The 257224-nt window shown below is 45.4% G+C and overlaps 10 protein-coding genes across 30 annotated transcripts in view; 6 read left to right on the top strand and 4 right to left on the bottom strand.

Annotated features, from left to right (window-relative positions):
* Positions 1-15388, bottom strand: part of Ap1g1 (adaptor related protein complex 1 subunit gamma 1) — a 96309-nt gene extending 80921 nt beyond the window's left edge. For 2 of the 3 annotated variants that reach the window (XM_028891094.2, XM_028891095.2), the window contains exon 1: positions 15093-15388. The gene's annotated coding sequence lies outside the window, so the exon portion shown is untranslated. The remainder of the gene's footprint in view (positions 1-15092) is intronic. The other variant, XM_037206272.1, reaches the window with a different exon arrangement.
* LOC114708089 (dynein light chain 1, cytoplasmic-like) lies at positions 569-934 on the top strand. The gene has a single exon (XM_028891096.2). It carries the CDS (start codon positions 646-648, stop codon positions 913-915), a length of 270 nt encoding a protein of 89 aa, XP_028746929.1. The 5' UTR covers positions 569-645; the 3' UTR covers positions 916-934.
* A 28745-nt stretch (positions 15389-44133) lies between the features above and the next one.
* Positions 44134-55547, top strand: Atxn1l (ataxin 1 like). Its single transcript, XM_028891058.2, is given in 4 exon segments — positions 44134-44242; positions 46685-46746; positions 48189-49683; positions 49686-55547. Coding segments are annotated over 2 exon segments (2064 nt in total). The 5' UTR covers positions 44134-44242; positions 46685-46746; positions 48189-48305; the 3' UTR covers positions 50372-55547.
* Positions 55548-56988: 1441 nt separating this feature from the next.
* On the bottom strand, positions 56989-76846 carry Znf821 (zinc finger protein 821). 15 transcript variants are annotated; one of them, XM_037206259.1, is made up of 9 exons: positions 76624-76642; positions 75802-75864; positions 74049-74136; positions 72684-72800; positions 63961-64086; positions 60406-60554; positions 59875-59979; positions 58666-58832; positions 56989-57957 (listed from the first exon to the last, which is right to left on the bottom strand). In XM_037206259.1, exons 4-9 carry the CDS (start codon positions 72721-72723, stop codon positions 57303-57305), a joined length of 1242 nt encoding a protein of 413 aa, XP_037062154.1. In that variant the 5' UTR covers positions 72724-72800; positions 74049-74136; positions 75802-75864; positions 76624-76642; the 3' UTR covers positions 56989-57302. The 15 variants fall into 15 exon arrangements, with proteins under 15 accessions (XP_037062154.1, XP_037062161.1, XP_037062152.1 ...); XM_037206266.1 differs by having other exon boundaries at positions 63942-64086; positions 74049-74165; positions 76331-76640; XM_037206257.1 differs by having other exon boundaries at positions 74049-74165; positions 76331-76640.
* A 9305-nt stretch (positions 76847-86151) lies between these two features.
* Ist1 (IST1 factor associated with ESCRT-III) lies at positions 86152-106814 on the top strand. Of its 4 annotated transcripts, none has more exons than XM_028891039.2 (10): positions 86152-86258; positions 94526-94628; positions 95760-95940; positions 96332-96419; positions 98897-98980; positions 99478-99588; positions 101124-101336; positions 102004-102096; positions 103552-103600; positions 105531-106814. In XM_028891039.2, the coding sequence occupies exons 2-10, from the start codon at positions 94541-94543 to the stop codon at positions 105722-105724; spliced, it is 1101 nt and encodes a 366-aa protein (XP_028746872.1). In that variant the 5' UTR covers positions 86152-86258; positions 94526-94540; the 3' UTR covers positions 105725-106814. The 4 variants fall into 4 exon arrangements, with proteins under 4 accessions (XP_028746872.1, XP_028746873.1, XP_037062150.1 ...); XM_028891040.2 differs by having other exon boundaries at positions 103594-103600; positions 105531-106813; XM_037206255.1 differs by lacking the exon at positions 99478-99588 and having other exon boundaries at positions 105531-106812.
* On the bottom strand, positions 106138-178106 carry Pkd1l3 (polycystin 1 like 3, transient receptor potential channel interacting). The gene is given in 34 exon segments (XM_037206253.1): positions 106138-107407; positions 107965-108096; positions 110474-110575; positions 111160-111370; positions 113103-113263; positions 114065-114186; positions 115789-115922; positions 117321-117630; positions 123723-123908; positions 124845-124982; positions 127382-127481; positions 129041-129275; positions 129361-129553; positions 130131-130311; positions 130962-131161; positions 131448-131635; positions 135923-136069; positions 139492-139670; positions 139908-140009; positions 141960-142190; positions 144609-144707; positions 144709-144803; positions 147495-147726; positions 148392-148520; positions 149593-149719; positions 149809-149936; positions 152327-152509; positions 156690-156818; positions 159634-160596; positions 160936-161031; positions 163100-163149; positions 166480-166581; positions 170822-170935; positions 177854-178106. Coding segments are annotated over 32 exon segments (5604 nt in total). The 5' UTR covers positions 166490-166581; positions 170822-170935; positions 177854-178106; the 3' UTR covers positions 106138-107296.
* A 133-nt stretch (positions 178107-178239) lies between these two features.
* Dhodh (dihydroorotate dehydrogenase (quinone)) lies at positions 178240-194431 on the top strand. Of its 2 annotated transcripts, XM_028891038.2 has the most exons (9): positions 178240-178321; positions 180305-180517; positions 182304-182503; positions 184288-184370; positions 191747-191934; positions 192377-192490; positions 193133-193286; positions 193442-193601; positions 194078-194431. In XM_028891038.2, exons 1-9 carry the CDS (start codon positions 178301-178303, stop codon positions 194130-194132), a joined length of 1188 nt encoding a protein of 395 aa, XP_028746871.1. In that variant the 5' UTR covers positions 178240-178300; the 3' UTR covers positions 194133-194431. The 2 variants fall into 2 exon arrangements, with proteins under 2 accessions (XP_028746871.1, XP_037062149.1); XM_037206254.1 differs by lacking the exon at positions 194078-194431 and having other exon boundaries at positions 193446-193569.
* Positions 194432-220378: 25947 nt separating this feature from the next.
* Positions 220379-225312, top strand: LOC114708077 (haptoglobin). Its single transcript, XM_028891075.2, has 5 exons — positions 220379-220487; positions 222477-222559; positions 222803-222904; positions 223529-223603; positions 224384-225312. Exons 1-5 carry the CDS (start codon positions 220483-220485, stop codon positions 225160-225162), a joined length of 1044 nt encoding a protein of 347 aa, XP_028746908.1. The 5' UTR covers positions 220379-220482; the 3' UTR covers positions 225163-225312.
* A 1366-nt stretch (positions 225313-226678) lies between these two features.
* Txnl4b (thioredoxin like 4B) lies at positions 226679-235345 on the bottom strand. Its single transcript, XM_028891077.2, has 4 exons — positions 235260-235345; positions 231788-231995; positions 229481-229632; positions 226679-228135 (listed from the first exon to the last, which is right to left on the bottom strand). Exons 2-4 carry the CDS (start codon positions 231917-231919, stop codon positions 227970-227972), a joined length of 450 nt encoding a protein of 149 aa, XP_028746910.1. The 5' UTR covers positions 231920-231995; positions 235260-235345; the 3' UTR covers positions 226679-227969.
* A 131-nt stretch (positions 235346-235476) lies between these two features.
* Positions 235477-253531, top strand: Dhx38 (DEAH-box helicase 38). Its single transcript, XM_028891068.2, has 27 exons — positions 235477-235803; positions 238588-238927; positions 239252-239439; positions 239979-240083; positions 240809-240956; positions 241071-241189; positions 241365-241441; positions 241827-241982; positions 242414-242575; positions 242769-242876; positions 243201-243313; positions 244732-244869; positions 245171-245357; positions 245512-245697; positions 245958-246098; positions 246453-246563; positions 246657-246773; positions 246903-247010; positions 247400-247512; positions 248116-248324; positions 248420-248574; positions 248925-249080; positions 249173-249307; positions 249435-249560; positions 250019-250114; positions 251761-251882; positions 253058-253531. The coding sequence occupies exons 2-27, from the start codon at positions 238605-238607 to the stop codon at positions 253140-253142; spliced, it is 3684 nt and encodes a 1227-aa protein (XP_028746901.1). The 5' UTR covers positions 235477-235803; positions 238588-238604; the 3' UTR covers positions 253143-253531.
* The last annotated feature ends 3693 nt before the right edge of the window (positions 253532-257224 follow it).

Genomic DNA, 257224 nt, shown 5'->3' with positions numbered 1-257224 from the left:
CACCATACAAACCAGGCACAGGGCACAAGCAGGTCCCAAATTTTTAGGTTGTGGACACAGGAGAACCAGAAGCTCAGAAATTCAAAGTCAGGTGCTGGAGACATGGCTCAGTGGACAAGAGCATGGAATGTCTTTGCAAAGGACCCAGGTTCAAGTCATATCATCAACATGGCAGCTCACTCCTGTCACTCCAATCTGTCCAGTAGCCCTCTTTTGGCCTCCTCAGGCACCAGGCACACACATGGTACACAAACATACATACATGCAGGCAAAAATACTCTTACACATAGAATAAAATTAAAAGAAAATGCAAAGCAAGCCTGGGCTACATGAACCACTGGTTTAAAAAAAATCAGAATTTTATTTTCTAGTATTGTTCAGTGTCTTAGTGCTTTTCTTAGGCATAGGAAGTGAGGTAAGAACATGTAAAGAATGCATAATTTTCTCAATATGAAGATATGTGATGTGTTTACAAAAGTAAGATCTACAGAGTTAAGGAAGGTTAGTATTAGAACATTACTGGGTCAGCAAGATGGTTCAGCAAATAAAAGGTGCTTACTGGCGGCTCTCGTCAGCTGCCTGAGCGGCGCCAGTACCTTCCCTAGGAGCTCGCAGCAGCCGGCTGGCCCCTGCTTCACGGCCACCATGTGCGACCGGAAGGCGGTGATCAAAAATGCAGACATGTCGGAAGAGATGCAACAGGACTCGGTAGAGTGCTTGACCCAGGCGTTGGAGAAGTACAACATAGAGAAGGATATTGCGGCCCATATCAAGAAGGAGTTTGACAAGAAGTACAACCCCACCTGGCACTGCATTGTGGGGCGGAACTTCGGTAGTTATGTGACACATGAAACCAAACACTTCATCTACTTCTACCTGGGTCAGGTGGCCATTCTTCTGTTCAAATCTGGTTAAAAGCATGGACTGTGCCAAACACCCAGTGATCCATCCAAAAACAAGGACTGCATCCTAAATTCCAAATACCAGAGACTGACTCTTCAGCCTTGCTAAGGGAACACCTCGTTTGAATCTGTTGTGTTGTGTACAGGGCATCATCCTCTGTATGAATTTGTGGTTATAAAATAATTAGTAAAACAGCTTACATTTGTATTTATTTTCTAGTCCATACTTCTGTACCCCATTTTTTTTTCCTCCCTTAGGCCATTCCTTTAAAAATAAATCTGTTGGAGATGTGTTAAAAAAAAAAAAAAAAAAAAGGTGCTTACTGACAAGCCTAAAACCTGAGTTTGACTCCTGGAACCCAAAATGTAGACGGAAATCAACTCCCCAAAGTTAGTTGTCCTCTGACCTCCAATGTGCACCATGGCAGGCATGCACCACCTCCCCAACACACACACACACACACACACACACACACACAGAATAAATAAATAATAAATAAGTAAGTAAATAAATAAATAAATTAGATGTGATAATGAGAGGACATGGGCTAGAGAATCGCTCAGTGAGCACTTGCTGCTATTCTAGTTCAGTTCCCAGCACTCCCATTAGGTGGCTCACAACTGTCTTAACTTGCTCAAAAGGATCTGATTCCAAACTCCTCAGAAATCTGTACCCACAAGGGATGCATTCACACAGACACACACTCATTCACATAAAAAGAAATAAAAATTAAATATTTAAAAAAGAAAAAAAAATTCAGGCCTGAAGACCCAGGTAAGATTCCCAGCGCTCACATATCAGTTCACAACCATCAGTAACTCCAGTTCCAAGGAATCTGGTTCCCTCTTCTTGCAGGCATACAAATGGCACACATACATACAGGCATGCAAAACATCTAAACACATAAAAATAAATAAACAGAAGGTTATTGTTTTGCTAAGATCTTAAATATCTTTGAGGCACGGGGTTAGTTATTTTATCAGGTTTCACGCAATTTCAATGCAACAACACTAAATTTTATATGCTGTAGTTTCCAGTTCAAAATACAACTTCCTAATACAACTGTCTCAGGTTCTTCAGAAAAACAGATATGAGAAGTTCAAATGAAGAACACAGTACCCTGTGAATTACAGTATACTATAATTCTAACTCTCAACTTGGTCGGTTTGGCCTGAATCATCCCTAAGTAAAATACTAAAATGGAGTTTCTGTCTCTTCAAAGCAAAGGAGTATGTGCTAAAATGAGATACCACCACACCCTGTGCAGGGCAGCCAGCTGGCATCCCTCTAAGAGGTCTTAAGTTCAATTCTCCCTTAACTGCCACAGCAATCCTTTTTTATGTTTAACTATTCATACCAAACTTCAACAAAGTTGAAAATTTAAAAAGCAGACATATAAATGCAAGCATACTACCACACAACTGAACAGCTTAAGATGCATGAATAGCAACAAAGGTCAAGTAAACAGCAGTAAGTAAATCGGTTAAATATCAAATTTTACACTAAATACTACGAACCTAAGAAGCAATTTTTACCTTTCCCACCCTAATGTTATTAACAAAATCAACAAGAAGTGTCATCAAATTATCTAAGCAAAACTTTAACTGTGCCTAGTATGAATATAAGTGCCTTTTTCCTTTTTTCTTTTTTTGTTTTTTAAGACAAAGTCTCACTACGTAAACTCACAGATATCTGTCTGCCTCTACCTCGAGAGTGCTGGGATTAAAGACATGAGACACCTCTCCACGCCTAGAATTTGCTTTTTAATTGAAACAAGTAAAGGGAACCATGAGAAAAGCAAAATCATAAACTTTAAACCTTAGTAAGATGTCATTCATACCATAAGACTCACAGAAGGGTATTTTCCTATAGGATGAAAGCAGAAATATTAAAGTTATTTAATAATAAGTTTTCAACCCAGGCATGGTCACACACACCTTTAATCCCAGCACTCAGGAGGTAGAGGCAGGCAAACTTCTGAGTTCAAGGCCAGCCTAGTCTACAGAGTGAGCTTTAGGAAAGCCAGAGCTACACAAGAAACCTTGTCTCAAAAACCAAAATAAATAAATAATGTAATTTTTCCCTAGCATACTCTTCATGAATCCAAACTCTGTTACATCTGGATACTCAAGAAACAGAAAGTTGGACTCTGAAAAATACAGCATAATACTCATTTTAACCCATTTCTGATTACTGACTTATTAGAAATGGACAAAAAAGAGTGACAACAGTGTCAAAATAGCCGGGCAGTGGTGGCGCACGCGTTTAATCCCAGCACTCAGGAGGCAGAGGAAGAGGGAGGAGGGTCCTCTGTGAGTTCGAGGATAGCCATGGCTACACAGAGAAACCCTGTTGTAGAATATTATTTTAAGGTGTGCTACTTTTTGCACAATTATGCTGCATTTGTTTAACTCTGTGAAGGTGTGTTACTGTGCCTGTCTAACACACCTGATGGTCTAATAAAGAACTGAACAGCCAATAGTGAGGCAGGAGAAAGGATAGGCGGGGCTGGCCAATATACTCTCCCTAGAGTATATAGAAGTATATAGAAGGAGAAATCTTGGAGGAGGAGGAGGAGGAGGAGCCAAATAAGGAAGAAGACATTAGGGGCCAGCCACTCAGCTACACAGCCAGCCACAGAGTAAGAGTGAAAGTAAGATAACAGAAGTAAGAAAAGGTAAAAGCCCAGAGACAAAAGGAAGACGGGATAACTTAAAGTTAGTTAAAGCTGGCAAGAAACAAGCCAAGATAAGGCCAGGCATTTATACGTAAGAATTCATCTTTGTATGTATCTATTTGGGATCTGGGTGGACCACCCACCAAAAGAGCAAAAACAATCAACAACACCCTGTCTCAAAAAAACTGGCAAAATAAACACCTAGAATAAATTCAGTAAGAAAAGCAAAGGAACTATATGAAGAAAATTATGAAATTTTTATTTAAATTAGGAAATATTTATTTAAACAGAAAAAACAAAACTGTCACCCTGAATAAATGTCAAGCCTCCAAAATTAATGTATGAATATAATGCAATTCCAAGCAGTGTAACATTTTTTGTTTTCCAAATTCCAAATTACTTTTAATCCACAGACAATAAAAATGAATGTTTAAGAATAGCCAAAGATGGGCTGGAGAGATGGCTCAGAGGTTAAGAGCACTGCTTGCTCTTCCAAAGGTCCTGAGTTCAATTCCCAGCAACCACATGGTGGCTCACAACCATCTGTAATGAGATCTGGTGCCCTCTTCTGGCCTTCAGGGATATGTACAGATAGAACACTGTATACATAATAAATAAATCTTTAAAAAAGAATAGCCAAAGATGCTGGATGGTTTGCACATACCTTTAATCCCAACACTCAAAATGTAGCCAGGGCTACACAGAGAAACCCTGCCTCAAAAAAACACACACAAAAAAAGAGTAGCCAAAGATAAAAAAGCACAGTCATAGCTTTTCTTAACAAAGATAATTTTCTATATAAAGCTATTACGTCTTTTAAATTTCAGGACAGCAAAATAGGATCAGCAAGATGGCTCAGGTAGGGGCACTTGCTGCCCAGTATGATGACCTGAGTTCAATCCCTGGGATCTATGTGGTAAAAAGAGAGAACTGACTCTTGCAAATTGTCCTCCGATCTACAACACACACATACACATACATACACACACACACACACACACACACACACACACACACACACACACATGTGTGCGCGCACAAAAAAATTAATTAGAAATCAGGGAGCAGCCGGGCAGTAGTGGCGCATGCCTTTAATCCCAGCACTCGGGAGGCAGAGCCAGGTGGATCTCTGTGAGTTCGAGGCCACCCTGGGCTACCAAGTGAGTTCCAGGAAAGGCGCAAAGCTACACAGAGAAACCCTGTCTCCAAAAACAAAAACAAAAAAAAACAAAAAAAAAGAAATCGGGGAGCAAAGCAAAGATACTAAGGGAAGAAACAAAAAACATAATGGAAACATAAACCATAACAAGTGACATAAATTAATTGAGGAAAGAATGATTCCTTTAGTTCTGTCATAGCTAACTCTCTACATGTCACATAAGAACCTATACTGACACACTGTGGCTCACACTTTGTATTCTGACACACTGTGGCTCACACTTTGTATTCCCAACACACTGGAGGCTGAAGAAGTAGGAAGCCAGCAGAATTACATACTGGGTTTCAGGCTAACCTAGACTACAGAGTGAGACCTTCTCTCAGACAAAAGCAAACCCCCCATCTCACACTATATGTTAACTCCATGTTATTTCTAGAACTAAATAAACCATTCTTTTCTCAATTACTTTAATGTCAACTTGTCATGTTTTACATAGCTACTGTGTTTAGAAACATGTATGACGATATAGAAAGCTCATTGCTAACACAAGCTTGTACAGCAAGAACCTTTCCCCAGTGAGCTACCTCACCAGGTGCAAATTATGGCAACCTATTTATAAGAATCTGAATAGAAATATATATGTAAACATATATGTGTGTGTGTATGTGTGTATGTATGTATGTATTTTTTTTTTTAAATCACTTTGGAGGGCTGAAGAGATGGCTCAGCACTTAAAAATCACTTGCTGCTCTTCTAGGGGACCCAAGTTCAGTTCCTAGCACCTAGGTTCAGCAATTGTAACATCTATCCACCTAAAATTCCAACTCCAGGGGATCCAACACTCTTAAGGCCTCTATGGGCACATGTATAATACTACACACTGATACATAATAAAAAAAATTTAAGTATACTTCTGTTAAACTTAATATCCCATGTTAGAGATTCTATTCATAGAATCAGCAAATATGGTCACATCTACAAGTATATTTATTGTAGTCTGTAGTGACAAAAATATGGAAATGAGAGCTAGAGATGGTCCAATGGCTAGGGCACTTGCTGCTCTTGCAGAGGATCTGTTTTGTTTCCAGCACATGATGACAACTTACTAACTGTCCACTAACTCCAGTTCAGGGAATCCAATGCCCTCTCTGGCCTCCCAGGCACCAGGCATGTAGCTGGTACACATATATGCATACAGGCAAAACATAAACACAAAAAATAGATAAATAAATCTTTCCTGCTTTTTTGTTTGTTGGTTTCTCTGCATAACAGTCCTGGCTGTCCTAGAACTTGCTTTGTAGACCAGGCTGGCCTCAAACTCACAGAGATCTGCCTGCCTCTGCCTCCCAAGTGCTGGGATTAAAGGCATGCACCACCACAACCTGGCAAATAAACTTTTTTTTGAAATGACCTAAATGCCCATAGGAAAATAGTCAAATAAACTAGGGTTTATCTGTGCTATAAGTCATAATGGAACTGTTTAAAAGATCATGATGGAAATATATCTACATTTATGAGAGGCTTTTTTATTGAGGAATATAGTTCAATCTTTTTTTAGTAAAAACAATTCCAACATATGCACATTTATGTCAGCATAGTATCTAAGAACCCAGAAACACTGACGGATGCCCATCATCTATGCTAAACAGCTGGAGAGTAACTGTGGAAGATCTGAAGGAAATTAATAGCTTTCTTAAGAGCCTTTCAATTTTATTCACTTATTACAATAGATTGTATTCTTTTATATATTAAAAATTTAAAAACAAAACTGGGCTTAGTAGACACACCTTTAATGTCAGAACCTTTTGAGTTTGAGCCCAGCAGAATCTACATACTGAGTCCCAGGCCAACCAGGGTTACAGTGAGATCCTGTCTCAAAAAGAAATGAAAAGTGAGCCGGGCGGTGGTAGTGCATGCCTCTAATCCCAGCACTGGGGAGGCAGAGCTAGGTCAATTTCTGTGAGGCCAACCTGGTCTACAAAGTGAGTTTCAGGACAGCCAGGGCTGTTACACAGAGAAACCCTGTCTCTAAACACAAAAACAAGCAAACAACAAAAAAATACCCAAACATTTCAAAGAAACACAGATAAAGATTACCTGCTTTCCGTTTTGTTGCTAGTGTTTACACATTAGAAATAATTTATAGGGGAATGGAGAAATAGCTCAGTGATTAAGAGCACTGGCTTCTCTTCCAGGGCACCCAGGTTTAATTCCCAGCACCCACATAGCAGCTCACAACTGTGTATGTTGAGCGTGAAGGACGCACATGTAGAGGAGATCAGAGGACTATCTGCTCTCTTCCACCTTTACTTGGGTGCTAGGGATCATATCAAACTTAAGTTACCAGGCTTGTACAGCAAGCACCTTTCCCCACTGAGTAACCTCACCAGTCTTGAGGAATAATTTTATAAGGGTTCAAACAAATACAGGACACTTTTTGGATTAGTAAAATATTCAACAAACTATATCAATGTGTACTGAGCTAAAAACAAACAAATACTTTTACTGTCAATTTCAATGTAATTTTTTATGTGCATTTTCTAGGGCAGTGTTTTGATTTTTTTTTTTCCCATCTTTCCTGGAACTCACTCTGTAGCCCAGGCTGACCTTGAACTCACGGAGATCCGCCTGCCTCTGCCTCCCAAGTGCTGGGATTAAAGGTGTGCACCACCACTGCCCAACTGTGTTTTTGATTTTGATGTTTGTAAATGTCCTATTCTCTCAATGTGTTACAGCTGATAAAAACTGTTTTGGGGCCGGGCGGTGGTGGCACACGCCTTTAATCCCAGCACTTGGGAGGCAGAGCCAGGCGGATCTCTGTGAGTTCGAGGTCAGCCTGGTCTACAGAGCAAGATCCAGGAAAGCTACACAGAGAAACCCTGTCTCGAAAAACCAAAAGAGTTGTTTTGTGTATCTGAAAACAAACTTTTGCTGACATCAACTCTTCCTGTCACAAGTAAAGGAACTGCAACAAGGTCCCATAACTAAGTCAAGACCTGGCTGCTCTGGACTGGATTAATTACTGTATGTCAGAGTACCTTAATAATTCTGTATTATTTTCACTCATGACATCCATTCTGCCGAGTAACCACTAAGTGCCAGGCATTGCACTGTGTGTGCCACAAATTTGAATTTTGGTTTTTTTAGAAGCTCAAAAAAAAAAAATCATAATAATAATCTAGCACATACTAAAAAAAAAAGCTGTCTCGTTCCCATTTCTACAGGGGAAGGGAGGGGAACGGAGGAATGGATTTTCCAGGTGGAAGAAAAGCATTACAGATGCATTGGAATATCAAACACTAAAAATGAACATGAAGTCCCGGCCTGGCATAGTGTTGAATGAACACCTTTAATCCCAGCACCTGGGAGACAGAGGCAGGTAGAACCTCTGAGTTCAAGGCCAACCTAATCTAACATAGTCAGTTCCAGGACAGCCAGAACTACATAGTGAGACCCCTGTCTTGAGGGGGGAAAAAATGTAAGAAATAATCAGGGAACAGCAAAAGTTCAGAGTTGGGGGTGGGGTAGAGGGGAGGACAGTACAATCAAGCAGCAAAATAAAAAATAAAATAAAGCTACTTCCTCATTCTACTGTCTAAATGCCTCCATTTTTTAAGCAAAATACAGAACCTATGTTCCCACTACAGGAGAAAATACCCCATTTTAAAATCATCAAATACACAGGTCTAGCACAACAGCTCAGCAGGTTAAGGTGTTTGCCACTTAGCCTGACAACCTGAGTTTGATCTCCAGGACCCACATGGTAGGAGAACTGACTTCCTCAAATGGTCTTCTGAGCACACCACATGAGCTCTGCTTAGCCCACACTCACACACACGTGCATGTGCACACAAATAAATCAACATAATTTTAAAAATGTATTTGTTATACTGCCAGGAAAGGTTCTTTCTTCTTGAAACTAAGCTTTGCCCTTCAATCATCATATCAAAACCTAATATTTACAGAGTCAATTAACTCTATACAGTGTACTTGATTATTCTCATTTTCCCTAATCATCTCAAACGAGTATAGTTTTAAACATCATATTTTCAAATACTTCAAAATATTGTAAGAGAAGCCTTTAATAAGACCTTTTTAAAAAGGAATTTAAATATTAACTCATCTATTTCTTTAGCTTGAAACTGAAATTTATTTTATTTTTATTTTTGGCTTTTCAAGACAGCGTTTTTCTCTGTGTAGCCCTGGCTCTCCTGGAACTCTTTCTGTAGACCAGCCTTGCCTGGAACTCAAGAGATACGCCACCATGACAGGCTCAAAACTGAAATTTCTTTCTTTCTTTCTTTCTTTTTTTTTTTGGGGGGGGGGGGTCTCTGTGTAGCTTTGCGCCTTTCCTGGAACTCACTTGGTAGCCCAGGCTGGCCTCAAAATCACAGAGATCTGCCTGCCTCTGCCTCCCAAGTGCTGGGATTAAAGGCATGGGCCACCACCGCCCAGCAAAACTGAAATTTCTTAATAGTGGAAATTAAAAATTACTTTCCCTAACTTAAGCTGTAAAAGCACACCTGGGACTCTTCTTACAAGCAAATAATACAAAACATCTCTCTTTTTTTGTTCTTTTTTCTTTTTCTTTTTCTTTTCTTATCTTTTTTTTTTTTAAGAACTGCTCTTAAGAACTCACTATTTAGACCAGGCTGGCCTCAAATTCATAGAGGTCTCCCTGCCTCTCCAAGTACTAGTTTAAAGGCCTGTGCCAGCATGCCCAGCCTACTTTATGATAATTTTTTAAAGATTTTTTTGTTTTTAATTATGTGTATGGATATGTACATCTGTGTGGGAATATGTACAAAGAAGTGCTGTTGCCCATAAAGGCCAGAAGAGTGTCCAAATCCCTGGCTCTGGAATTACAGATGGTTGTGAGCCACCTGAGGTGGGTGCTGAGAACCAAACCAGGGTCAGCATCTGCTGTACTGTGCCCTCTTAACTGCTGAACTATCTAACCAAGCTCTCTGTGGCTTGTAAAGAAAAGAAAACCAAGTTATTTCACAGTTACAAAGATCCTATGCTCCCCATATCTGTTACTACCAGGAGTTGGAACTGGAGCCTCAAAGTGGGACAGGCTGCAAAGTTTGGGATGCTCAATGAAGCAGGACCACACGGGAGACAACAACCAAGCTGGAATTAGCAAGGCAACTAACTGCAGGCAAAAGGGACCACTATGCGCTGGCAACGGAAAAGGGGAAAACTGCTGCCGCTGAGATGCCTTTAAGTATTCACACAGTACTGGGGCCACAGATAGCATCTTTGAAAAGAAAAAGGGGAGGTTGGGGATTTAGCTCAGTGGTAGAGTGCTTGCCTACCAAGTACAAGGTCCTGGGTTCGGTCCTCAGCTCCGGAAAATTAAAAAAAAAAAAAAGAAAAGAAACCTATTTTCTTTTTAACATATTTAATCTTCAATTGACAATGCTTCTAACTTAATTTTATTTTCCAATGGTCTCAATAAGCTTTTTTTAAAAGGGCTAAACTTGCAAGGACTTAGTGAAAAAGCATTTTCCATGTCAATCATCTCACCCTAGCTTTGATACTAAAGTGCTAGCTAATGCTGATTTAACAACTTTGATAAGTGGATTGTTATTTTCCTCATTTCTAAACTTTCAAACTTTCAAATTCCTAGTAACCAAAACTCATGCCCAGTTAGGTATTTTGTATTATTCTTTCAGAGAAGAAAAAGGAGCTTGCAGATATTTTCAAGATAGAAATGACATTCCTTTTCACTTTCTCTTCCCTTCCCTCATTGAAATGAAATTTTCTACACACACACACATACACACATACACACACACACACACACACACACACACACACACACACACCTATTCTGGAAAAGTTCTAATAACATATTGACAAACAAGATTTTCAAAACATACAAGCCAAGAAACACAAACTTATATAAACCTGCATGTTCTCTTGTTGTGGTAGTTGTTGTTATGGTTAGATAAAGGTTCTAGTTATGAAGCTATCCCTGGCAGTCATGGAATTTGCTATGCAGATCAGGCTGACCTAAAATTTGCATTGATCTTCATACCTCTGCTTCCTGAATGCTAGATTACAGGCCAAGAGCTACCATATCCAACTTTACATGTTCTCTCAATTCTAAAATTGCTTGCTACTTTTAAATATCCTGCCTGAGCAGTAAGCTGAGTAAGCTAGAGCTTGGAAGCAAAGGCTTGTAAATTGAGGTGTAGGAAAGCTGAAACAAAGTTCATGGGTTTAAGGCCACCCTGAGATGCACAATAAGACCTTGTCTCAAAAACAAATAAAGGACCAGGGCAATTGCTCAGCAGGTAAAAGCACTTGCCAAGCAAGAGGACCTGAGCTCACTCTTCAGAACCTATGTAAAAAGCATGTTTGGCACATCTGTAACCCCAAGATGGAAGGCAGAGACAGAGAAGAGACTGTATCAACAAGGTAGAAAGCAAGAACTCTTAAAAACTGCCCTGTGGAGGCTGGAGAGATGGCTCAGAAGGACACTGTCTGCTCTTGCAGAAGACCCTGCTTTGATTCCCAGCACCCACATGGTGGCTCACAACTGTCCATGTAACTCCAATTTATGGCCTCCATGGGCACCAAGCATACATGATACACACACACTATATATAGGCAAAACACCAACACACATAAATACAACTTTGTTCAAATTTAAGCTGTCTTCTGACTTCCACACTCTCACATGGCATATATAGGCATGCACTCACACATACACACAACATAAATAAAAATTTGGAATATAAAGTGATAAATATAAAATATTTATATAAATATAAAATATAATAGATAAATGTAATGAAGATTTTTAAAAAAGACAAAAATCAAGAACTAAAAACAATTCATAAAGCAATAAAGATTAAAATGCAGGCCAGATGTGGTGACATACACCTTGAGCCTAGGAAGGAGGCTGAGGCAGACGAAACTCTTGAGTTCCAGGCCAGCCTGGTCTACAAAGATAGTTCAGGACAGCCAGAGCTACACAGGGATAGATACCCTGTCTTGGGGAGAAAAAAAAGACAAGAACAGAAAGATTTTATTTTTATTTTTTTGTACCAGCACATACCTGGAGCTCCCTAGAGGCCAGGGGGAGTCAGATCCATGAAACTAGAGTCATGGATGGCTGTGAGTCTCCATGTGGGTGCTGGGAGCCTAACCTTGATCCTCTGGAAGAGCAGCCAGTTACTCACCTCTTCAGCAGCCTTAAAGGTTTTATGTTTACATTCTCTTCAGTTAAACCTAAGAGTTTAAGTCTAGGGGGTTTTTTGTTTGTTTGTTTTGGTTGGTTGGTTGGTAGGTTTTTCAAAGCAGGGTCTCTCTGTGTAGCCCTGGTTGTCCTGGAACTCACTCTGTAGACCAAATGGCCTCAAACTCACAGAGATCCCCCTGCCTCTGCCTCCCAAGTGCTGGGACTAAAGGCATTCACCACCTCTGCCTGGCAGGATTAAGCATTTAGAAATCTGTCTTGACAGGTAAATTCCAATTCAACTTTTTAAATTATAAAAATATAAATATTAAAAAAATGACTAATTTGACCTTTTATCTATGTTTGCATAAAAAGTTTTTAATGATCCATTTAAAACTTCTTGGATTTGTATCTGCTTTGTATACTGTTTAGTTTAAGAACTTTTTGGTTTTGGCTTTCTGGGTGATAGAGTGGGATAGAACCTGTAGCTTTAAGTGTGCTAGGCTACCAATGCCACTACCTGGCTTTTTAAAATAATTCTGGGTGAAATATCAGCAAGGCATTACTAGCAATTTCTATATTTATAGTTTCATTCTAAAATTCACCCTTAGATTGTATAATTGCTGTCAGTAAAACAGACTATATCAAAAAATATGTAACTTCACAAGAACATAGAAAGTGAATGTTGCTAGATCTACCCTGGAGTGGCAAATACCTGCCGTCCCAGCAGCATTGGGAAGATAAGAGACTATCCAAGTTCCAGGTCATCCTGAGCAACATAGGAAGACTGTCTCAAAAACCAAAAGCTAGGCCTGGACTGATGGCACAGACCTGTTCATCCCAGCTACTCCGCTAAGGTACGAGGATCACAGGTTAAAGCCAGCCTGAGCAATTTAGCAAAATCAAGTTTCAAAAAAAAAAGGGGGGGGGCAAGGAATCAACAAATGGAAGTTTACTAAACACAAATGTTAACTTCTAGTGCAATTCTCAACAGCCAAGACAAGGTACATTTATATATGTACTGACCAATGAAGGATACACAAAACAGCACTTTGCTAATCTTTCTTTGGCAAAGATGTACTTTCTCCAGGTAAACTGCAAACCATCTGAGAATGAATGACATTCATATACCATAACATGAACTGAGTTAAATAACTTTTAATAGCTCTTTCAATACCTGTTCAGAAAGTGAACTCAAAAACAGAACATTTCAGCAGTAAAGTACAAGGAGATACTGAGTTCTTTTTAAAGCAAAAGGAAACTGAACAACTTCAGAGCAACACACTTGCAGAATTACTAATTACTGTTAGAACTCCTGTCGAACAGTAATTAACACAGTTCTGAAGGGGTTTCTTAAAACAAATAACAAGAGCACAGAATATTTACAATGAAAATACTGTCCTCTTTGACATTGTATGACTTGTAAAGAATTTACCTGCAGTCTCATTTCAAAAGCTTCATAAGAAAAAAAGCATCAGAGGGCTGGAGAGATGGCTGAGCAGCTAAGAGCACTGACTGCTCTTGTAGAGGACTTGGATTCAGTTTCCAGCACCCACATGACAGCTCACAAATGCCTGTAACTCCACCTCCAGGGGATCTGAATACCCTCTTCTGACTTCCATCAGCACTGGGCATGCACATGATGCACATATATACATGCAGGCAAGACACTCATACATATAAAATAAATAAATAAAATAAATCTTCAAAAAAATTTAAAAATAAAGCATCATTATAAAGTTTACAAGTACCAAGAGATTTGACTCGGTTCAAATTACAAACTTAGGTTTTGAGTCACTTAACTGTGAACTCAAAGAAGTATTTCTCTTTTGCAGATGTAAAAACCTGGGCTGAGATAAAATAGGGGTGACTCAACCACACTCACCTAACCTGAAATGTAGGAAATAATCAGTGATTTATTGTTAAATTCTTTTTCCTAAAGCTCGCTGGGCTGCAAACAGACAGTAAAAACAGAATTAAAGTCATGAGGCTATCAGTACTTCAAGGATCCACAGGTTTCAAATAAAAACTTAAGAGCATATAATCTGGCAAATACTACAGGCAACAGTGGGAATGGATGCTTAAAATCTAACTACCCTGAGAAAAATCAACATATGAAGTCAGCAAAGATCATTACTACACAAACACCTGAGAGGTGAAGTCACTAAGAGATCATTCAGCTCGCTCTTCTGTTAACTAATCCCTACAGGAACCAAAAAAGTTATTTTCCTCTCTCCCTACGTCAGATTAATATTCTCCAAGGGCAGATTTCCGTGCTCAAGCATATATAACGCCAAAAGAAAAAAGGAGGAGGTGGGGAGTATCAGTTAAGTGCCCAAAAGCTCAGTGTTCGGGACAGAAAGGAAATCCAGAAAGTATTTTGACAGCTCCTTCCCACCTAAAGCCGCTCTGCCTGCTTTAAACCCATTTACTGCTGAAATACACCCTAAGTGGTTCGACAGCTTTCCAACACCAAGCCCTAACTGGGAAGCAGAACCCACAGTTCCAGGCAATAAGGAAGATCCGGAGAATTACTAGAAACTGACGTCCGCAGAACCAAGAGTTGGAGCGGAGGGTGAACAGTGCAGTCGCAGGTAAGTTTTTTAAAAAGGAAAGAAAAAAGGGCGGAAATTTTTGGACCAGAAGTTAGTTGGAAGGTTAGAGGGAGGCGAGGCCGATGTCCGGTTCTGAGCGGACGGCATTGCAGGGACAGGCAGCATTACCCCCTGCATGTGGAAATGCTGAGAGTTCTCACATCTGACCCGAGTCCACGACACAAGAACGCTGATACGTGGCTCGGAGAGGACACGCGGGGGTGGGGCCCGCCCCGCTAATCCTAGGCTCCCTGAACGGGCTTTCAAAGGAGGATCGCAGCCTGATAAAGTCAATGGGTTCAAGGAGGCCTGCACCGGCAGGACAATGCCACAGTAGGGAAAGCAGCCGCGCACCGGAGCGCCTGCTCGGAAGCCTCCGAGGGTTGGCCCTCGGGAAGTCTGAGCAAGCCCTGGGGCTTCCCGGTCCCACCTGACCCAACCTGGGTCCTCCTCACCCCCCACAGGCTGAGACCGGACCCCTGGGACTGACAGGAGGTTTCCAGCCAAAAGCTCGCAGCCGCAGCGGAGCCAAAGACACAACCTGCTCTCAGTGCCGCGAGTGACACTCACCGGCCCGAAACCTCGAATGAAACCAGCAGCTTCGGGGGCGGCGGCAGCAGTGGCAGCAGGAACCGAACATCCAAAATGGCGGCTCCCTCGGCCTCACCACCGCTACTGCAGGCGGAGGGATCCCGGGCAGGGAGGGAGTTTCTAACTCGCTTCACGCGCTCTCGAGGAGACGTCGCTCCTCAGCTCCCTCTCCTCGTCAACTCCGCGCCCCTTCAACTGCAACCACTCCTGGTTCCCACCTCGGATGGCCCGAAAATTCGGACCCTGCCGAGGACTATTTGCCAAGGAGGAGGCGACTGCGCCTGGCAGAGCGACGCAAAGCGTAGCAAGGGTCGGGGCTGTCACTGATGACGCTAGACGCGGCTGCCGAGTCACCGCTGCGATGAGTCTGCGCTAGAAGGATCCGGCCGTCCCCAGAGTCAGAGCACTTTGGTTCCGCTGGGCGGCAGAGCTGGGGAAGGAAGCTGTGCTCCCAGGAAACGGTGGGGCCACCTGAGGGGGCGGAGCTAGGCAAGGTAGCTTGCTGGAGGAGTGGGAGGGAGAGGCAGGTGGAAACGCAGGTGGAGACGCAGGTGGACACTGAGCCAGGATTTAGTCCTACAGAATTCCTAAATCGTTCCCGTCACCTTGAGTCCTTAGCTTTCTGTTCAACTTTAGAAGCATGCTCCAAGTTGTCTTGGGAGTCTATGGTTTTATTATATCTTCATATCAATTGTACAAAAACAGGTACAAGATGAAGCACGACAATGAGTTCCAAGCATAGCACCACGCCTTCTGCGTTTAGTCACTTAATCTCTCCAATATTACAATTCCCTCCTGTGGGAAAAGAGAATCTGGTCAAATGACAGCCAAAACTTCCACAATAGGCTTTCAGTCTATGATTGAATGAACTAATGACCTGAGCCAAAGAAAGTCGAACTAGACAGTTCCCGGCGTGATAAATAATTGCTAACTTGTGACAATAGTATTTTCCATGTGAACCTAGGGATCCTTGATATCTTGGCCCATTTAAAGGAAAGGTGACCTACCTAGAATAAAATCTTTCCAATAGATTGGTAACAAAGTCATCCGGGATGTGAACAAAACACAGCACTAGACTGAACGCCGAAGACAAGGAACTAAGTAAGCACAAATCCTAGGTTTGAGACTTGAGTGTCATAAACAGGAAGTTGCACCTTTTTCCTTAGGCATTCGTTTTTCATGCAAGGATTTCAAAATACTTTACAGGCGTTGAGCTGTACAATTTTGACCTTGAATTTCTGGGGCATGCCAAGTGGCTGGAAAGAAAGGACGGCAAGGGCATGATTACATTTCTTTATTAAATATTGGTATCCCATTGTTTATAAAGCACCTTCTTAAGTACAACCTAACCCTCTAAGCAATCTCTTGAGTCTAAGTAAGTAACCTAATTTTACAAACATACTTAAGACTCTCTGAGCGGTGATGGCACACACCTTTAATCCCAGCACTCAGGAGGCAGAGGCAAGTGCATCTCCGTGAGTTTGAGGCCAGCCTGGTCTATAGAGCGAGTTCCAGAAACAACCAGGGCTACAGAGAAACCCAATCTTGAAAAGTGAGTGAGAGAGAGAGAGAGAGAGAGAGAGAGAGAGAGAGAGAGAGAGAGAGAGAGAGAGAGAGAGTTAAGGCTCAGAAACTATGACTGCCTCCCACACTGGATTCTGCCATAAGATACCATCCTACAAATTAGAAAATCCACTACACCCAAAACATGCATTCCAACCCAGAGCTACTGGTTCAAAAACATATGGAATTCAGACCCTCCCATCCTTCTTCTGCACATCTAAACATGTCAACCCTAGATCATATGATGATACAGCCTAAAACTAGAACATCATAATGCTAGAATAGTTCAGACCACTCTGAGCCAGGCATATGCAAGAAACATGCCAAATTCACTTTGAAGCTTCCATAAAAGAAGTTTCTCAAACAGAGATGCAAGGCAAAGGTAGCTTAGGTATTCCACTTGGGAGATTATTAGAAGAACTTAAGGGCCAAGATTAAGTGTTTACCATAGTGAACAACAAAAGAAAAGATGTCTTCTTAAGTAAGGCTTTTGAGCCGGGCGGTGGTGGTGGTGGCGGCGGCGGCGGGCGGCGGCGGCGGCGCCGGCGGCGGCGGCGGCGCACGCCTTTAATCCCAGCACTCAGGAGGCAGAGCCAGGCGGATCTTTGTGAGTTCGAGGCCAGCCTGGTCTATAGAGTGAGATCCAGGAAAGGTGCAAAGCTACACAGAGAAACCCTGTCTCGAAAAACCAAAAAAAAAAAAAGAAAGAAAGAAAGGCTTTTGAGGCAGCTGTGGTAGCAGCATCTACCTGTAGGAGGCTGAGGCAGAGGGATTATGAGTTGGAGGCTAACCTCGACTGCATAATGACTTTGTCTCACAAACCCCCTACCCGCCCCAAGAAAAACTGAACACTCAAAGGAAAATAGTAATTTAAACCCTCCCTGTGTTGTTATTTTCTTCACTTACATTTTCCTTTATTTAAATTACCACTCCATTAGCCTGGTGTGGTAGTATACAATGAAATCCCAGAACATAGGAGGTAGAGGTAGGAGGATCAGAGGTACGAGGTCATCCTTGTCTACATGCAAGTTTAGGGCTAGCTTTGGCTACATGTGACCCTATCTCAAAGAGATTAAAATAAAGCAAAACTGTAGCTGTGACCTTACTATTCTGATATGATGGATGTTCAAACAAAATAATTAAAATGAGAGTTGGGATGCTGGAGAGATGTCTCAGTAGTTAAAAGCACTTGTTGCTCTTACAGAAGACCCAAGTTCAGATCCCAGCTCCCATGACAGGCAGCTCCAGCTCCACAGGGTCTGACACCTTCTCCTGGCCTCCAAGGGCACCATGCACACGGCAGACACTCACACAGACACACATGCATACACTTAAGTAAACATTTTAAGTCTTTCAGATGAGCTTCTTAAAATTGTACACAAACATCAAAAAGACTGAGGAACAATAATAAAATGTGAAAATGATTATCTTTGGATAATGGGATTATATTATAGATATTCTTTTTTGAAAAAAAGTTCTGCACATTCTGAAGAGGAATTCTTATTAGAAAATGCCCCTCCACCCCCTTAGGCATCTGGGCTATGGAGAGTTGAGACAGATAATTAAATTAAAACAAAATACAGGGCTGGAGATGGCTCAGAAGCTAAAAGTGTGTACTGTTATTTCAGAAGACCCAAGTTTGATTCCCTGCACCCACATCAGCAACTCACAACCACCTATAACTCTAACTCTGGGGGATCCAGTGCCTCCAGCTTGCATGGACACCCACACTCATGAGCACAGACACACATAAACACATGCACATGATTTAAAAGAAAAAAATAAATAAACAAAAATGGAAAAAATGAGAGGTCATTATTAAAGCAGTAAAACAGAGCTTTGGGGAAGACATGTCATGTGAATTGGAGCCTGGGTTCTCAAGGGATTCCTCTGTCTTGGTTTGGGTATATAGCACGTTTTCTGGTTTTAGGAGTTTGCGGGGGCTGGGGGGTGGGGGGGTCGTTTGTTTAGCTTTTTAAATTACATTTATCTAGCTAGCTAGCTACTTAGTGTGCGTGTGCATACATGTACTGTAGTGTGCATGCAGATGTCAGAGGACACCTTTCAGGAGTTTGTTTTCTCCTTTCAGCATGTGGAGCCTGGGGATTGAACTCAGGCTGTCTGTCGGTCAGGCTCAGAGTCAAGCACCTTTACCCGCTCAGCCATCTTGCCGGCCCTAGTTTTTGGCCTTTTGAGGCAGGGTTTCGTGCATCCCAATCTACTCATGAACTCACTGTGTAGCTAAGGCTGGCCTTGAACTCTTGATCCTCCTGACTCCACCCCACTGAGTGCTAAAGCCACAGGTATGTAACCTGATGCCCAGCAATGCAATGGGTTTCTTTACCGACTCTGTGGGCTATCAGCAGCTGAAATCCATGTGCCCTTTAGACCAGACAGGGACAGCTGACTCTGAAGAAAAGCAGTCAGGAAGTTTGACAAGGAACATTTCCTGTCTCTCTGAATGCCAGAGACTTCAACCGAGAGAGCAGAGTGACAAGGGGACCAGTCTGTAGGAAACACAGTGAGTCAGTCCAAGAGGCCTCTCTGCTGGCTGGTTCTGTTATAGTTGAGTCACAGGAGTCTATAAATAAGCATAAATGTCAGAGAGAAATTAGTCTCTCTGCTGTTGTTTATGCTGTTTTCACACACACACACACACACACACACAAAAAAAAAAAAAAAAAAAAAAAAAAAAAAAAAAAAAAAAACATTCCCATGCTTCTTCTAGCATGATCCCTGGTGACAGTATGTCCTAGAAAAGGGACTGAGGAAATTAATCCTTCATTATGGTACATACCAGGAATGATGCAAAAACCACAGTTCCAAAAGCCAATTCCATATATTATTTGACCTCATATTAAGAGAACAATAAAATAATTAAAGGAGCTGGAGAGATGGGTCAATGGTTGTGAATATTTGCTCCTCTTACAGAGGACTTGAGTTTGGTTCCCATCATCTATATGGTGGCTCACAACATTCTGTAACTCTAGTTGACCTCCATGGGTACCAGGCAAACATGTGTGCGCATATATACATGCAGGCAAAACACTCATACACATATGTTTTTTATTTTCTTGGACATCTATCTTATGCTCTCTCTGAGTGAAGACCAACACCCAGAAGGACCACACTGCTTCTTTGCTCTAGAAAAAATTTAAGAAGCTCAAAGTCCATCTAAGATGCTGTATGTCACAGCATCCCCCACCTCATAGTTGTTTTTGACTTGTCAATAATTCTATATTACGCCTTTAATCCCAGCACTCAGGAGATCAGAGACAGTGGATCTCTGTGAGTTCAAGACCAACCTGGTCTACATAATGAGTTCCAGAACAGCCAGGGCTACATATGGAAACTCTGTTCAGGTCTTCTAAAATCAGCTTCACAAGTTGCTTCAAAATTACCCTGAGAGGTCCAAGAAGTATTGGGACATATGCAGTAACCAGGACGTCCAGTCTCTTGTGGCCAGTTCAGGGAACACCAAGCTCCTTCTGTGCCCAGAAGCTCACATGTGCCAGAGGCGGTCCAGGACTCACACAGGAGTGACTGACTGGGAGGTCTTTTCTTTGTGAGAGGAAGCATGCAACTGCTCGGCTGTATCCCTGACCTAGTACCTGAAGCCCCTTTCACTGACACTGTGTGTTTAAAATACACACCCTACACACAATACTGTTAAACCCAGGGCTTGGAAGTGCTCTGCCACTAACCCTAATTAGAAACTTGTTTATTATGAAGGTGAAATATTTTTCAAAGAAAGACAATAGTTTGTAGGTACCACATTCTTACATATAAAGAAAGTTCTCCTTTAAACAGAAAGGATTATGAAATATTTGCATAATGAATAGTTGCACTTAAAAATAATTTTTTGTTGTTTTTGGTTTTTCAAGACAGGGCTTCTCTGTGTAACAGCACTGGCTGTCCGGGAATTTGCTCTGTAGACCAGGCTGGCCTCGAACTCAGCGATCCTCCTGTTTCTGCCTCCCGAGTGCTGTGATTAAAGATGTGTGACACCACTGTCCAGCTAAAAATTAATTTGGCACTTTGTTTACCATGGCAAGTTGTAGGCAGCAAGGCTATAGAATAAGACAACAGCAGCAAACTTTAATTTGCAGCTTGCAGTGAATAAAACTGCTCTTAAAAAGTAAAGGGCTAGAGAAATGGCTGAGCAGTTAAGAACACTTGTTACTCTCGTAAGAGAACCTAGGTCTGGTTCCCTGCATCCACATGGTGACTCACCACTGTCTGTAACTCTAGTTCCAGGGGATCCAACACCCTCTCTGACTTCTACTGCCACCACACATGCATGCGGTGCGCAGACACACATGCAGACAAAACATGCATACATATAACATAAAATAAATAAATCTAAAAATTTGAAAATTAAAAATAATAAAAAAATAAAGTGTAGGGGCTCGAGAGATGGCTCAGAGGGTAAAAGCACGTGCCACCACGCCTGACAAAATGAGTTCGATCCCCAGAGAGAACGGACTCTCACAAGTTGTCCTCTGATCTACACACACACACACACACACACACACACACACACACACACACACACACACACACACACACACACACACACACACATACACGTGCATGCACACACTGTGCATGCCACCATAACATATAAATAGATAAGTGTAATAAAGGCTGGAGAGATTACTGAGCAGTTAAGAAAATGTACTGTTCTTGCAGAAGACCAGAGTTTGATTCCCAGCACTGACATCGGGTATCTCACAATTGCCCGTAACTCCAGCTCCAGGGGAAATGACACACCTCTGATCTCCTCAGGTATGTGCACAGACACAGACACACAGGGATATGCATAAACACATCATCATCATTATCATCATCATATTTTAAAAATAAATGGTAGTAAAAATTTAAGGAACAATCTTCAAGAACATGTCAGGATGACCTATTGTGACGGTGGCCCTGAGAGCTACTTGTGCGTAAGAATTCCTAACAAAGCTGGGCAGTGTGGTGGCACACGCCTTTAATCCCAGCACTCGGGAGGCAGAGCCAGGCGGATCTCTGTGAGTTCGAGGCCAGCCTGATCTACAGAGATCCAGGACAAGCACCAAAACTATACAGAGAAACCCTGTCTTGAAAAAAAAAATCCTAACAAGCCAATCAAAACAACAGACATCATCTTTATGTGTTCAGATACTTGCTCACCACGTAGGAGATGGGTACTAAGAAACCCTCCCCAAATGCAAACAAGATTGTTTATCTAAGAGGCCTCATACAAGAACTCGGTCTGTTTGTATTAGCCAGGTTCCCAGCAACAAGGCTCCACAGAAAGGACCTTCATTTTCCTACCAGTTTTTAGAATCTGTTCAATACTGGGAGGTCCATCCCTCCAGAACTGTGTCATGAATTTCAAAACATGATCTACACCCATACACTAACTAAGTGGTTAGTTGCTACAAAGGAACACTCTGTGCCCCTGGCAACCACTAGCATACTCTCTGAGGCAGTGAAGAAATATTCTTACAATGTTTGAAATGCCCTAGCCTCTTCCAGCATTCTCTAAACTCGAGAACCAGTAAAGAAAGCAGGCCATTCTTATTATAGCCATCATTCTGAAAGCAAGAAAAAAGATCATTAGGAAGTGATTGGCTGGAGTTTCAAATGCAACTTGTAAACAGACACCTTCAATAAAGATTCCTTTTTATATTTATTTATTTATTGGTGTATGTGTGTGTGTGTGTGTGTGTGTGTGTGTGTGTGAGAGAGAGAGAGAGAGAGAGAGAGAGAGAGAGAGAGAGAGAGAGAGAGAGAGAGAGAAAAAGAGAGAGAAAGAGCATAGGAATGTGCCAGAATGAGTATGTGAAGGTTGGAAGACAAGTTGCAAGAGTTAGTTCTCTCTTCCACCCTGTAGGTCCTTCCTAGGGATCAAACTCAGGTCATCTAGCTGGGCAGTAAGCGCTTTGACCACTGAGCCATCTCACCAGCCCTAAATAAATATTTATTTCTTAGAAAAGAAAACAGTAACAACAATGATAATAATATACAAAAAAATTGGGCCCGTGTAGTGGCACAGGCCTTTAATCCCAGCACTAGGGAGGCAGAGGCAGGTGGATCAATGAATTCAAGTCCAGCCTGGTCTACAGAGTGAGCTCCGGGACAGCTAGGACTGCACAGAGAAACTCTGTCTTGCAAAACAAAAAACAAAATCAAAACCAAACAAACAAAAGCCATACAAATAAAAAGATTTACTTTATTTTTGAATCAGGGGTATCTGGGTGTGTGTCTGTGGATATGTGCACCCGAATTCAGGTGTCTGTGGAGACCAGTCATTAGATCTCCCTGAAGCCGGATTTCCAAGAAGCTATGACTTTCCTGACATGAGTGCTGGGAATCAAACTCAGGACCTCTGCAAGAGCAGCCCATGGTCTTAACCACTGAGCCATCTCACAACTCCTCAATACATGTTTCTTAAAAAGAATTTTTTAAAAGATTTATTTATTATGTATACAGTGTTGTATCTGTATGTGTCCTTGCAGGCCAGAGGATGGCACCAGATTTCATTACAGGTGGTTGTGAGCCACCATGTGGTTGCTGGGAATTGAACTCAGGACCTCTGGAAGAGCAGTCAGTGCTCTTAACTGCTGAGCCATCTCTCCAGTCCTCGTAAAATTAATTTGAAGTTAACTTTATCACAGACTTTCTGATTGCTGGAAAAGAGGTGTTTTGATTTTTGTTTTTTGTTTTTTTTAAAAAAAAGACTATTTTCTTTTATTTATGTGTGAGTGCCTGTATGAATATACATGTACTACATGCATGTCTGGTGCCCTCAGAGGCCAGAAGAGGGCTTTGGATCCTCTGGAACTGGAGTTGCAGACAGTCGTGAGCTATCATGTGAGTTCTAGGAAGCAAACTGGGGTCTTTTGGAAGATCAGCAAGTGCTCTTACCCACAGAGTCAGCTCTCAGCTTAATGCTTTCTAGAAATTAGTCTTGGGACTATGACTCTTGCCTCTTCTGTCACCTGTGTGTGGCCTTATTTAAGAACTCAGGGAATTTCTAGTGTTGGGACTACAGAAGCAAAACCATTTTTATTTTTAAGACAGGCTCCTGCTGTGTAGCCCTGGCTGGCCTGGAATACACTATGTAGACCAGGCTGGCCTGGAATACACTATGTAGACCAGGCTGGCCTCAGACTCACAGAGATCCCCTTTCTGCCTCCTGAGTGCTGGGGTTAAAGGCAGGTGCCACCATGGCAGGTTCTAGAGATGTTACTTTGAAGCATGATTCAGTTTAATAAAATCAGAGAAATCTTCCCAACAAATAAATCCCAAAGTGGAGCAGAGAAGAGCAGAAAGAGGGAGGCTGGAGTCGGGGGCTTCAGCTGCGTGTCAGTCAGCAGGAGCCTTGGCTCTCAGGAAATTCATCGCTCTCTTTTTTAAACAAAAGTTTTTAAGATTTACCTATTCCATTATTTGATGTGTATGTTTTGCTTGTATGCATGCATGTGCATCATGTGTGTGCCCTGCCTGCCGGGGTCAGCAGGGAGGATCAGGTTCCCTGGGATTGAAGTTCCAGCTGGTTGTGAGACACGGTGTAAATCCTGGGACTTGAACCCCCATTTACTGGAAAGGCAGCCAGTACTCTCAACTGCGGCACCATCTCTTCAGCCCAGGATCTTGATTTCAACATAATAACTTAGAAAATTCACTTTTGAGCTACTCAGGGAAATTGAATATGGCTTGAGTGTCACATAAAATGAAGGGGCTGCTTTCACTGTACTGACTTGATGGTGCTGTTTTCAGAGTGTAAGAACAAACGGTATATGTTAGAGCTTCAAATAGTCACATATCACACAAGAATGCTACAGTGAACAATGAACTACAATGTAATTCAAAGGATGTCTCCCATGTGTGTGCTGATGCTAGAGTAAACAAAGCTACTGTGTCAGCAGTCACCTAAAAAATCATACATACAATGTATGTATATTACAATAATAATAAAATAATAATACAACGGTATGTTATAATAGTAAACAACTATAGTACTAATTTTATACATTTACTTGCACTATTTTTGTTGTTATTTTAGAGTGCACACCTACTAATACAAGCTCACTTGGGGGGCTGGAGAGACGGCTCAGTGGTTAAGAGCTCTTACTGCTCTTGCAGGGGACTCACAACCTGCCTGTAGCTCCAGCTCCAAGGATCCAATGCCCTTTTCTGACCTTCACAGGCACCTGCACACACACAGTCACATGATCTTTTTTTTTCCCCTCTTGAGATCTCAGTATGTAGTAGCTCTGGCTAGCCTGGACCTTGCTCGGTAGACCAGGCTAACCTCAAACTCACAAACATAGGATAGCCTCTGTCTCCCAAACGCTAAGGAAAATTAACCCTCCCCCATTTCCAATCTTATTTAAAACAGCAAGCTGGGGCTGGGGATGTGGTTCAGTTGAGTGCTTGCCTAGCACGCATGAATTCCTGGCTTGGATCCCCCACACCACATAAACAGATCGTGGTAGCACACACTTGTAGTCCTAGCACTCAGGAGATAGAGGCAGGGAGAGCAGAAGTTCAAGATCATCCTCAGCTACATAGACCAGTCTGGGTTATGTGAAACCCTGTGTAAAAATGAAAAGGAAACAGCCTGCTGTCTTAGCCTGGAAGCATTGTCACACTGCTTACATTTACTGCCTATGATTGCAGCCAGAAGTCAAGACAGTGATTGACCTGTACCTTCTAGGCTTCCATAAGTGCGCTCTGTGACTTTCCTACCATGGTGGCACGGACTAACTACTTTTTTCTCAGATTGTATCTTGTCGTTAAAAGGCGCGGGGCTGACTGAAATGTTTGTGGCTGAAATTTGTTAATGGCTGTAGTTTACTTTGGATTCTTCCTTCACCCTCCCTCCAGAAATGCTAGAAAGAGAAAAGTAGATTAAATGAGAATGGTGACAACTGTTGACAATGGATAGTTGGTACTTAGCATGTCATTATACTCTATCATTAATTTGCTATGTATCTACATGTCTCCATAACTAACCTTTATTTATTTATTAAGACAAGGTCTTGCTATGTAATTCTGCCTGTCCTGGAACTTCAATGTGGAGACTAGGCTGGCCCCAAATTCCCAGAGATCCCTAGTCACTGCTTTCTGAGTGCTAAGATCAAAGGCATGTGCCACAATGCCTAGCTCTTTGTTTTATTTATTTGTTTGTTTGCTTTAGGTTTGTTTTTATTTCATGTGCATAAGTTTGGCTGCATGCATGTATGTGTTCCATGTGAGTGCCTGGTAACCTCAGATATCAGAAGAGTATGTTGGATCCCCTAGAACTGGAATTACAAACGGTTGTGAGTTTCCAAGTGAGTTCTGGGAACCACCCCAGGTCCTTTGCAATAGCAGCAATTGCTTTTAACTGCTGAGACATTTCTCCAGGCCCCTGTTTGTTTTATTTTTTAAGTCAGAGAACTCAAATCCTAAGAATAGGAGCTGAATAGCATACAAGGTACAGTTCTTAAAAAACAAGTTCAAGAGGAAAAAAAATAGTTTGTTCATTTAACTAGTCAATCTTTTTTAACATAAGGTCTTACAATGTGGCCCAGGCTAGTCTCAAACACATCCTCCTGCCTCAGCCTCCCAAGTACTGGGATTGCAGGTATGACCTACTATATCCAGCTTCAGAGACAGTTTATATCTGGAATGTAAACTGTTAAGAGAAAGAGCTTTGATGGGACTGGAAATACAACTCAGCGGTTAGGATGGCTGCTCTTCCAGAGGACCCAGGTTCAGTTCCCAGCACCAGTGCTGGGTGGTTCTCAACCACCTCCAACTTGAGTTCCAGAGGATCTGATTCCCTGTTCTGGCCTCTGCAAGCACCAGCATAATGTGGCATATACTCACATAGGCACTACACACAATAAAAAATTTAAGACCGAGAGAGAGGAAGGGAGAGAGTGAGTGCTTTGGGATCAGAATTGCCTACAAGGTTAAAAAAAAAAAAAACAGGAAACATTGTTTTGTATTTTATATCAAACACTAAAAAGTAAAGAAAATCAATAACTATAGCTCTCTTTAGTTTTTTACTATATGACCTCTTCAGATTCACTCAAAGCAGTGTTTTATACTGTTTTGGCATAAAATACATTGTTTCCATAAAATACATACATATATAGCAAAGTTTCTAGTCCAGTCTTCTTCCTTCTTTTTCAAAGACTTGGTTTCAGTACCAAAGAAGCCAAGTGCTGTGGTTCTCCAACAGTTGAGAGTAACGCATGTACATGCAGTTATGTCTACAAAACTCTCGCTAAGCTAAAGCTGTAGCAAGCTGTAGACATATTAGCTCATTTTACAATATGAGCCAGGAACAATGTGTGGCATTGTGAACAAAACACATAAAACTCCCTGTCTGCTGGCATTCTAGTGGGGGAGACAGATAATAAACGGGTTTACTAAGTGAGCTCTAGACTACGGTAACTAAGACACATACCACAGTGAAAAGTTACAGAGCTGAAAAAGCGAAGGAGGTCAACATTTTAGTGAAGGTAGCCAGGAAGGGTCACAAAGAGAAGGAAACATCTAAGAACAGACTTTAAAGGACACTGGAGCATGACAAAGCAAGTATTTTGAGAACACGGAGTGCCAGAAAGAAAGAAGTACAAAGGTCTTGGGGGCAGGAATGTGCCTCCATCTCTGAAGAAACATGAAGAGGTCCACAGAGCTGAGGCAGAGGAAACAAGGATGGAGTGGAAATAATGAGGCAGGGAGAGCAGGCGTGGATGGTCCTGTGCATCACGGGAAAAGACTACATGCCGAGTGAAATAAGAAGCCATTGGGAGCCGGGTGGTGGTGGTGGTGGCGGCGGCGGCAGCGGCGGTGGCAGCGCACACCTTCAATCCCAGCACTCAGGAGGCAGAGCCAGGCAGATCTCTGTGAGTTCGAGGCCAGCCTGGTCTCCAAAGGTGCAAAGCTTCACAGAGAAACCCTGTCTAAAAAAAAAAAAAAAAGCCATTGGAAAAACAGGTACAGTGGTTCATACTTGGAACCCATGCGTTTGGAAGGCTGAGGAAGGACTGACACAAGTTCAAGGCTAGGGTTGGGGATTTAGCTCAGTGGTAGAGCGCTTGCCTAGCAAGCGTAAGGCCCTGGGTTCGATCCTCAGCTTAAAAAAAAGAAGAAGAAGAAGAAGAAAAAGAAGAAGAAGAAGAAGAAGAAACAGTTCAAGGCTAACCTCAGCTACATAGAGAGCTCAAGGGCAACCTGGACTACAGAGTGAGACTAAAAGGCAAAAATCTATTGGGGGGCTTAGAAAGCAGGAATGTTGAGGTCTGATTTAGATGTATGGAGGCACTCTGAAGCCATATTTTGTATGTGCATACACACATATGTGTGCCATGGCATAAGTATGAAGGTCTGAGGACGACGAGTGGGGATCAGTTTTTCTCCCTCCACTATGTGGGCCCTGAGGATCAAACTCAGGTCATCAGACATGGCAGCAATCAATAACCCCTACCCACTGAGCCATCTTACCAGCCGTCTTTCTCTCTCTTTCACTTCCAGCTTTCCCCAGCACATGCTCCTGGCTGTGAGGATCACCCCCGTGGCATTTGCCTTCCCCACAGGCCTGAAGCAACAGGCCAAGCAACCGTGGACTGGAATCTTGGAAACTGAGCCAAAGTGTCAGGTAGGGTTACTGATGCTGTCAGAAAACACCATGCCCAAACAAGCTGGGGAGGAAAGGATTTATTTTGCTTACACTTCCACATCACTGTTCATCATCAGAGGCAGGCAGAGCAGAAACTCAACAGGGCAGGAACCTGGAGGCAGGAGCTGATTGGTGCAGAAGCCATGAAGGCGTACTGCTTGCGGGCTTGATCCTTATGGGTTGCTCAGTCTGTTATATTGCACCCACGACCACCAGCCTAGGGGTGGCACCACCCATACCAACCACTAAATAAGGAAATGCTCTTTGTTGTTGTTGTTGTTTTTGTTTTTCGAGACAGGGTTTCTCTGTGTAGTTTTGGTGCCTGTCCTGAATCTTGCTCTGTAGACCAGGCTAGCCTCGAACTAGCAGAGATCTGCTTGCCTTTGCCTCCCGAGTGCTGCTAGTTCTCCAAGGAAAACACAAAATTAAGACACTCAATACTTTACCTTTCCTTCTTTTCCTTACTTCAAAGACATCTCACGGAAGCTGACTGTGGTGGTGTGCACTTCTAATACCAGCCAGCACTCAGGAGGCAGAGGCAGGTAGATCTAAAGGATGAGTTCTACACCAAACAGGAATACATAGTGAAACCCTGTCTCAAAAGAGAAAAAAAAATAGTTCACAGGCAATGGAATTCTTGTTTGTTTGATTGTTTTGAGACTAGGTCTTATTTTGTAGACCAAGCTGGCCTCAAATTCACAAAGCTCTCAGCAGAGCCTCTGCCTCCTGAGTACTGAAATTAAAAAATGTATACCCCACCATATTAGCTAAAAATTCTTTGGTTTGTTTGTTTGTTTGTTTGTTTTGGAGACAGGGTTTCTCTGTGTAGCCCTTGCTGTCCTGGAACTCCCTCTGTAGACCAGGCTGGCCTTGAACCCAGATATTTGCCTCCTCTGCCTCTCAAGTGCTGGGACTAAAGGCTTTGTGCCACCACCACCTAGCAAGGACTCTTTTAAAACTAATAGTATGTAATAATATGTAAACATGTTGTGAATATATGTTTCTATATACATATATGTGTGCATTCTTATATGTATACATATATTATATATGCTGAAAGAATCTATATCACATTTCATACTTCTTTCTTTTTTTTTTTTTATTTTTTTTCATTTTGATTTTTTTTCGAGACAGAGTTTCTCTGTGTAACAACTCTGGCTGTCCTGGATCAAATTTTTTAGACCAGGTTGGCCTCCAACTCACAGAGATCTGCCTGCCTCTACCTCGTCAGTACTGGGATTAAAGACGTGCACCACCACGATGGACTACATTTCTGATTTCCTTTGTCTAGACTTGGAGGTACTCTGACTGCTTTGCCCTAGAAGGTACTGACTACACCCCCTTGCAGGAGACAAAGTACATGTTAGAGCTGCTGGGAATGTTCTCATGTGCTCAATTTATTTGATGATCCTCAAAAAAATTTCCCCACTTGCACAACGTTTTCAAAAACAAAAGTGCTTAGAGATGTCTTACCAGGGAGCATGTGGAATTTGTTATGAGACCGTTGCCATGTAAGTGCCCTGGGTGCCTTAAGGAGATCTCAGTGTTTGTAGTAAACGGTCTGCAGGTTAATTACTCCCTGAAGGGTTGTGGAAAAAATAGAACAAGATCAAGATCTCTCTAAAAATGCCAGTGTGCAATGAACACACTTCAATGTTTTCTGCCTGGTTGGTGGATAGTTGATTCATGTGATCCATGCTACTGGTGACCACAGCAAGCATGACTTCTGTTTTACTGGTGACATCTATGCTCAGGAAAGGGAAGCCTTTGGATCCTTCTTTCCAGAACTTTGAAACTTGATTCAGAAAGATATCTTTCTTGCTTGTGTACCTAGGAATCTAGCAAGAGAAAAATTCCAGGAGTCACTGGCCACAGATTCAGATAAAGAGTCAACAAGATGTCTCAGCAGGTAAAAGACACAAGCTTTATAATCTAAATTCAATCTCCAGAATCCACAGTGGAGGGAGAGATCAGATTCCCACAAATTGTTCTTTGACCTATCCTTGTGCTGTGGACTACAGTTGATTTGTTTAGGCAGCCGGTTAACGAGCTCTGCTGATCTGCTTGTCTCCCTGCCCTCCCATTGCTAGTGCCGTAGATGCTAGCTAGCCACAGCTCCTGGGTTTTACTGTAGCACTGAGGCTCAAAACTCAAATCCTCGTGCAGCAGAAACTCTACCAACCGAGCCACCTTCTGTTTTCAGGTGAGTTTTGATTTTGATTTTGGTGGCAGTTTGGTTGTTGTTTATTTAGAGTGGCTTTTTGTTGTTGTTGTTTTGCTTTGCTTTGGTTTTGAGACAGAGTCATGCCATGAAGCCCGGGTTGGTCCTGAATTCATCATCTACCTGATTCAGCCTCCTAAGTGATAGCCTGAATCAAGCTCTACTGGGCGGGCCAGCAGCAGGTCACAGTGCAGCTCCAGGATCTCCATGGCTTCCACAAGGTAGTCCTCCAGCATAAAGCACTCCGTGAAGATGCATGCATGTTCATCCTTCCCAGCTGCCAGGTGACGGGCAACCTCCTTCCCAGCTTTCTGGTACTGCTCAGATTGTAGCATGAAGCACACAGAAAAAAGGAGTGTGCGGAGAGAGTTTGTTGAATTAAAAAAAAAAAAGTTCCACCTTAGAGAAACAATGTTATATAAAAACAAACAAAAATCTTACTTAAAATACAGTGTATACTCATAACATGACCTGTTTCTGCACTAAGTCCTCAACATCTCACCCCAGATCACAACCTCTAAATACCTAGGAACTTCCTGAAAATGCAAGTTATTTGGCCACATCCTAAAAGGACTGAATCAAGGCCCCACCCACCAAGGTTGAGTTCAAACACTTCCTGTGATTCTGACGCCCTGGAAATCTAGAGGATCCCATTCAAGGAAGCCTAACAGGAGATCTTAGTCCTTTCCTTTCAGCTGACCTTTATTTTCTAAAATATTCCATGGTGAACCTTTGTTATATTTTGTAAACAAAGAGATTAATTTTGAAAAGAAGTTGAGCATATAAGTCAGTGACACCCTGCTACACCAGTGACAGAGAAGAATACATATTGTGCTTTCATAGTTCTCATTTTCATATATGCCATTCCATGTGATTCCACTAACACCTGTGGAGGTTTGTATTAGTATTTGCATTTATTACTGTCTGTGTACATACACATTGTTGTTTTTGTTGTTGTTGCTGTGTGTGTACATGTTCAGGTATGCTCACTGGTGTACATATGTGTGGTGTTGGTGGTTGTGTGTGTGTGTCTGAATGCATATGTGTTCAGGTATGCTCACTGGTGTACATGTGTGGAGGTGGTGGTGTATATGTATACACAAGTGGATGCAGGTACCCACAGAAGCCAGAAGGGGGCACTGCATTTCCTAGAGCTAGTCATCTTTCCAGCCCCTCCACTTTATTCTTTGAGACAGGGTCTCTCACTGAACTGGGAGCTGGTCTTTTGGCTACACTGGCTGGTTAGCAAACACTCTGGATCCACCTGTTTCCACTCTGTCCCCTTTGAGTCTCTAAATTATATACTTTGTCCAACAAACCCTACAAGTGATGCTTACTGTTTGATTGTCATTTGAATCTGAGGTAAACAAAGGGCCAAGTACATGGAAGCAAATGTAGCTGAGTCCAAAATAGGTAAATCCTTTTTCCATAGACACCTCAAAGAAAAGAAGTCACAATCATACTAGCTGTATTTCCTGTAAATTCTAAGCTGCTATCACAACCCCAATGCTAGCATGCATGTATTATGAGCCCTGGTGATAAACTATGTGCCCCAGTGACAAATGGTCAAGACTACTGTCAACTTTTTAAAAGTAAAAATTTAGGTAAAACAGGACTAATGTGTTCTGTTTAAATTGTTCTTATATTCAATGTTTAAACTTTTTCATGTGCAAAAAGAGAAAAATATTTATCTGGATAATAGCTTGAGCCTCTAGGTTGTGGAGATCAAATGAAAGAACACGCAGACATACAGTTTAAAATTGGCAAGTACGTGGGCTGGAGAGATGGAGACAGGACCAGAGTTTGATTCCCAGTAGCCCCGTGGGCAGCTCCAGGAGACCTGATGCCCTCTTCAGTTCTCTACAGGCACCTGCACATATGTGGCATACACGCATTGTAGTGGTTTGAATGAAAATAGGCTCCACAGATTCATAAGGAGTGGCACTATTTGAAAGGATTAGGAGGTATGGCTTTGTGCCTGGGGGTGGGTTTTGATGTTTCAAAAAGCCCATTCCGAGCCCAAAGTCTCTCTCTTCCTACTGCCTGGGGATCTGGATGTAGAATTCTAAGCTCCTTCTCCAACACTATGCCTGCCTGCATACCACCATGCTCCCTGCCATGACAATAATGGACTAAACCTCTGAAATCGTAGGCAAGCCCCGATGAAATGCTCTCTTTTATAGAAGCTGCTGTGGACATGGCGTCTCTTCACAGTATTCGAAGGCTGACTAAGACAGAAGTCAGCACCAGGAAGCAGGCTCTTGCTGCAACAGGCTGACTGTGCTGCTTGTTGGTGGACTTTGGATTAGGAACGTGGTTGAGCAGTTTAAGTGGGGCTTAGAGAGTCATGCTATTAGAAGCCTGAAGACAGTGGTGCTGAGAGCAACGTAGATTATGACAGCCCAGCTCGTGTTTTCAGAGGAGAAGACTAGTAAGTGGCCTAGAAACTGTTCTTGTGATATTATGGCAAAGAATGAGGCTGCTTTCTGACCTTGTCAAAAAAAAAAAAAAAAAATCTACCTGAGGCTAAATTCAAGAGTTTTGGATTAACAGCATTGGTAGAGATTTCTTTTTTTGTTTGTTTGTTCGTTTTTGTTGTTGTTTTGAGACAGGTTTCTCTATGTAACAGCCTGGCTGTCCTTGAACTCACAAGTTCTACCTCCTGCTTCTACCTCCCAAGTGCTGGGACTAAAGGTGTGTGCATCCCCCAAAAGCTGGTAGAGGAGATTTCAAAATAGCCTAGTACTGACTGTGCCATGTGGTGATTAGTGGCCACTCTTATGCAGATTTATAATGAAAAGGAGCAAGCTGGACAAGGAAAAATAGAAAATGTACAGTTTGAAAAGAAAAGGAGCATTAGGAAGTGTAAAGGAGTTTAAGTCCAGTAATCAAAGAGATAAAAAAAAAAAAGTTTAAAGAAAAGCCTGGTGCTAAGTGAAATAAAGGGAGTGGTGACCTGCAGGACCCAGCTAAGCATCCAACTTGTGAAAATGAGTTAAAGAAAAGCTTAAGCAGTGAAGGAAGCCAGAAAGCTGGCTGGGCGGTGGTGGCGCACACCTTTAATCCCAGGACTTGGGAGGAAAAGGCAAGTGAATCTCTGAGTTTGAGGCCAGCCTGGTGAGTTCTAGGACATCCAGGGATGGGCTGTGAAACCCTGTCTCAAAAACAAACAAACAAACAAACAAAAAACCTAGAAAGCTGATGAAAATATATTTGAACAAAGGGGCCAAGTTCCAGCCCCAACAAGCAGAAGAAAGAACTTGTCAGCTTTAGTCACATGGATCTGGTTTTACAGGAGTCCAGGACTCAAGAAAGAGTCTGTGGAATCTCCCTTAGTGACTAAGGAAAGTCACTGGGACCAGGTGTATGTCAGGGGTGCCCCTACATGGAGGCCCAGAAAGGCCACTGCATGAAGCTATGAAGGTGAATCCTAGATTTCAATGGAGACCCCAGATATTGGAGATGCCAGCACTATGGGATACCTGCCAAGTATTGCTGATCACAGGGTGTGGTACCAGTCCAAGAGAGAGAAGTGTGTTGCAGTCAACAAAGCTGAAAGGAGTTGGAGATCTGAAGAGTGCTTTGACATCAGACATGGAGATGTAGTTTGGAGTTTGCCCGACTGGTTTTGATCTTGCTTTGGTTCAGTGTTTCCTCACTATGCTCCCTGTCCTCCCTTTTGTAATAGGAATGTATGTTCTATGCCATTATATGTTGGAAGTATGTGATCTGCTTTTTTATTTTGATTTTACAGGGGTTACAGAGATTGCTATGAGTTTCAGAAGAGACTTTGGACTTTAAACAGTGTTGAGACTGTTATAGACTATAGGGACTTTTGTTGAACTAAATGCATTTTTGCATTATGATATGGCTACAGCCTATAGGGGCCAAGGAGTGGAATGTGGTGCTCTGAATGAAAACGGCCCCTGTAGGTTCATAGGCAATGGTGATATTCGAAAGGATTAGGAGGTCTGGCCTTGTTGAAGGAAGTGTGTCGCTAGGGGTGGGCTTTGAGGTTTCAAAAAGCCCATTTCAAGCTCAGAGTTCCTGCTGCCTGCCAGGATCCAGATGTAGACTTCTCAACTACTTCTCTAGCACCATGCCAGCCTGCATGTCACCATGCTCCCTGCCATGATGAGAATGGACTGAGCCCCTGAAACTGTAAGCACATCTCAATTAAATGCTTTTTTTTATAAGAGTTGCCATGGTCAACTGGGCGGTGGTGGCGCACACCTTTAATCCCAGCACTTGGGAGGCAGAGCCAGGCGGATCTCTGTGAGTTCGAGGCCAGCCTGGTCTTCAAAGTGAGTTCCAGGAAAGGTGCAAAGCTACAGAGAAACCCTGTCTCGGAAACAAACAAACAAACAAAACCACAAAAAACAAAAAACAATTTTTGGATACATATAATTTCACCATTCATTAAAGGTGAAAGCAAATTTTCATTCTAATGGGATGGATGTGAAAGTTTCTTTCTGTATAAAGAATGAAATTGTGGCTGGGTGGTGGTGTCACAAACCTTTAACACCAGCACTCGGGAGGCAGAGGCAGGCTTGGTCTACAGAGTGAGTTCCAGCTCCAAAGCTACACAGAGAAACCCTATTTTGAAAAAAAAAAATGAAATTGTAGGACTGAAGAGATGGCTCAGTGGTTAAGAGCACTGGCTGCTCTTCCAGAGGACCCAGGTTCAATTCCCAGCACCCACATGGCAGCTGACAACTATCTGTAACTCTAGTTCCAGGGGATCTGACATCTTCATACCAATGCACATAAAATAAAATTAAATAAATTATTTTTTTTTTAAAGAATGAGATCATAGCTGACTATTTGGTACTACAGGACATAGAATATCTTTCACATTTTTCAGAGTTGACTGGTATTTTGACTTCATAATTCATCAATGCTAAAAATGATGATTTGCATTAATATGTGGAAAAACTTGTGGAAGAATGTTTAGTGCCATTTCAGATATTGTTAGAAATTCTGCCCTAATTCCAATCCCAAATTAATTGAATGTCTTTTAGGCAGAAACTCCAGCTACAATTATTTAGTTATTAGTGTGTGTGTGTGTGTGTGTGTGTGTGTGTGTGTGTGTGTGTGTACATGAAACAGTGTATGTGGGAGTCAGAGGACAACTTTGTGGAGTTGGTTCTCCCCTTCCATGTTTACTGGGGTTCCAGGTATTGAACTCAGGTTTCGGGCTTGCACTATTAATGCCCTCATCTGCTGACTCATCTAACGGGTATGTTTCTCTTTATTTTGTTTTGTTTGTATATTCTCTGAGACATTCATATATGGATACAATGTAGTCTGACTTCTCCCAGACTGTCCCACATCTCCCTCCCAACTTCATTACTATTTCTTCTTTCTTCTTCCTCTTCCTCCTTCTTCTTTATTGAGTCCAGTTAGTGTTGTTCATAGGCACATGCGCATATAGGGTTATACACTAGAGTATGGACGGCCACACTCCTGAGGAAAAGCGACTCTCCCTTTCCCAGCAGCCTTCAGTAGCCGGTAACTCTCAGCTAGTGATGGGGCCTGGTGAGATGGAATCGTGACTGGCTTGCAGTCGTTCAACCAGCCACAGCTGCTGTAAATTCATGAGTGGAGCCGGGCAGTGGTGGAGCACGCCTTTAATCCCAGCACTGGAGAGGCAGAGCCAGGCGGATCTCTGTGAGTTTGAGGCCAGCCTGGCACAGAGTGAGTTCCAGGAAAGGTGCAAAACTACAGAGAAACCCTGTCCTGAAAAACCAAGAAAAAAAAAGTTCCCTGGGCAGTGGTGGCACACGCCTTTAATCCCAGCACTGGAGAGGCAGAGCCAGGCGGATCTCTGTGAGTTCGAGGCCAGTCTGGTCTACAGAGCGAGATCCAGGACAGGCACCAAAACTACACAGAGAAACCCTGTCTCAATAAACAAACAAACAAACAAACAAGTAAATAAATAAAAATAAAAAAATAAAACAGGTCTGAAGAGAGGGCTCAGCAATTAAGAGTACTTACTGTTCTGGCACAGGACCCAGGCATGTCCATGTGATGGATGCCAATATGTAAAAGATTACAAATAGATCCATATCTGTCACCATGCACAAAACTAAAGTCCAAGTGGATCAAAGACCTCAACATAAATCCACTTACACTGAACTTGATAGAAAAGAAAGTAGGAAGTACTCTTGAATGCATTGGCACAGGAGACCACTTCCTAAATATAGCACCAGTAGCACAGACACTGAGAGCAACAATTAATAAATGGGACCTCTTGAAACTGAGAAGCTTTTGTAGAGCAAAAGACAAAAAGACAGCCTACAGAATGGGAAAAGACCTTCACCAACCCCACATCTGACAGAGGACTGATCTCCAAAGTATATAAAGAACTCAAGAAACTAGACATCAAAAATACTGAACAATTAAAAAATGGGCTAAAGAGATAAACAGAGAATTCTCAAAAGAAGAACCACAAATGGCTGAAAGACATTTAAAGACATGCTCAATATCCTTAATCATTAGAAAAATGCAAATCAAAAACGACTCTGAGATACCACCTTACACCTGTCAGAATGGCAATGATCAAAAACACTAATGACAGTCTATGTTGGAGAGGATGCAGAGCAAAGGGAACACTCCTCCACTGTTGGTGGGAATGCAAACTTGTACAAACACTGTGGAAATCAGTATGGCGGTCTCTCAGAAAATTGGGAATCGATCTACCTCAAGACCCAGCCATACCACTCTTGGGAATATACCCAAGGAATGTTCAATCATACCACAAACATACCTGCTCAACTATGTTCATAGCAGCACTATTTGTAATAGCCAGAACCTGGAAACAACCTAGATGCCCATCAACTGAAGAATGGATTAAGAAAATGTGGTACATATACACAATGGAGTACCACTCAGCAAAGAAAAACAATGACAGCATGAAATTTGCAGGCAAATAAATGGAACTAGAAAATATCATCCTGAGTGAGGTAACCCAAACCCAGAAGGACAAACATGGTATGTTCTCACTCATAAGTGGATACTAGATATAAAGCAAAGAACAATCAGACTGCAATCCACAGAACCAGAGAGGCTACATAGCAGGGGGGACCCTAGGATGACTGTGGCTTATAATAAGTTTTGGCTTTACCCAATCACTGGGCAAGCCTCAGTGAAACATTTCACTATTAGGATGAGAATCTGTACTGTATCAAGCTAATAATAGAAAAATTAATTAATTAATTAATTAATTAAAAATAAATAAAACCAGTCTGGAGAGAGGGCTCAGCAATTAAGAGTACTTCCTGTTCTGGCACAGGACCCAGGTTGAGTCTCTAGTGTCCATGTGGTAGCTCCCAACCAACCATACTCCAGCTCCAGAGATTCCAACACTCTCTTCTAGCTTTCTTGGGCACTACACACACATGATGCACATACATACATGCAGGCAAAACACATACATGCAAAATATAAGTAATGATAATAAATTTAAATCAAGTTTGCAGTTGTCTCCTCTCCACAGGTGACGGGGGCCCGCTTTCCTCGGCAGAGAACAGCCTGTGCTTCTCTGTGTTTGTTTGTAGAACTCATGTTTGACTCTAGAGCTCCCCAAACCATATCTTCAGACCTTCACATGTTTTCGATGTTGATACCGGGTCTCCCTAAGTTACCCACCTTGGCTTCGAATTTGTGATCCTTCTGCCTGGATCACTGGCCTGCACCCGCCAGAGAACTGCATTTAAGTGTAATATTTATTCCACCTGAACTCTCTTCATAGTCAAAGATGCTATGTTTTGTTTTTTTTTTTTTTTTTTTGTTTTTTTTTTTTTTTTTTTTTTTTTTTTTTTTTTTTTTTTTTCCGAGACAGGGTTTCTCTGTGTAGCTTTGCGCCTTTCCTAGAACTCACTTGGTAGCCCAGGCTGGCCTTGAACTCACAGAGATTCGTCTGGCTCTGCCTCCCGAGTGCTGGGATTAAAGGCGTGCGCCACCACTGAAGATGCTAAGTTTTTCCGTAAGTTGAGAGGTTAGTGGTTTGTGTGAAGCACTGGAACGAGGAAATAGTGGAGATAACAGGAAATAAGTCTGACGGGAGGAAAGGCACCTTACTGTCCTTTCTTGAGTGTAGTGCCGTATAAGCTGTCGCCTGGCAGAAGGAATACCTCTTTTTTAAGGGCTAAGAAGCCACTCCAGAAAAATTTGCCCTGAGGGCTTAAAATCAACAGCTATTGTAACTCTGACAACACTGAGTAGATAAGGCTCTATCTCAGTGGAAGAAGTCCAGGAGTCTGGTCGTGTTACATTGTAGACCTTTGGAAACTCGAGTTAGAGATCATGTGGGAGTCCATCTTCCCCCACATCCCCCCACCCAGAGACAGGGTTTCTCTGTGTAGCTTTGCGCCTTTCCTGGAACTCACTCTGTAGCCCAGGCTGGCCTCAAACTCACAGAGGTCTGCCTGGCTCTGCCTCCCAAGTGCTGGGATTAAAGGCATGCGCCACCACTGCCCAGCTGGGATTCCCATTTTGTAAGAATTAATACAGAGAGATTGGGAATTCTCTCTATGATGTTTTCCCCAAAGGCAGTATCTTACAAAACTGGAGTGGACTACTAGAACCAGAGTGTTGACTTTGATCCAGTCTGCAGAGACCTTTGAAACAAGTAGATCTCCTCAGTAAGCAACCAGCACACTCCTGAAGGCCAGAAGCAGTCCTTTACATTCCAGACTTTCTAAGTGAGGTCTTGGAAGACACATCACTTTGGGGATTTCACAATGATCCAGAGGCAGTTTGCAGGATTGCAGGAAATATTGACTTAACCTTTTGCTCCCCACTCCCACCCCTAGGAGTCTCAGGCAGTTGATAACCTATTGTAAATTAACCCAAAGGCAATCAGCTTTGTAAGTTGAGCTGGACATGTATTGCAGGTATTGCAAGTTCACAAATCATTTTATTGAGCAAGCCTCCTATAGCAAGAAGAAAAGTGTATTCTGAGAGACTGGTTCTTCCCACAGCCACTCCATTCATTTAAAAACCCCATGTAAGGAATTCTTGGTGGTGCAATGGCCTGGAAGCATTTGCTTTTCTGTGGACTAACTGCTTAGATATGACTCTCGTAATTCAAATAAAGGTTAAATTTGGTCCCTGGGATCCACATTGTGGAAGGAGAGAACCAACTGCAAGTTGTCCTCTGACCTTCACATCACGAGCACACACAAATAAACCACTGTAATAACTTGTTTTTTTTGTTAGTTAGTTAGTTTGTTTCGACTCGCTCTGTAGACCAGGCTGGCCTCGAACTCACAGAGACCCTCCTGCTTCTGCTTCCCTAGTGCTGAGACTAAAGGTGTGTGCCACCACACCCTGACTTGTAATAATTACTTTAGGGGTAGGTTTTGTATTCTAATTATCAGCGGGATTCTTTGGGTTTTGTTCATTTTTGGATGTAGGGTCTTGTCATGCTGCCTCGTCTGCCCTCACATTCATAAATAGCCCTCGCTGGCCTTGAACTGGTGCCAATCCTTCTGTCTCAGCCTCTCAAGTACTGGAATTATAGGAGTGAGCCAGCACCCATGGGGTCCTTAGTGTTTTACTGCAACCTTTGAAAGTTCTTTGGGTTATTTTGGACAAAAACATCTAGAGTCTTTTAAATAAATATCTGAGAAAACAGACAAAAGAGGGAGAACCCCTTCCCCTAAGGACAGATTAATTATAGTGAGAATTATAAAGCCTCCTGAATAAACTATTCATGAATTTGAAAGGAAATCCCCTCTAGAATCTGGAGAGGTCACATGACCAAGAAAGCATAAAGAAACAATGGTACATACCGTAGGAGATAAGACAGAAGCTTGCAGATTGTGTATGTGTACATGGACAATGAGAAAATCTTTGGAAAGCCGGGTGCTGGTGGCGCACACCTTTAATCTTAGCACTTGGGAGGCAGGCCAGGCGGATCTCTGAGTTTGAGGCCAGCCTGGGCTACAGAGTGAGATCCAGGACAGGCACCAAAACTACACAGAGAAACATTGTCTCGAAAAAACAAAAAACAAAACAAAACAAAAAGCTTTGGAAAACAAAACAAAACAAATGAAAACACAAAAACAATCTAATGCCAGGCACAAATGCTCACTAAATATCTCAGAGTGTGTTTGTGATAGGATTTTTCTGTTATTGGTGTCCAAAGATAAAGTTCCTTTCCCAAAGTGATGCTTTACATCCTGAGACATACAAAAAGGAAGATGTGAAAAGTGTGGAAAGGTCACCATCTCCTCCTATTGTTATGATGTGGATGCTTTCCCAAGTTAGCCCTGTTCTTTCTGGTTCAGTCCCTACCATCACACAGATTTGGGGAAGTTTTCTGAGCTTCCTCTGACTGTGCTGCAGGAGTACAGAGATCAGAGAGGAACTGGGCAACTAGTGTCGATTTCAAATTCCTGCTGGCTTAGGGAGAGGAATAACCAGCATAACAAGGTTTTCTCTTGTTTACTTCTACCACCGTAGCTCAGGCTCTCCCATCATAAGAATTCCAACTTCACACAACAAAGGAATTTCAATAAATATGTGGGGAATGGGAAGTGGATAAAACAGATTGAAGTTCAACTTTTCAGTCCCCACATGACCCAAATGCCTTTAAAAATCCTCAGCAGCAATGAAAACCCAAAGGAAGAAAATGAAGGACTTCCAGATTGAAGAGAGATAGCTAAAAGATAATAGCTTTAAAAAAAAAAAAAAAAAAAACACATCAGACACACACACACACAGAGTTAGGTGTTTGGGTTTGTTTGTTTGTTTGTTTGTTTTTAATGGGTTCTCTTTCATGTAATCCAGGCTGGCTTCAAGCTTATTGTTAGCTAGTGATGACCTTGAATTCCTGAGACTTCCACTTCCATATTTCAAATGCTCAGATTATAGGCATGTGCTACCATGTCCATTTTATTCTAAGGTAATATTCTTGTAATAACTCCAACAGTAACATAAGGTGCTTTTCTTCCTTTTAACCACCAGTCCAGTTCCACCTTCCTCTCCAGAAATACTAGTATGCATCCTACTGTTACTTTGTAGTTACACATAATTATTCATGTATCACAAGATACAGTGTATCTTGTAACATTATATACATGATATTATACTGTACATTCTTGCCATTTTTTTCACTTCAGAAAATGTTTGAAAAGGTTTTGTTTTGTTTTGAGACAAAGTCTCACTAGGTAGCCCAGGCTGGCCTGAACTTGCAACAATCCTCCTGCCTTAGCCTCCTAAGTGCTGGGATCATAGGTAATCAGGCTTGGCTTTTTCGGAAGTTCTTTTTACATCTTCCTCCCACTCATTTAGTAGTTAAAAAAAAGAAAAAGAAAAAGTCAGATGGCCACACATTAGGGACCAGACGCTAGCTGAAGCACCAGCTAGTCCTTGTACTTCCTGTGCGTGTTTTATGTATGTGTGTGCTTTTGTTGTTGTTTGATTGTTTTGGTAACAGAGACTTCTGTAGTGCCAGCCAGATGACTTTGAACTTCTGATCCTCTTTACCTCCATCTCCAGAGTGCTAGGTTTATAGGCATGCACCACCATCTTCCATTGTGTACAGTGCTAGAGAATGAACCTACGGCTTCATGGATGCTAGGCAAGCACTCCACTAACTAAGCTACATCACCCAGCTAGTACTTTAAAGATTTATTTAATGTATATGAGTGCTCTATCTGCATGTAAACTTTTATGCCTGCATGTAAACTGTTATGCCCAGAAGAGGGCATCAGATCCCACTATCGATGGTTGTGAGCCACTATGTGGTTGCTGGGAATTGAACTCAGGACCTCTGAAAGAGCAGTCAGTGCTCTTAACCACTGAGCCATCTCCATTGGCCCCTAACTAGTGCTTTAAAAACAACAAACAAACACAATAGCTACTTACTGAAGACACTAAAAAGGGGAGGGAAAAGAAACCCATTCAGAATGTCTTTACAAATCCCCCAGCTTTTCTTCTGTTCAATTTTTTTTTTTAGGTTTATTTATTTATTATGTATACAGTGTTCTGCCTGCATGTATGTCTGCAGGCCAGAAGAGGGCACCAGATCTTGTTACAGATGGTTGTGAGCCACCATGTGGTTGCTGGGAGTTGAACTCAGGACCTCTGGAAGAGCAGTCAGTGCTCTTAACCTCTGAGCCATCTCTCCAGCCCCTATTTGTTTTTATAAGACATGCACAACCACTTTTTCAGTATAGTTGTAATCTGGACACAAAAGTCAAGCATTAGCCAAATATGGTGGTGTGTGCCTGTTGTGGTTTGAACGACAGGTTTTCCTATAGACTCAGATGTTTGAATCTTGACGCTGTTAAGGTAGGTTTAGGAAGTATGGCCTTGCTGGAGGAAGTTTCACTAGGGACAAGCTTGGAGGTCCAAGGCCATAGGTGATTCCCACTCAACTCTCTCTGCTTTGCAGTTTAAGATGCGAACCCTCCGCTTCTGCTCCAGCTGCTACAACTCCTGCTTGCTGCCATGCTTTCCACCACAATGGACTCCTAACCCTCTGGACTGGTAAGCTCAAAAAAATTCTTCTGCAAGTTGCCTTGGTCATGGTATTTTATCACAGGAATAAAAAAGTAACGAATGCACCTGTAATACCATCACTTGGGTGATAGAGGTAGGAGGATTAAGAGTTCAAGGTCACCCTTAACTACACAGTGAGTTTAATACCAGTCTGGGCTACTTGCGACCTAGTCTCAAAAACAAACAAAAAACCGCCCCTCCCCAATCAGCAACCTTCCAAATCTCAAATCAGTCTTTCATTTTTGTTTTTACTTAAGCCAATCAAACTTTCGTTCAAATATGAACTGGAATTAATAGGTGACAGTATTTCAAATCAGTAGCCAAGCCCTCTGCTCACCAAACCAACTTGCTTTCCGCTGTCCTGAACCAAATACCTTGGTCTCCAGTACTCGCTGCTGCTTCTTCTAGGTCCTGCACAAGGTCCACTTTGGGCTATTTCTTCCTTCCTTCCTTCCTTCCTTCCTTCCTTCCTTCCTTCCTTCCTTCCTTCCTTCCTTCCTTCCTTTTAAATGATTTATTTACTTTTGTCTTATAAGCGCTTGTGTTTTACCTGCATATATGTCTGTGCGAGGGTGTCAGATCCCTTCAAACTGTTACAGTTATGAGCTGCCATGTGGGTGCTGGGAATTGAACCTGCATCCTTTAGGAGAATAGCTAGTGCTCTTAACCACTGAGCCATCTGTCCAGCCCTGGGCTATTTCTTGACCCTTAAATAGGCCTGGGCCCAGCACTCTCACCCTGACCCTACAGTGACCCTTCCATCTTTCCACTCCAGCAAATTCCCCAGGGACCACCATTGTATGCATTTCTAGTGATGGGCTTGTGAAAACTTCTCTAGGGAATCCGGGCCTGGAGAAGTAAGGAGACAAGTACACACCAAACCCATCCAGAGGGATAAGCATTCATTTTCCTCCCAAAGGGGGCGCTGGACATGATGGGCAGGCGGCCAGCTTCCTCCTCTTTAAGGTAGGCGGTGCTCCCAGGCCGGGTCGTGACGTCATCTCCCCGCGTCGGGGGCGAGATCCGCCTGACGCCATCTCCGGGCGCCCGGCTGGGGGGGCCGCTGGGTGTGGGGCGGCTCCGGGGCCGGGGATGGCGGCGGCCGCGGTGGCGGCGGCTCCGGGACGAGCGGGAGGAGTCCAGGGAGCTCCGTGAAATGGGCCGGTGAGTGTCGCCTGGAGTGGTGGCCGCCGGGCTGGCCTGAGGCCAAGCGGGCCTGGGTTCGGAGCTCCGGTGGAAGGGCCCCCTGGAAGCCCGTTGCTTCCCCGGGCCGAGGGCGCCCCAAACAGCGGGCAGAGAGAGCGAAAGAGGCCGTGCCTAGTCCTCTAGATGCTGCTTTCCCGCCTGGCCCGGAAGGCGGCTTCAGGCCCTGATAACCCGGCGGTGTTGTGCCCACGGGCCAGGATGTCCGAGTTCTCAGGGCGGGAAGGGGCCCCCAAACAAGGAAGCGTCGCCAGCGGGGCCTGGCCTCAGCCCGATATCCGACCCCCGACTCTCTAAACATAGAATGCCTTAGTTCAGGCCTTAACCCTTGTCGGAACAGCGATTGAGGGATCCTCAAAAGCCATCACCTCTGATCTCTACGAGGCTGCTCCCATTCTGTGGGGCGCACCCCTTTCCCTCAGAGAATGTGGGTCTCCCTCAGTGTGCAACCCCTTGATTCCAATCCAGACATGAAGAGGAGCTGCGTTCCGTCTCTATTGGCAGGTCCCTGGAACGGTTCCTCTGCCCCTTAGCTCAGCTGGGTTCACAAGTTGTGTCTTTTCCCATGAGAAAATCTCCAGAGCTGCTCCATACACCCACACCCAGGTTTCAGATTCTGAAATGTTTTGCCTTGTGGGAACCGGGTGCGCAGGCTTGGCTTTCTTCTTTTGGGTTGGGGGGGGTGGGTGGGTGGTGAGGGTGCGGGTGGACTTTTTGCCTGTTTCCATCCTTTCGTTATCTTGTTTGCTAACTCTTTGGTGACCCAGACACAGGTTTTCTTATCTATTTTAGCTACAGAGAGCAAGCATCATTGTGGGAATTAAGGAGAAAGCTGAGTGCTGTCAATTAAAAACTGTTGATGAAGAATGAATGCATGACTTGTACCCAATTTTCGATTTGTTTGTGGCACTAGGAATTTGTTTTTCCACATTTCCACATTTTGTGTACTCTTGAACTATGCCAATCTTAGGTAAATGTTGCCTTCAGTTGGATCGAGGCTTGCAATATTCTGTGTGACTTTGACAGAACAGGCAGTAATTTTTCAGAACCACTCAACACTGCTAACTCTGTTAAGACTTTGATGGCCCGTTTTTTTGTTTGTGTGTTGTTGTTTTTCTTTGAGATGGGCTCCTCATGGAACCCAGGCTGTCTTCAGACGTACTATATAGACTTGAATGTAGTCGAGGATGACCATGTCCAATCTGTGTGATGCTGGGGATCAAACCTATGGCTTGATGCATGCTAGGCAGGCACTTTAGCAACTGAGCTGCATCTCAAACCTTGAAAGGTTTAATTATTGATGTTTCTGGCAAGTGTAGATTCAGATATTGGTAGCTTAGTAATAGTTTTGTTCACCATTGCTAGTTACATAGATTTAAAGGGATATTTTCAGTTTCTTTCACATTTCATTCCGTAGTATGAAGTTGTCACTTAGAAAATTTTACACACACACACAGAGGAGCCCTTTTAATTTTACTAAGAAAATCTGTTAATATGGCTTTCACTTTGAGTAACTCCCCCTTGACCTCTTTTTCTGCCCCAGAAACTTAAATAATTGTTCCTTTTCCTCTAGTGCCTTTCTTATTTAAATAATCTCCACGTTTGCAAACTCATAGGCCCTTAATAAAGGTGAAACTCCCTGCTTCTCCCTGTTTACATGCAAACAGTATTAAGTCTCCCATTTTTATGTGTGCATTTAAACAAAATTTGGATTGGGAATGAGTCTAATCTTTTGGAGAATAGGATAGAGAATAAAAAATATTATGATAAAGAAACCAATGAAACTTGATACATGGAAATTTCTCCCCATGGATATCTTACCAAAATTAAAGCATAAGAGATCTTCTTTCTTTTTCCTTCTTTTCCTCCTCCTCCTTCTTGTTGTTGTTGTTTTTTTTTTGTTGTTGTTGTTTTCAAGACAGGGTTCCTCTGTGTAGCTTTGTGCCTTTCCTGGAACTCGCTTTGGAGACCAGGCTGGCCTCGAACTCACCGAGATCCGCCTGCCTCTGCCTCCCGAGTGCTGGGATTAAAGGCGTGCGCCACCACCGCCGCCTGGCTTGTTTTGTTTTGTTTTTAATTTGTGTGTGGAGGCCAGAGGCCAGCTTTCAGGAGTCGATTATCTCCACTACGTGGGTCAGGGATGGAACCCGGGTCATTAGGCTTGGTACTTGGTAGCAAGTACATTTACCTGCTGAGCCATCTCACCAGCCTTGGAATTTTTTTATTCCCCTTCAATCTCCTGGGCACTCTGGGTAAATGTGCTGTTACTGCTTGGGTAGAGAATGAAGCAAGAGCTCATGGACCTTGATGGTTTCTGGTGGCTTTGGAATTACCTTTTATGATGACCTGGGGAGGGTGACAGGTCAGACTCCTGCTTACTACATTCTTATTTCTGTCTTGTAGGCTCCTAAGCCAGAGGGGAGGACACCTACTAAAACTGCTCAGAAGTACCACCAGAAGCTCAGGTAATACAAGCACTTTGGATTCCTTGTTACAGGGAAAAAAAATTTTTTTTGGCAAGTAACAATGGAAAAACAGAACAGAATTCAGCCTGATTGGAAAAATTATTGGTAAAGTTCATACGCATTGACATGTTCATACGAAAAAGATGCTTTCTGATTTTTTTTTTTTTTTTTTTTGAGATTGGTTGTCATGTAGCCCAGAGCAGCCTCTGATTCATTATGTAGCTAAGAGCGACCTCAAAATCCTGAACTCTTGACTCCCAAGTGCTGGGATTCTATACATGTGCCATCATAGTGGCTCTAAAAAGGTGCTTTTCGACAGTGCATAAAGTGATTACAAAAAGGGACAGTAAGGGAAAGGGGAGAGAAAACTTTGTTCTGAATCATATAGACCTAAAAATAGCAAGTGACCATACTTGTGAGGAGAGCTGGAACCAGAATTGTATGAAGTCAAACCCGGAGCAGACCTACAGTGGATAAGGAGCTGCTGGCCAAAGAAACAAGGGAAAAAAGAAGGCAGATTGAAAGTGATCAGTACGGAGAAAAGAAGTCTGACCAGAGCAGGGAACGGGAAGTCTGTGTGAAGTCAGAATTGTCTGGCTGCTCTTTAGAGAGGGTGGAGAAGAAACAAGGTATAGAGCAAGCGAAAATAATCACTCTTCTTATGGGATCCAAGTTGGAATGTAAAGTTTCTTGGAAGAAGAAGAACAACAAAAATACATTTCATAATATGTTTAGAGAACAAAGGTCTTGGTTTTTTTTTTTTTTTTTTTTGGCTTTTTGGATCTAGGATGTCTCTGTGTAGCCCTGGCTGGCCTGGAACTCACTCTGTAGACCAGGCTGGCCTCAAACTCAGAGATCCATCTGCTTCTGCTTCCCAAGTGCTAGGATTAAAGGCAAATGCTGCCACCACCCGCCTGGAACAAGTTTTAGTAATAATAATAATAATAATAATAATAATAATAATAAAAAAAGAGAGACAAGCAAACCTCCTCAGCACTTAGTGACATGAATTTAGCCAGTCTTAGGATAGAAGAGATGGGAGAAAGTGAGATCATAACTCAAATTAAGTTGAGTAAAGGAAGCAAGAATGAGGCCATACATTGAGGGAAAGAAGATGCCACATTGATCTCCCCACACGTGGGAGGAGACTGTAAAGAGCTAAGGGCCTCATGAAAAGCATGACTAACCCAGAAGTTGGTAGTGAAGAGATCATGGAACCCTCGGGTTATTTATGCATCTTGAATGTTCATCCTTGGAGCTCTTTGTGCTTTGTGGTTTTCCTGACTGGTTTTTTCTCTTCTTAGGCTAACAGGTGAAAAGACAGCCTCCTTTTCTCACCACTCTCCTCTGTTACAGCTTTCTACTTGGGTGCAATTCTTGATATTTTGTTTGACTTGATTCCCTGGGTTACTCTTTTTTGCCTCTGGTTTGTTCCTTAGCAGATGTGGGCACCCCAGCCAGCAGCAGAGAAGGGTGCAGGGAAGCCACAGAGAAGTCCTTTCTGATGCCCCAAGGAGCAAGCAAACCCCATCCAGGCTCCAGGAACACCGCAAAGCAATATGAAACCTGTTCATGAAAGGAGTCAGGAATGCCTTCCACCAAAGAAACGAGACCTCCCTGTGACCAGCGAGGACATGGGGAGAACTGCCAGCTGCTCCACAAACCACACGCCCTCCAGTGATGCCTCTGAATGGTCCCGAGGGGTCGTGGTGGCCGGGCAGAGCCAGACAGGAGCCAGAGTCAGCCTCGGGGGCGATGGAACTGAGGCCATCACTGGTCTGACAGTCGATCAGTATGGCATGCTGTATAAGGTGGCTGTGCCACCTGCCACCTTTTCACCAACTGGCCTCCCATCTGTTGTGAACATGAGTCCCTTACCCCCCACGTTTAATGTAGCGTCTTCACTGATTCAACATCCAGGAATCCACTATCCCCCAGTCCACTATGCTCAGCTCCCATCCACCTCACTGCAGTTTATTGGGTCTCCTTATAGCCTTCCTTATGCTGTGCCACCTAATTTCCTACCTAGTCCCCTCCTTTCTCCTTCTGCCAACATTGCCACTACTCACCTTCCACACTTTGTGCCATATGCCTCCCTCCTAGCCGAAGAAGCTACTCCTCCCCCCCAGGCTGCATCCCCAGCCCAGCCATTTAACAAGTCCTCTTCTGCCACCTCCCCACCCGGCCAGTTGCCACATCACTCGAACGCTCAACCACTGGATCTTGCTCCAGGCCGGATGCCCATTTATTATCAAATGTCTAGGCTACCTGCTGGATATACCTTGCATGAAACTCCAACAGCAGGTGCCAGCCCCGTTCTTACCCCTCAGGAGGGCCAGTCTGCTCTCGAAGCAGCTGCTGCCAATGGACAGAGACAGCGAGATCGAAATGTAGTAAGACGAGAAAGTGAAGCCCTTGATTCCACCGGCAGCAAGGGCGAAGGCCAAGGACTGGTGCCGGTGGTCGAAGGCATGGCGGACGGACAGTTGTTTTCAGGGTCTCAGACTCCACGAGTGGAGGTGGCGGCGCCAGCACACCGAGGGACCCCAGACACCGACCTGGAGGTCCAGCGGGTAGTTGGCACTTTAGCTTCTCAGGACTATCGTGTGGTGGCAGCTCAGAGGAAAGATGAAGCCAGCCCTCTTAACCTATCCCATCATACCCTTGACCATCAGGGTGAGGGACGAGGGTCAGCCAGGAATCCTACAGAACTGGTGGAGAAAAATCAGGCCCGTGTGTTCTACCCTCAGTCGCATCAGGAACCAGTAAAACACAGACCTTTACCCAAAGCAATGGTTGTAGCCAATGGCAACCTGGTGCCCACTGGAGCTGACCCTAGCCTGCTGCCTGTAGGCTCGGAGATCCTGGGGGCACCAAGTCTGGACATGCAGGCCAGAGCCACCTTCCCAGACAAGGAGCCAACACCACCTCCCGTTACCTCTCCCACTTGCCCTCCCATTTCATGAAAGGCGCCATCATTCAGCTGGCTACAGGAGAGCTGAAGCGGGTAGAGGACCTCCAAACCCAGGATTTTGTGCGCAGTGCCGAAGTGAGTGGGGGGCTGAAGATTGACTCTAGCACAGTTGTGGACATTCAGGAGAGCCAGTGGCCTGGATTTGTCATGCTGCATTTTGTGGTTGGTGAACAGCAGAGCAAAGTGAGCATCGAGGTGCCTCCCGAGCACCCCTTTTTTGTATATGGCCAGGGCTGGTCCTCCTGCAGCCCTGGGCGGACTGCACAGCTCTTCTCTCTGCCCTGTCACCGGCTCCAGGTGGGAGATGTCTGCATCTCTATCAGTTTACAGAGCTTGAACAGTAACTCAGTTTCTCAGACCGGCTGTGCTCCCCCAGGCCAGCCGGCTATACCCCGAGAAAGGCCTGAGAGGACAGTCTTGGGGCCCAGAGAACTATGTGACAGCGAGGGGAAGATCCAGCCTTCAGGAGAGGGTTCCCGGGTGGGAGAGCCCTCCCAGCCTGAGCCTGGTGCTCAGGCCTGCTGGCCAGCCCCAAGCTTCCAAAGATACAGCGTGCAAGGGGAGGAGGCACGGGCTGCGCTGCTCCGCCCCTCTTTTATCCCACAGGAGGTAAAGCTGTCCATCGAAGGGCGTTCCAATGCAGGAAAATGAACCTCTTTCCCAGCCCAGGACTGGGGCTTTATCCCCAGAGGTGAGCCTCACCGTGAGCAGCCAGAGGATTTGCACATGCCAAGCAGAGAATGGGTCTCTTGGCAGTGAGATTTGAGGGAAATAGGAGGCATGAAGACAGCCTCCCAAAGCAGGATCTGTTGCTCATTAATTACCCCATGGCATCCTTTCAGGACAGCCCTAGGGGATGCTGAGATGAGGAATAGCAGGCTTGGAGCAGGAAAGGGCGGGAGTGCACCTAGGATAAGAAACATTCCAAAGTCAGGGCCGCCCTGTTTTTTTCCTACGTGGTCCTGGCTCCTGCGAGGGAAAGGACAGGCTTTGGGAGCAGGTGGCAGAGGGAGCAAAGAAAGAGCCAAAAATGATCCACAGCTTATAGTAGCAGTAAAACTGTTTTCTTTCTTTTTTCCTCCCCCTCCCTTTCTTGTGGTGGGAGGGCAGGAGGCCCAATGGTTGAAAATGAGAAGGTTCCCACCCAGAACTCTTCTTGTGAGAGACGTGCACTTTAAAGGGTGATTTTTGTTACAGATGTTTATGGCTGGGTTGGGGTTGGGGTTGGGAAGCACCATGATCTACGGAACTCTGCTTGACGCTTTGCTTCTGCTCACTGCCATCTCACCTCCCATTCCTCTGTAAGGCTTTCTAGCAGTTTAGGGGCCAAAAGAGAGAGGAGAAATCCCTTCAGGGCTGCCTTGCCGGGACCCCGTCGGGGGCTTTGGGGAAAAGACTTGACTGCTAGACGATGGGCCCTAGGCAGGGCTTTTGAAAGGTGGCTGACCCAACAAAACTCCCACTCCACATGTCAGGCCTGCTTTGACATTTCCCTGAGTCTCTAGTAGTGACTTTGGAAAGACCTGGAGGACCTTTTCCTCTAGGCACCCACACTCCTCCATTATCTGTCTATGTTGTGCCTAAGTGCCTGCGCTGCCCCCGCCCTTCTGCTGCCCTGACCTCTGCATGGTGTCTTGATCTGGGCCTCACGTGTAGCTGCACTGCCTTTGTCCACTAAGACCTCTAGTTTTTAGTGTATAAGGGTCTCTGGTTTCCCTATCGGCTATAACTTTTATATTTAGAAACTCAATCATGTCCTCTTTCACTGGCAGCACTATAGTGGAGAAACAAAGAAGAAACCATGCCCTAAGCTGAGCATTTCCCATTCTGGTGGTTTTACTTGGCCCCTCCCATCTCAGTCCATTGCCTCTCAGCATTTTGGCATCTCCCAACTGTGCCCTTCCAGTGTCAGCTCTGAAAGTCCAGGATAGTCCTTGTACCATCTTAGCGGCTGTTGCCTTGTGTGGTGGTGGGTTCTTCTACAAAGAGGATTTGCTGTCTTGGCTGTGTTTGCTGCCATCTCCCTTAAACCACATGTCACCTGCAACTTGTAGTGTCAGCTGAGGCCGTAGGATTCCACTGGGTGTTAAGATGTAGGCTCCCCCACCAACTTTCAGGTGGTTGAGTATTTTTTGTGTGGATTTTTTTTAAAGGGGGAGTGTGTGGTTCTTTAGACTCTTGAAGGCAACTCAGGGTATTGTCCACCCAGCTCTCTAGTTAGACTTCTCCTAGAGTATGATTGTGGCATTTCCTTCATAGATAGACTTGGAGCGGTCAAGACCTGGCCTGTCATCAGGAGTCCCACACTTCTGAGGTATGAGCAAAACTTAAGGCAAGTCTTGTGATCTCTCACTCTTTCACTTCCTCCCCAGCTGCCAAATGGGGATAAATAATCTTACCTACCTCCTGGGGGGAGGGGAAGTTCTGAGAATGGAGTCATTCTTAGTGTTCAGGTGCTAAAGGTTCTCTTCGGGAATAGAGTGACAGAAGCTGGCTGGCGGGCTGCAAGCCCTGCATTCTGTTTCAGACCTTGAGAGCAGATACCTGGTCAGCAAGCTTTTCGGGGAACATCCAAATGAAGCTGCTTAACTTAGGCTGACAAGTCCTTAAGTCTGGGAGTGTTGTCAGAGTCCGGCACCAACCCTGTGCTGTGGTAGAGATCACGTTCTTTCCCCTCTCCTGTCCCCCAGTCCCCGATTGCTGCTTCTCTGGCTTATTTCCTACAGCGGGGCCTGTGGGCTTGAGTCTTAAGGATTCTCTCAGATGAGAGCTGTAGGAGAAGGCCTCCTCTCTGTTTGGCGAGCAACTCCTTCCTAGGGGTCAATGTATGCGCGGGTTTCTCGAAAGCCCCCTTTCTCACACGAAGGTTCATCCTGGGAATTTAGTGACATGCACTGTAGATGCTCAAGAAATGTCTACCGGGGATACCACTGAGCTTCTTCCTAATGGGGCCAACGTGCATCCGGTTGTAGTTGAAGTCAAATCACTCTCTACTCAGACTAGTTGTAGCTTTCTAGCCTGGTAATGCCCGCTGAATCCTGGAAAAAGAAATTGTTGAAGACTTGGCCAAATTGGGCACTGACCTTTCTGCTGTGGTTCCTTTTTTATCCCTGTCTGATAAAGTAATAACAGTAACTCCCTTAATATGGTGCCGTGCATTCGTAACACGCTTTTGCTGAGCTGAGGGCTCCCTTTCCTGAAGTGTGCACCCCTAGAAAAGAATGCTTGTCAGAGCTGTGGCAGTGCTTACCCTGAGTGTGTAAGAGACATGAGTGGGCTTTAGAGTAAGCAGTTCAGTGGTTAGCTGTCAGCTTTTGGGGACTGGGCCGTTGGCAAAGATCAGCCTGTTCCCAGTCAGTGATAGGACATTCCCAGAACTTGGAGAAAGTTCTGAAACTGAACGGAATTACAGGTGCCAATTTAGAAGAAGGGGAACTTGGTAAAGGATGATGGGTAATCTAAGATCATTCTTATCAAGATAGGAAGTGGGGAAGGGGCTTGGGCCCTCAGGTGAGGGAGGAGCCTGAGTAGAGCTAGGCTGACCCCTCTTTACACTTAGGGTCCCATTTGGTCCTAACACCATGGGCTTTGCTCTGTGCTGCTTTGGCCACTGCTGTTGTCTGCTCACTGTCCTGCCTGTTGCCCATTTAGCTCCTGTCCTTCATGTCTTTGGCCATGTAGACTAAGCTCAGACATCCAGTCCATTCTAACTTGTGTTCTACCAGTGTTTCTGCGCAGCACAGTCACGTTAGACAGGGTTGGTCTGCATGCTGTGGATGGGCTAGTAGATCTGGAAGGATGTGGCTTCAGTGCTGTCAGAAGCCCGTTGGCTCCAAAAATTTGCCTGTCTTGAGAGAGAAACAAGCGGGTCCTACTAGAGACTGTCTTTTCTCTCTTTTATGGTACTTTGTAGCATGTTTCAAGACAAGAAGAACCAACCGTGTTAGGTGTTGAGCCAGGACCCTAGGGGCATTCCTCTAGCCCATGTTCTGGGGTTGAGAAAGAGTTTGAAGTTTGGCTGAAATAGCTCCTCCATTTCATGGGTTTAATTTTCTTTTTGCCAGTGGGTATCCCAGGCCTTTTAAGAGACGAACAGGATGGTAGCAGGATTTAAACCCGCACTGAGTAGGCATGTTGAGTGGTTACACTGGCACCAGCTGACGGACGTCGGGAAAGGCTCAGGCCTTTGGGGTAAAGATAACCAGATTCCTTGAATTGGCCATGGGAGATTAGGCCACAGTCCTAGAAGCAAATAGGACAGAGGCCACGTTTTAGAGAGGTGTGTTGACCTCCTAGGATTAAGTTTACTAAACTACACTGAAGCTATAGTACTTTCTAGATCAGAAAAGTTGTACACTACAGTTGAAGAGCTGAATTCTACTATAGACGGATGTTAGCCTTTGCTTGGAAGCCTTCACCTTCTAGCTTCCCCAGGGTTGGAAAGGTCTCCCACATTATGCAATAATAAAATAAGTATCTGGGTCTTTGCAGCTGTCAGTTTTTTTCAACTCTAGGATCCATCTTTGGACCTAAAGCCTGGTCTGGGCCTAGGATGACATTGGCCCTTGATTCTAGAGTTGGTTGCATTCTCTCCTTACCTGCAGACTATGCACAGTTCCTGGGGCCGAGGGAGAAGTGGGATGGCTTGCCCTGTTGAGCCTCCTCAGCAGGAATAATAGTAATAAATGCACTTTTCACATTAAAGGTTTCTTTATTAGTTCTCCTGTTAAGCCTAGGCTCTTCCCCTAGTAGATTGCAAACTCAACATTCTGTGTGATCCCAAAGCCATCCACTGCAAATGCTTAGCAGTAAAGATGGCCCCAGACTGGGTTCCTGTCTGCAGTGTGTGTGGCAGCCTGCCCATGTGCCTTTACCTAATGTCAGACTTGGAAGTGTTTAGTCTGTCTTTATGTTAGGGGGTCTTAGGTACTTCAGAGAGAGAGAGAACAGATAACACAGTGGTTTTATGCCCCCCTCACCCCCTGGCAGGGACTTTGTGTGTAGTTGTCAACTGTGAGGGTTGGTGAGCTGCTGGTATTGCTGAAGGCAGGGTGGACCCCTCATTTGCTTCATGTGTGCACTCAGTGAATTGGATTGGGGAAGAGACTGACCGTACTCATGGCTAACCTGAAGTATTAAAATACGGCTGTCATCTACACACTTCCTAGTCACACAGGATCCCTGTAGCCAAAACAGTATATGTTCCAGCTGCAGAGAGCAGACTGCTCTCAGCTTGCACAGCACCTTAGGGGAGGGAAGAATATATGGATAGGTGATAGGGGTGGAGAACAGATGGGGATTTTGTCATCCAGGTGGTTTTAGGGTCCTAAGGAGTAGAGAAGGATGGCACTGGGGAGGTCTAGATGGATCTGATTTGTGTAGGAGTTCCCTGTAGATAAATTACTGATCCCCCAACCACTATCCCCAGTATGTAATGGCTGAATTAATATGTAATCAACTGCATTGTATCTAAAGCCTTAGAACTAGTCAGGTGCTCCTCCCACCCAATACCATTTCTTACCCTCTAATCCTACCTGATCTTTAACAAAGCATTAATAATTCTAAGGATAATCTCTATTTTGTTGTGCTTTTTTGTAACTGTTTTAAATAAATCAATTTGTACTGTATATTTGTACTTTTGTGAGATCCTTTTTGCTGTTTTACCATTTTAAGTCTCTGTACTTGGCTACACACAGATTGTATTTTTATTGTTAATGCTCTTCTTATGGATACCTGCATTTAACTTGTGGACTATGTAAACACAATATATATATCAATATCTATATATCTATATATCGATCTATATAAACTACTAGCTTTTCCTTTTGGTGTTTGCGCCTTTTTCCTATCTCAGTTTGATGGGTGGCCATTGGGGCAGGATCACTTGGGAGTAAACATGGTGTGGTTATTGGTGAACTTGGCAAATGGTGGGAGCTACCTGAACTGTGGTTTGCGCCCACTGGTCAAGGGTTTCAGAGTCTGGGAAATCTACCTGTAGGCTAAGGTCGGCGGAGTCAATCAGTAGGACCTGTACATGTCCTAACTGCTGGCCTTAACACCAGTGGCGTACTCTGGCATACTGCCACACACTGCTGAAGTGATCCCAGTTATAGCCACTGCCTCTGACTTTAGAAAGTTTGCCACCAGGAAGTGGTGAAACACTCAAGTACCCTTATTTACTGTGTACCATAAACTATCCTAAGTGCATTATCAATCATCTATTGCTATTACTACCATTTTGTGACAGGAATTCAAGAACTGGCTCAAGTTACACAGTAGTGGTACAGTGGGTTTTTGGGTTCTGGGTTTTTGTTTTGTTTTGTTTTTGAAACAGGATCTCTCTCTAGAGCCCTGGCTGTCCTGGAACTCACTGTGTAGACCAGGCTGGCCTCAAACTCTCAGACATATACCTGTCTCTGCCTCCCGAGTGCTGAGATAAAAGGTGTGCATCACCACAGCTGGCTTGTTCTGTGGTTTTGGTTGGTTTGTTGCTTTTGCAATGGTGGGGATCAAACCTGGGGCCACTAGCATGTTAGGCAAACAACCACTGAGCTGGGGCTAATTCCTGAATTTGTATTGATTCAGAATGTTGTGGAAATAATTGTATAAGCCATGCGAAGTATTCCTTGGGACAGAGTGCATCCAGTTATTTGAAATATTTCAAATAGGACTTCAGTATGGAACTCTGTGAAAGGCATTTGGATCAATTAAGTACTTAATTTCTTTTCAGTGTAACCCTTTGAGTATTTCTCAGCCAGTCAGGTAGGATTTAGCTAGTTAGTTGAGAATCATTTGACACTTTTAACCAGCCTTAGATCTACAGAGGTGGGAGAGGAGTCCAAATGTCTTAACATTGGAAGAGGTCCACGGTCCTGCTGTAGTTATTTTTCTGGCAACAGTTGAACTAGGGCGCATCCTTCTGGACCTCAAGATGTATAAATATCCAGACTGTACATACCCCTTGATGCAGGCTATGGAAAGCTCTCTGCTTGCTCTTGTACCAGCAGAGAGAAACTGAGCAACTTTCATTTCCTCCGTGGCAGGCGGGCGGGCGGGCAGGCTGCGAGAGTGAGTGGTTCTGCTCTAGTCCTCATCACAGTTGACTCCATCTCACCATCACTAGCCCTCTGCTGGGATAGCCTAAGTGGAAGAGCATTCTGCCTCAGAAAAGAACAAGCCACCACAAGTCACTACCTGAAAATTCTCAAGCTCTCTCCTAGCACACACACTTCACTGGATGAAACAGAAATGAGACCAAAGAGCCAAGGGTCAGTAAAGATAAAATTAATTTATTGGCCCTCACAGCTTCATGGACTGTACTGGGGTCCTACAGTCCCCTAACCCTGGCCTGCCACAGTGGGCTGAGGAGTCTAGGTTTATGGAGTGCCTGCTCCCTTGTCCAGCGCTGCCTTGAGCTGGGTCCCTCCTGACTCCATCGTGTTCCCACATGCAGAGGGTGCACAGGTTTCCCTGCAACCAACCCGGGCCTGCCTGTGGCAGCAAGGACTGTGGCCTCCTGGGTGACAGCAGCACTGACCCCTGTGGGCTGGAGTGGATGGGTGGTCAGGCAGGAGGGTGTGGTTCAGTGCAGAGAGCTGCTGTTCTGGTCCTCAAAGGCCATTTTCCCCAGAAGCTGGCTGTCCAACTCGACCCCACTCACAGGCAACTGGAAGAAGTTCATTTCAGCTGCTAAGGCTGCCATGGCAGAAGGGTCCTGACCAAACTGAGCTCGCAACATCATGTCCATTTTCTCCAGTCTCCGCTTGAGCCGCTTAGCCTCTCGCTCTCGAATGAGTCGGGCCTGCCGCTTCTCTGGGGTTTCATTGGCCCGCTTCAGCCTCATGGCCTCACGGTCTCGCTGTAGCCGGCGAGCTCGCTGCTCATCTGTCTCCTGCATTCGTTGCAGGCGCTTGGCTTCACGGTCCCTCATGCGTCTGACCTCCCGCTCCTCTGGGGTCTCATTGTCTCGCCGACTCTTCTTGGCGGTGCGTTCTCGTTCGAGTCGTTGTAGCCGTACTTCCAAAGGCTCGTTCTGTCGACGGAGGGCCCACTTGCGTACACTGGGGGTCTGTGTTTCCAGGAGCTTGCGGTAGGCAGCACAGTTGTTGCACACAAGCAGAATTCCAGCGGGGTATACTGGAGGACTACAAGCAATGTCCTTCCCTTCAGCGCTGGAGGGGCCCTCACTGTGGACTTGGGGTAGGGATTCCATATTAAGGACTTCAGGAAGTTTCTCACTGGGAAGCCAAGATTTTTGATGATTAGTATTTCTGTGTAGCAAGCCTCAGGTACCCAAGTACCTGACTTACCCCATAACCACTAGGCAAACCGTTCCAAGCCCGCCACTACGAGGGCTGGTTTGAATGCTTGAAACACCTCTTCTTTGGACGAGGGTGTCGACTCAATTTTAAGGCCCACTTTGAATTAGCACCTGAGCCACCTGCCATAGAAACCTACCCAGAATAACCCCTATAAGGCGAAGCCAGTGACCTGGAAGTGGAGGTTTCCTTCATGCAGGTACAATTCACTGCTTTACCTCCACCTACCTAGCACTGCCCACACGGAAAAGTAGCTATGCATTGTACGACCAAGGCAATGGGATGAGGACAGTGTTTTAGTCTTCCTAGAACACAGCAGAGTGTGTCCTTATATCAGATCCTCTCAGCATCCTGCAAGGTCTGTCTGCTTGCTTTATCATGAATGTTCTTGGTGTCTCTGCATCACTTTCTAGTTGGAAATATTCTGGTAGGGAAAGAAAAGCAATTCATTTCCCTTGAGGGATCTAGTGCATACTAACTAGCCTATCTCTTAGTCTCATTATTTGTATTTCTAGATTGTTCTATCAGCTCTTTTGCATTACGTATCTCTAGCCTTTCTTTTGACCTGGGAGAGCATCATTACACCCAGTAACTTGCCCTTAGCACAAGGTTAGGTGTTCTACTAACCTGTTAAAAGTGGCATGGCTAGTAAAACGGGCTCCACACACAGCGCAGTTAGACCGCTGGTCTTCTGAATGGATTAGGAGGTGGCGACCCAAAGACCCTGGGGAGCTAAGGGCCCGTCCACAGACAGGGCACATGTAACTCTTGGCACTCACCACTGCTGCAGTATGCTGTAAAACAAAGCCTCAATCTGTTATTTGTGTTACCTCCAGGACAATCTGCACCCCTTCTTTTTTTCCCTTAGAATAAAGAACTTGCAACTATTTGTTTAGCCATTCAGACCATTGCTCATATTTTATTATCGTGAATTCTGATCATATTCTAGGACACATGAATGGCTTGAAGAATTATGGGGTTCCAGAGCCCTCCTCAGAGCCTGAGATTCATGCTCTTGATAGTTCTGGCTTCCCTGGCTCACATTGTATAGTTTTACAAGTGCATTTTAAGAGCACAATGAAGGAGTCTGATAGAAGTAGTGGTATGTAACAGGTATTTATGGCCCAGCTCTCCTCAGTCCTCTCAAGAAGTTCTTTTAAACTCAGAGAGCTGCCTGCACCACCTCCAGGCAGAAGAAAAATTTGTAATGAACCAACTATCTCTCTAGGTACAATCTATAAAGCTTGGTACAACCTAGGCTGTCCTGTGTAGATGTCTCATAAATACAGACCACTAGGAATAGGTATACTCTCAATTGGATGAAGGTGGAAAAGTCTTTTTTCCTTGTTTGTACTTTCATTGGCACCTCAATATGTCATGGTGCATTTTATTTATTTTGTGTGCCTGCGCATGCACAGGAGGTCAGAGGATAACAAGTGGCAATCAGCTCTCCGCACACTATGTGGGTCCCCAGGTCATCGGGCTTGGTGGCAGGTGCCTTTACCACCAACGCCATCATGTTGGCTCACATTATGTTAGCCCTACCCCCTTAAAAAGCCATCACTGTTAATAGAAGTCAATTTCTATTTTACTCCTGAATGTATTAAATAATTTAGGAAAATAAGATCCCGATACTTAATTTTCAAAATGTATCTGGGAACTCAGAACCTATTTAACCAATGCATTATTATTATTTTCTAGGATGTTCTGAAGTGTAGGAGGAGTCCTAGTAGAACCAACAACCTGAGCTGCTTTCCCCAGAGGCAAAGGTCACCGCAGCACCTGAGATCTAAACTGCTGGCTGTCAGTCCCAGAACTCCCCTCCCCATTCCATACCTGGTACACATGCGCGATCAGCTGCTCCCGACTCCCACAGTCTAGCTGGCAGAGGGGACACTGGCAGAGTTCAAGCAAGGGGTCAGAATTTAGGTTTTCTGTGACCTGCAAATCCACCAAACAAGCAAGTCATGAAGACTCCTCACTGGTCTCTTCCCTGTCCCACCTCTTTCAATAGAGACCCAGGCCAGGTGTTGTCTTAGGTGCCCAGTATGGACTGGAGGATAAAGTATTGTTTCAAAGGGATTAAATTTTCTTGAATCTTCAAGACTTTCTATCCTGAGGACACTGGACCCTCGCTTCCCTTCTGCATGTTCCTTGCAGGAATACTCAGGAAACAATTTAGTTGGAAGCTGGTTTCACAGGACAGTCTGACTCTGACTTAACCCTGAAAGCCCACTCCAGAGTGCCTCTTAGAGTGGTTCCCACTTGGCTAAGGTGCTGCTCTGCTTGGAAAGAAGTGAGAGCTTTTAGGGGCCTGGGTGTGGATGGAAAAGAAAACTGTCGTGACGAGGACTGCTTGCCACTTGCCTCGTGATCTACTACTGCATTCCCACTACCAACAGGCTGTTCTGCATTTTCTAATTCTTTTTCCACTTTGACTACCCCACCATCTTCCTCTGAAGTGTGGGAAGATACTTCATCTTGTGTGGTCTCCTCTTCATCACCTTCACTGTCACCTGGAACACATAAACTGGTCACTTGTTCTGAGTTTTACAGGAATACATCCTGAGTGGCTGTCCACTCCAGGGTTTGCAGCTACAATGAAAAAACATTTTCAGACTTCAGGTTGTATAGTTTGCATCAGTGCACAAATCCTGATGAATGGAAACAAGCTATGACTGCCCTTCATTGTGCCACCCACACACTAATGGGAAAGTGTGAGGCAAATCTACACCAGAAATGGTAACTAGCCATTCAATCATAACCACCATAAAATAATTGTTGTTTATGAAATAGGTCTCATGTAGCTCAGGCTGGCTTCAGTCTCACTATATATATTCAAGGATGATCTTGAAGTTCTGATCCTTCTCCTCTATCTCCCAAGTGCTGTGATTATAGACATGTGCCACCATGTCTAGCAAAATAATTATTCTTTTTCATGGTTCTCAAATATCTTACACTTGAGAGCGTACTTCCTTAAGCACATCACACCAAACTCATTCCACAACACACACTCTGACTTAACATCTCTTCCTTATTTTAGTACTTTATGACTTACTTGTCTCTACAATCACCTGCACAATTTCTCCGTGCTGTCAAAGACAGTTCTACCCCAGACCACTAATCTCTTCTTTTACAACAAACATCAATACACATTTCCAGAAATAATAACAAAATTTTATTTCCTCTTATCAATAAGGATGTAAGAATAAATTGGTTTAAAATTATGTCAGTTTATAGGGAAAGGGATATACATTATGGAAAAATGGAATTAGCATAGCAACCAACCTTGGGCAGTTCATATTTATAGAAGGTGTTCAAGTTTATCTTGATTTTTTTTCTTTCTTTTTTGAGATGGTTTTTTTTTTTTTTTTTTTTTTGGTTTTTCGAGACAGGGTTTCTCTGTGTAGCTTTGCGCCTTTCCTGGAGCTCACTTGGTAGCCCAGGCTGGCCTCGAACTCACAGAGATCTGCCTGGCTCTGTCTCCCGAGTGCTGGGATTAAAGGCGTGCGCCACCAACGCCCAGCTTGAGATGGTTTTATTGTGAAACAAAGGCTGGATTGAAGTGCATGATCCTCCTGCCCCAGCTTCCCAAGTGCCCACTTTGTCCCTGCTCCCCTTCAGACAGGGTTTCTCTGTATAGTGCAGGCTGTCCTGGAACTTTCTATTCAGAGATCTGACTGTTTCTACCTCCGAGTACTAGGATCAAAGGTGTGTACCACCATGTTCATCTGTCCACTCTGTTCTTTTTTTTTAAAGCCACTCTGTTCTTAATCTACTAGCATTGCACATTTTAAATGACAGAAAAACCACTGTTTCAGTTGGGTCTTTGGCTTATCTAATGGATAACTAAATGTGAAAGATGTGAAGTGTCATTCTTCACTTCAGATATGAGTACCTGGATCTGCTTTAGTTTGGGAGGGAAGGATGTGGTTGTGGGGTCATCTACCTGTGGTTAGTGAAGCTGCAAAGTATGTGTGAGCTGATTTTGTTCTGTCATCTGTAAAATAGAGGGGAAAAAAAGATTGAAAGGGAACAAAAACCCACAATAACAAATGAGGTTTAGTGTGGGTGCTTTAAAGATCACAGAGGAAGCCACACCTAGGGAAGCTATCAGTCAGTCGGTGGGGAGAGCCCTTTGATTCCTGCTTGGATTCTGGACTCCTCTGGGAGTAGAGCCTCATCATGCTCTGCAGGTACAGTCAGGCTCACATTTCACTGCTAACAGTGCTACTCATCTCCTTACTGTTGTGCATAATTTCTAAATCCACAGTACAAGATCATTTCTTTCTAGACAAAACTGGGTTAAATTTCCTTTATTGACAGATTCCTACCAGATCATCTGCTGGTGGCTATATGTGTCTATATTAGATGTGCTTGTCATGTGGTAGTCTATATTTGGGTGCTAAAGAGTATGGTATGTTTTCCTTAAAGTTTTATTTCACTTGAGTCCATCTCAATTATGAGGGGTTAGCACAAATTAGATGATAGCGTATTTTCTCACCAGCATCCCGTGTGGAACACTTGTAGGCTTAGTCTAAGGCACTGCTAAATGAAATACACTTCTGTAACTTGTCAGTTATCTGAGTACCTCTGTCAGGAACTTTTTTTTTTTTTAAAGTATGCTGTCTAGAAGAATGGTGTAACTCTTTGGAACAGTAATTTATTTATTTCCTTCTTTCTTTTTCTTTCTTTCTTTTTTTTCCCCCTGAGACAGCGTTTCTCTGTGTAGCCCTGGGCTGTCCTGGAATGCACTTCGTAGACCAGGCTGGGCTCAAACTCAGAGATCCACCTGTCTCTACCTCCTGAGTGCTGGGATTAAAGGCGTGTGCAGCACCACTGCTTAGCTGTAGAGTTCATTTCTTTGTACCTACCTGATTAGTTGCTATTTGTGTGGGGGGGTTGTGTCTGTGTGGTTGCTGTTGCTTAATTATTAGTTCAGTTAAAGCTGTAGAACTCTATAGAGTTCAGAACACACACACACACACACACACACACACACACACACACACACACACACTTTCTGTTTCTGTCTGCCTGTCTGTCTGTCTGTCTCTGTCTCTCTCTTTTCCCCAGGTTTACAACTGGTTAAAAAAAAAATCAGGGTTTCACCCTAAACTGGTATTAATAAAAAAACAGCAGTATCAAGTGCATAAGAGCAGGCGAGTATAGACATCTCTCTGGGAAATAACACAGCTCAGAATAAGTCTGTTCAAGCAGGTCATGGAACAGACAATCCACAAGCCTTAACTTGTAAGACTACATTTTTATTGTTGTTTGAGACAGGGTTTCTTTGTGTAGCTCTGGCTGTCCTGGACCTTGTTCTGCAGACCAGGTTGGCCTTGAACTCAGGGATCTACCTACCTCTGCCTCCAGAGTGCTGGGATTAAAGGAGTGTACCACCACCACCACCACCACCACCACCACCACCACCACCACCCAGCAATACTAAATGTTTTTTGACCTCTTAACATAGAGATCTAGTAAGGGGTTTGTTGTGGGAAGACCTGGACTTCAGCATTTTTATATGCTACATAATCTCATCACTAAGCAAGTCTATACAACATTAAAACTAGAACCTCAAGCAAAACTTCAATGCCACTCTTACATTTTATTAAATAGACTTAAAGCGAAGGGATTTTTTTTTTCCTTTTTATCTGACCTGCCCTTGAGCTGCCTGAACACTTAACTGTTTTCATATTAAGATGTCCTATTTCACAATCACCACGAACCTATCTGGATATGGCACCGTGCCAATTCCTAGAGCCCATGAGTTATAAATAGCATGCCAACCTGTCCTCTCTCTCTGAATCCACACATCTTAGCTCTTCCTCCCAGCCCCCACGAACAATCCCCAGAGCACACACTCAGTCAGTCCTTCTCCCATTGCCCTGAGTCATTACCAGAAGGTGCAGAACTCACTGCTACTGGAGTCCTGATCTCTTAGTTGTTGGATAGCTTGTCGCTGACTGCCAAGGTCTCCAGGAAAGTCAGTTTTCATCATCGCTTGTCGGGCTTGTTCTTCTAGCCCAGCAAATACTTGATCCCCTGGTGGTCAAAAGGAAAAACAGGTCACTCGTTGGTCGGTCACCAGTACATGCCTAGACAAACTAGTTGGAGGGTCAGACAACTCAACAGTAGGAAACAGGCAGGTATTCTGTGGCCGGTTCATCCATCTCCAAGTCATGCTGCTATTGCCAACAGTGTAGCTGCTCTTCCTGGGCAGTAAGCGATCTTCCTATTCTTGACCCTTGAAAAGGTGATTAATCAAGACTTTACAAACTTAACTACAGAATCTCAATTCCTTGCAGCCTTCCATCAGAACTGGGGAAATAGGTAAGAGGTAAAGTGATGGGATGGAGGCAGGGCAACAGAGTGGGCAAAAACTTCTACACCTTCAACTACCATCATCAGAGCCCTGATTCATTCTATTTCAGCCTTGTGTGGGCTTGAAATGCTTGAGGTAATCCTGAATAAACCTCCAAGCCCATCTTTCTTCATTTATTCCAAGGTGTTCTGGACACTCCTCTTGCCTTTCTCTAGTGTCTATCAGAATTAGCCATAACAAACATGCCTGGCCGAGTACAGATGGGATGGGGAAGCAAAGGGGGAGCAGATAATATTCTAACTCATTAAACTAATCCTTGATTGAAACAGCAGCTAACTTACATCAAACACTACATATCCAAGTCTCCTTGGGTCAATGTGGCCTTTGTTTTTGCATAAAGTGTCCAGAAACCCTGGACCATCCCTGATTTTGCATTTAGTTTTCATGAGCTTTGCCTGGGATCCATGTTGTTGGAGAGTTAACCTTCAAGTGCTTTTTAATTTCCAGGAGACTAGGCATAGAGAGAAAAGAGTTAGGTTTCTCTTATCTCAGTGAGAATGGAAACTACAGGCCCAGTTCTCCCGTCAGCAAGGGGGATAATCAAAAGCTCCAGTGACTATAGAACAGGACCTTTCTTACAGAAAAGGGAAAGGTTAGTAAGCAGGCTAAGTTTTTGGAGACAGTACAGTGATGTGGGAGTTGTTCCTTGGTCAGTGTAAAAACTGAAGAGGGGGTCAGCATCATATGATTTGGTTGGTTACTCATTCAGCAAATAATCCTTAAGCACTACTGTATGGTAAACAATTATAGTTACTGGGACACTTGCTATTCCAGGCTTTCTAAGTACTATATAGTCCTCACCTTAATTCTCTCTAGTTCCTAAATTTAATATTTTATTATTTGTGTCGGCGAGGTACAGACGTACCACGGTGACTATACAGAAGACAGAAGACAATTTTGTGGGTTCTGGGATTGAACTCAAGTTGTAATGCCTGCACAACAAGCACTTTTGCCCACCTAGCATCCTGCTGGTCCCCTCATCTTGATTCTTTATATGGTAGGCATTCTCGCCTACCTACCTACCTCCTACCGACCAACCGACCGTGTACCTATACTACCTATATGTTATTAATAATACAACCAAAGTCATGGGATGGCTCAGCAGTAAAGAATGTGTATTGCTCTTGCAGAGTTTAGTTCCCAGTCGCCACATCAGAGGCTCACAGCTGCCTATAACTCCAGCTCCAGGGAATTCAACACCTCTGGCCTACACAAGTACCTGACTCACATGTACATAAACACACAAACACATAATTAAACATAAATCATTTTTTTAAAAATGAAGAAAACTAAGGTCTATGGTGAAACCAAGTATTGAGGTCCATACAACTATATGTCCTTCCTGGGCCCCTTCTCTTTATCTTTAGTGTCTGTTTCTCTTGTAATGGGGTTAGGCCTAGGGCCTTAAACATGCTAAAAACATACTTTTAGCTATACTGAGCTATATAACACTACCCCCTAAAATCCCAACTTCCCATTTGCTGCCAATGGAGGTATGAGTTCAGTGTTATAGAGGCTTCACAGTAGATCTGCTAACAAATATTTGTCTCTGTGTGATAAGACTGGCTCTGATATTGGTGTTATCTTCATATCATGAAACAATTCAAATATCGAAATAATGTTTTCAAGGCCACAGTATGGCAAAAGGAAAAATAGTTCTGATACCATTGTTATGAGTTATCATGCCTGGATTAGATAAACTGATATTATGGCAATATGACTCATCCTGTGGGTAAGAATGGAGGTAGAAAGTGTTAGAGCGTATTCCTAGGCATAGAGATCTCAATAAAAGGAAAAAGAAGTTGCTTTAAGATCATGTTCACATGTTTTTGTTTTTCATTTTTTGAGACAGGGTCTATGTAGCTCTGGGTGGCCTGGAATTCATTATGTAGAACAGGCTAGCCTGAAATTCACCTGCCTCTGCCTCCTGAGTGGTGAGATTAAAGGTGTGTACCACCATGCCCATCCTGTGTTCACAATTTCTAAGGTTACTAAGTTACTGCTAAAGAAAGCAAAAAGTAAACTGTACAGAGTGCTTTTCCTTCCTTCTCTGCAAAAGTAAAGTATTTCATGTCTCCATGTTGATGCCGATGAAACAAAAAAACTATGGCCACTGTAACAGTCACTGAAGTCCTCTGGATTGGTTCATGTTTTTGGACCTAAGGGCCAGAGACTGATCTGGCACTAAGGAACAAATTATACACTAGCATGTACTATAAATGTCAGTTACTGTCATTAATGCTCATCATTAACACTTCAGGTTTGTAAGGAAATTAGATTTATAACATGCTAGGAATGAACAATAAAAAAATTCCTGTCACATTGTACCAGTAGAAAAACATTTAAAAGGAGGCTGGAGAGATGGCTCAGTGGTTAAGGGCATAGGCTGCTCTTCCAGAGGACCCAGGTCAATTCCCAGCACCCACATGGTGGCTCACAACCATCTGTAACTCTGATTCCAAGACATCCAATGCCCACTTCTGGCGTGGATACCAGGCATGCAAGGCAAAATGCTCATACACATAAAATTAAGTTTTAAAAGATAGCTAAAGGGGCTGGGGATTTATCTCAGTGGTAGAGTGCTTGCCTAGCAAGCACAAGGCCCTGGGTTCAATCCTCAGCTAAAAAAAAAAACCGGCCATGGTGGCACACGCCTGTAATCCCAGCACTCAGGAGGCAGAGGCAGGTTGATCTCTGTGAGTTCGAGGCCAGCCTGGTCTACAGAGCTAATCCAGGACAGGCTCCAAAGCTACAGAGAAACCCTGTCTCAAAACCCCCACCCCCCCAAAAAAAAGATAGCTAAAAGCAGATGAATCTTTCAAAATGAGCTAGTAATTCAGTTTAATCTTTATCAACATGAACTTAGAATTTAGTTTTGTCTATTAAGTTTAAATATTCAGGCCTTTACAGAACAGAATAGAATCTCTTCAATATGACTTCCCTAAGGTTTTGCTGGCAATCTCAGCTAGGGAACTTGGGATACATTGTTTTCTTCAGTAGTGTGGAAACACAACCTACTCTTTTATTCCATTCCTGACTATGGAAAAGCCTTTTTATTATTCTTTAAAGCTGTTCCTATTTTAAATAGCACCATAAAACAATACATTTGTATTTTTAAATCGTAAAGGTGATTTTATCAAACTTCCTAAGAGTCAATGATTTTTCCAGTAGTCACTTTTACCTAATCTTCATATTCAACTGTCTAGAATTATCTTTTGGAGAAAAGGCAATGAGAGCTGCTAAGAAAATACACTACACTGGGCTTGTGAGACAGCTTAGCGGGTCTCGGCGTCCCAGCATGCTGAGTTCAGTTCCTGGAAGCTACAGGGTGGAAGGAGAGAATCCACAATTGGAGGCTGGCTTCTGATCCTCATGTGTGTGCTGTTGCATGCCCTCCTACCCCATATACAAATTAAACAAATATAAATTTTTTAATTGTTATACATGTTAATTCAAGTATGATACATACAGATATTAATGATTAAGAAATGTTGTAGAATTGCCTATTTTTATAATGAAGAATTATTACATCTATCTTGAGACTGAGAGAGTAAGTTCAAATTCCCTAACTCCCAGATATTAATGCAGGGTCACCTTCCTATTAAATGTGGGCATTTATCTGCCTATTTATAGCCAGGGTCCATAATAACATCCAGGTACTCTTCTCTCTTTTCTTTTTCTCTTTTTAAATTTGGTATGAAATGCAAAGAGTTTTTTATCTCACTTTTGCCTTGGGATTCAGACTAGTGAAGAACAAGGCCGTGAAAGCCAGTTTGGAGAAAGATTTTAAAAAAAACCAACAACAAAGTCTTAGAATGACAAAGATTTCTTCTTTTTTTCCCTCGGGAGCCTTAGTACAGTTTAGTAAATGCAATTCTGGGCTGCCTGAAATTACACAGTTGAATATTCTCTAAGTGAACAGATGTCTGTTCAGAAAAAGCAGGAGTATTGGGAAAGGGGTGCTGCGGACTCCTTCCCAGCTGGCAGTCTCTGTAACCCAGGTGCTGTCTATGATGAGAACAGCAGTTACATCCCAGGAATGCCAGCAGCACGAACTGAGACAGAGCTCCCTTGCTCTCAGAAAAGAAAGGAATCAGATGCTTTTTCATCTCTGAAAAGCTTTAAGCTGAAGCTTTCCAGGCTCGGTATCTTGCAATCTGAAATCAAAAGTGTCTTAAGAAAAGTTTTTTCTTGGTGGCTTCCTGATTCCAGCACATGAAATATGAGTATACAAAGGGCTGTATTTTCAAATTCTCCAGACAGTTGACAGACTTGTACTCAGAAAGGGGAGAAATGGAAAAGCAGATAAGGCAGAAGGTCTAAAACACAAGATTCAATCCGGCAGCAGTTTCTCTATAGTGAGTAATTATAGGTTTTTAATTCTAAACTTTTGCATTGAGTCTGCTGAGGAGATAGGAATGGGCTGTCTGGATGATTTAAATATGAAAACACTCCTGGAAACAAAGGGTGTGCTAAAGTAGCCTGCCGCTGGCTTCTGAAGTATCTTCAAGACATAGTGCTTGACTATCACCATGCAAGTCCTTTTTTTCTTTTTTTAAACACAGGGTTTCTGAGGCTCAATGTTTAAGAGCACTGGCTACTCTTTCAGAGATTTAATCTGAACACCCACATGACAGCGCACAACTGTAACTCCAGTTCCAGGGGATCTGATGCCCTCTTCTGGCCTCTGTAGGCATCAGACATGCATGTGGTACACAGACATATAGACAAAACACATAAATAAAAATTTTAAAGAAAAATAAAAAACAGGGTCCCAAGCATTCCAGACCAGCCTCAAACTTGCTATGAAGCCAAGGATGACTCTGAATTCTGGATCTTACTACCTTCACCTTTCCCAGTATTAAGATTACAGACATGGCCATGTGCTGCAGCTCAAATGCAGGGTTTTATGTAGGATAGGCAAGCACTCTATCAACTGAGCTACATCTCCCAGATTTACAGTGGGATTTAAATGCTCCCCCCCCCCCCTGTATTGGGGATAGAGCATTCCTAAGCACTCACTCACTTTCCCATCAAGCTACATGCCAGCCTCTGGGATTCTTAATATATGTTAGGCATGCTTTTAGCTTCAGGCCACACAGTCTTTCCTGAGGGCTGAAGTAATGAAGCTCACTTCTCTGCTCAGATGCAAACCTAGACTTTGAATCCATCATATTTACTATAAATATACAAGCAGCATTAAGTTATTAAGTTTAATATGTATTAGTTCCATGTCAGGTGAGGAGACTCAAGTGGTCAAAAAACTCAAATTACCTACTTTTACTTGCCATTATTTTCTTTTTCTGAGACAGGGTTTCTCTGTGTAGTTTTGGTACCTATCCTGGATCTCGCAATAGACCAGGCTGGCCTCGAACTCACAGAGATCCGCCTGACTCTGCCTCCCGAGTGCTGAGAAAGGTGTGTGCCACCACTGCCTGGTGGCCATTATTTTCATAAACAGTGAGAAGGTACTGTTTTGAAAAGGATAGGGTCAGCTTCAATCCCCAGGTCATAAATAAATAAAAGGCATTCAGAAACCAGCAAATCTTAGTGTTTTGGGTTTTTTGGTCAAACTTAGCTCATCACTTGAAAAGACTATCTCTGCCCAAATCTATCACTGAAAACAGTTCCTCCCCCAGGGTTCACTCTTTAGGTGCATCTGAGTATTTGTGCTCATAGTCCCACAGTAAAGGACCTCTTAATGGGCACTACTCAGAGAGTCTGAGAAGCCCCATCCATTCTGCACAGTACAACATTCAGTTGGGTTGAGTCTGGTAACATTTCTGCAACTTATGGATGAATAGATATTTTCCCATCCTTGATGATCTGTTTGTCCATGTGTTTTCCAACTCTAGTACCAGCCCCATGTTCTGGCTTTGGCTGTCTAGGGTGGAAGCAGATGTAACTCATGGATATAAGCTCTGCTGACGAACACAGGCCACTCAAGCCTTTGCTGCTGCCCCAGCTTTAGTACAAGTGTGCTGTCACTCTACAAGCTACTCCACTGTCATCTCTGGGGAGCCCTGTGGGGGGACTTCTACGGGAGACGCCTCCTTTGTTCTCCACATTCAGGCACACTACTACATCTGTTTCAGCATCAACGTCCAATCCTCCTAAATTGCTCGCCTTTTTATTAAGCAGCTTTGCAAATCTACCTACCCCGGAATAACAACTGGAGGCACTCAACTGGTTCTATCTCATTCAACATCCCCAGGACTTAAACAATGATTGTATATGAATGTTTGCTACCCAATGGCATTAATGTAAGATGTCAAAGCTATCATAACTTCTTTGGTCACACTGTTTTAAATAAAATTTCCGTCATCTTAATTTCTTACATTATCAATCATCTCTAATGTTTTTGTTTACTTATTGCTTTAAAAAGTCTCACAGGGTGGGACTATAGCTGGGTGCTGAAGTACCTGCTATGTGAAAGACCCTTCACAGAAAGATCATGTATACCTCTGAATTTTCTTCTGCTGTTGCTGTACTGTACTTTATTATTGTCCTCCATAATAGCCACTTATCTACTTTATGAAGGTTCAGTTAAGAATGCTTCTCTACCCAGAACATAGGAAAGCTAGCCCAAATCTGATAGTAACTATTCCGTTTGGGGTGTCTGTGTGAATGTATGTATGTATGCATGATGCACATGTATGTAGAGAGGCCAGAGGTCAATGTCTTCCTCTATTGCTATCTTTTTTTTTTCTTTTTTTGGACAGGGTATTTCACTGAACCTAAAGCTTGCTGTGCCAGATAGACTATCTGTCATCAAGTCCTCAGAATCCTCCTGTCTCTACTCCTCCCCCAGCACTGGGGTTACAAGTTCATACCACACCTTTTTTTTTTTAAAGTTGTGTGTGTGTGTGTGTGTGTGTGTGTGTGTGTGTGTGTGTGTGTCTGTAAGCAAGTACTTGAGCATGTATGTAGGCTGAAGGACAACTTGTAGGAGTTGGTTCTTTCCTCCCACCACGCTGGTCCCAGGGATCACACTTAGGTCATCAGCCTTCAAAGCAGTACTTTTTACCCACTGAGCCATCTCATTGGCCCGAGTTTTGTTTTGTTTTTTATTATGTTATGTTTATTCACGTGGGTTCTGGGATCTGAACTCAGGCCCTCAGGCTTGTACAATAAGCACTTTGCCCACTGAGCTGTCTCCCAGCTCCATTTTGATGTTTCTTTTTTGCTGCTATTTCTCACCATGTAGCAGGGACACTCCTGACACAGGCCTGGCCTCAGCAGCTTTTCCTTAACTGAGGTGGAGATTCTACAACCCCTCGGTCACGTCCTTGACGCTAAAGCCAGAACCACGTGGCCAAAGCTGCCAAGTTCTGCTGCTTGATGAGGTTGGAACTTGGCCCCCTTCTCCAATTACTTTTGGTTCAGCTTTCTATTTTGATGGTTTTCTTCATTGCTTAAGCTTTTCTTCCCCCACTCCCCCCAACCCACCCCCCACTTCCCTGGAGCTGAGGACCGAACCCAGGGCCTTGTGCTTGCTAGGCAATGCTCTACCACTGAGCTAAATACCCAACCCCCTAAGCTTTTCTTTAGTCTTTTTCACAAGCTGGCTATTTAGCTGGATAGGGTCTAACCTTGAAGTCACATAGCCTATGACTTTGGACAACTAAAACTTCTGCTTGCACCAAGTCTCCTTGCTCTCTAACAGATCACATGCATTCCCTTTCTTCTTGTCAAAATCCACCTTTCACTGTTTAAGTTCACGGCCCAGGGCCTCTTCCATCAAGTATTCCATTGCTACTGCTGACCTGGAACTCCCTCTGTAGACCAGGCTGGCCTTGAACTCAGAGAGATCCGCCTGCCTCTGCCTCCTGAGTGATGGGATTAAAGGTGTACGCCACCACCGCCCAGCTCGTCCTAACTTTTAACTTCTGTGGTATACATAGTCTATAGTAGCCCTGAGGGATACAGCATATACTAGCTTGTATTTGTATTTTTCTTCTGTGTTTATGTGTAGTTGCATTACAGTTTAGTTTTGTTATACTGTTTTATAGCCCGACACCTAGCATTTTTCACAAAATAAGTTTCCTGTAATTGTTAATATTAAGAATGAATAATGCATATACCCCTTAGACAAGTTAGACATCTTCGACCTCACACTTCAAATCTATATATGTAAGCCTTTAACCCTTTTCTTTTCCAACACAAATGAGTATGAGCCTCTCATGCTAAATTTAGGTTTCTCTTTCCTTCTGACCCTCGTTTTCCCAGGTTCCAGAGGACAAAGCCCAGTACTCACAGTGAACTTTATTTGGATTTGTCTGTTTCCTACGGGACATGTTTCCCTGATACAAAAGCTCTGGTCTTTCCCAGTTCCACCACTGGATATATCACTGCCTCCTTGTAAGGTGCTAACCTACAAAAATAAAAATAAATCAAAAACGATATTGTTAGCCTGTTAGTTTCCCCAGAAATTACAAAATTAGAAGTTTTAAAGACCTTAAAAAATACCTCGAGCATATAAAATTCACCAGATATAAATAACTGAGCTAATGAAAAAAGTAAATAAATCTCTAACCCAGTGTCAAGGTCCCAAGAAGCTTAAGAGGCAACTGCTTTTAGAGGACTTAAAGAGAATTCTCTAAAGCTATCTTTACAAGTCAAGACAGAAAAGGATGCAAATTCAGGCAGCTGAGGTTAGAAGTGCTGTGAGTTAAAGGGATTACTCCCACAGACGTGAGAGAAAGCAAAAGCATGACAAAGACCTGTAGCAGCTGACCTGTCACATGTGCAACTGGAAATCAAGGCCTGCAATCTGCACCTCCAGATGGTTTTCTGAGGAACGTGCTTAGAGGTGACAAAGGTGTCACTTATCTGCAATGCAGGCACACTACCAGGTGCCTAGCATGATGGCACTTACAGAGCACGTCAGACTTCTACCACTCAAGACAGGCTCTCACCAGAAGAGTAGATGACAGTCACATTGTGGAGTACTAATTCAGTCTACCAATGTGGACCGCCAACTGGCCCTGCTCATATGTTCTGGAGAGGTGGTCAAAGATCTTAAGTTTATAGCCTCTTCTCAATCCCACTGTGTGTGTAGCAAGGAGACCAAGAAGGAATAAGAGAAATGCTCCATACAGGAGAAGAGCAGCAGAGATATGCATTTGCCCCTGACAAAGAAGCAGGCAAATTCTTAAGCCGGGAGGTTCCTTATTAACTATAAGACTGGTTCAGCCAAAAGCATTGTAAGAGGCTCTGAAATGAATTAGTTGCAGAAGCTGTAGCCTTTTCTTTAAAAGACAGAGTGAGGGCTGGGGATGCAATACAGTGGTAGAACACTTGCCTAGTGTGTGTCAGGCCCTGGGTTCAATTCCCAACACCATAAAACAAAAAAGACAGGCACCAGAGTGAACAAATGTAAAGTGAAAAGATTCTCTTTTCTACCAAAGTTAGGGAGGTGCACTTGGTCATTCCGATTGCTATCAGCTCCTGCCTTCTTAAACTCACTCACATATGGAAGTTACATAGTTTATTGCTTTAAGAGAAACCTCTAGCTGTACTTTGCACTCTAGTTAATGAAGACTCATCTGCTAATGCCAACTAACTCTCTACGTAGTTAGAAAGGCCCTCGAACCTATAATCAGATCCTGCCTCCCCTTACCAAAAGAAGAAAGAAACCGCAAATGGCAAAGACAGGCCTCCACAGGAAGTGGCAAAGGAAGCCGCTCTCAGGCAGTCTTCTATCATATCTGCATAGCAAACACAGTTCTTTTCAGACCTTCAATTAAAAAAAGGAAAACAACGCCTAATATGTACAATAGAAAAACAATTTTAGACAGCGGCATACTGATATCCAATACAAAGGGTATATATTATCTATGTGTCTCTTTCTTTTTTTTCCCCTTGGAGGTATGAGTCTCATGAATCCTTAACTGGTCTTGAACTGGGTAAGTAGCCAAGAATGACCTTGAATTTCTGATATTCCTATCTCAAGAGAATACAGGCAGTTGCCTCCTTACCCAGTTTTATGTGGTGTTGGGGATTGAACCTAAAGCTTTGTTTGTGCATGCTAGCTAGGACTCTGTGCACATTGGGCAAGCACTCTACCAACTAAGCTACACCCCAGTTGTAGGGGCTGGTCACTCTTCTTTGTCACTCTTCTCCTCTCTCCTGCACCCCTACTCTTTTTGGAGACTGTGCTTTGACTTCAAACCCCTGAACTCAAGTGACCCTCTAGCCTCAGCATTCTGACCAGCAGGATTAGAGATGTACATCACCACATCTGGTTTATTCTTTCTAGACATTTTAATACAAGCGCTGAATGAATATCACACTTTACATCTTTTTCTCTGTGTCTATGGAATCCCAAAGTGGAGAGCTAAATGAAATGAAGATTGTCAGCCGGGCAGTGGTGGCACATGCCTTTAATCCCAGCACTCGGAGGTAGAAGCAGGCGATCTCTGTGAGTTCGAGGCCAGCCTGGTCTCCAGACTGAGATCCAGGACAGGCACAAAGCTACACAGAGAAAACCTGTCTCGAAAAAACCAAAAAAAAAAAAAAAAGAAAAGATTGTCCATTTTCCTACACTTCTCTATTGTATAATGAAAAACAAATGAAATCTCATCTACATTTGCCCCATGAAGACCAGGAATTGAAGCTCCGAGAAAAAGGTAATAAAGTCTGTTTGAAGGAATGCCAAGTAACTTGAGTCAGGCTCTATTTTGATAATCTTAGCAAGACAACAGTTCAATGCTAAAGCTACAAGGCAAAGAGATTAAATATGCAGCGACAGGGCTGCGGATTCAGAAAGGCAGCAGCATCCACTGGTTCTCTCGGATCCTCCTAGTGGCGCAATGGGGAACTGACCAGATGGGTACCTCATGGGACTTCACACCTGAAGAATCAAAGGAAAAATAAACACACCCCTCCCTTCCCACAAAACAAAGCCAAGCCACAATAATTAAAACACCCACCAGAAAGAAAAAGTCTGGAGGCAGGGGAAACCCTTGAAAATAAGTAAGAAACAGACAAATGGTCCTGGAAGGACACTCCTCACCCAAACAGCACACTATCTGAGGTTAGTTTACAGGCCACCCTATGGTCCCTTTAACTTCAGCACTGCCCAAATGTGAAACTTAAGCTAGGAATGTAACTGGAGAGCTAGCTGCCTGAACATCTTCAGCTGGAAGGAAACTGGAATGGGAAGAACGGTAAACTGAGGATCAGACCTACAAGGGATGCTACCTTTAAAGGGAGCAGTTTAGCCATCTATAGAACCACAGAGTCCTTGGGAGGGTGCACCGCCCCCTTTCATCCCTGTCTCTGCTCTCCTACAGGTGTTTGGATGTAGCTTCCAGGGCACACTACATACGTGTGTGTAAGGCCAGTCTTAAGAAAAAAGGGTGCATTCCCACCTCCAGCTCTGGCGAGGTTCCCACGGAGCAAAGTAAACTCGCCCAAATCCAAGTGATGTGAATCTGCCAAAAAGGAAAGAAGAAAGGTGGTCACAGCCGTTTCACTGCCCCAGGATCTTCTTGGGTAGGAGCTGGAGCTTGTGTGTGCCATCAGCTGAGATGGTTCTTCTGGCTGTCTCGAACGGGAGCACAGGTAAATCCCAGGTATTAGATTGGAGCCAGAGGTCTCCCGAGGCGGCTCAGACCAACCTTCAGACCACTTAGTCTTCTCCGAAATCTAAATTTAGTAGCTCCTCCGCCCGCCCTCGCCAGGACCGCTCGTGCCCCCCGCCCAGTCCGCTCTCCCACGCCCATCCTCCCCTCCCCCAGCTCCACCCCAGCCTGTCAGACGCCGGCCCGCGAGGCCCGCACCCAGCCGCCGTAGCACCGAGCCCACCCCTCCCCAGGAGCGGGCAGACAAAAGGCGGACGGAGGCGCGGGGCGGCGGGAGCTACACCGGCTATTGGGTCCCGGCGCGGGGGCGCTTTACCCGCTGCCTCGGCGCTCCGCGTCCCTGGGCCCCGCCTCCGGACAGACGGACCGCGGGACAATGGGCCCCGGCCGCAGCTCAGGCTGGCCGGGCCGGGGCTCTCCGGGACCGGACCCCGGCGGGCAGAGGGTGGCTGCAGGCCGGGCCGGCGGTAGGGAGGCGAGGGGAGGCGCGGCGGACGGACAAAGCCAACGGCAGACAGACGGACGGAGGGGGAAAAAGATGGCGACGCGGGCAGCGGGAGCGCGCGGCTCGCGCTCTCGCAGCGAGTGGGGCGCGTGCCGGAGCCTCACCTCTCGCCGCCGCCGCCCCGACCCCTCCCGGCTTCCGAGGCGCGCGCCTGGCGTTGTGGGCGGGGCCTCAGGAAAGGGTCCGGGAAGGCGGGACTTAGGGAGCATCCAATCGTTGGCGTTCCATAGGGGCCCCGCCCTCGTCCTGTTACTGGAGACCCCGGCTGAGCACCTCTGCGAGCTTCGGGTAGTGCACTCACCTCTCCGCGCCCCACTTGGGCGGGTGAACTCAACTCAGCTGTCGTCTCCCCTGGTTTCCTACACCAACATCGAGTTCAGCCACAAAACCCACATCCCCCAACCACAGCTCCACCGCAGGCTTCCCCCTCTCCGTAGCCGAGCCTGAGCCACCCGCCCCATCGTCACAAGCCCTCTTCACTCCCACGTGCCCTGGGGCTTCTTCGGCTCCCAAGGTGTTTAATGTGACGACAGAGGGGGCCCCAGATTCTGTGGGAGGGACTAAGTTCAGCTGTCAGAACCTCGGACTCGAAAAATAGATTTATTTGGGGTGTTTACTTTTCCAACATGATGGCTATATACAGAGGACCTAGGTAACTTGTGATCCTTGCTGCCATCTAAAGGGTATTTGGAAAGAGTGAGAGTGGGTGGACTCACTTCCTTCTATTCACTCTGTGATTGCCTGCTTCATTATTTCTCCGTTGCCCTTCCTCCTTCCCCCTGATTCTCGGGTGGGAAACCAAAGCCTACCTCTGAAGTCTTTCCTACTTGGAGAAGCAGAGAGTGCCGCAGAAAGAGAAGCCCTGTGTTTAGAAAGCCCAGCTTTCAGTCCCAGCTCTGCCGCTGACTAGTCTGTTAACTGAGCAAGTCACTTCCCTGTTGTAAGCCTCTGTTTCCTACCATACTAGATCATGGAATTCTGGGCCTCTCAGAGTTGTGCTGGTTACGTAAAACAATCTCTGAAAGCCCTATGCAAGTTTTCTTACAATTGCCGGCTTTACAAAGGCAGAACTAGCGAGGGTGCTGACTCTTGCTGATAAAATGACAAGTTGAAGTATTTGCATAAAGCATTCTTGCAAATTGTTCTTCCCTGAAGTCTCCAAGGAGATGCCATTGCCCATATCTTGTGTAGAATATGCTAGAATGGCTGAATTGAAGAATCTTGGTCCTTGACAATGTTGTAGGTGAACAGCTCGTTGTTCATTCATCATATATTTACTTATTGTGACTTGGATGTTTAAATAGAAATTACTATTCATTATCGGTCAAGAGAACATTTTTGGGTTGGGGATTTAGCTCAATGGTAGAGCACCAGCGAGCGCTAGCAAGCGCAAGCCCCTAGGTTCCGTCCTCAGCTGGGGGAGGGGGGCCGCGTCGACACACACATTTCAAGTTCAAGAATTTGATAAGTACACATACCCAGGAAATGCTAAAGCAGTAAGTTTTTAGACTGTTTTGTGTAATAATGCAAATTGAAATAACATTCACTTTAAAACCTCAGTAATTCTTGATGACCTATACGTAGAGATGCGACATGGCCTTGCTATATCACTTTGAAATTGATCTGGTTGACATTTTCAACAAGAAAATAGCTGACTGGTAAAGCTAGCCTCCAATGAAATGTCTTGAGTTTGTTATTAAATTATTTTGTAATACTGGGCAGCTTAGGCTCAGGGATAGACAGGACCTGGGTTAACTCCCCAGTGTGTGTGTGTGTGTGTGTGTGTGTGTGTGTGTGTGTGTGTGTGTGTTGTGTGTATACATATTGTGTAGAGGTGTATATGTGTGCAGGTACACCTGTACATGTGTGTGTATTTAAGTGTAGAGGCCAGAGGTTGATGTCACATGCCTCTCTTCACCTTATATAGTGAGGGTCTCTCACTTGAACCCAGAGCTTGGTAATTCAGCTAGCCTAGCTAACAAGCTTGCTCTGGGGGTCTCCTGTCCTGAGCAGTGGAATTACAGGCAGGCTACGACATGTTCTTGCTCCCAGCGGTTACATGGGGGCTAGAGATCCAAACTTAAGTCCTCATGCTTTCCTGGCAAGCTCTTTGTCTACTGAGCCATCTCCCCAGACATATTTATTTATTTATTTATTATTTATTTATTTATTTATTTATTTATTTATTTATTTATTATTTTTCGAGACAGGGTTTCCTCTGTGTAGCTTTGGGGCCTGTCCTGGAACTCACTCTATAGACCAGAGTGGTCTGGAACTCACAAAGATCCGCCTGGCTCAGCCTCCCGAGTGCTGGGATTAAAGGTGTGCACATCACCACCCAGCTCATTTTTTTAAAAGTAAAGTGTAATTTATGAGAGCTGGCAAGATGGCTCAGTGGGTAAAAACACTTACTGTAGAAGCCTGTCAAGCTGGGTTTACTCACCAGAACCCACATAAAGGTGGAAAGTGATAACTGGCTCCAGAGTTGCCCCCTTACCTCTACATCCCTACTGTGTGACATGCTTCCTTTCTCAGTAATAATAAACATATTTCAAAGTATAAATCATGAGCTGGGGAGATGGTTCAGGGGGTAAGAACACTTATGCAAGCATAAGAACCTGAGTTCAAATCCCCCCACTCCCAGATAATAATTGAGCATGGCCACACATATGCCTACAACCCTAAAGCTGTCTAATGTGGAGATAGAAGGATTGATAAAGCTTGTTGGCTGCTAACCTAGCCTCCAGGTTCAGTAAAATATCCTGTCTCTTGATGGGAATTGAAACCAAGTCTTCATGAATGTTAGACAAGCACTTTACCAGCTGAGCTCTATCCCCAGCCTCCTCTCTCTCTCCCTGTCTTGTTTTGTTTTGTTTTTAGACAGAGTCTTGCCATGTAGCCCTGGCTGGCCCTGGTACTTGGCTATACAGCTCAGGCTGGCCCCAAACTCACAGTAATCACATGTGTTGGCTAAATTTGATTGTCAACTTAATGGGTTTTAAATTCAGTGTGTAGACACGTATCTGGGCCTGTGAGGGATTATAAAGATTATGTTAATTAAAGTAGGAAAACCCATCCTAACCGAGTGGTGCCAGTCCTTGGGCTGGGGTCCTGGACTGAATCACAGAAAGGAAGAAGCCAGCTGAGCACATCCTGTCACTGCTCTTTGCTCCCTAACCACAGATACAAAGCAACCAGCTCTTTGATGCTCCTGCCTCCATGACCAAGGGATTCACTTCACAGCCGAAGCAGTTCAGTAGAAACTATGGAAGATGGTAGGTTGGTAGGCAGGCTTATGCTCAGCTAGCTTTCTGATGCAGTTCAGGGCCACCTGCCTAGGGAATAGTGCCATCATCTATTAACAATCAAGACAATCCCTCACAGACATGCCCACAGTTCAATGTCTTCTAAATAATTTGTTCATTGAGATTCTCTTCCCAGATAATTCTAGGTTATGTCAAGTTAATATCTAAAACCAACCACAACAAGCAACTTAATGCATTCAGCTTCAGTTTCCTGAGGGCTGGGATTACAAGTGTGTGCCACTGTGCCCTGAGTTGTCTTTTTATTTGATTTGTATGTGTATGGGTGTTTTGCTTGCATGTATATCTATGCACCATGTGCATGCCTGGTGCCCACGGTATCAGATCCCCTGGAACTGGAGTAACAGATGGTTGTGAGCCACTATGTGGGTGCAGAGAATTCAACCCAGGTCCTCTAGAAGAGCAGCCCGTGCTCCTAAGGCAGAATCACCTCTCCAGCTCCCCACCTCTTTTTTCAAAAGTTGTGTTGTAGTAGGTTTGTTTTTTTTAATGTATACTAGACCCTTATCAAACAAGTGATTTCCAACACTTTCCCTCCTCTTGTGTGTGCTGTCTTTTTACATTATAAATAGTGCCGTTCAAAGGAGAAAAGGTTCTCTTATTTACACAAAGCCCGTTTCTTTGCTTTGGTTGCTGTGATTTGTCCTATCTAAGAAACTATCACCAAGTGATTGAAATAATACCTTATCGTCTTTAAAGAATTTTTATAACTTTAGCTCTTATGTTTAGATACTTGGTCCATTCTGAATTAGTGTTTGCCTAGTGTAAGGCAGGAAGATCCAGTTTCATTCTTTGCATGTGATTATCTAACTATTTTCTGGCACAAATTAGGTGTGGTGCTGCAGGCCTGTAACTCCAGCACTCAGAAGCGGAGGCAGAAGGATCTTGAGTTTGAGACTAGCCTGGGCTACAAAGTCAGACTCTGTGTCTAAAAATCCAAAACAATTCTGCTAGGACAATTATTTATTTATTTACTTTTGAACCAGGGTCTGTGTAACCTTGGCTGACCTGGAACTTGATGTGTAGACTAGACTGACCTGGAACTAACAGAAATTCACTTGCCTCTGCCTCCCAAATTCTGGATTAAGGGCATGTGCCACCATGTCCAGCTGTGATAATTTTTGGAAAAGACTTCTTCCTGCATTGAATTTTCTTGATATCCTTGTTTAGCAACAATTGGCCATAAAGCACATGGGTTTATCTCTGGACTTTCAGTTCTATTCCATTAATCAATATGTCTATGCCAGCCTCATATATTCACAACAAGAATCTCACATTAAAAAATCAAATGTGGGCTATGGTAGCACACCCCTTTAATTCCAGCATTCGGGAGACAGAGGCAGGCACATCTCTGTGAGTTCAAGGCCAGTCTGGTCTACAGAGTGAGTTCCAGGACAGCTAGGGCTACACAGAAAAATCCTATCTTGAAAAACCAAAAACCAAAACAAAACAAAAAATACAAACAACAACAAAAGAAAGCTGGTGGTGGTGCATGCCTTTGATCCCAGCACTCAGGAGGCAGAAGCAGTGGTCTCTGCGTTCCAGGCCAGCCTGATCTACAGAATGAGTTCCAGGACAGTCAGAGTTGCATGGGCAAATCCTGTCTCAAAAAACCCCAAAAACTCAAAACAAGCAAACAAAAACCCTGAATGTGTTTAGTATATAATGTGTTCATGTGGTTACACATGTGTGCATGTATGTGGTATAGTTGTGTGTATGTGCTCATGGGTGCTCATGAGTGCATGTGTACGTGGAGGTCAGTTGTTGGCATCAGATGTTTTCTCTAGTTGTTCCCTGCTTTATTTTATGTGCATGACTATTCTGCCTGCATTACATCATTACATATGTCTGTCTGGTGCTCACAGAGGCCAGAGAGTGTGGATCCCCTGGAACTGGAATTACAGGAAGTTGTGAGCTGCCTTATAGGTACTGGAAACAGAACCTGGGTCTGCAAGGCAGCCAGTGCTATTATCCACTGAGCCACCTCGCCGGCTCCCAACTTTATCTTTTTTGGAGACAGGATCTCCCCCTGAACATAGTGCTCACTAATTGGCTAACCTGGGTTGGGCAGTGATCTCCAACTCTGCTCTGGTCTCTATTCCCTGCTACCTAGGATTACAGACATAGGTGACTCTTACACTAGCATTTGACATGGGTGCTAGGGGTCTGAACTCAGCTCCTCATGTCTGTAATCCAGCACTTGGGAGGAGGCAGCAGGAAGAGCAGAATTCGGGGTCATCCTTGGTTACATATTATATGTGAGGCCAGCCTAGGTTACATGAGACTGTCTTAAAACAACAACAAAACAAACACAAACACAAACAAGACAGCCAATGCAGTTAACTGTGACATCATCTTTCTCTTATTATGTTTATTTTTTTTTTTTTTTTTTTTTTAACTTTTCTGTTAGTTTGGTTTCTAACTCATTGGTACAGTTGCTCGAACTACAGAGATGCTGCTCTGCTTCGAGTGCTATTAAGGTGCGCACCGCCGGGCTAATAATGTGTAATACTTTTATTGCATGAGTTAGCAAATGTTTTCTGTAAAGGACCCAGTAGTAAATATTTCAAGCTTTGTGGGACAGTAAGGTCAGTGCCTCATATCCCTGCTACCACCCTTCCCCAACCTCTTTAACAATGTAAAAAGCCAGTCACAGCTGGAAGGGTTCTTCAAAAACAGGTCTGACAGGTTTGTTCATTACTTATTTACTTATTTACAACTGGCCTGTTAGTGAGAAACTAATTTTATTGAGTTCACACTGCATTAGATTTTAGTTACAGCCACTAGTTATAAGGATTTACCCCAAAAAAAATAATACATGGCTAATCAACTAAATCTTAAATGTTAATTTCTGTCCCACAACAAAACCAGATTTTCAAGTGAAAGAATATGCCACTTTACTTTTGATTATTGATAGCTCCTGAGTGAAACTGGTCTGTTGAGCCAGGGACAGAGCTATTGCACCCCACCTCCATCGCCAGGTAGTGTCTGAATAACTTGACTGCTTATAGTATAATTCTTAACTGAGGTACTGTAGTGTTTCTAACATTAGACTGGTGGGTTTTGTTAAAACCTAAACTAAAGGCAATGATTACTGACTCTAAACAACTCTCAAATAGGATGTCATTTTTCTAAATACATTCTGACACTAGGCTGGAGCTTAATGACATTTTTAGTAGCTGCCTGGCTTCCAACTTGCTGTGTAGGGAGGATGACCTTGAACCGCTGGCCTTCATGCCTCCAGCTTGCAATTATTTTTGAGACTGGGTTTTACACTGTAGCACATGCTAACATGGAACTCATAGCAATCCTCTTGCCTCAGCTTCTTGAGTGTTGGGATTACAGGTTCCAATAAAAATATCTATTTATAGGCTGCAGTGATGGTTCAGAGGTTAAGAGCACTGCCTGTTCTTCCAGAGGTTCTGAGTTCAATTCCTAACAACCACATGGTGGCTCACAACCATCTATAATGAGATCTGATACTTTCTTCTGGTATGCATGCAGATAGAACATTGTATACATAATAAATAAATTCATCTTTAAAGCAATCTCTTTACTTCTAGAGTTTGATCAAGGTTACTATGATGTCAATGACCCTAAAAGTTATCCTACTGTGCTGCTGTGGGCATGGGGAGATAGAAATTTTCATGCTCTGGTGTTAGTGGTGTAACCTGATATTTCTATGAAAGGTGTTAGGCAATATTTATTAGAATAAAAAGCATACCTACTCTTTGACCCAGTTCTTTTGTTTCTGGGAATTTACCGTGTAAGTACAGTTCAAGCAGTAAACATCTAGTCTGCATTGTTCACAAGCAAAATACTGGAAATAACCTAAATGCCCATCAGTAGAGCTCTGCTTAAATAATTATGATCAAACCAGGTGTGGTGGTGCATGCCTGTAATTTCAACACTCAGGAAAAAAAAAAAACAAACCCAAACAAAAAAAGGATAGGGAGTTGAAGACAGAATGGCTGCGTAGCAAAACCTAGTCGCAAAGAAAAACTATGGTTCGTATATAATATATATTTCTTTAAAAGCATGAGAATTCAGAATCATTTAAAACAAAACAAAACTGGGTCATATATAGCCCAGGTTGGCCTTGAACTCACAATGTAATTAAGAATGACCTTGAACTACTGACCTTCCTGCCTCTACCTCCAAGTGCTGGGAATACAGGACTGCAGCATCACTCCTGGTGGGATTTTTTTCCTTTTTATTTTTAAATTTTATAAACTTTATTATTAAAAAGGCTTTCACATAAGTCCTTGCTGTCCTCGAGCTCTTTGTGTAGACCAGGCTGGCCTCACATTCACAGAGATCCTCCTGGCTGTGTCTCTCCAGTGGTGTGCTGCCACACCCAGCAAATTTATTCCTACTTTTTGGTTAATGACTCTGAACATCTTTAAAAATTATTTTAAAAATTATATGACTGTGTCTCTGCATGTGAAGGCAGGTGTCCAAGGAGGCCAGAAGAGGGGCGTCAGATCCCCTGGGATTGGAATTAGGTGGTCGTGAGCCACCTGTCACAGGTGCTGGGAACCAAATTTTGGTCCTCTAGAAGTGCAGTATGTGCACTCTTAACCACTGAGCCCTTTCTCCAGCCTGACTCCGGACATCTTAAAACAGTGACAACGCTCAGTACTCAACAGCATCACAGTAAACCATTGCTGACTTTTTTTTTTGGGGGGGGTGGCTGCTCTTTTACCTTTATATTCATAGGCATATTTTTTTTTTTACATTAAAAGATGTCTCCATACAAAATAAGAAAGTAATATTTGTTATCACCTAGTCCATAATCTAACGTCTCCCTTTGTCTCAAAAAAAACAAACAAACAAACAAACAAACAAAAAAAAACAAACCGTCATTTATAATCGGTTAATTTGAAACTATATCTAAACAAGGTCCACGAACATTTGCACCTTTGGTTTGGTGTCTCTAGCACCTTAAATCTGAGCAGTTGGCCCTTTTAAAAAAGTGATTTTTTTTTTTTTTTTTTTTTTAGTGTTGTGGTACTGTACTATTCTTGGAGCCAAACAACAGCCAGCCACCTTCAGGAATTTAACTGTGCTCACAGGCAAAGATCATCCCCGCATAGAAAGGGGGTCAGGAGGGTCTTGGAACCCTTACTTGGGTATCCGGGCACTCACCTAATCTGCATGTGGCCTGGGGAGGAGCTAGGGACCTTTACGGGAGTGGGCTCCACCTGTGCAGAAAGCCTTCGTTCCTCCTGGGTAAAGACTTCCCAGTGCAACCTTATTTGGGGCAGAGTGATCACACCCAGGAGCGCAGGGTGACCTGTCACCATGTTCTGTAAATAAGCCCAATAAACTAATTTGTGTTTCAGGAAGAACTTTCACAGCATTGTACCTTGTTGAGACTTGGGGGACGAGGTCGTTCCGTCTCTGTCAGAGAAGGGATTTTTAGCAACAAATGCCATGATCTTGTTGCAGTACAATTCATATATGCACATATTTACTGTGGGAAAGAGCCGGACATTTTAAGGGAACCGAATATTGTGTGTTCTGGGGTCCTGGAACCCTGGAGCTTTGAAATAAAGCGTATGTTTACAAGCCAGTTATTTTCAAATCCATACAATCCTCGTAGTACGGTAACCCTCAGTCCCGTTTTACTACTGACTCAAGACAAGCCACAAATTTGGTCTTTGTAGCTGTGGCCTCTATAGCAGGGCCAAGAGCAAGAGTACTGGAAGAAGGCTCTTTCACTCAAATCCCAGAAAAGTCTCCTCCGAACAAGGATAGAGGTAAGAGCAAGTGGCCGGGGAGGTGGGTCGAGGGAGCATTAGTGAAGGTGAAGGCCGGAGAGAGCGTGGTAAGGCAGGAATCAGACTCGCTGTGGGAGTGGAAGGGAGGACCGGCGCCGGTCGGTAGACAGAAGCAGAGAGGCTGTGGAAGACAGTTGGCTCAATGGCGCTGAATCCCGCCTAGCCGCTCCTCAAAGGCCGGAGCCCCAGGGCCGACCGACCGGCCGGCTAGCGGGGCTGGTACGGAACCGGGGACGTTTGCGAGGCAGTCTGCAGCGGGTTCTACCAGGGGCTGGAACAATCTGGGACTCCAGGAACAGACTCCACTGTGCGCCGGACAAACTGCGAGGCGCGCCCCTAGCAGAGTGGCTCAACCCATCGCGTGACGCGCCACGAGTCAGGTCCCGCGCCTCCGCCGTGGGAAATAGTCCCCAGCCCGTCCGGCTCGAGTGGGTGGGAACCGCGGGACTCTCGGAGCGACGCTGCCCAGTGCTGTGCGCGCAGCCAATCCCTGCGAGGTAGGGCGTGGCTAGCACGCCCGGTGGATTCCTCCGCTCCAGTTCGCGGTGCTGAGGTCCGGCGAGTCGCCATCTTCGGTGCTGAGCGGCGAATCGGAAGTCCGTCTGTTCCGTTTTCGCGTCTGACTCCCTCCAGGTGAGCTTGCCCTCCGTAGCCATGGCAGCGTTGTCTGCCTCTCCGTTCTACCCCCCTGCCGTTACCAGACCCCAGCAGTCGTTAGGACCGTGGGGTCAAGCCGTCCGTGCCGTGTCAGCGGGGAAGAAAGGGAAAGCCCTGGCAGTCGGGGTCAGGCCTGAGGTTGGTCTCGGGCCGCGGGAGGAGGTGGGACCGCTGAGACAGGTGCTGGCTTCGCTGTCCCGGCGCCTCTTCCCCCGGGCATGGCCTGGGGTCCGAGGGGACACCCCCCCTGCCGTGTCGTCGGGTCGAGACACTCAGGCAGGCCTTGTCTCCCGCCGCGGTCGCTGCGGAGTGAGTCAGACCTCAGTAGCCGGTGTTCACCGAGCTCCTCTTCCGGGTGCTGGGGTCAGGCGTAGCAATCGGTATCTTGAACTTGGACCTGGGATGCGCATCTCGCTCGGGACTAGGACTGTAAGCTGACGGCAGGGGGTGGCTCTTGCTGCTTTCTGTCTCTGCTTTGTCTGATGTTGAACGGCTCCCAAAGGAGATTGTAATTTTTTCTTTGTTGTTATGCTTTCGTGGTGTTTAGTTTTTTTTATTACGAGAACAAAGCAGTGAACTCCATGAAACCTGAAAAACAATCAACTGTGCCATCTTGTTTCATTCATACTTTTCCTTATGCATATCGTTTTCCAGCTTAATAAAACCTTAGGTGACACATTTAATAACGGCCACGCCCCCATACCCCTCAAGTTCGTGGGGGAACTTCACAGCGTCCTTGTTTTTAAGTCATGCAGCTTCTTCACATTCTCGCTTGATAGAAATACTGCCCCCCATCCCCGCCCCCAGATGGTTTTCTGTAGCCCTTCTCTTTTCTACTTGTGCCTCTGGTTTCTACACGACCTGCACTTCTAGAATCCTTAAGTAGTCTCTGGTCCCCTTAACTTAAGCTCTAACCATTATCAAGTCCCAATTATATGTAGCTTGTTGTGGTTTAAAGTAAAACTGCAAAACAAAGTGTAGTCAGTCTAAGTCATTTCAAACACAGGAAAAGTAATGCGCATTCCAGCATTCTTGCTATGGTACAAATGTCAAAAGTTTAGGCAATTAGTATGAAAATTGTTACACACTCATACAAATAAGGGTTTTGAAATGTGATGGGATTGCAAATGGTAAAAGGATAATGGTGCATAGTCCCCACCTACAACTTAAAATGTCTTAAGAACTTTGGGTGGTTGTGGCAGGCCAGTTATCCCAGAGTTTAGAGGCTGAGGCAGGAGGATTACGTGAGTTTGAGGCCAGCCCAGGTTAGAGTGAACTCTTATTTTAGAAAAAGCAAAGCAATCCAGTAAAAGCCAACCAAAGATGTACGTCCTGAGAGTTTTCTGCGATGTGTTATATTTTAATAAAAAGTTAAAGATACTTTATAATGCCTGTTCACTGCAGTATTGGTGACTCCTTCCAGAATCTGATTGTGCCTGAACTCCGAAGCCTAGTCTTTGTTGTGAATTTCACACATCGTTGCTGGTTGTGTGATTCCTTCATTGAAATTTCAGTCTTTTTTTGTTGTTACTGTTTGTTTTTGAGACAGAGTTTCTCTGTGCAGTCCTGGGTGTCCTGGAACTCACTCAGTAGACCAGGTTGGCCTCGAGTTCAGAGATCCTCTTGCCTCTGCCTCCTGAGTGCTGGGACTAAAAGTGTGCACTACCACTACTTGGTTCTGAAATTTCAGTGTTGATTGGTTTGGCCAGCAAATATTTGATTATAATATGTAGTATGAAAGTAAACTTGCTGGCAAACTATACAAATAGTACTTGGAAGGGAGTTGAATTATGTCCTTTTGAAAAAGGCATCCTAGCTTCTGAGCGTGTTCCTGCCACCGTGTTGCATCTTATTTTCCTCTTTCGGTTCTTTGCAGCTATGGACTCTACACTGGTTGATAGGATGTTCTGTGTGTTATAATGGAGGTTTCACGGTAACTGTCGTTTCAGTGTTTTGAAGAGCAGTTCTCGACACAGTAGTCTCTATTTTCCTTCCTTAAATAACCTTAAATTCCTCTCTTTACACCTTTTACTAAGAATGAAGATTTATACAGATACAGAGGCTCCAAGGAGCTTGGTGGTGAATTTTGTGTTAAAGATTTGAGTAAAATGAGGAATTGACAGGTGCTTAGAATGCTAAGTGAGGCTGATGATCTATGTGTAACACTAATAAAAATATAAATAGCAGCACAGAATCACAGTAGGGTCTTTCTGTGTAAACAGGATAGGAAACTGAAAGTTGGGATTGCAGTTGCTAGTTCATGATTCATTCATTAGGCTTCGTATTTTGATTGTTCATTGTTTAGTGTGGATTAGATTGTGAATTCCTAAACTGGTGTCAGCTTTTATTGAAATGTCTCTTGGTCGGCTGGGATGTAGCTCAATGCAGAACATGTAACCTAGCATATATGACCCCTGAGTATCGTCATCCCAACATGGCAAAAAAAAGGTGTGAATTGTTAAACTAGGGAAATTATATTTAGCTAAGTTTCCTAGTAAGTAATCAGCCTAACAAATAGTAGCGTTTGTGCAAGATGCCGTGCTGTGCCGTGCCGTGCCGTGCTCTTTGGTTGTTCGTGCGAGACACTGGCGCCAAAGAAACAATTGGAGGTCTGGAAGGCTCAGTTGGTAAAGTGCTTGTAGGTGGCAGTGGCAGTGTGTGTCTAATCTCGGTGCTGGGGAGGTAGGAACTAGAGGATTTTTGGGGCCCACTGGCCAGCTAGTTTGTCCAACCAGTGAGAGACCCAGTCTTGGAAATAAGGTTGGAGGAGACACCTGAAGTTGATCTCTGGCCTCCAAACACATGCTAGCATACACATAATTTTATAAAACTAGTTCAAGGTGGGCATCATGCACACCTGTAAGCCTAGCACTTGGAAGGGTGAGGCAGAAGGATTGTAGTGAGTGTGAGGGCAACTTGTGATGCAGAGTGAGGGCCTGTTTCACCTCACCTCCCCCCAAATGGAATTTAGAGGCTAGGGGCATATTACTATATTTTCTATTGTAACTAGTGTAGCTCATTTGGAGAGAGCTTTCATGGAATCTGCCTCTCTCTCAAATGCTGGGAATCCAGATATGTACCACTGTTTCTTTTCCTTTCTTCTTCTTCTTTTTTTTTTTTTTTTGTTTTTTTTTTTTTTGTTTTTCGAGACAGGGTTTCTCTGTGTAGCTTTGCGCCTTTCCTGGAACTCGCTTTGGAGACCAGGCTGGCCTCGAACTCACAGAGATCCGCCTGCCTCTGCCTCCCAAGTGCTGGATTAAAGGTGTGCGCCACCACCGCCCGGCCCTTTCTTCTTTTTTAATGTGTATGAATGTTTTGCCTGCATATATGTCTATGTATCACGTGCATGTGTGGTACTCTCCTAGGCCAAAAAGAAGGCACCTAGGAATGGAGTTAACAGACAGTTGTGAGCTACCATGTAGGTGCAGGGAATCAACCCAGGATTGTCTGTAAGAGTAGCCAGTGAATGCTCTTAACTGATGAGCCATCTGACCCACCCACATGTGGCATGCACAACATACACAGATACATGCATACACATGAATAAAAATAAAACATTTTAAAGTATGTTAAAGTGTGTGTGTGTGTGTTTACTGTTTTTAGAGTTAATGTTTTTCCACTTGTAGATGTAGAAATCTTACCATTATATTGGTTGTTACACCTTCCTCCCCTTAAGTAATGGTTTTCTTTTTTTTTCTTTTTTGGAGACAGAGTTTCTCTGTGTTGTTTTGGTACCTGTCCTGGAACTCACTCTATAGACCAGGCTGGCCCCAAACTCACAGAGATCTGCCTCGCTAAGTAATGTTTTTCTTAAGTATTACATTTATGTAGATTGAAAATCCCATAAAAAAAAAACAAACTGATGTTGTTCTGAACTGTCAAGTTTAACAGAGTTGAGAGAAGCAATCTATTAAATTTATTCATACAAATTTGTCATTTCTGTATCTTTACGTGTTTTGGAGGGGGTGATGTGTGTGATGCTGTGCGTGTTCAGGTCAGAGGATAACTGGAGTTGGTTTTCTTCTTCCACCTTCTTGTGAGTTCTGGGGCTTGAACCCAGATCCCTGGGCTTTCCAGCAAGCCCTCTCACACTGAGCTGTCTCATTGGCCCTTTCCTTGGCAGTTCTGCTGAGGACAAAACTTCTTTTTCATTTTCCCTCATGTGATCATGTCGTTTCACCTTAATTCTGAGGGATATTTTGCCGGATGTAAGGTTTCTGGATTGATGATTTCTTTTTTCAGTATTTTGAAAACGACTTTCTCTTCTTTTGGTTTCCATGATCTTAGGCGAGATTTATAGCCTGTCCCCTCCTTTCTGGTTTTGGGTTCTTGGTTGTGTTGCTGTGTTGAACTCAGGTGATCCTCTCATCTCATTCCAAGTAACTGGGGCAATAGGTTCATGCTGAAATCTTTGGTCATTTGAATAGATACACTATAGATAATAGGTAATATATTGCTTTTATCTGGTTTCATTCAGTATTTTAAAAAAAATTATCTATGGCCATGTGTAGTGACACCCCTTTAATCCCAGAGTTTGGGGAGACAGAGATAGGTGGATCTCGGAGTTCAAGGCCAGCCTGGTCTACAGAGTGAGTTCCAGGACAGCCAGGGCTATATAGAGAAACCCTGTCTTGAGGTGCAGGGGACACTGATTCTGATTTCAGCAGTTTGATTATGATGAGATGGGGCATAAATCTCTTCGGGTTGTGTTGTGTTTGGAGTTGAGTCTCTGTGTGTATATGTGTTAAGTTAGAGGAATTTCTAGCTAGTATCTTTTCAAATAGCTTTTTTTTTTTTTTTTTTTTTTTGCACAGTGCAAAACTGAAATCTAGAGCATCTTGCAAATGCTTTAGCATTGAGATATATTCGCAGCCCTCTGGAATTTGATACACGTGTTAGGCTCTTCTGTTGTCTTGCTAATATTTGAGGCTTTGTTCATTAAATTTTTCTTGAGATTATAATTAATTACATTTCCCCCTTTCCTCTTTCTAAGCCCTCCTGTATACCCTTCCCTGCTGTCCTTCAAATTAATGGCCTTCCCCCCCCTACTTTGTTCTCCCCCCTCAATAGAGTTTCTCTGTGTAGCCCTGGCTGTCGTGGAACTCAGAGACCCACCTGCCTCTGCCTTCCAAGTGCTGGGATTGAAGGTGGGCACCGCCACTGCCCGTCTCTGAGACTGGAGCTCACCTAGTAAGCTGGCTGATGAGTCCTAGGGTCTGCCTCTCTCTGCATCCCTAGCACTAGGATTACAAATAGGTGCCATCATGCCAGCTTTTTATATAGTTACTGGGGATTGAACTCGCCTGCGTTGTTAGGCTTGAGCAGCAAGTGCTTTGGCAGCTAAGCTGTCTCTGCAGTCCCTGCTGCCCATACCCCCATTTTCATTTAGGCCTTGCTGTACATGTGATCTGAGCTCTATTACAGTTGATAGTGCAATAAAGGACTCAGTAGGACATGATATAGATTGTATTCCTGGGGTTTCATTTCTGGTGCATTTAGGTTTTAGTTTGGAAGTCTCCTTATATTACCCAGGCCGGAACTCTTTTTTTTTTTTTTTTTTTTCTCTCCTTTTTATATTCTTTGTGTCTTTTACATCATCCATCTCATTCATTTTTCCATCCCTTCATATCCACCCACTGCCCTTGCAACCCCCCCCCCAAATAAAGTAAAATAAATTTTAAGAAAAAAAAAAAAAGGAGGAAAAAAATCAGTCTGGTTATGGAAGCTGCAGTGTGACACCGTGAGTCACAAAGTAAACCCCTTTGTCCATATATCTTTACTTGTAAGAGTTCATTGAGAGTCATTGGTCTGTTCTGAGGCCCCTGGTTTCTGCTACACTATTGATGCTGAGCCCTCACTGGAACGCCTCTTGGTTATCTTACTGTTGCTTTGCGTTGTGGAAATCCTGTAGCTTTGGGTCTGCAGGACTGGTCCCTTCATGTGCTCCAGCAGATGGGGGGATGTTGGGGTGGGCCAACACATAATCCTAGTTCTGGGCCTGGGTAGTTGCAGAGTTGGTCAGTCCGCCCAGGCTGGAACTCTTAAGATTCAAGGAATCCTTCCACCTCTTTCTTCAGAATTTAGAGCTACAGATGCCACTCGTGGCTTCCGTTTAAGTTTTATTCTTAGTTCTACCCATAGTTGCTGGCTGATTTGGTGCAGGTGACTAGAAAGTAAATGATAGTAGTTATTAATGCTTTTCTTTTTTCTTACTTCCTATCCATCTCTGCTTATGAGTGCCTGAGAATATGGATGCTGTTTGAATCTGTCAACACATAGTCTACTAGAGTATTGGGAGTCTAACTCTCAGAAACCTTGTTCTCTGGAACCTGGGATTTTACACATACACTTCCCTGGGCTTGGGAGGTTTTTGGTTTGAGACAGGGTCTTGACTTGTCAACGTGTACCACCACATCAGGCTTACACTCCCCTCTACAAGTGTTTGGTTTGTTCTTTAGGACACAGTTTAGGCTTTGCTATCTGGAGAACCTTCCATTGTGATTGTCCTAAGATATGGGGTCGTTTATTTACAATAGGTTTCTCAATCTTAGTTCTGTTGAGGTTTTGGGCAGATGTTGTAAGGACATTGTCTTGTTCATTCTTACATGTCTAATGGCGTCCTAGGCTTCTACCCACTGGTTGACAATAGCTTCCCCTCCGGTTATGACAATGCAGGATGTCTCCAGTCACTCCCAAGTGAGACTCTAGAATTATAGTCCTTTTCAAACACTATTATAGCTGGATTTTAACTATTTTTTTTCTTCGATAGAATATAATTTTCTTGTAAGAGGCAGAGACTGTACTTATACTTGTTATTTTCCAGTAGCTATAGTCTGACACGTAATAAATGAATAACTTGTTGGACGGATTGAACATAATTCAGCATAATGGATGAAAGTTATTTGTGACATACAAGTTATCCAATGTAGTATGAAGCTTTCTTGAGGCAATTTCACAAAAGGAAGTATATCCTGTTATCTTCTGAAAGTGCTTTTTACACAGGCAAATACTAGTCCTAGTGTTTGTACATTTTGTGTATTTTCTTTGTCTCTTCCTTGGTTACTTTGTCAGATCTAGCTTCTACTTGGATATTACATTGTTTTAAAGTTTTGAGCCCAGAAATAAAACTGAGAAGTAGAAATTGTACTGTCCTGAGACAGAATATGCAGTGTTCAATGCACAGCTGACACCCTTGGTGGTTATGCTGACTGTTATGGCTGTCAGTGCGATTCTTGGTAAATAGTGCTCTCTTGTAGAATTCTGTAGAGCAGGGTCCTGCGTGTTTCCTCACCTCCTTTGTAGAAAGAACTCTCTGTGCCTGAGTAGATGCTAATGATATTTTTGTGATACTGGACAGTAATTTTTCTCAAAGGCTCAAATTTAGTAGCAATATTTGAGAAATTAACATGTATTGAATTTGGCTCTAACTTTGTCAATCTTTTTAAAAAGATCACCATTTTTGAGACTCTTTCTTTCTATCTCTCTATCTATCTCTCTATCTATCTATCTATTTTTAAATAGGAGTACTTCCTGCCTTTGTTTTGATGTCGTTGTTGTTTGGGGTTTTGTGTTTTGAGACAGTTTGTCTCTGTAGCAGTGGCTGTCATGGAACTCATGTAGACCAAGCTGGCTTTAAACTCACAGAGATCTGCCTGCCTTGGCTTCCTGAGTGTTGGGACTAAAGGTGTGTGTCACCATGCCTGGCCTCCTTGTCTTTTCATCACCCTATTCCTATGGCCAATACCCACACACTAATTTTATCTGTCACCAGATTCTTTCAGATTTTATATCCACTTATTCCTATTGAGTCAGTTCTTTGAACAGTGGTAAAGTGATATGTAAACAAGATGTTTAGATCATGTCATTGTATTAGAAAAATACAATGGGGCAGGGGATAGCTGAGTGGTAGAGATGTGCTTAGTGTACGCATGGCCCTGCTTCAATTCCCAGCCTTAAAAAGAAAAAAGGAGGCCTGGCGGTGGTGGCGCACGCCTTTAATCACAGCACTCGGGAGACAGAGCCAGGTGGATCTCTGTAAGTTCGAGGCCAGCCTGGACTACCAAGTGAGTTCCAGGAAAGGTGCAAAGCTACACAGAGAAACCCTGTCTCAAAAAAAAAGAAAGAAAAAAGAAAAGAAAAAAGGAAGGCAGGAAGCCACTCTGGTTTGTATTACTAGTCCACCTCTAAGTAGTGCTGTTTCCTGAACTAATGTGGACTCTTCATGGTGCTGCTACTTTTTCCAGGAGGAGCAGGACAGCATGCTGGGCTCCGGCTTCAAAGCTGAGCGCTTACGAGTCAATTTAAGATTAGTCATAAATCGTCTTAAACTGTTGGAGAAAAAAAAAAGTGAGTATTGTGTCCTGTTGTGTCTCCCCTCCCCCACACCCCACCCCTACTTTTATTATTATTATTTTTTTAAAGCCAGCTACCAGCATCCCAAGCTGGATCTTTCAGGCTAGTACTATGGAGTCTTTCTCATAGCTTTGCATTTAGGATACATGTCTGCCTCTTGTATATAGTTAAGTTGAAACACTTTGTTGCAGAGTTAGGGTTTCTATTGCAGTGAAGAGACACCATGACCACAGCAACTCTTATAAAGAAAAGTTTTTAATTGGGTAGTTAATGGTCAGAGGTGCAGTCCATTGTCATCATGGAGAGACATGGCAGTGTGCCAGCAGACATGGTGCTGGAGAGGGAGCTGAGAGTCCTACTTCTTGATAGGTAATAGGAGGTGGTCTGTCTCACTAGGCGTGGCTTGAGAATATGAGACCTCAAAGCCTGCCTCCATAGTGACTCACTTCCTTCAGCAAGGCCACACCTCCTAATGGTATCACTCTGTTTGGAGGCCATTTCCTTTTAAACCCTCATTGAAGGGGATGTAATGTTGACCCCTCTGTATTTGTAATCTCTGCATCCATGGGTTCCACATCTGTGCATTCAAACAAATGTTGATCAGAAATATTTAGAGAGAAAAATGCATATGTATTGAGTATGTACAAACTTCTTGTCATTATTCCGAAATAATACATTGTAACAGCCATTTACCTAGCATTTATATTATGCTGTATAAGTAATCTAGATGTGGTTTAAAGTATATAGGAGGCTAAGCATAAGAATCTGCACATTCTGTACCATTTTATATGTCCCAGGCACTTGAGCCTTCTGATTGTGGTATCCATGGGTATCCAGGAACCAATCCTTCTTGGATTCTTAGCAACTATTGTGGGATAGTTAAGTATCTATCCTTCTTAACTATGGCTTCTGAGTTGGAGATGTCAGCCTCTATTATAGTTCCATCTATGTAGGGTGGGGAATTCTAGAGCAGCCATGATGAGAGTAGATGTGTCAGGAGTATGAGCTAGGTTACTATAGATTACAGCATGAATCTCTCAGTCTTGTCTGTTGGGTGGAGGTCTGCCAACTGGCCAGGTTCCAGTGTGTCACTGCTGTGTGACTGGAATGGGGTTTGTGTTCCAGCGGAACTGGCTCAGAAAGCAAGGAAGGAGATTGCTGACTATCTGGCTGCTGGGAAGGATGAGCGAGCACGCATCCGTGTGGAGCACATTATCCGGGAGGACTACCTCGTGGAGGCCATGGAGATCCTGGAGCTGTACTGTGATCTGCTGCTGGCTCGGTTTGGCCTTATCCAGTCTATGAAGTAAGATATCTTGCCTCATAGCTAAATGAATCTGGAATTTGAGAATGGAGTAATACTATCTCAGTCTACATGTATCTGCAGCGGCTAACACTAGGAGGTACTTTCACATTCCCAAGGATCTTTTTGCCTATTAGTGAAAGGGAAACAGAATCTGAATCCAGTCTCTGAGGTTTGAGTCTTGGTTCAGCTTGTGTGAGGTTTTGTGGACTTGGGCATGCCACTTGGTTTTGTTTCTCCAAAAGCAAAATTGGGAACTGAAAAGGCTAGAATGCCAATTGCCAGGAGCCAGTATAGTTTGTGAGATAACTTTGGAGGTCATCTGGTACGTGATAAACTGTGATTTTGTTGGTTTTAAAGCATGTTAAATTACATATATTTTTTTCTTCATTAGAGAGCTAGATTCTGGTCTGGCTGAATCTGTGTCTACACTGATCTGGGCTGCTCCTCGGCTTCAGTCAGAAGTGGCTGAGTTGAAAATAGTAAGTACAAGCGGTTTCTGTAATGTCTGTTGACTTTGGTTTGTTTTAGACGAGGTCTCACTGTGTCACTCTAGTTGCCCTGGAACTCACAGAAATCTACCCTTCTCTACCTTTGCCTGCATGCTGCGGTTAAAGGTGTGTACCACCATGCCCAGCATTTATAGTTTTTGATATTATTAAAAACGTCTGGTGGGGCGGTGGTGGTGCACGCCTTTAATCCCAGCACTGGGAGGCAGAGCCAGACGGATCTCTGTGAGTTTGAGGCCAGCCTGGTCTACAGAGCAAGATCCAGGACAGGCACCAAAAACTACACAGAGAAACCCTGCCTTGCAATAAATAAATAAATAAATAAAATAAATAAATAAGTAAGTAAGTCTGCTTGTTCACCTGGGTATCTTATTCTTCTAGTTTTGAAATAGGCTTTGTTAAGTAGTTATTCTTTTTCAGACCTTTATGGCATAGAACATTGTTTTGAGAATTTGAACAACTTTCTAAAAGGCAGATTTACGTACCAACTTAATTTTTTTTTTTAAAATTTTTCGAGATAGGGTTTCTCTGTGTAGCCCTTGCTGTCCTGGAACTCACTCTGTAGACCAGGCTGGCCTTGAACTCAGAGATTCGCCTGCCTCCGCCTCCCTAGTGCTGAAATTAAAGGTGTGTTTCACCACTGCCTGGCTTCTCTTAAATTATTTTTTAGTTGGGTGTAGTGGTCTGTACATATAACCCCAGTACTTGGAGGCTGAAGTGAAAGGGCATGAGTAAAGGCCAGCCTGGACTATATCGCGTGACCCTGTCTCACAAAGAAGGGGGGCAGGTAGAAAACCTTACACATATTATACGCACATATATTTGCTTGTTATAGTACTTAATCTTATTTAGATACATGGGAGAGCATTTTGTTCTCTAGCATCTTGTTTTTGTGGTACCAGGGGTTAAACTAGGGCCTCACACATACTAGCAGCTGCTCTATCACTGAGCTACATCCATTTCTAGAACATTTTTTGTTTTGTTTTTAGATTTTCATTTTATGTGTATGAGTGTTTTCCTGCCTGCATGTGTGTATGTGCATTATGTCCATGCCTGGTACCTGCAGAGGCCAGAGGAGGATGTCAGTTTCCCTAGTTATAGGCACTTGTGAGTTGCCACAGCAGATGTTGTTTATTGCTGAGCCATCTACCCCAGTTTTCATTTTTTTGAGACAGGGTCTCATGTAATCCAGGGTGGTTTTGAATTTGTTTTGTAATTGAAAGTGACCTTGAACTCCTGATCTTTCTGCCTTTATCTTCCAAGTGCTGGGATGGTAGGCCTGTGCTACACAAGCCAGAACAGGTCTTTGTTTGCTTTTTAAGACTGGTTTCTCTGTGTAGCCTTGGCTATTCTAGAACTCACTCTGTAGACCAGGCTGGCCCCGAACTCACAGAGATGCACCTGCCTCTGCCTCCCAAGTGCTGGGATTAAAGGCGTGCGCCACCACCACCTGACTCAGAACAGTTCTTACACAATTGTAAAGCACACAATTGAAACATTTTAAGGTAACAAATCCTGTGTCGAGTCAGCTTTAAACCCCTGTAGTAGCTTTCTGTTGTTCTTAGGATAGAGACACAGCGCCACGGTTTGTATTGTCTAACTCCCTGTGGCCGTCTTCAGTTGTTGCTGTACTCTTGGGTTCCACACTACAGGCTCGCTAACTTTGTTTCAGGGTTGTGTATTGACCGTGTTTAGCCCCATGAGACCGTTACACATTTTCCTAGAATAATTCTCTTTCTATTCTTGTTAACTTATTTTGTTTCTTACTATGTAGTCCTGACTGGTCTCAAACTCCTAGGGCTCCTCCTTCTGCCTCCCATTAGGGGTTACAGAGACATGGTACTGTACCCAGCTCTTTGCTTAGTTAACTTCTCATTATCTTCCAAATGTTGACAAACATTTGTTTTCTCCAGAGGCACCCTCATCTCACTTTTCTGCTCAGGTCTGACTTGCATGTGTACCTACCTTCCTTTAGTAGTGTTTGTCCTAACTGCAGGTGGACCTTATTGGATTTTTTTTATTATTAATATTATTTTACACAGAGATTATAAGACTCTCTAAAAGTAGGAATAGTGTCTATTTTCATTCATCATCATATTACTATTTTTGGAGAGTGGGAGAGGAGTTTTGAGAAAAGGTCTCATGTAGCCCAGGCTAGCCTTGAACTGATCCTCTTGCTTCTCTCTCCTTAGTTGAATGGGATCACAGGTGTATGCCACCTTGCTCAACTCATTGTTGTATTTACAGTATTTATCATTCTTAACAATAGTGTTTGGAGTTAGGTTGTTGCTTTCTGGGTAGATGAATAAATAATGTATACTTACCAAGGTTTTATAGGCATTGTTATTTCAAACCCAGTCATGGAGATATGTTTTATGGTGATAGGAAGTGTGAAATTGTTTATGGGAGTGGTTTCTCTTATAATTTTTCTTCTTTTCTTTTTTTTGTAGGTTGCTGATCAGCTCTGTGCTAAATATAGCAAGGAGTATGGCAAATTGTGCAGGACCAATCAGATCGGGACTGTGAATGATAGGGTAATGAATGTACCTCGTAAATAGGACCCAGTGGGACAGGTAGTTTTATTACCAGCGGGGGCTTGAGTTGTGCAGGTGCGTGGTTGAGGTAGTCGAGGGATGTCTTTTACAGTAGAGTGAAGGTCAGGGGCAACTGTGGCTGGCAGTGCAGTCTGGTCCTCTCCCTGCCAACACCTGGTTGTGTGCTTGCTTTTCTCTTTTTCATCTTCTGTGAGTTAGGAAGGCAGAAAGGAAAGTGGAAAGAAGGGTTGGATGACTGAAACGGGGAAGGCATTAGTGTTGAATCTTTTCTTGGTACCCATCTCATACATAGCCAGAGTGTGTGAGAAGAGCATGGGTCCTGTAATGTGCCCCTGACTGAAAAAAAAGGTAGTTGATGTTTATTCTTATCTTCCCCAGTTTTACCAGTGAAATGAGAGGAACTAATTTTGAAAAAGAAACAGGTTAGGATTAGACTGGTTGTGTAGATGCTTCTTAATGTTGATCTGTTATTACAGCTGATGCACAAACTGAGTGTAGAAGCCCCACCCAAAATCCTAGTGGAGAGATACCTGATTGAAATTGCCAAGAATTACAATGTGCCCTATGAACCTGACTCTGTGGTCATGGTAAGTTTATGCCAGAGCACAAAGGAAAATGAATCTCTAGGACTTCTGGGGAGCATATATTATTTATACTAGCTGAATTGGAATGTGTAAGCCTTTGTTCAGCTAGCACCTTCTTACTTAACAATAAATATACCTTCAAATCTCATAGGCACTTAAAGCATGAGATTGAATGAATGAAGGCATCTTGAAAATGCACAAGCTTGACAGAAACATAAAAGCATGTTATTTTTGCCTTTCAGCGAGCTGGAAGAAATCAATAATCCCCTTGTACATAGCAATACCCCAAGACATACATTGTTGTGGAATATTATTTTAAGATGTGTTAGACTTGTTTATGTTGCATTTGTTTAACTCTGTGAAGCTGTGTTACTTTTCCTGCCTAAAACACCTGATTGGTCTAATAAAGAGCTGAACAACCAATAGCTAGACAGGAGAGAGATAGGTGAGGCTGCCAGGCAGAGAGAATAAAGAGAAGAACCAGAAGAGAGGGAGGAGGGAGAAAAGGAGAGGATGCCAGGGGCCAGCCACCCAGCTCCACAGCCAGCAACAGAGTAAGAAGAAAGGCCTATAGTATATAGAAAGCTAAAAGCCCAGAGGCAAAGATAGGTGGAAAAATTTAAGAAAAGCTGGCTAGAGCCAGGCAGTGGTGGTGGTGCACACCTTTAATCCCAGCACTTGGGAGGCAGAGCCAGGCGGATCACTGTGAGTTCGAGACCAGCCTGGTCTACAGAGCTAGATCCAGGACAGGCACCAAAAAACTACACAGAGAAGCACTGACTTGAAAAAACTGGGAAGGAAAAAAAAAAAAAAGCAAAGAAAAGCTGGCTAGAAACAATCCAAGCTAAGGCTGGGCATTCATAAGAATAAGTCTCAAAAAAAAAAAAAAAAAAAAAAAAGATTTAGTCTCCGAGTATTTATTTGGGAGCTGGGTGGTAGGTCCACAAAGAGCAAAGAGTAAAAAAATACCAACTATACTACATAGTATATATGCTATGTGCAGGTAGTGGTCAAAAAGCTATGGAGATACATGTAAAACAAATTCTCTGTCCTGAACTATTCAACAGTTAAGTTTAGTGTGGTGTGGTAGAAGCTCTTATGCTAACCAAACCTCCAGCACACAAACACCCCCAGGACAGGCAGCAGCGTATATCCCATCTGTCTGTCTCCCCCTCACCAACTCTCAGGCGTATTAATGGGTGGAAGCTCACATACCTGAGTGTTCCTTCAGACTGGCCCTGTGTGTTCTTTCTTGGGGCATCCCCCTCCCCCAATCTGACCAGGGAATTTTAAACTCTGTATTCTGCCCTCTTCCTTCTCTTGGAGACCTTTGTGGATTCCCTTGTTTCCTAGGGTATCATCTGAGGCTGTGGTGGAGCATTGCAGTGTAGTGTTCTCCCCACCTCCTGCACTCTCCCTGCAGGTGCTGATGTTGGGAGCACTCCAGAGTAAACAACTTATGCTTATATGTATATCCTTAGACCTTCCTAGGGAACATGGCTGTGGGCATGGATTAAGTACTTGTGTCTTTTTCTTAGGCAGAAGCTCCTGCTGGGGTGGAGACAGACCTTATTGATGTTGGATTTACAGATGATGTGAAGAAAGGTGGTCCTGGAAGAGGAGGAGGGGGCGGGTTCACAGCTCCTGTTGGTGGACCTGATGGAACAGTGCCAATGCCCATGCCCATGCCCATGCCTATGCCCATGCCCTCTCCAAATGCTCCCTTCTCATATCCACTGCCAAAGGGACCAGTAAGTATGTGTATATAAAGAAAGTGTGGATGTGAGCTTTAGAAAATGTTGCAGAAGAGGACAGAGGCTCTGTAAACACACTGAGGAATTTTAAGTTGCCAGTGATACAGAACAATAAGAATATTTGTATTAGCTGAGTAACCAAGCATGTGTATTGAGGAACAATATCAGATTGAGGAAAGTCCTTGGTTTCTGCTGTAAGTACTGAAGTAGAAAAATCTAAAGATAGTTGTAGGAAAAGGTTACTAAATACCTGGGTAACTGTTGCAGTAATCCTAGTAGTTTTTTGTTTTTTGTTTTGTTTCTGAAAGTAAACTTTCCTTTATTACCAGGCTGAAAAACCTTTGTTGATAGGATGTTGGTTTTACAATAGGTTATTTCTAACAAGAAGATGATTCAATTTTTTTCCCTTGGAGACAGACACTGAAGCACTTGATGTGGTAATTTGAGGAATAACCCTTGTAGGTCTTTAAACGGTCAGTCTTTCTGACCACATGTGGTCCTTTTGAGCCTTTCTTTGCTTTGAGGAGCTTAAATATATACACACATACATGCATGCATACATACATACATACATACAATGTGTGTGTTCACACATATTTCTTCCCATCCCATACAGAAGTTACAGATTGGGAGCAGTGTTTCTGATACTGCTTTTCTCTTGCAGTCGGATTTCAGTGGATTGCCAGTGGGGACTTACCAGGCCTTTCCTAACATTCACCCACCTCAGATACCAGCAACTCCCCCATCGTATGAATCTGTAAGTGCCTGAGCTCTTTGATAAACGACAGGAGAGTGAATCCCATGAAGAGAGCAAAATAATAACAGGGAAGGCAAACTTTTGATCAACTTAGTATGGGTCTTGCTCTTGCTTTGGGATTCTTCGTTGCTTTCATACTGCCCTGGAGATGGGGAGTGCTGTTGGTGGCATTTGTGGTGGGCATGCTATATCAGCACTGAGGCCAGGAATCAGGAAGGAGCTGCTCTTAGGAAGTTACAGTCTCATATGGGCATGGTGGCACATGCCTATAGTCTCAGCACTTTGGAGGATCAGGAGTTCAAGGTCAGCCTGGACTACATGAGCTTATCTAAAAAAAAGTAAAAAAGAAAGTAGTGCTCTACTAGAGCACTTAATCTAGATATATTTGTTTTACTAACTAGTCTGAGAATCACATTGAGCTACTGTATAATTTGATATTAAGATATATTAAAGCATCAATTTTTTTATTTTAAATTTTCAATATTCATGGGGAAGAATAGTAATGGTATTTGACTGAAACAAAAGTGTCTAGTTAGTCAATTTTGGCCTGTAGTGTTGGTTTACATTTTATTCTTACAGTTAAAACTTACATAGAGTAAACTTGTGGCACAGGTCAGTTATCTTAGCAGCTTGGAAGCTGAAGTAGATAGATCACAAATATAAGACCTTGATTCAAAATAAAGGGTAAAAACCTTCGGGAAGTAGTTGAGTGGTCAGATGTGTGTCTATCATGTAGCAGGCCTTAGGTGCAGTCCCTAGTGCTTAGGGGTTTGGGGTAATTGCATAAATAGCTCATGTAGTAAAGATGTCTTGAACTGTTTGTAACAGCAGCTCTGCTTCACAATTACTTGTTTTCTGCCAGTCTTGCATATATATATATATATATATATATATATATATATGCATGACTCATATACATGGCTTTGAGAGCTGTTTCCAGCCTATGGTTTACTTAGAAAACAAGTTGGTATGGGATTTGCTATGTAAATTGCTCACCTAGGAAGCTCTCCCTTATCCTTAGTTTGCTTATCATTCTTCCCATTGGTTTTCATCTCTAGTTGATGTGTTTTCTCCTGGAACTGAGTCTTTCTCACGTTTTAGTATTCCATGTATTAAAACATGGTCAACTGTGTGTGGAATGAGGTGGATCTTCATCAGTCCTTGAGGCCTTGGTTCTTGTAGATTTACTAGTTTGCTTTGCCTGGAAGCTGAAAAGTGTCACAGTGTGGTAAGACTTCTCTTTCTTTTTGCTTAGCAGTTCAGAGGTTGGCATGGTGTCCATGTGGTTTAGAGAAGCATGGAGAGACTAGGAGGCATTTTCCTAGGAGCAAATTCTGTTGCTTTTGGCGAACAGCTTAGCTTTTGGAAAACTAGGAGCTGGTACCAAAGTATTAGTACTTTGTCTAGAGATGCCTTTCATTGTCTTTTCCTTTGGTAACAATCTGTGTTTTACAGGTTGATGACATTAATGGTGATAAAAATGTTTCTTCTGCACAGATTGTTGGTGAGTGTTTCAGAAAGCGTCATGCTGCTGAATCCTCTTCTCTCACTATTCCTCTCTCCATGGCCATGACATTCACACAAGGACCATGTCCTTTTTCAAATAGAATGTGTCTAACACAGAACTCAGGACTTCTTGCTCTAAAACATAAAATATTTTTGCTAGCCCCAATCTTCCAGTTCTGTGTTTAATTTTAGTCACCTAAGTTTTTTTAAGTACATTTTAATTACTTTTCATTATATATATGTATGTGGGTTTATACTTGTGAGTGTAGGTCTCTGGAGGCTGGAGGACTCTCCTGGGGCTGCAGTGTTAGGTGGTTGCTTTTCTTTTCTTTTTTTTTGGTTTTTCAAGACAGAGTTCCTCAGTGTAGCTCTGGCTGTACTGGAACTCACTTTGTAGACCACAAGGCTGGCCTCAAACTCAGAGATCTACTTGCTTCTGCCTCCCAAGTGCTGGGATCAAAGGCATGCCCCCTTGCCCCAAGCCTGGCTTGAAAGGTGGTTTTGATATAAGGTAGAAGCTGAACTTGGGACTTCTGTAAGAGTAACATGTGCTTTTAATGGCTGAGCCATCTCTCTAGCCCTCCCTAATTAAAAAAAAAAAAAAACCACTTTATTATTTTGTGTATATGGTGTATGTATGCAGCACCCCTGGAGACCAGAAGAGAGTATTGGATCCTTTGGAACTGGATTTAAGACTGTTGTGAGTGGCCATGTGGGTTCTGGGTCCTCTAGAAGAGCTTTTAATCACTGGGCCAGCACTCTAGCCCTCTACCCAGCTGTTTTTTGAAGTGACATATTGGTGTCTTAGTTAGGTTTCTATTGCTGCAATAAAACACCATGATCAAGCTGGGCGGTGGTGGCGCACGCCTTTATCCCAGCACTCGGGAGGTAGAGCCAGGCGGATCTCTGTGAGTTCAAGGCCAGCCTGAGCTACCAAGTGAGTTCCAGGAAAGGCGCAAAGCTACACAGAGAAACCCTGTCTTGAAAAATCAAAAAAAAAAAAAAAAAAAAACCACCATGATCAAAAGCAACTCTAGGAGGAAGGGTTTATTTTGCTTACACTTCCATATCATAGTCCAAATTGTCAAATTTAGGGCAGGAATCTGGAGGCAGGAACCGAAGCCGTGGAGGAATGCTCTTTACCTGCTCTCTTCATGGCTTGCTCAGCCTGTTTTCTTATACCACTCAGGACCACCCACCTAGGGGAGGCATTGCCCCACTGGGCTGGGCCTCTCATTAGTCTGGTGGGGGTATTTTCTCAGTTGAGGTTCCCTCTTCCCAAATGATTCTAACTGTGTCTAGTTGATATAAACTAGCCAGCACACAGGGCAAAGCAGCACAAACAATAAGGGTGAGTTTTCATAAAGTAAGCATGTTTATGCAGTTGTTTAATAAGTTAAAAACTGAAGTGCTGCTAGCACCACAGAAAGCACATTTAAAATGGGAGAAGTTGGGTGTGGTGGTGCGTCTCTCATACCAGCACTGGGAAGCTGGGGCCGTGAGTTCAGTGGTGGGGCATTTGCTTAGCATGTTCAAGTCCCTGGATTTGACCTCCAGCGTGGAAAGAGGAGGAGAAGAAAAAAAGCAAACTGGAAGACTTAATACAGACTAGACCATTACATCAGATAGTACCGGTATTAACATGACCTTGGCCTTCCTTATCCTCTTGCTTCTACCTCCCCAGTGCTGGCCATGATGGGCATAAACCACCATACCCAGTGTGTGCAGTGCTGGGGTAAAACCAAGAGCTTTGTGTATGCTAGGCAAATACTCTGCTAACTGAGCTGCATCCCCAGCCTCTCCAGTTTGATCTTTTTCTGTCCTCCTCCAAAGGGATTGTAGGGGTTTGGGTGGTAGTTTTGTCAAAGGATGGCTGAGTCATTTGTCTGCTATTTGTAACATTGTGCTCTTGGCCCTGATTTAATTAGGACCCAAGCCAGAAGCTCCTGCAAAGCCCCCTTCCAGACCCATGGATAATTACAACAACTTTGTACTGCCAGAGCTGCCGTCTGTGCCAGACACACTCCCAACTGCTTCTGCTGGAGCCAGTACCTCAGCATCAGAAGACATAGACTTCGATGATCTTTCTCGGAGATTTGAGGAACTGAAAAAGAAAACATAGGTCTCTTAAACCAGGAGGTTGAGACTGAACAGTTCTTCTTGTAACAGTGAATCTCCATGCAATTCCGTTTCATCTGTTAACCATCACTGAGCACTCTTCCTTGGGGCTCTCTTGCTGCTCTACCAATCGTGTTGCTTTCCAGTTCTCTGGTGACACTAAGAGACTAACAGCTAGAGACTGTGGCTGGAGCAGTTGGCTTCTGGTGGCTGTGTTTGCCTGTCTGTCTTTCTGTCACATGGATCCTTGGTTCTCTCCTGGCCATTCCATTTCCAAAGGAGTGAGAAGTATTGTGGGTAGAGTTGCCAAAGATGGCTGGACCATGGAAGAGAGTACCCTATGACGTGTTTCAACCTTGACTTGTAAATGCATCCCTGTGCATGGGGGTGATTGTAGAGAATCATGGCCGCCATGTGTTTTCTCAAATGAGTTAGATGGCTCAGGAAGCCACTGTCACGGTTCCTGGAGGCAGGGCCTCTCATTGACCTATACACTACTCCTTGCTGCAGGGCACTGTTCCACCTGGATCCAGTTGCAAAGTTTGTTTGGAAAAGTTCTCTCTTAGTTCTACTGGATTCTCAGGGAGCCCTCTGTGGCCTTTTGCTTTATTTTGAGTGCTGTGTTTCCCTTTTAGGAAAGAGCAGCACTATAGGAATTTGTTTTTCTCATAGCATGTTAGGTGGAAAGCATAGGTCTCTATCCAAGCCTCGGGTGGGCTTCCAGTTGCCTTAATAGAAGTACTCAAGTCTCTTGGGTAGAGAGCTGGAAGCCTACAGGAAAGGAGGGATACGTTTTCATTTGAAAACTTTTATGATTAAGGGAATCTTTACAAACTGATATCTTAAGTTTTAGTGTCATGTGGCTGTAGCTCACTGCTTTCCTGGGTGGATATGACTCTTTATTATGGTAATATATGTGCTTCTTTGCCCCTAGCCAAAGCCACCCTTCCCCAAGAGGTTAGCTTTGGGACTGGAAGATGAGATTTTTTGCTTATGTATATTTCTGTACATACCTGTTTCAAGCAACTTCACTGTTTTTGATCGTTTTGTCTCATAGCTCAGTAGCTGCTAATAAAGATCCCATGTCCTGCTTCCTCTAGTGTCGGTCAAATGAATGGATTTTAGTGGAGGATATTTTACCCGGGTGACTCATATTAGTGTGTAAGCCAGATCCAGCCTTCACTTTCCTCTCCCTTAGGACTGCAGGCATCAGGAGCTGTTGGGGCTCATTTCCATCCCTGGACTTGAGCTCAGATAGCATCTATGAATTTGCTTGCCTGCTACTCTATTTTTAGTATGCTGCAGTTGAGCTCACTCTTGGCATGAGTAGTGAGCATTCTGTTACCTGCTAGTTGGCAGTATAGCTGGATTGTGCTATGTACTTAGCGTATCATTCTCCTTATTACACTGCTGAAGTCCATCAGCAAGGTTATGGAGACGATGGGATTTTGATTCTCCACTAACACAAAGTGTTACACTTCTGTCATGAAATGTAAAGTATTATCAATAATACAGTAAAATGTAAGCTAGGCTAGGCAATAATGAGATTAAGATAGTTCATCTTAAGACACAGATGTCAATACCCAGTGTTGTCAGCAGGCTTCTCAGAGGCAGGATTCTGGTGCTGGCGGATTCCTAACAAACTTGAGAGCTTTTGTAGTAACATATCTGTCAGTGTAGCTTCTTTCTGAGTATTTGAAGACAGAGAGAAAAGTGAGTGACCTGAGATTGTAGGTGAAAGTACCAAAGATACCCCTCCAAAAACCCCATAAATATAGTAAACCGGTTGGAGACCATTTGTTTATGTCTTGACAATTTGATTTCCTAGGAAAGTGAGGCCACTAAAGGAAATGTGCATTATGTCATGGCGTCTTAACTTTTGTAACCCAGATTGGCCTTGAACTCTGAGTTCTATCTCCACTTCCAAATGTTGGCATTACAAGTGTGTGCCACCATACCTGTATTAAAGCAGTGGTTCTCAACCTGTGGGGTGTGACCCCTTTGGGTTCAAATGAACCTTCCACAGGGGTTGCCTAAGACCATTAGAAAACACAGATATTTACATCACAATTCACAACAGTAGCAAAATGACAGTTATGAAGTAGCAACGAAAATTATTTTATGGTGGGGTCACCACAACATGAGGAACTGTACTAAAGGGTCACAGTAGGAAGAGTGAGAACCACTTTCCAGTTACAGGAAACCGTGACAGTCAATTGTTCAGTTACTGGGCCAGTTACTCACCTCAAGGGCCTTCCTTTCTTTTCCAAAGACAATGAGAATGGCAGAAACAAAAAGATTAATGATCACAAGTCCCATCAAGATGATACTAGTGAGGACCAGAAAGGAGCCGAGGACCGGGTAGAGAGCGATAACCTGGGAAGACAGTAAGGCCTCTTGGAGTTTATAACCTGTGCTAACATCTGGGATTTATTTCTAAGTACACAGTTGAATCTGATGAAACTAGGGAAAGAAAAAGAGTCAATGGAAAATACTTTTGGTTTTAGTTTTGGTTTTTGAGACAGGGTTTCTCTGTAGTTTTGGTGCCTATCCTGGATCTCTGTAGACCAGGCTGGCTTTGAACTCACAGAGATCCACCTGGCTCTGCCCCTCAAGTGCTGGGATTAAAGGTGTGTGCCACTGCCACCCAGCTTAAGGTGCTCTTTTTAACAAATGGTGTAGTCTTTTTTCCTCCTTTGTTGTTGGCCTTTTCATTGTTGCTACTAAGGCCTGTTAACCAATGACTGATTCCCTGGGGAATACAGCTGCAACATAACAGTATACAAATAACAGTTGCATCCTTTCTTGGGAAGAAAGCTGATGATTTAACTTACTTAATCAGTAATCTTTGAATCACTGGTGTGCTGGCTAGTTTTATGTCAACTTGACACACACACTGTACTCATCTGAGAGGAGGAAAACTCATCCATAAGATTAGGCTGTAGGCAAGCCTGTAGAATTTTCTTTTTTTTTTTTTTTTAAACTTCATTCTTTGTATCTTTCACATCATGTATCCCCATACCATTCATCTCCCTGTCCCTTTGTATCTGCCCTCTGCCCTTGCAATCTCCCCCCACAAAATAAAATTTAAAAGAAAAAGAGAAATCTTGTCACAGAAGCTGTAATGTGACACAGCGAATCACAGTATATCCTTTTGGTTCATATATCTACTTGCAAGTGTTCATTGCAGAGTCACTGGTCTGGTTGGCGTTTTCTTAATCAGTGACTGATGTGGCAGGGCCCAGCCCATTGTGGGTGGTACCACTCTGGACCGGTGTCTCTGGGTTCTATAAGCAAGCAGGCTGAGCAAAGCCTTGAGGAGCTAGCTGGTAAGGAGAACCCATGGCCTGTACATCAGCTCTTTCCTCCAGGTTCCTGCAAGCCTTGAGTTCAGGTCTTGGCCTCCATCAGTAGACTGAGGGTATGTAATCCAAATAAACCCTTTCCTCCCAAGGTGCTTTTGTTCAGGGTGTTTGATCGTAGCAGTAGAAACCCCGACTAAGACAAGGAGTCACCAGAGTGATTAATTGTATAAGTGTCACTAGTTCCACTAATTTCCTGATCACATAAGCCCTTCAATGTTAGGACTCAAATCCTCATAAGATGCCTATTTGAAGTCTCCCCTTCACTTGGTTCATTTTGTGTAAAATTACATTTATGGGACTGTGTGCCTTTTTTATAATTATCTTACTGTTCTAACCAGCATACTTAACTCAAACATTTTTTGTGAAGTACCTTGTCCTCTATGTAATATAGGAAGACAAGGATTTATGTGGGTGAGGGAGGAGTAAACTCACCAAGATGTGTGTGTAGTTTTTGGGTTTTTTTGTTTATTTTTTTAAATCTTTGGGTACCTGCCACCTAGCTCCCAAATAAATACATGGAGATTTATTCTTACTTATGAATGCCTGGCCTTGGCTTGTTTCTAGCCAGCTTTTCTAACTAAACTTAAATTATCCTGTTTCTCTTCTACATTTTGCCTGTGGGCTTTTTTAACCTTTCTTTATTCTATACTTGGTTTATTCTATTATCTTTATTTTCTTCTTACTCTGTGGTTGGCCCCTGGTGTCTTCTCTTTCTCCTTTTCTTGCTCTTTGCTCTCTTTTTTTCAAGCCTAGATTTCTCCTATTTATTCTCTCTACCTGCCAGCCCCGCCTATCCCTCTCCTGCCTAGCTACTGGATATTCAGCTCTTTATCAGACCATCAGGTGTTTTAGACAGGCACAGTAACACAGCTTCACAGAGTTAAACAAATGCAACACACCTTTGTTCCGTAAATAAATATTCCATAGCATAAATAAATGTAAACACATCTTAAACTAATATTCCACAACACGTGTGTTAACTGTGAAAAGAACGAATGCGTTCTTTCTGGCACGACCTTTGGTTAGTTTGTCACAGTTTCAGAGGGCCTTTGAGAGCCTCAGCAACTCAGGGCTGCTCTGGCAGGAGAATAAGGGCATGGGGGAGAGGAGGTGAGGAGGGGCACGGGTGCCTGGAAGCAATGGATGGTGAGTAGTGTGGGGTCGTGCACAGGCACTACTTGGAGACAAGGGCAAGAATATAGGTTCTCCTTATCCTTATTAAGCGCAAGGTTGCTTAATAAGCAACCGTACCATCCCACTAGTTAAAGCTGCTAAGCCAAACAGGAATCTGAAAGGAAATGAGGCTGCTTCTACTCTATTTATCTGTGTCTGTCCGTCTGTTCGTTCGTTTGTCTGTCCATTCCTCATCTATCATCTATCTATCTTACCTCCTTGTGGTTAGAAATTCCCGTCAAGAGGCCAACAACAGTCACTGTGGAGCTGAAGAAACTCTGGTAGTCAGAGATACTCCATCCGAACAGCAGGTTGAACTGAACAGGAGAAAGGCCAGTCAATGGTAATACCATTTCTGCCCTGAGGTGCTTGATATGGCCAGTAGAAGCAATGGAAATTCCCTGTGGCCATTCAAGTCACTGTGGCTACAAAAATTATCTGAACTCCATACTAGATCTGATCTTACTTTGTATCTTAGAGACATCACAAACATCTGGGTTTAAGATTAAATATGGGGGCTGGAAAGATGACTCAGTGGTTAAGAGCACTGGTTCTCTTCCAGAGGATCTGGGTTCAGTCCTTAGCACCCACATGGCAGTTCACAACTGTAACTCCATCTCCAGGGGATCTGACACCCTCACACAGACACACATGCAGGCAAAACACCAATGCAGATAAAATAGAAATAAATAAATCTATAAATAAATAAATGAACAAAATAGAAATAAAGTTTAAAAACTCCTTAAAAGAACACATTAAATATGGAACATGACTAAATCCAGCTTTCCTACCTGACCTTTAAAAACCCACTGTTAATCTGATGGTTTGGTGTGTGGTGGCCTTTTCTGAGGGAACAGACAGGACTCAGCCCTTGGGGGAGACGCTGGACTTCGGGGCTTACAGTCATGGCGTAGCTGCTCAGCAGGATGATGATGATCAGGAGGAAGCCCACCACCTCATCCCAGGCCTTGTTCAGTGTCTTGCTGATGACCTGCAATTGGGCATTCTGTCGCAGGAGGTCCCACAGCTGCACAGTCACCAACAGAACCAGGAAGCCCATGAGGTGAGTGACAGCGGCGTTCACTTTCAGTGCCTCGGAGAAGCTGATGAACCTGTAACCACGGAAAGCCAACCGGCAATTCCTCAGCACGAAGCAGGAGCGGCCATCGCCTGTCAGCAGCCCCACCAGGGCTTCCTCTGCAGAAGGTTAGCGGCCGAGGCCCATTAGGTCAAACACCCACTGTGGAGAAACTGCTTTCTAGCATGGTCCCTGGGCTGGGAGCTCTCCTGAAAAGCCTTTCAAGGCAGCTCATAGCTGACTCCTTTCCTTCATGTTGATCCTAGAAATGAGGACTCGCCTCCACGGCCATTGGTGCCGAATCTCTCAAAAGGAGAGTTAGCCTAGAGACCTGCCGTCATCTTGGCCTGTGTCTAACACTCCTGTGGTCTGACCAGAGAGACGCCAGTGAGCTGTCATAGCACCAAGGAGGAGAGGAAGAGAGAGATTGGTCCTCAGTTCAGTTTTGTTGTGCGAAGTACATAGTCTTATGTCACAGCAACCAGTTCACTTGGAGAGCTCCTGCGACTATACGCAAGTTGGCAACCATAGACCCTTTGTTGCCTAAGGCCTAAACCAGGGGTTCTCAACCTGTGGGCCATGACTGTGGTGGTATTGTGTTCCCCAAAATATTGTGTACTCTAATAAATTTATCTGGGGTCAGAGAACAGGCAGCCACTAGATACAAAGGCTAGGAAATGGTGGCACTCACACCTTTAATCCTAGCATTCCAGAGATAGAAATCCCTCTGGATCTCTGTGAGTTCAAGGCCACATTGGAAATAGCCAAGCATGATGACACACGCCTTTAATCCCAGAAAGCCAGCCTTTAATCCCAGGGAGTGGTGGTAGAAAGCAGAAAGATATATAAGGCGTGAGGACCAGAAACTAGAAGATTTTGGCTGGTTAAGCATTCAGGCTTTTGAGCAGTAATTCAGCTGAGACCCATTCCGGATGAGGACTCAGAGGCCTCCAGTCTGAGGAAACAGACCAGCTGAGAAGTTGACCAGTGAGGTTAGCTGTGCTTGTTCTGTCTCTCTGATCTACCAGCATGGACCCCAATAACTCGCCTCAGGTTTGATTTTATTAATAAGAACTTTTAAGATTCCTGCTACACATGACACCTTTGGCAAACCTCTATCTCCAAAAATATTTACATTATGATTCATAACAGTAACAAAATTACAGTTACGTAGTGATGAAAATAACTTTATGGTTGGGGGCCCCCACAACATGAGGAACTGTATTAAAGGGTCACAGCATCAGGAAGGGTGAGAACCACTGGCCTAGGCAGTGCCACACAGCAGCATGGAGCTCAGCTGCCACAACCTTCTGGGCTACACAGACTCACTATCCCAGTGCAGAACAGTTCAACACAAAGTTACTTAAGACGGCGCTTTGGAAAGGTTTTAGATCTCAAGCCCCTAGCTTTAGAAATACTTGATCTAAAAGTGCTCAAAAGTCCTGTATGGGTAATAGAAAAAAAATGCCTGAAAACAGCCGCTTCTTGGAAAGCTGTGTTTTGTACTGGGTTTGTATCCTTTTTTAAGGATGTTGTTTGTCTTATCTTGGGCTTTATGCATACAAAGAAACCCCAGTTCCAAGTCCTTGCTCTGAAACTTAAACGCATATCTTCTACAGACACCTGAGCACCACAGAGCCTCTTAGCAGGGCTAGTGGACAAATCCAAACAAATACAGCAGATCTGGTGGGGAAGTGGAAGAGAAAGGAGGACAGTGGTCAGGAAGCCGTAGGCATGAAGTAGGTGTGCCTGTGCAGGTCCCTTACCTGTCCCGGTCACGGCGGTATTGCAGCATGTTTTCATGAAGGAGAGAAAGGCGCTGCATGTTGAGCCCCAAGATGCTGAAGCTAATGAGGATTATGCTTGTGTCCAGAAGGTTTCTTTTCCTAGTGAGGAATCCCCACCCCTGCTGTTTCAGCCGACAGCCCTGAGTAAAAACAGTACAATCACCACTGTTGTCTGGACGATTAGCCAGGACTGCCCCTAAGAAATTAGTCTGGCCGCTTGGGACTTAGGCAGGCAAAGCACATGGGCTGTGGCCGTGGGAGCGCTCTGCAGTCGCTCAGACACTGCTAACAGGAAAGTTGGTTGCTAATGAAACTTTTATCAGACAGACACGATCATTCTTGGAGATTATTCAACTATTGTGTGTACTTAACTAATTTACAAGCTTTAAAATTTTCCTTGTTTATCAAGCTTGGCAACAGATACTGTTTACAATAATTCCTATTTTTTTTTTTAGTACTTTTTGTCCAGCATACTTTCTTAACATTACTTTATATAAGGGTTAAGAAACTGCATAAAGGGCCTGGAGAGATGGCTCAGTGGTTAAGAGCACTGGTTGTTCTTGAAGAGGACCTAAGTTCAATTCCCTGTACCCATATGGTAATTGGCAACCATCTGTAACTCAAGTTCCAGGGGAGCCAACACCTGAATTCCGTGGGCATGTGGTACACATGCATACATGTAGGCAAAACATTCATGCACAAAATAAATCTTTTTTTAAAAACAGAAACTACATGAAATATTATGTATTAAGAACTGACTTAATTCTTTGAACATGCCAGAATTGAGTGCGCTATTCTATTTGGTAGAAATCAGCCAGCCTCTGAACTCAGGCCTTGAAAAAGGACTGAAATATCAACTGTAATTGTAGCACCATGTCCTGATGGATCCCTCCAGAGAGGGTTCGTCTGGCGGCTGTCACCACATCTGACATACAGTTCACCTGTTTGAAGGCGTAGTAACAGACGAGAAGGTAGTAGGTGATTTGTGAGATAATCCAAGCAAAGCCCCTCTCTGATGACCGGAGGGAAGTCAAGTCGAGTCGTAGAGAGGTGAAGAAAGTTCCTAATAAAAAGAACAACTGGAAATCAAGAATCTAAGCATTTCTCCTTTTCATAAAAAAACAACTCCAACTGTTGCTGTACATCTATTTCAACCATTTCAGTCTCCACATTCTACTTAGTATTTCCTGTAGACCTGTCCAGAATATGAAATGAATCATGGGCAAGCTACTGGAGAAATGTCAGTTTCACTAAAGTTGGCAGAGAGAAAGAATATATCTGATTGATCTCAGCTCAAGGGATAAGCCCTTGGCTCACCACCTGTAATAATAGGTGTCCGCTTTTCAACTTAGGGCACAGCGGGGATGAGGATGTAAAGTACTAATACCCCATGAATGTGGAGATGCTTGTATGAGGATGGACTACAAGGGTTCAGATGTGACCTAAAAGGACAGTGAGAATGTGAAGATTTATGGTTTATATAAACTTCCATAATTTTATGAAAGGTCTTGTGAATATTAGCCCTGAAACACCGGAACTGAGATGTACCCCTGGTATGCAGAAAGTACATTTAGGAACAAAATTGCCTTACTTTATACAGTTAAATCTCAAGATGCCCCCCCCCCCCCATTTCTTTGGCAGTTAAACAAAACCCTTTAATGAGCCCCAGGAGGCCTTCAGGTCCATTTTGAGTAGTGGTTCTCATCCTGTGGGTCATGGCCCCTGTGGGGTCACATATCAGATATCCTGTATATTAGATATTTACATTGTGATTTATTAGCAGTGGTGAAATTACAGTTATGAAGTATCAGTGAAATAGTTTTAGGGTTGGGGGTCACCACAACATGAGGAACTGTATTAACACGAGGGTCACAGCACTAGGAAGATTGAGAACCACTGGTTTAGAGAGCAGGGTGGAAGCTGCTTGTTCTGCTGGTCTGGGAGGGAAAAGTTCCCAGTTAAAAGCAGTACACAGTGGCTAATGGGAGAACCTGTAAGTCAGTTCTAGGGGAGAGAGGAAGCAGGGAGGAAGATGGTCAGGCAGACTTCCCGTAAAGGAAACTACCAGTTAGTATCCGGTTATCTGTGAGATGCTGCTATGACAATGCGGACACCCAGAATGAAGACAAGAAAGAAAACAATGGGAGATGAAAGGTGTGCGAATGTTGGGGATGTATGTGAGTATAAAAGTTAAATCCTCTTCACAGAAAAAGTGACACTTAAAACTGAGAATTCATGAATAAACAACTTCAAAAAATTGGAAAGCCCAGCATGGTGATCCATGCTTTTAATCCCAGCACTCAGAAGACAGAAAGAGAGCGAGCTCTCTCTGAATTTGAGGGCAGCCTGGTCTACATATCAAATTCCAGGAGAGCCAGGGCTATGTAGAGAGACCCTGTCTCAAAAAAAAAAAAAAAAAAAAAAAAAAACCCAAATAATATAAAAAAATTTTTAAAGTAATAAAAACTTGAACACTCCCCAGTTAAAACTACTCTGGGGAGTAGGAGGTAGACAGGCCATTAGTTGAACTATTTGACTTAAAAAAGATCATACATCTGAGTAATCCTTCTAATTAAATCTACTGGGATGAATGGTATAGGATCAGTAAAGGAGGCCTTGTCCTGAGATAGCCAGTTTGCAGAGCAAGGAGAGGAAGCCTCCATACCCACACTGTTGGATTCCAAAATGAGGGTCACGGCACAGAGCAGATTCACATTCGCATTGAAGACCGTGAGTTCCACAAAGAGGGCTTTCGTGCAGTGATCCAGCCAGTGCCTCTGCTCCAGATGCTGCAGAACTCTGGAGACACAGGGAAATGGAGCCAGCTACTTTCCCCATCCAATGCTGTAATGGAGGACAGTACCCTGGCACTGTTACAGACCCCACGAGAAGCCACATTCCTTCATCTAGTGTTCCTATAAAATACTTCACGACTTGTAACACCCAAACTCTCACGGTGGTAACATGGGTGGTTAACTAAGAAACAAGACGTTCACAGTTGTAGTCACACCAAGGTTCGAGACTGAGGAAACACTATTTGGCATTTAATCTGTAAGGCAGGATTAATTTCATAAACTCCATCAACTACTACTTGAAACATTAAATATTCCTCACCAACACCTACCCAGTACCAAAAGGTGAAAGAAGTGTAGAAGTATAAATGCCGTTATTTGATTGACATTGTTTTTGAGCAATTATTTGCTGCTATAATCTTGAAACAAGTTTAATATTAAAATATTGTTACTTTTATAGGGGGTGTGTGTATGTCATGGTGAATATGTGGAGGGCAGAGGACAACTCGAAGGAGTCAGTTCTCTCCTATCCTGTGGCACCTAGGGATCCATCTCAGGCCATCATGCTTAGAGGCGAGCATCTTTACCTGCTGAGTCATCTTGCCTGCTCAGAAAATAATAATTACTATTTTTTTTTTTTGAGACAAGGTTTCTCTGTATAGCTTTGAAGCCTGTCCTGGAACTCGCTCCGTAGACCAGGCTGGCCTCGAACTCACAGAGATCTGCCTGGCTCTGCCTCCTGAGTGCTGGGATTAAAGACATGCGCCACCACTGCCAGGCAGAAAATAATTATTTTAATTTAGACTTTTTTATGCATAATGACAAAGACTCAAAGAGGCTAATGTTTCCTTTTATATTTGAAGATTACAGTGTGTCTAAGACAGACAGACTCACCGGAGTTCAGCTACCCCTAGAATTGAAACTAAAATCTCTTTTCAGATTAAAAACAGTCTTTTTTTTTTCAAATTGACAAAACAAAACACATTTATAACTTGAAGTTGACCAAGGAATTTTTAAATTTAAAGGTGTAGTTCTAGGGTCTGGGGTCATGGCTCAGTGGCTAAGAGCACTGGCTGCTCTTCCAGAGGACCCAGGGTCAATTCCTAGCAGCCACACAGCAGCTCACAACTGTCTGTGACTCCAGTCTTAGGGCATCCAACACTCTCTTCTGGCCTCTGAGGGCACTGCACACATGTGGTAAACAGACATTTGTGCAAGCAAAATACCCATATACACCAAATAATAATAAAAATAACATGGTATATTCCCGTAGAAGTATAAAATAGAAGTGTGTAAAAGTACCAGAGACAGTACAGAAACATTACAATAGCTGTTGGAACATCTCAGCTGGGCCCAAATTCCTAGCTGTCCTGTGATGGGCCTCTTGTCCAGGGCACAGACTCACCTGGCTGCGGCACTGGAGTTTCTTCCAAGTCTTACAATGTATCCTCCTCCTGAGTAAGTGGCAAATTCCCCTTGGGTGGGATAGCCTCCCAGTGACTCCTGATTCTGATAATGCCAAATACTGTCTGTTTCTGTGATGTTTGTATCAGGGGGCACCCAGCCAACCCCATAGTTCTCTCTGTCCTCCTGATGCTGGGGATGTGAGGTCACTTGTTCATGGAGAGATACCGGGAAGAGTGTGTCATTAGGGATGCGAATCTGGCGAAGCAAAACATTGCCCAGAAGAAAGGAGTTTCCATCAGTAATAAATCCTAGTGAGAAAGTAAAAGAAACAATTAAAAAATTGTCTTGTTGCTAACTGAATGAGACAATCCAAGTACACTTCATTGGCAAATTTGAAAACATTTACAGACATGAGCTAATGCAGTCAGACAAAAAGTATAAAAACAAATGAAATTGTATGCCAATTTGTAAATGATATGTATTATCTAGATGAACTAAGAGGATCAATGGAAAATCTATTAACTTAAAAATGATAACTTATCGGGGGTTACTTGGCACGAACTAATAGTATTCATCTAGCTATACCACTTACAACAGGGGCAGGAATAGACTATCTCATTTAAACAGGAACCCCAAAGATAAACCCTAACAAAAGATGGAAAACTAGACATCCATCCATTCTTCGGCAGAACACATTCTGTACTGACATGATGGAGCCCTGTTCTAGATGCCGGGAACACACGGTGGATGCAAGGGCGCTCCCACCCACCGAGAGCTCACAGGTGAGGACCCAGGACAGGCGGCACACCATGTTCAGGTGTCAGGAAATAGTGTTTGTGAGGATCAACAGTGCTGTTAGGATGACAGGGAAGTGTCTCTGGTGGAGTGGCAGGGAGAGACCCAACAGAGCATAGCGTAGATGCCAGCAGGGGACAGCAAGTTCTAAGACTCCCAGGGCGATGGCATGATTGATGTACTTAATGAAAAGTGACAGGCGCATCAGTGGCTGTGGTGGAGCACATGGGGGTTAGAGGAGGAAGAGATGAGGTGAGGGGTGTAGGTCAGGGCTGGGCAGAGCAGGCCCTTGTCAACCGGAGGGATTTGACATTTATTCTAAATGTCTCTGCCGGGAGATTTTGGACAGTGGACTCACAGCTTTATGATTTAAATATGTAGAGATGAAGAATGGAAAAAGGGTTGCCTTTACGAAGGTGAAAAATGGTGCCTTGGTTTAGTTCTAACTTACATTTCTCTTCGGAGTGCAGGCTGCAAAGCCCGGTACTGTTCCAGAGCCGGCTGCAGAGTTTGGAAATGCTTTCACTATGAGGCTGAGGGTGTGGGCAACTCCGGTACTTTGCTGATAGGATTACTTATTGACACAGAGCAATCTGGAAACACTGTTTTTCAGTGCTGGTGATTGACCACTAATCTACATCCCAAGGCCTTTTTGTTTTGTTTTGTTTTGAGATAGTTTCAGTATGTAGCCCAGGCTGGCTTCTACTTCCCAACTGCCAGGGTTTCAGATATGAACCATCACATTCAGTTAGCGATACTTATTTTAGGCTTATTATTGTTTGAGTGTTGGCTTGCATGTTCGTATGTATACTACATGCATGTTTGGTACCCGAGGTCAGAAGAGGGTGTCAGATTTCCAGAGACTGGAGTTACAGACAGTTGTGGATACTAGTAATTGAACCTGGGTCCTCTCCAAAAGCAATAAGTGCTCTTAACTCATGAGCCAACTCTCCAGCCCTGGCAATATCTTTTTTAAAGTTAAAAATGTAGGACATGTGGGCACTGGTACTACACGCCTTTAATCCCAGCATTCGAGAGGCAGAGGCAGGCAGATCTCTGTGAGTTTGAGGACAGCCTGGTTTATAGAATGAGTTCTAGGACAGACAGGACAGTTACACAGAGAGACCCTGCCTTGAAAAAAAAAATGGTAGGAGGCTGGAGAGATGGCCCAACAGTTAAGGGCACTTATTACTCTTCCAGAAGATTGAATTTGGTTCCAGCACCCAAGTCGAGTGATACTTGCACACATGTGGTACATTCATAAAAATACATTAGAAAACTGTTGTGTGCTATTATGATTGTGTTCTGACAAATAAAGGTTGCCTGGAGTCAGAGGGAGGAGCTAGCCACTAGCTGATCAAAATTGACCATAGAGGTTTGGAGGACTGTAGACAGATAGGAGATGGGAAGTGGTAAGGTGGGCCTAAGAGAGGATCTCGGCCCTTTTGAGGGAGGGATAGAAGAGGTAGGAAGTCACCGGTGGCTGCTCCCCTGCTTCTCTGATCATTTAGGTTCTTACCCCATATTTGACTCCCGATTTTTTATAGGTAAAGAATCATTAGATAAACGCTTCAAACAACTGTATATATAGGGACTAGAAAAATGGCCCAGTGCTGCCCTAGCAGAGGACCCAGATTCAATTCCCAGCACCCACACGGTGGCTCACAACCACCTGTAACTCCAGTCCCAGGGATCCACCACCTTCTTCTGACCACCACAGACTCCTGCACACACACAGTACACATGCATTCACATAGGCAGCGCACACACACATGACATACAAAAAGTTAAAAATGTGTATATACTCTGACCTAGCAAACCTTTTCCAAGGAATTTCTCAAAGACACATTTATACATGTGTGAGGTAATTTTTAGCATTCAGACCCACTTCTTGGAGTCCTGGCCAATAAGCAGCCCGCCCAGCATCCTGATGTCATCCTACATTCCCATTCCCTTTAAGAAAGGACTCCTCCCCCTTTACCTGCTCTCTCTTCCCCCTTTCACCACGAGGTAGCACGCACCTCCCCCTCCCTTCTTTCTCTCCCTCCCTCCCTATTTCTCTCTTCCCCTCTCCCCTCTCGCTTCCCCCCACCAAACAGAACTCTCCACTGTCTCTCACCTGCCGTGGGGCCCCTTGGCTCCACCTGCCAAGGCCTCTCTCTTGCTGCCGTTTCAGAGCAGTAATGATAGGAACAGTCTTAGTATTAAAACCTTCAGAGATGAACTAAATGCTGACTATAGAAGTTACAGTGCATCTGTACAACAGACTTCTGTATGTAAGTGGATAAACGGAGCAGAGGCGGCTTCATATACACTGATGGGGACAAATTAGGGGAAAAGCCACATCCATGACAATGTTTGTAGTTTGTCACCATTTACTGTCACGGAGTCACTTCCCAGACACCCCTACCATGGCCCATGAGACACTGAGGCAAGGTCAAATGGCTTTTTTTTTTTTAATGGCTGCAACTCTGTGGGCTCCCCAAAGATCTGTTCCCCGAATTTCTTCTAAGCAGGTTTCATTACCTCAGTTCTCCCAAAGGTCAGTGGCTTGAGCAGAAAAGATGAACGGATGAGACTGGCCTGCAGCAGTTTTGAAAGCAATGATTTTTAAGAGCTAAGTAAGTAAAACACGCTAGTGTTGACTTTTAACTGCTTTTCACACTGTGCCTACTGGACTGGATTTCTATGGTGATATTTTATTTGTGCTGAAATGTGATCTTATTTGTATGTTAATAACGTTGCCTGGAGATCAGAAGTCACAGCGAGCCATAAGCAGGAGTCAGGTGGTGGTAGCACACGCCCTTAATCCGATCACATGGCAGGCAGAGTCCCTGTGGTCAAGGACACACCCAAAGCAAGGTGACCTGAACTTTTAATCCCAGTACCAACCATAGAGACCTGGAGGCAGTGACAAGGAAGTCATGTGGTTGGGTTTAGAGCCAATGAGAAGGCAGAACAGAAAGGCAATAAAAAGACAGGACACAGCAAGAAGGTCTCTCTCCCGGGGGAAGGATGGCAGCAAATGGTAAGCTAAGGTGGTCTCAGCTCTTGGCTTCTGTCAATCTCTGGGCTTTTAATTGTGCATTTGGCTCTGTGCTCCTTATTTAGTAAGACCATTTAGAATTTCATCTACAGATTTCTTTTTAAAACGAGGTCTTGCATAGTAGCCTGGGCTGGCCTCAGATCCCGACTCCACCTCCCGAGTGCCAGGACTGTGAAGACCATCTGTGGCGTGCTTGTTCTCTTCATCCTGAGGTCGGTCCATCCCGGCAGCAGTATAGCAAAGCTCCGTTTCCCCAGGGGTGACAGGCAGCGCTCCTCTGTCACTACCATGTGCAGACATTACTTATTCTGAGTACTCAGACCTGTCATATAGGACAGGGCCTGAGATTCTTCCCATTGAATGGGGGAATCCAGAGCAAAGGTTGGGATATCTACCCAGGATTCCACACTGATCAGGCTCTCAGTCTGCTCTTTATCCTGTGGTGCTAAACCCAATACTGTGGTGCTGTACTGCTATCCTGTGGTGTTATACCCTATCCTGTGGTTCTATACCCTATCCTGTGTACCCTATCCTGTGGTGCTGTACCCTATCCTGTGGTATATACTGCAACCAAGGAGGCCAAGAGGAGACTAACCCCTCGATGGCCTCAACTTTTGCCATCTTGGCTTCTAATCATTTTGCCAATATTTTATTCGGTATAGAGTTATGTATTACAAATAGAACGCTCCCTGAACCTAAAACTGTTGTCATCCAAAACTGTACTTAGGAAAAAAATTACCATACAATGAGTAGGAGTTGCCTTCTGTAGAACGCTCACACAGCCAGTGCACTGGCAGGAGACCGAAAGCGCTTGCTAAGATGAACATATCCTTCAGCTTCTCTTCAGGAACACAGGCGATGTCCTGAATCTCACCATGAAGCCACCAGCCCCGAGGTAAATGGAAATAATGATTCCCAGAATTCAGCTTACTCAGCAGGCCACAAAGTTATGTCATGGCAAAGCTGGGTAACGGGCAACAACCCAAACCACAGTGATCAAGAAGTGCCTTGGAGGGAAGAAAACTTGAGCCATTTGTACATGCTGCAGGATGAAGCTTGGCAATACCGCTTTTGGTGAGGTCCTTTGAGGACACAGACCCCTTATGACCATTTTCCCCCCAGGATAGGGTTTCTCTGTGAGGCTGTCTTGGAACTGGCTCTTAGACCAGGCTGTCCTTGAACTCACAGAAATCTGCCTGCCTCTGCCTGAGTGCTGGGATTAAAGGCGTGCGCCACCAGTGCCTGGCACTGGCTTTTTTTTTTTTTAATCAGCTCCTAGGAAAGGTCTCTGCAGACTGTAGATGTCCAATTCATGTTTGTAGGACTAAACTGGGTAAGCACACAGACAACTTACATACAGAGAGCTAGGAAAAATGACACACGTGGCCAAAAGCCCATCCCATGTAGAGACCATTCTTATTAGACCACACTCCTGTACTCCTGTGTGTGGCTGAGTCCCAGGGCTATGGTGATATTTTGTTTGTGCTTTAATAAATAAAGCTCGGGGCTGGAGAGATGGCTCAGTGGTTAAGAGCACTGGCTGTTCTTCCAGAAGTCCTGAGTTCAATTCCCAGCAACCACATGGTGGCTCACAACCATCTGTAATGAGATCTGGTGCCCTCTTCTGGCCATGCAGACAAAGCACTGTACACTAAACAAACAAACAAACAAACCTTTTTTTTTGGGGGGGGGGGTTCGAGACAGGGTTTCTCTGTGTAGCTTTGTGCCTTTCCTGGAACTCACTTGGTAGCCCAGGCTGGCCTCGAACTCACAGATCCGCCTGCCTCTGCCTCCCAAGTGCTGGGATTAAAGGCATGCGCCACCACCACCCAGCTCAAACAAACAAATCTTAAAAAAATAAATAAAGCTTGCCTGGAGATCAGAGGAAAAGGTCAGACATTATAAGTAAACAAAGAAGTCAGGCAATGGTAGCACATGCCCTTAATCTAATCACTTGGCAGGCAGGATCTCTGTGTGTTTAAGGCCACACTGGAAACAGAGCCAGCTGTGGTGGCACACGCCTTAAATTCCAAAACTAGTTAACCCTGGAGGTCTGTGCAGACAGACAGGAAGTGACAGATCTGGGTAGGAAGAGGAAGTGATGTAGTTGAATGGAGAGAGCAAATCAGATGGCAGAACAGCAAGGCATATAGGCGTGGGTAGACAGGAAGTAACTGGCATTTGGAAGCTGCAGAGTTGGTGAGGTAAAGTTGGCTGGTGACTTTCCCTATTTCCCTGATCTCCCTAAGGCTTTCACACCTATATTTGACTCTGTGTTTTTTATTTAATAAGACCATTTAGAAATTCATCTACACAGGGTCCCTGCACTTACTTTTATGCTGTACATGAATCCGTGCTGATTCCTGTGTCATGCACCATTGGGAATCAGACTCCACGGATCACCATGAGTAGTTAACTGAAGCTTCTTGGATGGAGTCTAGGGTCTTTGCAGTGTCCACAGAGGTGTGGCCCATTGAGAAGCCGGCTGACCTTTCTCTAGTTTTCCACGGGTTGTAGACGAGGTCTTGTACCTCCCATCTGCCCCAGGACTGTCCTTACCTCTGTAATCCCCATATAGGCTAGGAAGGAGGGTGTGGTTGGCCCATGGGTAGAAATCTTCCACAAGTTTGATTTCTGAGAAACGGTGAGAAAACCTCTTCCAGATAGCTTGATGGAGGAAAAACTGACTGGAGTCCCTTGCAGAGTAGACGGTAGCCATCAGCAGGCTCAGAAAGAGGATCTGGACTGGTTTACAAGAAAAAAAAAATCATCTGAGCAGTTACTTTAGACATCTAAACCTTCTCATTTTTCTTACACTTACAGACTTCTGCAGGTCAAAAACAGTAAAAATGGAGCTGGGCATAATGACACAACCTTTAGTTCCAGCACTTGGCAGGCAAAGGCAGGTGGATCTCTGTGAGGCCAGCCTGGTCTACAGAGCGAGTTCCGGGATGGCCAGAGCTACATAACGAGACCCTGTCTCAAAAAAGCCAAAAAACCATCAAACCGAAAAAGAACCCAAATCCAAAAAATCCAGGAGTTGAAATGGGCAATTTCAAATAGTTCAACCCAATGGGTATGAACACACACACACACACACACACACACACACACACACACACACACACACAGAAATATATACATATGTATTATAAATATACATATTTCTTTTCCAGATTCATCCTGCCAGTAATCAGAAATTAATTCAAGATTCATAAGATCCACCCATGTTTACACTGTACTTTGATTCTTAGACATAAGTGCTCCTTCACATTCTGGATTCACAAAAGGAAAGGCATGAAAAGAAAAGAACAATAACAGAGTCATTGTTTTCTGATATCTGGTTCAGGGAGGCCAGTAGTGTACTGAGTATGTTAAACCCAGCACTTAGAAGAACCTTTTTCCAAAGCAATTGCATTGTTCCCCCAGTATGTCCAGAGAGTATGTAAGTTGGGTCTTGTTTTCCCTTGGCAGGTGGAGACCTCCCACTCCACCTCGGTGAAACCTGAGGACTAGAAGCTCGGGGCTCTTCCCATTGAGCACATCACCTGCATTGCTGGAATTCTAAATTTCCTCTTCAAAGACACTTTTCTGCCCTCCCCTGTCTTCCATCTTGTTCTCCCTGGCCCTCCCCGCTGGCCAGTGTGTACAGAGGTGCATGCTGCTACCACCCCTTCGTACCCAGAGGACCACCAGTCAGCTTGAAGAGCTGCTTCTTCCAGGCTGTCTTTGGGTGCTTGGCCGAGCTGGTCATGGCTGGGGCAGTATAGATGGGGTTGTTCTTATCTCTCAAACCAGGCGCTGATGAAGAACACTTTGCTGTCAAATATTGAAATATAGGCCAAATAAATGTTACATTTCATTACGTTTTGTTGAGCGTCTACTGTGAGCATTCCTGTTGAATGTTGGAGGGGCAGATAAAACGTTGTCTAAGCAACACATCTCTATCTATGGGGGAAAGGCCTGGGTTTTCCTTCTTAAACTCCCAACCCACTGGGGCCCAAACTTATAAAAGACAATAAAAATTTGGTTACTAGAAAAATGAAATTCAGCACTGTGGTGATATATGGTGTACCCTAATAAAATTTGCCTGAACACCAGGGAGACAAAGGGACAAGCTCCTGCCATGTCTCACCTTGCCAACTCCACGAACCCTCTGACTGAATGTCTCTGAGTCCTCAGCTGAAAGGTCTCCAGCCAAAAGAATCTCCTCAGCTGAAAAGGGCTTTGGTTCCTGTCTCCTCACGCCTTATATACCTTTCTCTGCCTAGCCATATTACTTCCTTCCTAGTGCTGGGATTAAAGGTGTGTGCCACCACTTCGCGGATCTGTTTCTCTCCTAGACTGAGTCAATCTCATGTAGTCCAGGGTGGCTTTGAACTCCAAGAGATCCAGATGGATCTCTGCCTCTAAGTGCTAGGATTAAAGATGTGTGCCACCACTGCCTGGCCTCTGTGTTTAATCTAGAGGCTTGTTCTGTTCTCTGATCTTCAGGCAAATGTTATTAGGGTACACGATATATCACCACATAGCACAAGTATGGGTGCATGGCTGAGTTGTAGAGTGCTCGTCTAACATGCATGAACTTGGTACCATACCAAACAAACCCTAGCGTGTTCTCCCTGCCCCCTTTTCTGACAATGTCTCTATTGTCAGAAATAGCCCGGGCTGGCTTCACAGGGATGATCTCCTCCAACTCAGCCTCCCAGATGTTGAAATTACAAGCATGCACCACCACCACCCACTGGTAAGGATTTTCTCTCAGTGCTGGGAATCCTGTGCAGCACCTCACACACACCAGGCAAGTGCTCTGTTGAGCTCGACCCTAGCCCTTTCATCATAAACATTAGATTCAGTAGGCATAAGCTATTCCGCTGTATTCTTCTATCTTGAACTAGAGACCTGTGCTTCTCCTCAGGGGAGTGCACTGTGGGAACATTGTTCTCAAGTTTAACATGAATAGACATCACCTGGGCTTCTTCTCAATGCAGATTCAGGGATAAAGTCCCACACTGAGCACTGCTAACGAATCCAGGGAGGGACAATGGTCTGGTCTAAAGACTTATACAGAACAGAAGCAGGTAGGATTTATAGCAAAAGGGAAGGCTAGAGATCGAGGTAGGGAAAGAGACAGAGAGAGGGGAAATCAAAGAAAACTCACCAGCATGCCAAATACGATACAATCACTGGAAAATAAACAAAACCTCTCCAAAGAAAGTTGGAGATGGCGTCATAGAGGAATTGGTATTTGACTTTTCTTTTCCGTGCTGGGACTCACTTCAGGGCCTTTCGTCTACCAGCAAGCACTCTCGCCCTGAACTATACCCCACACAACACATGTCTTAAGGGCAGGTCACAGATCTTCAGAGGGACAAGGACAAGACCTTTGAGAAAGAAGTCACTTCCCATAAAGAAAACAGTTCAAGTGCATAAGAAATGAAAGGAAGACAAGAAAGGCATTTCAAGTGAGATTTTTTAAATTTGTAAAACCTCACTAGGAATGGAGTGCCTCGCCTTTAGCATGTCCACTGTTGAGTTTAAGCAAGCGATTGCTAGGTTTGGGTCCATCACATTCTCCTCCATGTGGTACCCCTTCCTTCCCTCAGAGAGGTAACCTTTTCCTGAGTTTTAGAGATTATTCCTGTTTTTTTTTTCTTCAGCATTTACAGAAACATTTACAGGGGATACACACACCTGCTCTAGCCAACACATGGATAAATAACATCGTGCTAGCATTTTTGAGTCTTACAGTTTTGCCTCAGCATTGTGTGTGCAACATTCCTTCAGGTGATGTAACTTCAGTCAGTTTTTTACAGGCTGTAAAAATGTCTCTCAGACTTGGTGACTGAGTGTGGAGAATAAGAGTACTTAGGATTACTCTGATGTGTAGAGCATTGGGGGTGAGGCCACCTGACAGAAATGAGAAAATACACAAGAGTGGATTTGTGGGGCGGGCGGGCAGCTCCGCCGGAGACAACTGAAAGCATTCAGGTAGAGAAGACAGGCAGTACAGGTACCGTCTGGGGCTCAGGGAGGAGAGATACAAGGAAGCACTGGTTTCCAGGGGAATGTGAGTTTGTGACACTGGGCTCTGGGCAGAGATCAGCCAAGTGACAAGGCCTCTGAGGAAACTGGAATCTGAGGTAGCTCACATTCCACTGTTTTTACATCGTTTGCTCTTTGTAAAATTAAACAGTAGCTGGGATGATTTGGATTACCCCACAGTGCTACGATTCTCTTGGCGTGTTGTTCCTTGTCTCTGTTAAGCCATGGCATCTGGTTGGCCGTCAGTGAGAACAGGACTGTGAGGAACGTCACCTGGAGACAAGAGGATGGGGGAACTCCATGAGCAGGTACTGGAAGGCCCCAGATGATAATGTCGCACATACAGGTGCCGGTGGAGACTCATAGTATGTTCCATTTATTTATTTAGATTTATTTATTTATTATGTATACAGCATTCTGTCTGCATGTGTCCCTGCAGGCCAGAAGTGGGCACCAGATCTTACTACAGGTGGTTGTGAGCCACCATGTGGTTGTTGGGAATTGAACTCAGGACCTCTGAAAGAGCAGTCAGTGCTCTTAACCACTGAGCCACCTCTCCAGCCCTGTCCCATTCATTTATACATTTATATTATTGTGTAGCCATGGCATCCCTGTGGAGATCAGAATCGCTTCCCAGAGTCAGTTATTGTCTTCTGCCATGTAGGGTTCAGGGATCAAACTCGGGTTCCTTTACTGACGAGTGACCTGACCAGCTCCTTGTGTGGGCATTCTCATGTTAAGAAGCTGTTAACTTATTTACACGTTGTCATGATTTTATGTTTTAAAAAGTTCAAGTCTTAGAGAAATACAAATTTTAGAGCTAGACAGACGAAAGTCGTGTGAACTTTGGAATTTTCTTTTTCAGAACAGATGAAACAATGTTGGCCATCACTGGTAATTTTTGATGCTGGGTAAGAGAACTTGAGACTTCATTATGTTATTTTCCATACTTTGATGTTCTTTGACTTTTCATTAGTTAAAAATTTAAAATCTTTATGTGTTCCTTAAAATTTTTTTAAAGATTTATTTATTTTATGTGCATGAGTGTTTTGCCTTCATTTATGTATGTTTACCACTTGCATGCCTGGTACCCACAGAGGTCAGAAAAAAGTTCCACATCCTCTGCAACTGGAGTGATGGGCATCTGTGAGCCACCGTGTGGGTGCTGGGAATCAAACCTGGGTCCTTTGCAAAGGCAGCCAGTGCTCTTAACTGCTGAGCCATCTTTCTTGCCCCAATTCTGTTCCTTTAGAAAAGTGGTTTGTGGTTGATTTTTAAGTTATTGTCATTGTTTTATTGTTATTAATATTGTTATTACCATCGTGTGTGCGCGTGCTCTGCAATACTTGTGGGAGTCAGAGGACGACTTCGTGGAGCTGGTTCTCGCCCTCTACCTTCATGTGGGTTCCTGGCATCAAATTTAAGTGGTTAGATTTGTTTTCAGACAGCCAGTGTCGTTACCTGCTGAGCCGTCTGTCTCAACAACCACAGTGTGTGACCTGGAACTCGCTCTGTAGCCTAGTCTGGCCTCGAACTCACAGAGATCCGCCTGCCTCTGCCTCCCGAGTGCTGAGATTAAAGGCGTGCACCACCTCCGCCTGGCCACACCATTTGATTTTTAAAAACTGCCCCATCTTCAACGTTTTCTGCCGTGTGTATGCTAATCTATTAGTTGCTAGGCATTTTCTGTTGCTACTTAACATAGATCCCTAACAAATATCACTCTGCCTGTTGATTTGTTTACTAATTTTCAAGACACTTGGGTTTACACATGTGGCCTCAGTTTCTCCAGCTTCCTACAATTGTAGTGGTCCATCCCACTCTTCACATACCTTTAGTGGCTGGCTGACAAAGATGTCTTGAAGCACGGAGAGCATCATTGAAATAACCCAGCTGGTGGCTTGGTCTTTGTTCAACTCCAAGCTATAAAGTGTTACAAAAAAAGCCGAAGCCAGGCTAATGACACCTAGGAGGAGCCAGCAGATGTACTTCAACCATTTGAACAGGCCGAAGGACACGGGCGTCTTCCTTTCTTCTGGGCTTAGGATGGGGAAACTGGTTGAGTGCCTGAAGAATAGAAATTGGAGGATTCATCTCCAGCTAGACACCAAGAGAAAGTTTACGGGTAGTGACGAGAGCCCTGAGTGCTTACCTGCAGGGCCCTCGCTCCCTGGGAAGAAGTTGTGTCTCCAGGAGTTCCTGGAGCTTTTGAAGTTGGCTAACTGCTTCTGAGAAGTCACAGGGCTGGTGAACAGGGGCAGCACTGAGCTCACTTAGGTGCGATTTCAGTCTCTGTAGAACTTGGAGCAGGTAGCGGCAGAAATGGTGGTGGTTTTCAGAAACCACTGCGGATTTAGTTCAGGTGGACACGTTCACAAATGGGAGATTTCAATAAACGGGGATCAGTGACGGAGATGAGTAATTATTAGGTGACAGTAGAGCTAACGTTTCCCAGGACTGGTGGAGACAGGCTCCAGCACCTCTAGTACTACTTCCCGCTGAGGGTGCAGACCCGTCTCACCATTGTACAGTTCCGAACTTTGACCCAGACACTTTGAAAACTTTCCCACCCAAGCTCCAGTACATGCAGCCTAGATAGACTAGCAAGCGCCCAAACCGGATTCAAAATTCATAAATCACGCAACCTCTCCACTCAAGGGAAGAAAAAGATGACATGACAGATTCTGCTGGTGGAATACGGGATCTAAATATTTTTATGTTTTTACAATTAGTACTGTAGTTTTATCACAAGGCTATCTAGAAGTCAAGAGACCGAAGCTATTGGTCCAAGACTGAAAGCTTAAGGAAATTAAATAAGCATAAATTGCCTTGTGCTGAAAGGCAAAAATGAATAAGAACTGAAGGGGATGCATGGGAGTGGAGGAGATGCTAGAAAGCATTACTAAAATCACTGGACTTTACCGTCTTCCCATCGGGATTCTGTCTGCTGGTGACGGCCTTGATCTTCTAAGTGAGAATAAATAAGGCTGGAGAAAAGCATCACCAGCTTGTTAATGTCACAAGAACTCCACGAAGTCTGTTCACACTCCGAGAGCAGATGTGTGTTTCTCCTGAGCAGGAATCCCACAGTTTCCTTTAATTCCTGGATATGGAACCGAGTTGAGAGGCTTCAGTCTGTCTTGCCTAGTCCACACTGGGCACAATTACAGAAGGCTGGCCTGTTTCTTTTGGTCAAGGGCACGGCTTAGCGTAAAGAAACCCAGTGCTTCATTTTCTAATGTTTTCAGAGAAGAGTCACCCCCCAGTGCCTTCAAAACCATTTCTATCAGAGACTATAGAATGGAAGAGGGACAGTTTGCTCAAACATCAAAAACTAAAACAGCTATGGGGTAGTATGTGTTGCCCCATGTTGGGGTCCACAGAGGTTTCCGAGTGAGATCCGAGCTTGCTTTACACATCAGGGCTGCATTGCCAAACCTGGGATGGATTGACCAGGTGCGTGGTTACCAGGTGTTTGGAAGGGTCTGCACTTGGCTGTGCTAGGGGGAGGTCTTTTGCTCCCTCCTTTGGCATTTCTATAAATAGCCCTTTAGAAGAGACAGGGTGGGGGCTGCTGGGTTTTGACCCAGGCCTTCCTGAGGTTATCCTGTGTTTCTATCTGTCTCTCTCCAATATATTTCTATCTAAATATTTCCCACTTCTCCCAGCTCAAGAGTGCCTGAGGGGGGGGGAGTGGGAGTGGGCTCCCCACGGCCCCACACTCAGTCTCCAGAAATTAGATCTGAAACTTACCGTGACCACCTGTGTGGGAGAGGGAGATTCATAAGCAAGACCCAAGGGGTAGGCAGCCTGGGTGGGAGGAAGTGGGGGCAGAGGTTCTGGTGGGTGAATCAACTGGAAGAGCCGCCCAAAGACAAGATGGATAGGGAAGAGGATGACGGCAGTCTGGACGCTGATGAGTATCTCTGACCAGGTCACAGCAAATGGACCTACTGAAAGGAAAGTGCATGGTGTCAGCTTCGACCCTCCCGGGTTAGAGATACTTATGTGGGAACTTATCTGGAGGTAGAAAGTGTTCCACGGCAGTAAAGATCCTGGTATGTTCCTAAGACAGTTTTATTTATCAATGCGAGCATGAAGAGAATGTGCTAGCATATAATATCAGGGTAGTGGACAGGGAAATGAGGGTACACCATGACTCGATTCCTAACCCTTAAAGAGGGAAAGACAGCCAAAATATTCCCCACTGCAGACAGACACCTCAGGGCTCATGCTCACCCCTCTTGGCAGTGGTACCACCCATCTTCCAGAACATAACATTGATGATCATGTCACAGAGAAGTAGTGTCATACAGCAGGAGAGCCGCTGGACTCTTGTAAACTGGTTCCAGGGATGTCTAGTTGCAACTGAGAGCCACAGAGAGTCCTGAGTGAACTTTTCTATGATCGTGGAGGAGAACAGGTGTCTAAAATGGGAAATTAGATGAGAAAAGACACAATTTGCAGTTATTTTATGTTGTGTGTATGGACTCATTCAAGTGTGAGATCAGAGGATAACTTGTAGAAGTCAATTCTCTCCTTATACTGTGTGGGTTCCAGGGATTGAACCTAGGTCATCGTGCTTAGTGGCAAGCACCTTTACCTACTGAGCCATCCTGCCAGCCTAAGCTTTTACTCTGAAGCAACCTAGACTAAGGCATGGTTTGTCCAGCAACAAGATGCATAGCAACTTCTCGACCTCCACTTAACACCTTCCTGATCAAGCTCTCAGATAACATGTATTACATGAGATTAAAACAAATTTTAAGATTTATTTTATTTTGGATGTATGGGTGTTTTGCTTGCATATATGTCTGTGTACCACACACATGCCTGGTGTCCACAGAGACCATAAAAAGGCACTGGATCTCCTGGAACTTGAGTTATGATGATTGTGAACCACCGTGAGGGTGCTACGGGTTGAATCTGGTTCCTCTGCAATAGCAACAGATGCTTATACTGCTGAGCCATCTCCCCAGCCCTGCGTGAGCTCTTTGTATCATATGAGATTTTAAAATAAAAAACAATCTCATCATTTGATGATCTAAGAGTTTTGGTTGATTTCTTTTCTTCAAAAGCAGACTTCTGTTCAAGATACTTTAGGAGATTCACATTTGAATTACCATCTGTATTCCCAGTGTGGAGGAGCTGTAGGTAGTGTGTCAACTGGAGGAGCTAAGACTACCTGACGAGCCCTCACAATGACACAGACAGGGCTGGAGGGCTCCCATCTTCAAACCCAGCACTGCAGGCAGAGGCAGGCAAGTCTCTGTGAGTTCCAGGCCACTCGGGTACATAGTGAGACCCAATCTCAACCCTCCTAAAAAACAACCCCCCAAGACACCAAAGAACCCCTCCCAAAGAATAAAAATTATGAAAAACACAGAAATAGATCCAATTTGATTTCTCTTGTGAGATATGGCATGTGTGTTTTGTAGGGGTTAGGCTTAGACCCCTCAGCCTCATGCATGACAGGAAAATACTCTGTCACTGATATACTGACCCTGAAAAATACGCTCAAGAAACAAAAAAAAGATTATACACACAAATATGGTTGAAGAGAACATTAATGAACTGGAATCCACCCAGGCAGAGCTGAGTTTGGTTCCCAGAAGCCATGTTAAAAAAAAAAACCATGTGTGGTGCTGTGTGTGTGTGTGTGTGTGTGTGTGTGTGTGTGTGTGTGTGTGAGTGCACATGTGTCTAGTCCAAGCCCTAAGTGGGAAGAGATAGGTGGAGCCCTGGGGTTTAAGAGTCAGTCAGTCTAGCCTATTTGGTGAGCTCTAGACTAGTAATAGACACTGTTTTGTTTTGTTTTTTTAAAAAAAGGTGGACAGTCAGCTCTAACCTCCAAAGCATGTATGCACAATGCACATACACAACGCACACACACACACACACACACACACACACACACACACACACACGAGAGAGAGAGAGAGAGAGAGAGAGAGAGAGAGAGAGAATGAATTACCCAGAATCAGCTACAGAGAACACAAGAACAAATGTACAGATACTGCTTAACAACACGGAGGAGAGCTGAGAGCCCCCAGCACAACCAGAGAATGGCAGGTTAGTAGTGTTTTCAGAGTTTACACCTGAGAGTGTTTTTCAGAATTCAAACATGACTGTGTATATTAGAAGGACATTCTTTTTTTTTTTTTTGAGCTGAGGACCGAACTAGAAGGACATTCTGATTGCCACATAGGATGAAAGAGTGAACCACAATATGAAGAACTGGGGCAAAATTTAAAACAGGAAGAACAAATCCCATTTCCAAAACTATTCTTTATCCAACATGACAGGGAGTTCACCCAGAGCAAAGCACATTTTTGCTAGAAGCCCGGTCAGAAATATTCAGAGGTAGTTTAATTTTACAACTGTTAAACAATGGGTTAACCAGAAAAGAATGAAACAAAAAAAGCTAGGGCATGGACATTCCAAAGGGTTTTGAAAAGCTTTGATAACATTTCTGGAATCTAGAAGCCATATGACTGTGTAAGGCTGAGTGTTAGGTGCGTGCTCAGAAAACCCTCCAGGAATTCCTAATGATCACTCTTGGATGACCTTAAGACTCTCAGCAAGCCGGAGGGGAAGGCTCAGGCATGGTTGTAGATAGCCCTCCTGCACACGGGAGGCATGGCCCACTGCGCCCACGGAGCCCTGCAACCAAGAGCGGAGGCTCGCTGGAATCCAGGAATCTCAGGGAACGGTCTAATCTTCAGCCAGGCACGAGCACTATGCTGACACTACGCTAACTGTGCAAACATGTCAATTGCTGCACATGACAAAGAATCTAGACCTCACAGAATCAGTTCAGAGTCATCATTGAGTGTACAAACAGCATCCAAAACAGCCATGCTGGTGGGAGCAGAGAGACAACTGACTCCTGGAGCACGCTGTGCTAAAGACGCCGTTTTTTTTTTTTTTTTTTTTTTTTTTTTTTTTTTTTTTTTTTTTTTTTTCGAGACAGGGTTTCTCTGTGTAGCTTTGCGCCTTTCCTGGAACTCACTCTGTAGACCAGGCTGGCCTCGAACTCGCAGAGATCCGCCTGCCTCTGCCTCCCGAGTGCTGGGATTAAAGGCGTGTGCCACCACAGCCTGGCTTAAAGATGCCATTTTTAACACATCAACACATGAGAATATCCAGGGAAAAGACAGTAAACAGATGGCCTTCAAGGAGCCAAGACATTGTATTTACTAGATAAGGGCTGCTAGCCCAGGCTGACCTGGAACTCACGATCCCCCTGCCTCAGCTTCTGAGGGCTGGGGTTACAGGTGTGCGCCAGCACACTTGGCCTCTAGATAAAGACTTAATCAGCTACTTTAAATCAAAGAACTAAAGGAAATTACATTATGAGGAACCAAAAAGAAAATAAGACCTTAGTCTTACTAAATAGGAGACCAGGATAGTGGAAATTACAAAGAAAATGAGAGCTGAAAGAAGAATAAGTGAAATGAGAAACTCACTGGAGTCTGTGGCAACCTCTTATCCTTTGTCTCACAACATGCATACTCTCGGAAATTCTACTTCTAGGTGCCTAAGGGATTTCTGCACCACACATCAGGTACAAGACAATCCCTGCACTGTGACAAATCTTATTGGTCACCTAGCCCATGCCATTTGTTTCTCTTTTTTTTTTTTTTTTAACTTGTTACACAGGGTTTCTCTGTGTAACAGTCCTAACTGTCCTGAAACTCACTTTGTAGACCAGGCTGGCCGAGAACTCACAGAGATCCACCTGCTTCTGCCTCCTGAGTGCTGGGATTAAAGGTGTGTCCCCCCCCCCCCCACCTATTTCCTCTGTTCTAATAACATCCTTCTCTGCAGTGGCAAGGAACCATGGGACGCTCTCCCAGGCTATGGATCATGACTATTCAAAGCTGATCTTAGCCAGTTTGTTATGCCATTGTTTATGGGTTTCAGTTTGGGCCAAAGTAACCCAGGGGGACTCGGTGTAACCAGCTATCACACACCAAATGTGATGGGGGACACTGGCAAGGTCAAGCCACAAAGCCTTTGCTGGTGCAGGCCAACCACAAACTTTATGTTCCCGTGGCAATTTGAATACATTTTCAAAGTTCACTTGAACTTCTCCCATCAAATGGTAGACTGTCTCTCCCCCGGGAAGCTCTACAGAGTAGGGGTCACAAAGAGCAGGAACTGCTTAGCTCTCCTGAAATGCCAGTCTAGGAAAAGCTGGTCACAAGATAAAACACCCAGCTAGCCCGAGGCTGCCATGCTGGGGCAGCCATGTGTAGGTGCTGTGTGGCTGACAGCTGCCACCACCTGCCAACCATGGTGCCAGCAAGAAGTTGCAGATGGCTACAGACCCAGCCCATCAGAAGGAACGCAACTACCCAGGTATGCGCTTCCCTTAATTTCTCAAAATCATAACAAAAACAGAACGCTTGTTGGAGGAGTGATTTCTTCTGTAGCAGCTGAATGGGAGCGGCTTCTTAGAAGTAATGGAACCTTGCTGTTCCTACCACACAATGGGAGAAAAGGGAACATTCCTGAGGAGAGGTTATGGGCCACTTTCCCCCCTCATATTTAGGCATTTGATGTACGTTCACATGCTTGTTCTGAGGAGGGAAATGCCAAAGAAGAGTCCAAAATTGTGAGTCACAAAGACTGATGGGGAGACAAGGAGGAGTAAATAGCTGAGCTATAGTCTTCTAAGTGTGCATCAGTGTCTGTACTAACAGTTGTACCTGAAGGAAGAGAGCTCCTTCCTGGAGGCTGGTGTGAAGACCCTGTCACGCTCGCAGTTGCCCAAGTCCACGGCCAGCCAACAGTTGCACTGGAAATGCCATTTCTTCTTCACAGTCATATCACTGACGATCACTTGGCTCACATACCTATAGTCAGATAAAGGTCGCCATGTCAGGAAGGAGCGCAGTGACTGCTTACTGTGTGGTAAGAGGTTATCTTGCACTTGCAGTGAGTACCCAAGTAAGCAACTGATGCTTTGCAAGGTAAGAGTGATAGGCAGGCAAGCCAGTCCCACCTGCTGCCCTCAGGAAGTTCATGTCCAAGATGCTGACTACAAATTTTGTTGCCTGAGAAAATTTGTGTGTGTGTGTGTGTGTGTGTGTGTGTGTGTGTGCATCTTTCTTTGTTCTGTGTGTGATAATGATCTATTACTTCTTAAAGTATCCCATGCACCTCTATTTTTCATCATCAATGTTCAACATTTATACTAATGACTTCTCACTTTATCTGGGTCTGTAGCCACATCAGAACTATAGACCCTCAGATCTTAGATTTTATCCTCTACCTACGTATATATTTTTTTCAAATGTGTGTGTGTGTGTTTTCTGTGCACAATGTTGTGTGCACGTGCTACAGGGTGCATATGGAGATCAGAAAGCAGCCTTGGATGTCAGTCCTCTCCTTCTACCTTGTTTGAGACAGAGTCCCTTGCCCACAGCTGCATCCACTAGGGATTCTCCTGTCTCCCCCTCCCATTTGCTGTAGGAGTTCTGGGAAGGCAAATGCATATTACCACACCTGGCTTTGGGTGGGGATTCCAACTCAGGTCGTCACACTTGCATGGCAAGCACCTGTGACACTGAGTTGCCTCCCCCGACCCTTGGCTACAGTGTTTTCAGCCTTTAACTGTATATAAAACATAGAAGAACAGCAGAATGGTACACAGAGTACCAGTCGGCACTTTTCAGAAGCATGATGTGCAGCGCAGTGGTTAGCGCCTCCTGCTCTCATGTCTACAAAGGTTTTAGGGTGCCACAAACTACAACCCATACATGAGAGGGTGAGCTCCACCAGTCACTATTGTGCACGTTCTGACTGCTTCATGGACTGGCACCTCCCACACAGTTCTCCCCATCTCTTTGGGGGTCTCTATTCTTTGAGACACAACAATCAAATACTGAAATAAGGACCGTTAGCAGCTCTACCATGGCTTCTAAGTGTTCAAGCGAGACTCTCTTACAGTCTCTCCCTTTAAATCAAGAACTAGGAATGACTGGGCTGAGTGAGGAAGGCATTCAAAGCTGAGACAGGCAGAACACTGGTGCTCCTGGGCCAAATGGAAGCCAACTTAGGACCAGGAAGGAGAAGGTCTTGAAGGAGATGAAGATCACTACTCTAAAGGACACATGGATGAGAGAGCAGAACGGGCTTCATGTTGATGATGGAGAAAATTTTAGTGTTCTGGGCAACATCAGACCAGACACAGCATTCCCGAACCCTTATCCAAGCAACACTGGAACTCTCTTCAGTTCTCTGAAGATTCCCAGAGGTCAGAAGCAGCAGAAGAGGCTGGCAGAGCCTGGCTCATGTGCTTTACAGCAAGAAGCTGCTCCTGAACACCGTGACACAAAGGGAAGGAACAATGTCAACAAAGAAGATGCAGAAGGAAATCCAGAAGATCCAGCTACGACCTTGGATGAAGAGGGCCACACTCAACAGGTGTTCAACTGGAAAGGTTGCATTGGAAGAAGGAGCCATCTTGGATGGAGAGGAAAAGTCAGTGCCTAGTTTCGGTGCTGCTGGTGACCTGAAGTGGTAGCAAATGCTAATTTGCCATTCTGAAAATCTTACGGTTCTGGGAAATTAGATTGAATTGGTTCAGCAAAGCCTGGATGCCTGCACACCCATTTACAACAAGGTGTAGTGAATGTTTTAGCTCGTTGGTAGCTACTGCTCAGAGAAAAATTTCCTTTAAAACCACAGTAGTCACTGGGAACATACCTGGTCCCTAAGATCTCTGACAGACACACATCGAAGTTAATGCTATTTTCATGCTGGCTAACCCAACATCCATTGTGCAGACCACAGACCAAGGAATTATTCCAACTTGCAAGTTCTATTAAAAAAATACACTAGAAAGAGATTTTTGGCTGATTATGGTGATGTACACCTTAACCCCAGCACTTGGGAGAAAGAGGCAGGCAGATATCTATGAGTTCAAAGCCAACCTGGTTTACCTAGAGAGTTCCAGGCCAGCCAGGGCTACATAATGAGAGTCTGTCTATAACAAAAAAGATAGATTTTTTTTTTTTACTTTATCTGTATGTATGTGCACCATATGCATTCCTGGTGGTAATGGGGATTGAGCCTTCAAGAATATTTTGTTAATTAAGAAGACCCTCGGCCGGGCGGTGGTGGCGCACGCCTTTAATCCCAGCACTCGGGAGGCAGAGCCAGGTGGATCTCTGTGAGTTCAAGGCCAGCCTGGTCTACAGAGCGAGATCCAGGAAAGGCGCAAAGCTACACAGAGAAACCCTGTCTCAAAAAAAAAAAAAAAAAAGAAGACCCTCTACACACACACAACCCAGAAGATATATCCAGACCAACAGATGTGAGTAACACCACAGGACTACAGAAACCGTGAAAGGCAGGTGACATGACCCCTCCATAGACCAGAACTCAACGACTGGACTCAAAGACATGGAAATGGCTAACAGGCCAGATGCAGATGCCAAAGGGTTTGTGGTAAAAGGATCAACGATCCAAGAGAGGATGCAAAGCAGCAGATGAATTCAATCCAGGAAAGTCAGGAAATGAATGAAAAAGTCAGTCACATTGAGTCCTGTCTTATACAGAAGGCTTTAACCTCGTTTTCAGGCACTGTTTTGTTATTGTCACTGTTACTATGTGCTGTTGACAGTTATGAGGGCGAGGCTCGTCCTCCATTACACACACACACACACACACACACAAACACACACACAGACACACACCACTGTACTGTCAGCTTCCTTATTTCTTTCTGGGTTTGTTCTCTGAAGACATGAGTCCAGCAGCTACTTGTTAGAGTTTGGCTGAAAGCATTATTGTTTACCATGGTAACTTGCTGGTCTCTCGAAAGGCTACAAGGGACCTGGAAACAAGAGCCAGTGAGGTGGCTCAGGGGGTAAAGGCGCTGGCCACCAAGTCTGACAACCTGAGTTCAATTTCCGGAACCACCTGATGGAAGGGGAGAACGGACTCTCAGATTGTCCTTTAGCCTCCACACACGGGGGAGTGGTGCACGCGCACACACACACACACACACACACACACACACACACACACACACACAAAATAAAGAAATAAGCCAGGTGTGGTGGCGCACGCCTTCAGTCCCAGCACTCAGGAGGCAGAGGCAGGAGGATCTCTGTGAGTTCAAAGCCAGCCTGGCCTACAGAACGAGTTCCAGGACAGGCTCCAAAATGACACAGAGAAACCCTGTCTCAACGCCCCCCCCAAAAAAAAAAGAAATAAATGAAAAAAAATTTCTAAAGAAAAAGTGAGCCAGCCCAGGGCAGGTACTTACCAAGAAGGGTTGTCGCCGGAATTGTCATGCCAGAGCCGAAGGCCATGCAGGTCCCCCAGCCAGGACCCAGTGGAGAGCAGGAAAACATCCAGGGCTCCGCGCTCGAAGACGGCCTTCTGCGGGTCACAAAGGTGGTGGGGCTCGCTGTGCCCCTCCGAGCCATAGAGGGTGATAACAACCTAAGGTGTGGCCAGAAAAGAGGAAACACGAGGCACTGTGACACTGTTCTCTGGGGTTTTTCCTTAAGCAGAAAGAAGCAGCCATCGGAAGTTGACGGACAAGGACATTACACTTAGGACTAGGCAATGCCAGTCCCTGTGATTCCTTCTAAAGCGCTAGTGGACCCCAAGCTATTGCCAAGTTAGAGCGTGCCCCATTGCAGAGGACGCACAGTAATGCGCGTGGGTCCTGCTGACCTGGGCTGTTGTAGCAGCCCTCCTTCGATACCCAGTGTAGACCTGGATAAGGTAGTGAAATGCAGAGCTGGGGTCGTTGTCAGCCAGGGCGGTCACCTTCACCTGCAGGAAGAGCAGACGCAATGAGCTTGCCAGGTCTTGACTCAGGAGGCCCCCCGCTGGGAACAGGCTTCTCTGTGGCAATGTTGGGACCCCATGAGAAGCAGTGGGAGGTGATGTCACCAGGCAAGCACACACAGGCCAGCAGTGTGACCAGAGGGATGAGGTCTGAAACTCTAGGCTCTGTCTTTACAATGAAACATCCTCAGAATCACCTGACTGGGCCTTGGGTAATAAGCCCTCCACCTCCCTCCCACTCTGGTGGGAGTAGCATGTCATGTAGAGGACGTCCAGGGAGACTGGAGTTTCAGTTAAACGATGAGGGTCATGGGACCTGCTAAAGATTCATTTGCTGTTTATATGTTCATGTGAAATGCAAATTTTTTTGTTTGTTTGTTTGAGACAGGGGTTTCTCTGTGTAATAGCTCTGGCTGCCCTGGAACTCACTCTGTAGCCCAGGCTGGCCTTGAACTCACAGAGATCCACCTGTCTTTGCCTCCAATTGCTGGGATTAAAGGCGTTATACCCCCACTGCACAGCCTGTCTTCTATTTTTATTTACTAAAGCTGGTGGCACTTCACCCAGGACAATAAGAAACAGATACTCCACCTCCTAGAACTTCCAAGTATAAACAAGAGGCTACAGTGTAGATATTGGGAGAGCCCTTGCCTAGAATGTATAAGGCCTTGAATAAAAAAAATATATATATAAAACATAAATCAAGAAAAAGATGCCAAAGAGTTTCACTGTTAAAAAAATTGGGTGGGCTAGAAAGATAGCTCAGAGGTTAAGAGCACTGGCTGCTCTTCCAGAGGTCCTGAGTTCAATTCCCAGCACCCACATGGTGGCTCACAACCATCTGTAATGAGATCTGGTGCCCTCTCTGGCCTGCAGGCAGAACTGTATCTATAATAAATAAATAAATAAATAAATAAATCCTTAAAATTTTTTTTTCTAGTCATAGCTAGGTGTGGTGTCACTTGGAGGCAGAGACAGGTGGATCTCTGTAGGCTCGAGGCTAGCCTGAGCTATGTAGTGAGTTTCATCGCCTGCCAGAACTACTCAGTGAGACCCTGTCTAAAAGAAATTTACCCAGCCAAGGATGGTGGCTCACATCTGTAATCTTAGCACTTGAAGATTACTGTAATGTCAAGGCCAGACTGGGCTATATAATGTGTTTCTTGGGTCAGGTTAGGGGACAGTATGAGATCATGTCTGAAGACACAAAATAATTTTTAAAAGTTTGAGCATTTGTTTCTTTGTGTGCAGGTCATGACACACGAGCGGAGGGCAGAGGACAACTTGCTGTTCTCTTTCCATCATGTGTGCACTGGGGATCAAGCTGAGTTCATCAGCCTTGATGGCAAGGACCTTTACCCAGTGAGCCACACCATCAGTCTCAGAAAAGAATTCTTTACCAGCTTCCTGTAGGTTGTAGTTATGTTAAATTACAATTTGACTCAGCATAAGTTTTTTAAGTTATAAGGTAAGATAAATATGAGTCTGGTAGCTGGGCAGTGGTGGCACACGCCTTTAATCCCAGCACTCTGGAGGCAGAGGCAGGTGGATCTCTGAGTTCGAGGCCAGCCTGGGCTACAAAATGAGTTCCAGGACAGCCAGGGCTATTCAGAGAAACCCTGTGTTGAAAAACAAATAAACAAAAATATGAGTCTGATTTCAGTTGAGTTCCTAGGAGAGCTATTTTCTGCTTTATTCTAATCTGCATGACTCCTGTGACAATCCAACCTTGGCACCAAACAAACAACAATAACAAAAAAATGAAAGAGAAAAAAAGGAAAAAAAAGCCTACTTTCTTTTGAGATAGTAGATATGCAGAAAAATTGAACACGACTCTACCTGAATTCCCTGCTCCCTGGCCCACGATGTCTACGTCTCCCTATCTAACTCAACATACTCAAGACACCATGGCCTTTGGAGTCCAAGCCTTCCCACCTTCTGCATGTCTGCTCGATCCTTCCTCCAAGCCCACGTGACTAAGAGGCTATAGAATCCTAAAAGGCTGGCCAGCAATGACACCCCAACGGGGTTGTTGGTCACACGAAGCAGCAGTTTGATGGTGTTTTCCACATCCACCGTCCTGGGCAGGATGAAGAAGTCACTGCTGAAGAAGGTCAGGTGGTTACAGAGACACTGCGTCTTCCAAATGGTGCTCTGCGGGCCTGCCTGTAAGTAGACCAAAGACGCCGATTCTGAGGTAGAGTGAGTGCTAAGGAGTGGCAAGCAGGAGATGGAAACACCAGCAGCGTTGAGACAGAAGGATGTAAAGATTGGTTTCTATACATTTATTTATAATGTGTATGTGCACCGGTGAGTTCTCCCCTTCTACCCTCTGGCTTCTCTGGGTTGCACTTTGACTGGCAGGCTTGGCAGCCCGGGATGTGTGGCATCATCTTTGCTGATGACCCATCCCTGCATCCATAGTTTCTAATGTGGCACCTCATGTGGAAGGTGTCCACCGAGCATGTGCAGCAAGAACAAGTGTACACAGCAGCCCAGGGCCGTGGCCGTCCTCTACAGGAGGGAGGGATAACAGTGAGGGGCACACATCTGGCCTCTATTAGCCCTGAGTGCTTTCTTATCTTTATGACTCTGAACGAGGCCAGTTGTGACGGCACGTGCCTAAATCCCAGCATAACCAAGTGGATCTCCATGAGATGCAGGCCAGCTTGGACTACATAATTAGACCCTACACAATGAGTCTCAAAACAACAAGAACAAAAAACCCTCTGAATTAGAAAAAATAATAACTTTGATAAAGCTGACTGGTATGTTTAGAACTTTTAAATTATTCCCTGTCATTTTTCCATATGGTATAACGTTTCTTCATAATGTGTGTTTTAAAATTTCACCAGTAAGTATGAACAAATGGAAGCTAGCCATGTGTGTTTGAGTTGGTGCATTGAAAGCCTGTAACATGGGCTCAGTGGTAGAGTGCCTCTCTAGCAAGTGTGAAGTCTTGGGATTGATCCCCTCCACTGAAAATGTTGCCTCTGTGACTAATTCCTTAATTCTGCTACACGATGCTAAGTCCTGCTTGCTCAGGCCCTCCTCCGGCCTGGGAACACCCCTTTCCTTGTACTCAGAGACACAGCATCCCAGAGGGACTCAATGGACAGAAGCATCCCAATGGCTCTGTCATCAACGCTTGCATCTCGAGAGCAGAAACGCTCTTCAGGTCTTGCTCCTCAATGCATGACTCACCCAGAGTCACTACAGCAGAACCTTCTTCTTAATATGCTCCCGGCTGGGGGATTTGCCTGAGAAGTAGCTACCAGACATTACTGTTGGAGGCAGTTGCTTTCCTGAGAATCCATTTTTTCTTTGCCAAGCTCAATTTTTTTTTCTTTTTTCTTTTTGGTTTTTTGAGACAGGGTTTCTTCATGTAGTTTTGGTGCCTGTCCTGAATTTCGCTCTGTAGGGCAGGCTGGCCTCGAACTCAGAGAGATCCTCCTGGCTCTGCCTCTCTAGAGCTGGGATTAAAGGTGTGCACCACCACTGCCCAGCTTTAGTTTTTTTATTATTATTTTAAACACAGGGTCTTACTATGTAGCTCAGGCTGGCCTTGACCTCATGATCCCCCTGTTCTGCCTCCCACGGGCTGGGGTTACACACAACCACCACCACCACCACTCAGCAGATCCAGTCTCAGACCTTGGAAGAATAGCTTTATAATTACCAGGGCTTTGCATCAGTGTGGTGTTACTGAAGTAGACATTAGATCTGGCTGGCACCCACTGGATCAAGGATGTGCAAGCTGGGTGTGGCGACGCATGCCTGTAGCCTCAATACTCAAGGAGGCCAAAGCAAGAAGATCAAGAACAGGAGGCCAACCTGGGCTATGTAGTGAGAGGTGTGATGTCTTCTGGAAGAGCCAGACACCAGGGACAAGGTGGTAACTGTAAATGTGGCAGTCTGTCCTTGCCTGTCTGGGGTGTACAAGAATCTACAATGCATTCTTCTTCTTTTTTTTTTAAGGCTTACTTTTATTTTATTTGTGTGTGTGTGTGTGTGTGTGTGTGTGTGTGTGTGTGTGTGTGCATGCGCGCGCGCGTGCTTGAGAGGCCAGAAAAAGGCATCGGTTCCCCTGGAGCTAGAGTTACAGGTGGTGGCTGTGAGCCAACACATGGGGGCTGGGAAACTGAACTTGAGTGAGTCCTCTGGAAGAGCAGGGAACGCTCTAACTGCTGAGCCACCTCCCCATCCGCTTTCTATAACATAGTCCCAACTGGAAAAGCTTTCTTCTGTCTAGCCGGAGGCTTGTTTCTTTTAGCCACAGCATATTTAGCAAGCAGCTTCCCATCTACTTTCTATCTTCGTCTATAGCTGTCAGCTGTCACTCAGTGCCCAGCACAGTCAGACTGGCCTGCCACTGCGTTGAGATGGGAATTGGAAAAAGACGGCACGGACCTGCTGTTCTAGAGACACACCTGCCCGGCTACCACAGGCCAGCCTCCTCTCTGTCCCCTGGACGATTTGTTTTCCTTCAGAGTGCTGTTGTTTCTGGCCTATCCCCAAGGAGGGAAGGGGGAGAGGCGCAGCTAAGGTTTCAGAGAGCCCCCCCCCCCGCAACACCCCCCTTACTTGGCATCCATCGCTCTTCCATGTCCTGTTGTTTTGGTCCCAGAAATAGCACTGGGTGACAGCCGTTACCACTGAGACCAGGATAGGTGTGCACTGCATGGCCCTCTGTACTTTTATTTACCACGGCCATGATGTAGTAAGTGCCAGTCCCGTACTGCAGGCTCTCTGGTGTCAGCACCCATGTGTACTCCTCATCTTAGGACAAAGAAGAATCACGGGTTATACTTCCGAAGGGATAAAATCCCTTCAGGTCCACGACTACTATTATTCATTACTGTTTTCTTACAAATGAGGATACAAGTCTAGCACCAGAAATGTGTGAAAAAAAAAAAGACCATTGACACAATCCTGAACTCTGCATCAAATCCATTCCAGCAAAAGAATCATGTTCTTTTGATATGTGCGCGTTTATGCCTAATGAACTGGAATGCACTATGACTTTTAGAAAAATGAAACCATCACACCTGGGCTGTGTGATGGTTTGAATAAGAACGGCCCCCATAGGCTCATACATTTGAGTGCCAGGTCAGCAGGGAGTGGCAGTGCTTGAGAAGGATGAGAGGGTGTGGCCTTGTGGGAGTAGGTGTGGCCATGTTGGAGGTAGTGTGTCCCTGGGTATGGGCTTTGATGTTTCAAAAGCCCAGTGAGGCCCAGTGTCTCTTCCTGCTGCCTGCAGATCTGGATGTAGAACTTACAGCTACTTCTCCAGCACCATGTCTGCTGTGGTCATTCACAGCAATAGAACACTGACTAAGACAGGCAGGGAATGTAGCTCAGTGGTAAGAGTGCCTGCCTAACACATATAAACCTAACATATATGCTGGGTTTGATCCCCAGCACCAACAAACCCATCATGGTGGCACAAATCTGTAATCCTAGCTAGCTAGTGCTTGAGAGATGGACACAGGAGGATCAGAAGTTCAAGGTCATCCTTGGTTATATAGTGGGTTTGAGCCCAGCTTTGGATACACGAGACTTTAAAAAAAAGGGGGGCGGGTAGGCTTCGAGCTAGCTTAGCAGTTAAAGTGAAGCATACGGTAAGCCAGCAAGAGGATCAGAGTTCGGCTCCCCAGAGCCCACAAAAGTGTTGGGTGGATATGGCAACCTGCCTGTAATCCCAGCCTCAGAAAGGTAGAGGCATCCCCAGGAAAGCTGACTACCCACACTCATCATCCCGGCAAGCTCTGGGTTTGACTGAGACACCTCATGTCAAAGAATAAGGTAAAAGAATGACTGATAAAAGATGTCCCACATCAGTGTCAGGCGACCCCTGACTCCTCCACAACCCGCTCTCCCATTACACACACAGGCACTTGAAGAGAACAACATCACCGGCCACCTTAGGTGACAAACTCTGGGATAAAGGAAAGACGCAAATGCAGTGGTTGCAGGGAACTGGGTTTCCCACGAGCCCCCGTGTCCTGTCCTGGTGGCCGTCAAGGATTAAGACAAGTCACTTTATCTCCCTGGCCTCAGTTTCCTCGTCCTCACAGCAAAGGTCCTTCTAACTCTAAGTGACACTGAGACTTTCCAGTACGTTTCAAAGTTACATCCATAGAGCATGGTGGATCAAGTGTATCTAGGCATCGCTCACGGGTCTCAAATATTTGTGTGTGGGATATATATTTGTCCATATGTGTGTGCATGTGTGCTCTTGTATTTGGGAGCCAGACGTCGACTCTGGGTGTCTGCCTTGATTGCTTGTCACTTTAGGGTCTCTCACTGGATGAGAACCCATCAATTCAGTTGGGCTGGCCGGTCAATGAGTTCTAGGGACCCGCTGTTGTCTCCCACCAGTGGTAAGGGCATCCATATTGAGCTTCTACATGGATGCTGGGGATCCAAACTCAGGTCCTCATGCTTGAGCAGCAGACATTTTATTCATGGAGCCATCTCTCTAACCTCTCAGAATTTTGTTTTGTGTAGGCTGGCCGCCAGCTTGCTATAAAGCCAAGGAAAGCTTTTAACTCTTGATTCATCTGCCTTCTGCTCTCAAGGGCTAAGATTACAGGCCCCTATGCTCAACTGCATAGAAAATTTTAACTACTGGTATTATTGCAAAAATTCTTAGAAACAAAACCAGTGGTGCTGGGGATCAAAGCCGGGCTTTGTGCGACGGTAGGCAGGGACTCCATCAACTGAGCCGCACCCTCAGCTCTGCTTCCAAAGATTCCTAAAACTCCTCCCATAATGTCATTCTGTCTTATATCAACACTTACTGTCTCTGACCCTTTCCCAAATCTAAGACTAAAAATGGAACTGGAATATGTATTATTTTATATACATTCATCTATATCTTCATAAGCTTGAAATGATATGATCTGGCCCATGGCACTAGAATGTTATTTCTTCAGTTGGTCTCAACTTCTTTTCATCCTAATGATGGAATCCCAGCCGTGGCATAACAAACACATGTTCTACCACAGAGTTATGACCCAGTCCTTACTATGTTTATGAATGTTTTCAACTACAACTGAAAGTTGAGTTTTATAGTGTATATTCATGTTATCATTGGGTTCTACAGTTTAGCATTTAATAAAATTTGCTTTATCACATATATGATCTCTCTCTATATAAGTATATACAGAGCATATATCTATATCCTTCTATGCATTACATAACCCATCTTTAATCAAATAAAACAAGGTGCACATATAGAGAGAGAGGTGAATGCTTGGAACCCTGGGAATATCTACTGATAGTATATTGTGTCAAGGTTACTTCCTGGTTGTGAACTTGTAGCTCAGCCATTGGTGGGACTGGTTAAAAAAAACAAGCGTGCTGCTTCATCTTCTAGCTGGGTGTGAACCTACAATTACCTCACAATCACAAGTTAAAAAGGAGAAACACATTTCAATTAAGTTTCAGACATCTGATGGCTGATACCTTTCTGCCACACCTGGTCCCTGGGAAGGCTGGCGTTCAGGTAGAAGTGAGTGTGGTCAGGCTCATCCTGGAAGCCCAGGTAGAGTGTCATTAGAAGGGGACTTTCCGGCTCGATGGTCACAATGAGGGTTTTCTCCACAGAGGTGATATTCACTGTGACTGTGAAACGGTCTGTACTTGTGTTGAGGTTGGTGGGCTGGGTCTCCATGCTGGCATTTCTCCAGAGCACAATCTAGAAAGAGAGACACTTTTTTATTTTTTTTGGTTTTTCGAGACAGGGTTTCTCTGTGTAGCTTTGCACCTTTCCTGAATCTTGCTCCATAGACCAGGCTGGCCTTGAACTCACAGAGATCTGCCTGGCTCTGCCTCCCGAGTACTGGGATTAAAGGTGTGTGCCACCACCGCCTGGCTTGAAAGAGAGACACTTAATCCTCCATGTAAAGACGGACCTTTCTGCTTCCTTTGTAGTGATGATGTAACAAATTTCCCAAGGCTTCTTTGTTGGGTCTTAGTAGGCAGCACACTGCCAGGGATTAGTGGAAGGGATTACAATCTCTAGTGGCTTTTCCTTGCACTGAGTCAGGTCTATCTCTTTGTGAAGCTTCCAGAGATGTGTAACAAAATGCTGGCCCTGACATGGATCCTTTTTTTTTTTTTAAACAAAACAAAACAAAAACAAAACACAGGGTCTTACTATGCAGCCTTTCTGGCATAGAGAATTTACTATGTATCCTAGTTAACCTCGAATCCCCAGAGATAGCTTGCCTCTGTCTCCTAGGTGCTGGGATTAAAGGCATGTGCCATGTACTTAGCTCTGATATGAATCTAAAATGCTAAGTTGCTGCATCTTTCCACGCTCTTTTCCAGCATGTCCTGTTACCATCAAGAAACTGGTACCTCAATATCTTCTATTAAATCATGGACTTGGAGCGAGTGATAACCAGAGCTCAGTAATACATTTCCAATGCTTCCAACAATGTTCTTGTCATCTGAAGTCTCAAAAGGGTTGAAAGCCAGACCTGTTACCTGGAGAGGAAGCACATTCCAGTTCCTCCAATTGCCAAGTTGTTCTTAAAGGAGAGCGCCCCTCCCTCCCCCAACAGGTTACAAGGTAGCAGCTCTAAATCAAATGCTGGCATTCTCCAACAGTGTGAGAAGTGAAGAAGGGATGCTGAACATTGTAACGCTGAAGAGAAACAATGAAAGACCGTGCTGCATTTAGGACCCTCAACATCATTTGCACACATTTGCTCTTTGGAAGCAAGGATTCTACACTTCAATACTGTTGGTGTTTTTTTACACTGAATCGTTATGATTCAGATAATCCCAGTCAGTAGTTGAGATCAATTCAAATCACAACACAGAAACACAGTTAAATCCGCATACCTGTTTAATGCTCTCTATTGGATTTTTTTCCAAGACTTGCAATGTAGCTCAGGCTATCCCTGAACCCTGAATTCACAGCAATCCTCCTTCTGATGTCTCTCAAGTGCTAGGAAAACAGGCATCTGCCATCAAACCTAGCTATATACTAAGTGTGTGTGTGTGTGTGTGTGTGTGTGTGTGTGTGTGTGTGTTACATACATATGAGTCCATGGGTGCAAGAGCTTATGGCAATGAGTAGGCATGTAGAGACCAGAGCAGGACACTGGGTATCTTCTGCTGCTGCTCTCTGTCTGGGATTCTCACTGAAGTAGAAGCTTTGTGGTTTTAGCTAGGCTGGCCAACCAATGACCTCTCATATTTGCCTGTCTATGCACCCCAGTGCTGAGGTTACAGGCACACACAGCCAGGCCCACATTTATACGGGTGCTGGAGATTCAAACTCAGGTCCTCTTATTGACAGAGCATGTGTTCTTACCCGCTAGGCCATCTCCCCAGCCCCTACTGGATCATTTTTAAGAGACCTTTCTCTTCTCAGTATGAAATATACATTAATGCCTACAGTCTTCCTTTTGTGGCCCGGATGGTGTGTATTCTATCCCCCTACACTCACCACACAGCCATCATATACCGTTTTCATTCCCATCTCCCCCTACACTCCCACACAGCCATCATATACCGTTTTCAGTCCCCTCTCAGTCAAGTTCACACTCACCTGAAGGTTCACTCCCGGGTGTTTATTCAAGAGCTCTTTCAGCGCTTCTGCTGAAGGAAAACCTAACCTCAAGGGTGCAGGGTCACCCAGAGTATAAGTGCTCAGAGGCAAAGATGATACATTTTGGCTGAAAGAATTTAAATGCCAATCAGTTTCTGTACGCCCTCTAAAAGTCAAAACCAAAAGGAAATTTCCCCAGCCCTCCAGCCCGTTAACCTGCTCAACAGCAGAGCAGCAACAGGAGAGGTCAAGGTCACTGCCGACTCAGGAGACAGGCTCTGCTGGCAAAATGCTTTGTGGATCTCTCCCAGGGCCATCAAGGACATCTCCAGCATGTCTGCAACCTGCATGTAGAGTGAGATCCCCTGTGATCTGTGGGCTGTCACTGAAATGGTTCTGACGGGGTTCCAAGGGGAACAGGGATTTTGATAGTGGTGTAAAGAAAGGGGAGAGAGCAAGCATGGACTTTGGAACCTCACAGAAGTGCTCAGAGTCTCACTAACAACTTTGCATCAAACATACACACACACACACACACACACACACACACACACACACACACACACACACACGCCCGATTCAGGTCCCCCAAATTCCATGTTCCATCATGGTGACAGCTGGATGGAGTCGTTATGGCAACAGAACAAAGGAAGTCTTGTTTGTTTGTTTTTTCAAGACAGGATTTCTCTGTGTAGTTTTGCGCCTTTCCTGGAACTCACTTTGTAGACCAGGCTGGCCTCAAACTCACAGAGATCCACCTGGCTCTGCCTCCCGAGTGCTGGGATTAAAGGCGTGTGCCACCGCCGCCTGGCTAGAACAAAGGAAGTCTTAAATGGAGGAGTTTTCAAATACACTGGTGGAAACAGTACATAGGAGGGCTGAAGAAATTGGGAACTCTGTTCTACAGGCCACAGCTGCTGTCCGATAGCATTCTCAGCTTTTTGGTTAGTGGGAGCTAGGTGTCTGTTTGGACATTTCAAAGGATCTGCTGGTCACACAGATGCCAGGTCACATGCAGACAACACATGGTTATTAAGAAGGGCTAATGATGGCCCAAGATAATTTGGCTCTGAACTTGTACCATTCCAAACTCCCCATGGTCATGAAAGTTCTAACCAGTTAATCAGCCCTGTGGACGGTTTTCGTGTGAGGAGTTTCTGTTTTCACCTCTGATAGGAGTTTCCCTCAGTGTTCTCGATGGGTGCTCTGTGGGGTGGGAGGACAAGGTGCCCTGTATCCCAGGCTGACCTCAAACGTACTCTGTAGCCAGATACCACTTAGTATTTCTGATCCTCCTGCTCCAATCCCAAATGCTGTGTATGCTCAATCTGTGGGGTGCTGTGGATGCTTCATGGGGCTTTTATAGCACAGCCCCAGCAGCATGATGAATACTTAAAAACAGCTCTGTTGAGATGAAATTCCCAAATGTGGTAGAACTCACCCATGCAGAATATATGTTTTACATCTACATATGTAACCAATGACACAATCTTAGCTTTTAAATTCATCCCCCTAAAATAAACTGGCCTACTCTGACTTCTACAGACCTGATGCTTCTCTACATTTCTCAAGGTGAACAAACTATAATGGTCTTTCATGTGACGTGATGTTCCTGCAGGTTACCCATGCTGTGTCGTGCGTCAATACGTCATTCCTTCCTGGGGCTAAACAGTCTTTATATGAACGTGCTGTATTGTAATTTATCCACCACCCCTCAGATCACATGCAGCGGGACTGTTTCCATACTGGGCTCTTTTTCTGTTTGAAAAATCCTCTTTTGAACATGTTTTTGTGTGGACCTGCTTTTTCAATTCTCTCTTGTACATAATACCAAAGAGCATAATTACTAGAGATGCAGCCAGATTATTTCTGACACTTTGATGGGCTGCTGCATTATTTCCAAACACACAATTTATGATGGTTATAGTGTCTTAGCATCCTTGCTAATATTTATTACTGTCTCCCTCTCCCCTCTCTGATGTTGATTTGAGAAAGACTCTCAGGCCGGCCTCAAACTCAGTGTGCTGCCAAGGATAACCTTGAACCCCTCAGGTCCACGTGCCTCTGCCTCGTGAGCACTGTAATCACAGACACGTGTCACCACACCTGGCTTGTCCATATTTTTGGTGTGAATTGTTATCACCCTCTTTTTCCCCTCCCTCCCTTTCTCCCCCCCTCCGTCCCTTCCTCCCTCCTCTCTCTCTTTCCCTCTCTCTCTCTCTTTCCTTCCTCCCTCCCTCCTCCTCTCTTTCCCTCTCTCTCTCCCTTCCTCCTCTCTTCCTCCCTCCCTTCGTTCCTCCCTCCTTCCCTCCCTCCCTCTGATCCTTCCTCCCTTCCTCCCCTCCTTCTCTCTCTCTCCTTCCTCCCTCCCTTCCCATTCTCTTCCATTCTCTCCCGTTCCAACTAGGTCTTGCTACACAGCCCAGGCTGGCCTTGAACTTGCTATTCCCCTGTCTCAGCCTCCCCAGTGCTGGGATAACACTGTATCCAGCTTCTTAGCTTTAGTTTGCACTTTCCCAATAGCTAATGGTGTTGGATATCTCATCGAGGGTTTACGATGTGCTTTTACTAAGTTCTTTCACTGATTGTGAAGTAAGCATTAGTCGTCTCTGTGCACTGGTGGGGTAGAGAAAGAGGCCAGAGAAGACTCAGCAGTCTCTCCAGCAGAATTCTCTTTTAAAGACTGGGGAGAGGTTGTGTGGCAGAGCTGGCCACCGGCATACAGCACACTCACCTCAGCAAGCTCAGTGTCTTGCTGAAGAATCTGCTGACTTCCTTTCTTGGTTGTTATTGTACTTCCAAGAGGCTGAAGGGGGCAGACAACTGCCGGAGTTTTGAGGTTCTGACTGTCATTTTGCTGAAATGGGATCATCAGCAGCTGCTCACTCAGATCAATGAGTAAGTTGGCCACGCTGACCTAGGGGAGTCAGAAAGGAAACGCATGTAGCTGCTTGTGCCAGTTTTAAATTTATTTGTGCCTTCTTATAAGCAGCGCGCTATTCTCTCCCTCTCCCTCCTCTCCATCCTCCTCTTCATGTATGTATATATGTGTGTATGCTGTGTGCCTATATTCATGTGGGTGTATGTGCATCTGGAGGCCAGATCGATGTCATATCCCTTTATCAGTTGCTCTCCACCATGTTTTTTGAGACAGGGTTTCTCACTGACTGAACAGGAGTCTTACCAACTGGCTAGCCCAGCTGAGCAGCAAACTCTAGAGATTTGTCTGTTTCTACCTTTCCATCAGTAGATTTCCAGACATGCAGGGCCACATCTGGCTTTTACATAGGTGCTGCAGATGTGCACTCACGTTCTCAAGCTTGTGCACAGGCACTTCACCAACTGAATTATTCCCCAGCCCCATATCAATATCCATTCCATAGTTCAAATGTATTTTACAAGAAGCAACATCACCATTTGGCAGGCAAGGAAAATATATGATTCCATACCACCTGTGGGGGAGGATTGTGTTTAATGTTATTCTAAGGAATTTGGAGTGCTAAGTAGACAAGCTGTTTAAGCGAACAAAATCAAACTAAAAGACGGGTGCTTAGGAAAAGAGCAATGTCTGGCCAAATGCTGAGAAGGTGAGCTCTTTGTGAAGGCATGGGTGGCGGCATCAGAAGTTTCCAGATATCCAAAAAACAGAGACCAGGGGGAAGTTCTAAATACAATAGAAAACACCAGTCTTCTTTTATACAGGAGTCAAAAAAAAAAAAAAAAAAAAAAAGGCTAAGCAGCCAGGTGCAGTGATGCATGCCTGTAATCCCAGCACCCAGGAGACAGAGACAGGAAGATTGCAAGTAAGTTTAAAATCAGCTCAGGCTGCATAGTGAAACCCTGTCTCCAACCAACCAATCAACTAACTACCTACCAAAAGGAAATGTTAGGCAGGTTTGACTGGATGGTTACTGGACACCTATTGTAGGTACTACTATTTTTATTTTGAAATGCTATCTCCTTTCAAAGTTATATTTATTAAAAGCTTCTGTAAAAATCAAAGACATCAGCTGGTGTGCATGCCTTTAATCCTAGCACTCAGGAGGCAGAGGCAGATGGATTTCTGTGAGTTTGAGGCCAGCCTGGTCTACAGAGTGAGTTCCAGGACAGTCAGGGCTACACAGAGAAACCCTGTCTCAAAAAAAACCAAGCAACCAAAAAAAAAAAAAAAAAAAAATCAAGCATATTCAGAAGTTTAAAAATAAGACACTGGCACAAAATATTTGAAGTATGGTTAACAATTAACTACAGTTTATGGTAGAATATTATTTTAAGATATGTTACACTTTTATGCCATGGAACATTTGTTTAATGATGCAAAGATGTGTTGTATTCTTTTATGTTTTTTTGTTACATTTGTTTAACTCTGTGAAGCTGTGTTACTTTGCCTGTCTAAAACACGTGATGCTCTAATATAGAGCTGAATGGACAATAGTGAGACAGGAGAAAGGTAGAGAGAGTAAATAGGAGACATCTGGGAGGAGAGATTGAGAAGCAAGAGGAGGAGGAGAGAGGACGCCAGGAACCAGCCACCCAGCAATACAGTCAGCCACAGAGTAAGAAGTAAAGAAAGGCATATATAGAATAGAGAAAGATGAAAGCCCAGAGGCAAAAGGTAGATGGGATAATTTAAGTTAAGAAAAAACTGGCTAGAAATACGCCAAGCTAAGGCTTGGCATTCATAAGTTTTTTAAAAAAAAATCTTCCCTGTTATTTATTTGGGAGGTGGGTGGCGGAACCTCAAAGAGCAAAGAGTAAAAAACAACCAACTACAACAGTTAGCCTTAGTAATAAAAGCCTCTAATAACAAGACCAATGGCCCAAGGTGAAGAGTGAGCAGGACAGATGACGGCACAGAGCAATTCGGAGAAGGAATAAAGGGGAAGGGGCCATGTCTCAGTGCCAGAATCCGTGCTTAGGTTCAGAATCAAGTCAAACAGTGAACAGAAGCGAAGTCATAAACACAGCTGTGAGTATACAAGCACATAAAGGGAGGATTAGCTTCCGTAGAAATCAGTACACTGCTGCTTTACCTGGTGGTTTTAATTAACTAACTAATTAATTAATTGTCAACTTGATAGGAGCTAGAGTTATTGAGAAGAGGACTCTCAATTGAGAAAATACTTTCATAAGATGGGTCTATAGGCAAGTCTATAGAGTGCTTTATTAACGATTGGTGTGGGAGGGTCCAGCCCCTGGTGGGGAGTGTCATCCCTGGGCAGCTAGCTGCTCCTGAGCTGAATAAGAAAGCAGGCTGAGCAAGCCATGGAGGACAGGCCAGTAAGCCGAGCTCCTCCATGCCTCCTGCTTCTTCTGTTCCTCCTCCGGGTTCCTGCCTTGGCCTCCCCTGATGATGGATTGAAACCCATAAACCAAACCCTTCCTCCCCGAGTTGATTTGATTATAGTGTTTTATCACAGTCACAGAACCCTAAGTTTCTTGCTTTTAAAATGGGCAAAAAATGGGAATGTGGGGCCATAGTGGAAATGAAAACAGTACCTTTCAGAACAATTTGGCCATATCTGTTGCAAGTCTAAAGGCCTATCATTGCTTCTATGCAGCACTCAGAATTAGTTTTGCAAGTACTCAACGTATTTACAAGGATGCACATAGGTAAGCTGTTTCATGAATAAACAAAAAATCCAGGTGACTATTAGTCAGCTAATATATGCAGACAGGTGTGGAAAGGCAATTTGTTAACTTAAAAGGTGCCAGGCAGTGATGGTGGTGGTGGTGGTGGTGGTGGGGGTGGTGGTGGTGGGGAGGTGGTGGTGGAGGTGGTGGTGGAGGTGGTGGTGATGGTGGTGCACACCTTTAATCCCAGTGGGAGGCAGAGGCAGGCAGATCTCTGTGAGTTCAAAACCAAGCTAGGGTTACACAGAGAAACACTGCCTTGGGGGGAAAAAAAAACAAAACAGTCAAAGGTCTAAAAATATCTGTATACTTTTAATTCATTTTAAAAATGCTTGTGAATTAGCAAACAGTATAAATATATATACATATACAGCCAGTCAAGGGCAAAGGGAGCAATGGTCACATCTCACTAATGAGATTTGCAAGGGCAAAAGGTGTGTGTGTGTGGGGGGGGGTTGTTTCCTCACAATTGTATTTGCTCTGCTTTGATTTTCTTCCTAAGAATGTGTGTTTCTAGCCGGGCAGTGGTGGCGCATGCCTTTAATCCCAGCACTCGGGAGGCAGAGGCAGGAGGATCTCTGTGAGTTCGAGGTCAGCCTGGTCTCCAAAGCGAGTTCCAGGAAAGGCGCAAAGCTACACAGAGAAACCCTGTCTCGAAAAACCAAAAAAAGAAAAAAGAATGTGTGTTTCTGTAACTGAATGGTGATGCGGCTCACTTGGTAAAATGCTTTGAGCATGCGTGAAGCCTCGGGCTTGGGCCCCAGCACCACACAAACTAGGTGTGGTGGTGCATATCTGTCATACTGGAACTGGGGTGGTGGAGGCAGGAGGATCAACAGTTTAAGGTCATCCTAGCCTACACATCAAGTTTGAGACAAGCCTGGGATACTCGAGACCCTGTCTCAAAATAGAAAAAGTAAAAACAACCCCCACCCCCAGCAAAGAACCAAGCCAAAGAACCAGACCGACCAACCAACCAAACTACCTACCTACCTACCTACCTACCTACCAAAACTTCAGAGACATGCTTATTGTGGTGTATTTACAAATGTCAAAAAATAGAAAAAAGAAAGTTGAATCTCTTATGCTACCGCCTTTTTATGCATAAGAAGCAGCCTGATCAGTTATGAGGAAGCGAGCAGGGGCGCAGAAAACGGCAAGGCCAGGAGCATTCCGATTTTGATGCCTGTCCCAAGACCATCCCACTCTATCTACAGCAAGCTGCGCAGCTGGCTGTCTTTGTCGCGTGATTTCTCCTAACAAACGTATTAAAATGACGTAACCTGATCAGTGAACTGAGAATACCATCGCCAATCAATGCACTCGTTTCAGACTTAAATTCGTATTTGCTGATAGTCAGCTCTTTCCATCCAGTACTTTTACAGTGCCCAGTTCTGCAACGGCACGGTCTCCACATCCTCCCTTCCCTTCGCCGAGTTCCTTCCCTCCCCAGTTCTGATTACCTGAGCTGGTGTAGATGTTGGAGGGGAGTTTCTCAGTCTCTGGAGGATGTCACAGGCTTTCTGGAATTCACTGTCAGCTTGAAAAGCAGGAATATCTAGGATCAAGTTCCCTGCTGTCTGATCTGTGACCTATTGGGAAGAAAAGATTTTTGTCAGGCTGGAGAGATGGCTCAGTAGTTAAAGGCACTTACTGCCAAGACTGAAGGACCCCAGTTTGATCCCGGGAACCCACATGGCAGATGGACAGAACTGATTACTGCAAGTTCTGTGACCTCCATGTGAGTAACACGGCACATGTGCACACCCCCACTCCCCCACACACACACATAAATGTAATAAAAAATTAAAAGATAATATTTTGTCAAAATTATTTATACAGATTACCCTGCATTTGGAGTTTGGTATATACTATGTTAATGGCCACTGACCAAGGATGACGTTCTAAGTTTCATGAACTTCAGGCCATTACTTTCAGAAGCAAGTGGGTGAAATTGATTTTCTTCTCCTTCATACATGAGAGAAGATGAGTAAGAATTTTATAGAATGAAAACTCCAAAGGCAGATGAGGTTGCTGGTCAGATTACAGGAATGAGTTCACAGAGAGCCAGAGAGCTGTTTTTTTTTTTGGGGGGGGTTTAAACTCTTTTCTCTTTTGGGGGCTCACCACCCAGCTCCCAAATGAATCACACACAGAAGCTTATTCTTAATTATGAATGCCCGGCCTTAGCTTGACTTGTTTCTTGCCAGCTTTCCTCAACTTAAATTATCCCATCTACCTTTTGCCTCTGGGCTTTTCCCATTCTCTCACTTCTGTAAATCTTACTCTCACTTGGTGGCTGGCTGTGGAGCTGGGTGGCAGGCCCCTGGAGTCCTCCTCCTTCTCTAGCTACTTCTTTTTTCCCCTCCTCCCAGATTTCTTCTTCTATATATTCTCTGCCTTCCAGCCCTCCCCCATCCTTTCTCCTGCCTTGCTATTGGCTGTCCAGTTCTTTATTAGCCCATCAGGTGTTTTAGACAGGCACAGTAACACAGCTTCGCAGAGTTAAACAAATGCAACATAATCAAAAGTAACACACCTTAAAATAATATTCTACAGCAGAGAGCTTATCTAGCAAGCACAAGGTCCCCGGTTGAAGCCTCAAGACTGGGGAAAAGAGCTCATGTTGAAAAGGGAAACCCTCAAATACTGTTGTGGCAGGAGGGGAGGTGCCAAACGCTTCCCCAGACAAACTGAGCAAACAGAGCAAGGCCCTCGCTTACAAAGCTTCTATATTGGAAGTCCAACCTTTACTGATGCCCGTGTAAACCCAACTACTTGTTGGAGTTCTGGAGAACAGCCCGCTTTTCACACACATCTTCAAGAGACGTTTACCAAGGCCCTACTGCACTCTGCAGATGCTGCGTTAGGTGGGAAGAGAGGAGCCGGTGGGATTCTGTGGCTGTGAGGAAACACCAGCCAGCTTACACTTCCACATCGTAGTCCGTCACTGAAGGAAGCCCGGACAGGAACTCAAACAGGGCAGGGACCTGGAGGCAGGAGCTGATGCAGAAGCCAAGGAGGGGTGCTGCTTAACTGGCTTGCTCTCATGGCGTGCTCAGCCTGTTTTCCTATAGAACCCAGGACCACCAGCCCATGGATGGCCCCACCCACAATAGGCCGGGCCCTCCCCTATCAATCACTAATTCAGAAAATGTCCTTCAGCTGGATCTTGTGGAGGGATTTTCTCCATTGAGACTCTCTCCTTTCAGCTAATTCCAGCTTGTGTCAAGTTGACTAACCAGCACACCACCCTCGTGGGCCACGTGGTCCAATAGGTTATACCTGACTTTGTGGGAGGGGTCACTGACAGAAGGACCCTGGACTGAGAATCACTGCATTGTGGCTTTGACAGCTGAGGTGCAAACAAGAAAGGATGAAGATACGGCTGAGCTGTAGCTGCTACCCCATGCCCCAGCAGAGGCTGGGCTTTCCAGATGCTCTCCTAGCTACAGGCAGCTGTGGGGACACATACCGCATTTGGTATTTTAGAACCCAGATGGGCCACATCATGGCACATCTTAACATTTATGTAGCCTAGGCTGGCCTTAAACCTGCAATCCTCCAGCCTCAGGCTCCTGAGTACTGGAATTATAGGCGTCGGCTACCTCACTTGGCTGTGTTTAATTTTCCCATCGTTGCACACACACTTAACGCATACCTGGAATTGGGCAACATTGCTAAATTCCCCTAACGGGTTCTAGTAATTTATCTGTAAACACTTCTGGATATTTGTTCTACATTTCTGGCTTCTCTTTATTTAAGGAAAGGAACCCCATTCTTGGTTGAAGCTATTGCAGGCTAGTCCTTCCCTGGTGGAAGACAGTGTTGGGACAAGGGTGAACATCTAGCTTCCATCACCGTGTGAAGCTGATCAGAGCAAATGGGATGTTTGAATGGTAAAGTGTCAGGCTGCATATAAACCGGGTTTGAAGTTTTAAAAGTTGGAGTGGAGAATGGGATCCTGTCAGTCACCCTGTCTCAGTGGCTCCCCCTTTTTTCCAGCACCTTTGATACAGTGGAGAGGCTAGCAGAAGTTCTTGCCCCCCCCCCCCCCCCCCCCCCCCCCCCCGGTGTGTGTGAATATGTGAGTCTTAACTAAGAATGAGCCGTCAAGTGCAGCAATGCACACATAACCCTCGGGTTAGACTTGCTTCGTTTTTCTTCTAGTGACAGTTCTCCTGGGAGGTGACAGGGTGACCATCAAAAGTGCTTTGAAAAGTGACTCTGGAGATGCCATGAGAGAAGGACATATGTGCTCTTCTCATGACCAATTTTCAATACTGGTGACTGAACCCAGGCCATGTACATGCCGGGCCAGTGTTTTACCACTGAGCTACATTCCCAGGCCTTTCAGTGCCTCTCTGTCATGAAGTCACCCAGTCATCTTCTGTTTTCCAGGCTTACCTGATAGGCTGGACTCGGAAATGACCTCTGTGGATGGGTGGAGATGACCGCTGGGCCAGTGTCTTCCTTTGCACTTGAGGTGATGTCTGCCAAAGATCTTCCAGCGGGTATTGTGGACTCAGGCCTGGTGACCTCTGTCATAACACGCCATGGTGGGCTGCTGGGTGCAGGTGTGACTGATGTCACCTGTAGTGAGCTATTGGATGTGGGTGTGACTGATGTCACCTGTAGTGAGCTATTGGATGTGGGTGTGGCTGATGTCACCTGTAGTGAGCTATTGGATGTGGGTGTGGCTGATGTCACCTGTGGTGAGCTGCTGGGTGCAGGTGTGGCTGATGTCACCTGTAGTGAGCTGTTGGATGTGGGTGTAGCTGATGTCACCTGTAGTGAGCTATTGGATGTGGGTGTGGCTGATGTCACCAGTGGTGGGCTGCTGGGTGCAGGTGTGGCTGATGTCACCTGTAGTGAGCTATTGGATGTGGGTGTGGCTGATGTCACCTGTGGTGGGCTGCTGGGTGCAGGTGTGGCTGATGTCACCTGTAGTGAGCTGTTGGATGTGGGTGTGGCTGATGTCACCTGTAGAGAGCTATTGGATGTGGGTGTGGCTGATGTCACCTGTGTGGCTGCTGGGTGCGGTGTGGCTGATGTCACCTGTAGTGAGCTATTGGATGTGGGTGTGGCTGATGTCACCTGTGGTGGGCTGCTGGGTGCAGGTGTGGCTGATGTCACCTGTAGTGAGCTGTTGGATGTGGGTGTGGCTGATGTCACCTGTAGAGAGCTATTGGATGTGGGTGTGGCTGATGTCACCTGTGGTGGGCTGCTGGGTGCAGGTGTGGCTGATGTCACCTGTAGTGAGCTGTTGGATGTGGGTGTGGCTGATGTCACCTGTGGTGAGCTATTGGATGTGGGTGTGGCTGATGTCACCTGTGGTGAGCTGCTGGGTGCAGGTGTGGCTGATGTCACCTGTAGTGGATGTGGGTGTGGCTGATGTCACCTGTGTGAGCTGTGGGTGGGTGTGGCTGATGTCACCTGTAGTGAGCTATTGGATGTGGGTGTGGCTGATGTCATCTGTAGTGAGCTGTTGGATGTGGGTGTGGCTGATGTCACCTGTAGTGAGCTATTGGATGTGGGTGTGGCTGATGTCATCTGTAGTGAGCTGTTGGATGTGGGTGTGGCTGATGTCACCTGTAGTGAGCTATTGGATGTGGGTGTGGCTGATGTCACCTGTAGTGAGCTATTGGATGTGGGTGTGGCTGATGTCACCTGTGGTGAGCTGCTGGGTGCAGGTGTGGCTGATGTCACCTGTGAGCTTCTGGTTGGAGATGTAATTATCATCTGTGGTATGACTTTTGAAGGTAATGAGAAAAATGGGAGGATGGGAAAGCACAGTGGCTCAGGCTGAAAGGTAAAAACATGTAAAGGAAGAGGCTGACTCTTGTTTCACCAGGTGCAGCATCACGGGGGCAGTGTTCTGTCTTCACTCTGGGCCTCCCATGTCCTATGGGACACTGCAGTCACACCTCTGAGAGGACACGGTCCACACTGTACATTTAGGACAATGGATTCCCTGCCCACCATTCAATAACTTATTAAACATTTACCAGGTTCTAGAGGACTAGGGCATGGAACAACATGAACACTGGTGTCTGGCCTCTTAGGGCCTCAATGGGAGTGGAGACTGATGGACAAACTGTATCAGGTACTGAGAACATGCTGTGAAGGAAACATCTAGGGGAGCAGATAGGGGAGGAAGGCTGCGCTTCAGACCGGAAGTCAGAGGTGAGAGTGAGGACAGGGAAGAAAGCAGTGGGTTCTGCCCACGCGTCTGAGGATGTCTGAGGGGGCCAAAGCCTGCTGGGTGTATTTGAGGAGGAAGCAGGAGGGATGAGGGGCGTGTCCAGTGCCAGCAATCAGGCTCCCTCTGACTCCTGTGCCAGGTCAGACAGGGGAGGACGGGGCAAAGGAACCGGAGAGATGAGGGGGCCTAATGAAGTGGTACAGACTTCGCTGTCTCCCTCAAGGCAGCCTCGCAAGGGATGTCGGCTTGGGAAATGCCAAGAAGGGAATTTTATTTCACCTTCATCTTTTTATATTGCTCAAAACACTTCTTCAGTTAACACGGGACCAAAGAAACAAAGCAGTTTAGACAGGTCTCAAGGTCACTATGTCAACCATGAGGAGGAGAAGGCCTGGACTGCGGCGGCTGCATTGACCGTTGCTGCCTTCCCTTCCCTCTGGCTCCTCTCCCTCTTTGACTTCCAGATTTTATTGTATGCACGTGTTTCTAAAAGATGCTGCAAGTTCTCTGAGTGAAGCAGAGGGCAAACAAAGAGCAGCACGGAGCGGGTCACCACATCCGCACAGAGGCACCAAGACCAGTGGCTAGAACAGCAAGGAGTGGGTCACCACATCCGCACAGAGGCACCAAGACCAGTGGCTAGAACAGCAAGGAGCGGGTCACCACATCTGCACAGAGGCACCAAGACCAGTGGCTAGAACAGCATGGAGCAGGTCACCACATCCGCACAAAGGCACCAAGACCAGTGGCTAGAACAGCAAGGAGCAGTTCACCACATCTGCACAGAGGCACCAAGGCCAGTGGCTAGAACAGCATGGAGCGGGTCACCACATCCGCACAAAGGCACCAAGACCAGTGGCTAGAATAGCACAGAGTGGGTCACCACATCTGCACAGAGGCACCAAGACCAGTGGCTAGAACAGCAAGGAGCAGGTCACCACATCTGCACAGAGGCACCAAGACCAGTGGCTAGAACAGCATGGAGCAGGTCACCACATCTGCACAAAGGCACCAAGGCCAGTGGCTAGAACAGCAAGGAGCAGGTCACCACATCTGCACAAAGGCACCAAGGCCAGTGGCTAGAACAGCAAGGAGTGGGTCACCACATCTGCACAGAGGCACCAAGGCCAGTGGCTAGAACAGCATGGAGCGGGTCACCACATCTGCACAAAGGCACCAAGGCCAGTGGCTAGAACAGCATGGAGCAGGTCACCACATCTGCACAAAGGCACCAAGACCAGTGGCTAGAACAGCAAGGAGCAGGTCACCACATCTGCACAGAGGCACCAAGACCAGTGGCTAGAACAGCATGGAGCAGGTCACCACATCTGCACAAAGGCACCAAGGCCAGTGGCTAGAACAGCAAGGAGCAGGTCACCACATCTGCACAAAGGCACCAAGGCCAGTGGCTAGAACAGCAAGGAGCGGGTCACCACATCTGCACAAAGGCACCAAGACCAGTGGCTAGAACAGCAAGGAGCGGGTCACCACATCTGCACAAAGGCACAAAGGCCAGTGGCTTGGACCGTCTTCAGATTACCCGCTAGCCCAATTCTTCCTTTTCTAGAAAGCTGTGCCCACACACTCTGAGCGACAGTAAAATCCTGGCAGAACCCACTGACAGGAGAGATGAATACTTCACATGTGTCTTTGGATCACAGTACGTACAAGATCAGTAGGAGCATGCTGGTGACATGTGGCTGGCGGAGGAACATCTCCTAGAGAAAAGAGAAGGTGAAACTGTATATGATTAACTTGAAGTCATTTGGAAAACACTGATTTATAAAGTTTTATCTGGCTACCATGATTGCTTGCTTACTTCCGAGTGTCATCAGAGACTGGGGGTTGAACCTAGGGCCTCTTGCATGCCAGGTAAGTACTCTGTCACTGAGCTAAGTCTCCAGGCCACTCATTATTGCTGTCTTTCTCCTCTCACATTTTCCATTAGGATAGCCATCACCTGAAGCAGCCAAGTGACTCAGAACTTGGGGTGTTGGTAGCCTAGACCACCTACAGAGCCCGTCAGGGAATGGCTGTTAGAGGACGAGCTACAGAGGTCAGAACAACACAGACTCCTAATTGTGTAAGAGCCTTGGTGCTATTGCAATCAATTTTTTTTAGGCAGTGTCTTAGGGTTTCTATTGCTTCAATGAAACACCATGACCAAAAGGCAAGTTGGGAAAGGAAGGGTTTATTTGGCTTACATAACAAAGACTATTGGGGTCTGGCCCCTCTACAGTCTTTTCCCAGAGTTCCAGAAGAGATGTTACCAGTGGAAGATTAATTAATCTGAGGGACTGTCAAATAAATCTACGTATAGGAAACTCTTTAGTCCATTCACTTTATTCTTCTGAGTCACTTCTCTCTATACACAGCTTCTTTTCTGCTCTCACACTTAGCTCCTTTCTTGCCTGATTCTCTCTACATTTTTCTGCTCTTAGTTCTTCCCCATCTAGTTCTTTCCATCGTAGTTCCCCAATCTAGTTCTCTCAAGTCTCTGAGGTTTACAGTTATATACCCATGCAATCAGCAATGCTCTGGCCAAAGCAAGGTCACACAGCTTAAATTCTTACAGGGTCAAAAGGAGGGGTAAGCAGTAATTGTCCGCTATCGTTAGCAACCCAAAAGGGAAATGACTAATGGGGAATAGAATCAACTGACAGCTAAACTGGGTAAATAGATCTGAGAAAAGAGATTTATATGCTCAAATTGTATTCTTAAAAGTGGTTAGTTAAGCCGGGCGGTGGTGGTGCACGCCTTTAATCCCAGCACTCGAGAGGTAGAGGCAGGTGGATCTCTGTGAGTTTGAGGCCAGCCTGGTCTACAGAGCGAGTTCCAGGAAAGGCTCCAAAGGTACACAGAGAAACCCTGTCTTGAAAAAACCAAAAAAAAAAAAAAAAAAAAAAAAAAAAAAAAAAAAAAAAAAAGAATAAAAACAGTGGTTAGTTAAAATGTTAAGAGTCTAAGTCACTAAGTCATGAGCTGAAAATAAAACTGCCTTTTTTTCCTTTGGAGCCATATCTGTCTCGGTCTAACCTCGGCTGTGCCGTTTTCTGTCAGGGCAGGGGTAGCTAGGCAGCCTGTGCCACAGCTTGATGTACCTGGTATGTAAAAGCCCTTTTGCTCTGAGTTAATTGTTAGAGGGGAGGTCTGGAGATACCACTTGGGCTATGGGAGAAAAGAGAGTTTAAGCTTAATTTGCACAAGAAACAAGGCTTTGTACCTAACATCCATCTGGCCTTGGCAGTTGTCCCTGTATGGATATCTACCTTATTTTCAGGAGACTAGCAGGGGGTCCGGACACTTATCTATCTGCAGTTTGTCCTTGGATGTTTGAGAAGTATCTCAGATAAACTGCTTTTGTGCAGAGATGGCCCTGGCCCTGGATACTTGCTGAAGGAGATAATTACAGAAGGCAGATACCTGATTCTAATGCTAAAAAGGGGAAACAACAGCCTGGAAAAAAAGAAGTCTTGCCTGTGTGGCTGTTGTCAATACAGTTGGGGGGAAGTTATCCAATACCTGAATTGTATTGGGAAAAACTGTGCCCAATGACTATTTCTAACACTATTAGAAGTTCTTAGAATCAAATGGAAAAGCTATAATAGCCCACATGAAATTCATAGCAGGAAACGGCTAATATTCAAAAGCCAACATCACCAAGACTCAAGCCTTGGCTTTGTCCTCTGGAAAGTCATTGGCTTCTTCCAAGTGTGGCTTTGTCATAGTCAGCTGACTTCCTACTACGTATTTCTGTGGCCCACAGCACTTAACACTTCAGCATTGCTGTTCATCACTGAAGGAAGTCAGGACAGGAGCTCAAACAGGGCAGGATCCTGGAGGCAGGAGCTGATTACTGACTTGCTTCCCATGGCCTGCTCAACACATCTTCTTATAGAACTCAGGAACACCAGCCCAGGGATGGCACCACCCACCATGGGCTGGGCTTTCCCCCATTGATCATTAAATGAGAAAATGTCTTAACAGCTGGATCTCATGAAAGCATTTCCTCAAATGGGGCTCCTTTGTCTGATGACTCTAGCTTGTGTCAAGTCGACACATAAAACCAGCCAGCACAGGCAGCCAGTTAGCGGTGAGGAGTAGTCTATGGCTCCAGAGGAAGTTGTAGGGCCCACTGTGAGTCTTGGTTACCCCATCATGACAGAATGGCTGCCACCAACAACTTCACAGGGGAGGACTTTATTTAGACTCATCATTGCAGTGCGGGTGTGGCAGAACTGGTCCAGTAGTTCACATCGTGGAGGATAAGTAATCAGAGGAGACCATCAGAGCTTTTCAACCTTCTCCAGAGGAGAGGCCTCACACCCATGGGACAGTGTCACCCCACATTCTATGTGGGTCTTGTCTGCTCACTGTATGCTCTCTGGGAACACTGGTACAGATCTACCCAGAGCTGTCCATCACTGTTCTGCTAGGTGATTCTAACCCAGTCAGGCTGACAGTGAGGATTGCCCATGGCAGAGAGTTGGTGAACTACAAAGATTCTATCTTCAGTGTTTTCTCCTGGCTTGTTACTGAGTAAGTGCAAGCTCTCTCCTTTTGCTCTCCTGGATTAACATCTTGATAGTAAGATGGGATAAAAGTCAGGGAATGTGAAGGAGACACGGAGAGAGGAAAGGGAACCCCTCGCCTGGAGTCCGGTTGCAGTCTCCCATGGGATTAGTTGAGAATTTATTTTCTAAAGGTTTATGAAGGGAGCCTCACAGCTCACCGGTTATAAGAGCACTGGCCGCTCTTCCAGAGGACCCAAGTTCAATTCCCAACACCCACATGGCAGCTCACATAGCAAAGGGTTGGGGGTGTGACTCCGCTGTATAGTGCTTGCCTGGTAGGCGCAGAGCCCTAGGCTTGATTGCCAACACCACAAAGAAAGACCAGGGGTGCAGACTGCAGTACTGAAATCAGATATGCAGACTCAAGCAGGCCATGGTTCCTTGGTTCCAGATAAAACAACTTATTCTGACTTACCTCAGCTCCGGGTACCTCCAGGGAAGACTGGATCACACACTTGAGAAGAAGCACATTACCTGAGGGCATGCGTGTCTCTCTCCGGACTCCTCTGTTTTTCTTGAGTCTCCCTAGACTGTGTTCATTTCTCCCGCTGCTTGCACCATGCTGGGGAAAGGCCTCTGTGTGGAGTCAATAGAAAGGTTTAGCTGTTGGCTATGGCTTTGGCTCTAAGCTCACAAATTACATTACAGACACACATGGTAACCAGGAAAAAACAAACAAATATTATTAATCATTTCCGTTAGATAACAATATGGGGATTCTGAAGTAGCCCCTTTGATCTGACCATAGCCACATCTGACTGTATGCTACTGGACACCTAAAATTGAGTCTAGTTGGGCCAACAAGTGAGCAGCAGAGGATTCAACTCCTGGTATGAAAGACATGCCAAGTAAAACATCTTCCATTTCGGTTTTGTAACCTGGGTCTGTAGAGCTCAGGGTCCAGAAATGGCAGGTGTGGCTTTTGTGGTGGTCCAGGCAACATGCACTTTGGCTTTGCCATTGAGCCACACTCTCAGCCCAACAGTGACACCCTGGTGTGCCTCATTTCTACATACATACATACATACATACATAATACATACATACATACATACATACATACATACATACATACATACATACATGTTTCTCAAGCATGCAAATTGAACACTAGAGAAAATCGTATAACTACACTGGCTACATCTCAACTTAAAAAATTAGGATCCCAATCCTCCTCAGTTTGCATCTGCACTGCCTGGTGATCCGCAGTGTGTCTACTCTATTCGACATTGTTCTTGCATGACTATTTTTTACTTCCTTACTCAGTCTCCCACAACCAGGAGTCTTCTATATCCTCCTTAGGGCAGATGGCAACTTGCTTTTTACTTTATTTCACAGTGTGTGTGTGTGTGTGTGTGTGTGTGTGTGTGTGTGTGTGTGTGCGCGTGTTGGGCTGAATGAGGATGGCCCTTATAGGCTCATATATTTGAATACTGGGCCCCCAGTTGTTTGAACTGCTTGGGAAGGATAGGAGGTGTGGCCTTGTCAGAGAAGGTGTGTCACTAGGGGTGGGCTTTGAAGTATTAAAAGCCCATGCCATTCCCAGTTAGCTCGCTCGCTCTCTCTCTCTCTCTCTCTCTCTCTCTCTCTCTCTCTCTCTCTCTCTCTCTGCCTCATGCTTGTGGATCGGATGTAAGCTCTCAGCTGATGCTCCAGCCACCTGTTACCAAAACAACAAGAACAAGAAACCAGAAGCTTTTATTGCTTTTGTGGAATATTCTTCTGGTTCTTTTCTGATCTTGAGCAATTTATTTTGAGAAAATTATTAAATGATTCAAATTTGCTAGCTTCACTTTTTCCCTGACACATCTTTTTTTAAAATTTGTTTATTTTGGGGAATTGCTAAAGTCCTTGATCTAGATGTTTTTATCATCTTTTTTAATGTGTTTTGTGCTGATAGAGTATCAAAGACTCAGTAATTTATAAAGGGCAGAAATTTAGGGCTGGAAGTGTGGCTTGGTGAGGGGTGCTTGGTTAGCATGAACAAGACCCTGGATTGCATTACAACATAGAAAGAAAAGAGGAAGGAAAGGAGGAACAGGGAAGAAGAAAAAAAAAAGAAGAATGAAATAACAGAAATAGCCAGGCGATGGTGGTGCACGCCTTTAATCCCAGCACTAGGGAGGCAGAAGCAGGCAGATCTCTGTGAGTTCAAGGCCAGTCTGGTCTACAGAGTGAGTTCCAGGACAGCCAGGGCTACACAGTGAAACCCTGTCTCAAAAAAATAAAAAAAGAAAGCAGCAACAACAACAACAAAAAACAAACCAGAAATAATTTTTTTCTCAGTTTGGGAGCCGGAGAAGGCTAAAATCATGACTCTGGCATCTGATGTCTGGTGAGAGCTGCATCCTCCAGAGCAGGGGTCAGCAGTGGCCTCCCATGAGGAACAGGGCTGAGATGTCTTTTTACCAAATTCCGGCCCCAGGGGAGGGGACCTGATGGCCTAGGAACCTCTAAAATGCTCCTCTTCTTTGACTTTCCATTAGTGGAAGCTGGATTTGGGTGATGCACTTAACACAGCGATACATACATAAAACATTTAGTGGCCCAGTGATGGAACCGTAAGACAAAGTACATTCAGAGAGGGCTGGCTGCCCTTTCTGCCCTGTCTCTTTCCTACCCATCAGCCTCTAGTGCCAACTTTTGTTTGTTTGTTTTTGTTTTTTGAGACAAGGTTTCTCTGTGTAGCTTTGGTGCCTGTCCTGGATCTCGCTCTGTAGACCAGGCTAGCCTTGAACTACCAGAGATTTGCCTGGCTCTGCCTCCAGATTGCTGGGATTAAAGGCGTGCGCCACCACCACCACCACCACCACCACCACCACCACCACCACCACCTCCACCACCACCACCCAGCCCAATTTTTTTTTCTGTTCTGTTCGTAAGTGTGTGTGTGTGTGTGTGTGTGTGTGTGTGTGTGTATGCATGTTCATGCTGTCTTTTAAAAACATCCCACTCTATACATTGTTCTTCATTTTGCTTCATTCCCCATGATAGAGCCTATATTGCAGATAAGTCCATTGCAATTTTCAGACATGTGCATGTCTAAACCCAGAAGTTTAGGCATCATGTTGGACATGGTGGCTCAGGCCTGTTATCCCAGCACTTGGGAAGTAGAAGCAGGAGGGTCAGAAATTCAAAGTCATGCTTGGATAACTAATGAGACTGAGGCATCACAGGGTGGGGAGGATTGTATTTGTAGAGTCCAAAGCCAAGAATTCTTGAGACTGTCCAAAGACTCAACTGCCATTCAAAAGTGATGCCCATATCCTCAAGCAGGCTACATTAATTAAAAATTGCTTTTTTAACCTGGAGGTGGGCTTGCTGAACAACCTTCCATAGTGACCATGGGTGACTAACAGTGGTAATACAGCTGGTGAACATTATAATGGGAGGCAGCTTTCGAGGAGGAAACAATGGCGGCTGACTGGTGAGGGGTTCAGATGACTACTGTGGCCTCATTCATGGCAGCCAGCTGCAATGTTGACAAAGCAGAAGGGCACGGCACTAAGAACCAGGAAGGGTGAGGCCTGAGGGGCTTGAAACTAGGCGCTCCCTGCATTGAGACAATGAGTGCTTTCTCTCCTCTTCCTCGAGGAAGGCGATTTCCTATTGGGGCACAGAGATACCACAATGAATTCTGTCTTTGCTAGTCACAGACACTTCACATGTTAGTAAGAATGTATTTGTACGTTTTTAAAAGCAGAATGAAGTGGATGGGCATGGCGGGACACACCTTTAATCCCATGCTCTGTGAGCAGAGGCAGGAGTATCTCTTTTAGGCTTGAGACTAGCTTGTTCTACAGAGCTAGTTTCAGGACAGCCACAGCTACAAAGTGAGAGACTCTGCCGCGCCCCCCCCTCCCCAAATGTGGAATGAAATTTTGTCTAGATGGTCTGAGATATCCTAAGGACGTCAAGAATCTACTGGGCCACAACTAAATGCTTTATAAAAACAGAAGCCATTGCCAGGAGTATCACTTAATTAAAAAATGATAGTTAGGCTGGAGAGTTAGCTTAGTGGATAAGTGTGTGCACTGTTCTTGCAGAGGAGTTGAGTTTGATTGCCAGGATCCATGTCAGGAAGCTCGTGTCTGTCTACAACTCCAGCTCCAGGGGGAATCTGATGCCTCTGCCCTTTGCCCTCTACAGGAACCTGAATTCACACACATTGTACACATGTGTGCACCGACTGGCCGTTTTGATCTCCAGCTCCAGGGAAGCACACTTCTAAGAGACGATGGCTTCTTTTGTCTTCTCATTTTCACAGGCCACATCCTCTTTGCTTTCTCATATTTTGTCTCTACAACCCGGCGCTGACCACACTAGGGGTGCGCATTCAGAAGGTGAAAGCTACTAAATCAGTTTCTCTTGCACTTCAACCAAGTCAACCACGAGAGGACTTCGACTAGCAGCTAGCATAGTGGGATGTATGAAGCCATCTAAAGGGGAGTGTTTGTTGTGATAACTAGTATCATGAAAATAAAAATTGCAGGCTGGAGAGATGGCTCAGAGGTAAAGGCACCTGCCACCAAGCCTGAGGACCTGAGTTCAATCCCCAGAACCCACATGGTGGAAGGAGAAAACTGACTCCCACAAGTTGTCCTTGGACCTACATATGAGCACTGTGGCACAAGTGCCAACTCCCACAGCCCATTCCCACAGGCACACAGAAACAAGTTTACAAAGATAATTAAAAATAGGAATTCCTGTATCTATCCTATGGTCCATTACAGACTATTTAAAATGAATCCTCTCATGTGCATTCCTTATGTAAAATCAGTTTTGAAACTGAAATTGAAGTAGCTTCATCACTCACCAGTCTGGCAGATGAAATGATGCTTGTTTGAGCATTCATCCCTTGTTGAGAAGCTCTCATTAGAGCTTGTGACCACAGAAGGGCACTTGAGGGCCCTGAAGCCAGTGACATCTCCTGGAGGGACACAAGACTCAGTTAAGTCTCATTCTTCAAAGTCAGGCAGGAGAGATGACTAAGTGGGCAAGTGTGAGGACCTGAGTTCAAATCCCCAGAGCCCCTGTAGATCCGGGCACGGTAGCCCATGTCTATAATCCCAGCACCTCTAGGTGAGATGGGAGGTGGAGGAAGGAGAGTCCCCAGAAACCTGTGGGCCAGCCAGCCTGGGGTATGCTGTGGCAAACAACAAAAAAAGACTTTGCCTCAAACAAGGTAGAAGGTGAGGACAAATACTTGAGATTGATCTCCGGCCTCTAACACACACACACAGTAGCACTAATGCGTACTCTACACAAAAGCCTGATTTGCTCTGGCTTCCAACAAATGAAAATTTATGACTTCTCCCTACATATTATAGATTACTCTTCAATACTATATGTTTTAAATCATAGCGCTTAGAATTAATTACCTAGACATTAATGGAGAAATGATCACATAAAATTTCTTGAATTTTTTTTCTCAAAAGCTGCAAGATTAGGGTACCCAATTTTGTAAGAAAGACAACAGATAGGTAATTTCTCTTCTAGCTTCTGTTTTAGGAAGTTTGGAGCCAAGGATAACAAAGACAGTCACTGTAAAAGATTTTCCTCTTTGGGATCTTGCATAATACGAGCCAGTTCTCTACCTGGAAAGGCAATATTCAGAAGGCTGAGGCAGGGGGAATTGAGAGTTTGAGGCCAGTCAGGGTTAAATACCAAGTTTCAGGTCATCCTGCACTATAAAGCAAAACGGTCTCAAATACAAAACAAAACCGAACAAAACCCCAAACACCCCAAATTAAACCAAGCAAAACTGCATCATACATGAAGATGGGGAACTAAGTGTCAGATGGGCTCTGACAAAAAGCTGGCTGCCTTTCTCCAGAGACAAATGAAGGCCGGGGCATGAAAGTGGACACCCGCAGAGAGAGATGATGCTCCAGTCCACATTTTTTTTTTTTTTTCTGAATACAAAAGCTGAAAGAGTAAAGTAACTTTCTTCCACCCTAGAACAAGGCACAGGATGTTTCTTTCCTCGACACTCAGCAGCAGAGCCCTACCTGGGTGGCTTGTCTCTTGACGCTTTCTCGGTAGCGTTAGGTTTTCCCCGACCCACCACACTATTTCGTTTCTCAGGGAGCTTTGAAAGAAAGTCTGAAGCCCTGGGTTCCAAGTGTGAGCCAGGCGCCCTCCCTGGTTGCTGCGGCAGTAAGTCTCGGCTTCCTCGAAGCTGCAGCTGAGCCTGTGAAGCTGATAGCAGCTGTTTTTCCCAGGTTGCTCAGGGTTGCTCGGCTCGTGTCCCAGAAGGACACCTACTCTAATGTACAGCCAGAGCCAGGACCTTCTCGGGAAGAGCATCTTCTCTCTGCGCCGTGAGTGAGACCACGTAAAGGAGGCAGGGCAACTGCCTGGCCCTTTAAATAGGACTCAGTGAGTTGGTCATCATCATTTGTATGGCTCTTTTGTGGGTTGGGAACAACCTGTCAAGGAGAAAAAAAGGCTTCGCTTTGTTTGGAGAGCCCAGATGGAGTTCTTACCTGCTGCAAATAAATAGCAAACAACCAGGACACGCATGTCTCCATCTGTGTCTACATAACCAGACGTCTCTAGCAAATACAGACCCATTATGAAGCTAAGTCTTTCTGTAAGCAGGGAGAGGCTAGTGGATATCTAAGCCAGGGTTACTAGACTTGGTGATTTTAGTTTTTACAGCACAGGGATCCAACTTGGGACCTCATGCATATCAAACAAGCACCCTAGCAGGGAGCTGTGTCCAGAAAAATGATTACTTTTATAAAGAGTAAAACTGATCTTACTGAGTGCTATGATTGAGTTAAACATTTTAAAAGTATTTACTTATTTTTATTTCATGTATATGGGTGTTTTCCCTATATGTACTTATGGTCACCGTGTGCATGCCTGGTACCTGCATAGCCAGATGATGTCGAGTCCCCTGAACCTGGAGCCATGATGGTTGTGAGGCATCATGTGGGTACTGGGAATTGAACCTGGGTCCTCTGCAAGAACAAGTGCTCTTAACTACTGAGCCATCTTTCCAGCCCCCTATGATTGATTAAAGAATGCTTTTGTGACAGAGCAGTTGAAATCTACTCACACAGCAAGACTCCCAGAAGGATTTTAATGTATAAGAAAATAAAGACTATTGCTGATAAATCTCTAGGTTTGTGTGTCCTCCATATTTGCTGCCACTGGGATTGGTCAAGATGGCTGTACCCTATTTCCTAATGGGATTGGTTCAGATGGCTGGCTGTACTCTGTTTTCTAATGGGATTGGTTCAGATGGCTGCATTCTGTTTCTTAATGGGATTGGTTCAGATGGCTGTGTTCTGTTTAAGTGTACAAAACCAAAACCACACATGAACTGTATTTGAAAGCTCTTACCTGGTCATTAAAGCCAGATAATAGTTGATGAAAGAGTGAATAAAAAAACCAAACAAAACTAGAAATCAACCAAGTCCACACTTGGCTGAACCAAACAGCAGATCTGTGTGGTTCTGGCTTATGACTGCACAGTCTCCTTTGACTGTGGCATGCACAGTACGTCACGCCATTGGCAATCTTCAATTCTCTCATTTATTTTTGGTTATTGTTTTTGCTGAAAAACATTTTGTTTACAGTGCTTACCACTTGGTCATCACCTGCTACACTCCTTTAATTGATCTGTACAGCTGGTTCTTTTTCTTTATGCCAGAAACTGATCATACATGCAAGCGAATGTAGTACTGAAAAGCCCTGGCAGCTTTCAGGGTTAAGACGGTCATCTGAGCAGGCCAAACAATGCTTCTTTTCTCTCCACCTGTGTTTGGTGTGTGTGCTACTGGGACTGAATTCAGGACCACGTGCGTGAACTCTACCACTGAGCTACATCCTCAGCTCTTAATGCCATTATGAGTTTTGAAAATCATTGCAGAAGCAGACAGCTCTAAAGTCAGAATCAATTGAGGAAATGCCTCCATGAGATCCAACTGTAAGGCATTTTCTCATTTAGTGATCAACGGGGGAGGGCCTGGCCCATGGTGGATGGTGCTATCCCTGGGCTGCTGGTCCTGGGTTCTATAAGAAGGTGGGTTGAGCAGGCCATGGGAAGCAAGCCAGTAAGCAGCTCCCCTCCATGGCCTCTGCATCAGCTCCTGCCTCCAGGATCTTGTGCTGTTTGAGTTCCTGTCCTGACTTCCATCAGTGATGAACAGCAATGCTGAAGTGTGAGCCTAATGAACCCTTTCCTCCCCATCTTGCTTTTTGTCATGGTGTTTTGTCGCAGCGATAGAAACCGTAACTAAAACATCAGCTTTATTCAGTATAGCACTGAAATTATTCACTAGAACAATGAGGCAAGAGAAAAATATAAAAAGAGCTACAAACAGGAAAGGGAGGGCTCAAATTATCCCTGTCTGCAGATAATATCAGCCTATACTTAAAAGACCTTGAAGACTGGGGGCCTGAGAGATGGCTCAGCGGTTAAGAGCACTGACTGCTCTTCCAGAGGACTTCGGGTTCAATTCCCAGCACCCACATGGCAGCTAACGACTGTCTGTAACTCCAAGATCTGACACCCTCACACAGACATACATGTAGGCAAAACACCAGTGCACATAAAATAAAAATAATAAAAACACCTTGAAGACTCCACTTTCAGGAGAATAGCATATACAAAATCAATACATCAAAACCATCGGGGGAGCAGTGAGATGGCTCAGTGGGCAAAGACGCTTGCTGCCAAGCCTGAGGATCTGAGTTCAATCCCCAGAACCCACATGATGAAAAGACAGAACTGATTCCTGCAAATTATACTCTGATCTCGACACACACACACACACACACACACACACACACACACACACACACAGAGAGAGAGAGAGAGAGAGAGAGAATCAAATAAGTAAATATAGAAGATTAAAACAACAACAATAAATCATTAGCTTACTTTCCTTCATTTTCTTATGTGTGTTTAGTAGATAGCCACAGAGAAAGATTTCTGGGAGACAATCTCACTAATAACCCATGACACAAAGCAAATAAGAATATCCCCAGGAATAAGCCCAACAGAGGCAACAAAGGACCTTGTTAATGAAAAACTCTAAAACACTGAAGAAGAAATTGGAGACCATGCTAGAAGACAGACATCCCATGTTCATGGATTGGCAGGATATTGTGGAAATGGCTATGCTACTGAAAACGATCTACTGACTCTATCCAATTCCCAGAACAACTCCTCACAGAAACATGAAAACAATCCTCATTTTTTCACTGGGGGTACAGAAGAATCCTGAGGGGGAAGGAGTAATGCGGTGAGCATCACAGCATGGTGGTAAGCTTAGTATAGAGTCACAGTAACCGACAGCATGGTTCTGGCACAAAGGCACACACCAAGACCAGTACAACACAATAGGAAGCCCAGACACAAACCCACATAGCTACAGCCATTGGATTTTCAACAAAGATGCCCAAACATTCCACAAATGGTGCTGGGAAACCTGGATACCCAACATGTAGAAGAATGAAACCAGATCCCCTCTCTCACTCTGTCCAAAATCAACTGAAAAAAATCAAAGACTTGAAACTGCAAGTTTGATACTAATAGAAGAAAATATAGAAACAAATGCTCAAGATATAGGCATAGGCAAGGACTTTATGAACAGTAATCCAGTTACCTAGGAAATAGCAAGGATTGGCAATTGGAGGAAATTTAAAAGCATGAAATGAAAAATCTGTACAGCAAAGGAAGCAGCAGAGTAAAGAAACAGACTACAGCATGGGAGAAAAGCTTTGCCAGCTACTTATCTGACAGCAGACTAATATCCAGCATAAAAAACCCAGTAAACATAAATACCAACCCTCCCCCCAAGTAATCTAATCAATAAGTGGGCAAATGAAATGAGCAGGCAGGTCTCTAGAGCAGCATCAATGGCCAACAAGTCATATGAAGAAATGCTCAGCATCTTTAGCTTTTGTGGACATGACGATATAGCTCCATGGACATTCAGTTTCAATCCTCAGCCTGTCTTTCATGAAGAAAAGAAACAACTATGTTGGCTGTTGGAGCCAGCAGACGAGTCGACTAAGGTAGCTGAGTAGGGTGTGAGGCTGAGGAAAAAACAGAGACAGAATAGATGGAGACCGAATATCAGTGACGGGAGGCTTCTGGTCAATACCAAGTAAGTCCTAAGTTTATTTCACAGCCAGTTTATATACAAACTGAAAGGCAAACATAGAACAAAGCACAGGACAGGCTAGACCTTGAATCAAGGAACAGGCAGTTCATATATTTCAGATATGTTCTACCTAATATCAGCAGCTTGCCTAGAATTTCGAATTAGCTAGATAACTAGTTATTTCCCACAAACTAATCAGGACTTTCTTACAGCCCCTGTACTTTTCCCAGGAACCTGATCAGAGCTTTCTCACAGCTTCTGAAGAGACTAGAGCAAACAAACTTTGAACTCTTTTGAGTCAGACTGGACTTCAGATTCAAACTGAGTCCCTGTGGGAAAATGAGTCACCGTGGGCTCTCACAGTTGTCAAGGATCTAGCCAAAAGGGAAACCTTGAACGCTACCTGTAAGAATATAAATTGGCACAGTTATTACATGTGAAAGTCTGATAACCTGAGTTTGAACCCCAGAACCCACAGGATACAGTGGTAAGCATCTGTAATCCCAGCATTGCTACTGGGAGTTGGGAGATAGAGACGGAATTGCCTGCCAGCCTGGAGTATGCAGTGCTACAGAAACAAGAGAGGTCCTGCCTCAACCAAGTGGAGAGAACTGACCCCTGGAATTTGTACTCTGGTCTCCACATGTCTGCCACAGTAGGGTGGTGCCTGAACTCTCACACACAGAACAAAAATTTAAAACGAACAAGCAAACATAGAATCACTACCTTACAGTTCCAGCTATGCCACTTCTAGGTAGAGTGCCAAAGGAACCCAAGTTGGCACACAACAGAGGTACCTGCACACCCATTTATCTTCTTTTCCTTTTTCCAGCACTATTCACAACAGCCAAGTTATGGAATCAGCAACAGATGAACAGATAAAGATAATACCGTATACATAGGTATGGAACAATATTCAGCTATTGAAAAGAATGAAATGAGATTATTTACATGAAAACGCATGGGACTAGAGATCATGTTAAGTGAAGCAAGCCAAACTCAGAAAGCCAAATATGTTTTTTTTCCTCATATGCAGAATACAGACTTAAGATTTATTTTTTATCATTTTTCATTATGTGTAGGTGTATGTGTCTGCATTTGAGTATGTGCAAATGAGTACAGTGCCCCCAGGAGACTATGAAATCCTGAAACTGGAGTTACAGGCAGTTGTGAGCCACCTATGTGGGTGCTGGGGACGGAACTCTGGTCCTCTCCAGCAAATGTTAAGAGCTGAGCCATCTCTTCAGCCTCCCCACAACTCGCCCCAAATTATGACCTAAAGTCAGGGCGTACTACTTTTGAGAAGGAAGGGGACCAGTAGAAAGAAGAAGGGACAAACAGGAGCGGGAAACAGGAGGTTAAATATCAGAGTGGGTGCTTGTGAGTACTCAACCGTTAAGAGAGCTGACTACTCTTTTTGAGGGCCTGGGTCCAACCATCTCTAGCCGCAGTTCCAGAGGATTTAATGCCCTTTTCTGTACTCTGTGGACACTCAGGCACTTGGGTGCCGAGGCAGGAGGATTGTTAATTTTAGAGAAACATGGGCTACACAGTAAAACTGTCTCAAAAATAAGAACCATATTTACTTATCAACACGGCAGCGTTTACTTTTTAAATTGCCAAGTAAAATGTTATGCATTTATGGTTTACAACGTGTTGACATGAGTGTGAGCTGTAAAACAGAATTAAGTTTTGTTTTAGGAAGGAGCCCACAAAGGTCATACCCAAGCGCTGGCATAAAGACAGTCATGCGGAACCTTCGGGCAGCATCGTCCTTAGTCTTTTCCTAGGGCAGGGAAGCATTACAGTAGTGCACACTGCCGGGGTTCCAGTCTGCAGACTTCGGAGGAGTCTGCTCCCCACTCCAGAGGCTTCTGGAAGCCTCTTCCTCACTGATGCTCAGAAGGGAGGGTGTGGAATTTCAGACAAGCTCTGCGCAGTAGCGAGCATTCCTCAGAAGGCATGACAGTGGCAGAACAGAACATAGCGACGTGCTAGGGGCGCGGACGGGAGGAAGGGGCACGGCTCCAGGCAGAGCGCACGCGTGAGACTGACCAATCAGCATCTAGGGACGGGGCTGGGCCGGCAGGTCGGGCTGCAGAGATAGGTGGAGCCGAGCCGAGATTCTCCAATGGAGTGGAGGCAGAGGCGGGCCCAGTGGCAGAAGGAGAATGGCGTGGAGACACTTTAGAGTGAGTCTGCCGTGGGAGCTCACGCGAAGTCGGAGCGCACGCTGGGAGGGGATGAGGCGGGGAGAGTGAGAGGCTGGGGCCCTTGCTGTGTGGCCTGCACGTGGGTGCAGCGTAGGGGCATGCAAAAAAGCAAGCGTGCTGAGCGTGAGCGATCGCGGGCATTTATTATTATTATTTTTTATTATTATTTTTTAATTTGAACTAGTATGTCGTCTAGCATTGTGGAAAGGATCCAAGGCGGAATGAAATAAGACATGCGGCCACCCTTCCAGATCAAGTGTGGTTAGAATGGGAGCCCTGTGTGAAGAGACCTTAGTTGTGTCCCTGGTTTGGGAAAGAGTGCTCAGTTATTGTTGCTTGACACGCGGGCTTCTGCAGTCTCCCAGAAGGAGGGAAAATGAATACTTGGTTTGTTGGGCAGGCAAATCTGATCACACCCTCTACTTCCTTATTTAGTGGACAAATTAAAAAATAAAATTATGTGTAGATGTGTGTGTATGTGTGTGTGTGTGGGGGGGGTGAGTGCAGGTGCTCTCCGAGACCAGATGTGCTGGAGCCCCTAAAGCTCGAGTTATAGGTGGTTGTGGTGAGCTGTCTGTATTTTGGCTGGCATCCCTCCCTTTGCTCCTACCTCATTTTAAGCAATGCTTTCCTTTTAGTTCCAAACAGAGGGCTTCCGCTACCTCATTCTCTGGCCCTTCTCATTGGCCCCCACCACCCTTTTCCAGCTTCTTCCTCCTTTTTAGCTTTTGTGTCCCTTTTGAAAGTCAGCTCTAACGTGTTTCCTCAAAATCCTCCCATTACATTATTCCTTCATGTCTGTTTTCTTGGCTCTATATTTACATGGCTATTAATTTGTCTCTTCATTAGATTACATTCTTCTGAAGGACAAGGGCCAGGCCTGGTTTGCTTGCCTTTGGTGAAGGATTGAATGAATGCATTAGCCGCTTAGCATCTGGCAGTGATAATTATCACAAAGCATTGTGAACTGCTTCTGAGCTGGGGTAGTGGTTCTCTACCCAAAGTGTGAAGCTATGTTTATATTATACACAGGACATTTCAGGCCAGTAACCTTTTTAGGTATAATTTTAAAATATAAACACCATGTCCTAACTACAGTATAAAAGTGTTTAAGCCTCTACTTAGAAGGTGTGCACTTGTATACAAACAGTAAATTATATCCTTCCTGGTGGGGTTTTAGGAACGGTGACTAATTCTTGGTAATGTTTTGTGTAAACGGTATAGTTGTCCTTAAGTTACAAGGTACCTGTATTCCTGGAAAAGTATATGTAAACCTGTATATGTAAACCATGTTGGAAGGGGAGGGTAGTTGGTGTTTGTGTTGTGAACTACATAGCTTTCCCCTTGGTTCAGATAAGAAGTTTGTTTGTTTGTTTGTTTTTAAAGATTTATTTATTATGTATACAGTGTTCTGCCTGCATGCCAGAAGAGGGCACCAGATCTCATTACAGATGGTTGGGAGTCACCATGTGGTTCCTGGAATTGAACTTATGACCTCTGCAAGAACAGCCAGTGCTCTTAACCGCTGACCCCTCTCTCCAGCCCCTGTTTTTTGTTTTTTTTTTAAACCTACATAAATAGCAATAGCAAATTCAAACATCGTACAGTACATAGGGAAATTAGTGTGTTTAATCAAAGAAGAATATGGACAGGACTGATTTTCTCCATTAGCATTGTTCCCTCATTTAACTAGTAAAAATTTTCCCACGTGGCCCCTAGTGGGCAGTACTGCCTGTCTTGAAAATTCCCTGGCTGGTCCTTAGGAAAATATTCAGGGCTAGAACCTGTGTAAGCAGTGTAGATACTGCGTCTACAAAGGCTGGTGGGCAGTGGGCAGGACAGGAAGGGGGGCAGTGTGAGCAGGGAAGGGCTGTCACTTCATGTAGATGGGTACAGGGTCAGTCAGGGGGCTGCAGCCTGGCCTGAGGGGGTTCCCATGGAGCCTTTCTTTTTCCCCACTAGAAGCGGGCCCTGGATGCAGCCATCATCCTTGGGGGCGGAGGATTTCTCTTCACCTCTTACCTGACAGCCATTGGCGATGACCATTTCTATGCTGATTATCTGATGCCGGCCCTGCAGAGACTGCTAGACCCAGAGTCAGCCCACCGGCTAGCTGTTCGCTTCACGTCCCTGGGGCTCCTTCCTCGGGCTACATTTCAGGACTCTGACATGCTGGTAGGTGCTCCTGGGTCACCCTGTGTTACATTTAGGTATGCAGGGAAGGTCACATGCTTCAACACTTCTGTACTTCCCTGCTTTTGAAAACCAGAGCTACAGGGTTGCAAGCAGCTGGAACCCGGAGCCTGGTCTGAGGAAGCGTCTTTTATTCTGAGTTACACCTTGTACCTACAGAGCAGCACTCACCACGTAGCCCGTGCTTACAACTTTCATCCTTACAACTGCTCTTTGAGCTAGGTCCTATCTCAGTCTCATCTCCATCTACAGATCAGGAAACTGAGGTACAGACTAAATAAGGGACTTGCCCAAGGTCACGCAGCTGCGAGGCAGGACCAGGATTCAAACCCGTGGAGTCTGACTCCAGTGTCCAACCTTGGCCACTGGCCTGCCTTGCTGAGGTCCCTCTGTTGACTGGGGACATGTTCTGGAGTCATGAAACGGCTGATGGATGCAGAGGGACCGTGTTAGCTGGGAAGGGCTGTCACTTGTAGCTATTATATCCTCTGTCTGGGTAGGTATGAAGGGTCAGGGGCGTGCTGCGGCCTGGCCTGATGGGTCCTTTCTTTTCCCCCTCCCCTCCCCCACCAGAAGCAGGCCCTGGATGTAGTTATCATCCTGAGCAGGTCGAGGACTTAAGTCCTAGGCAACCTCCTGCCCCAGCCACATTCAGCCACAACTCACTCCTCTGGCCCACCCGGCTCCATTTGTGACCGAACCAGTGTGGCCCTTCTACTGTCTCTCTGAATGTTACCCTTTTTCTTTTGAGATGGGTCCATGTTGTCCAGGTTGGTCTTGAACTTGTGGGCTCAAATGATTTCTGAAGCTCAGCTTCCTGAGGAAGTGGGACCATACATACAGTATGTATCACTATGCGCAGGGGTCCCTGCTCCTCAACAGCCAGGCCGGTTGGTACTCTCAGCCCACTTCACCTCCCTCCATTAGTTCTTGCTGTTTCCTAAGTCTTTCCTAAGTTCTTTATCATGACTAGACTCTCCTAGGAGGGTGGTTGGTGCTTTTGGAATGCTTGGCTGCCCTGGTCTCCTGATCGGCCAGTTTAACCATAGTCTCAGGGAAGTTTGACAGTACCCAGGCTCTGTCGCGCCGCCAGGGGTGAGGACTGGCTTGAGGGTACCTCAAGGAGGGCCCGTTATACCCGAACCCCTGACCTCGTGGTTCTGAAGTGCTGTATGCACATTCTTACTCTCCTTGTGTTCTTCCTCATCTCCTGCGGATTTCAAGAACCATGTGGCTTCTCCCTTGGGGACACTTACTTGACCTCCAAAGAGGTGACTGGAGCCAGTACCAGTGCCCGCAGTGTCCTCCCTCCAACTCTCCATGGTGCCCATGGGCTGGCTTCTTGTCAGTTATGGAGGAAGGGTCAACTGGGGCTTGTGTGCTAGGCTGGTTACAGGCTTTGCTCACTGTCAGAGTAGCCTGACCTAAAGGCTGACACCAAGGACCCCTTCTCCTGCCCAGGTTGAGTAGATAAGAATGGATACTGTAAGCGTGCTCCACAGCACCTGTCTCTATTCATTTGTGGTGGGACACTGCCTCTCCCCTAGCCTTGAGACCTCACGGTGTCAGACCCCAGCAGGCATCGGAAGCCCCTGCAGAGCGCTGATGCAGGGAGATACTTCAGAGTGTCCTTCCTCCCAAAGATCTCTATTCTGTGGGCCCAGTGATGCTTAGCAAGTTCCAGGGGAGTTCTGATACAAGATGCTGGATCCCTGCTGAGAACCACATGGTGTAGCCTTGTATACCTCTGACCTTGTCTCCTTCCCAGGAAGTGAGAGTCCTGGGCCATAAATTCCGAAACCCAGTAGGGATTGCTGCAGGATTTGACAAGCACGGGGAAGCTGTGGATGGCCTCTACCAGCTGGGCTTTGGTTTTGTTGAGGTAGGAAGTGTGACTCCCCAGCCTCAGGAAGGAAACCCCAGACCCAGAGTGTTCCGACTCCCGGAGGATCAAGCTGTCATTAACAGGTAGGTGGTGGCTCAGTGTCAGAGGGCTATATCTCCTCCCCTGCTGGGATCCCTGAGATGGAAGACCTGCCTTCTGCTCTTCCCATATGATGGGTGGACAGTCTGTCACGTGGAATATTCAGGAGCCCTTTGAACACCCGTTGTGTACTAGGCAGCTCTTACCCCAACCTTGGGGAAAAAAACCCTGGATTTTACCAGGTGTTCCCCGCTGAGGCGTGGTGCTGGCGGCAAAGAACAGCGTGGGAAGGCTTGGGCTCTTCTGTTGGACTTCACAGAGTGTGCTTTTCTACATTGTTATTCCATTGTCCTTGTCCAGTGTTGGCCTAGAGGAATATAATGATCTCACGTGGAATCTGAAATGTTCTTTTTTGTTTGTTTTGTTTGTTTTTCGAGACAGGGTTTCTCTGTGTAGCTTTGCGCCTTTCCTGGAACTCACTTGGTAGCCCAGGCTGGCCTCGAACTCACGATCCGCCTGGCTCTGCCTCCCGAGTGCTGGGATTAAAGGCGTGCGCCACCACCGCCCGGCGTAATCTGAAATGTTCTAATGACTACATTGAAAACTAGAAAAAGAAGTGAACTTGATAATATAATTATCACGATTTCATCATAAACAATGTACTCTAAAGTCATTGTAACATACAGTCAATGTAAAAATAATTGATTAACTAGCCTCCTCCTTTTATTGGCTTCTGCTCCTCCGGCACCCATGTGCCTTTTACTTCTGGTTCCTCTCACTTGGCCAGGGCTGGTGGCCACATGCTGTCAGCAGCCTTGGTACTACACAGGTGACCCTTGCTTTCCGTGAACAAGGGTGTGGTATTCCACATGGACAGCCGCTCTTAGGAGGAGGCATCCTGCTGACTGTGTGAAGTCTTGCCCTTCATTGTTCTGCGTGGTTAGTATAACCCCAAAGAGAAGACCTCTGTGCTTTGCTAGGAGAGTTTTGGAGCGCCTCCTTGTGGGGATTTTGAAGGGCCTGTGGCTGTGCTTCCTACTGCATGGTGCAGGAAACTCCTCTACAAGTCATGGATCTTTCTGCTGCAATGCAGGCAGGGACTGATGTCTTTAGGACTGGCCAGGCAAAGTACTTGTGTTTCTGATTTGACTGTTACAGGTGACTTCGGGTCTCAGGGTGATGGTACTTGGTAGAGTCCCGTGGGGCAGGGAGTGATGAGGGTCGGGCGCCTGTGCTCTTGGGCACCTGCACACTGAGCCTTCTTGCTCATGTACGTGTTACGTGTTTGGTATAGGCGTGCTGAAGGGATGGGTGAGTAGTCACTGCGCCAGCAGGTCCACATGCCACTGTCCGTGCTGTGTTGCTGTGGCTGCAAGCAACAGAGTGGCGTAACCAGACCCCATTCGCTGTCATTCTTGTCACTGCGACAAAACAGCGCCAAAAAGCAGCTTACGGAAGGGAGGGCTCATTTTGGCTCACGGTCTGAGGGCACAAGCCCTCCTGGTGGGAGGAGCCTGAGGCAGGGGGTCACTTGGCATCCGTGAAGGATGCTGGCTCAGGTCACTTTCTCCTCCTTCCTCTGTTTGGGATGTGAGCCCATGGGATGGTGCTGCCCATGTTCATGCTGGGTCTTCCCTGTTCCCTTCAACCTTCCTGGAAACAGTCTTACGGACACACCAGAGGTGTGTTTCCATGGTGATGCTAAATCACATCCAATTGACGGTGATGAGTGACCAGCGGCGAGAGCATGGAAATGGTCTCGGTGCCTTTTCCCAACTGTCTGTCGCCTTCTAACCCCACCCCTTTCCTGTGGGTTTATGTGCACCAGGTACGGATTCAACAGCCACGGGCTCTCGGTGGTGGAACAGAGGCTACGGGCCAGACAGCAGAAGCAGACCAAGCTCACTGCAGGTAAAGTCGGGTGCTGTGGGAGGGTTCTTCTTCCTCTATTACAGAGAAACACAGGGAAAAACGTGGGGAGGGCACGTGACTCAGGAACAGGAAACAAACAAATAATAAAAAGCATACAAAGCAACTTAGGCTCCCCTCGTTTGGGGATTGTCTGGCTTCCACCACAGCCTCAAAGGTCTTAAGCAAATGTCCTAATTCAGTAGAGCCTTGCTGGTCTCAGGCACCCATGGAATCTGGGTGTTCCTAACTTGGGGATCAACAAAGAGCATGTGTGGAGCTAAGACGTGACCCGAGTGCGTCTTCCCACATCCTCCCTGCATCCTTTTGTTCACTGTGTAAATAGTGTGTATTAGTTCTGGGAGAGCTAAAGAGGAGAGTTGTCACACGCCTTCCCACTAGGGGACCAATTGCCCTCGGGACTCACTTTAGAAACAGCCGTCACCTCTGGTGACTTTTCGCGGAGATGTTCCAGTTTGTTCTCTGTGGTCTGCTCTGCTCTCTGAGGTGCATTTTGGGGTCCAAGCCCTGGGTGGTGACCCCTTGCTGCCCATGGCTCCCCAAGCGCCCTCTGCAGTCTGTGGAGGCTTTTCTCCTTTGGCTCGGGAACGCCATCGGGCGTCTTAGCCTCATTCAATAGCCTCGTGGCGTGACGACTAAGCCAAGGACTTCTGCATTTATCTGGGGAGCTAAGGAAGAAAGGGTTAAAGCATTTGGCAAGTTCGGATGGTGGGAGCAGGAAACGGCAGTGTTTAAAAGCCCCCGGCTTTCACAGAACCAGACCCTGCCAGCCCTGCAGAACCGTGAAGGTCTCAACATGATGTCCGTGGCTTGTGGTGTTCTGCCTCCCGCCTTCCCCTTCTTCTCGTGAATGCCCGCAGTGCTCTGTGTGCTAGCCTTACCGCCCGTTCTCCCGTGTCCACCCTTCACCCTCAGTCTGTGCCCTCACATTCACTGGAGTGAGTTCGAGTCCTGTGTCCATGCTCTGCCCACATGTGTCTGCTGGCGGCTCGCAGCCTCATAGAAACCTTTTGCTCGCGCCATGCCCAGGAATGCGAGTTGAGAGAAGAGACGGTGCTCTGTGTAGAGTAGTCAGGCCTTCCTGACTCCAGAATCGTGTCAATGTGGGCAGGTGAGCACTAAGGAAAGGCTCAGTTACCTCATGGAAGCCATACTCCTGATCCAGTGTACTTGTGCTGAAGCTCACAAGTGATCCTGGCTTGCCGAGTGCTAGGCTTGAGAAGCTTCGAGACCACTTAGGAAATTAGTTACACAAAATCTTACTTTTAAGCTGATGTCCACGAAGGTGACCGGCTGTGAGAAGGTGGTTAGCAGTATGGGATGTTGCTTGTGTCCTCCCTGGCCTGGCATGTGTGAGCCGACTTGGTGTTCTGGTGTGCACTGGAGCGTCAGATGGACAGCAGCCTGGGCCACTGACATGCTAGAGTTGTGAAAAAGCTGAATCCTGTAAACTCCTTTCTGTCACAGACAGCAGGAGTTTGAAAGAGCACTCTTCTAGAGGCTTGGCCTTTTGAGTGTGATGGAGCAGGTGTGAGTAATTATGCCCAGGCCCCAGGAATGTCCTGGGGCTGTGGAGATGTATGATCACCCTAATTATTTTCTCAGAAAACTAAAAAGGTTTATTACACACCTCCATCTACCTTTTAGGCATGATAGTTGAAAATGTTTTCTAGCGTTTCCCTGTGTAGCTCAGGCTGGCCTCGAACTTACAGCAATCCTCCTGCAGGCTGAATCCCCATGTGTGGCTTCCAGTGTTTTATACTTTTATTTGTTTTTAACCATTTCTCATACAGTTCCTTGACCAAGGCTCATGAGATTCATGTTGCTCTTGCTGACATGCCCATCAATGCATGCCTGCTCTCACTTTTATTACCTCCCCCAACCACCCCCGCTTATATATATATTTTTAACTTTTGCAAGGCACTGATCTATGAGGACAGCAGAATGTCTTTAGGAGTTATTTTATTGCTGTGTTCCTTTAACAGAACAGTAGTATTTGGTTTTCCCCTCGGTCCATGACCTGTCTGGTTTCAGATCCTGGCCACCCAAGCAGTGTTGGGGTTGGGCTCCATCTCATGGTGTGGGCCTTAGATCCGGTCAGGTATTGGTTGGTTACTTCCACAGGCTCTGTGCTACCATTTCACTAGTGTGTCTTACAGGCAGGTCACCATTGTAGATCAAAAGGTTTGTAGCTGGGTTGGTGTCTACCTTTCTCCTTTGGTAGCGTGCAGAGTGCCTTCCAGTGCCGTGGACACTAGACCAGAGGGAAGAAGACTGTAGGTAGGCCCCAGCTCAACTTCTCCATATTCAGTGACTTGTGTAGGTGTTGTCTTTAGCAATAGGGCCTTGCCGTCTGTTTGTGGAGAGCAACCAATAGCTTTGGCAGTAGCCTGGGGTGTTTGGGGATTCTCATGAGGCCCCTTTGGCCAACAACTTCTTTGAACATCTTCTCTGAAAGTCTGGTTGATTTCTGCACTAAAACCATCTGGCCCTGGGTATTTTTTGGTTGGGAGAATTTTAATGACTGCTTCTATTTCACTAGGGGTTATAGGTCTGTTCACATTGCTTATCTGATCTTGGTTTAGCTTTGATAGATGGTGTATAGTGAGAAAATTATCCATTTATTTTCAGTTTTCAATTCGGTGGAGTCCAGGTGTTAAAATATGTCCCTATGATTCTTCGGATTTCCTTGGTGTCTGTTGTTATGTCCTCCTTTTCATCTCTAGTTTTGTTAATTTGGATCTCCCCTCTTCACCTTTTAATTAATTGGGCTAAAGGTTTGTCAATCTGACTGAGTTTCCCAAAGAACCAACTCTTTTTTTTTATTAAATTTTTATTTATTTATTTTTTTAATGCCGAATGTCATTTATTAAAGGAGGGAGGAGGTCTTAAATACAGGCTTACAGCACAGTGGGAGAACCCCAGAGGGCAGAAGTTCGCTACTGATGTTTTACAATCTTGCATCTAAAATGTTACCGCCCATTATGCAGGATACCCAGACAAGGAACTTCCCTTAAGCATTCAGGAGGGTGGAACCCGGCAGGGAATTATCATAGGGAGGATATCAAGGTCAAGGTCAGCAAGCAAGGCAACAGTTACCCAAAACAGGGGCCAGAGCCCTACAGGTCCCCCTTTTACTAAAAAATGAGCTTCTGACTTAGGTTGTGTGTGACATCAGCAGGTCACCTTACCTGTCATGGAGACGCCTGCCCAGGCCACACAGGTGCTCTGTCTTAGGTTGGTGAGCGCCCCCCAGGCATTACCCGTCTCTGAATACTCATTATCATACAGGCTCAATCGTGTGTGAGCTACAGAGTTAACTGCTGCCAAAGATCTCAAATTGGCACTGGGCTTGCAATCTGTGTGTTCAACACAGAAAAGACCAACAGAGGTCCTATCTCACCCATAGCCAGTAGGCCAAAGGCAACTGAGCCATTCCCTTCCTTGATGAGCCTTATTGCAAATTGGAGTCCTTGTAAGATGTTATCCCAAAAGCAAATGGAACTTGAGTTTATGAATTTATAATTTTAAAAGCCAATTGGAATGTATATAATTATTGAATTAAATTTATCATGCCCAATAGAATCAAAGATTAACTAACTGTGGTAGCTACTTTTGCTGCCAGGGTCTCCACTGTGCTAGCTGTAGTAACCAATTATGAAGTGGTAATCCCAGAAACAGTAGCAGCGGCGTTGGCTGCCACTGCTATATCAGCAACAACAGCAGTAGCAATGTCAAGTTCTCTTCTGGAGCATGTGGGCATCCACTGGCAAGGATACAACTCCAGGAACATGAACTGCTAAGGCCCATTTTTCTTGATCTCAGCACAACTTAAGCTGGCAGCTCTGCAAAAGAACAACTAAGAACCATAAAGAAAAAACAGGCAGCTCACAAGGAGCAGAACTAATGGTCTCATAATGGCTACATTCAGGCTCATAAATTTTAAGGTATCTTCAAAGGGGGCTAAATGAATTAGAGGAGGCCAATAAATGTTGCACAGAGCCACTCCTGAAAAGTAGGTACTACACCAGCTTGAAGGACATTGTGAAAATGAAAAGGCTTAGCTGGCATGCTACTGTTAACAGATGGAGGTCAGTGACTTCAGAGTTATCCTTAATCTTCAAGGTGTCTGGATGACACAGAACCAACTCTTTATTGCACTGTTTCTTTCCATTATTTTTGTTTGTTTCTTTTTTCCTTTTTTTTCTTTTCTTTCTTTTTTTTCCCCCGGGGCAGGGTTTCTCCATATAGTTTTGCTGCCTGTCCTGGATCTCACTCTGTAGACCAGGGTAGCCTCAAACTCACAGAGATCCGCCTGGCTCTGCCTCCTGAGTGCTGGGATTAAAGGCGTGCACCACCACTGCCCAGCAAATTTTTTTTCTTTTCTTTTCTTTTTTTTTTTTTTTTTTGTTTGTTTCTGTTTTGTTTATTTCAGCCCTGAGTTTGTTTATATCTTGCCATCTACTCCTTTTGGGTGTGATTTCTTCTTTTTGTTCTAGAGCTTTCGGGTGTGCTGTTAAGTTACTAGTATGAGATCCCTCCAATTTATCTATGTAGGCACTTAGTGCTACATAAAGTTTTGTTTTTTGTTTTGTCTTGACCTATTTTTCATTCAGTAGTGAGTTGTTCAGTTTTCATGAGTTTGTAAGCTTTCTGTTGTTGTTGATATCCAGCTTTAATCTGTGGTGGTCTGATAGGATAACAGGATATTATTTCAATATTCTTGTATCCTTTGATACTTACTTTGTTGCTGAGTTTTGTGCAGTTTTGGAGATAGTTCCATGAGGTGCTAAGAAGAAGGTATATTCTTTTGTGTTTGGGTGAAATGGTCTGTAAATATCTATTAGGTCCATTTGGTTTGTGACATCATTTAGCTACAGCATTTCTTTGTTTAGTTTTTGTGTGGATGACCTGTCTATTGGCAAGAGTGGGGGTATTGAAGTCTCCCATTATGTGTGTGTGAGGGATCAATATCTGATTTAAGCTGTAGCATAGTTTGTTTTATGAACTTGGGTGCCCTTGTGTTTGGTGCATAGATGTTTAGAATTTCAGTGTCCTCTTGGTGGGTTTTTCCTTTGATGAGTATGTAGTTTCCTTCCCTATCTCTTTTGTTTAGTTTTGGTTTGAAGTCTATTTTGTCATATATTAAAATGGCTACACCCATTTTCTTCCTTGGTCCATTTGCTTAGAATATCTTTTTCCATTCTTTTACTCTGAGGTGATATCTATCCTCAATGTTAAAGTATGTTTCTTGGATGCAGTAGAAGGATGGATACTGTTTTGAACCCAATCCGTGAGTCTGTGTCTTCTTATTGGGAAGTGGAGGCCATTGATATCAATGTTTGTTGATTCCTTTTATGTTGTTGTTACGGTGTGGGTCCCCCACTTCTTTTGGTTTGTTGGTCTTAGATTATTTATTCCTTGTGTTTGGAGTGGTTAACCTCTTCAGGTTGAAGTTTTCCTTGTAGCACCTTCGATAGAGCTGGATTTGTGATTGAAAGTTTTGCTGGATTTGTGGTAGAGCATGTGTCCAGGCCCTTCTGGCTCTTAGCGTCTCTATTGAAAAGTCAGGTGTGAGTCTAATAGGCTTGTCTGCCTTTAGATATTATGTGGTCATCTTCTGTTGCAGCTTTTGCGACTTTCTCTGTTCTATACATATTATTATTATTATTATTATTATTATTATGTGTTGTGGGGAATTTATTTTTGGGTCCAATCTATTTGGTGTTCTGCTTGCTTCTTGTACCATGATAGGCACTTCCTTCTTTAGGTTAGGTAACTTTTCATCTGTGATTTTTTGAAAATATTTTCTGTGCCTTTGACTTGGGTTTCTTCTTTTTCTATCCCTATTACTCATAGATTTGGTCTTTTCATAGTGTCCTAGATTTCCTGGATGTGTTGTGCCTGGATTTTCTTTTCAGATTTAACATTTTTTTGACTGAGGTATATTTTTCTCCTATCCTGCCTTCAATGCTTGAGATTCCCTCTTCCATCGCTTTTATAATTTTGGTGAGGCTTTCTTCTGCGGTTTCTGTTCCAGTTCCTAAATTTTTCATTTCCAGCTTCACCTCAGTCTGGGCTTTCTTTAGTTATTCCATTTCCCCTTTCATGTGTTGAACGGTTTCCTTCACTTCATTCCACTGTTTGTGTTTCCATTAATGGGTTTATTCAGACCCTCTTTAAGGACCTTGAGCCTGTTCATAACGCTGTTCTGCGATCCTTGACTTGTGCTTCACTATTCTGCATTCTCAGGGCCTGCTGTGGCAGGGTTGCTGGGCTCTAGTGGAGACATGTTGTCCTGGCTGTTTCTGGGCTTTTACACAGGCGTCTAGGCATCTGGGTTTGAGATGACTATAATTCTAGGTGCTGATATCTGGTCTTGTCTCTGTTGATGATCAGTTCCTTGGTTCCTGTTACCCCTCCAGGAGAGCGTGGTGACTGGGTTGCCTGGTAGGGAGTGCTTCTGAGATCCTGTCAGGTGTGGCCACTGGTGGTCCTGGGTAGAAAGTGTTTCTAGGTTTTGGGAGCTGACCCTAAGGAATGGTGATGGGCAGGAAAGGGGTGGTGCTGAAAGGGTCCATAGGAGGGAGGAAAGCTGATGTGTCAACAGGGTCTGTACAGACCCCTGGGAACGAGGACAGAGAAGAGGAAGGAGAGGCCACAGCAGGTGATCTGCTACAAAGCTGGGATAAGACTGGGGCATTGGAATTGGAGGACCGAGGGAGAGTGAGGATCATGGACCGACCCCTGGCCAGTGGGGCTGCAGGGTCCCCAGGGAGTGCCTCCTTGGGCCACAGCTGTGACAGAGGATGGGGTGGTGCAGGAAGCCTGTAGAGATCTGTGTGATCTGCTGGGGATACCCTTCTTAACTTTCGTATGCTAAGCATGTGCTGTGCCTCTGAGAATCAATCTCCATAGCCCTGCATTTTTGTTTGTTTGTTTTTTTGAGACAGGGTCTCATGTAGCCCAGGTTGGCCTTCAACTTGCTATGTTGCTGAGGATGACTTTGAACTTTTTCTTACCTACACCTCCTGAGAACTGAGATTACAAGTGTTCATCATGCCCAGCTTCCTACTGTTTTTCTGTTTGTTTGTTTGTTTGTTTTTTTCCCCTAGTATTTAGGCTTCTAATTCCTCCATTTAAAATTTAAAAGATAAAAGGCTTAGTATGCCGGAAGCATCCAGTGTGCACACTGGCCATTTAGAGATTGTGAACTGGCTCTCAGTCATCAGGCAGCAGCCCCAGGAATGAACGTTTCACCTCTGTCAGCTGCTTCAGGAAAGTTGAGATTCAGGGGAGTCCAACCTGTACTCAGTGTTGCCTGGGAAACTGTGGGGACACACTGTTGATATTTACAGATGGGCTGCCCCTGGGAATAAACCTGGGGAAGAATAAGACTTCGGTGGACGCTGCTGCAGACTACGTAGAGGGTGTTCGCGTCCTGGGCCCCTTGGCTGACTACCTGGTGGTGAACGTGTCCAGTCCCAACACTGCTGGTCTGAGGAGCCTACAGGGAAAGACTGAGCTGCGCCGCCTGCTGGCCAAGGTGTGTCATTACACCATCGAGTGTTCCTTTGGCCCGCCTGTCCCTAATCCTTTTCAATCTTCAGGTGAAGGTTCAGGACCACTGAGAAGCTGTTCTTCACATCTAGGCTAGGACTCTTCATCACACCTTTTCCAAGCACCTTTTCCTCTCTCACAGCCCCAGTCATATGCAATAGGCAGGTAACTGCTATAAAACCACAAGCAGCCAGAGCAGGCACATCTCTCGTGTATCACTCCATCTCCAGCACTGGGTGGGAACAGAATGACTTCTCACTGCACAGTACTTGTGACACATATCCTTGCTTGTTTTCAGGGACAAAATCAAAACCCTTGAGCAGTTATCCCAAGGGGAGAAATTGCTTGTGCTCTAGTTGACCGTATGTGAAAATGCTGATCTGCACTGCTGGGCTGGCTGGGGTCCCATTTCTGCCTTGTCAACCCAGGTGCTGCAGGAGAGGGACGCCCTGAAGGGAGTTCGGAAGCCAGCAGTGCTGGTGAAGATCGCCCCTGACCTCACGGCCCAGGACAAGGAGGACATTGCCAGCGTGGCCAGAGAGGTTTGAGTCAGGGCGGTCCCGGGCAGGGTGGGGTGGCCTTCATTGTCCACTGCTGCTGGGAGGACACAACGGCACGGCTGATGACTTCCTCAGGGTGAGGTGGAAGGCTGGTTGGCTGTCTGTCGTTGTATAGTTCATCTGGTGGCAAACTGACTTTGAAAACCTGTTTGGTGCATCTTTTTTTCTTGGTTCTGATCCGTCTTCATCCAGGAAGTCTAAGGCCTGTGTTGGCCTCTCTGCCAGTCTCAGGTGGGACTAGAATGTTGTCTGTCCCTTTTCAGCTGGTCCGAACACCAGGCCTCTATGGCTAAAGAGGGTAGTAGGAACACAGTCCAGCAGTCCTGGATTTAAATCCTGGCTCTACTACGTACCCCCTGAGGGCCTCAGATAAGACACCCGGACAGCTTGTTCTAAGGGTCAAACCCTGCTCCGGCACGGTGATGGGCTCAGTGTGAGACACTTTTGTGTCACATTGAGAGGCTCATTCTCATAGCTTCTCCAGTCAAGATGTAGGTGAGGCCTGTGAGGGTCTTGCTCTGCAGAACGGGCCCCTGGCCTGGTGGCTGCTTCAGTCCTCAAAAAGAGTTTCTTTGAGTCCCTCAGATCCATGGCTTAAGGCTCTTTCTCCGTCTCCCGCTGCAGCTGGGCATCGATGGACTGATCGTCACAAACACCACAGTGAGTCGCCCTACTGGCCTCCAAGGTGCCCTCCGCTCTGAGACGGGAGGACTGAGTGGGAAGCCACTCCGAGATCTGTCGACCCAGACCATCCGGGAGATGTACACCCTCACTCAAGGCAAGGCTTGTGAGGCCCTGTTTCTGCCCTGGTCCACGGTGTTTGCTGAGAGCCCTGGTTCTCTCCTCATCCGCTGTGTCTGCTGGGACTGAGGGCTGCTGGAGACCGGGGTCCTCACACCCGCCCTCCTGGCCTTGCTCTGTGCTTCTCTCCAGGCAGGATTCCCATCATCGGGGTTGGTGGTGTGAGCAGTGGGCAGGACGCGCTGGAGAAGATCCAGGCGGGAGCCTCCCTGGTGCAGCTGTACACGGCCCTCACCTTCCTGGGGCCACCTGTCGTGGTCAGGGTCAAGCGTGAGCTGGAGGCGCTTCTAAAGTGAGTGGGCCTTGTTGCAGCTTGAGACGGGGAAGTTGGTCGGAGAGGCGAATTAGAAAGTGACACTTGACATTACTCTACTGTGCACTCCCGGGGGGCTGGAGGGAAACACTGACGGCAGGGTGGGAGGATTTCTCTGCTGCACCTTTGTCCAAGGACAAACAGCGCCCAGGGAATTCAGAATGCTTCTGAGGCAGTGCTGGTGACAAGGAATTGCCACTTGCCTGGGGACCAGGGATGGGGGGAGTCCTAGCAGGATGAAGCAGGGAGTGAATTTACATTTACATCCGGGAGCTGCAGGGTATCAAGTCACTTCCCTTCCTGAAGTCACAGAGGACCTGGCTGGACATAGGTGCAGGGGCCTGGGTGAGGGCAGAGGAGCGGTTGTAAGGTGTGTTGGGTGGGATGGTGTGGTAAGCAGCACGCTCATGGCGAGTGTGGGCTTCCTGAGGACAGGCCACCTGTTTTCTTTCCAGAGAGCAGGGTTTTAACACAGTGACAGACGCCATTGGAGCAGATCATCGGAGGTGACGGATCCTGCCAGACGCCCCTCCAGAACATGCCCACCAACTCAAGCAAGCCTTGTGGCTGCGTCATGAGAGGAAGATCTATCTCAAGCCATGTCCCTTGAACTGTGGCCTAGCTGGACTGCACACACCAGTCACGGGTGTCACTAGACAGTGAAGGCTTTCTCTGATCACTCGATGAGACTGTAAACTAACTGTCACTTTCTGGATCTAAGTCCTGGGATCCCTCAGTATCATAAGGACATTGGCCCTTTGGGAGGAAAAATCATGGAGAAAATAAAGCCACTTAAACCTGTTTTAAAATCATGTCCCTTCCTGGGGGGCCAGGTCTCTGCCCAGATGCTGAAGGTCTTTCTGGGCCCCTACTTCCTGGTCTGCAGAGAGGCTTCCCAGGACTCTGCCTTTCAGTTGACTTGATTTATTTTACATTTCTGACTTTATTTTGAGAATATTTCAAACACAGTCAAAAGTTGCAGGAATAGTCAGTGAAGTCTATGTGTCCATTTTGATCCACCAGGGGTCACCATTTGTCACAGTGGCTTCTCTAGCCTTCTCTAGCGCGCGCGCGCGCGCGCGCACACACACACACACACACACACACACACAGAGAACATTGCTAGTGTATACTATTATTGCTGAAACGTTTGAGTCAGGGCCATCGTTACTTTCCTCCACATCTCATTACTGCTTAAATTTCAAAAACCACTATGTGTCTTAGAGGTTTTTGCTGTGATAAAACAATATTACCAAAAGCAACTCCGTGAGGAAAGGGTTTATTTTGTCCTATCCTTCTGGGTCACACTCCATCACTTGGGGAAAGTCAGGGCAAGATCTCAAGCAGGGCAGGAATCAATACAGAGGCCATGGAGGGGTGCTGTCTACTGGCTTGCTCTTTGTGGCTTGGTCAGCCTGCTTTCTTACAGCACCCAGGACCACCTGCCTCGGGGTAGCACCACCCACAGTGGTCTAGGCCCTCCTGTATCATTAATCAAGAAAATCTGTCCCAGGCCAATCTGGTGGGGGCATTTTCTCAATTGAGGTTTCCTCTTCTGGTGATTCTAGCCTGTGTCAAGCTGACCTAAAAACTAACCAGCATACTATACCTTATTCTCAAAGATTAAAAAAAAAATAGTACTCTCAGCTGGGTGTGGTGGCACATGCCTTTAATTCCAGCACTTGAGAGGCAGAGGCAGGCAGATTGAGTTTGAGGCCAGCCTGGTCTACAGAGGGAGTTCCAGAACAGCCAGGGCTACACAGAGAAACACTGTCTCAAAAACAAAACAAAACAAATAACCCCTCTCCCCCCAAAAAACCCAAACCAAACAGTCCTCTCAAATTCATAAAAGCTCCCAATCCTCTAACCTCACTGCAGAAGTGACCTGTTTGCACTCAGGCTCCACTGTGCATGGAAGCACCCACATCTGAGTCCACTGCTGTGGGTGGGGAGTGCCTGGCCTTGTCTGTTTACAGCGGTTTAGCATTTCATGTGATTAACGATCAACAGTTCCGCAGTCCCTTTAAGATGGCGCTGATGCTGTTGCCCCGTCAGTCTGGCTTGTCGGTCGGTTGGTAAGATGTATTCAGCCAGTCCTCTCTTGATCACCTGATGCCTTCTAGTATTTGATGTCCCCTCGAGCCCCAGTGTCCACCCTCGTCGTGCTCCTGGGCCCTGCCTGGGCGTTACGGGAAGCTGGTTCTGAGAGCTGTCACTCAGCACTGGTGTGTTCTACATCTGGACAAAGTCAGCTGACTCACCCATTCCCCTGATGCTCTGCTTCTGACGTGGTTCTGTGGCCAATACTTTTCTGTCCAGTTGCCCATGAAGACCTGAACAGGAGAACATGCTGTCCACATGTGGGGGACATAGGAAAGTGGAAAATGCCATGGGTGGAGCAGCTTGGGGACCTAGTCTGGGGAGCACAGGAGGTCATCCTGGGCCTCATGACCAGGCTAGCAAGTGTGAGCTCTTTGGGCCGTGCTCTCAGTGGGGAAGGATGGTCAGCCAGAGGCTATGGTAGAAGAGACTGTCCTCTCTAGCTGTGATGCTTCCGCCTTCTGACCGGATGAGAGAAGGTTGAAATCTTCATGCCTGACGTGACATCTCCAGTTTGCACTGGAGCGGGCTTATGGGCCAGATAAATTTCGGTTTCCAGTCTAGGTCTGTACCTACTCTTGGCAGTGATGAGTCAGGAGCCCCAGGAGGGCACTAACAGGTACACAGAACAGCTCACCCAGCTGCGGGCAGGAAGTCCCCGGATGATGAATGCACCATGCCTAGGATTATAGGGACCCACCTCATTGCCCTTTGCATTGACCTGCTCCAGAGTCCCTGCCTTCCACCGGGAGCCTGTCGGCCTCACCATGAGAAAGCCCTGGGAGAGCAAACCACGTGCAGGATGACTGTCCCTGATTTTTATAGTAAGAAATTTTAGACATGCAGAAAATCTAAACAAATAGGATAATGCCTATAGTCTTCTATCTAGACTTGGGGAATTCTGTCTTTTCTTGTGTGTGTGTGTGTGTGTGTGTGTGTCTACTCTGTCAATCTTTTAAAACCTATTTAGATACTGTATTTTAATTTATTCCTAAATAAATAATAACGTGAACTATTTGAGAATAAGTATATATTCCTAATCCATAGCTATTATCAAAGAAAATGAGCCACAATTCCCTAACATCCTCTAATGTACGTGCATATTCAAGTGCCTCCTATCGGTCCCACAGTCTCCCACAGCCAGTCAAGTTTCACCCGTGTGCTCTCTAGTTTCCTGTAGACTCGAGTAGTAATCCCTGAAGAGAGGTTAGCTGTCCCGTAGACAGGTCTGCATTCCCAATTCCCGGATTAAAGACTACACTTCCCAATCTCTGGTATATCGGAGTTTGATCATATGACCCCTTCTATTCACTGTGAAGGCACTGGGTAGTCTTTCTGGGAAGTTTCTTCCCACTAAAACATAAGTGTGGTGGCTGGAGCTCTGGCATCCACTTTAGTCCTGGGGATCAGGGTCACCCTGCAGAGATGACAAGGACATAAAGAGCTTCATGGAGTGGCCAATAGGAGCTCTGCCTACTTCACCTCCTTATGCTAGACCCATTTTCTTTCCTATGCAGCCAAACCTAACCTCAGGAAGGAAAGGGACTGAGACCTCCCACAACCTTGCTCAGCCCGGAAGAGATGTTTCGGTCTGCTGGGAGGGGCTTCAGGCTCCTTTCCCTCCAGGGGCAGATCTTGGTCAGTGCACCAAGAGAATGTGATGGGGGCGGGGGCAATGGGTCACCAACCCCATAGTCTTGAGTAAGTTCCATTGTGTTAAGTCAGTCTTGGCAGTCAGGTGATCTTTTTTATAACAACTCCATGACTCTAGGGGTGGGAAATAAAGTCCGTGCACCTGGACACCAGGGGACATGGCTGAGAGGTGTCCACGCAGGAGCTGAGTGGGAATGACCTGAAGCGGCACCCAGCTGGACTGTGACAGAGCTGGGAAATAACACAAAAGCAGCCTTTCAGCAGCAGGGCTGTGAAGGACCTGGGAACCACACAAGGGCCAGCTCTCCAAAGGGCTCGACCTTCGGGAGAGGGAGGGAGCTTAGCCATCCTGTTTCTCAGATGACCAGGAGGGGGGGGGTTCCTGCATGTGGAAAATTCTAACTGGAGAGTAGACTACAGGAAATAAGAAGAGAGATGGTGTGAGGGCTGAGTCCTTGCTCCTCCTGTGGTCCTGTCAACCCCTTGGCAAAATGGTTCAAAGGATCAGAATTGTCTCCGGTACCAGACTTTTTCTTTTAGGCCACCAACCAGTTCCCAAATCATGACACAGAGACAGACTTATCATTAGTTATGAATGCTCGGCCTAGCTTAGGCTTGTTTCTGGCTAGCTCTTTTAACTTAAATTAGCCTGTTTCTCTTTATCTACCTTTTGCCTCTGGGCTTTTTCCCTTTCTTCCTTCTGTATATCTTACTTTCACTGTTTCTCTGTGTCTGTCTGTCTGGTGTCTGCCTGGCTTCTTGCCCCAGGTATCTCCCTCGTTCTTTCCTCCTTATCTCGTTCCTCTCTTCTTTTTGAGTCGAGTTCTCCTATTTATTCTCTCTGCCTGCTAGCCCCGCCTATTATTTCTCTGCTTAGCTACTGGCTGTTCAGCTCTTTATTAGACTAATCAGGTGCCACAGACAGGCAAGGTAAAACAGATGCTTTTCATAATAAAACACATATCCTTACATCAATAAACAAATGCAGCATAAACAACACACCTTTACACAGCTAAATTAATACTCCTCAGCATAAACAAAGTAACACATCTTTGTCTAGTTAAAACAATATTCTATTCCAGGTTCCTCCTGCCCCTGACAGAGTCACTGAGCAGTGCCCTGGCTGTGGTAATTTCAGTCATTCTCCTGGATGCTGAGTCTGCTTCTTGTTCTTCCTTGTTCCTGTTCATTCCTGTTCCTGTTCATTCTTGTTTCTGTTCATTCCTGTTCCAGTTCATTCTTGTTCTAGTTCATTCTTGTTCTAGTTCATTCTTGCTCCAGATCATTCTTGTTCTAGTTCATTCTTGTTCCTGTTCATTCCTGTTCCTGTTCATTCTTGTTCTAGTTCATTCCTGTTCCTGTTCATTCTTGTTTTAGTTCATTCCTGTTCCTGTTCAGTCTTGTTCTAGTTCATTCCTGTTCCTGTTCATTCTTGTTCTAGTTCATTCCTGTTCCTGTTCAGTCTTGTTCTAGTTCATTCTTGTTTTAGTTCATTCCTGTTCCTGTTCATTCTTGTTTTAGTTCATTCCTGTTCCTGTTCAGTCTTGTTCTAGTTCATTCCTGTTCCTGATCATTCTTGTTCTAGTTCATTCCTGTTCCTGATCATTCTTGTTCTAGTTCATTCCTGTTCCTGTTCTTCCTTGTTCCTGTTCATTCCTGTTCTAGTTCATTCTTGCTCTAGATCATTCTTGTTCTAGTTCATTCTTGTTCTAGTTCATTCCTGTTCCTGTTCATTCTTGTTCATTCTTTTTTTTTTTTTTTTTTTTTGGTTTTTCGAGACAGGGTTTCTCTGTGTAGCTTTTGCGCCTTTTCCTGGAACTCACTTGGTAGCCCAGGCTGGCCTCGAACTCACAGAGATCCGCCTGGCTCTGCCTCCCAAGTGCTGGGATTAAAGGCGTGCGCCACCACCGCCCGGCGTTCTTGTTCATTCTTGCTCTAGATCATTCTTGTTCTAGTTCATTCCTGTTCTAGTTCATTCTTGTTCTAGTTCATTCCAGTTGCTGTTCTTCTTCTTCCTTGTTCTTATTCATTCTTGTTGTTCTTCTTTTTCTTTCTCCTCCTCCTCCTCCTACATTTTTTGAGTCAGGATTTCTCTGTAGCCCTGGCTGTCCTGGATCTCACTCTGTAGACCAGGCTGGTCTTGAACTCACAGAGATCTGCCTGTCTCTGCCTCCCAAGTGCTGGGATTAAAGATGTGGGCCACCACTGCCAGAAAATGAACCTTTTGTTTCTTTCCTCTTTTCTTTTCTTTTCTTTTCTTTTCTTTTCTTTTCTTTTCTTTTTTCTTCTCTTCTCTTCTCTCTCTGTCTGTCTCTGTCTCTGTCTCTGTCTCTCTCTCTCTGTCTCTGTCTCTCTTTCTCTCTCTCTCTCTCTCTCTGTCTTTTAGACATATTCTCACTATGTAGTCTTGGCTGGCCTGAACCTATGCAGATCAGACTGGTCTTGAACTCATGGACATCTCCCTTCCTCTGCCTCTCTTGAGTCTGTTTCTTAACAGTCTAGTGTGGATCCTGAGTCTTGGGACCCAAAATATATCAGACTGGTGGGATCAAAATTTCCATTTTATGTGAGTCTCTAGCCATTGAAAACAAACATAAATGTGTGCATAAATGGAGCTGAGCTGGGCCCCTTCATTCTTTGGTCGTTTGTTGTTGAGACCCTGCTTGTCAGTGGCTGAGCTATGTGCTGGGCATGGAGAGCCATGCTTTGCTACTCTCAGTCTCAGGGAAGCCACACATGAACACGAGGGGCAGAATCCTATGGCTCACACCCCACGGCAGGAGAGGGAGCCTGAGCTCTGCAGTGGGGAGGGGAGTCACTTCTGGGTTAGCAGCTGTGTGCTGCCTGACTTGGACTGACTGTTCAAAAGTACAATCCTATGTTAATTCCACCCCCTCTAGAGGCATCTGTCAGGGGATTGGGCTGTGTGGCTCCTCCCAGCTCCTCCCAGCAACAGCCCCGTTTGGCACTCGGAGACTCTGTTGTCTGAATGCAATGAGGCCATTTGCTTGAGATCTTGCCTAATAATGTACTTCCCAGCCATGGTCTACACGGTCTGTGCTAGCTCCTCACAGCCTTTCCGCCAGTGTCCTTGGATGTCCCTGGAGGCCCGGGCCAAGGGGCCCTAGCTCTCTTCAAAGCACTGGGTTTCTCAGTTTTGGGAGGCCAGTGTCTTACTGGCCTTCCTCCCACTTTCCTGGGTGTCACTACCATGTTCACAGTTTAGACCTGATATACAGATTTCCTCAGTGTCCCCACGGCTACTGAGAAATGACTTCAGCCTGGCTAGCGTGGGTAAACACTTCTGGGTAAGCCACGCTTTAACCCAGGCTCAAAGGGTTTGTTGCCCGCTGACTGAGAGGTCACTCTGGTGGGAACTGGAGCCAATGATGTTCCCTATTCCCAGAAAAGATCAGCATGTAGATTCAGCCCCCTAGTGTGGTCCTGGGCTTGGCCTATGTCTCAGCCCTGTCTCCTCTGCTCACTGGTTCTTACTTACTTTGTTACTTTGGGCAAATTCCTAATCCTGTGTCTCAGCTGTAAAGATAGTCATGTTAAATGACGATAGGTCCTCCTGCTTTGGGGACTTGAAGAATCCAATCAGCAAGTGCTCAGAATCCAGGCAGAATAGTGCCTGGCCTGTGGTAAGGACCCTTGCATGGGGCCTGTCATTACTGTGTGGTGACTATGTTTTCTGGAAGGGGCTTGGCAGGCTGGTTCTGTAAGGACCAGCCCTTCAGCAGGTAGCACTTGGTTCTGGTGTTACATCATTTCTGCTCCCACCCCAAACGTTGAGGGCAGAGGTTCTGTTTACCCTCCATTTAGTTCAGCAAATAGAACCGAGTTGTGTGCTGGCACTGCTGGGGACACTGAGGGCAGAGAACAGGCAAAGGCCAACACGCTCACACTGGTTCCCTAGGCTCCAGGAGGCCATCTGTCCCACAAAAGCGGAGTGAAGGAAGTGAGTGAAGTCAGTATGACTTTTATTTAGATACAGCCAGTCTTTAGAGTTGTATTAATATTCTTCGCTTTTGACCTTTGATCCGTTTTTTTACTGGGAAAGGCAGACTTTATTGACAGTTGTGACAGACTTTGTGTGTTTCCTGTCTCTGCTTGTCTGTCCTTGCTGGAAGGGGTTGGCTTGAGGATCATGTGTAATTTGGCAGCCGGGATCTTGGGAATTCCTCATTTACACAATGTTTGGCTTGATTGGGAGGAGGTGGATATTTTGGATAAGTTTTTCTAAAAGCTTGAAACTTTGGTGCATATGGTGCAGACGTTGGCAAGTTTGTCTGCCAGTGGCCCAGTTTATGAGAACAGAATTGCAGGCATTCAGAAGGATGGCTGGGAAGCAGTGCTGTGTTCCCGGCAAGGCAGTGTCTCATAGACCCTGGTAGCTGATTACAGGGTGGCATTCTAGAAAGAGGTGTCTTAACAGGAACATCTGTCTAATTTTAATATTGAGACAAGTTGCCATTCTGAGCAACATGCTCTAGATTCCAACACTCCTCCTTTGATCTGCTGGAAAACCATGTGTACCCTAGGAAAATGTGGGGTTCCCTGTCTATGCCGCTCACTCTCCTGCCTTCCCTATCCCACCAATTCTGAGACACTGATTGTCTTTCCATTTTCAAAGTCTCAGAGACCGAGATGTATCTTACTATCTTTATGAATTTGTCAGTTTGCCATGTGCATGTAACACACACACACACACACACAACACACACACACACACACACACACACACACACACCACTAGCACCATCATCACCACCACCACCCAAAATAAAAAGTCTGATGTCTGGGTACCCACCATCTCACAATCAGACAAAACTGAGAAAGGGTGTCCTTAGCATTGGGTTTAAAAACAAATCTCCCCAGGAGAGAAAAGAGCAAAGTGTATGAGCTGCTGGAGTACAGCTTTTCTGCTATAATTGTTTTCCATTCATAATTTTCACAGCAGCCCCTCCTAGATTCTGCTTATTATATAGCTTGCATTCCTCTGTCTCCATTAATGATTCTCACTCACCCCCGTGCATTAGCCATTCTTAAATCCCCATGAGAATGTTGGCTCCTGGAGGGCAAGGCTTTTCATCTGATCTAGTCCCTGCTGTATACTCACCAGGCCCCCAGGCACACTGAAGACACCAGAGCGACATTTGGCTAGTGCACGCATGGTTCTTTTGTATTTAACTTCCCAATAAATTCATTCCTCACACACTTTCTAACCAAAGTGTTTTCTGCTCAGCCAATTACTTCCCAAGCCTGTATAAGAATAACCTGTAATAAACATTCCAAAGACTCAACATTATACTGTCTTGAAATTTTCTCTGCCAGAGAAATTATGCCTTTTTTTTTTTTGAGACAGGTCTCTCTATGTAGCCCTGGCTGTCCTGGTACTCTCTGTGTAGACCAGGCTGGCCTTGAACTCACAAAGATCCACCTGCCTCTGCCTCCTGAGTGCTGGGACTAAAGGCATGCATCACTACTGCCCGGCCAGTAAGTTACTTTTAAATTTAGCTTCAAGAAAGTTCTTAGGACTTTGGCAGAAGACAGTCAGGTTCTTTGCAAAAATATACCATGAAGCCTCTAGCCCAACTGCTAATAAAGTCCTTGCTTCCCTCTAAACCTCATGAGCTGGGCCTTCAATATCTGCATTACTCTCAGTGGAACTGCCTTCCAGGCTCCTACTAGAATGGCCCATTAACCTCTGCTTATAGCATCCAACTGCTTTTCTAGTCCAAAGTTCCCAACTCTTCCACATCCCCCCACAAACCAACATGGCCACATTCTTAAGAGCAACAGCCCAATCTTTTTTTTTCCAGCTTTATTTTTTTGTAATACACTGTATTTATACCACTTACCTCCTTCCCTTTCCTCTCTCCAACCCCTCCTCTGTTCCCTCACTCCTCCCCTGTTCCCTCACCCCTCCCATGTCCCCTCACCCCTTGTTATCTTTCAAATTCATGGCTTTTTTCTTTAATTGAAGACTGCAATCTTGATACCAACTTCTGTATTAGTTATGTTTCTGTTACTGTGATTAAACATCATGACCAGAAGCAACTTATGTAAAAAAAAAAGTTGGTTTGGGCTTATGGTTCCAGGGGGTACACAATGGTGAGAAAGACATGGCAGCAGGTGGCAGAAGCAGAAATGGCTGGACACATTTCTACCATACGCAGGAAGTAGGGCATGTCTTTAAACCCGTAAGGCCCATCCCCAGAGATGTACTTAACTCTAGCAAAGCTGCACTCCTAAGAATTCCACACTGTCCCCCAGAAGCACCACCACCTGGAGCCAAGTGTTCAAACACATGAGACTATGGGGGACATTTCCTATTCAAACCACAACACTGGGATCTAAATGTGTAGGTGGAAAGTATATGGCAAGGACAGCATTAGGTGGGAGATACAGAAATAGCCAAAGGATGGAAGGTGGGGAGAGAGAATGACTTCGCTGTGGAGTCTTTGTCTTCTCTGAGAAGTGGTGAGGGCACTAAATCAGACTGTGGAAGGTGGAGAGACATGCCTTGGAATAATGACCGAGACCAGCAGAAAAATTATGTATGAACACATCACCAAAAAGCAGTGGAGGATGAAATGTTTTAAATGTTGCCAGATGAAGTGGCGAACACCTTTAGTCCCAGCACCTGAGAGGCAGAGGCAAGTGACAGGATCTCGGTGAGTTCCAGGCTAACCACTGCTACCCAATGAGGCCCTATCTCAAAGAGAATTCTTTTAAATATTTAAAAGAATATAACAGGTTTTATTATAAGTCTCAGTTCAGGGCTGGAGAGATGACTCAGAGGTTAAAAGCACTGGCTGCTCTTCCAGAGGACCTGAGTTCAATTCCCAGCAACCACATGGTGGCTCACAACCACCTGTAATGAGATCTAGTGCCCTCTTCTGGTCTGCAGGCATATATGCAAATAGAACACCGCATACATAATAAATAAATAGATCTTTTTAAAAAGTCTCAGTTCATAGATGTACATGTTTCAAGCTTGAAGTTCATCTTGTCAAAACTAGTACAAGACCTTAATCATTTACTGCATATGTTTGCATGTATGTGGGTACATGAGTGTCAGTGTGTGTGTGTAAGTGAGTAGTGTGTGTGTGTGTGTTGTTGTTGTTGACCTGTGGCCTGAAGCTGACACTGGATGTTACACACTTTCTGAATTGAGGCAGAGCCTCTGGCTGAACTAGCTAGCCAGATTGTTCCATGGATCCCGTCTCTGCCTCCCAAGTGCCAGGACTGCAGGACTGCCTGATGTTTATGGGGTGCTGGGGTTCCTAACTGTGGTCTTCAAGCTTCTGTCACACGCACTTTACTCACTAAGCCTTCTCCCCAGACCTGGAAAAAATCTTCCTAAGAACTGAGTACGGGCCAGTAAGATGGTTCCCGGGTGAGAACGCTTGCCGTGCAAGCCGGACAGACCGGAGCTCCATCTCTGGGCCCGTGGTGGGAGGAGAGGGCTGACTCCCGAAAGCTGTCCTCTGACCTCCACATGTGCACTGTGGCATAGGTGTGTGCATGCATATGCATACCTGCCCACACACACCTACACATATAACAAATGAAATAAAATTTAAAACACATGACCATGATACCCCCTCCCAAAATCCAACAAAAGAAAATGAAGAAAAACCCCAGTAATACAGAAATGGAGTAATGCGGACAGGTGTGGTGGCTTGTGCCTGTAATCTCAGAACTTGGGACCTGAGGCAGGAGGATTGCCACCACTTAATGGGCTACTTAATGAGTCCCAGGCAGCCTGAGCTACAGAGTGAGACTCTATTTCAAAAAGAAAAAAAAAAACAACAACAAAAAACCTGACCCAAACATCATTCAACTCAACAATAACTGAGTAATGTAATTGTGGGGCGTTTACCCACCAACCCCACAGCTCCCCAGAGTTTTCTTGAGTGTGAGCAGCAGGAAATATTAGATAGAAGGATTTCTTGCGGAGACTATCACGGAGATAAACAGATAGAAAATAAACGATAGCCTCAAGAGGACCTGGAACCTATTCCAACGGCCCCCGACTGTCTCTGCCCCAGGGTTTTTATAGAGACGCCAAGGGGTGGAGCAAAAGACCTCCTCCCCCAGCACAGCCAAGTGCAGAGCATCTCAGACACCTGCACTCAGGCCCGTGGTCCTGATCATCCTCTACTCGGACCTGCTGGGTAAAGCCACGAGGAACCCGAGAACGGGCTCCCACATGTAACAAAGGAGCAGAGAAATAAGGAAAACAGAACTTGTGGTTTCAAAACAAAACAAAACAGAGCATGGTAGACTTAAAAATAACCTTCCTTGTAATTACATTAAATAAAGAAAATATTCTAATTGAAAGGCAAAGAGTGGGGAAGGTATATAGGTAATACAGGTAAAGAGAAAAGGTAAAGCACAGAAAGGCTAGTCAGAGAAAGTCTGTGCATCCCGAGAGACTTTATGGCAAGAAGAATTACTAGAAATAAGCAAGGACATTTCATAGTAAGTGGTCAATTCCAACGGAAAATGCAGTAAGTCTGAAATTGGCTGCACCTAATAACAGCACTGGAGAAAAAGAGACAACCCGGTTTTTGAAACTTACATGGAATGTGTTCAGTGAGCGCGGTTGGAACTGAAGTCAATATGGAGAAATCATTAAAACTTCCATGTGTGCAGGCTTAGCACCATGTAGCATGCACACACATGCACATAAACATAAATGAATAAGCCAAATAAGGTATGGAGCAAACAAGACATGAAATGAAAATCGCAAACGTGTTTCGATGGCTGAGTACAGTGTACTGAAACATGAACGTAAGCGAAGGGCTGCAGGGGAAGCCTGACTTCCAAAGCATGTATCATATGTAAGTGCTTACATCGATCTAAGTTTCTACTTTGAGAAACTCAGAAAATAAAAGACAAGAGATGGCAGAGGCAGTGGGAGCGTTAGGCCAGGTGTGGTGGTTTTACACCTACAACCTTAGCACCTGGAAAGTAGAGGCAGGCGATTAAGGCCAGCCTTGGTTACAGAGCAAGTTTAAGAACACCCTGCATTACATGAAACCTTTTCAAAAAACTGAAAAAGGGGTTTGGAGAGATAGCTCAGCAGTTAACAACGCTTACTACCGTTGAAGGGGACCCACTTCAGTCTCCAGCACCCATGTAAGTCCTGCACTGGGTGGCTCATAACTGATGTTCCTATAGCTCCGGGGATCTGAAGCCCTCTTCTGGCCTCATGGGCACCTGCACATGTGTGTATACATGCATGCATGTACACATGACATGAATACAAATTTTAAAAGCAAAGCAAGACAAACAAGTCAAACAAAAATAAACAAAAAACAAGGGCTGGAGAGATGGCTCAGAGGTTAAGAGCACTGACTGCTCTTAGAGTCCTGAGTCAATCAGAACAATGTCCAAACATCTGTAATGAATTGCACCCCCTCTGTAATAAAAAAAAAAAAAAAAAAAAAAAAAATAAACAAAACAAGACACAGGAAGTCACTGACATAGAAAAGAGACAAACAATGTAAGAAGTCCAAGTAAGGAGCCACTGAGCCTGCTCAGTGATTAAAGGCACCTGCTGCCCAGCCTGGACCTGAGTTCTATGGCAGGCCTACATGGTGGAGGAGGAGGAGCAATTCCTGCAGGTTTACATCTGTACTTCTGTCTGCTACAGACACACACACACACACACACACACACACACACACACACACACACTTGTGTACCCCCCCCACAAAAATACATATAGTGAAGGCAATGTAAATAAACATCCACAAGTAGCCTTAGCTATTGGTTACCTTGAAGTGGAAAATAATACAGAGATTTTTTTTTTCTGTAGTGGCAAAATCTCAAAAATTTGTGGCTAAATGAACCTTTCTTTTGTTTTTGAGATGGGTTCTTGCCTGTGGCCCAGGCTGGTCTTGAATTCCCTGTGTAGCCTAGAATAGGCTGGAAACCCCTATTTTTCTGCTCCTGCCTACTGCCTGCAGAGATTATAGGTGTGGGCCACTCTGTCTGGCCAGGATGAACCTTCTTTTGGAGAACAGTTTACTGCAGCAGGCTGGAGTAAATTAGAGCACTTTTTGATGAGCCTTTAAAAATGGCTTTCCCTTCTAAAATCCAATCTTTGCCTTCAAGCTCCTCTGTTAGCTGCTGCCCTGACTTGATACTCTCAGGCTGTTGGGATCTTCATTCTCTACAAAATGCACCCCCACACCCAGGGCAGGGAGGCTGTGGAGCCTAAGAGTTGTGGTCAGAGTACCCAGTGGGCTCTGGCGATGTGCAGGGCAGAATGTGAGTCTCGATGCTCGGAGCAGTTCTCAACTGCTCGGACAGTGAGTCTCACTCACCTGCTCCGGAGACAAGGTGAGTCTCAGGTCAGACACCCCCTCAGAGAACCACTACCATCTACAGGAAGTTGCCGAAGGCCAGGCTCTCTATGCTGCCCTGGGACCCAGAGTCCCAGAAACGGGGGAGCAGAAACAACACCGGGTGTTGATACTTGCAAGATTTGGGGTGGCTGGAGACTGAGGTGTGATGATTTCTGGAAGGGAGGGCTGGTGCGTTGACTGTGGGGGGAGGCAGAAAAAGAGGGCGCCTTAGGAAGGAGGGGTCCCTGGCTCAGGGCCACCTTCAGTCTGCAGGGAGCCTTCTCTTTGGCAAGGCTCTGCAATGCCCAGGGAAGCGGTCTCTTCCTTTTGGTTATTGAGGGCACTGGGTGAGGAAGAGCCGGCAAAGGCACACTGATGGACATAGGATGACCAGGGGCTGCAGGCAGCGGCACTGTGCGTTCTCTGCTTCGCTGCTGCAGCCGCCTATAAGCCTTCTCCAGCCAAGCTGAAGGACCTCAGCAGGCCTTCTCGGCTTGGCTTGTGATTCTGAACATCATCCACCTGGTCTGTGCTGAGCTGCGCTGTGGACACCGAACGCTTACTCATGCTTACCAATGAAGAGGGCTTCTGAAAAGAGGGGCCGGCTGACTGTGGCTGGGACTCCTTTGTTCTCCAGCAGTGCAGGGATGGATGGCACGGGTTCCTCCACACGGTGGCCTCTGGCTTCTACATGCAGCGAAGAGAAGGCGCGCCCAGGGGCCAGCTGTATTTCAGGTCTACCCTTGAGTTGTATTTGCACTATTTCAAATAGTCACTCGGGCCAAACCCATACTCAAAGGTTAGGGAAACAGTGTCCCCTTGGGAAAGCACAGAATTCACTGCGTGCATCCAGCACATGGGTCAAGGCCGGGCTCTCCAGACCTTGCTCACATGGGTCACTCTGTGAGAGACAGGCCTCGGTGAGTTTTCTTCCACCATTATATTTGAAAATATAAATGCTTACTGTAGGTGTGCATACACACAGACAATAAGCACAGTACAATATACTTCCGTGAACTTCCCACCCAGGCTGCAGCTGGGCCATGGACAGTCACTTGATTTTCCCCAGGTGCTTTCTGTAGTAGTTTCTTCCCATCTCCTCAGAACAGGTTAACACTCAGAATTCTGTGCTTTCCATTCCATTGAGAACTCAAAAAATACAGTTCTGAAATCACTGGGGGGGATGCTATACAAGCTACTGCTGAATTTTGCTTGCTTTCCCCCATGCAGTGATGTCCACTAACTTTTTACTTCTTGAGTTTTTGTTTTTTATTGTGATAAAATACATAGAATGTACGACTTGACTTTAGCCACTCTTGGCTTCCGTTTTGGCAGCACGGACCACACCAGCACTGTTGGGCAACCATCACCACTGTTCCCAAAACATCTTCACCACCCAACAAGAAACTACACACATATTAACCAATAGCTCCCCTCTCCCAGCTTCCACGTGCGTGTGCATGTGTGTGTGCATGCTTAAGGTATATGTGGTTCGATCCACCACGTGGTTTCTGGGAGTCAAATTCGGGTCATCAGGCTTGGCAGCAAGAGCCTTTACTCACTGAACCGTCTTGCCAGCCCCTTTCTCTGGCAGTTTCTAATCTACTTCCCACCTCTATGAGTCTCTCTTTTGGCCAATTCCATTTAGTAGGTTTTCAAGATTACGATAGGATTGCGACAGGAGGCATCAATCGACTCCATTCTTTTTTGTAGGTGAATAATATTTTCTTGCATGTCCAGATCACCTTTTGCAGTCTTCTGTTGATGGAACCTGGGTTGTTTCTACCTTTTGACCACTGTGGAGATGTTGCAGTGAACATTGCCAGAAAGCCTCTTATTTCTGTTCCTTCTGGTGGACGCCTTACCTTGTTGTGTGACTAAATTTTTCCTGGGGTGATGCAACACACACGTCTACTCACCCCAGATAGGAATCCCATGACAGACCAAAGTATGTATGCCACTAAAGTCCAACTTGGTGAGCCAATTAGAGTCACTGTGGGAGCCCACAACTGACTCAGTTTCCCAGTTTGAATCTGAAGTCTATTCTGAGTCAACAGAGTTCAGGCTTGTTTGCTCCAAGGCTGTAAGAAAGTCCTGATTAGCCCACAGAGTCTCCTTGAAGGGCTGTGAGAAAGTCCTAATTAGTCCACAAGAAGGAGAAAAGAGAGAACAGGAAGGCAGAAGGAGTGACTGCCAGCCGCCGCCAGGACAAGCAGCATGTGAAGATGCCGGTAAGCCACCAGCCACGTGGCAAGGAGACAGGCCACGCAGCGGAGACAGGCGGACGCAGGTTGGCGACTCACAGAGGTGGAAGGGCCCGGTGGCAGCAGCCAACAGGGACATACAGGCCCAGCGGCAACTGGCAGAGACATACAGGCCCGGTGGCAGTTCGCAGAGATGGATGGGCCCGGCAGCAGTGACAAGCAGTGGTAGGTAGGCCCACGGTGGCAGCCGGCAGAGACATACAGGCCCGTTGGTCGCCCGCAGAGGCAGACAGACCCAGCGGCAGCTGACAGGGACATACAGGCACAGCAGCGGAGACAAGTGGACGCAGGTGGGCCTGTGGTGGCGGGCCACAGGGGTGGACAGACCCGGGGACGGAGAGGGGCGGACGCAGCTTGGAACGGGGATGCCCCTAGCCCCAACACCTGGGGAAGAGGCTATCTCCATGGGTCGGAACCAGGGCGAGTTTGGACACTCCGTCTGGGGACAACCCAGGGCCCAACTGCTGATCCTGTGAAACCCAACAACTTGGAGGTGTTGGTGAGACTACCCTGCTCAGCTGAAACCCATCTAGGAGAGGATTCAGATGCCTACAGTTTGAAGTCTGAAGAAACAAGATCAGCTGAGGAGTTGACAAATGAACAAAACGTGACCTAGGAACACAGAGGAAGGTGCTACCCAGTCATCAAACCAGATCACCAGAATCATAAGTATATAATTCACCGACTGAAATCAGCTGTCCCTGAAGAAACAGCCCAATAGCACCAATTTAACCAAGAACGCCTACTAAACCAAGACTAAAAATTAGAACAAGAGAGGCACTCTCAGACACAGACACCATCTGCACCGCACAGAGGAAAAGATGAGTAGACGCCAGAGCAAAAATACAGGCAACAACATAAAGACCTATATGGCAACATCAGAACCTAGTGATTCTACACCTGCAAGACCTAAACATACCATGACAGAAGAAACAGAAGAGATCAACCCTAAAAATGACTTTAAGAAGATGATAGAGGCCCTTAAAGAAGAAATAAAACATTCCCTCAATGAGGAAATAAAAACTTTCCTTAAAGAGGAAATGAAAAACTACCTTAAAGAGGAAATAAAAACTTTCCTTAAAGAGGAAATGAAAAACTCTCTTAAAGAGGAAATAAAACTTCCCTTAAAGAGGAAATGAAAAACTCCATTAAAGAGGAAATAAAAAACTCCCTTAAAGAAATGGAAGAAAAAACGAACAAAAAATGGGAAGAAATCAAATCAAGCCAAGAAAAAGCAATTAAACAGATGAAAGAAACATTCCAAGATCTGAAAAATGAATTTGAGACAATAAAGAAAACACATGCTGAGGGAATGCTGGAAATAGAAATCCTGACAAAACGAACAGGAACTACAGAAACAAGCATAACCAACCGATTGCAAGAGATGGAACAGAGAATCTCTGACACTGAAGACACGATAGAGAAAATAGATTCGTCAGTTAAAGAAAACACTAAAGACAAAAAAGTCGTAACACAAAACGTCCAGGAAATTTGGGACACCATGAAAAGACCAAACCTAAGAATAATAGGGATAGAAGAAGGAGAAGAATACCAACTCAAAGGCACAGAAAATATATTCAACAAAATCATAGAAGAAAACTTTCCTAACCTAAAGAAAGAAATACCTATGAAGATACAAGAAGCTTACAGAACACCGAATAGGCTGGATCCAAAAAAAAGTCCCCTCGCCACATAATAATCAAAACACTAAACACACAGAACAAAGAAAAAATATTAAGAGCCGCAAAGGAAAAAGACCAAGTAACATATAAAGGCAAACCCATCAGAATAACACCAGACTACTCAATAGAGACTATGAAAGCTAGAAGATCATGGACAAATCTCATGCAGACACTAAGAGACCACGGATGCCAACCCAGACTATTATACCCAGCAAAACTCTTAATCACCATAGGCGGAGTAAACAAAATATTCCAGGATAAAACCAGATTTAATCAATACCTGTCTACAAACCCAGCCCTACAGAAAGCACTAGAAGGGAAAATTCAACCCAAAGAAGCTAAACACATCCATGAAAACTCAGGCAATAGATAATCCCACACCAACATACACCACAGAAGAAACAAGCTGGTGTAGCTATCCTAATATCTAGAGAAAAAGGATGTTTCAAAAGAGAAGTCTTGTGGCAATGCCTCAGTGGTCCAGGTAACTACCAGAACTCGGAAAAGTTGGTTGAACTTGGGATTGACTGGGAGGCCAAAGATTTAAAAAGCAGAAGATTCTCTCAAGACACAAGTTGTGTGATAATAGTGTGTTTTGTGTGTGTAAATATTGAATTCTAGGCTTCGACAATCATTGTCAGTGCAGATTAAGCTGCAAGTATTTATGCTTTAAAACTTAAATTATAAAGCTAGTTACGTCTTTCTAACAACTAGTTTTAATGTTTATGAGCATATTTTACCTACATTACCTTTTCAGGATGTTGAGAAAGATGCATCACAAGCAAAGGCTGGAGACTGGGGGCTAGATGGTTTTGAGGAAGAGGTCTTGGTGGACTCTTTCATAGAGCAAAGGGAAGCAATGCCTTCTGGGAAATGAGCTAAGTTTTAATCTAGTCTTTAAGATTAGAAGTCAAAAACAAAAATATTAAGGAAAGGAAAACCTAATTGATCTTTGAAGTATTGTTATGTGGAATTGAGTGGTACTTTTGAGGCCTTTCTTCCAGAAAACAAGGACTTGGTTGTCAGGCTTATATTAGGCCTAAACCTTGGTGCCATGTAGTTGTACTTAAATCATTTCAATGGAAAGTGTCTTAGTAATTGGAACTTCTAGTGCAGTTTGGAGTTCTTCCATTTGAAAAATGTGATATTTGCATGGGATTTTTTGAATCTTGTTTTCTAGTCCCTCCCCATCACCACCCTCATAGTCTGAAGGTCGATTTTTCTCTTGATAAAGGAACAAAAAAGGTGAACATCTTGTTTGTAAATAGGTATCTAGTAACTAGTGGTAAACTTGAAATGGTAGAATTCTTTAAAGCCTAATTCTAGATAGCCTTAAGAAAATGTATCTTAATTACTTTTGAACCTGCATTCACCTTGTTTTTTTCAAATATCTTAAGTTATATTTTCTTTTTCAGAGCTGCTTCTTATTTGGGGCTACTTTTTTTTTTTTAATTGAGGCGTAATTCATAAAAGGGTATATTGTTTTGATGAGACTTTTTACAACTATGGCTGGATGTCTTTCTTTAGTCTTCCAAGAAGGGCCATTTTACTTTTTTAGAGTTACTTTTAAAAGTCATGAGGTCGAGGCGGGCGTGGTGGCGCACGCTTTAATCCAGCACTTGGGAGCAGAGGCAGGCAGATCTTTGTGATTCGAGCCAGCCTGGCTACCAAGTGAGCTCCAGAAAGGCGCAAAGCTACACAGAGAAACCTGTCTCGAAAAAAAAAAAAAAAAAAAAAAAAAAAAAAAAAAAAAAAAAAAAAAAAAAAGTCATGAGGTCAACAACTTGGACTACTATGCATGTAAGTGCTAATGCAAATTAAAGCCCAAGTTGACCTCCAGCAGCAGTTCATTCTATGTTGACAGTGAGAGAACACTTTGCCTGTTAGGATACTGTTACTCGTGGACTGAAATGCTAAAGAAACCCCTCCCCCTATTTTGTTTTTTTGCAAAAATCAAGGTATATTCTAGGGTTTCCTTGTTGACCTCAACAGATAAACTGAGATGATAGTCTTAGTTCAGAAATGATCTGAATGTAGATTTACAGTCTACGTGTACAGCTGGCTAAGTGAGATCGCTTTCACAGTTCTGCATGTATCCCATCAGCTCCACATTAGTCACTGAACTCTTAAAACTGGTATTGTAACATTATGACAATGTTTTGCGCCAATTTTATAAACTTTACAGTGCAATATGTGTTCCTTTTCTGAGGCAAACCAAAGGTATATTTCTCAAGGTTCTGCTGCTATCAGCAGCGTTGATGGAGGATTTTTTATACATTTGTAATAGATAGAAATAAACCAGAAAAGAGAAGGAAAAAAAAGTGGTGGAGGAAAACGTGAACACTGCAAGAATACTCAAAAGGGCTGAGAGTTGCAAACGCCAAGAATGGCTTTGCATAGTAAATGGAATAGAACAGCTCTGAACTATAGCTTACTTTTCCTGGTTTGGTCTGACAGAATGGTTGAATGCTTTTGTACAAAAATCAGAGCCTTAAAAACAAGGATTTGGTGAGATTGTAAAATGGTGTGCCACTTTGGCAAAACAGTTTGGTGGTTGGTCAAAATGCAAAACATTGTTACTCTGTTACTCAACAATTCTACCCTTAGGAATATATCCTCAAACTACTGAAAATGTGCACCTATGAAACATGTACATGAAGGTTTACAGCAGTGTGTTGCTAATAGTAAAAAAGTTAAAACAACTCAAATAGCTATCAAATACTGGAGAGAAATAAAATGTGGCTTATTCATACAATAGAATATTATTAAGACATAAAAATGAATGAGAAACTGACAGATTAAATGACTTTGGTGAACCTTCATAATTTCATTTGTAGATCTTTCCATTTCTAATTTATAAATACATTTGGGGTTATAAATTATAAATGTACTGCCTCCTGTCAACATTGTATACTTCTATTTGATGATTTCTGTGTCAAGCATTATATGGAAATGTTTCCAAGTATTTCTGTATTAACTGTGAATGAATAGAACAAAATAAATTGCCTGTGATGGAAAAAAAAAGAAGGAACACATTATATAGCTGGATATCCTTAGCTAATAAATTTATCTCAAGTTGAGCTTGCTTAGCAATTGATCACATGACTTGCATCATCAAAATAATAAAAACTTAAGAAAACAATTTGGTTTAACAAGAGAAACTGCTCACAAAATCATTAAAAAATGTACTACATGTCCTCAATATTTGACTGTACCTCACTTTAGAGTAGATCCTTGAGGTCTTCTTCCTAATCATTTATGGCAAATGGATGTCACTCATATTACAAAAATTAAAATATGACAATTGATACTTATTCAGGATTTTTAATGGAAGCTACTAAACATGTAATTGCTCATTGCCTGAAATGTTTCTCCTATATGGGGATACCAAAAGTTATTAAAACTGATAATAGATCTGGATATATTAATAAATCTTTTTATCAATTTTGCTCTCAATGGCAAATTGAACATAAAAAAGGTATTCCTTATAATCCTCAAGAACAAGTATTTTTGAGTGAGCCTATGACAGTCTCAAAATACAACTTCAAAAAAAAGAGAGAAGGGGGAGTTATACCCCAAGTCACCACATAATGCTTTAAATCTTGTTTTAAAAATTTTTAAATGTAGATACTACTGGAAAATCTGCAGCTGATTGATTTTGGCATGAAGGCACCATCACAAAACTTGCTCAAGTCAAATATAAAGATCCTTGTACTGGCTTATGGAAGGGCCCCAACCCTGTTTTAATATGGGGATGAGGCATATTTGTGTTTTCTCACAGGATGAAAATGATACTCATTGGTTGCCTGAAAGACTGGTGCAGTGAATGGAGCAGAGAGATGCTGATCCTGATGTTGCTGATGACCATCCAGAGATGCCAGAGTGAGACCTATTGGGCCTATGTTCCTGATCCACCAATTTTACATCCTGCAACTTGGGAAGGAAAATAAATTGTGGTTACAATTAATGATACCAGGCTTTTAGATCAACTTGCCATCCAAGAGTTCCAGATTGCTCACATTTTTCTTATATTGGATATTGGTAAAAGGATTCCTGTATGTTTTGCAAAAAATATTACTTTGGAGGGATGTCTTGGATTGCTTCCTCAAGGTAACTAGGTAAGTAATAGTTCGCCCCCTCAACAATTTCCTCCATGCACAAAAGAACTGTGAGAGTCTAACAGAATTTTGTTATGGAGATGATGTACTGGCATTATTCCTTCAAAGTATAACATCACATGGACACAGCAATATAGTCTTGATTGGTCCGGAAATCAGGACAATTATAGTGACTCTTATACAGTGTCTACTGCAGAATCTTGGGACCAAGGACTGTCTGCTGGAATTTGGTATTCCAGTACTGGATCTCTACAAATTTATGTTTGGAAACTTGCTGCTGACATGGGAACAGTTGCAGGACGTTCCAGTTGCTTGAAACCTGTTTGTCCTTTGAAACTGTTTTAGCTTGTTCTTTTAGTTGGTGAAGCAAATATTTCTATGAATGGTTCTGTGTTTAATGTATCATGTCTTAATTGCATTTTGACCAATTGTATTTCCCAAATGGATAATTATATTTGTGTAATAGTATTAAAACAACTTTCTTTTGTAATATTGCCAGTATATATGAGTGATCCATGGTTTGATGATAAAGGGTTACAAGTGATTGAGGAAATCAAAAAAGCTTTAAGCAGACATAAGTATGTTGCTGGATTAGTTATAGCAGGAATTGCAGCTCTTGTTACTATGCTTTCTACTATTACTGTTGCTTCAATGCCTTTGTCTCAATCCATCCAGACAACAGGGTTTGTTAATCAATTGTCTATGAAAGTTTCTATGACATTAGAGACTTAAGAAGATATTGATGTGAAAATGGAACATAAATTGAATGCTTTGTGTGGTAGTATTGTGTTCCCCAAAATATTGTGTACTCTAATAAATTTATCTGGGGTCAGAAAACAGACAGCCACTAAATACAAAGGCTAGAAAATGGTGGCACTCACACCTTTAATCCTAGCATTCCAGAGATAGAAATCCCTCTGGATCTCTGTGAGTTCAAGGCCACATTGGAAATAGCCAAGCATGGTGACACACACCTTTAATCCCAGAAAGCCAGCCTTTAATCCCAGAGAGTGGTGGTAGAAAGCAGAAAGATATATAAGGCGTGAGGACCAGAAACTAGAGCATTTGACTGGTTAAGCTTGTGGTTAAGCTGGTTAAGCTTCAGGCTTTCCAGCAGCAGTTCAGCTGAGAGCCATTGGGATGAGGACACAGAAGCTTCCAGTCTGAGGAAACAAGACCAGCTGAGGAATTGGCAAGGTGAGATAGCTGTGGCTTGTTCTGTCTCTCTGATCTACCAGCATGGACCCCAATAACTCGCCTCAGGTTTGATTTTATTAATAAGAACTTTTAAGATTCATGCTACAGCTTTGTATGATAAGGTGCAATTTTTGGGAGATGAACTCCAAAGCCTAAAAACTAGAGTACATTTGAAATGTCATGCTAATTATGAATGAATTTGTGTTACGTCTTCTGTGTATAATGAAAGTGCTATTGGATGGAAAAGGGTTAAGGCACATCTTAAAGGAATTTGGCATGATTCTAATGAATCTTTAGATTTGGCTAAGTTATATCAAGAGATTATAGAAATGAAAAGGGCTAAATTGGATTTTGATGCAGCTAAAACAGCAGAAGATATTCTAGAACAATTTATAAGGGCTATCCCATCATGGTCATCATTTACTTAGCTCTTAAGTAGTGTTGTAGCTATTGGAACATATGTCTTAGTAGGCATAATCTGTTTGCCTATGATTCTCAAGCTGATTTTGAACTCGTTATGGAGATTGGGCTTGGAACTCCACAGAGTAAAACTCTACACATTCCTCTGATTTAACACCAGAGGCTGGTAGCCAAAGACGGGTAAGTTTTTTTTTTGCCTCCTTTCAACCTAAGACAGGACGTGAATGATGGAATTCATGCTCCCATGATGGGTAAGATTGGAATATGGTAAGGAAACACCTAATACAGGCACAGTCATCTGAGAGACTCAGTGGAGTCTTAAATAAAAAGGGAGGAATTGTGGGAGCCCACAACTGACTCAGTTTCCCAGTTTAAATCTGAAGTCTATTCTGAGTCAATAGAGTTCAGGCTTATTTGTTCCAAGGCTGTGAGAAAGTCCTGATTAGCCCACAGAGTCTCCTTGAATGGCTGTGAAAATGTCCTGATTAGCCCACAAGAAGGAACACACTAGCTAGCTAGATGCAGGCTGCTGATGCCAGTCAGAGGTATGTTGAGATAGAAAATGAAACTGCCTGCTTCTTGACACAAGGCAGGATAGATAATGGTTGAATGCCTGTGCTGTGCATTGTTCTACCTCTGTCCTTCAAGACTGTATATAAGCTGGCTGTGAAATAAACTCGGGGCTGTCTGGAATTGACCAGCAGACCTCTCAACTCTTTTCTGTCTTCATTGTCTCTTCAATCTGCACGCCTCTACCCAGCTACCCAGCTGACTGTTGGCAGGCTCTGACAGGTCACTTATAGGAATATTGATGAGAGGTTACTTACAAGAGCAGAAAAGACATCTGTATCACCAAAGCCCACTCCAAAATGGGTGACATCTCAAAAAAAAGCTAGGAACCTGGAGCACACTGCACAGCCTGAAGGTCGCTCAACAGGTTGGAGAGTGTCCTTTCCAAGTGACTCTGGTCTTCCAGGCAGCCCACCTGGTTTAGACTTCTCCAGGTGGCTGATCTGGTCTTAGAGACTTCTTGGCAGCTTTATTGTTTACTCTGGCAGAGAGGGGCCTAGTGAATCCAGTCAGTTTCAGGGACCTCCTGAAGTTATTTTGGGTTGTTTATTTTCCTGCTTAGCATCTCTGAAGTATGGAATGTTTCAATCTGGGTGGGGGGACTGTTGCACAACACACCTGGGGCACACAGTAATTCTGACACTGGCTTTTGGACAGACCACGGAGATATGCCTTGGAGTATGCACCGTTCTACATTCCCACTGCAGGGCACGTGGGTTCCAATGTCCCCACTTCTTCCCTAACACTTGTTTTGCTGTAGGAGACCTATTATGAGAAATCCACGGAGTCTCCTTAAAGGGTAAAGGAATTTATTAGGAAGGAAGGCTCACTACAGAACAGGAGATTTATCATAGGGTCCTGGAAGGCCAAGGTACAGTCACACACTGTTCTTCTGTCTGAGTCTGACCCAGCATCCAAGCCCACGAGGGAAAGCAGAGAGAGGCAAGGTCTTAAGGGTTGCCCCAAATTATGTGTAGGTGTGTGTGTCTATGTGTCTTGCATGTGAGGTCAGAGGCATTGGGTACCCTGGGCCTCAAATCTTAGGCTTGTAAGACACTTGACACTGGGAACTGAGCTCAGGTCCTCTCAAAGAGCAGCAAGTGCTCTTAACCACTGAAACATGGATCCAGCCTTGCTTTTTCATGTTCTTGATATTGTCTGTGATTTGGGTGTCATATTTAAAAATCCTTTACCAAATTGTGCTTGGTTTTGAGCTTTATAAGAGCAGTATCATTCCCAATGCAATCTTCTGCTACTTTGTGATGTTTTCAAAATTATGCAATTATCTCTCTTCTCTGTTGTCCAAGCATTTTCATGGCTTTACAATATTCCATGGTGTGACTACACCACACATTAGTAACCAGTCTCCTGTTGATAGGTATCTGTGCTCTTCCTAGTTGTTTTGATATTGCATTGATGCCACTATTAACAGCCCATTTGATTCTTTGGTATGATCTAATTTAAAAACAGCTAACTTTTTTTTCAGTTAATGAAGACATTTAGATTGAGTTGCTATGTTAGAGTGAAGAGCATACCAGGGCAGGTATTTGACTGAAACACTGATGTTTCTCAGCTGCCTATTTTGACTAGCAGCTGGCCTATGAAGCCACAGGAAGTCCTGCTATTGAGTTTGTTCTGTGTTTACACTACCCACGTGGTGTGATTTTCTACTAAGAGCCATCAGAGGAGACACAACAGGCTCATTTCTCTGATTTTAAGTCAGAACACTTAGCAACAGCAAGATGTCCACACAGGTTGTGGAGTAACCGTGAAATGGAAACCCTTTCTTTACCTGCTCTCTCTGAGTGAGGTTGCAGGGTTGCCTACATCCGGAGTGTCTGTCTTGAAACAATTCCAAGATAAACCCTTTCAGCACTGAAAACTCTGGAGTGAAAAGCCAGCATGAGGGTCTCATGTCAATCTGTACTACAGCTTTAATCACTCTTGAGGTTAGAGAGCAAAGGGCCAATACCCAATAAACACAGTCTACTGATTGCAGGTTCCAGAGCTTTCCACAAGCAGGAAGGAGATGTTTACACTTAGGTAGCATGATTGAGAAAAGGAAACACTTTCTTTATAGTCCCAGCTAGGTCGGGTCACAGGGGTGTCTAAAAGGGTTTGAAATAACTCAAAGAAAGGTTTAATAATCCCCTCCAAAAAATAAAGTGTCACATCGACAGCTCCTCTTCCCCACCCCACCCTCTGGGGACTATCCGCCACTGCGGTGAGTGGGAGGGGTCATGAAGTTACCAGATTTCTTCATGATTTGTAAAATAACATCACGGGAGAGGAAAGCATGAAGCAAGAGTTCAACTCTTGACAGGGGTTTGGTTTGTGGTTTGATTACTGGAACAACCAGTGACCTTGGCTGACATTGTGCAAACACAGAATTGGAAGGGAAGGAGGTGGGGTAGGACCTTGAAGCATAAAAGGCTCAGCAGAAGTCACCACGGCACGGACCTTCCAGAGATCGGCAAGAGAGGCCCAAGATGAGGTGAGTCCACGGTGCACATCTCACACTTGGAGCACTCAGTGTAGAAGTCTGTGGGAGTTACAGAAAAGGAATGGGGTCAACGGGCTAAGGTTCTAGGCAAGTCAAGCCCATGACCTGCAGGCCACATACTGCTTAGGATAGCTGTGAATTCACGCAGCTCCACACAAAACTGTAAACTTATAGCATTATGAAATCTTCTTTCTCTCTTTCTTTCTTTCTTTCTTTCTTTCTTTCTTTCTTTCTTTCTTTCTTTCTTTCTTTCTTTCTCTCTCTCTCTCTCTCTCTTCTCTCTCTTCTCTTCTCTTTCTTTCTCTTCCTTCTTTCTTCCTTCCTTCCTTCCTTCCTTCCTTCCTCCCTCCCTCCCTCCCTCCCTCCCTCCTCTCTCTCTCTCTCTTCCTCCCTCCCTCTCTCCCTCCCTCCCTTCCTTCCTTCTTTGCTTGCTTCCTTCCTTCCTTCTTCCCCCTTTTTTGCAACTTAATTGTGCAGTTTGAGTTGTGAATTTTGTAGGTGATAGTCATACTGAAATGTTAAAGGCAGGATGTGCCTGGAACCTCAGTGAGTGAAGGGCCAGTGACTAAACTCCTCCTCCTGCATCCATGAGAGATGGGCTTTCAGACGGGCTGTCTATCTCTAAGGAGAACCTTTCCCCTTAAGATTATAAAGGTTTTGTTTTGACCAGGCACAAAGCAGCTTCTTGGAATATTGACTGTGTCTGTTAACCAACCTCCTGCTTTTAATGAAAGAAAGACAACAGCCACACATTTTAGTGATACCATCAAGGCTCTCAGATTTTATCAAAATAGGGAGACTTTGAAGGTTGAGAAAAAACTAGAAGTAGAACATCACCAAGAAATTCCTGACTGGCCGGGGTCTGCTGGGATTTGGTTACCTTTTAAGTGTGGTCTGGGCACCAGTGATGGCCACAGTCATGCCTTTAGGAAGCCAGTTTTCTCCAGGTAACCATCTGGCATTCTTGGGTTTGATATACCACCCTTGAAAGGCAAATACCAAGTAACAGGAAGAGCCAATCATGAGTTAGGGGTGATGGTGCCTACCCAGTGACTCTAGGAGCTGAGGTGAGCTGAGCCTGGGAGTTCAGGAGTTTGTGACAAGCCTGGGCAACAAGTGAGGCTGTGTCTTAGGAACAACAGCTATGACAAATTATACACTAAAACAAGCTTGTAGTTATGGGAACTTTCAAAAAGCAGTGAGAATAGCAAAATAAACCTTAGCCATCACCTTTAAGTTAGCTACACTGTACTAACAGCAGAGGCTTCTTGCCGGACATCATGATCATCACGAGAGAAGAGGGTCACAGCTCTGTACCTCCTCTCCACTGTTCCTCTTTTCTCACCCCACCTCCCTCAGCTTTTTTGAGACAGTCACTTGTGATGTAGCACGGGCTGTTCCCAAACCCCTGATCCTCCTGCCTCTGCCTCAGAGTGTGGAGAGTTGGGATGGCATATATTACTACCACACTGGTGGTGCCTTCCTTCCTCTGTTACGGTCGTCCCTGTCTGGAGCTTGTCCAGAACTCCCAGTGGCACAGAACTTGCTGGTATGTCTGGAATTTGCTGAAGCCTGCGGGGTTTAATAATCCCCTCCAAAAAATAAAGTGTCACATCGACAGCTCCTCTTCCCCATCCCATTCTCTGGGGGTTCGCCACCACTGTGGTGAGTGGGAAGGGTCATGAAGTTGCCAGATTTCTTCATGATTTGTAAAATAACACCACGGGAGAGGAAAGCATGAAGCAAGAGTTCAACTCTTGACAGGGGTTTGGTTTGTGGCTTGATTACTGGAACAACCAGTAATGCAGCTCCTTGGCCTTAGCATTTCATTTTCTTTCTTTACTAGCTGCTTAATGGGAAGTGTGTGTGTGTGTGTGTGTGTGTGTGTGTGTGTGTGTGTGTGTGTGGTGTGTGCACACGCAAGGAAACCACATGTACAAAGAGACCACCTGTACATTTCTTCTTGCCACCTCTCTGCAGAGCCCTGGGAGCTATCGTCACGCTCCTGCTGTGGGGACAGCTTTTTGCTGTGGACTTGGGCAATGATGCCATGGATATGACTGGTGAGTCTCTGGGTGTTCCCAGGAACTATGCACCCCAGCTGTGGCCCAGTCTGGCCCTATCAAAGCTGCACTGTGTTAGGGAAGACCCAGTTCCTCTTCCTGTTCTCTTCTTTCCCAGATCTGTGGGACCTCCCTTCCTCAGCTTCCACTCGGGGGTGGAGGCAGTCTGGTGTGCAGGGCTGACTTTTCCCAGGGAGCCACCTGAACATCCACGGCCTTTCCTGGCTTCTTTTTGCTTGGCAGATGACAGCTGCCCAAAGCCCCCGGAGATCCCTAATGGCTACGTGGAGCACTTGGTTCGCTATCGCTGCCGCCAACACTACCGACTGAGGACTAAAGGCGATGGTAAGGCCTGGATGAGCATCTCTCCCTGCACACCCCTGGTCCTGTCTGGTGTTCCTAGGATGGAGAGGGCTGGGGTACCTGGCCAGAAACTTCATGAGTACTGCCTGGAGTCAGGAGAGTTAGATTCGAATAAAGTTTCTGTCTCCTGTGGGTGGCCCTGCTGCCGACTAAGTGGGCCCAGCTTCCTGTTTTGTTTTGGTTGAGAGGCAGCAACCCCATGGCCCCTGTGGCTCGGGAGTGCCGTCTTCAGCTATGGTATTGGGCAGGCTACTATGTTCTGACAGCTTCTAAGGACTTCACTGTGTCGTTAAAGCGCCTGCGGTTCTGACAGACTCTTTTTTCTGGAGAGATACTCCTAGTTTCATTTTTCCGACAAGGAAACAGGCTGAGGTAGTCTACGAGAGGCAGAGTCCAGGGCTGAATCCTGACTTCTTCCTTTCCTCGACTGACATCTGTCAGGACTGACTCCTGGCCTGCCAGGCGCAACGTGACCCGAGGCACAGTACCCCGGGCCTTCCTTCCCTCCCGTTCCTCCAACTCTTTAAGCCTTCTTGATAGACGTCTCCTCATGCTACCCCGGGGCCAGACTTGCTTTCTCTGAGCTCGTCTCCTCCTTTGTTTCAGGAGTGTACGCCTTAAACAGCGAGAAGCAGTGGGTGAACGCAGCTGCCGGAGAGAGACTCCCCGAATGTGTGGCAGGTGGGTGCTGGGGTCTCAGAACACGGGCAGGGATCGAGGCTAGAATGTGGCCGAGCCACGTTCCGCTTGTGTGGACTGAATATGTGAGAGCCAAGACAGAGTTTAGAGAGAGCCACAGCTGGCAAGGCAGGGCAAGATGCCTCTCAGAGAGCTTAGTAAGTGTCCTGCTCATTTAGGCCAAAGGGGGCTGGCCCTCCATAAGAACACCTGCTTACAGAGACCTGGTCAGAGGTAAAATGAATGCCCCAGGAAGGACCAGGCTAGGGTGGGCATAAGCTGAGCCCACAAGGGGTAAGGCAGGGTGTGGGGGCATCTGGGACTCCTGCAATCCATAATTCTCCCCTCTTCTGCCTGGATGAGGACTTTGCTCAATTTCTACTATCAGTGGCAGGAACTGCCAACCTCTTTTGGGTTAACTTCACCATCCATAAAAAAGTCTATGTTCCTGCTAATGCTGCCGCGGGGCCATCTTTGTCAGAGAATGAAACACACACACAGCTTCCAGCCCTTTCCCTGAGTTTCAGAGAATTGTGGAATTTTTGTGTGATGATGTTTATGTATGTATGTAAGTAGGTATATATATTTATATAGTAGTTTACCAGCCACGGTTTAAAACAGATTCTTAGTCACTTAATGTGTAAGTACTAGAAACGAGGAGCAGGAGGCAAGGGCAGAGTGTTCGACACTGATAGGTGGAGCAGCAGTGGCCGACACTTCCAGGGCCTCCGCAGGCAGGGCCCCGCTCCCCACTGCCGTTCACATTCCTCCCTCCCTGTGCAGAGTGTGGGAAGCCGAAGCATCCTGTGGACCAGGTGCAGCGCATCATAGGTGGTTCTCTGGATGCCAAAGGCAGCTTTCCTTGGCAGGCCAAGATGGTCTCCCGCCACGAACTCACCACGGGGGCCACACTGATCAGTGACCAGTGGCTGCTGACCACGGCCAAAAACCTCTTCCTGAATCACAGTGAGAGTGCCACAGGCAAGGACATTGCCCCGACCTTAAAACTCTACGTGGGCAGACAGCAGGAGGTGGAGATTGAGAAAGTGGTTGTCCACCCCAACCGCTCTGTGGTGGACATTGGGCTAATCAAGCTCAAACAGAAGGTGCCTGTCAATGAGAGAGTGATGCCCATCTGCCTGCCATCCACGGACTACGTGGCCACGGGCCGCATGGGCTATGTGGCTGGCTGGGGGCGGAACGCCAACTTTAGATTTACTGATCGCCTCAAGTACGTCACGCTGCCGGTGGCTGACCAGGACAGCTGTGTGCGGCACTATGAGGGCAGCACAGTGCTCGAGAAGAAGGTCCCCAAGAGTCCTGTTGGGGTACAGCCCATCTTGAATGAACATACCTTCTGCGCTGGCATGACCAAGTTCCAGGAAGACACCTGCTATGGCGATGCTGGCAGTGCCTTTGCCGTTCACGACCTGGAGCAGGACACCTGGTATGCAGCCGGGATCCTGAGCTTTGATAAGAGCTGTTCTGTAGCTGAGTACGGCGTGTACGTCAAGGTGAACTCCATCCTGAACTGGATTCAGGAAACCATGGCCAGTGAATAGTGCAGGGCTGACGGGAAGGCTACGCTCAGTCGGACAGGCTGAGAGCATTGGTTACCATGGATGAGGGGGCGGTGTAGGGACAGGACATAATCTGAGGGGTGCTAGCCCTGCACTGCTCAGTCAATAAAAAAGAACTTGCTTATGACCCCATTTGTAGTCTTTGATTCTCATTTACAGTACTGGGTGGCCAAGAAGCATGGTGGACTGGAAAAATGTGACACCCCCCCCACCATCCAGAGGTGCCAGAAAACCCCTAGGGTGCTGTAGACTGTCTGTCTTGGGGCATCGTGTTTATGAAATCCAGGTCTAAGGGAGATCACTGTGACCCTTGCTTTTCAGTCAAGGAAAAAGACTCGGAGAAGTGAAGTGCTTTGGTTAAATTCACTCAGCCATTTAACGAAGGAGCTGAGCTTGATCCTGGGTCTGCTTGGATGCAAACCCTGAGCTCATTGAACGTATCTTGTCACTTCTCTGAAGAGGAAGGGGTAAGCCCAGGAGGGGTGTGAGCCCAGAGTGGGACAAGGGTTGTGACAGAAGACTTCTGTTTGTGCTTCCATCTGCCAGTGCCCCAGACACCAAAACAGGCACGTGCAGGCAGGCTATGGACTTAACGGGGTCCTCACCACAGCTCAGCCCACAGATTTGCTCAGTAACTTAAGCTCCCTGGTTGTTACTTGTCCCCACATCTTTTCCATTAGGGATGAATACTAGTAACTCTCCAAAGTCCCCTGGCTGGGATGCTCTGGGACTTGGCTGAGTTGGGGTCTCTTCCTCGGTGGAGAAACTCACCCTGCACTGGGGGCTGGAGACAAGCCACATGCCCTTCTACCTCAGAAATAAAGGAGTCGAGGAAGAGACATCAAGCTCTCCTCTCTGAACATTCCTTGTCCCAAGCCTTCAGAACAGGCCTTCTCTAGTCTACCTTCTCATCGTGCCAAACACAGCCTCTCTTCAAAGCATATAAGGCCACCAGGGATGTGCTTACCTGCATCCTCAGTCACTGGTGCATCTCTCCAGGGGGCGCTATGGGGCCAAGGGACACAAGGACCTATATTCTAGAACCTGGGAGAAACCAGCCAGAAACTCGAACAGCACAGTCCTGTACACTCGGCCCGACAGCAGGTGGCTGGCCACTCCCTAGGAGGGAAATGGGAAACCTGGCCCTTCCTCCATTTCTTGGTCCCTCCATAGCAGGCCTCCTGCTTGCTCCCCAGCAATGTTTCTCCTTTCCTGCACAAGGACTTTCTCTTCTCTCCCCAGAGACCGTTCTCTGTCCAGAAGTCATTTAGAGTTATATGGCATCTAGCTCAGGACAGGGCATGTAGCACATGCTTAATAAATACTGGTGGAAGTGAAAACAACCAAGATAGGAGCTAAGACATGAATCCAGACTGCAGGGGCCCCTCTGCCCTCACCCCAGCCCTCAGGAGGAAAGATGGAAGTATTCTTCCTGTGTGGGTTCTGAGATTTTGCTGGCACCTGAGCACTTAGGCCAAAGCACAGAAGACCTATTGGATAGGTTGAGTTGGACAAAGAAATTTTATTCTTCCATAGGATGTGGAGGAAGATTTCGAGTTCACCCAGGAGCTCAGTAACATTAGAGACCTGACCCTTACGATCCCCGTGCACTAATTTTCATCCCGTGGGCCTAAGGTGGCTGTCACAGCCCATGAATCATAAGGAGGGGGTAGGAAAGAACTCTTTTCCCGTCCCTGAAGTGTTCTCGACTGTAAGTAAAGGACATGAAAAACCCTGACAGCCTTCTTCCTGTGCCACATCCATTAGAATCGGGTCCCATTTCACATTTCTGGGACGGGCAAGCTTAGAAAGACGCAGCTGACTCCAGGGCTGGCCCCGAGGTGACCAGGCTGCCACAAGCCTGGATCTCTGCCGGTAACAAGTCTCCTGCTGGCCAGCAGGTCACAGGCTGCTTGGCCACAGACCTCCAGCTCTGACCTACTGTCTCGTTCCAGAGTGCAGGGATAACAGCCACCATGAGGTTTAAGAGAAACAGAAGTTTCCTGAGGTTGGGCCAGGGGGACCCTGGAAGGCCAACTAGTCTTCAAAAGCCGCTGGAATCAGCAAACCCCACAGGCTTTTCCCCCTTAACAATTCTGATATACCTTTGGTCTTGAGTCCTTGAAATAAGCAGCAGTGGCACTGTCTTCTGGGGAGCTCTGTCCCTTACTTCCCAAGGAAGTAACTTGTTGTTTAGCTTAAACTATGCTGGATGGTGAAGGGCCACATTTTCCTCTTGCCAATTTAATAGCCTGCCAGCTGTAAATGAACCGCCTAGGGCAGTGGTTTCAGTCCATGCCAGGAAGGTTCCGAAAACAAAAGAACTCTCCTGTACTACAGAATGTTCATTATTTCAAGAGAAGCTGGGATAGGAAGGAGCAAAAGAGGCAAGTGAATGGAGGCATGGGGAAGGGGAAGGGTGTGTGTGTGTGTGTGTGTGTGTGTGTGTGTGTGTGTGTGTATGCACAGACATGTATGCACAAACTGTTCTTACAGTGTCTAGGAGGATGCATGACCTTAAGGGGGAAAGACAAGTCCAGATAAAAGGAAGTTACAAAGACCACCCGAACACTGTTGCCTGACTGCTCTGAGGCTCTCAGGGAATGGACACTCAGGCATCCGGATTCTTGGAGTACTGGGGCTTCTGTGCAGGGGCCGTTGATTACAGCACATCAAATGGCTTTGCAGGGCCAGTGAATGTGTCTCTGCAGGACTCCAGACCACAGGCCCTCTGGGTTCAGGCCCTGTTTCCAGTCACGACTCTTTCATCTTCAACAGCTGTGAGTGTGCTAAATGTCTTGATAGAGGAGGTCATATTTGGGGATATTCTTGGGATCAATAGGACTCTGGACAATAAGTTTCCCCCTCATTGCTCCCCGGTAGATGACTTCAATCAAATCCATGAAGTCTTGTTTGGTTTTGAAGCTTCCCACAAACTTAGTGTGATCGGGAGACCTGCAGCACAGAGGGAAATAACCATGGTCAGAACTTTCCAGTGTGTGAAGCCTGCTGGTCAGCAGCAAGCAGTGGCCTCGTTCTCCCTTCTTGTCTGGGAAGCTCTCCACCTGTGGTCTGAGCCCTGCCTTTCCCCAGGTATAGTACACAGGACTATATGCAGGGCTGTGAGCAAAGTCTGGGTGTGGGAAGACGCGGCCTTTGCATTCCTTTCCACATCTCTACCATGTAGAGTCAGTTCTCTGAATACTGGAGTAGGCAGAGTTTGCTCAGTGTCTCTGTAAAGGCCCACTAACTCATCCCAGTCTCTCAAGTTCTCCTCACCGACACTGCTGAGTTGTGGGGATTAATAATCTTCCAAATTATTTTAAACATCAGGTATATTGCTTGCAGAAAAATTTAAAAGAGAAATAAAGTCAGCTGTGAGGCCAGAAGTCACCTTTTGATGTATACGTTTCCAGTTCTGCGTGGGGGTGCGTATTCTATTTATTTTGTTAAGATAAGAATCATGTCACAAACTATTTAGTAATGTGATTTTACAACTAATTATTTGCCCCAGAGTTGTAAAATATGCATCTATAATATACTTTTAAACTCCTAGAAATGTAATTACTGGGTTAAAAGACGAAGCACTTAAAAGGTGTTTGACATTGTGTCCTGCATTCCACGTAAGAAGGTTGTACTAAATTAACAGAGGAACCAACTCGTAGGAGGATAAGCAGCTCCAAACAGTGTGAAACTCATCTCCATCAGGTAAGGAGAAAGCAGACACACCTCCCCAGAGTGAGGGAGACCACAATCCTAGACACAGCCAACGGTACTCAGATAGGGGTGTGAACAGGATGGAGGGGAGGGCATTAGAAGATATCACGTGACTTATTTTGACAGGCCTTTTTGAAGAATGACTTCAAAATTCTCTGAGTGGCAGAAGACACTTGCAAGAGAGAAGTGTGTCTTCCTGGCAGGAATGCTTCTTTTATAAATGCCAACTACCAGCCCCCAAAGCTTAGGAACCAGGGATTTTCTTGCAATGGATTTTATTTTATTTTATATTCTACGCTCAGCTACTACCTAATGTAGATATTCTACATTTTCTATACCTAAGGATGGTTAGTCAGTACTTCAAAAGCTATACTATTTTTTTCATATTTAAGTTAGAAATTAAAATTTGCTAATCATACTTGAAAACTCACATTTTGCACTAAAGTTTCATAAAAAATAGAGAGCATCAAATAAGGAGACAGTACTCACTTAGCCAGACTCGGAGCCAACAGAAAAGTAAGTGAGCTCCTGAACCTGCCTTGATGGAACCAACGTTCCAGACTGTAGAGTCAACTTAACTTACCCATAGTCCACTTTCATGTGCTGCCCATTGAAGAAAAACACAGTAGATGGAATGTAGCTGATGTCAAAGTACTGCGTATAGACTGGTGTGTGGTCCACGTCTACCAGGTAAATAGCAGCCATTTTACTTAAGTCGGCAGAAGTCTTCGAGAGCTGTGAACGACAAGATGGATGCGAGGTGCATGATGCTTCTTTTGTGAAACGTACTATAATACCGTATGTGAAACTTACTATAACGTTTATTTATTTATTTTGAGAAAAATTTTGTTTGAGAAAATACCTGAACCAAGAATGAAGCCCATTTGAATTCCTCATAAGACACATTCCTGGAACTTGCTATGTAGACCAGGTTGGCCTTGAACTCAGAGAGGTCTACCTGTCTCTGCCTCCCAAGTGCTGGGATTAAAAGTGTACACTGCTATGCCCAGCTAGACATATTATTACTGTTCAGAGGGTGGATCTCTGTTGATAGGGTCAGGAGAAGGCACTGTGTGGTTGTTTGAATGAGAATGACCCCCATGGGCTCATATATTTGAATACTTGGGTTCCCAGTTGGCAGAACTGTTTGAGGATTAGGAGGTGTGGCCTTGTTGGAGAAGATGTGTCATCATGGGCAGGCTTCGAGGTTTCAAAAGCCCATACTGTTCCCAGTTAGCTTTCTATGTCTTCTGCTTGTGTTAAGATGTGAGCTCTCAGCTACTTCTCCAGCACCATGTCTGCCTGCCTGCTGCCATGCTCCCTGCCATGATGGTCATACATTCCAATCCTCTAAAACTATGAGCCCCAAATAACCTCTTTCTTGTATAAGTTGTCTTGGTTATGGGGTTTTGCCACAGCAATAGAGAAGTAACTAAGACATGTTGGGGACAATATTTTCTTTGGTTTTGTTGATGTTTGATTCTTGCTTTCTTTGAGACTAAGCTTTTTTTTTTTTTTTTTTTTTTTTAAAGTTTTATTTATTTGTGTGTGTGCAGGGGGTGGGGGGTGGGGGTAGGACAGGTATATGTGTGTTACAGTGCATGTGTAGAAGCCAGAGGACAATTTTCTGGGGTCAGGTCTCTCCATCTTAGTGGCAAGAGCCCTTACCTGCTGATCCATCCCATGGGCTCATGTGTGATTATTTTTAAGAAAGAAATCTGTACTTACTTAAAGAGAGCTGGGAGCAGAGCTCAGTGCTAGAGCATGAGGTCTAGTTTCAATGCTCGGTACTTCAAAACAAAAACTATAGATCCTGACAAACCCACATGCAACAACTCAGGACACTCACATAGATGCTGACTCTCCCCACTCTTTCCTCCTAGGAATGAAAAGCAGAGAAGTGCCTGGTGCCACCTCCCACGGGCTAACTGTCCTCAGTGCTTTGCACTTGTTAACCTACTTAACAGTCAGTGCATGAGCTGTGCACTTAGCATCCCCATTTTACAGATGACTAAGCTGAGGCAGAGGAGGTAATTATAGGACACAACCCTAAGCAGCAGGGGTAGGATCTCAACTTTGGAGGCTTGGTTTCAGAACCAATCAATCTATATATTTGTTTGGTTGATATTGGGCGTTGAACTCAGGGCCTCATACACAAGAGGTAACTGTTCCTGAACTATACTTCTAGCCTAAAATCTATACTTTTTCCCATAGCTATAAGTATACATTTCTGATCATCTTTTTCCAGGTTAATATATCTTTCTTACTTATTGACTGGTGTGTGTGTGTGTGTGTGTGTGTGTGTGTGTGTGTGTGTGTCCCATGTGTGAGTGTGGGTGTACATGGACATCAGAGGACAACTTTTCAGGATTCAGTTCTCTCCCTCCACTGTGGGTTCCACAGATTGAACCCAGGTTGGACTTCTTGTGCAGCAAACACTCCCCCGCTGAGCCATGTCACCAGCCCCACACATTCACTTTAATTACATAATGCTACCCTTACATTTGGTCCCCACAGGTGACTGCCACAATAGAGATGGATGGGTGGGAAGAGATGTCAGTCCTTGGTTCCATCTCCATGATAAACAGAGACAAGAAAAAAAAAATAGTGACTCTACCTCCTAATTTCCCTCTTTACTAATTTGAGTGTGAAGACATGCTGTGAAACTTGACCTCTCTACCAGGCCATTCTAGGAGCAGCAGACAGTAAAGCTTTGGCAGCCAGGGAAACAGTTCAGACCCCACTTCACAACTTGTACACCCTGGAGGGGTTTCTGCAGTTCCGTATGTGACTGTTGAAAGGACACTGTTCAGACACTTGGTGTTGACATTTCCTGCTCTCCCACTGCCTGAATTTTCAATTAAAACTGTTCATTTAAAAATTCACTTACAATATCATCCAGCTGCAGACAGACAGGGTCCTCGTCCCTCCCGAACCTGAGAACCAACACCTTCTCCGCAGTGCTTTTGATGGCCTGGTCCACTTCTTTCTTGCTAGTCAGTTTGGGCAAGAGGAAGCTCATCTTGAAAGACTCCAGCGTTAGCCTGCACTACCAATTTTGCAATGTTTACAGGCCGTTTTGATGAATCGGCTGAGTCCTAATGTACAGAACAAAACGACACCATTTGGCATCAGCCATGCGTTCAGGTGATTTAAAAAGAAACATTTCAGGAAGCCTTGTTTAGTGAAGAGTCCCCACCCCTCACCTGGCATCCCCGGGCCCAGCTTCCAGATCTTCATGTGCACCAGGTAACTGCTTTCAGTAATTTCTCTTAGAAGCACATGAGAAATTATATACCATACCAGAAGAACATATACACATTTCTGTATTCCCCCCACCCCGTTTATACAAGAGAGAGAGATTGTAGGATAAGCCAGTGGTCCAGCAAATAAGAGACGACACCCTCAGATGTGGGGACTGGAGATTTAGTTAGAACAGAATAGGAAGACAAGGTGAAGCCTGTGACTGCCGAGCGCTGTCCCCACTCAATGGTCCTGCGGAGCCGTGGGCAGCTGGGTAGGGAGGCAGCTGCCCAAGGAGAGGCTGGGCTGCAGCTAAAGGTAGCTGCTATCCCCACCCCCCCAACACCACTGCCTGACTCTATACGGAAGCAGGACTTATGGGAAGTGCTGAGGCAGACAAGCTTGCTGATCTCTGCAGTCTAGAGGAAGAGGAGTGGCCACAGAGGGGGAACAGCAGAGGCTCAGGACGGAACTCACCCATCTCCCTGCACTTCGCATTGTTTTAAATCTAACGTTTAATGAGACTCCCACAGCCCTACATAGAAAACTTCTGGATTCTCTAACAGTAGCACACCATTTCACATGCAGACCATACTTCCTTGGTCCTTCATGATGGACGTTAGTATTTTCTCAGGCCCTGGCTTAAGGAGTCTTCCTAGGTGTATTTTATCACATTTTAAGCGTGTGGAGCTAGGCGGTGGTTGCGAACACCTTTGACCCCAGCACTCAGGAGGCAGAGGCAGGCAGATCTCTGAGTTCTAGGCTAGCCTGGGCTGCAGAGTGAGTTCCAAGACAGCCAGGGCTACCTAGTGAAACCCCGTCTTGGAAAACACCACCAACAAAAAAGTGTGTGGAAGTCACAATTAAATAAGTGAATCAAAAGATGTTGATAGAGCGGCCTAATTGGATCTTCTCTTTGCCTCTTTTTGGTGCTGGGTTTCTTATTCTATAGACTAGTTTGTTCTGTTACACTTCTAGCTATAAGACAAAGGCTAGAATTTGTGCTACAAAATTGCTAGTCTAGCTCCTAATATTATGGAAGAAACTTCGCATCCGAGGAGTGCTCTGACTGAAGAGCCATTATTGAGGGCATCCACAGGAGACGTGACCGAGAGATTAGACACTTGGGATTCAGTTTCCGGGTTTGTTAATGCTATGAAGCCTGAATTCTTTCACCTCTTTCATCAAAAATTACATTTCAGGTATCAACCGGGCTGGGAAGATGGCATAGTTGGTAAAGTGCTTGCCTGGCAGTTGTGAGGATTGAGTTTGATTCCCAGAATCCATGTTAACAGAAGCCTGGTGTGTGAGCATATGCTTATGATCTCAGTACGTGGGAGATTCCTGGGGTTTTTATGGCCAGTCAGCCTAGCCTATTCAATGAGTGGCAAGCCAGCCTGAGACCTTGTCTCAAAAAGACCAAAGTGGGGGCCGGGCGGTGGTGGCGCACGCCTTTAATCCCAGCACTCGGGAGGCAGAGGCAGGCGGATCTCTGTGAGTTCGAGGCCAGCCTGGGCTACAGAGTGAGTTCCAGGACAGGCTCCAAAGTTACACAGAGAAACATTGTCTCAAAAAAAAACCTCACCCCCCCAAAAAAAGACCAAAGTGGGTGGCAGCTGAGACATAATATTGTCTCTTTGTTAGAATCCAAGCAAACAAATTCCTGTGCTACTAATAAAAAGAGGAAGGGAAAGATGTGTGGTCAACAGAGAGGCCCCACGTGGTACTGGACAAATGTTGGAAGGAGTAGGAAACTGAGACCATATCTAAGACAATGTCCACATGAAGGATATAAATGAGAATCATAAAAGAATGAACACTAAATACATTTGGAAAGTCCAGTTTTGCAAGCAAAGAACAGCGAATTAAAGGCATATTTAAGAAATGCATAAAGTTGACAAACATTATAATGTAACAGCATTGGCATTGTAGACGGTATCACAAGCAATCTAGACATGGGAGTTTTGGGAGGATGTTCACTGGTTGTGTGCAAAAGTACTGTATTATATAAGGGACCTACACATCCTTGGTTTGCTCTCACCGGGGTCTCCTGGGACTGATTCCCTGTAAAGACCAAAGGAGGACTGCACATGGAATTCTTTTAAACTAAGGTGAGGTGCCCTTTTTGCTCTTAATAAACTTTCTGTTCAAGAGTTAAAAAAAAAAAAGTTGACAAACATTAAATAAGACAGTAACACACAGTGGCAAGAGAGTGAAGAAAGGGGCAGGCAGGAATGTTGGAATTCAGAGACAAAACCTCTTTGGAAAGAAAACTAGCATATTCTTTACACAACAGCTCTATTTTGAGAATATGAGCAAAGACACAGACTTATGTTCACAGGCTAATCAACACATTTATCATGGCAAAAGCTGCAAACAGCCAAAATGTCCATCAACAGGATATTGATAATAGTAGTCCTGTGATCTATCTTTTTTTTTGGTTTTTGAGACAGGGTTTCTCTGTGTAGCTTTGGAGACTGTCCTGGAACTCACTCTGTAGCCCAGGCTGGCTCGAACTCACAGAGATCCGCCTGCCTCTGTCTCCCGAGTGCTGGGATTAAAGGCGTGCGCCACCACCACCCGGCTCTGAAGATCTATCTTACACTGTCATTGAAAAAAGTTATGAACCAGTATGTAAAGTCTGATTCTGCTTTTTGTAAATATTTAATATATAATAGTTACAAAGGAAAATGGAAATAAATACCCCAAGATACCATCAAAGGACATATCTGAACATGAACAGGCAGGTGATTATTATTTTTATTATTACTATTATTATTATTTACAGTAAGGGTCTCACTACTTAGTAGCCCAGGTTGGCTTTGAATCTGTGGCAATCTTCCTGTCTCTGCCTTACAATTGCAGGGATGACAGGCGTGTACCACCACGCTAGGTAGGTAACTTTTATTTACGTCAGGGCAGACATGTCTACTTTGCAAAATACCCCGCGCATGTGTTTTTACAAGATGCCGGTGGTTGGGTTACTCCTGGTCCACAGGTGCCAGGGAGGACACTTCAAACCACCCGTCAGCAAACCCGGACTCCTTCACGGGGTCGCCAGGGCACAACTGTCTCCTTCCTCAGTCCCAACCCGGGAAAGGACCTTAACCCCAACTAACCTGGGCTGGTGCTTAGAAACGCTTCTTTGGCCTGCAAACCCTTACAAGCGGAAGTGAGAGACATGGACGCAGAAAACGAACGTATCACCGCGCGCCCCCGGCAATAGCCAATCAGCACAAACGACATTATTGTAGTTCTCGCCCACTTTGCGCTGCCCCGACCGGAAGTCATGTCACTTCCGCCCTTAGTAAATATGACCGCCCTCGTTCTGTCGTCCCTCTCACGCCCACAGGCCAGAGGCGGGGTGTCCACTCTCACGCTAAGTACGATTGGTCGCGAGGAGACTTGGGGCCCAGAGGAAGACGCTGCGGCTTTGAAGGCGTGTTCACGTTGTTTCGCTCTGGCGTCCAGGAACCCTTGGTTTCTGGGCTGCTCTCGATGGTATTTTTGGACGGATAGAGGACCCCGCGCAGGGCATTATGGGACCATGATGGCCGCTTTCAAACAGCAGAATTTGCCACTTTGAGACCGTCAGACCGAGCAGTGGCCGCGCTGGCGTCCCCAAATCAGGGGCAGAAGGTCCCGAGAGCTGTGCTTGGTGAGGTGAGTGTCTCTTCCTCTTTCCAGATCTGTCCTTCGGCCGCCATGGCGGCTCCAGGCGGCCTCGGTCGGTTCGCGGCGTAGGTTTTGGGCCCTGGTTTGAAGAGTTCCTCTTGTCCTTGTCAGCCAACTTTCTCTCCTCACTTGAGTGGTCTCGGACATCCAGCCTACCCCGGACTTTGTCCCTGTTCTGGTCACATCCCGGTGTTTGAGATCGAGGGAGCCGCCCTGCGCCCTCCCGTGTCTAGGACTACCCTAACCGGTTACCGGGTAGCTGGGAAGCCTGGATAGGGCTCCTGGTGCCTTCCTCCTTTCTCATAGAAATGTCTCTACTACGTCTGGTGGGTAATCTATAGGTAGCATGTTAGCTCCAAAGGACAGGGAATTTTTGTTTTTTTAAATCGGTATTGTTGAGAACAGCCATTGACTCAAGGATACATGAAGTAAGCGATTGCTGCCCAAGAAGTCCGTTGTGGCCTCTTTGCCACCGATCTGTCTCCATAATCTGGCCCTGGAATTCCAAAATTGCTATTTTGAGCGGCCAGTTAAGTCCTTCCTTGTCCTGTGCTGTGGATAACTTCTTGCTGTCCAGAGAAATGTTTGAGTCTTGTTCCCTTTTAATAAGTTATATTTATTCATTTACTTAAAAATCAGACTTTTAGTTTGCCATTTTGGGGCTATAGCAATTAACAAGACAGACAGCCTCTCGCTTGCGTACAGATGACATTTTAGGACATAGGTCATCATTCAGGTAACTGCTGAGAGCCTGTGTGTCTCAGCCTTCCTGTCTAGATTTCCTCATGTGTATATAGAGTAACTTTCTTCTTTGTTCCACCTGATGAAATTTCCAAATGAAACTCTCATTTCTTCATCCCAGTTATGTTTGCAGTCCTCTTTGGTAGAGCGATGCATGTTAATTAGAACATGGCAAAAGAAGTCTAGATTCCAGAGGTACATCTTTTTTTTTTTTTTTGGTTTTTCGAGACAGGGTTTCTCCGTGTAGCTTTGCGCCTTTTCCTGGAACTCACTTGGTAGCTCAGGCTGGCCTCGAACTCACAGAGATCCGCCCGCCTCTGCCTCCCGAGTGCTGGGATTAAAGGCGTTCGCCACCACTGCCCGGCCAGCGGTACATCTTAATTGGAATGAGAATAATTATCTATAGGTTCATGCTTATAAGCAGATGGTGTTAGGTAAAGATGAGTGTGTTATCAGCTGACCAACTGGGAGATCTTACAGTCTCTTAAACACTTTGCTGAAATGCCATTTCCTAACTTAATATTTCTCCTAAGTAAGTTTGGTGAACACATTGTTATTCAAGAGATTTTCCCTGCTATGGGGCACTTTTTTTTCCCCCTTTCCCACAAAACACTACTGATCACAGCAAAGCTCACCAAATGTGTAGAATATGGATGGTAAAATTATGGCCTTACACCTCTGCTCTATAGAACCTGTGGTTTAAAGGGGACGGGGATGGGCGGGTAGAAGAATGTATATAAAAAATTAGTAAGGAAACTAGTCAGTATATAGGAGCATAATATCAAGTATGTAATAATGACATTGATGAAACAACTGTGGGTCATATACAGATGTTTGGCCTCAGAGTGGTTCTGTGGATTGTATAAAGTAAAAGTGATTGCTGTTTCACAGATGGAGAAGTAATAGCTAACCAAGGCAGCTGCTTACTTTCACAGAAGCAGAAAATAACAAGAGCCTGTTTTTGTTTTTTGCTTTTTTAATGTCTGTTATTAGAGAGGGATGTGCTGCTGCAGTTCACATGTTTGTTTGGTGTTTGGAGGATGTGATGGGGGATCTTAGAGATGGTTATTCTGACTCTTAAGTGGGAGAAAGTGTATTCTGTAGAAGGGTGAAATTGCAGGAGACTACATTAGATAATGGGTGGAGGAACACATATGTGAGCGAAGGTGGTGGCTATGAATGAATGAATATCTCACTAAATAGTCTCGCTGCTATGAAACTTACCATGTATCTCACACTAGCTTCAAACTTGCCATCCTCTGGAGCCTCAGCCTCCCAAGTGCTAAGATTACAGGTGTGTATCACCATGCCCAGCTCCAGAACCTGGATTTTAATTGAGGTTTCTGATTTACATCTAGTTTCCCCTATACTTCCTTTATAGTATTCCAGTAAGAAGCCCTTACTGAGGTTTATTCATGTCTGGATGATAACCTCTTGATCCTAGCATTTGGTGTGTGTGTGTGTGTGTGTGTGTGTGTGTGTGTGTGTGTGTGTGTCTGTGTCTGTGTCTGTGTCTTTCATGTATGTTGGGGTGGGAACTGGGAACCTTTTTGAGATTGTCAGTGATTTGGTGGGAAAGTCTGCGAAAGTAGCCAAAGGGGCTAGGAGATGGTTCAGTTGGTGAAGTGCTTTCTCACAATCATGAGGACCCAAGTTTTGATCCCCAAAACCCACAGGAAAGCCACGAGTAGAGGCACAATGTGTTCTGAAGAGGCACAGACAGGCAGATCCCAGGAGCTTACTGACCAGCTAGCTTGGCTGAATTAGCTCCCAGTTTATTGAGAGACCCTGTCTCAAAAAGGAAGTAAGGGAGCAGCTGAAAAACACACCTGATAATGACCTCTGGCCTCATGTGCACACGGTGCATGTGTACCTGCATGGACACACACTCTCTTTCTCTCTCTGATAGCAGAAGATGTCCTGGGCTCACTGTAGGGAGGTGGGCTAGCCACTCAAATGTACTAGTTATTCTGGGGTACAGCAGAGCTGAGTTTTCTTATGTCCAGTTCTAATGGTTTGCCTTCCTTCCAGAGAAATCAGAGCCTGTGATGGAGGACACTGGTGAGGATACCTCCATCCATCGGTTGGAAGGCACCGATCTGGACTCTCAGGTTGGTGGTCTTATTTGCAAGACCAAAAGTGCGGCCAGTGAGCAGCATGTCTTCAAAGCCCCTGCTCCCCGCCCTTCACTGCTGGGACTGGACTTACTGGCTTCCCTGAAACGGAGGGAGCGAGAGGAGAAGGATGATGGGAATGACAAGAAAAAGTCCAGAGTCTCTTCTTACAAAGACTGGGAGGAGAGCAAGGATGATCAGAAGGAGGCCGAGGAGGAGGGTGATGAGCAGGCTGGCCGAGGTGGCCGGAAAGACAGGTAAGGAAAGAGGGTAAACGTTGGTGGCCAGGAAATACTAGCCCAGGTTTATCTCAGTTCCTAAGACATGTAAGAGCTTTGTGATTTTATTGTGGTTCTATAATACTGGTGGCAGATAGGAATTGGTTAGGATTTGTGGGGAAAATTCAAAGGCATCCTAGAAGTGGATGATGGAGTTTAAATGCCTAGGTTCGTGCCATGTACAAGCCCTCAGCACCAGGAGGATGCATGGGAGAGGACATATTGCTTGTTGGCATACTCTGAGGTAGAGGGAAGTGTTTTCTTCCATGAAGGGGCCTTTCCCAGCTCATCTCCCTGTTTCAGGCATTACCGATCTGCTCGGGTAGAGACTCCGTCCCACCCTGGGGGTGTGAGTGAGGAATTTTGGGAACGCAGTCGGCAGAGAGAGCGGGATCGGAGGGAGCATGGTGTCTATGCCTCATCCAAAGAAGAAAAGGATCGGAAGAAGGAGAAATCTCGGGATCGAGACTATGACCGCAAGAGAGACAGAGGTAAACTGCCCGTCACCTGTCCTGCTGCCCATTAGCATTTGAACCAGCAAGCCATTCTTTTCCTCTTTTGAGAACTTGTACAGTAATGCTCATTAATGGCCTGTAGTACAGCTGCTTTGCTTGTGTATGTGGTTCCTGTTTTATTGTGAAAACTGGGGATAAAGGAAATGATGGGTGACCTACTTAAGAAACCAGAGTTTACAGTGGCGTTGGTGATGGAGAAAGGACAGATTGTGGAACTAAGTGAGACTGGCCTGGACCAGCATTGTCTGTAGCTGAGGTCTGCTATACCGCCAAACTCTTGATGATAGACACGTAACTGTCCACTTTTGGTTCTTGTTGGAAAGTAACTGTTGTGTGAGTGTGACCCTTTCTATCCATTGAGAGAATGTGAGTGTGTGTTTCAGCCCACAGATCATGGGAGTGTGTGGTGGAGTACACCTGTGTGAGTGGGCGAGGCTTGTGCTTTCTGCCCAGTGCACATGGGTGTGTGTTAATATGAGGTAGCCATTTTTAACCCCCTCATGTGGCTCTCACAGATGACCGGGACAGAAGTAGGCACAGCAGCAGATCAGAGCGAGATGGAGGCTCAGAGCGCAGCAGCAGAAGAAATGAGCCAGAGAGCCCTCGACATCGGCCAAAAGGTATTCTCAGCTGTCCTCTGGTGGCTGGTAAGGGCTCAGGGGCCTAGGGGGCGGAATGAGCGGTGGTCAGCTGTGTTGCCAGGCAGCGAGTTGGATTTCAGTGTGACCCTCTGAGTTAGGGGACCTGAGCAAGGTGGGTGTGACCCTGTCCCTCTTGGGTGGATGTGCTTCCTGGGGGTATGGGCTGTTTGCCACAAGGCAGGTTTTTCAAACTATTTGTTTTAAGATGAAGAGGTTTGCAGAGAGAAACTGATTCCTTCAGTGTTGTGTTAAACAGTGAAAGCTGGACTATTTAATTCAGTCTCTTTAAAAATTGTCATCACTATCTTATCTATAGTAAGTAAGTACAAGGTTGTGAAATAGGGAAATAAGTAAGGGCTGTCACCATGGCCCTGGTGAAACCTTGCTGCCAAGCCTCGTGATCTGAGTTATTTACCAGGACCCACATGATGGAAGGAGAGCTGACTCCTGAGAATGGTCATCTGACCGCTGCATTTGTGCTTGGCACATGCATGCACACGAACACACACAGTTAAATAAATACACGTAATTAAGAAATAAGTTGGGAAACTAGGTATGGTGGTTTATGCCTATAATCCAGCACTTTGGAAGCTGAGGCAGGAGGATTGTAAGTTTGAGGCAATGTCAGCTACATAGAGTTATGCTGTCTGAAGTCATGTCTCATTGACATGGGATGTTTACTGTGGATGTCTCCTTGGCCCCAGATGCAGCCACCCCTTCAAGGTCCACCTGGGAAGAGGAGGACAGCGGCTATGGTTCTTCAAGACGCTCTCAGTGGGAATCACCGTCCCCAACACCTTCCTATCGGGACTCTGAGCGGAGCCATCGGCCATCCACTCGCGATCGAGACAGGTGATGGATGGGTGGGGCAGCCAGGGCCGGTGGTGAGAGGGATGTGGCCAGGGAGAGTTGCTGCAGCTGGGGACATAGTTCAGCTTAGTGACAGCTGACCTCGACATTTCCCAGGACTGTGAGGAGCAAGTACTCAGATGACACACCTCTGCCAACCCCTTCCTACAAGTACAACGAGTGGGCTGACGACAGAAGACACTTGGGGTCCACCCCACGTCTTTCCAGGGGCCGAGGTAAGGCCTGGAAGGCAGGAGCAGAAAAACTGATTGGTCAGGGTGGAGGGTTTGGAGGGTGGGGATGAGGTGGGTGGGGGAGGCTGAGTGGAGGCCGCACTCAAGCGAGCAGTTTTGCAGTTCTGGTCCCGGTCAGCTGGAGTTGTGGACTGACCCTGCCCTCTGCTTCCTTTAGGGAGACGAGAGGACGGGGAAGAGGGGATCTCCTTTGACACGGAGGAGGAGCGGCAGCAGTGGGAGGATGACCAGCGGGTAAAGGGGCGTCAGGAGGGCGGACAGGAAGTGGGGGTGACTGTCCCTACGGGGGTGTGGAGAGGTGGTGTCAGAGCCAAGGGCTCTGAGGCCCGCCAGCAGGCCTGCTGTTCCGTTCAGAGCGCTGGACTTTGAGAGACTAGCTGCACAGCGAAGCTTTTGTACTGATGCAGCCAGTCAGACATGACGCCTGGGGTGGGACCTCTGGGGTAAATGTGCGTGGTGCTGGCATGGCAGCCTGCCCTGTCAAGTCAGAGCTGTCTGGTCTCCTCCTGGCCTTCTCCAGGTCTCTTGTGCTGACCACAGGCTGCTGCTGGTGTTCATGGACTTCTCACCAGCTGCCGTGGCCTGTCCCTGTCCTCATGCTTTGTCTCCTCCTCTGCAGCAAGCGGACCGGGACTGGTACATGATGGACGAGGGCTACGATGAGTTCCACAACCCCCTGGCCTACTCGTCCGAGGACTATGTGAGGCGGCGGGAGCAGCACCTGCACAAGCAGAAGCAGAAACGCATTTCAGCCCAGCGCAGACAGATCAATGAGGTGAGGCTGCCGCGGGGGCCGGGCGTGTGGGAGGAGTCTCCCCGTGCCACATGACAACACCAGACAGCTGGCTGTTTACAGACAGGGCCGGGTCAGATATACCCGGGGAGCGGGAGCGGGAGTGGGAAGCTTTGGGTAGCTTAGAACACCTACCTGGCTCCTGCTTCTCTTCTGCCACACTCTGAGAAGGGTCTGTGGGGAGAGCGGCATGGTGATGCCTGCCTCTGGGTGTATTTTGGTATCTGTCAGGCTTGGTCCCTAGCTGCCTCTTGGGAAAAAGGGCTGCAAGTGCCTCAGCTTTGGTGGTGACTTCTGTCTAAGGAGCTACAGGGTGTGGGTCCATTAAGACTCTGTCACGTGTGGACTTGCCAGTTAGCCTTTCGAGATCTCTCTTAGTTGCAGGCTGAATGTGGCTCCCTGTGTCCCCACAGGATAATGAGCGCTGGGAGACGAACCGAATGCTCACCAGTGGGGTGGTCCATCGGCTGGAGGTGGACGAGGACTTTGAAGAGGACAACGCGGCCAAGGTGCATCTGATGGTGCACAACCTGGTGCCTCCTTTCCTGGATGGGCGCATCGTCTTCACCAAGCAGGTAGGCTTCTTTCTGGGGCCAGAGACTTGGAAGTTGGACAGCACTGGAGAGCACTGGGAGGACGGAAGGGCTGGGTGCAGTCGTGTGGCGAGTCCAGGGGCTAGTGACTCTTTACAGGGCCTGTGAACAGCAGGCCATCTGGTCGACGTTAGTGACCGGTGGGGAATTTCTCTTCCTCCCCTACTGCCTGCAGCCAGAGCCTGTAATCCCAGTGAAGGATGCCACCTCAGACCTGGCCATCATCGCTCGGAAAGGCAGCCAGACCGTCCGCAAACACAGGGAACAGAAGGAGCGGAGAAAGGTTGGTACCCTGCCGCTTGGGCTGAGGGCCACGCGGCTCTTTTCTCAGTCCTGTTAAAACTCTCAAGACTGCATGGAGATCCCACCGGCAGTCAGAGGACGTGCTTGTGTGAATCGAGAAGCAGCCCAAGGAGGGTACTGTGCTCTACTCGGTCCTTAGTTTAGGCGACCACAGGGTCTGGTGCCGGGCCCTGGAGGCTTGAGATGTGTGGCTTGGTGCTACCAGTGCCTTGTGGGAATTTCCTGTCTGCCAGATGACGCCTGCTCTCCACCGGCGTTGTTCTTAGCAGAGGATGCGCGACTTCCCTCCTCTTGTCTTCTTCAGGCTCAGCACAAGCACTGGGAACTGGCAGGGACCAAACTAGGAGACATCATGGGTGTCAAAAAAGAGGAAGAGCCGGATGAGGCTGTGACAGAAGATGGGAAAGTGGACTACAGGTGGGTCGGCTGGCCAGCAGCAAGTGTGCTCAAAAGTGTGCCTCGTGCCTCGGAGTCTTCAATGGTTTTGGTCGGTTGTCCCCCGGGTCTCCTGTCTGCCGTGCGACTAGACGACTGCCCTCCCCCCCTCCCCATTGCTGTCCCCCCGGGTCTCCTGTCTGCTGACGGTAGACGACTGTAGACTGACTGCCCTGGGGACTCCTCCCACCGTCCCCATTGCTGTCCCCTCGGGTCTCCTGTCTGCTGACGGTAGACGACTGTAGACTGACTGCCCTGGGGACTCCTCCCGCTGTCCCCATTGCTGCTGCAGTGACGGTCATGTAGACTGAGGTCAGGGAGGTGAAGGACTTGGCTCGAGGGCACCCAGCGAGGAAATGGTGCTTGAGTTCAGCCCCAGACAGTCCTGTGGGGGACTCCCTGCTCTTTGAGGTGTTCCACGTGGGAGGGCAGATTTCTTTCCTTGGTCGGACTTCAGTACGTTGGAGGAACTGCTTTTTAAGTCCGAGAGGCTCTCTCTTTTGGTAGTACGTTATCTGTTCATGGAGGTTTTTACAGCTCTTGAGTCCCTGCTTAGTGGAGTCCCTGCATTGGGTGGGCACTAGACTCACATGCCCCTTTCTCTCCTCATCCTTGGAGTAATGCTATGTCCCCATGGAAACATCATCTTGACCTGGTAGTTCTCTAGTAGTTCTGTGTGAAGTGTCGCAAATAAAAGTTGGTATTACTGGTCAGCCCTGCTGGGCTCTGGGTCATTTAGTCCCTTACGTTTCAGTTGTCAGGTGACCGGGTAGACTGAGTGAAATTAGGCATAGAAACTTGAAGGAGCTTGGGGCAGAGCTGAGGGAGGAAAGGACTCTTGGGGAAGGTGGGTGGAATGGTCTAGGGTGTAACCATGTATCAGACACTGATTACTTACATAGAAACAAGACAAATATAAGTGAGCTGTTCTCACAGTTCTTTGAAAGTGAGGCCTTTGCACTGTGCAGCCCTATAAAGGGAGGGAGGAGTTCTGATCTATGTCCTTTACTGTGTAGCCAGAACTTGGAAGATCTGTGGCTGTGTAAAGTGGTTGCCCGGGATCTTCTGTCTAATTAGTGACCTGCTGGTTAATTTCAGCTCCTCTTCTGGCCGCACTTTGTTTAGGATGGGCGATCCTCCCATCTTGAAGGTCTGCTCCGATCCCTGTCAGCTGTTTGGTCAGGGCTCTGGACTGTGTGTGATGGGTGACGGAGTCTTGTGCCATGGGCTGCTCCTTAGGCCCAGTGAGATGCAGTCTTGGATGGCCAGGCTGCTTTGGTGTCTAGGAGGTTGATTGCTTCTTGTCGCAGTTGTTCACATTCTTGGGAGCGAGAAGGAGGGCAGCTAACTTACCCTGAGGGACAGTGTGGGGAGATCATATGTGCTGTTGCGTTTTCCAGGACTGAGCAGAAGTTTGCAGATCACATGAAGGAGAAAAGTGAGGCCAGCAGTGAGTTTGCAAAGAAGAAGTCCATCTTGGAGCAGAGGCAGTACCTGCCCATCTTTGCTGTACAGCAGGAACTTCTCACCATCATCAGGTAATGTCCGGAGGCTCTGTGGCCCAGGGAGGGGCGTCTCATGGGGAAGGGAAATAGTGTTTTCCCAGTGGATTGGCTTAGGGTATGCTGCATGAAGTGATGTGACCTTACTTCCTTTAGTGCTTCAGGTTCAACGTGGCTGTGTCCAGACATTTCAGGTTGTAGTTTCTTAAGAGGCTGGCTTTTGGTGAAGCTAGGCTTTACCAGTGGCAGCAAAGACTTCTTAAGGTTTCTTGGGGAGTTTTCTCGAGAGTGGCTTTCCACTCAGGCTGCTCAATGCTTTGCTTGCTCTTCCTTGTAGAGATAACAGCATTGTGATCGTGGTTGGGGAGACAGGGAGCGGCAAGACCACTCAGCTGACCCAGTACTTGCATGAAGATGGCTACACGGACTATGGGATGATTGGCTGCACCCAGCCCCGGCGTGTGGCTGCCATGTCAGTGGCCAAGAGAGTCAGCGAAGAGATGGGGGGAAACCTTGGAGAAGAGGTGAGTGGGCATGAGGTCTGAGCCATGTAGCCTTTTCCTGATAGCTTCTGCCATTTGTGCTGGAGGCTGTGGTCTGCTTAGGCTGGACCCCAGTCTGAGGGGGCTCACCGTGAGTTAGTAGTGGCTGCTTTCTGAGCTGTGTCTCTGCCCCCAGGTGGGTTATGCCATTCGCTTTGAAGACTGCACTTCTGAAAACACCTTGATCAAATACATGACTGATGGGATCCTGCTCCGAGAGTCCCTCCGGGAGGCTGACCTGGATCATTACAGTGCCATCATCATGGATGAGGCCCATGAACGGTCCCTCAACACTGACGTGCTCTTTGGGCTGCTCCGGGAGGTAAGAGCTCTGGGGTCTGTTCCTTCTGTGGCTGAGGTGCTCCAGGTGAGTTCCTCTGACGCTCCCAGGTCGCCTGCTCAGTCCTGCTGGTGTCTTTTCTTACTCAGCTGAGTGACTTGTGGTTCATGGTTCCATCATTCAGTCCAGGGTTGATAAACCTAGTGCACAGCTTTCCCAGCTTTGGCTTCTGCTTTCTCTGTGGTAACAAGCTGAGGCTGTAGGCCCACGCCACAGGCGCCTCTGTTGACCCCTTCTCGTAGGTCGTGGCTCGGCGCTCAGACCTGAAGCTCATCGTCACATCAGCTACTATGGATGCAGAGAAATTTGCTGCCTTCTTTGGGAATGTCCCCATCTTCCACATCCCAGGGCGTACCTTCCCTGTTGACATCCTCTTCAGCAAGGTACAGAGCCCTCTGTCCTTTGGCGTGCTCGGAAAAGGCAGCTGGAGGAGGTGGGGTGCGGAGCTGGGGAAGACGTAGTCAGTGCCATGGGGCAAATGGGCAGCCTGCAGCTCCAGAGATCCGGTGGACATAGCCCTGTGCTCTGAGGAAGGCTTTATGTCCTTGTTTCTGAAGTCAGGGCCTAGGGAGAGACCAGCTCTAATTGTAAGGGCCACAGCAATCAGGCTCATCCTGAGGTTGGCATCCCTGAGTCCAGTTCTGCAGTCCAGACAGGTGACAAAGCTGTGTGTCCTCTGGGGGTTGCTGACCTGTGCTGCCACTGTACCCTCTCACTGCCCTCTGTTGGTGTTGCAGACCCCACAGGAAGATTATGTGGAGGCCGCGGTGAAACAGTCCTTGCAGGTACACCTGTCTGGGGCCCCTGGAGACATCCTTATCTTCATGCCTGGCCAAGAGGACATTGAGGTGCGTGCTTTGGCCCCCACTGGGGCAGATGGGTGAAACCTGTGCATGAGAGTTTGGGCCTCCAGGGTCTCATGACTTCTTCCTGTGCCTTAGGTGACATCTGACCAGATTGTGGAACACCTGGAAGAGCTGGAGAATGCGCCTGCCTTGGCTGTGCTGCCCATCTACTCCCAGTTGCCTTCTGACCTCCAGGCCAAAATCTTCCAGAAGGTGTGATGGGGACCTTTGGTGTCCTACAGAGGAGGGCAAGAGCAGGTGGGAAGTGGGCTTTTGCTTGTTCAGTCTTTCTTTCCTGAAGACTTAACTCTCTTCCTGCATGTCCTGATTGGTTGGCCCTAGGCTCCAGATGGCGTCCGGAAGTGTATCGTTGCTACCAACATTGCTGAGACGTCTCTGACTGTTGATGGCATCATGTTTGTTATCGACTCTGGCTACTGCAAGTTAAAGGTAAGGAGTGATACGGGAGGTTGGACTCTGGGTCCTCACCCAGAGTGAATTCAGCATAGAGGCTCTAAGTCAGGCCCTGGTCCACCCCGTTAGGTGCACAAGAGAGTGGCAGCGGTGTTGGTTAACAGTGAGCCCTGATCTTGCCACGTGTGTGGTTCAGCTAATCCTTGTGGTAGCTTGATGGTATAGATAATTGAAGCAACTCTGTAGTGGTCACAGAGCCGGTATCGATGGAGACTTCCTTGAGTCTCCGGCTCTAAAATGACAGCCAGTTGAGGTGTTAGGACACTTCCTCTGTGGTGAGTAGTAGCGGGGTTTGTCTTTGTCTCAGGGCTACTTTTCTTTCCCCTCACTCTGTCCTTAATCAGTTCTTTTGTGTACCCTACTAGGTCTTCAACCCCAGGATTGGCATGGATGCTCTGCAGATTTACCCCATCAGCCAGGCCAACGCCAACCAGAGGTCAGGGAGAGCTGGCAGGACGGGCCCAGGTCAGTGTTTCAGGTAGGAGCCCTGTGCTAGCCTGCTTCTTAGGGCAGTGCTGGGACTACGGACCAGAACCCTGGGCCCTTCTCTGGTGCTGGCCCTCCTTAGAGCTGCCACTGGGTGGTGCCGATGAGTGGAAGCAGTCTTCCGAGGGGTTTCTGCCCTGAGACAGTTCTGTAGGAAGGGACCTGCAGTGATCAGCAGCAAGGACAACAGGCCCCTCCAGAGGCTGGGTCTGAGTAAATGCTTTTTCACTTGCCTGATTACTTTTTCTCCTCTGTTTTTATGACTGAAAAAGAAGAATGCATTCACTAGAAATCCAGCAAATACATAGAGATGTTAAGACAGTAAACCTTGCTGTAATTCTAGGCTTAGACACTTTGGCTCCCCCAGACGTATAGGAGGCTCCAGCGGAAGAGCCAGGGTTAGAAGACCGGTTGAGCAGATAGAAGTGGGTGGCGCAGGTCCCTGCTTGTAGGATTTGTTGGCTGTTAGGATGAGGCTCTTGAATAGTATATTCGACATTCTGCTGTGTGGTTCCTGAGTGTAGCCAGTCCATGGGAGAGGCCGGCAGGCCAGCCTGGGGCAGGTACAGCCCAGTCATTGGCTTCTCCCTGGCAGACTCTACACACAGAGTGCTTACAAGAACGAGCTCCTGACCACCACAGTGCCTGAGATCCAGAGGACCAACCTTGCCAATGTAGTGCTCCTGCTCAAGTCCCTGGGGGTGCAGGACCTGCTGCAGTTCCACTTCATGGACCCGCCCCCAGAGGACAACATGCTCAACTCCATGTATCAGCTCTGGATCCTCGGAGCCCTGGATAACACAGGTGCATGGCCGGGAGCTGCTGGGACCTCGAGGGACTGGCCCGCTGCTCGCTTTCATCCTCTGGACACTGCTTTTCCGGCTTTGTTTCCGCTGTAGGTGGTCTCACTTCCACGGGGCGCCTGATGGTGGAGTTCCCACTGGACCCGGCTCTCTCCAAGATGCTCATCGTGTCATGTGACATGGGCTGCAGCTCTGAGATCCTGCTCATCGTCTCCATGCTTTCAGTCCCTGCCATCTTCTACAGGCCCAAGGTAGGAAGGCGGCTTCTCTCCCCAGAGGGCTCGAGGGATCATTTGATCCTGTGTGTTCCGGGCATGGAGATGCTGCCTTTGCTGTCTTCTCATAGGGAGAAGTGGAGGAGGTGGGAGGGCTGCGTCAGTGGGCCTCACAGTGTTCTGGAAATTTGCAAGACCATCTTTGATCTCTTAGTATGGTTCTGCCTGAGACCTAAGGTTTTAGTTTATTTTATTAGAAGTTATTTTTATTTTGTATTGTTGGGCATATTGACATGTTGGCAGGTCTAGTGTGAGAACCTTGGGATATGCCCTATGGGTCTGGCCTCCCTGTGCCTATATTTAAAGGTCCCTGTTTCTTTCCCTAGGGCAGAGAGGAGGAGAGCGATCAAATCCGGGAGAAGTTTGCTGTCCCGGAAAGTGACCATCTGACTTACCTGAATGTCTACCTGCAGTGGAAGAACAATAATTACTCTACCATCTGGTGCAATGACCATTTCATCCATGCCAAGGCCATGCGGAAGGTGGGGCGGCAGCCCAGAGGGGCACAGTCTGGAGGAAGGGGTGGTATGGTGGAGGGGAGGCTCCATCCTGTCTTGTCTGTGTCCTGTTCTAGGTTCGGGAGGTAAGGGCCCAGCTCAAGGATATCATGGTGCAGCAGCGGATGAGCCTGGCCTCGTGTGGTACTGACTGGGACATTGTCAGAAAGTGTATCTGTGCTGCCTATTTCCACCAGGCAGCCAAGCTCAAGGTGAGCCGAGGAGCCACAGAGCTCTGGCCCCTTTTGACACCTGTGTGCAAGCAAAGTCCTTTCTCATGCAGGTTGTAGCTTGTGTCAAGATGGTGTTGGTGATGTGGCCACCTGTTTTCTCTTCTAGGGGATTGGGGAGTATGTGAACATCCGCACAGGGATGCCCTGCCACTTACACCCCACCAGCTCCCTCTTTGGAATGGGCTACACCCCCGACTACATTGTGTATCATGAGCTGGTCATGACCACCAAGGTGAGTCTTGCCCGAGGAGTTCCAGTTTTGGGGCCCACTGACTGGAGCTAGGGCTTTGCAGCCCTCTTCTGTCTTGAATAGAGCTCTGGAGACCTGAGACACCGGTTTTTTTCTGCAGGGCCTTTCAGGCTGCTCTTCAGCTGGGGTTCTTGTGGGAATATTATCAGGTTAACGTGTAGGAATACAGCGGCCTCAGCTGTGCCAGAGGATCGCCCCCTGCTGGTGCCATCGGAGGGGCTTTCTGCATGCCTGGGCTTTCCTGTTGGATGCTGAGGGCTGTTTCCTCAAGCATAGGGGATTGTGGGTGGAGAAGGGATGACAATTCCAGTGTCCCTTGCATTTTCCAGCCTCACAGGACTAGCAGTGGGACCCTTCTCACGTGGCTCGTCATCGTGAAATCATGCTGGGAAGGACATGGCTCCCCTGTGACCTCTACCCTGTTGCTTTTCTGCCCACAGGAGTACATGCAGTGTGTGACCGCTGTGGATGGAGAGTGGTTGGCGGAGCTGGGTCCGATGTTCTACAGTGTGAAGCAGGCAGGCAAATCTCGGCAGGTAAGGGCCCTGTGCTTCCAGGCGGGTGCTGTTTGCCTGTGGGCAAGAGTTTCCTTCTGCCTGCTGTAAAAGGCTTGTTACCGTCTGTCCCCTCACCCTCTCCCCAAGTGTAAAAGCTGCGACCTAGCCAGCCTGCCTGTCTGGTATTCTGCACTCTTCTGGTTGGTTGGTCAGCTGGGAGTTTTTTACTTTATAAACTTAATCAAAAACTTCAAAAACTCATAAAACTAGACAAAATACTATAAAGAATCACTGTAATTAACTAAATCTCTCATTCTCTGAAAGTGAAATGTCTTATTTTGCTCCTTTTTTTTTAACCTACCCCCTGCTCACCCCTCTCCTCCTCCCAGAACATTGTAAAGTGTGCCTCCAGAGATTGTTATTTTTATCCTTAAGTACTTGGGATGAGTAGGACTCATTTCAACAACATCGCTTGTGTGACAGTATCACTCCTCACAGTTGCTCTCCCGTGTCACCCAAGTCTCCATTCCTATCCAGAAGTTCTCATTTATCTCAGATAACGTCCCACGATTGGTTGACTTGAATTGGGGTGGGACATTGCCGGGGTGTTTATGTGCGTTAATACCTTCGTTCTGGTACAGGATCTGCTTTCTCTCTATGACACCGATTTACTGAAGCAATTGTCATCTGTCCCATGGAATGTTCCACAGTGTGCATTTGGCTGATTGCTTCCTTTAGTGGTGGCTAACGTGTGTCTCTTTCACGTATGCTTCGGTAACTAAAGGCCTGATAGGCCCTGGTTCATGTGATGACGCATACATGACCCAGTTTTGATGATGCTCAGATGCAGGTGTGGTCCCTGCCTCTGTTCGTCTCCTCTATCCATGACTCCATCTCAGGGGTTTGGTGTCTGCTAATGAACAACACTTTAATCTGTTGGGTAGGGGTGGAAAATGAAGCTCTGCTTTTGCATTCCCACTTTGCCACATAATTATCTCCACACTGGGACAGACACGGCTTCCTTTCTAGCCCCGTGATTTCTGTGTCGCTCCTGGCATGGTTTTGACCTTGACTGGAAGACCGTGTGGACCGGCTGTGGTGTAGTTTAGTAGTGAACCGCTAGCATGCCTTCAGTCTTCAGTACTGCCTGGAGAAGAAGGGGAACCTTGACTTGGGGCTGCCTTGGCAGTTTTTGGGGCTGGAGGGGAGGCTCAGTGGGTAAGAGTGCCTGCTGGGTAAGCATGGGGACTGGGGTTCAAATCCCTAGCACTCATAAAAAGCTGGGAATAGCCACGCACATCTGCAACCCCATTGCTGGGGGTCAGAGACAGAGACTGAAGGCTAGCCTTGGTGAACTTCAGATTCGGTGAGGGACCCTGTTTCAAGGGAATAACGTGGTGAACAACCAACAACACCATCCCCCTTTGGCTTGTGCGTGGTTCATGCAGCCACATATGTGTACACATGCACACACATGTACTGGAGAAGAGTGTCAGTACTTACTGGCTTGTGTGGAGTGCTGAGGGGCGACTGGCTAGGACTGAATTATCCAGTGTCTATCTTGAGTATTTTACAAAAGTCCCGAGCTGCAGAAGGCCAGGTGCCCTTAGTGCTGGGACGTAGAGAAACACAGGCCCCAAGCTCAGATGCAGTCTCTGCAGCCAGTCTCCTTTGCCTTTTTCTAGGAGAATCGTCGGCGGGCTAAAGAAGAAGCCTCTGCCATGGAGGAGGAGATGGCCCTGGCCGAGGAGCAGCTGCGTGCCCGGCGGCAGGAGCAGGAGAAGCGCAGCCCACTGGGCAGTGTCAGGTGAGGCTTGGCCTTGGAGATGCACCCGGGGCCCGGCAGGTGCTAGGTCGGTTTTAAGAGAAGTTCTCAGTTGAAAGGGGAAATTAAAGGGAGGTGGCTTTGTGCTGGGTGGTCACACGTGGAGGTGGTAGTTGGACAACGTGGAACTGTCCACTGCAATTCTTAGCCATTATTCTATAGATTCAGGGCCTGGAGTGGGCTGGAGTCTTGGGGTGGATCTTACAGCTTTATTGTCAGGCAAGGGACTGAAAAAACATCCCAGACAGGAGAGAGCCTTGGGCTCCTGCACCTGTGCTGATGTGACGCCTGGAGTTAGGGCAAACCTGACAGCTAGGGCACTGTGGTCTGTCCTCACATCATCCAGCACCAGTGAGTTTCCTCTTTAGATCTGGGGTTCCCACGGGCGTGCTCTGCTTTCTGGAGTGATTCGGGGACTCAGGACAGTTCAGTGAATAGGTTTATTACTGAAAACACGGAATCAGCCGAAGGGAGAAGGGTATGGAAGGACAGGGTGGATCCTAAATGTGAAGACTCATTCCTCGGGGCCGTTACCCTGGCACATTGATTTGACTTTCAGGCACACTCCAGTGAGCTTTGGTGCTCATGGTTTTTAACTGGGTTCTGTGACATTGGCGTGGATGGTTGAATCATCACCACCAGTGGTTGAACTCAGCGTCTGGTCCTCTCCCCCACCCCGCCCGCTCTCCAGGTTTAGGCTGGTACCACGTGGCTCAGAGCCTCAGCTCTCAGCACATTGCTGGTCTTTTTGGCCAGGCCAGCCAGCTCCATCTTACTCCAGGTGAACATGAACTGTCAAGAGTGATCTGAGGGCCCTTTGTGAGTAGCAGAGATGTCCTGGTCACTCGGCTAATTCCTCTGGGGACAAGGACAAACCCAAGTGGTGATCTCCTTATCTAGGGGCCACAAAAGGAGTTGTCTAAAAACAGATTGTACATGTTCCTTAACAGATGTCAGAGTGGCGTGACTTCCTTTACTGCTCTGCTCACTGGGGATGGGGAACAAAGGGGGTGTAGAGTGTGCTGTGGATGAGGTCCTTCAGCCTTGGAGCTGCTGTGCGTCGGGTCAGAAAGAGCAAGGCCTCGAGGCCTTTGGTCCTGTTGGACCTCTGCTCAGGGAGAAGCATTGTTTCCCACCTCCTCTTTCTGTGTGTCCAGGTCCACAAAGATCTACACTCCAGGTCGGAAGGAGCAGGGGGAGCCCATGACACCTCGTCGCACACCAGCCCGCTTTGGACTGTGAACTGGGCTGTCCAGAAGACGGCAGCCAGGGACTGAGCTCCGAGCTCTCCAGCCAAAGTGCTCTAAGGACGTGGACATAGCCTCCCATCTGTGTGTTCATCTAGTCTGGGGCAGTTCCTGCTGAGTCAGGCTCTGCCACAGGAAGAAGCATCCCGATGCAGGGCTTGGCAGGAACAGACTGCAGAGTGAATAAGCAGCTGCTTGAGCAGCAGGAGGTGGCTGGGCCATCGCATCCGCATAGCCTGTCTCCAGGACACTTGGTGTATGAGCAACTTGCTTCGACTGAATCTTTTTTAATCCTTGTGTAAAGTAGCAAGATAGAAGCAGAGACGCTTGTAATTTGGTTATCACTCGGGATTTGGAAATAAATATATTATTTGTAAAATGTGATTGCATTTTTAATTTCCTTTCTCTTTCACTGCTCTTATCTCTGCAATAAAGACAGGATAGGCAGATTCCTTGTCCTTCCTGTCCTTGGATAGATCTTTCTAGAACCTTAGCTCTGCTTTCTCTACCTTATTCTGCTGATGGGGTTGCTTTCATGGGGGCATGAGTATGTGGAGTGTGTGTGTACACATGTTTATGTGCTTATGTGCATATATGAGTGAGTGTGCATGCACATGGGTATGTGTGAGGAGGCCAGAGATACTACGCGTCTTCCTATTTTTTCATGGGCACCGGGGATCTGACCCCATGTCTTCATTCTCATGTGATGAGCACGTCAGTACTGAGCCAGCTTCCTAGCTTATGGGCAGGAATTCTGGAGGTGGGATTGACTGAATGCGAGCCCCTTAGGTGTAGAGACTTGAGAATGGCTCAGGGCATCCAGCGCAGGACAGGCCAAGCTCTGTGAATCCCAGCTGTTTCTGAGGCTGGTAGGCAATGGTGAGGCCTTGATGGCCTACTAATGGGAGGGAGGGGAGCAGGGCCTTGGTTTAGCCTTCCCAGGGGAGTTGGCTTCTTTACAGAGGTGCATGCTGTTTAGAGGCTTCCACCTGCTTGCTTGGGTAACGTAATTTTGGCGCTGGGTGGGAAGTCCAGAAGAAGGTGGCTTGGTAGGGGACCCATGTACAGGTTCAGGCTTAGGATACAGTAGTACAGAAGAATGGATTCTAACTGATAGATTTATGACTGATAAACAGAGACTGTGGGCACAAACCCCTTTACATGTTCCTTTAGATGAGGAAACGGGATATTAAAACTACGGGTCTGATGCACCTTTAAAAGTCAGGAAGTCCTGGCCAAGGGCACAGGTGCCACAAGAAGCATGGACAGCCTCCTGCAGGTCTTCCTGGAGGTGACTTGTGTTAAAGCTGCTGGCTGCCTGGGATTCGGTCTGGACCTGTGTCTACGAGGTTTTCATGCAATTACAGATGCTTTTCTTTGTAGGGCAGCTTTATCACTGGTTCTTACTGGCTTCTGGTGATGGTTCTCTTTTAGTGGACAGAAACATTTCTAAAAATGTCCTGTGGTCTCTGTTTAGACATGACCCTGAGGTGAACTCCTACCACTTCGGACTTGCTGGAGTGAGGGCACTGGTTCCTGTGTAGACATATAGAAGATCCCTGCTAGGGACCAGGGACTTGGTTCTCAGTCATCTGTGTAATAGAATTCATTTTATATATGATATTAAATAAAAACTTCATTCATCTGCATATTGATATCCAGTACCTGTTGTTTAAGGCTGTCCTTTCCCCACTGAATGGTCTCGCTACCCTTATCAGAAATCATGTGGCCTTAGGCAAGGGTATTTGGGCTCTTTTGTGCTTCTATTGATCAATAGGACTGTCTTCGTGACAGGACCACTCTGTTTTGATCACTGTAGCTTTGTAGGCTCAAGGGTTAAGAACACTTGCTTTTCTTGCAGAGGACCCAGGTTCAATTCCCCAGTACTCACACGATGGCTTGCAAACATCTATAGCTCCAGTTCCAGGGGCTTTGACCCCCCCCCCTTTCTGGCATGTATACATGACATACAAGCAAATACACATAAACATTTTTTAAAAAGTTTTAAAATTGGAACATGAATCTTCAGCTTTATTTTTTCTTTTTAATGATTGTCTTGAGTTCCCCTGAAATTATGTGAATTTTAGCATGGATTTTTCCATTTCTGCAAAAGGTGTCATTGGAATTTTGATAGAAGTTGTACCAAATCTATAAATCCATTTGGGCAATGTCAGCACAAGTTTTCCAGTTCATGAACATGGACTATGTTTCTATTTATGTCTGCGTAACAATGTTTTATAGTTGTCCTTGTATCAGTCTTTCCCTGTTAGTAGTTGAGTTTCTATTGCTGTGATAGAACACTATGACCAAAAACAACTTGAAGAAGAAAAGGTTTATTTCATCTTACAGCTTGTAGTCCATCATCCAGAGAAGTCAGGGCAGGACCCTGGAGGCAGGAGCTGATGCAGAGGCCATGAAAGGGTACTGCTTACTGGCTCACTCCCCATGGCGTGTTTATCCTGCTTTCTTAGAGAACCCAGACCAGTCCAGGGATGGCATTGCCCATGGTCATCAATCAAGAAAATATACCATAGATTTGTCCACAGACCAATCTGCTGGGGTATTTTCTCAGCTGAGGTTTCTTCTTCCCAAATGACTGTAGCCTGCATCAAGTTGACATGAAGACTAGCACAACCCACTTGGCTAATTGCAATTTTTTTGTTTTGTTTTCTAGGCTGGCCTTCAACTGTGACCCTCCTACCTCAGCCTTCTGGGTGTTGGGTTACAGTTATGCACCATCATGCCTGATGTATTTGATTCTTTGCATGCTGTAGTAAATGGCACTATTTTTGTAATCTCCCGACTGTTCATTATTAGTATATAGAAATGTAACTGAGTTTTGTGCCTTTTATCCTGCTGCTTTACTGAACTGTTTTACTACAGCAGGTGTTTTCTTTTGTATGTCTGGAGTGTGTAGGATTTTTTTTTTCCTTTTCTGAGACAGGGTCTTGAATGCCTCAGCCTGTTCTCAGACTTCCTTTGTAATCAGAGATGACCATGGATTCCTGATCTTTCTCCATCTGCCTTCTGCGGTGCTGGGGATTGAACCCAGAGCCTAGTGCATGCTCAGGAAGCACTGTACTGGCTAAGCTACATTCCCAGCATAGGATTTTCCACATGTAAAATACGATCTGTAAACAGACATAATTAGTAGTCCGTTCTCTGCATTCACCTTACTGAGGCAGGCTCTCTCTTAATCTGTCAGGCTGCATGCTCCAGGCTGGCCCATGTACTTTCTGGAGAGTCCTTTCTCTGCCCCCCATCGCGCTGTGGGAGTGCTGGGATTACAAATACATGCCGCAACATCCAGCTTTTTATGTGGGATCCAGGCATGGAATTCAGGTATCAGGTTTGCTCAGCAAGCATGTTAACCTGCTCCATTAGTTGTTCAGTTGTGATAAAATACCATGACCAAGGCAACTTAAAGAAGAGTTTGTCTGAGAGATAGAAGACCATCACAGTGAGGTGGAAGTCTAGCAGCCAGTGGTAGGCATATTGGCAAGAGCAGGAAGCTGAAGTTTGTCTTTAAATGTAAGTGGGAGGTAGAGAGGGCAAGCAGGAAGTGGGATGAGGTTATTGATTCTCAGAGCCCACCCTAAGTGACGCACTTTCTCTAGCAAGACTGTACCTCCTAAACCTCCCCAAACAGTGCCAGCGACTAGAGACAAAGTGTTCAAGTATCTGAGCCTATGGGGGGACCTTCTCGTTTAAACCGCTACACCTGCTGAGCCATCTTGCCAGCTCCCCTTTCTAATCTGGAAATCTTTTATTTCTTTTTCCTGCCTAAGCACTCTGGCTACAGTGACTAGAACTGTGCTAAATTCAAGGAGTCCAAGTGGGCATCCTGGTTCTCGATCTCAGAGGAAACCTGGGAGCTTTGAGCACACAACTGTGGTTTTACAAAATGTGTTTCCACAACCATGTCTTTTCAGTGTCAGATATTAAATGGTTTTGTAGAGACTGACTTCTTTGGTTATGTATCAAGGAACAAACACTTAGCTTCCCCGTCTTTCTCCGGCATTCTCTAAGTCTATTCTCTCTGCCTACACAGGTCTTCTGCCTGCCGAGCTTTCACAG

The sequence above is a fragment of the Peromyscus leucopus genome, chromosome 5 (genome assembly GCF_004664715.2).
Source record: "Peromyscus leucopus breed LL Stock chromosome 5, UCI_PerLeu_2.1, whole genome shotgun sequence".
Classification (NCBI taxonomy): domain Eukaryota; kingdom Metazoa; phylum Chordata; class Mammalia; order Rodentia; family Cricetidae; genus Peromyscus; species Peromyscus leucopus.
Note: the sequence above shows the minus strand (reverse complement) of the source record. Positions and strands in the feature narration are given on the sequence as shown.

Bases quoted from the DNA above. Each gene is read 5' to 3' on its own strand.
- LOC114708089 (XM_028891096.2), top strand. From the start codon at position 646: ATGTGCGACCGGAAGGCGGTGATCAAAAATGCAGACATGTCGGAAGAG.
- Znf821 (XM_037206263.1), bottom strand. From the start codon at position 72,723: ATGTCCCGTAGGAAACAGACAAATCCAAATAAAGTTCACT. The intron at 64,087-72,683 runs GTGAGTACTGGG...TTTGACCACCAG, and splicing joins AAATCCAAATAAAGTTCACT to GGGATCAAGTATTTGCTGGG. The intron at 59,980-60,405 runs GCAAGTGGCAAG...GTGGATTTGCAG, and splicing joins ATGCAGTAGTAGATCACGAG to GTCACAGAAAACCTAAATTC.
- Ist1 (XM_028891039.2), top strand. From the start codon at position 94,541: ATGCTGGGCTCCGGCTTCAAAGCTGAGCGCTTACGAGTCAATTTAAGA. The intron at 95,941-96,331 runs GTAAGATATCTT...TTTCTTCATTAG, and splicing joins GGCCTTATCCAGTCTATGAA to AGAGCTAGATTCTGGTCTGG. The intron at 99,589-101,123 runs GTAAGTTTATGC...TCTTTTTCTTAG, and splicing joins AACCTGACTCTGTGGTCATG to GCAGAAGCTCCTGCTGGGGT.
- Dhodh (XM_028891038.2), top strand. From the start codon at position 178,301: ATGGCGTGGAGACACTTTAGA. The intron at 180,518-182,303 runs GTAGGTGCTCCT...TCTCCTTCCCAG, and splicing joins TTCAGGACTCTGACATGCTG to GAAGTGAGAGTCCTGGGCCA. The intron at 193,602-194,077 runs GTGAGTGGGCCT...TTTTCTTTCCAG, and splicing joins GAGCTGGAGGCGCTTCTAAA to AGAGCAGGGTTTTAACACAG.
- LOC114708077 (XM_028891075.2), top strand. The intron at 222,560-222,802 runs GTGAGTCTCTGG...TTTGCTTGGCAG, and splicing joins TGATGCCATGGATATGACTG to ATGACAGCTGCCCAAAGCCC. The intron at 223,604-224,383 runs GTGGGTGCTGGG...CTCCCTGTGCAG, and splicing joins ACTCCCCGAATGTGTGGCAG to AGTGTGGGAAGCCGAAGCAT.
- Txnl4b (XM_028891077.2), bottom strand. From the start codon at position 231,919: ATGAGCTTCCTCTTGCCCAAACTGACTAGCAAGAAAGAAGTGGACCAG. The intron at 229,633-231,787 runs GTAAGTGAATTT...TGTCGTTCACAG, and splicing joins GTCTGCAGCTGGATGATATT to CTCTCGAAGACTTCTGCCGA. The intron at 228,136-229,480 runs GTAAGTTAAGTT...TCTGTGCTGCAG, and splicing joins CACATGAAAGTGGACTATGG to GTCTCCCGATCACACTAAGT.
- Dhx38 (XM_028891068.2), top strand. From the start codon at position 238,605: ATGGAGGACACTGGTGAGGATACCTCCATCCATCGGTTGGAAGGCACC. The intron at 239,440-239,978 runs GTAAACTGCCCG...TGGCTCTCACAG, and splicing joins TGACCGCAAGAGAGACAGAG to ATGACCGGGACAGAAGTAGG. The intron at 246,099-246,452 runs GTACAGAGCCCT...TTGGTGTTGCAG, and splicing joins TTGACATCCTCTTCAGCAAG to ACCCCACAGGAAGATTATGT.